The sequence below is a fragment of the Cavia porcellus genome, unplaced genomic scaffold (assembly GCF_034190915.1).
Source record: "Cavia porcellus strain 051 isolate PalLab524CR breed Dunkin Hartley unplaced genomic scaffold, mCavPor4.1 scaffold_6, whole genome shotgun sequence".
In the NCBI taxonomy this organism is placed as follows: domain Eukaryota; kingdom Metazoa; phylum Chordata; class Mammalia; order Rodentia; family Caviidae; genus Cavia; species Cavia porcellus.
In genome coordinates this window covers 37,186,473-37,474,830 of record NW_026947489.1, presented here as the reverse complement: position 1 = coordinate 37,474,830, position 288,358 = coordinate 37,186,473, and the positions used below count along the sequence as shown (strand labels likewise).

The window sequence follows — 288,358 nt, the reverse complement described above, 5'->3', positions numbered from 1 at the left end:
CAATGAAATTGAAAACACAATTAAAAATTTGCCAATGAAGAAAAGTCAAGATTCACTGTTGAATTCTACAAGAAACTCAAAGAAGAGGTAATGCCACTGATGCTGAAATGTTTTAAGGAAATTCAAAGGGAAGCAATACTTCCATATCGTTCCTGGAAGCAAGTATCATCTTGATTCCAAAACTAGAGAAAAACCCAACTGAAAAAGAAGATCATAGGCCACAAAACAGGGGGGAAATATAGCCTGTTATCCCTGAGACAAAGGACTTATTATCTAGTACATATAAAGAATTGAGGCAGGATGTGATGGCACATATCTCTGTTATGCCAGCTTTCAATGAATTTTTTTGTTTCCTGGTAATCTCTTTGAACCTGCTTCACATATTCTATGTTTTCTCTATTTTCTCCATCAAACAATTCTCCCCAGGGCTGGGGGTTTAGCTCAGCGGCATAAGCACCTGCCTTGCAAGCAGGCAGTCGTGAGTTTGATCCCCAGTACTGATAAAAAGGAAAAAGACAAAAAAAAAAAACAATTCTCCCCCCCCCCGTTTTTTTTTGTTCTTCTATTCTACCATCTGTTTTTTCTTGGGTGGTGCTTAGCATTTCTCTAACTATTCTACTTATTTCTTGCTTTATTTCATTAAATACTTCATTTTTGAACTCATCTATGAGGCTCCAGAGATATCGCTTTATGTCTATTGGTGGCATGTCTGATATTGCATGTTTTCTGTCCTCATTCTCCTTTGCATTTACACTTCCTGGATCAGTGTTCTCAGGATTGGAGACTGAGGACCCTTTCTTGTTGCTCCCTCTTCCCATACTTGTTGTTCCTTCCATACAAGCATATATAGGAGGCCGAGTTTCTTTCTTTGTCAGTTAGTTTGTTTGAATCACACTAGCTAGGTGTTTCTACACTGCAGTGAGCTAGGGAGACACAGACCTGACAGCCTATGCTGGGCCTTCCCCTCCAGGTCACTCAACGTGCTGAAGGCTTCACTGCATTAGGGTGCACTGCCAGGTGCAGGGACCTGGTTTGGGCTAGCCTACTGGGTCTTAGTCCATGGCATCACCCAGGCCAAGCACTCCCCACCAATCCCGCTTGAGAGGGGAATATGTGACTGAAGTCACTGCAGCATCCTGTTCTGGCTAGTCTGCCCAGTCCCAAAATGTCTTCTGTTGGAGCCTCCTACTCTATGAAAGGGGCCCCATTCCTCTCACTCACCGCAGGTCGATGCAGGACTCCGCGCCAACTCTGTTCTCAATTCCGTTTTCCGATTCCCACTCTCAGAGCTTTCATGTCTCTATCCCTGTTGTGCCAATTAAGATGCAGCAGCAGTGGCAGGAAATTCAAGCCATGGTTTCCAGAGATGTGTGTTCCAGCTTTGGCACTGAGACTTTATCTGTTCCAGTCGTAGCACCAGGATTGCATTTGTAGTTGGTTTCCTCTCAGTTTAGTTCATTCCTGTGCTGGCAGGGTATATCTCCCCCTGCTTAGGGCTCCCCACACCACACCATTCCTGGAATCTAAGCTGGCTATCTCAGAGAGCCTCTATAGCTGCTGTTATCTATCCACCATGTTCTCCTGGAAGTCTAGTTTTTTCAGACTTACAAATTTTATGGTCACCCAGTTTTACTCAAGATTCCACAGACTAAATTTATACTGATCCTGCTTATCTACCTCAGAGGAAGATCCTTTCTATTACAAAAGCATCAGTCTCATTGATTTTTTTTTATCACATGAGATGACATTGGAAGTCTCATTGATTTTTGTGAAACATTTGAGTGGTTTATAAACACTGCCTGATTTTATCAGTTCCCAAATTTTTATCCACAAAAATCAAATACTATTCACTTTTTTTTATAATTTCTAGGTTTAGAGGACAGCTGAGCCTTAGGTGTGAGGACACACACACTAAAAGGATCCCTGAGACCCAGGACATCAGCCCTGGGTGAGCAGGCTCATATTCCATTGGAAGGTAGAGTAATCAGCAAGAGCAGTGAAGTGGAAGTGTCTGAAGCAGCAGTAAGGAGAAAGCAGTTGGGTTCTGGAGAACTCCACCAACAGAAGACCACTGTCAGTGCCCACATCAAGAGGCCATGACCAGTAAGCACCAGAGATATTTTACTACTTCTGTTCCCCCTTGTTTGTCTGATTGGCTGTACCTTTCCTGTTGATTGCATGTTGTCTTATTTTGTTTTGTATTTTGTGATTTTTATTATTGGAGTTTTTTTCCTTTTTCTCTCTGGTCTCCTTTTTTTCTTTCCTTTCTTTTCATTTTTTGTTCTCCTTCTCTATCTTCTTTTTTTCACTGCTTAGGTTCCTTACCTTTCTTTTTTATATTTTTCTATAGTTCCTCTTTTTGTTTCATAAACTACTTCTTGAATTTAAATTGTCAAGTGAGTGAACATTGTCACTCTTTTTCTGATTACTCTTTGCATTCTATTTCACTCTTTCCCTTGCATATCCTCCAGTTTCCCAAAATTCAGATGATCATCCTTTGAACTCCAGACTTCATTCTGCTATATTCAACCTCATCCATCACTCTAATCTGTTCCTTACCATCTTAGTTCCTCTACCCCCTATAGAAAGGAAAAATTGCTTCAAGAGGAAAATTACTGTATGCAAGTACACAGTACATTTTTTACTGTGTTATATAACTACTTACTCTTGTGGTCTAAGATAACAGGTTAATGGTTACCATAGTTTATCAGTAGTTAAACTGTACTTGAAATCATTGTTATGACTAACTGTACTCATTTAACCAGGATGTCACACTTGCTATAATCAGTGTTTCTCCTCTGTATGATAAGCCTGTGATTGTATTGGTGTCATAATCCACCACAGGCCAGTACCAAAGGACTAGATGTTGAACCAAATGTAACTTTGCATCCATTAAAAGTTGGGAATGTAGGCTCTTGGGACAGCTGTCAAGAACCAATTACAGAATTCCGGGAGAACATGGCAGACAGATAGCAGCAGCTACAGAGGCTCTCTGAAAGACCCAGCTTAGAATCCAGGAATGGTGCAGAGTGAGGAATCCTAAGCAAGAGAGGAGATATGCCCTGCTGACCCAAGAACGAACTGGGCTGAGAGAAACCAACTGGGAATGCAATCCTGGTGCTATAACAGGAAAAGATAAAGCCTCAGCGTGGAAGCTGGAGCCCACGCCATTGGAAACCGTGATTTGGGTTTCCTGCCACCTCGGCTGCATCTGAATTGGCTCCGCAGGGAGACAGACGCACGAAAGCTGTGAGAATGGGAATTGGTGATCGGAGACAGCGGAATGGGCGAGGAGCCGTGCATCGACCTGCGGTGAGTGAGAGAAACTGGGACTCTTCCACAATCTAGGAGGCTCCAACAGAAGACATTCTGGGACCAGGCAGATGGGCTGGAACAGAATGCTGTAGTGACTTCCGTCACATATCCCCCTCTCAAGTGGGATTGGTGAGCAGTGCCTGCCCTACGTGATGCTGCTGGCTGAGACCCAGTAGGCTAGCACAGCCCAAGTCCCAGTGCCTGAAGGTGACCTGGAGGGGCGGGCCCGGCATAGGCTGCCCAGTTCTTAACTCCCTGGTGCACTGCAGTGGGTGGGCACACCTAGCCGGCGCAATTCAATCAGACTGTGGCCAACAGGGAAGGAAGCTGGGCCTCATATATATGCTTGCATATATAAGGAACAAAGAATATGGGAAGAGGGAGCAACAAGAAAGGCCCCTCAGCCCCCAATCCTGAGAAACAGGCAATAGCAGACACTGCACCAACAGACATAAAGCACTATCTCCAGAGCCTCATAGACGAGTTCAGGAATGAAGTTATTAGTGACCTGAAGCTAGACATAAGAAGAATAGTTAGAGAAATGCTAAGCACCACCCAAGAAAAAAACAGATGGTGGAATGGAAGAACAGAAAAAGAGGGGAGAATTGTTTGATGGAGAAAAGAGAGAAAGCATAGAATATGTGAAGCAGGTTCAAACAGATTACCAGGAAACTAAAAACTCTATCGAAAGCTGGCATAACAGCTTGAAAGAAACTAAGGATAGATTATCTGAACTGTAGGCCAGATCTGTAATATGGGAGTATCAAATGAAAAACTTCTTAAAAATAACAAAGAAACAAACAGCAATAATACGAAGACTAGAAGATGCTAAGAGGATCTATAACTTAAGAATTACGAACATAAAAGAAGTAGGGGCACAAACAAATGAACTACAAAAGCCACTCGCAGAAATAATTTCAGGAGAATTTTCCTAAATTAGCAAAAGGTAAAGATACTCAGATATATGAAGCATTCAGGACCCCAGCCACCTACAACCCAAACAGAGCTACACCCAGGAATATAATAATCAAAATTCCAGAAATCCAATATAAGAACAGAATATTAAAAGCTGTCAGAGACAAGAAACAGATCACTTACAAGGGAACACCCATCAGAATTACAGCAGACTTCTCAGCACAAACCACCAAATCACGAAGAGCATGGGGGGAAATAATTCAAGCTTTGAAAGATAATAACCTCCAGCCAAGATTGATATATCCTGCACAACTATCCCTGGAAATTGATGGAAAAACAAGGTGCTTCCAGGATAAAGAGGAACTAGGGGAATATGCAACCACCAGTTCAACTCTACAGAGAATACCGCAGGATATTCTAAAAAAGAAAAATACGAAGAATCCAGAAATAGTGGCAGAGAGGCCACAATGAATGGAGCAGAAAACAAAATGAAGGAGACAAACTGATAACTAATGACAGAAAAAGAGCTCAACAGAAATGAGACAGAGAACATTGGATGATAGGAACAGCTATTTTGGAGAAAATGACATCATAGGTGCTGCCGCACCTGGCCATCGGTGTGCAGAGGAGGAGCTGGGCAGATCTGGGGTGCCCTCATTGGCCTCTCTGCGTGCCTGGAGGACTCTGGATGTCTCTGCCCAGACTGTTGGAGTCCCCCCAGGCTTCCAGGTGCAGTGAAGGGGAGAGGTGGGTTTGAGGCTTCCACATCAGCCTCCCCATTCCTGTTGCACTTGGAGAACTGCTGAGCTCCTGACAGGTGGGCGGGCCCACACTATCAGCCGAGCCCAGCCTGTTGCGCTGCCACGCCTGGCCATCGGTGTGCAGAGGAGGAGCTGGGCAGATCTGGGGTGCCCTCATCAGCCTCTCTGCATGTCTGGAGGACTCAGGATATCTCCGCCCAGACTGTTGGAGTCCCCCCAGGCTTCCAGGAGCAGTGAAGGGGAGAGGTGGGTTTGAGGCTTCCACATCAGCCTCCCCATTCCTGTTGCACTTGGAGAACTGCTGAGCTCCCGACGAGTGGGCGGGCCCACACTATCAGCGGAGCCCAGCCTGTTTTCTGGCCACGCCTAGCCATCGGTGTAAAGAGGAGGAGCTGGGTGGATCTGGGGTGCCTGCATCAGCGTCTCCTTGTGTCTGGAGGACTGTGGATATCTATGCAAGCAGGGAGGGACCACAGGTTCCTGAGGCACCGAGGCCTGTGGTGAGTACCCTAACCCAGCTGCAATTGAAGAACTGTGGAGCTTCCAAGGGGCAGGTGGGTGCACAGTGTCCCTGAGGCCCAGCTTGTCTGCAACTGCGGAGTTCTGAGCAGGCAGAGGAGGGCCACTAGTTCTGTAGGCCCAATGGCTTGGGGTAGCGTGGTGCCAGAGTCTCAGTAGCTGCAAACATAGAAGGGGATTTTCAACAGATCCTGAGGAAGCTTTCAAATAACACTTGAAACACAGAAATAGGCGATCGGGAGAACATGGCGGACAGACAACAGCAACTTCTGAATGCTCTCTAAAGGCTCGGCTCAGAGGCCAGGAATGATGCGGACTAAGGAGATACGAACCAGTAGAGATATGCTCTGCTGACTCAGGAACAAACTGGGCTGAGAGAATCCAACTTGGAATACAGTCCTGGCGCTAAAATAGGAACAGAAAAATCTCGGTGTGGAGGCTCGACTCCGCGCCATTAGAAACCGCGGTTTGGATTTCCCGCCGCCGCCCGGCAGCCGGCTACCTCCACAGCGGCTCAGCAAGGAGAGACGCGACCGCCGAGCTCTGGGAACGGGAGTCTCCGAACGGAGTCCCCACGCCATCGGAAACCGCGGTTTAGATTTCCCGCCGCCAGGCGCCCGGCTACCTCCATAGCGGCTCGGCAAGGAGAGACACGCAGAGGCTTGGGAACGGGAATCTGCGAACAGAGTCGGAAACTCGACGGCCAGGGAGGAAGGGTGACTGGTGGCGAGGTGAGCGAGGAACTGACTCCCTACCGCAGTCTGACTCCAGCGGAGGTTTTTCTGGGCGCGGGCAGTCCTGTAAGAGCAGGGCGCGGTGGCAACTGCAGCCGCACATTTCCCTCTCGGACGGGATTGGTGAAAGGTGCCTGGCCGGAGGGACGCTGCTCGCGGACTCCCTAGGCTGGCCTAACCCAGATCCCAGAGCCTGACGGTGGCCCAGAGGAGCGACCGACTCCTGCGTAGGCTGCCTCCTCCGCAACTCCCTGGGGCGCAGCGGTGAGCGGGAACAACTAGCCAGCGCAATTTGATCAAGCTGTGGCTGGCAGGCAGGGAAGCAGGGCCTCCTGTGTAAGATTACATTTTATAAGGAACAGAAAATATGGGGAAGGGAAGCAACAAAAAAGGCTCCTCGACCCCCAATCCTGAGAATCAGGCAATTGTGGACACTGCACCATTATACATTAAGCGCCATTTAGAGAGCCTCATAGACCAATTCAGGAATGAAGTTATCAATGACCTGAAGCTAGAAGTATGCAGAATAGTTAGAGAAATGCTAAGCACCACCCAGGAAAAAGCGGATGGTGGAATGGAAGAACAGAAAAAGAGGGGAGAATTGCTTGATGGAGAAAACAGAGAAAGCATTGAGTATGTGAAGCAGGTGCAAAGGGACTATCAAGAAATTAAGAAGTCTACCCAAGACTGGCATAACAGCTTGAAAGAAACTAAGGACAGACTATCTGAATTGGAGGGCAGACTTGAAACATGGGAGAATGAAATGAAAAACTTCTTAAAAATAACAAAGAAACACACAGCAATAATACAAAGACAAGAAGATGATAAGAGGAGCCATAACTTAAGGATTAAGAACATAAAAGAAGAAGTAGGGACACAAACAAGTGAACTACAAAAGCTACTCACAGAAATAATCCAGGAGAATTTTCCTAATTTAGCAAAAGGTAAAGATACTCAAATGTATGAGGCATACAGGACCCCAGCTACCTACAACCCTAACAGAGAAACACCCAGGCATATAATAATAAAAATTCCAGAAATTCAATATAAGAACAGAATATTAAAAGCTGTAAGAGACAAGAAACAGATCACTTACAAGGGAACACCCATCAGAATTACAGCAGATTTCTCTTCACAAACCATCAAATCACGAAGAGCATGGGGAGAAATAATTCAAGCTTTGAAAGATAATAATCTCCAGCCAAGATTGAGATATCCTGCACAACTGTCCCTGGAAATTGATGGAAACACGAGGTGCTTCCAGGATAAAGAGGAACTGGGGGAATTTGCAACCACCAATTCAACCCTACAGAAAGTATTGCAGGATATTCTAAAAAAAGAAAAATACAAAGAACCCAGAAATAGGGGCGGGGAGGCCACAATGAATGGAGCAGAGAACAAAATGAAGAAGACAAACTGACAGCTACTGACAGAAAAAGAGCTCAACAGAAATGAGACAGAAGATTGGATGATAGGAACAGCTTTTTTTTTTTGGAGAAAATGACATCTTAATAGGTAATACTGATTTAGTACCATCTTGTTTTGAAGTCTCATCTAGCTTTTGTTCTTCTGTCTCCAATGGTCTAAACAGGTTGTATCTTATTGGATTTTGTTATGTACGATAGTATAAGAAAAAACCTTTTAAAGACAAGGAGATTATACAGAGACCATTGTTCATTTTCTGTTAGTCGATTCTAAATACTCTATAATGCTGTCATTCTCTTAAATGGATTTACATTGTTTTGATATACTTAATGCTACAGTATATGAAGTTGTACTCAAGGACTTCAGGGAGGGAGTCAATATGGTAACTATTTTTGGGTCAGGATTAGCTGGTGGTGAAACACTATTCTGCTTAAATGGTTATGTTTTGATCTGCCCTGTTTCGCTGTTATGCCCTCCTTTTTCTCAATCTCCACTCCATTATTTACTTTTTTATTTTTACCCATTTAATTACAGGGGAAAAATATAGCAGGATATAATATAGTAACCCACTTTGACTTTCTATTATCTCGATTTGAAGCCCTGTATTACTCTCACCATCTTGTTTTTGACTGAGTTTCCTATATTCTGTTTTGCTGGATAGTATCAGGTTCGAAAGTTTAGACATCAGCTGAGAAGATAATGAGATTCATTATAACGCCCATTCTCGTTGACTTTTATCTACTTTTGAAGCCCTACAATATCTCCAATGTTTTGGTTTTGTCGGTTTTATTCTTTACGGTTTTGTTCAATTGTATTACAACTAATGATATAGGCAATTCTATTAGAAATAGCGGGAGGCATTATGGTAACCATTGTTGATCACCTTGTATTATGTTCTTATATTATCTATTATGTCCACCCTTTTGACTTGACCGATTCTGTTCTGTTATGTCACATTTGGTTTTACTCTCTTCCAAAAAAGCAACAAGAACCGTGGGAGCAATGAAACCCAAAATGTGTAGTAGTCACTGTACAAAAGAGAGGAAAAGAAAGTGCTCTAAACTATATAACTGCATGTATACTTAAATGTATAAGATAGAAAATGATATCACAGAGTTCTATTGGATCACTGAACAGAACTGTTTGCAGTATCATTGTTGGAATGTCCACTCTACAAGCTTTAATTTTGTGACTTAAACAATTATTTCTAAGATGGCAATATGTAATCCATTAATTAGTGATTTCCTACTGCGCATTTTTTTATTCTGTAAATCTGTATAACTTGTACCCCTTCACTGTTTTTTTTTCCTTTCTTTTCTTTTCTCCTTAAATAAAAATTTAAAAAAAAAAAAAGAAAAAGAAACACAGAAATATAGGAAAATGACAAAACAAAAGAGCAAATTACAACCTCAAACCTCCAGCCCATCTCAAGAAACCCTAGGAGCGATGTATACAGAAGAAAATATATCACATCCACCTCATATATTGGACACAATAGCTACTGAAATTGACAAGCAACTCCAGGAAGCTTTAAAGAAATTCAAACTAGAAATAATCTCCCAGATAAAAGAAGAAATGATAAAAGAAATGAAAGAGATTCTAAATATATCTAAAGAAAACACAGAAAAAAAATTGGAGGAACTAAACAAAAAGATAGAATCCCTAGACGAGCAATATAAGAAACAAACAGAATACATAATGCAGATGCACAGAGATATACAGGAAATAAAAAACTCCACTGAAAGTTGTAAAAACCACCTTAATGAAAGTGAAGATAGAATTTCAGACCTTGAAGACATGATTGCAGCTAGTGAACAGGAAAGGAAAGATCTTTTGAGAATAACAAGGAATCAGGAAACAACAATTCAACAACTGCAAGACGATGCAAAGAAGAATGATAGGGATTAATGAAAGAGAGGGAGACAACATGAAGGATGTCAGGAGGATATTTAGAGAAGTAATAGCTGAAAATTTCCCAAGCATGAGATCAGAAACTGACATCAGGATCAGTGAAGCATATAGAACTCCAAATAGTCATAACCAAAATAAAACTACACCCAGGCATATAATAATCACCATCCCAGAAATCCAACACAAGAATAGATTACTAAAAGCTGTCAGAGAGAAAAGACAGATCACCTATAAAGGAAAACCTATCAGAATCACAGCAGACTTCTCAGCACAAACGATAAAGTCAAGAAGAGCATGGAGTGAAATATTCCACATCCTAAAGCAAAATGATTTCCAACCAAGACTGATATATCCTGCAAAACTATCATTCAAAATAGATGGTGAAATATGATACTTCCATGACAAAGAACAGCTGAAGAACTTCATGAACACCAAACCAACCCTGCAAAAAATACTGAAAGACAGTTTAGATACACAAAGGAAAAAAACCACTAAGCAAAGCAAATAATTAAACAGAACAGAAAGATAAAGATGCAACAGCAGAGAGATAACATTCCTACAATTAACCAGCATTTAACAGTAATAACCATTAATGTAAATGGTCTCAATGCACCAATCAAAAGAAACAGACTAGCAGAATGGATCAAGAAACAAAATCCAACCATATGCTGTTTACAGGAAACCCATCTAACCCAGAAGGATACTCACAGACTGAAAGTCAAAGGATGGAAAACAATTCTTCATGCAGCAGGAATCCAAAAAAACGCAGGAGTAGCCATTCTGTTTGCAGACAACGTGAACTTTAAACCAACAATGACCATAAAGGACAAAGAAGGTCACTACATACTCGTAAGGGGAAAACTCCAAGAGGAAGCGATAACTATCTTAAATATATACGCACCAAACTCCAGAGCACCCAGTTATATAAAACAATTATTAACAGAAGTAAAAACTCAAATTATCAGTAACACAACTGTAACAGGAGACCTTAATACACCACTCACACCAAGGGACAGATCAACCAGACAGAAAATGAGCAAAGAAATAACAGAACTGAACCACACCTGTGAACAAATGGGTTTGATAGACATATACAGAATGTTCCACCCAACAACATCAGAATACACATTCTTCTCAGCAGTACATGGATCATTTTCTAAAATAGACCATATATTAGGTCACAGAACATATTTAAACAAGTGCAAAAGAGCTGAAATCATCCCTTGCATGTTATCGGATCATAGCGCTCTGAAATTACAAATTAATGATAAAAGATACTGCAAAATCCCACAAACACATGGAAACTGAATAACACACTCTTGAGTAATCAGTGGGTCACAGAAGAAATTAAAGAAGAAATTAAACAATACCTAAAAGAAAATGAAAATGCAGATACAACTTACCGGAATCTGTGGGATGCAATGAAAGCCGTCCTCAGAGGAAAATTTTTGCACTGAGTTACCACATCAGGAAAACAGAATGAATACAAATAAATAACTTGATGCTACACCTCAAACAGCTAGAAAAACAAGAGCAAGTCAAGCCCAAAGGCAAAAGAAGAGAGGAAATTATAAAAATCAGAGCAGAAATCAATGCAATAGAGACTAAGAAAACAATCCAAAGAATCAATGAATAAAAGAGTTGGTTCTTTGAAAGAATAAATAAAATCGATAAGCCCCTAGCCAACCTTATTTTAAAAAGGGAAGAAAAAGCTCAAATTCATGCAATAAGAAATGAAAAAGGAGAAATCACTACAGACCCAATAGAAATACAGAAGATCATCAACACCTATTTCGAAAACCTCTACTCTCAAAAGTTTGATAACACAGAAGAAATAGACAGATTCTTAGAAGCATATGAAGTACCAAAGCTAGATCAAGAGGATGTAAAACGGTTGAATAACCCAATCTCTGTTAATGAAATTGAAAAATGTAATTAAGTCCTTACCCACCAAGAAGAGCCCAGGCCCAGATGGATTCACTGCAGAATTCTACAAGAAATACAAAGCAGACCTAATGCCGACACTCCTCAAACTATTCAATGAAATTGAAAGGGAAGCAATCCTTCCTAAGTCATTCCTGGAAGCAAATATTACTCTAGTACCAAAACCTGAGAAAGACCCAACTATAAAAGAGAACTATAGACCGATCTCCCTAATGAACACAGATGCAAAAATTCTCATTAAAATATTGGCAAATAGGATCCAGCAAATCATCAAGAAGATTATACACCATGACCAAGTGGGATTCATCCCAGGAATGCAAGGATGGTTCAACATACGTAAACCAATAAATGTAATCCACCATATCAATAAAGCCAAAAATAAGAATCACATGATCATTTCTATAGATGCAGAAAAAGCCTTCGATAAGGTCCAACACTTATTCATGATAAGAACTTTACAGAAAATTGGAATAAATGGTCTTTACCTCAATATAATAAAGGCCATTTATGACAAACCAACAGCCAGCATCATACTAAATGGCCAAAAATTGAAAGCCTTTACTTTAAAATCGGGCACAAGACAAGGATGTCCTCTATCACCACTCCTATTTAATATAGTACTGGAAGTACTAGCCAGAGCAATTAGGCAAGAAAGAGAAATAAATGGGGTAAAGATACGAAAAGAAGAATTTAAATTATCATTGTTTGCAGATGACATGATACTCTACATAGAAGACCCCCTAAACTCCATTGAAAGACTCTTAGATACAATAAATAAATTCAGTAATGTGGCTGGATACAAAATCAGTACTCAGAAATCAATAGCATTCCTATACACGAACGACAAAATCACAGAGAGGGAAATAAGAGAAAATGGACTATTCACATTAGCAAGCAAAAAAATGAAATATTTAGGAATTACTCTTACGAAAGAAGTGAAAGACTTATACAGTGAAAATTATAATACACTGAAAAAGGAAATTGAAGATGATCTCAGAAAATGGAAAGACATCCCTTGCTCATGGATAGGAAGAACGAACATTGTGAAGATGGCCATTCTCCCAAAACTCTTATACAGATTCAATGCAATCCCAATAGAAATACCATCAACATACCTTATAGATCTAGAGAAATCACGCCTAAATTTCATCTGGAGCCAGAAGAGACCTAGAATCACAAAGGCAATTCTAAGCAGCAAAGACAAAGCAGGAGGCATCACAATCCCTGACTTGAAGTTATACTACAAAGCAACAGTAGTAAAATCAACATGGTATTGGAATCAAAACAGAACCGAAGATCAATGGAATAGATTAGAAGATACAACCACAACTACAAACACACTCAACCACCTTATCTTTGATAAAGGAGCCAAGCAGGTGCACTGGAAGAATGACAGTCTCTTTAATAAATGGTGCTGGAAAAACTGGCTCTCCATTTGCCGAAAACTAAAGCTAGACCCATGTCTATCACCATGTACTAAATTAAAATCTAAATGGGTCAAAGATCTGAATATTAAAACAGAAACACTAAATCTATTGGAAGACAAATTAGGTAGAAACCTTAGAGACATAGGAGTCGGTAAAGAATTCATGAACAGGACTCAAACCGCACAGGAAATACTTCCCAGAATCAATAACTGGGACCATTTCTTATTAAAAAGTTTCTGCATGTCAAAAGAAATCTCCAGCATAGTGAAAAGAAAACCCACAAACTGGGAAAAGATTTTAGTGAACTCTCTCTCAGACAAGGGACTCTTGTCTAAAACATATAAAGAATTTTAAAAACTCAGACCCCCAAAATTCAAAGATCCAATCCAAAAATGGGCATCTGAGATGAATACACAATTGTCAGATGAAGAAATGCAAATGGCAAATAAATACATGAAAAAATGCTCATCATCATTGGTCATTAGAGAAATGCAAATTGAAACCACACTGAGATACCATCTCACTCCTGAAAGAATGGCCAGGATCAAGAAAACCAACAACAACAAATGCTGGAGAGGCTGTGGGGAAAAAGGAACTCTACTGCACTGTTGGTGGGAGTGTAGACTGGTACAGCCTTTGTGGAGGTCTGTCTGGAGATTTCTCAAAAAGTTGGGATTGGAAATCCCATTTATTCCAGCTATTCCACTTCTAGGCATATTCCCAGAAGAACTGAAAGCATCATACCACAGTGATATATGTGCTCCTATGTTTATAGCAGCACAATTTGTAATCGCCAGATCTTGGAAACAACCCAAGTGTCCATCAACTGAGGAATGGATAAAAAAGTTGTGGTATTTCTATACAATGGAGTATTATTCAGCTATAAAGAAGGATCACATTGAGATATTTATCAATAAATGGGCGCAGCTTGAGACCATACTTATAAGTGAAATAAATCAATCTTGCATGTGTGAATACCGAATAGTTTCCCTAATGTAAGTAATGATTCAAATATATCAAATATGTGGTAATCATGATTCCCCATTAGGTGGCCTTGAAGCCTCATAAAGTTTTCACTCATTAATTAGAAAGACTTTATTCTGGGCTTCTTGATACGGAAATATTTGAAGCTAGAGTATATGAAGTTTTATCCAAATATTTCAAGGAAAAAGACATACACTATGGTAACTACTATTAAGTCGGGTTATATGGTGGTGAAGTACTAGGTTGCTGAAACAGTCATGCCTTGACCTTTATTGTTATATTGTTATGTCCTGTTTTATCTCAATCTCCCCCTTATTCTTTTAAAAAAATTATTTAGTCATTTCTTATGTTTGTCTTACTTAAGGGAAAAATTTTTAAAAATTAGGATAGATATATAGTAACTCTTTTTGATTTCCTATTAACTTGTTTTGAAGTCCTGTAATACTCCCACGATCTTGTTTTGACTGATTAGACTCTGTTCCATTCTGTATGATAGTATCAAGTTTGAGGATATAGGCAACTACTTTGAAGGCAATAAGATTCACTAAGATGCCTATTCTGGTTTGACTATTGTCTTCTTTGGAAGTCCTGTAATGTTTACAATGCCTAAGTTTTATTGGTCTGGTTCTCTACTGTTTTGTCCAACTTTATAATATCTAATGAGATAGACAATTCTTTTTAAGGAAACAAGAGACAACGTTAATAACCATTGTTGATAACCTTGTGCTCTGTTCTACACCATGTGCTATGTCTATCCTTAGTTTTGACTGACAGCTTTGTTTTGCCATATTTGACTGTATTCTCTCCCCCCCAAAAAAGTAATAAGCACTAAGGAGTAATAAAATCCAAAATGTGTAAATTTTGTTGTAAAAAAGAGAGGGAAAAAAAAATAAAAAGAGCTCTAACAGATATAACAGCAAGTGTGTTTAGGGGTGTTAAATAGCTGACTATATCAATGTTTTTGGATCATTGAACACAGCTGTTTGCAGTCTCCCTGTTTGAATGTCCACCTTGTATTCTTTGATACTGTGATTTGAGCAACTATTTTCAAGATGATAATATGTAATCTATTAACAGGTGATTTCTTACTGTTATGGGTTTTTTTTTTGTAGTTCTGTATTACGTGTACCCTTACACCGCTTTGTTTTGTTTTGTGTTTTTCTCTTTTTCCTCTTAAATAAAATAAAATAAAATAAAATAAAATAAAATAAAAAGAAAATGACATCATAACAGGTAATGCTGATTTAGTATCATCTTGTTTTGAAGTCTCATCAAGCTTTCGCTCTTCTGTCTCCATTGGTCTTAGCATGTTGTATCTTATTGGAATTTATTATATGTGATAGTTTAAACAAAACATTTATAGACAAGGAGATTATACAGAAACCATTGTTCATTTTCTGTTAGATGACTCTAAATACCCTGTAATACTGTCATTCTCTTGAATGGTTTTACATTGTTTTGATATATTTGATGCTACAGTATACGAAGTTATACTCAAAGATTTCAAGGAAAGAGAGAATATGGTAACTACTTTTATGTCAGGATTATCTTGTGATGAAACACTATTTTGCTTAAATGGTTATGTTTTGATCTGCACTGTTTTGTTGTTGTGCCCTCTTTTATTTCAATCTCCATTTTATTACTTACTTGTTTATTTTTATCCTTTTAATTAAGGGAAAAATAAAAAAGTAGTAGGATATATTATAGTAACCCACTTTGACTTACTATTAACTTGATTTGAAGCCCTGTATTGCTCTCACCATCTTGTTTTGACTGATGTTCCTCTATTCTGTTTTGCTTGATAGTACCAGGTTTGAAAGTATAGGCAACAGCTGTGAAGATAGTGGGATTCATTATGATGCCCATTTGGTTGACCATTATCTACTTTTGAAGACCTGTAATGTCTCCAATGTTTTGGTTTTATTGGTTTCATTCTTTACTGTTTTGTTCAATTTTATTATAACTGATGATATAGGCAATTCTATCAGAGATAGCGGGAGGCATTATGGTAACCATTGTTGATCACCTTGTATTATGTTTTTACATTATCTATTATTTCCACTCTTTTGATTTGACTGACTCTGTTCTGTTATGTCACATTTGGTTTTACTCTCTTCCAAAAAAAGTAATAAGAACTGTGGGAGCAATAAAACCCAAAATGTGTAATAGTCATTGTACAAAAGAGAGGAAAAGAAAGTGCTCTAAATGATATAACTGCATGTATATTTAAGTGTATAAGATAGACAATGATATTACAGAGTTTTGTTGGATCATTGAACAGAACTGTTTGGTCTCACTGTTTGAATGTCCACTATATAAGCTTTAATTTTGTAACTTAAACAAATATTTCTAAGATGACAATATGTAATCCATTAACTAGTGATTTTCTACTGTTTATTTTTTTTCTGAAATTCTGTATAACTTGTACCCTTTTTCTGCTTTTTTTTTCTTTTTCTCCTTAAATAAAATTTTTTTAAAAATTAAAAAAAAAAGAACCAATTACACCAAGAGGACATCCCTGAAGAATAGACATTTCCTAGGGAAGCTCAAATACTGGTGAAAAAGCTATCATAATAAATCAACAAGTATAAACATAGAAAACAAAATAAAATTTAAAATAGAGAATGACAGGACAAACCTGAGGATTTAGCTCAGCAGCATAAATGCCTGCTTTGCAAATGCACAGTCATGAGTTTGATCCCTGGTACCAAAAAAAAAAAAAAAAAAAAAAAAGAAAGAAAGAAAGAAAATGACAAGACACAGAAGCAAAGTGCAACTCAAATCCCCAGCCCACTCAGGACAAACCCAGAACACAAGCAGATAGATGAAATCTAACACTGGAACATACTGAAATTCTAGCAACAGAAGTGCAAAAGGTTATAGAGAAAATAGTCTTTCAGCTACAAAAAGAAATGATACATAAACTCAAAGACATTACAAAGGACATGGATTAAAAAAAACAGATGAGCTAACAAAAATGATGGAAACAAAAAATACCCAACATAGGAAAAATATGGAATCCATGAAACAGGTCAAACAGAACTCAATGAAATTAAAATCTCCAATGAAAGTGTATGCAAAGGTGAGGACAGAACATAGGTCTTGAAGACAGAATTGCAGCTCCTAATCATGAAAAGAAAGACATCATTAAAATAGCAAGAGATAGGCTAGGGATTTAGCTCAGTGGCACAAGCATCTGCCTGACAAGCACAAGGTCATGAGTTTGTTCCAGGTACAAAAATAATATAATATAATATAGCAAGATACCATGAAAAGTCAGTCCAACAGCTATAAGGTGAAGCAAAGAAGAATCAAATAAGATTGATTGAGGTCAGTGAGAAAGCTGGAGACAGTGCAAATACAAAAAAAAAAACTCACCATAGAAATGATGACTGAGCCCAGCATCAGGCCACACTCCAGTGGCTTGGTAGGTTTTGAGAGCCTAACTGGGAAATGCCCAGCAATCTTCTTTCAATCTAGGGAACTGAGGCCATGCAAGGTGAGTTCCAGCACACCAGCACGGACACAGGGAAAGTTTAAGATCATCGCACCCAGCAGTTAAGTGCCCACCCACCTTCCAGCCACACTGGACTAGTTCAGCAGGTTTCGTGGGCCTAAATGGACCATCCCCAGTGACCTTCTTTAAATCCAGGGAGCTAAGGGCACATGAGGTGAGTTCCAGCATGTTGGCACTAGCCCAGGGAAAGCTTTGAACTATCACCCACAGTGGTAAGGAGCCTGTCCAGCTTCCTGAAACACTAGAGGTGGCATGGGAGGTCCTGCAGGCCTGACAGGAACACATTCAGCAGCCTCCTTTCAGTCCCAAGAACTCAGGATGGGCATAAGAGGTCAATTCCAACATGCACAGGGGAAGTTTTGAAACATCATTTGAAACATGGAAATACAAGAAAATGATAAGACAAAAGACCAAAATGCAATCTCAAAGCTCTAGCACATCCCAAGAAAGCCTAGGAGCCATGTACATAGAGAAAACATAAGTCATACATTTGAAATGCCTAAAATGATAGCAACTGAAAGAAAAAAGCAACTTCGGGAAGCTTTAAAGAAATTCAAATTAGAAATAATCTCCCAAGTAAAAGAAGAAATGATAAAAGTAATGAAAGACATGTTAAACACATCTAAAGAAGACACACTTAAAAATTAGATGAGTAATGCAAGAAGATAGAATCCCTGGATGAACAACATCAGAAACAAACAGAATACATGAAGCAGATTCAAAGACATATACAGGAAAGAAAAAATTCCACTGAAAGTTGTCAAAACTGACTCAACAAAAGTGAAGATAGAATTTCACACCTCAAAGACAAGATTTCAGCTAGTGAATAAGAAAAGGAAAGATCTTTTAAAAGTAACAAGGAATCAGGAAATAATAATTCAACAGTTGCAAGATGATGCAAAGGACAACAAAAAAGATCGATAGGAATAAATGAAAAAGAAGGGGACAACACAAATGATATCAAGAGGCTATTTACAAAAGTAATAGCTGAAAATTTCCCAAGCATGAGAATGGAAACTGCCATTAGGATTACTGAAGCATACAGAACTCCAAAAAAAGCCATAATCAAAATAAAACTACACCCAAACATATAATAATCACCATCCCAGAAATGCAACATAAGAACAGACTATTAAAAGCTGCTAGAGAGAAAAGACAGATCACCTATAAAGAAAAACCTATCAGAATCACAACAGATTTCTCAACACAAACAATGAAGTCAAGAAGAGCATGGAGTGAAGTATTCCAGATTCGAAAGGAAAACAATGTCCAACCCAGACTGATGTACCCTGCGAAACTGTCCCTCAAAATGGATGGAGAAATAACATATTTCCATGATGAAGAACAGCTGAAGAACTTCATGATCACCATGCCAACCCTGCAAAGAATACAGGAAGACATTCTAGACACACAGGAAAAAACCATTAAGCAAGGTAGGCAATTAGACAAACAGAAAGATAAAGATACAATAGCAGAAAAATAACAGGTCAAAAATAAAACAATATATAACAGTTACAACCGTGAATGTAAATGGTCTCAATTTACCAATTAAAAGAAACAGACTGGCAGAATGGATCAAGAAACAACATCCAACCATATGCTGTCTACTAGAAACCCATCTAACCCAAAAGGAAACTCAGAGACTAAAAGTCGAAGGATGGAAAACAATACTTAATGCAGCAGGAACCAAAAAAAGTGAGGGGGTATTCTGTTTGCAGATAATGTGAATTTCAAACCAAGGATGAGCCAAAGAGATAAAGAAAGTCACTACATACTAGTTAGGGGAAAACTTCAAGGGGAAGAGATAACAATGTTAAATAAATATGCACAAAATTCCAGAGCACCCATCTGTACAAAGCAATTATTAACAGAAATGAAAAATCAGATAAGCATTAATGCAATTGTAACAAGAGACCTTTACACATCATTGACACAAAGGAACTGATCAACAAGACAGAAAATTAACAAAGAAATGACAGAAGTGAATCACATCTGTGAACAAATGGACTTGATAGACGTATACCAAGTATCCCATCCAACATCATTAGAATATACATTCTTCTCAACAGAACATGGGACATTCTCTAAAATAGACCCTATAATAGCCCACAGAAAATATTTAAGTAAATGCAAAAGAATTGAAATTATCCCATGCATGTTATTAGATCATAGCAATGCAAAACTAGAAATTAATGATAAAAGAAACTGCAAAAAGCCCACAAACACATGGAAATTGAATAATATGCTCTTGAGCAATCAGTGGATCACAGAGCAAATTAAATAAGAAATTAAACAATACCTACAAGCAAATGAAAATACAAATATAACTTACCAGAATCTGTAGGATGCAATGAAAGTGGTCCTCTAAGGAAAATTTATTGCACTGAGTTCCCACATCAGGGAAACAGAATGAACACAAATAAACAACCTGATGCTACACCTCAAACATCTAGAAAAAGAAGAGCAAATCAAGCCTAAAACCAAAATAAGGGAAGAAATTATAAAAAATCAGAGCAGAAATTAATACAATACAGACTAAGTAAACAATCCAAAGAATCAAAGAGTTGTTTCTTTGAAAGAATAAACAAAATTGATATGCCCCTAGCCAAACTCATTTTTAAAACAGAAAGAAAAAAACCAAATTCATGCAATAAGGAATGAAAAAGGTGAAATTACTACAGACTCTGTGGAAATACACAAGATCATCAACACATATTGTTGGGAGCCGCGGCCGAGCCCGGTCGCCTTACTTGGCGGACGTGAGGCCTGTAGGAAAGAGCAAAGCCTGAGCTAGATTACCCCTCCCATCGAGTGAGCCAAGTTGGCGCCTGCTTCCTGCCCCCTGATTGCCCTGGCGACTTAAACAGCCCGCGCAATAGATTGGTCTACCTAGCAACCAATGACGATGACCAATCAGCTTGCATTGCTTGCTGTTGCCCTATTGGATGATGAGTCCATATATATATATATATATGTGACCCTCCCTGCGAGAGGAGAGAGAGGAAGTCCACCGGTGAGAAAGGACTGGTGGCAGAGCAGAGGCCTCGCACGGCCCACGCGGAGACAAATAAAGACAAGGTTGCACACCGTCAGAATTTGTCGTGTGTTCTTCCTGCCGGCCGGGAGCGACACCGACAACATGTTACAAAAACCTCAACTCTCATAGGTTCCATAACAAAGAAAAAATGGACAGATTTCTAGAAACATAAAATAACAAAGTTAGATCAAAAAATGTAAAACTGGGGCTGGGGATTTAGCTCAGCAGTATAAGCGCCTGCCTTGTAAGCAGGCAGTCGTGAGTTCGATCCCTGGTACTGATAAAAAAGAAAAAGACAAAAAAAAATAAAAAATAAAAATAAATCCCCAGCCCTGATTACTCCGTTTTCAGGTTAATATTCCTCCAGCACAGTTGTAATAAGTACACTTTTGTTAGTATGGGTCACTTCTGGTTCCAAATGAGTTTTAAGAATATTTTCCCCTGTTTTGTGAGATATGCCAGTGATATTTTATTGGGATTGCATTAAACTTATGTAACAATTTGAGCATTATGATCATTTTCACTATGTTAGTTTTTCCTATCCATGAACAAGGCCTATCTTTCCTTTTTCTTTTTTTTTTTTTTTTCATTTTCTGATACCCTGTTTGATCTTGTTTTTCAGAATTCTGTAGTTTTCAACATATAAGCCTTTTATTTAGTTAGACTTATTCCTATTATTTCATTTTTTGAATGGCATTGTGAAGGATGTGATATCCCTAATTTCTCTCTCACTGTGTAGTGTACAGGAATGCATTGATTTTTTAGTGCTGGCTTTGTATCCAGCTATACTATTGAATTTAGTTAGTAAATCTAGTATTCTTTTTGTGGTGTTTTTGGGTCTTCTATGTAGAGAATCATATCATTAGTGAGTAATGATAATTTAAATTTTTCTTTTCCTTCTTCACTTTATTTGTCTCCTTCTTAACTGCTTTAGCTAATATTTCTAGAACTATATTAACTAGGATGATAGTGGACATCCTTGCCTTGTTCCTGATTTTAAAGTGAAAACTTTCAGTTTTTGCCCATTTAGTATGATGTTGGTTGTTGGTTTGTCATAGATTACTTTCATCAGATTGAGATAAAGACCATCTGCTCTAGTTGCCCAAAGAGTTTTTAACATGAATATGTGTTGCATTTTGTCAAATGCTTTTTCTGCATCTATCTAAATGATCATGTGATCTATTTGATCATGTGATTTTGTCTTTGATTCTGTTAATATGGTATATTACATTTATTGATTTGCATATGTTGAACTATCTCAGAAATCCTGGGATGAATTGCACTTGGTCATGGTATATAATTTTCTTGATGATTTACTGCATTCTGTTTGCTAGCATTTTATTGAGGACTTTTGCATCTATGTTCATTAGAGACCGAGACAAGTCGAGAAAATCCGGTCAAGTCCAAATCCACCATTGGTCAAGGGTGGTCCAGGGAGGATCTCGAGAAGGCACCATGTAATCCATCGGTTTGACATTTTCTGTAAGGAAGCACAAGAAGTTGCCTCAGGGTATGGGTTTACTCCTGGGCCTTTTGGGGGTTATTATTATTTGGCTCATTAATTTGTCTAATGAGCCATTCAGGGAGCCATCTAGCCTCTTTGTCTTGGCGGGAGTATATGCACACTGAACCGCGTCCCTGTATGAGAATGGGGTCAGGGCCATGCCATGAGTTAGTCAGGGAGTCTCTCCATAGTACAGAAGCAAATTGCTTTTGTGTTTCAGTATGCCAAAAACGCATGGCTGCTGACTGTCCAGAAGCATCCAAATTTTAAAAATTAAGGATGAATAAGGCATGAGATAGAATATTTCTGGGGGATCCTTGGATAGGGTACCATGATCCCCCTTTGATTTTATCAATAGTGAGTTTGAGAGAATGATATGCACGTTCAACAATGCCTTGGCCTTGGTGGATCAATTGGTACTACCTGGGGCTTGGGATGACATTGCCAGAGCCCTTGGGAATACTGAGTGAGGGTTAGGTGGGCTAGCTTGTTACCACAATCGACCGAGAAGGGGCTCAGCTGTTGTTCAGAGGGCAGTCCTGGACAAAGTGTCTCAATTGGTCACATTTAAAGCATGTACCATTATTTTTTTGCACAAGAAAGACTTGTTTGACTGTGGCAGCCATACCTAGACCCTGGTGGTAGGCGGGGCCTATGTCAGAGCATAGGTGTATGTAGCCAGATAGATCTTCCTTTTTTTTAATGAGGCCAAATTGTGGCTTGGCAAGCTGATGTCACATTTTCATAGGCTAATTGTTTAATTAGGGCCGCATTAGTTTAAACGGTGCCAAAAAGGTGCTCGGCCGCCTGTACAAGGTGGTCGACAAAATCAGAGAATGGTTCTTCTGGCTTTTGTCTAATTTGGGTGAGGGAGGAGGTTATATCACCCCTGGAGGGGAGCTTTTTCCAAGCTCTGGTATTGGCCGAATTAACTTGTGCAAAAGGGCCAGGATCATATCTCATTTAGGCCTCTTTGGTGTTAAAATTCCCAGTTTCCATTAACATGGGAAGGGTCCAGGGGTTTTGTCTAGTGGCATTATCTCTAGCAATATTTTCACATTGTTCCATAAATTCAGACTTCCAGAGTAAATAATTGCCCCTGGAGAGAGTAGCTTTGGCTAAATCCCTCCATTCATTTGGAATGATCCAACCTTGGGTCATAGAATCTAAAACAGCAAGAGTGAAAGCAGCTGTAGGGCCACATCGGGCAACTGCTGTCTTTAATTCTTTTAAAGCTGCCACTGTGAATGGCGTATGGGTCTTAATGACTTGTGGAGCTAGTGGTGTGCGCCATCTTGCAGCTGTGCGGAGGGGAGGTACGTTTGTTTCCATCACTGGAAATGCCATTTTGGGGAGGGGCCCACCCTGATGTGGCGGAAGTGAGGCAAGCACCATTTTAGATAAAGAGTTGTGGCAGGCCTCAGGTGGTAGGGGCTCAGATGGTGGCGGGCTTTTTTAACATATCATTTGACTCATCGGAGGGGCAAAAATGTTTAGATTCGTCTCCTGAAGGGAGCGATGTTGGCAAAGCGGAAGCACGTAAAGTGGCTTCACCTTCGGTGATTGTTTTATCAATTTGAGGGTCTCGGCAGCGCTGTGTAAGTAGATTAAGTTCCAGTAGGCAAAGGCTGTAACTGGGACCTTTTCAGGGCCAGAGATCTGATAGTAATCCTTTAATGCATCTCCTACTCTTTCCCATCTTTTTGCATCAATAGACCCCTCTAAAGGAAACCTTATGAATAAATTGAAACCTTATGAATAAATTGAAAGTACAGCAATAAATCTTTTTTTTTAGCCTTTATCCCTCTTGTCTTTAAAGCTTTACTTAAACCTGACACAAAGCATCATTTAATGCCTGACCCATGCCAGAAAAAAAGGGAAAGGATCGCCATCCACTTACCGTGACTCAAGGGGTACGGCAGGCTCCCGCATAGCGTTGGTCACAAAACTCTTAGTTCCCTTCTTATGCACGTGTCTCAGGACGGCTCTCTCATTGAGCGCTTTGTGCCAGGAGCCCCATGATGGGTGCCGCTTGATCCAGCCCGCAGGTCAATCTGGATCCATGGGCAGTTTCCTGGAGAAGGAACGGGGATTAACACAGACAGGGCCAGAGACAGAGAGACAGAGGCAAGTCAAGAAAATCCGATCAAGCCTCATTTATCAATAAAGTGGTCACTGCTTTTATAGGGCAGGGGCAGGCTGGTGGGACAGGAAGAGGCTATGGGGTGATCTCTGATGGGTCATCGTCACATCTGTGTATGTGAAGTAAATAGGAGAGGATTATGGTTAATGTAGGCGCATTATGTGCCCATATGAGGGAGAGGTGGGGAGACAGCAGCAGGGCGGTTGCACTGCTCCCTAAACCTCCCTGTTAAGCAATAGTGAGCCTAACGGTACACTGCCTTAGAGTGAAACATCCCACTTCCCCTGCCTCCCTTTAGCAAATGGGAACCAGAGATCTGAGCATCTCTTGGAAGGTTGACCATATGCAATATAGCAAATAAGGGGGATTTCCTTCTACCATATTTTTGAAGGCAAATATATTTACTACTGTTTTGCTTTATTCTGATTAATGGTTCCTGCTCTATTCAATATTCTGTTTTGATAAGTTCTATAATGTTCTGTACTTCCTTTTATTTTGCTATACATGATTGAAAGAACAACTATTGTGATGATAATGAGATATACTGTGATACCTACCACTGTTATCCTAATAACCTGCTGTGAGGTTCTGTACCAATTTCAATACACTGTCTCAATTGGCTTTGTTCTGTCTTGTTCTGTTGTATTTTACTACCTTCAAAATAATGAAAAATAAGTAAATAAAAATAAAATAAAATGAAGTTACTATCCTACATGTACTACTGCATGTTTGTTTGCAGTAGTTGCCTTCTTTTTTTTTTTTCTTTCTTCTTTTTTTTTTTTTTTTTTTTTTTTGTTTTTTTTTTGTACCAGGGATTGAACTCACAACCTAATGCTTACCAGGCAGGTGCTTATGCTGCTAAGCTAAGTCCCCAACCCAAGTGTCCTCTTATCCGTTATTTTCTTTTCTGTGATTTCAGTTACCCAAAGTTAACCACAGATAAGAAGGAGAATGCAGCCAGGAGTGGTGGTATACACCTGTAATCCCAGCACTCAGGAGGCTGAGGCAAGAGGATTGCTATGAGTTTGAAGCCAACCTGGGCTACATGTTGAGACACTGTCTCAAAAAAAAGAGACAAGGAGGAAGAGAAAGAGGTTGCATGCAATACAAGAAACGTTGAGAGAATTCACACCATTTTCATTACAGACTATAGCTATAATTGCTCACTATGTAGCCCACTACAAGTCTTGGGGTTTAACCCTCACAGTTAATGGTAGTGTTGTTGTTGTTGTTGTTGTTGTTGTTCCTTAAATTCATCAAGAAAATCACTTTATTATTTTGTGGGCCACATGCAAACTCCTTTCCCTCAGAACCCAGAATTCCATTGAGTATAGAGAATAAAGACAAAGATCAGCACAGCAGACTGTAGGATGATCTTACACCTCTGAGACTGTCCAGATTTGATATCTGCTTACTACACTAGAAGAGACGTATCACTCAGCAAACATTAATGCAGTAATTCCTGTCTGTCCCTGTAAGCTTCACCTATCTGTGACTTGCAATCAAAAGCCCTTAAAGTGATTAAACTGATGAGGAAATTTGTGATGGGTGCTTTACAGATAGAAATATCTGACTCACTCAAAATCTTAGGCCCTGTGGAACACTAGAAGTAAGCAAGGAAGCCAGCATTTATCTGGGGCACTTGCTTCATGTGAGACACCTGGAAAACTTTCAGGACGATGGCAGGGTGGTGAAAAGCAGAGAAAAACCACTTCAACATTTGGTGTCCAGATGCTAGAGTAAACCAGGTATAGGATGCATGGCTGTAACTCCAGCACTTGGGAGGCTGAGGCAGAAGGATTACTGTGAGCTGGAGACCAGCACAGGCTACATAATGAGTTCAAGGCCAGCCTGAATTATATAGTGAGACCCTGTCTCAAAAGAAAATAAACAGACACTAGAATATAGCAACATGAGGTAGAGCAGAAGGAGGGAAATGGGTCTACTGGACCCAACAAGGATCTGAATCAAGAATTGAAGCCCATAGGGAGATCAAGGAGTGAGACCTCAATGCAAAAGAAAGAGATAGCAAGCAGCACTTTCTCCCTCAGCCCTGACCCACTGTGTGAGACATGCACTTTGAACCTGCAGTGTGCACAGTGACTGCTGGCAATCCACAGAGACTTTCGTAGAGAAAGGCACCAGTGGAACAAAGCAGTGGATGTATCAGACTACAGTGGCTGTTGGATTATTCAGGTTTAGACATCTCCTAGGAGAGGGCAGTTGGCTGGCAGCCATCTTGGAGAGGGGCCAGCTGAGCTCCGAACTCAGCAGCTCAGCTCCATTGTCAGGGTGAGGCTGCTGAGTTCAAGCCAGCAGGGAGCCAAGTTCAGGCTGGAAGGAGGCACATGGAGCATTCCAGACTGAACAAATTAGGTTCCAGCCTCACAGCCAGACACCAGCCTGAACATCAGTGGAACTAAAGGTGCAGGCTTGCTGGGATTATTTGCTACCGTGCTGTAAATCTACAGCTAGTTTGCTGGAATTCACCATCTGAGACATTTGGGATTAAACCTCACAACAGTGTTAACCAATAGGTAATACTTACAACAACTTTCTAGAGCTGCTATAGGTTTGCACGTGTGCTCACAGTAGGTTGACCCATCACCAGATTTAAATCTTTTCACTTTTTGCTGATGGGAAAAACAAAAGAAACACCTTCCTTGAGCTCATGCAATGGGTGAATGACACTGTTATGAGTCAAACTCTGATCTGTCTGTTTTACATAGGCAGCCACAATGGCTCCTCTTAAATAAAAGGTATGAGGAAAGTAGGAGGCAGAAATAGAATAATGGATGATGCTCCAAATGGTAAGATGTCCTTTTTAAGAAAGGTTTTAAGGGGCTGGGATTTAGCGTAGTGGCATAAGCGCCTGCCTTGCAAGCAGGCAGTTGTGAGTTCGATCCCCAGTACCGATAAAAAGGAAAAAGACAAAAAAAAAAAAAAGAAGAAGAAAGAAAAAAAGGTTTTACAGGAAGGACAAACCTTGACAATGTAAGAGGCCAAGGATCTTTCCCTGAAAGGCATAAAAGGAAAACTCAACTAGACTACTAAACATCCCAGCAGTAATTACTACTATTAAGAAATACTGTGATAGCTCAAATTGAGAAATCCAGGCAACTGGAGTACAGACCCAGATATGCTTGACTGTTTGTCTCAGGATTTTCCATATATCAAGCATCTTGTGCTTTAGTTCCATTCTAATAATCAATATTTCATTTCCATTACTTCACATTCTCACACTGTTGTGTTGAATACATTAAAAAATATGAAACTAGATATGTTATTTGTGCCCATTAAAATACAGTAAACCTACATTGATGAACATTTTAAATGTGTGTCTGTGAACTTTTTAAATTTTTATTTAAAGAGAAAAAAGCAAAACAGAAAGAAGGATAGAAATAATACATAATTTTAAAACAAATAAACAATAAATAAACACTAGTTGATAATTACTTATTGTCCTCTTAGAAATAGTGTTCAAGTTACAAAATAAAAGCATACAAAGTGGACATTCAAACAGTGAGACTAAAAACAGTTCTGTTCAATGATCCAACAAAAACCTAGGAATATGGCTATCAGTCCTACCCACTTAACCATACATGCAGTTATATTCTTTAGAACACTTTCTTTCCCTCTCATTTTTACAATAGCAGTTACACATTTTGAGTTTTATTATTCCTACAGTTCTTATTACTTTTACACTAGAGACACAATGTGATATTTATAAATACTATTCTTGCTTATTTCATTTATGAGGATAGTCTCAAGTTACCTGTGTTAACCTATGAAGACCTGAAGATCATGCTTTTTTACTTTATTTTAAAGATATTAAGACAAAAGGACATAACAAAGCAAATCAGATGAGAACAATGCAAGCAACACAGCATTTTACCACAAGACAACCCATACTTAAGAGTAACTACCATAATGTCTCTTTCTTTGAAATAGCTGAGCATAACTTCATATACGATAATATCAAACATAACAAAACAGTATAAAACCATTCAAGAGAATGAAAGCATTACAGAGCATTCAGAACCAAATAACAGAGAATGAACAATGACTACTATATTATTTCATATTCCAAAGAAAATTTGTTTATACTATCCCACATAATAAAATTCAATATGATAAAACAAATGGAAACAGAAGAGCAAAAGCATAGTAGGACTTCAGAGTAAGATGATATTAAATCAGAACTGGCTATTATAATATCTTGTTTTCTTCAAAATGACTGTTCATGCTATCACATATAATAAAATCACATAAACCAGGATAAAACCATTCCAACTAATGAATGCAAACATTATAAGGCTTCGAAGCAATGTAAAGGGAGTCATGATTACCATAAAATTTTATGTACACTTATGATTTGTTACACTAGAGGGACTATATGATATTTATACATGTGAATTTGATTTATTTCACTTATGAGTATGGTTTCAAGTTGCACCCATTTATTTATAAATATCTCAATGTGATCATTCTTTATAGCTGAGTAGTATTCCATTGTATAAAAATAACACAACTTTTTTATCCATTCCTCAGTTGATGGACATTTAGGTTGTTTCCAAAATCTGGCTATTACAAATTGTGCTGCTATAAACATGGGTGCACATATATCACTGTGCTATGAGGTTTTCAGTTCTTCTGGGAATATGCCTAAAAGTAGAATAGCTAGGTCAAATGGGACTTCCAATCCCAGCTTTTTGAGGAATCTCCAAACTGATCTTTGCAGTGGTTGCACCAGTTTACACTCCACCAACAGTGCAAGAGAGTTCCTTTTTCCCCACAACCTCTCAGGATTTGTTGTTGGTAGTTTTCTTGATTGTGGCCATTGGAGTGAGATGCAATCTCAGTGTGATTTTAATTTGCATTTCTCTAATGAGTAATGATGATAAACATTTTTTCATGTATTTATTTGCCATTTGTATTTCTTCATCTGAAAACTGTGTATTCATCTCAGATGCCCATTTTTTGACTGGGTCTTTGAATTTTGGGGGTCTGATGTTTTTTCATTATTTATATGTTTTAGACAGAAGTCCTTTGTCTGAGAGATAGTTCACTAAGATTTTTACCCAGTTTGTGGGTTTTCTTTTCACTATGCTGAACATTTCATTTGACATGCAGAAACTTTTTAATAAGATGTGATCCCAGTTATTGATTCAGGGAAGTATTTCCCATGCAGTTTGATTCATGTTCATGAATTCTCTACCTATCCCTATGTCTTCAAGATTTTTACCCAATTTGTCTTCCATCAGATTTAGTGTTTCTGTTTTAATATTCAGATCTTTGATTGACTTAGATTTTAGTTTAGTATATGGTGATAGGCATGGGTCTAATTTTAATCTTTGGCATGTGGAGAGCCAGTTTTTCCAGCACCATTTATTAAAGAGACTGTTGTTCTTCCAGTGAACATGTTTGCCCCTTTATCAAAGATAAGTTGGTTGAGTGTGTTTGTAGCTGAGGTTGTATCTTCTAATCTATTCCATTGATCTTCAGATGTATGTGTATTCCAGTACCATGTTGGTTTTATTACAGCAGTTTTGTAGTCAGGGATTGTGATGCCTCCTGCCTTGCCTTTGCTATTTAGAATTGCCTTTGCTATTGTAGGTCTCTTCTGGTTCCAGATGAATTTTAGGAGTGATTTCTCTAGATCTATGAGGTATATTGATGGTATTTTCATTGAGATTGCATTGAATCTGTATAACAGTTTTGGGAGAGTGGCCATTTTTACAATATTCATTCTTCTTATCCATGAGCAAAGGATATGTTTCCATTTTCTGAGATCCTCTTTAATTTCTTTTTCAGGGTATTATAATTTTCCCTGTAGAGATCTTTTGCTTCTTTTGTGAGATTAATTCCTACGTATTTCTTTTTTGGATGCTAGTGTGAAGGGTGGGGCTTCTATTATTTCTGTCTCAGTAATTTTGTTGTTAGTGTATAGAAATGCTATTGATTTTTCAGTATTGATTTTGTATCCAGTTACATTGCTGAATTTATTTATTATATCTAGGAGTCTTTCAATGAAATTTTGGGAGTATTCTTTGTAGAGTATCCTGTTGTCCACAAATAATGATAGTTTAACTTCCACTTTTCCTATCTTTACCCCTTTTATTTTTCTCTCTTGTCTAATTGCTCTGGCCAGTATTTCCAGTATATGTTGAATAGGAGCAGTAATAAGGAATACCCTTGTCTTGTGCCTGATTTTAAGGTAAAGGCCTTCAGTTTGGGGCCATTTAATATGATAATGGCTGTTGGTTTGTCACAGATGGCTTTTATGATATTGAGGTAAAGACCATCTATTCCAATTTTCTGTAAGGTTCTTATCATGAATGAATGTTAGACCTTATCAAAAGCTTTTTCTCCATTTACAGAAATGATCATGTGATTCTTACTTTTGGTTTTATTGATATGGTGGATTACATTTATTGATTTACATATGTTGAACCATTCCTGCATGCCTAGGATGAATCCCACTTGGTCATGGTGTATAATCTTCTTGACGATTTGCTGCATCCGGTTTGCCAATATTTATTGAGGATTTTTGCATCTGTGTTCATTAGGGAGATTAGCCTTTAGTTCTCTTTTTTAGTTGGGTATTTCTCAGGTTTTGGTACTAGAGTAATATTTGCTTCCAGAAATGACTTAGAAAGGATTGCTTCCCTTTCAATTTCATTGAAGAATTTGAGGAGTGTCGACATTAATTCTTCTTTGTATTTCTTGTAGAATTCTACAGTGAATCCGTCTGGGCCTGGGCTCTTTTTTGTAGGAAATGACTTAATTACATTTTCAATTTCATAAATAGAAATTGGGTTATTCAGCAATTTGACATCTTCTTGACCCAGCTTTGGTACTTCATGTTTCTAAGAATCTGTCCATTTCTTCTGTGTTATTGAACCAATGAGAGTAGAGGTTTTTGAAATAGGTGTTGATGATCTTGTGTGTTTCCAGAGTCTGTAGTGATTTCACCTTTTCATTACTTATTGCATGAAAATTTGAGCTTCCCTCCCCCCTTTTTTTTAATAAAGTTGGCTAGGGGCTTATCAACTTTTTGTTCTTTCAAAGAACCCACTCTTGGATTCATTGATTATTTGGATTATTTTCTTAGCCACTTTTCCATTAATTTCTGCCTGCTTTTTATAATTTCCTCCCTTCTTTTGGCTTTGTGTTTGACTTCCTCTTTTTTTTCTAGATGTTTGAGTTGTAGCATCAGGTTGTTTATTTGTATTCGTTCTGTTTTCCTGATGTGGGAACTCAGTGCAATAAATTTTCCTCTGAGGACGGCTTTGATTGCATCCCACAGATTTCGGTAAGTTGTATTTGTATTTTTGTTTGCTTGTAGATATTGTTTAATTTCTTCATCAGTTTTCCCTGTCACTCACTGATTGCTCAAGTGTATTATTCAATTTCCATGTGCTTGTGGGTTTTTCCAGTTTCATTTATCATTAATTTCTTGTTTCGTGGCACTATGATCTGATAACAGGCATGGGATAATTTCAATTTTTTGCATTTATTTAAATATGTTCTCTGAGTGTATGGTCTGTTTTAGAGAATTTCCCTTATGCTGCTGAGAAGAATGTACATTCTGATGTTGTTGGATGGAACACTCTGTATATGTCTATCAAGTCCATCTGTTCACAGGTGTGATTAAGTTCTGTTATTTCTTTGCTGATTTTCTGTGTGGTTGATCTGTCCCTTGGTGGCAATGGTGTGTTAAGGTCTCCTGTTATAATTGTGTTATTGCTTATTTGGTTTTTTATTTCTGTTAATACTTCTATGTATAACTGGGTACTCTAGAATTTGGTGCATATATACTTAAGATTGTTATCTCTTCCTCTTGAATTTTTCCCTTACCTGTATGTAGTGACTTTCTTTGTCACTTAGGATCATGCTTGGTTTGAAGTTCACAATATCTGCAAACAGAATAGCTACCCCCACTTTTTGTTTTTTGTTTTTTTTTTTTTTTTCTGTTGCATGAAGAATTGTTTTCCATGATTTGACTTTCAGACTGTGAGTTTCCTTTTGGGTGAGATGGGTTTCTTGTAGACAGGATAAAGTGAATATTGTTTCTTCATCCATTCTGCCAGTCAGTTTCATTTAATTGGGGAATTGAGACCATTTACATTAATGATTATAACTGCTCTATATTGCTTTACTGTGGATGTGTCATCTTTCTGCTGTTGCATATTTATCTTTCCATTCTGTTTAATTGTCTACCTTGCTTCATGGTTTATTCCTATGTGTATCTAAACTGTTTTTCAGTATTCTTTGCAGGTGATCATGAAGTTCTTCAGTTGCTCTTTGTCATGGAAGTATTTTATTTCTCCATCCATTTTGAAGGACAGTTTTGCAGGGTACATCTGTTTAAGTTGGAAATCATTTCCCTTAGGATCTGAAATACTTCACTCCATATTCTTATAGACTTCATTGTTTGTGTTTAGAAGTTTGCTGTGATTCTGATAGGTTTCCTTTTATAGGTGGTCTGTCTTTTCTCTCTAACAGCTTTTAATATTCTATTCTTATGTTGGATTTCTGGGATGGTGATTATTATATGTCTGGAGGTAGTTTTATTTTAGTTATGGCTGTTTGGGGTTCTATATGGCTTCACTAATTCTAATGTCATTTTCCATTCTCATGTTTGGGAAATTTTCAGCTATTACTTCTCTAAATAGCCTCTTGATGTCATTTGTGTTGTCCCCTTCTTTTTCATTTATCCCTATCAATCTTATGTTGTTTTTCATTGCATCATCTTGCAGTTGTTGAATTGTTATTTTCTGATTCCTTGTTATTTTTAAAAAATTTTTCCTTTCCTGTTCACTAGCTGCAATCTTGTCTTTGAGGTCTGAAATTCTATCTTCACTTTTGTTGTGGCAGTTTTGACAACTTTCACTGGAATTTTTTATTTCCTGTATCTCTCTTTGAATCTGCTTCATGTGTTCTGTTTCTTATATTGCTCAACCAGGGATTCTATCTTTTTGCTTTGTTCCTCTAATTTTTTAACTGTGTCCTCTTTAGATGTGTTCAGCATCTCTTTCATTACTTCTATCATTTCTATTTTACTGGGGAGATTATTTCTAGTTTGAATTCCTTTAAAGCTTCTCAGAGTTTCTTCTTTATTTCAGTTGCTATTATTTCAGATATTTCAGGTGTATGGCACATATTTTCTTCTATGCACATGGCTCCTAACCTTTCTTGGGATGAGCTGGAAGTTTGAGATTGCATTTTAGTCTTTTGTTTTGTCATTTTCCTGTATTTCCGTGTTTCAAATGTTTTTCTAAGGCTTCCTCTGGATGTATTAGAAATCATGTCCTATGCCCTGTGCTCCTGGGACTGAATGGAGGTTACTGAGTGTGGTCCAGTCAGGCCCTCAGACCCTCCTGTGCCACCTCAGTGTTCCTGGAAGCTGGCCAACCACCTAACCATTGTGGATGATGGTCTAAAGCTCTCCCCAGGTTAGAAGCAATGTCCTGGAACTCACTTCACGTACTCTCAACTCCCTTGGTAGAAGAAGATCACTGGGCATAATCCAGTTGTCCACAAAACCTCCCAAGGCTAGTCTAGTGTGGGTGGAAGTTTGGTGGGTCCTTGACCACTGAAAGCAATTATCTAAAAGCCTCTGGGGGCTCTGGATGGTGTGCAGGACTCACCCTGGCCGGCAGCTGAGTTTTCTGGATTGATCATGGCCCAGGCAGGCGCAAAACCTGCAAAGCCCAACATTGTGTGACTGGAAGCTGGGCGGGTCCTTGACAACTGCAAGCAATGATCTTAAAGTCTCCCAGGGCTCAGGATGGTGCACAGGACTCACCACACCCAGCAGCTGAGATTCCCAGATTGAAAGAAGCAAGATTGTCCTTTTTAATAGCTGAGTAATATTTCATTGTATAAAAATACATCTTTTTCATCCAGTCTGCAGTTGACAGGAATCTTGCTTGTTTCCAGTATTTAGCTATTACAAATTGTGCTGCTATGAACATGAGTACATATATATCACTCAGATATGACCTTTTCAGTTTTTCTGGGAAATACCTAGGAGGGGGGAATAGCTGGGTTGAATGGAACTTCCAATCCTAGTCTTCTGAGAATTCTCCATACTGATTTCCATAGTGGTTGCACCAGTCTACACTCCCACTAACAGTGGAACAGTATTTCTTTTTCCCCACATCCTCCCAATACTTGTTATCAGTTGATTTCTTAATGGCAGCTATTCTTTCCAGAGTGAGAGGAAATCTCAATGCTGTTTTAATTTGCATTTCTCAAATGACCAGTGATGGTCATATATTTATTTGTCATTTGTATATCTTCATCTGAGAAATACATGTTCATTTAAGATGCCCATTTTTGGAGAAGATCTTTGAATTTGGGGGCTTGCTGTTTTTCAATTCTTTATATCTTCTGGATATAAGTCCTTTGTCTGAGGGGTTCCTAGCTAAAATTCTTTCTGATTCTGTGGGTTTTCTTTTTTTCACTCTGTTGGTGATATCTTTTGAAGTGCAAAAACCTTTCAATAACATGAGATCCCAGTTCTTGAGTCTTTGAAGTGTTTCCCATGCAGTTTGCATTTTGTTCATGAATTCTCTTCCTAACCCTACCTCTCCAAGACTTCTACCTAGCTTGTCTTCCAGGAGATTTAGTGTTTCCATTTTAACATTTAGATCTTTGATCCATTTAGACTTTAGTTTTGTACGTGGTGATAGGAATGGATCAATTTTCAATCTCCAGCATATATAAAACAATTTCTCCAACACCATTTATTAAAGAGGTTATCCTTCTTCCAGTGAACACATTTAGCCCCTTTGTCAAATATCAAGGGGCTGAATGTCTTTGTAGTTGTGTTTGCATTTTTTAATCTGTTCCATTGATCCTCAGGTCTATGTCTTTGCCAGTACCATGCTGATTTTATCACTGTGGCTTTGTAGAATAGTTTCAAGTTAGGAATTGAGATGCCTCCTGCCTTGCCTTTGTTGCCCAGAATTGCCTTTACTATTCTAGGATTCTTCTGTTTCCAAATGAGTTTTAGGAATGTTTTCTCTAGATTTGTGAGGTATGTTAATGATATTTTGATTGAGAATGCGTTAAATCTGTACAACAGTTTTGGGAGTATGGAACAAAGCCAATTTAGACAGTGTAGTAAAAATGGTACAGAACTTTACAGCAGGTTATTGGGATAACAGTACTAGGTACCACAGTATATCTAGTCATCTTCACAATAGTTGTTCTTCCAATTGGGTACAGCAAAATAAGATGAAACACAGAACATTATAGAAATTATCAAAACAGAATATTGACTAGAGCAATACCATTAAACAGAATAAAGCAAAACAGTGGTAAAAATATTTTCCTTCAAGAAATGGTAGAAAGTCACTTCTGGGAGAACATGGCGGACAGATAACAGCAACTACCGGAGGCTCTCTGAAAAACTAGGCTCAGAAGCCAGGTATGGTGCGGACTAAAGAGACATAAGCAGGTGGAGTTATGCTCTGCTGACTCAGGAACGAACTCGGCTGAGAGAAACCACCTTGGAATGCAGTCCTGGTGCTAAAACAGGAACAGAAAAGTCTCGCTGCTGAGGCTGGACCCTGCGCCATTGGAAGCCGCGATTTGGGTTTCCCGCCGCGCAGTGGCTGGCTGCCTCTACATCAGCTCGGCAAGGAGAGAGATGCGCGGAAGCTCTGAGAACGTGAGTCTGCGAACGGAGTCGAAAACAGGACGGGCAGGGAGGCATGTTCTGACTTGTGGCGAGGTGAGTGAGAGAAACTGACACTCCACCACAGTTTGACTCCAGCGGACTTTCTGGGCCCGAGCAGTCCTGCGGGAGCAGGGCACGCTGGCGACTCCAGCCACACATCCCCCTCTCGGGCGGGATTGGTGAAAAGTGCCTGGCCTGCTTGACACTGCCGGCGGACCCCGTAGGCTGGCCCAACCCAGATCGCAGAGCCTGACTGAGGCCAGGAGGGGCGGGCCCCCACGTAGGCTGCCTGGTGCGCAGCGGTGAGTGGGAACACCTAACCGGCGCAATTCCATCAGGCTGTGGCTGACAGGGAGAGAAGCTGGGCCTCTCATATAAGCTTGCATATATAAGGAACAGAGAATATGGGAAGAGGCAGCAACAAGAAAGGCTCCTCGGCCCCCAATTCTGAGAAACAGGCAATAGCGGACACCGCACCAATACACATAAAGCACCATATAGAGAGCCTCATAGACCAATTCAGGAATGAAGTTATCAACGACCTGAAGCTAGAAGTATGCAAAATAGTTAGAGAAATGCTAAGCCCCACCCAAGAAAAAACAGATGGTGGAATGGAAGAACAGAAAAAGAGGGGAGAATTGTTTGATGGAGAAAACAGGGAAAGCATAGAATATGTGAAGCAGGTTCAAAGGGACTACCAAGAAAATAAGAAGTCTATCGAAGACTGGCATAACAGCTTGAAAGAAACTAAGGACAGACTATCTGAACTGGAGGGCAGAATTGTAATATGGGAGAATGAAATGAAAAACTTCTTAAAAATAACAAAGAAACAAACAGCAATAATACAAAGACAAGAAGATGATAAGAGGATCCATAACTTAAGGATTAAGAACATAAAAGAAGAAGTAGGGACACAAACAAATGAACTACAAAAGCTACTCACAGAAATAATCCAGGAGAATTTTCCTAATTTAGCAAAAGGTAAAGATACTCAAATGTATGAGGCATACAGGACCCCAGCTACCTACAACCCAAACAGAGAAACACCCAGGCATATAATAATAAAAATTCCAGAAATTCAATACAAGAACAGAATATTAAAAGCTGTCAGAGACAAGAAACAGACCACTTACAAGGGAGCACCCATCAGAATTACAGCAGATTTCTCTGCACAAACCATCAAATCACGAAGAGCGTGGGGGGAAATAATTCAAGCTTTGAAAGATAATAATCTCCAGCCAAGATTGAGATATCCTGCACAACTGTCCCTGGAAATTGATGGGAAAACAAGGTGCTTCCAGGATAAAGAGGAAATGGGGGAATTTGCAACCACCAATTCAACTCTACAGAGAGTATTGCAGGATATTCTAAAAAAAGAAAAATACAGAGAATCCAGAAATAGTGGAGGCCATGACTAATGGAGCAGAGAACAAAGTGAAGAAGACAAACTGACAGCTACTGACAGAATAAGAGCTCAACAGAAATGAGGCAGAGAAGATTGGATGATAGGAACAGCTATTTTGGAGAAAATGACATCTTAATAGGTAATACTGATTTAGTATCATCTTGTTTTGAAGTCTCATCTAGCTTTTGTCCTTCTGTCTCCAATGGTCTAAATAGGTTGTATCTTACTGGATTTTATTATGTACAATAATATAAGCAAAAACCTTTTAAAGACAAGGAGATTATACAGAAACCATTATTCATTTTCTGTTAGTCGATTCTAAATATTCTGTAATGCTGTCATTCTCTTAAATGGTTTTACATTGTTTTGATATACTTAATGCTACAGTATATGAAGTTGTACTCAAGGATTTCAAGGAAAGAGACAATATGGTAACTACTTTTAGGTCAGGATTATCTGGTGGTGAAACACTATTCTGCTTAAATGGTTATGTTTTGATCTGTGCTGTTTCGTTGTTATGCCCTCTTTTATCTCAATCTCCACTCCATTATTTACTTTTTTAATACTTTTTTAAAATTTTTTATCCTTTTAATTAAAGGAAAAAAATAGCAGGATATATTATAGTAAACCACTTTGACTTTCCATTACCTCGATTTAAAGCCCTGTATTACTCTCACCATCTGGTTTTTAACTGATGTCCCCCTATTCTGTTTTGCTGGATAGTATCAGGTTCGAAAATTTAGGCATCAGCTATGAAGATAATGAGATTCATTATAACGCCCATTCTCGTAGACTTTTATCTACTTTTGAAGACCTACAATGTCTCCAATGGTTTGGCTTTGTCGGTTTTGTTCTTTACTGTTTTGTTCAATTGTATTATAACTAATGGTATAGGCAATTCTATTAGAGATAGCGGGAGGCATTATGGTAACCATTGTTGATCACCTTGTATTATGTTTTCACATTATCTATTATGTCCACCCTTTTGACTTGACCGATTCTGTTCTGTTATGTCACATTTGGTTTTACTCTCTTCCAAAAAAGTAATAAGAACCGTGAGAGCAATGAAACCCAAAATGTATAATAGTCATTGTACAAAAGAGAGGAAAAGAAAGTGCTCTAAACTATATAACTGCATGTATATTTAAGTGTATAAGATAGAATATGATATCACAGAGTTTTATTGGATCATTGAACAGTACTGTTTGCAGTATCATTGATGGAATGTCCACTTTACAAGCTTTAATTTTGTGACTTGAACAATTATTTCTAAGATGACAGTATGTAATCCATTAACTAGTGATTTCCTACTGTTCATTTTTTTTTCTGCAAATCTGTATAACTTGTACCCTTTCTCTGCTTTTTTTTTCTTTTCTCCTTAAATAAAATTTTAAAAAAATTCAAAAAAAAAAAAAAGAAATGGTAGAAGGAAATCTCCCTTATTTTCTATATTGCATATGGTCAACCTCCCAAGAGATGCTCAGATCTCTGGCTCCCATTTGCTAACATAGTGGGTGGACATGGGATGTTTGATTCTCAGCCCATGTGCCGGTAGGCTCACTACCACTTATCAGGGAGTCAGGTGATTGTGTGGTTTCCCAGTGCCCTAAGACCCACCATGGCACAGATCTCAGGAGATGCTGGTGGTTCTTATCCTGGACTGGCTGCAGCATGCTGAGCCATAGCCACTTATCAGGGATGTGAGGTGATTGCTTGGTTTCCCCTTATTCATGTATTTATTTGCATTTGTATATCTTCTTCTGAGAACTGTGTGTTCATCTCAGATGCCCATTTTTGGAGAGAGTCTGAATTTGGGGGGCTTGATGTTTTTCAGTTCTTCATATATTCTGGATATAAGTTCATTGTCTGAGGAATTGTTGCCTAAAATTCTTTCCCATTCTGTTTTATTTTCACTTTGTTGGTGATTTCTTTGGAAGTGCAAAATCTTTTAGTAATATGAGATCCCAGTTGTTGATTCTTTGAAGTATTTCCCCTGCGGGTTGTGTTTTATTCATAAATTCTCTCCCTATCCCTATGTCTTCAAGATTTTTACCTACTTTGTCTTCAGGTAGACTTAGTGTTTCTGTTTCAATATTTAGATCCTTGATCCACTTTTAATTTAGTTTAGTGCATGGTGATAGGCATGGGTCTATTTTCAGTCTTTGGTATGTGGAATGCCAACTTTTTTCAACACCATTTATTAAAGAGACTATCTTTTTTTCCATTGAATATGTTTAGCTCCTTTGTGGCTGAGTGTCTTTGTAGTAGTGTTTGCATCTTCTAATCTGTTCCATTTATCCTCAGGTCTATTTCTTTGCCAGTATCATGCTGATTTTATTACTGTGGCTTTGTAGTATAATTTCAAGTCAGGAATTGAGATTCCTCCTGTCTTGCCTTTGTTGCCGAGAATCACCTTTGCTACTCTAGGTTTCTTCTGTTTCCAGTTTTCCTGGGTACACCAGTCTAGGTTGAAAGTTGACTTCTTTTGGGGCTTGAAATACTTCACTACAAACTTATCTTAACTGGAAGGTTTGTGCTGAGAAGTCTGCCATGATTCTAATAGGTTTTCCTTGAGGTGTGAGTTGTGTCTTTTCTCTAACAGCTTTTAGTATTCTGTTTTTAAGCTCTGTGTCTGGGATCTTAATTATTATATGTCTATATATGTAGATCTATGTTGGTTATGACTGTTTGGCATGCTATATGCCTCACTTATTTGTATGTCAGATTTTTCCCCATGTTTGGGAAATTTTCTTTTGTTACTTCTGTGAACACCTTCGTTATGTCCTTTGCATTGTCTCCTGAATCATCACTGATGCCTATTAATTTTACATTGTTTCTCTTGGTGTCATCTTGAAGCTGCTGGATTTGATTTCATGCTGCTTTGTTGTTTTTGTAAGTTCTATCTTTTCATGGTCACTAACTGCGATCCTGACCTCAAGGTCTGAAATTCTTTTTTTTTTTTTTAATTTTTATTTAAGGAGAAAAGAAAAGAAAGAAAAAAAACAGTGAAGGGGTACAAGTTATACAGATTTACAGAATAAAAAAATGCGCAGTAGGAAATCACTAGTTAATGGATTACATATTGCCATCTTAGAAATAATTGTTCAAGTCACAAAATTAAAGCTTGTAGAGTGGACATTCCACCAATGATACTGCAAACAGTTCTGTTCAATGATCCAATAAAACTCTGTGATATCATTTTCTATCTTATACTTTTAAATATACATGCAGTTATATAGTTTAGAGCACTTTCTTTTCCTCTCTTTTGTACAGTGACTATTACACATTTTGGGTTTCATTGCTCCCACGGTTCTTGTTGCTTTTTTGGAAGAGAGTAAAACCAAATGTGACATAACAGAACAGAATCGGTCAAGTCAAAAGGGTGGACATAATAGATAATATAAAAACATAATACAAGGTGATCAACAATGGTTACCCTAATGCCTCCCGCTATTTCTAATAGAATTGCCTATATCATTAGTTGTAATACAATTGAACAAAACCGTAAAGAATAAAACCGACAAAATCAAAACATTGGAGACATTGTAGGTCTTCAAAAGTAGATAAAAGTCAACGAGAATGGGCGTTATAATGAATCTCATTATCTTCTCAGCTGATGCCTAAACTTTCGAACCTGATACTATCCAGCAAAACAGAATATAGGAACCTCAGTCAAAAACAAGATGGTGAGGGTAATACAGGGCTTCAAATCGAGATAATAGAAAGTCAAAGTGGGTTGCTATATTATATCCTGCTATATTTTTCCCTGTAATTAAATGGGTAAAAATAAAAAAGTAAATAATGGAGTGGAGATTGAGAAAAAAAGAGGGCATAACAGCGAAACAGGGCAGATCAAAACATAACCATTTAAGCAGAATAGTGTTTCACCACCAGCTAATCCTGACCCAAAAATAGTTACCATATTGACTCCCTCCCTGAAGTCCTTGAGTACAACTTCATATACTGTAGCATTAAGTATATCAAAACAATGTAAATCCATTTAAGAGAATAACAGCATTATAGAGTATTTAGAATCGACTAACAGAAAATGAACAATGGTCTCTGTATAATCGCCTTGTCTTTAAAAGGTTTTTTCTTATACTATCGTACATAGTAAAATCCAATAAGATACAACCTGTTTAGACCATTGGAGACAGAAGAACAAAAGCTAGATGAGACTTCAAAACAAGATGGTACTAAATCAGCATTACCTATTAAGATGTCATTTTCTCCAAAAAAAGCTGTTCCTATCATCCAATCTTCTCTGTCTCATTTCTGTTGAGCTCTTTTTCTGTCAGTAGCTGTCAGTTTGTCTTCTTCGTTTTGGTCTCTGCTCTATTCGTTGTGGCCTCCCCGCCCCTATTTCTGGGTTCTTTGTATTTTTCTTTTTTTAGAATATCCTGCAATACTTTCTGTAGGGTTGGATTGGTGGTTGCAAATTCCCCCAGTTCCTCTTTATCTTGGAAGCACCTCGTTTTTCCATCAATTTCCAGGGACAGTTGTGCAGGATATCTCAATCTTGGCTGGAGATTATTATCTTTCAAAGCTTGAATTATTTCTCCCCATGCTCTTCGTGATTTGATGGTTTGTGAAGAGAAATCTGCTGTAATTTTGATGGGTCTTCCCTTGTAAGTGATCTGTTTCTTGTCTCTTACAGCTTTTAATATTCTGTTCTTGTATTGAATTTCTGGAATTTTTATTATTATATGCCTGGGTGTTTCTCTGTTAGGGTTGTAGGTAGCTGGGGTCCTGTATGCCTCATACATTTGAGTATCTTTACCTTTTGCTAAATTAGGAAAATTCTCCTGGATTATTTCTGTGAGTAGCTTTTGTAGTTCACTTGTTTGTGTCCCTACTTCTTCTTTTATGTTCTTAATCCTTAAGTTATGGCTCCTCTTATCATCTTCTTGTCTTTGTATTATTGCTGTGTGTTTCTTTGTTATTTTTAAGAAGTTTTTCATTTCATTCTCCCATGTTTCAAGTCTGCCCTCCAATTCAGATAGTCTGTCCTTAGTTTCTTTCAAGCTGTTATGCCAGTCTTGGGTATACTTCTTGAATTCTTGATAGTCCCTTTGCACCTGCTTCACATACTCAATGTTTTCTCTGTTTTCTCCATCAAGCAATTCTCCCCTCTTTTTCTGTTCTTCCATTCCACCATCTGTTTTTTCTTGGGTGGTGCTTAGCATTTCTCTAACTATTCTGCATACTTCTAGCTTCAGGTCATTGATAACTTCATTCCTGAATTGGTCTATGAGGCTCTCTAAATGGCGCTTAATGTATATTGGTACAGTGTCCACTATTGCCTGATTCTCAGGATTGGGGGTCGAGGAGCCTTTTTTGTTGCTTCCCTTCCCCATATTTTCTGTTCCTTATAAAATGTAATCTTACACAGGAGGCCCGGCTTCCCTGCCTGTCAGCTACAGCTTGATCGAATTGCGCTGGCTAGTTGTTCCACTTCACTGCTGCGCCCCAGGGAGTTGCGGAGGAGGCAGCCTACGTGGAAGTCGGTCGCTCCTCCGGGCCACCGTCAGGCTCTGGGATCTGGGCTAGGCCAGCCTAGGGAGTCCGCGAGCAGCGTCCCTCCGGCCAGGCACCTTTCACCAATCCCGTCCGAGAGGGAAATGCGCGGCTGCAGTTGCCACCGCGCCCTGCTCTTACAGGACTGCCCGCGCCCAGAAAATCCTCCGCTGGAGTCAGACTGCGGTAGGGAGTCAGTTCCTCGCTCACCTCGCCACCAGTCAGCCTTCCTTCCTGCCTGTTGCGTTTCCGAGACCGTTCCCAGACGCCCGTTCCCAGAGCTCGGGGGTCGCGTCTCTCCTTGCTGAGCCGCTGTGGAGGTAGCCGGCCGCCGCGCGGCGGGAAATCCAAGCCGCGGTTTCCAATGGCGCGGAGTCGAGCCTCCACACCGAGATTTTTCTGTTCCTATTTTAGCGCCAGGACTGTATTCCAAGTTGGATTCTCCCAGCCCAGTTCGTTCCTGAGTCAGCAGAGCATATCTCTACTGGTTCGTATCTCCTTAGTCGGCATCATTCCTGGCCTCTGAGCCGAGCCTTTAGAGAGCGTTCAGTAGTTGCTGTTGTCTGTCCGCCATGTTCTCCAGAGTCCTCCAAGGTCTGAAATTCTATCTTCAGCTTCATTTAGATGGTTTTTCCAGCTTTTAATAGAATTTTTTATTTCTTGGATATCTCTTTGAATTTGTTTCATGGGTTCTGCTTGGTTTCTACATTGTTCATGCAAAGTTTCAATCAATTTCCCATGCTCCTGTATTTTTTTATTACTTCCCTAGCTATGTTGAGCAAATTCTTTACTAAGGTTGTTATTTCTGTGTTTGTGTAAGACATTACTTCTAATTTGATTTCCTCTGTAGCCTCATGGATTTGTTTCTTTATTTTGTTTGCTATCTTTTCAGAGTTTCCTGTTGTATGACTTTTAAAGTCCTCCATTTTGCTGTCACCTGTTCTTGCACCTGTTGACTACATGTTTGAGATTGTATTTTGGTGTTTCAATTTGTCATTTTCACCCTCTGGCCAATATCTGATTATTTAATCCCAATACTCACAATATAATAGCTGGATTGAAGGGAACTTCCAATTCTAGTCTTCTGAGGAATCTCCATACTGATTTCAACATGGCTGCACCAGTCTACACTCCCACCAACAGTGGAGAAGTGTCCCTTTTTCCCCAAAGTCTCCCAACATTTATCATCAGTTGATTCCTTTATGGCAGCTATTCCTTCTGGAGTGAGGTGAAATCTCAAGGCTGTTTTAATTTGCATTTCTCATATGACCAGTGATGGTGAGCATTTCCTCATGTCCTTATTTGACATTTGTAAATCTTCTCCTGAGAAATGTGTTTATCTAGATGCCCTTTTTTGGAAAGGATCTTTGAATTTGGGGGGCTTGTGTTTTTCAATTCTTTATATATTCTATATGTAAGTCCTTTTTCTGAGGGATTGTTGGGTATAATTGTTTCTCATTCTGTGGGTTTTCTTTTCACTTTGTTGATGATTCTTTTGAAGTGCAAAACTTTTTAACAATATAAGATCCCAGTTGTTGATTCTTTGAAGTATTTCCCATGCAGTTTGTGTTTTATTTATGAATTCTCTCCCTATCCCTATATATTCAAGGTTTTTACCTACTTTGTCTTCCAATAGATTTACTGTTTTTGTTTTAATATTTATATCTTTGATACATTTTGACTTTAGCTTAGTGTATGATGACAGCCATGGTCTAGGTTCAGTCTGTGGAATATGGAAAGCCAGTTTTTACAATGGTATTTATAAAAGAAGTTATCCTTTTTCTAGTGAACATGTTAGCCCACTTGTCAAATATAAGGTGGGTGAGTGTCTTCTAGTTTTGTTTGCATCTACTAATGGGTCCCATTGGTCCTGAGGTCTACTTCTTTGCCAGTACTATGCTGATTTTATCACCATGGCTTTACAATATAATTTCAAGTCAGGAATTGAGATGCTTCCTGATTTGCATTTGATGCCCAGAATTGCCTTTGCTATTCTAGGTTTCTTCTGTTTCTATATGAACTTTAGACGTGTTTTCTCTAGATCTGTAAGGTATGTTAGTGCTATTTTGAATGGGATTGCATTAAGCCTGTATAACAGTTTGGGGAGTATGGTCCTTTTCACAATGTTTGCTCTTCCTAAACAAAAGCAAGGAATATTCTTCCATTTTCTAATGTATTCTATCTGCTTTTTTAGAGTAATATAATTTCAGCATATAGGTCTTTTGCATTCTTGGTTTTGTTGACTCCTGGATATTTCATTTTTTACATGCTATTGTGAAAGGTGATATTTCCATAATTTCTCTCTCAGTGAGTTTTTGTTTGTGTTCAGGAATGTTATTGATGTTTGAGTGTTGACTTTGTATCCAGGTGTACTGCTGAATTTGTTGATTACCTTTATTAGTCTTTCCATGGAATTTTTGGGGTCTTCTATATAAAGTATCATGTCATCTGCAAATAGTCATAGTTTAACTTCTTCCTTCCCTATCTTTATTCCTTTTATTTCTCTTTTTTGTCTGATTTTTCTGGCTAATGTTTCCAGAATTATATTGAATAGGAATGGTGATAGTGGACATCCTTGGCTTATTGCTGATATTAGAGTGAAAGTTTTCAGTTTTTGTCCATTTATTATAATGTTGTTTTTGTTTTGTCATAGATGGCCTTTGTGAGATTGGTAGTACCATCTATTCTGAGTTTCTGTAGCATTTTTATCATGAATACATGTTGGACTTTATCAAAAGCTTTTGTGAGCCTTTGTGAAATTGGTAGATACCATCTATTCTGAGTTTCTGTAGGATTTTTTTCATGAACACGTGTTGCACTTTATCAAAAGCTTTTTCTGCATCTACTGAATTGATCATTAGATTTTGGTTTTGGCTCTGTTGATGTGGTGTAATACATTTATTGATTTGCATATGTTAAACTATCTCTGCATTCCTGAGATAAATCCCACTGAGTCAAGGTGTATAATCTTCTTGATGATTTGCTGCATTCTATTTGCCAGTATTTTATGGAGAATTTTTGCATCAATGTTCATTAGGGGATTGCTGTATAGTTCTCCGTTTTGATTGGGTCTTTCTCTGGTTTTGGTATCAGAGTGATACTTGCCTCTAGGGATGAGTTAGGGAAGATTCCTTCTCTTTAAATTTTATTGCAAATTTTAAGGAGTATTGGCATCACAACCTCTCTAAATTTCTTATAGAATTCAGCCATGAATCCATCAAGACAAGGAATTTTTTTTTGTTGTGCATTTTTCATCACATTTTCAATTTCAATAGGTGATATTGGGTTATTTAAAATTGTTATATCTTCTTGCTTAGGCTTTAGTAGTTTATATGTTTCTAGAAATCTGTCCATTTCCTGTTTTCTACCCTGAGTAGAGATTTTCAAAGTATTCAAAGTATTTATGATCTTTTGGGTTTCCATGGGATCTGTAGTAATTTCTCTCTTTTCAGTCTTTATTGAGTGAATTTCAGGTTTTTTTCCTTTTTTGATAAGGTTGGCTAGAGGTTTATCAATTTAATTTGCTCAAAAATCCAGCTCTTTAATTCATTAATTTTTCGTATTTTGGGGATTGAATTGCATTAATTTCTGCTCTGATCTTTACTATTTCATCTCTTCTATGAGCTTTGAATTTGACTTGCTCTTCCTTTCCTAGAAGGTTGAGATACAGCATCAGGATGTTTATTCATGCTCATTCTGTTTCTTTCATATGACAGTTTATTGGTATATATTTCCCTCTTAGGACCACTTTCATTGTGTCCCATAGGATGTTGTATGTTGTATCCACATTTTCATTGAGTTATAGATATTGGTTTATTTCTTTAATTTCACCTTTAACCCAACTGGTTGTTTAGAGTGTTGTTATTTAGTTTCCATGTATTTATGCAGGTTTTGCAAGTTTTTGCTATTAATTTCCAGTTTCAGTGCACTATGGTCAGATATTATACATGGGATAATTTGAAACCCTTTTCACTTACTTAAAAATGTTTTGTGGGATAGTATATGGTATATGCACAACTGAGAAGAATGTTTATTCTGATGTGGTTGGGTGGAACACTCTGTAAACATCTACTAAGATCATTTCCTCACAGGTATCAGTGAGGTTTATTATTTCTTTGTGGACTTTTTGCTCATTTACTCTATCTTTTTGTAATGATGGGGTATTAAGGTCCCCTATTAGAATTGTGTCCTTGTATATTTGGTTTTTCTTATCTATTATTTGTCTTATATATCTGGGTGCTCCTGTATTTGGTGCATATATATTTGTATTTGGTAGTTCCTCTTGAAGTTTTCTACTAACAAGTATGTAGTGACCATCTTTATCTCTTTTCATCATTTTAGTTTTGAAGTTCACATCATCTTCAGGCAGAATAACTACCCTTGCTTTTTTCTGGGTTCCTATTGCATGAAATATTATTTTGCATCCTTTGACTTTTAATCTATGAGTTTCTTTCTGAGTCAGATGTGTTTCTTGTTTACAGCAAAATATGGGATCCTGTTTTTTTATCTATTCTGTCAACCTATTTCTTTTGATAGGTGAATTTAGACCATATACATTGATGGATATAACTGATATGTACTGGCTCAACTTTGTCATGTTATGTTCATATTATTTGTTTTCTACTTTCTCCCCTTGTTTAATTGTTTGCCCTTCCTGGTAATGTCTTTCCTGCTCTTGTTTTGGAGATTGTGATCATTTTTGTCACAATTTAGTATGTCTTTCAATACTCTTTCTAAGGTTAGTTTGGTGGACATGAATTTCTTCAGTTATTCTTTGTCATGGAAATATCTTGTTTCTCCATTCAATCTGAAAGACAATTTTTCTGGATACATCAGTCTGGGTTGAAAGTGGTTTTCTTTCAGGGAGTGAAATACCTCACTCCAAGCTTGTCTTTCTTTTTTTTTTTTGTAAAGGAAACATTTTTACTTTTATAGTTACTTTAAAGTGGTTATGCAGTACAGTATAACTGTAAATAATCTAGTATTACATTAACAATTACATTAACATGGTAAGGTAGACACATGAACTACTTCTGCAATTTGTTCACACCTACAAATATTCCTAATGCAAGGTCTGATAGTATCTGTGAAAATTCATAACTTGAATGTTTGTGTAAGTCAGGGACTTACTATATAGCTTGTAAGTTGTTCAGCCTTTACTGAATTGCAGTGCTAATAAATTACTTTTTTATTTAAAGAGAAAAAAAGAAAGGAAATAAAAAAACAAGGCAGTAAAAGGGTACAAGTAATACAGAATTTCAAGAAAAAAATACAGTAAGATATCACTAGTTAATAGGTTACATATTGTCATCTTAGAAACAGTTGTCCAAATTATAAAATTAAAGCATATAAAGTGTACATTCATACAATGAGATTGCAGACAGTGCCGTTCAATGATCCAACAAAAGCTCAGTAATATGGATTTCCGTCTTACACACTCAAACATACATGCAGTTATATCCCTTAGACCACCTTCCTTTCGTCTCTTTTTAATAACAATTACACTTTGGGGGTTTTTTTTTTCCTCCCACACTTCTTATTACTTTTTTGAAAAGAATAAAACCTAAAGTGACTAAAAAAAACAGAGTCGGTTAGAACAGAAGAATGGGCATAATACATGGTGCAAAAATAGAATATCAGGTGATCAAAAATGGGTACCATTGTGCCTCTTGCTATTTTTAAAAAGAGTTGCCTATATCATCAGGTATAATAGAATTGATCAAAACAGTACAGAACAAGACCAATAAAACCTGTACTGGAGACCTTACAGGATTGCAAAAGAAGATAACAGTCAAACCATAATGGCATCATAGTGAATCTTACTGCCTCCAAAGTGGTTGCCTATACCCTCAAACTTGATTTTATCAAACAAAATAGAATATAGTAAAATCTGACAGAACAAGATGGGGAGAGCAATACTGGGGTTCATATCAGGTTAATAGGAAAACAAAAAAGTTACTATATCCCATTATTTTTTAATTTAGTTTTCCCTTAATTGAAAAAGAACGTTAAGAAAAAATAGATTAACTTAAAAAATGGTGGAGATTGAGATAAAAGAGGACATTGTATTAGAACAACACAGGTCAGAACCAAACAATTTAAGCATCATTGTATTTTACCCCCAGATAATGTAACATGATGGCAGTCATCATAGTGCCTCCTTCCTTGAATTATTTGAGTATAACTTCATATACTATAGCATCAAGCACATCAAGACAGTCTGAAGCTATTCAAGAGAATGAAGAAGTTGCAATGGTTTTAACCTGGGTTGCTTGATTTTAGTATCAGTGATAGTACGAATAGCTATTGGGAAGAAAACAACACATCATAAAAGCTAGTGCTGATTTAATATCATCTTGTTTTGAAGTCCCATCAAGCTTTGTACGTCTGTTTCCACTAGTTTTAACATGTGGTATTTTACTATATTTTAATATATGCGATAGTTTAAACAAATTTGTTTATAGGCAAAGAGATAATATAGAAAACGTTGTTCATTTTCTGTTAACTGATTCTAAATATCCAAGCTTTTCTTAACATGAGTGTTTGTGAGGAAAAGTCTGCCATGATTCTTATGGGTTTTCCTTGATAGGTGAGATGTGTCTTTTCTCTAACAGCTTTTAGTATTCTGTTTTCATGTTGTATGCCTGGCATTCTAATTACTGTATGTCTGGGTGTAGATACATGTTGCTTGATTGGTATTCTATATGCCACTTTTATCAGCATATCAGATTTTTTCCCATGGTTGGGAAATTTTCTGCTAATAGTTTACCTGTTTCATTTGCTTTGACTCTTGCATCTTCACTGATGCCTACTAGGATTACAGTGTCTGTCTTGGCATCATCTTTAAACTGTTGTATTGTCACTGCATGCTGCTTTGTTGTTTTTAAAAGTTCTGCTTCATGATCACTAACTGTGATCCTGTCCTCAAGTTCTGAAATCCTATCCACAGCTTCATTTAAACAGTTTTGCCATTTTCAATAGAATTTTTTTGTTTTTTAGATATTTATTTGAAAGTGTTTCATAGATTCTGCTTGTTTTCTATATTGTTCAGGGTTTCAATAAGTTTCCCATGTTCCTATATTTTTTTATCTATATCTTCTCTGGCTGTGCTGTACAACTCGTTTACTAAGTTTGTAATTATTTCTAATTTGATTTCTCTTATAGCCTCATGGATTTATTTCTTTATTTCATTTGCTGTCTTTTCAGAAATTTCTGGGGTATGACTTTTAATGTTCTCTAAATCAATGTCATCCATACTTGCTGCTAATGGGCTTGATGTTTGAGATTGCATTTTGGTGTTTTGTTTTGTAATTTTCATCCTTTGGAGAAATATTTGATCTTTCAATCCCAATGGTCTCAACTATATGTAGTGTGGATCTTAGGGTCCTACTCTGTGGTGGATGTTTGTCTGATTGCTGAGTGCCACATTGATGAGGAGGTCCAGTCATCTAAATGCCTTCTGTAGGGCCTTTTTGGTGAGTCCTATATTCTTCGTTGGCTTACAAGCCTAGGAGTATTGATATAGGTCAACTCTTAGTTCCTGCTGTCACTTTGTCTTCAGGTTATTTCAGGTTACCAAATCACCCTGTTGATAGTGTTTGTGCTGGCTGAGGCCCTACTGTGTCTCTGCTGTGTGCCTGTGTGTCTCATAAGCCCTTTGAATGTTCTCCAAGTTGAGGGAGGCTTTATTAGCACACTCCTCACCTTGCCTGATGTTCTCTGTGTGGAGGAGGGAATCATCCACACTCTTGCCAAACTCATCAAGGTCTTACAGTTAGTTGGAGGGAGCTTTACTACTACCCCTGTTTACTCACTGCAGTGAGTAAATTCTATTTTAGGAGCTTACTCACCACACTGACAGAAGCCTCTTGAGGTCTTTTGTTTGGGTGAGGGGTTACTGAATCTCCCATCAAACTAACACTGTTAATCCACTGTTGCCATAGGTTCTGTGAGAAAGGGTGGGAGCCAGAGATCAAGGCAGTATTAGGTCCAGAGGTGGGTGTGTCCCTGAGAGTAGGCCAGTGTTATCATTCCAGGTGTCTGTGGAGTAGGCAGGAATTTCTTGGTGTGATAATGTAGGTGGTCCAGGGCTGATGGGTGGTCTGCTGTCCTCGATCTGGGTGTCCACTGGGCACATGGGAAACACACAGTATGGTAGCATCCATAGGTGATCTGAGGCCGAGGGGCAGGCCCTTGGCATAGGTATGGGCATCTGTGGGACATGCATGGGAAGCATGTGGCTAGGGGGCATAGGTGATCCAGGGCTGAGGGTCTTTTATTTTATTTCTATAACCAAAACAGTTTTATATCACAATCTCTGTGAACTGTATTTTCTTATAGTGTTACCCAGGACCTTGAGTATACCACGGAACACACTGTTAATATTCCATAATATTTTTGCTGCTGTTTTGGTGAATACTTCCAAAATATTGTGCATTTATATATTTTTTTAAATTATAGTTTTTTAAAAAACATATAACAAATTACTAATGCCACATAATACACTAGCCATTTGGCAGTTTTCCCAATTTTTACAAAGGTATCTCTGTATTGTGTCTAGGAGTTTAAATTATTTAATATTTATTTTATTTATTTGACATTGCTCTTAAATTATTTTTGTAGATTATTAGAGTGCATGAGATTCTGTATCATTTCCATTTTTTATATTTTTATTGGCATATGTTTGCAGTAGGAGGGAGAGGAGGGAAAGGGAATGACAAAAGCCAATTTTCACTTTTGAAGTCTATTGTGGTATCATGTAGGGTTACATAAATGGAGTATATGTGTGCACTTCAAAAAAAGAAAATGTTATGTTTGGGGGGTTGTTGTTGTTTATCTCTTTTGCTTTTTTTTCTTTTCTGACTTTTTTCTTTTTTTAAGAAAATGTTGTTTAGCTTATGTTTTAGAATCTTTAAGATTAATATATTTTAGTCTTTAATGTCTTTACATCTATGGTCTTTCCTCTCTCACTACTCTTACATGGCTTATTTCCACTTCTGGAATTCTGGGTTACAACTCCTGTGGATAAATGAGCTCATATTGGCCATGCTAAGTCTCTGTAGTGTCATTTGGTCAGTTTTGTCTCCTGTGTCCCAATTAGCTGTAATCACCTGAATAATAGCATTTTATAGATGTTCATCTAGAGAATAGTGCTAGCTCAAACCAGAAGATGATTAAATGTGATTGTCTAAAAATAATTATGCCATAGACCTTTAAGGAGGCATATTGCTGGTATATATAAAAATAGGTTAAAGATATTATAGTGTTGAAATCTCAAAAGGATGTTTCTAGTGAGATAATTGTTTTCTACAGAAAAGCAACAAAATGTTACCTTAATCATGCAACTATAACTAGACTGGCAGGAACTTTGGTTGGGCTGAGTATGGATCAGTACAATGAGAAGAAATACAACATGAAAGTAGAAGTTGAAATTACTTTCTTTTTTAACTGTTTTCTATACCACATTTTTTAAAAAGGGAAATAGAATGTTTAGTAACTAATGTTTAAATGTGAATAGAATGCACTTGTCTTATTTGTGGGCTTCATTTTTCATTATTTTGACATGAGAACATTACTTTCTGTTTCTCTATTCATTAGAGAGCAGTAGGAACAAAATCTTTTTAATCAAAATTTGAAAGACTCCACATGGATCAAGACAATGGCTGTCTGGGAATTCAACCTGGATGATTTAAAGTGCAGCACATATGGACTTGTGTTCTACCATTCATTTTTGTTTAAAAAGGTAGAATTAATCCTGGTTGAGTTTGATGTTGACTATGAAACCCAGGTACTTGAGAACATTTGACAAATTTGCCTTCTGTCTCAGTCAGATCAGCTTGATGTGCTGTTATTTGAATAGGGGACACTGAGAAAGAGAGTAAAGGACGCTTCACACCGCTGGGAAGTAAGAGAGAAAAACAGTGCCTTGTCCATATATTGGAGAAGAGGTGACCTAGAGTATCAGTATCTGTTGTGCCCATTACTGTGCTGATGCACTAGTTCTCTTTTGTTTTTAATTTCTATATTAATTAAATGAATTAATAATAGCAATTTGATGAGTTTCTACAAATATGAAACAACGTAGGATATGTAAAGAAGTAATTGTGTTCTGTTGCATACTGTAGTTACTGTTTTGCTTTTGTCTGTTATCATTAGCTTGAAAGATAGTTTATCAAGCACTTGACCAGATTTTTCCCTATTACAATAATGCTTTTTTATTTTTATTTTTTGTTACAATAACTCTTAAAGTTCAAATATGAGGCTATGTATTTACATAAATTAGATCAATGTCCTAATCTGCAGTACAGGTTCTGATTTATTCTCTGAAGACCACACTAACCAAGATGATTTATAGAGATGACTTGTTTCAGAAATTATATGATATAATTAATTATTTGAAATTTAAGTATAGTACATTTGTATTATTTATATTTTATTTGTGTGTGCAAACATAGAAGCCTTGCGGTCATGAATATTTTAAATCTTCAGTAAGTTTTCTGTGTCCAGTGGGCATGGCAAAGATTTGTTGATTATGGATGATTATCTTAAAAAAGTAAATAATTAAAGATGTAAAACAGATGCTAAATCTATAGCAGAAAAATTAGAGAAGGGAGAGGCTAATGTGAAGAGAAAGTCTTCTATGAATACAAAACATTGCAAAAAAGGAATGGGACAGGAAATACAGAGCAGTCTAATGAGAAGAATATCCTCATAGAGTGAACTTTATTACATTCTGCAATAGTTTTGCATTATGGAATACTCAACATGATATTTTTGAAAGGAGTAAGTAATATCACCTGCCTCAATACCTTTATTTTACACATAATGAAAGTTCAAGCAGTGAGTTGAGTGTTCAGGGAAAAGAAAAAGAACTAAGTGAAGTTCTCAAAGGACTTGAGTCTTACTTTTCTAAATGCAAGTGTAATGGATTCTCGACTTTTCCATGAACTGTGAAATGTTGACGTGATTTGGACAATTTTCTATCAGTATCAGTCATGTAAAAAAAGTTCAATTCTACATTGTTTTTATTGTATTCATGTTTAAATTTTCATTCTTAAATCTCTTTTCTGATCTTGTCTTTGCTAAGCAATCACAGATTAAACTTTGTAGCACCTTTCCTGGCTTAGACTGAGATGCTACAGTGGGATACTTGTAGGGTTTCCACATTATCTTCTCTCACCTCTGCTTTTCTTCTCTTTGCAGATAATTATATTTCATATCACATCTGTGGCCATTCTTCACATCAATCTCTCCTTTTTACATTTTCATGATTCAATTAGCATTTTATTATTTAGTTACTGTACCATTTATTTGCCACTTATAATAATCATCTTTAATTCATCAACATTTAAATGGCATGGTGGTGAACAACTGTAAACCCAGCACTTGAAGGACTGAAGCAGAAGGATCACTGAAAATCAAGGTCATCTTGGTCTATATAGTAAGTTCACAACCAGCTTGAATTACATAGTGAAAACCTTTGTTGAAAATTTTTTTAAAAATCAGCATTCATGAAATATCTACCATGCCCAGTGGATACTGTGAACTTATTGAAGTATTAAAAGTAAATGGCATTTCAAAAACAGGGATAGAATGAAGATTAACTTGAGAGAATAAATGAGAGTAATGGCCAAACACATAGGAGCAATCAAAGAGGATAAAAACCTGATGAGAAATCTCTGAGGTTTGGGGAGCTACACTGGCTTAGCAACAAATTGTGCAGAAAAATCAGCATTTCTGTTTTTCCTCATAACATTTCTTTGGAGTCATTATTTGGTTTCTCCTAAACTTTGTCTCCAAATCTGAAATATTTTAGCAAGCATGAGAAATTAGAAGACATGGCTTGTAATGATGAGTTATGATGTATTTTTTTGCAAATAAAGTTCAAAGGGTTATGGAAAGTTGTTTTGGATCTGTGAGGAAGTTTTTCCTTTACAGTTTGATGCATAGCAAGTGACTCCTTGCCAAACTTCATTTTCTTTACTGTCTTTTTCAGGCAATGTTAGACACACCTTCTCAGGCAATGGATGGTGCCAACTATTCTGTGGTGTCTGGGTTTGTTTTCCTAGGACTCTCCAATTTGTGGAAGATCCAGCTCCTTCTTTTTCTCTTTTCTTCTGTGTTCTACATGGCAAGTCTGATGGGAAACCTCCTCATTATAGTCTCTGTGACCTATGACTCTAGACTTCACTCCCCCATGTACGTCCTGCTGGCCAATCTCTCATTGCTTGACATCGGAGGTTGCTCTATTGCAGCTCCCAAAATGATTTATGATCTTTTCAGAAAACATAAAACCATTTCTTTTGGTGGCTGTATAGCACAGATCTTCTTTATTCATGCAATTGGTGGCACAGAAATGGTGCTGCTCATAGGTATGGCCTTTGACAGATATATGGCCATTTGTAAACCTTTGCACTACCTGCTGATCATGAGCCCTCAAACGTGCTTGTTAATTGTGGCTACAGCTTGGATCCTTGGCCTTATCCACTCAGTGGCCCAGTTGGCTTTTGTTATGGACTTACCTTTCTGTGGCCCAAATGTACTGGACAGCTTTTACTGTGATCTTCCTCAGCTCATTAAACTTGCCTGCACAGAGACCAATCGACTGGAGTTCATGGTCACAGCCAACAGTGGGCTCATTTCTGTTGGGTCCTTCTTCATGCTGATCATTTCTTACATCTTCATTGTGGTCACTGTTTGGAAACACACTTCAGCTGGTTTATCCAAGGCCCTGTCTACTTTGTCAGCTCATGTGACCGTGGTGGTTTTATTCTTTGGACCACTAATATTCTTCTATACTTGGCCCTTCCCTTTGTCACAATGGGACAAGTTTCTTGCTATCTTTGATGCTGTTCTCACTCCTTTTCTGAATCCAGTTATCTATACCTTCAGGAACAAGGAGATGAAGGAAGCAATGAGGAAGCTTTGCTATCAGCTTGTGAGATACCGAAAGATCTCCTAAATACGTTAACAATAACAGATATGTAGTTCTATCTGCAAAGTCAACGGAGAAACAAAGTGAATGAAATTTTAAATCACTACTGACTTTATGAACTGCATACATTTAGTTATTTACCATACTGTCAAGTGTCTCCAGTAGTGTAATCAATACAGATATAGGAAGCTACTTTTGGAGCCCTGTATACTGTAGATTCTGTGATGGATGCTTAATATAAAGTAACTAACTCTGAGCACTAAGTATATTTACCTTTGTAATTTTCAAAGAAGAAATTAAGAAATTCTTTCCACTCATTATCTTCATAATGACTGTGAAATGTTTCCAGCTAAAGTTGATTTGAGTAACACAGCACTTCCAATATCCATAATCCTACAAAAATTGCCAAATAGCAAACATATTTAGCAATTTAGTGTTGGAGAATTGTGCTCTATTCTTTTTCCCTCATATTTCCTTTGTTTTGAATTGGTTTGTTTCTCAAAGTGTCAGCCAAAGGCTGTCAGAAAAACTTCATTTGATCCCTACTGCCTTATATGTGTATTCAGCATTAGGTCACCTTCTGTGTTCTTTATTTTGAAAATCGTTGCTTATAATATAGCACTGTGCAGTTATAGAACTGAAATTTGAAATACCCTTTTTTAACCTATTTGTTTTATAGATGCTAATAGGAACAGAAATATTTTGATTATATATCTAATAAGGAGAACCAGATTTCTTCATTTTTAAATTAAAAATATGAAAAATAAAATCCCTGACTTCTTGTTCATTTGAATCTTTATGCCTTCTGGCAATATATCACTTGTGTGGCTTTCAATTGTCTTTCAAATTCTGTCCTGGATTATAGCAGAGATGATACAAGTTAGCTGACTATTCTTTTCACTGACATTCTTTTTATATGATTATTTGTTACTTGAAAGTTGTTTCTTTATTTGCAACCCAATAATAAATTTCTTGACCAGGTTTTAGTTATTTTATAACTCTATGATTTATCCTCATGTACACTTGATGTCATCCACGGCTAGTATTTATGTCACTTACCAAAACCCCAAATCAAATTGAACAGTATTGTTGTTTATATTTCTTTACTGTTGGACAAAGTACTCTAAGCAGCATTTGCTATCACTTTTTTGTGCTACTAACTCTAGAAACCATATTAAATGAGTTAAAAGATTTCTGGAATGAATATTGTGTGTGTGTGTGTGTGTGTGTGTGTGTGTGTGTGTGTGTGTGTTTGCAGTAGATCAACTAATGTTCAACTAGTAGAACCCAGCTGAACTGAATCAGCATGGTTCTGGGTGGGGATAGCCCACGTGATAATTATTGTCAACAGGAGAAGAAGGAGGACTGGAGACCAGAAGATGGGCTGTTGACTCTTCTGGAGAAATGTATTACACTGGTTTTCCTGATATGAACGCTGCTGTTATCATCAGAGGAGCTTGGGAACTTGCTACTGTTGAGAATGGCTGTGGTTCTTTTTGGAGGAGCTCTAGTCCTTACTTTGAACTTCACTTTGTATGTGTGTGTGTGTGTGTGTGTGTGTGTGTATCCATGTGTGTGTGCACAGTGTTACTGTATCATGGTTTCTTTGGCTGAAATGTTGTGGCATATTTGAAAATTTAGGCCTTATAGGTAATATAAGCCATAAAGACAATTTTTCTGATTAATAAAAAAGTGACCAATGCATATACTGATAACTTTCAAAATATTATACTAATGTTATGACCATGTAGGTTTTAATTTTTAATAGATACTTGTAGTGAGGCCATTATGTCAAAACATTGACAGTTTTCAGAGTTCTTTTAGGCAAGTGTTTTAATCTTTTATTTAATTTTTTAGTTTATTTTGCATTTCTTTATATTTTTAAAACTAACAATACTCATATATATACAAATATAGGCTGATATTAGCTTAGCCAATGAGAGATACTTGTTTTTGGTAAAATTAGTCATTGTATGAGTGTTTTCTGTGTGTGAAATTCTTTACTTTCTTGTTTGATAAGCTATGTTTACACTTACTGTTGATAATCCCATGAAGTAAGTCTTTGGAAGTTGGCCTGACAGAACAGTGTATTATTTTTTTTTTATTTTTTATTATTTGGTCTTTTTCGTTTTTTTTTTTTTTTTTTTTTTTATTTAAAAGGAAAAAGAGAAAAAACAAAAGAAAACAAAGCGGTGCAAGGGTACAAGTAATACGGAACTACAAACAAAAAAAAACAGTAAGAAATCACCAGTTAATAGATTACACATTATCGTCTTAGAGATAGTTGCTCAAATCACAGTATCAAAGCATACAAAGTAAACAAACAGAGAGACTGCAAACAGCTTTGTTCAATGATCCAACCAAAAACATTAATATGGTCAGCTACTTAACAACACTAAACACACCTGCAGTTGTATCCTTTAGAACACTTTTTTTCCCTCTCTTTTTTACAACAAAATTTACACATTTTGGGTATTATTACTCCTTAGTTCTTACTACATTTTTTTGGAAGAGAATAAAGTCAAATATGGTAAAACAAAGCTGTCAGTCAAAACCAAGGATAGACATAGTACATGATGTAAGAACAGAGTACAAGGTTGTCAACAGTGGTTACCATAATGTCTCTTGTTTCCTTAAGAATTGTCTATCTCATTAGGTATTATAAAGTTGAACAAAACAGTAGAGAACAAGACCAATAAAACTTAGGCATTGTAAACATTACAGGACTTCCAAAGGAGATAATAGTCAAACCAGAATGGGCATCTTAGTGAATCTTATTGCCTTCAAAGTAGTTGCCTATACCCCCAAACTTGATACTATCATACAGAATGGAACAGAGTCTAATCAGTCAAAACAAGGCCGTGGGAGTATTACAGGACTTCAAAACAAGTTAATAGGAAATTTTAAAAAGTTACTATTATATATCCTGCTAATTTTTAAAAATTTTTCCCCTTAATTAAAAAAATCATAAAAAATAAATAAATAATTTTTTTAGTGAATAAGGGAGAGATTGAGATAAAAGAGGACACAACAATATAACAATACAGGTCAAAGCATGACTGTTTCACCAACCTAGTGCTTTACCACCAAATAACCCGATTTAGTAGAAGTTACCATAGTGTCTATCTTTTTCCTTGAAATATTTGAGTATAACTTCATATACTACAGCTTCAAATATTTCCATATCAAGAAGCCCACAATAAAGCCTTTCCAATTAATAAGTGAAAACTTTATAAGGCTTCAAGGCCACATAATGGGGAATCATGATTACCACATACTTTTATATATTTGAATCATTACTTACATTAGGGAAACTATTCAGTATTAACACATGCAAGATTGATTTATTTCACTTATGAATATGGTCTCAAGCTGCACCCATTTATTAATAAATATTTCAATGTGATCCTTCTTTATAGCTGAGTAGTACTCCATTGTATAGAAATACAACAACTTTTTTATCCATTCCTCAGATAATGGACACTTGGGTTGTTTCCAAGATCTGGCGATTACAAATTGTGCTGCTATAAACATAGGTGCACATATATCACTGTGGTATGATGCTTTCAGTTCTTCTGGGAATATGCCTAGAAGTGGAATAGCTGGAACAAATGGGACTTCCAATCCCAGCTTTTTGAGAAACCTCCAGACTGACAACCACAAAGGTTGTACCAGTCTACACTCCCACCAACAGTGCAGGAGAGTTCCTTTTTCCCCACAGCCTCTCCAGCATTTGTTGTTGTTGGTTTTCTTGATCCTGGCCATTCTTTCAGGAGTGAGATGGTATCTCAGTGTGGTTTCAATTTGCATTTCTCTAATGACCAATGACGATGAACATTTTTTCATGTATTTATTTGCCATTTGTACTTCTTCAACTGAGAAGTGAGTATTCATATCAGAAGCCCATTTTTGGAATGGATCTTTGAATTTTGGGGGTCTGACTTTTTTTAATCCTTTATATGTTTTAGACAAGAGTCCCTTGTCTGAGAGAGAGTTCACTAAAATCTTTTCCCAGTTTGTGGGTTTTCTTTTCACTATGCTGGAGATTTCTTTTGACATGCAGAAACTTTTTAATAAGAAGTGGTCCCAGTTATTGATTCTGGGAAGTATTTCCCATGCGGTTTGAGTCCTGTTCATGAATTCTCTACCTACTCCTATGTCTTCAAGGTTTCTACCCAATTTGTCTTCCAATAGATTTAGTGTTTCTGTTTTAATATTCAGATCTTTGACCCATTTAGATTTTAATTTAGTACATGGTGATAGACATGGGTCTAGCTTTAGTTTTTGGCAAATGGAGAGCCAGTTTTTCCAGCACCATTTATTAAAGAGACTGTCATTCTTCCAGTGAACCTGCGTGGCTTCGTTATTTGAGTGTGTTTGTAGTTGTGGTTGTATCTTCTAATCTATTCCATTGATCTTCGGCTCTGCTTTGATTCCAATACCGTGCTGATTTTACTACTGTTGCTTTGTAGTATAACTTCAAGTCAAGGATTGTGATGCCTCCTGCCTTGCCTTTGCTGCTTAGAATTGCCTTTGCTATTCTAGGTCTCTTCTGGTTCCAGATGAATTTTAGGAGTGATTTCTCTAAATCTATAAGGTATGTTGATGGTATTTTTATTGGGATTGCATTGAATCTGTATAACAGTTTTGGGAGAATGGCCATTTTCACAACGTTTGTTCTTCCTATCCAGGATCAAGGGATGTCTTTCCATTTGCTGAGATCACCTTCAATTTCTTTTTTCAGTGTATTATAATTTTCCCTGTATAGGTCTTTCACTTCTTTCATAAGAGTAATTCCTAAATATGTCACTTTTTGCTTGCTAAAGCATATGGTTTCTCTTATTTCCCTCTCTGTGATTTTGTTGTTGGTGTATAAGAATGCTATTGATTTCTGAGTATTGATTTTGTATCCAGCTACATCACTGAATTTATTTATTATATCTAAGAGTCTTTCAATGGAGTTTAGGGGGTCTTCTACGTAGAGTATCATGTCATCTGCAAACAATGATAATTTAACTTCCTCTTTTCCAAACTTTACCCCTTTTGTTTCTCTCTCTTGTATAATTGCTCTGGCTAGTACTTCCAGTACTATATTAAATAGGAGTGGTGATAGAGGACATCCTTGTGTTGTGCCTGATTTTAAAGTAAAGGGTTTCAATTTTTGGCCATTTAGTATGATGCTGGCTGTTGGTTTGTCATAAATGGCCTTTATTATATTGAGGTAAAGACCATCTATTCCAATTTTCTGTAAAGTTCTTTTGTTTTTTGGGTTTTTTTTTTTTGTCTTTTTCCTTTTTATTGGTACCAGGGATTCAACTCACGACTGCCTGCTTGCAAGGCAGGCGCTTATGCCGCTGAGCTAAATCCCCAGCCCCTGTAAAGATCTTATCATGAATGAATGTTGAACCTTATCGAAAGCTTTTTCTGCATCTATAGAAATGATCATGTGATTCTTACTTTTAGCTTTACTGATATGGTGGATTACATTTATTGATTTACATATGTTGAACCATCCTTGCATTCCTGGGATGAATCCCACTTGGTCATGGTGTATAATCTTCTTGACGATTTGCTGCATCCTGTTTGCCAATATTTTGTTGAGGATTTTTGCATCTGTGTTCATTAGGGAGATCGGTCTGTATTTCTCTTTCTTAGTTGGGTCTTTCTCAGGTTTTGGTACTAGAATAATATTTGCTTCCAGGAATGACTTAGGAAGGATTGCTTCCCTTTCAATTTCATTGCTTAGTCTCTATTGCATTGATTTCTGCTCTGATTTTTATAATTTCCTCTCTTCTTTTGGCTTTGGGCTTGACTTGCTCTTCTTTTTCTAGCTGTTTGAGGTGTAGCATCAAGTTATTTATTTGTATTCGTTCTGTTTTCCTGATGTGGGAACTCAGTGCAGTAAATTTTCCTCTGAGGACGGCTTTCATTGCATTCCACAAATTCCCATAAGTTGTATCTGCATTTTCATTTTCTTTTAGGTATTGTTTAATTTCTTCTTTAATTTCTTCTGTGACCCACTGATTACTCAAGAGTGTGTTATTCAGTTTCCATGTGCTTGTGGGATTTTTGCAGTATCTTTTATCATTAATTTCTAATTTCAGAGCACTATGATCCGATAACATGCAAGGGATGATTTCAGCTCTTTTGCACTTAATTAAATATGTTCTGTGAGCTAATATATGGTCTATTTTAGAGAATGATCCATGTACTGCTGAGAAGAATGTGTATTCTGATGTTGTTGGGTGGAACATTCTGTATATGTCTATCAAATCCATTTGTTTGCAGGTGTGATTCAGTTCTGTCATTTCTTTGCTCATTTTCTGTCTGGTTGATCTGTTCCTTGGTGTCAATGGCATAAATACACAAGGAAAAAACCACTAAGCAAAGCAGATAATTAAACAGAACAGAAAGATAAACATGCAACAGCAAAGAGATAACATGTCAACAATAAACCAGCATTTAACAGTAATAACCATTAATGTAAATTGTCTCAATGCACCAATCAAAAGAAACAGACTAGCAGAATGGATCAAGAAACAAAATCCAACCATATGCTGTTTACAGGAAACCCATCTAACCCAGAAGGATACTCACAGACTGAAAGTCAAAGGATGGAAAACAATACTTCATGCTTCAGGAATCAAAAAAAAAAGCAGGAGTAGCCATTCTGTTTGCTGACAATGTGAACTTTAAACCAACAATGACCATAAAGGACAAAGAAGGTCACTACATACTCGTTAGGGGAAAACTCCAAAAGGAAGAGATAACTATCTTAAATATATATGCACCAAACTCCAGAGCACCCAGTTATATAAAACAACTATTATGGAAATGAAAACTCAAATTATCAGTAACACAATTGTAACAGGAGACCTTAATACGCCATTGACACCAAGGGTCTTTTTGGTTTTTATCAGTACCAGGGATCGAATTCATGACTGCCTGCTTGCAATGCAGGCGCTTAGGCTGCTGAGCTAAATCTCCAGCCCCTTACATGTATTATTCTTTGCTTTCATCTTTGGCAAGTGGAAACATGGTCATGCAATCACCCTGGATAAAATTCAGATCTGATTTGTCATTTTTGTTTTTGTCCTTCAATATTTCCTTTACAAGCTTGGTTGTAACTGTCATAACTCTTTTCTCACTTATCGGATATGTGAAATTCTCACAGCACATTTAAACCCATTCTTTGATTTGTGCAATTAATACCACCTCCACTTCACCTGCCATCTTTATCACCACCATTAATAACAACAAAAACATTGATTGAACACATGATATAACACATAACATATTAAGTTCTGTAGATAAATAAGGTAATTTTGTAAGGAAGAAGGTAGGTAATATTTTCATTCTTATTTTGCTTATTAGGTAAGAGAAACACATTAAATGAACATCCTAGGAACGCACAACTGGTAAATAATAGAGCTGAGACATAAATCCAAGAATCTTAATTTCTCAATTCTTGATGCATCTTTTCTTTCATTCCATAAATCATAAACATAATACATGCATCAACTCAATAAAATTTACTATTCAAGGTTTATTTTCTTGTGTTCTTTATTTTAAAAAGTAAAACAGGAAAAAAGATGAATATGATGCAGAATTTGAAAAAAGAGAAAAAATTGGGGAATTAACACCAGTTAATATATTACAAATTATTATTTCAGAATTAGTTTTTCAGATTATAAAATCTAGGCACAGGCCATGTTGGAACTTAGGGTGCTGGGAAACCAAGCAACCAGCTCACCTCTCTGGTAATCAGCCATGGCTGGGGCAAGCTGTGGCCACCACAGGGATAGAACCACCCAGCATCTCCCAAGATCCACGCTGTGTTGGAACTTAGGGCACAGAGAAACCAAGCAGTCTACTTGTCTCCCTGGTAAGCAGCCATGGCTTGGGAAAGCTGCAGCTGCCCCAGAGAGAGAACCACCCAGTGTCTCCCAAGATCCATACCAAGTTTCAACTTAGAGCACTGGGAAACCAAGCAAACAGCTCACCTCCCTGGTAAGCAGGCATGGTTTGGGCAAGCTGTGGACACCTTAGAGAGAGAATCACCCAGCATCTCCCAAGATCCATGCCATGCTGGAACTTAGGGTGCTGGGAAACCAAGCACCCACTTGCCTCTCTGGTAAACAGCTGTGAGCCTACCAGGGTGTGGGCTGAGAATCAAACATCCATCTCCTCCCCACCCCTACCATTAGCAAATGGGAGCCAGAGGTTTGAGCATCTCTTGGGAGACGCTATTTGCTATACACTGTATAGCAAATGCAGGGATTTCCTTCTACCATCTCTTTAAAGGCAAATATTTTCATCACTCTTTTGCTTTGTTCTGATTAATTGTATTGCTCTATTGAATATTCTGTTTTGATAAGTTCTATAATGTTCTGTATTTCATTTGATTTTGCTATACCTGCTTGAAAGAACAACTATGTGAAGATAATGAGATATGCTATGGCACCTATTACTGTTATCCCGGTAACCCTCTATGAAGTCTGTACCAATTTCACTGCACTCAAGTGGCTTTGTTCTGTCTTGTTCTGCTGTATTTTATACTTTCAAAATAATAAAGAACTAAAAAATCTAGGCACAAAAGTGATCAAATAATGATTTCCTATCATCTTGTTTTGAATTTATATCATGCTTTTATTCTTTTGTTTTGATCAGTTCTCTTGTGTTATGCTTTGCTTTTATTGTATGTGATAGTATGGATAACACTTCTGAAGAAAATGAGACATTATAGTAACTATTTTTCATTTCCTGTGGTCTGGTTTTGAAGTCCTGTAATGCTTTCATTCTTCTGATGGGTTTTATACTATTTTGTTGTTATGTTTGATTTATTGTGTGTGAGGGTTTGGTCAACTATTTTGAAGAAAACAAGAGACATTATGGTAGCCACTGTTGTCATGTTGTGAAGTCATTCTTGCATTTCTCTGTCTGATTTGCTTTGTTCTGTTTTGTTTGTTTCATTCTCTTTAAAATGAAAAATAAAATTCCCAAAAATATCCAATGACAGCACAAAGTGGTCTTTTTGAGGAATTAACAGAGATTAGTAGTATAGCTATCTATTTAGCATGCATATACATACATACATTTATATGTTTACCAATATATATATACATATATATATGTATATATATATATATATATAATCTTTTTCTTTCTTCCCTTCCCCCATTTCAGTATTCTTGTCCTTTTAAGCACTTGTTTCTCCTCTCATTATTATAGCACCCATTGTATATTTTGGATCTTATTATTCTGTCAGATTTTTGTTTTTCATTCTTTTATACTAGGGAGATGATACATTGTTTATAATTGTGAGTTTTATTTTACCCAAGAGTATGGTCTCAAGTTGCTTCTGTTTATCTATAAAAGACTCAATACTGTCCTTTTAAAAGTCTGAGTAATATTCCTCTGTATAAAAATACTGAATCTTTTTTATCCATTCTGCAGTTGCTACACATTTGACTTGTTTCTAAAATTTAGCTATTGCAAATTGTGCTGCTATCAACCTCGGTGCACATATATTTTTGTGGCATGACATTTCCAATTTTTCTGGGAAAATTGATGAAGGGAAACAGGTGGATTAAATGGGACTTCCAATCCTAGTGTTTTGAGGAATCTCCATACTTATTTCCATAGTGGTTGTAACAGTTTACACTCTCATCAGCAGTGGAAAAGTGTTGCTTTTTCCCCTCAGCCCCACCAACATTTGGTATTGGCTGATTTCTTGATGGCAGCCATTCTTTCTGGGATGCGATAGAATCTCAATTTTGTTTTAATTTGAATTTCTCAAGTGACCAAAGATATTGAGCATGCCTTCATGCATTGATTTGTGATTTGTACTTCTTTGTGTCAGAAGTGTGTGTGTTTGGCAGCTGTGCTCAGCTGTCTCCGGGGATTGGAGTCTGCCTGCCTGTGCCCTCAACTCTGGAGACTGGGTGGCCTGGGGTGACTGTCCCCACACCATCCTGAACCCCAGGAGGGAGTTTAAGATTGTAGCTCCCACCAGCAAGGGAATTTTACAGCTACCTGCTGCACTGAACCAGCTCAGCAGGGCTTGGGCCTGCCTGCACCAACTTTCTGGCAGCCATGCTCAGCCAGCTCCAGGGATTGGAGCCTGCTTGCTGCGACCTCAATTCTGGAGACTGGTTGGCCTGAGGAGAGTGTACTCACACCATCCCAAGCCCTGGGAGGGAGTTAAGATTGATGCTCCTGCCAACCAGGGAACTTTGCAGTTTCATGTCAACTGGACCAGTTCAGCAGGAATTGAGCTTGCCTCCTTACTCCCCAGTGACCCTCTCTCAATCCAAGGGACTGAGTGGACATAGTCCCAGGATCTGAGGGCATAGAAGAGGATTTTGAAAAGGCCAAGGGGAAGCCTTGGAATAACACTTGAAACACCAAAATATAGGAAAATGACAAAATAAAAGACCAAAATACAATCTCAAGCCTCCAGGCCATCCCAAAAAACATTAGGAGCAATGTACATAGAAGAAAACATATTCCATACACCTGAAACACCTGAAATAATAGCAACTAAAATAAAGAAGCAACTCTAGGAAGCTGTAAAGGAATTCAAACTAGAAATAATCTCCCAGGTAAAAAAAGAAATGATAAAAGAAATAAAAGAGATGCTGAAAATATCTAAAGAAGACACAGTTAATAAATTGGAGGAACTAAACAAAAACGTAAAATCCCTGGATGAACAATATAAGGAAAAACAGAATACATAACGCCAATGCAAAGAGACACACAGGAAATCAAAAATTTCATTGAAAATTGTAAAAACTGCCTCAATGAAAGTGAATTAGAATTTCAGACTCAAAAAAACAAGATTGCAGCACATGAACAGGAAAGCAAAGATATTTGAAAAATAACAAGGAATCAGGAAATAAAAATTGAACAGCTGCATAATAATGCAAAGAAAAACAACATAACATTGATAGGGATAAATGAAAAAGGAGTCAACATAAAGGATGTCAAGAGGATATTTAGAAAAGTAATTCCTGAAATTTTCCCAAACATAAGAATGGAAACTGACATCAATGATTAGTGAAGCATATAGAACTCCAAATAGCCATAACCAAAATAAAACTACATCTAGACATATAACAATCACCATCCCAGAAATCCAACATAAGAATACAATATAAAAAGTTGTCAGAGAGAAAAGACAGATCATCCATAAAGGAAAATCTATCAGAATCACAGCAGATTTCTCACCACAAACAATACAGTCAAGAAGAGCAGGGAGTGAAGTATTTCACATCTTAAAGGAAAATTATTTCCAACCTAGACTCATGTGCCCTGCAAAACTGTCATTCAAAGTTAATGGAGAAATAAGAAACACCCAAGACAAAGAACAGGTGAAGAACTTCATGATCACCAAGTTAACCCTGCAAAGAATATTAAAAGACAGTTTAGATACACTTAGGAAAAAAACATTAAAAAGCAGACAATTAAACAGAATGGAAAGATAAAGATGCAACAGCACAAAGATAACGTGTCAACAATAAGCCAATATATAAAAGTTATGTCCATTAATGTAAATAGTCTCAATGCACCAATTAAAAGAAACAGACTGGCAGAATGGATCAAGAAAGAGCATCCAACCATATGCTGTCTACAAGAAACCCATCTAACCTAAAAGGTTAATCACAGACTGAAAGTTAAAAGATGGAAAACAATACTTCACGCAATGGGAACCCTTCAACAAGTGAGGGTAGCTATTCTGCTTGCAGACAATGTGAACTTCAAACCAAGAATGATCAGAAGAGATAAAGAAGGTCATTACATACTGGTTAGTGGAAAACTTTAAGAGGAAGAGGTAACAATCTTAAATATATATGCACCTAATTCCAAGCACCCAGTTATATAAAGCAAGTAATAACAGAAATGAAAAACCAAATTAGCAGTAACACAATTACAACCAGAGACCCTAACACACCATTGACACCAGGGACAGATCAACCAGACAGAAAGTCAGCAAAGAAATAGCAGAACTGAATCACACCTGTGAAAAAATAGACTTGATAGACATATACAGAGTGTTCCATCCAATAACATCAGAATACACATTCTTCTCAACAGTACATGGGACATTCTCTAAAATAGACCATATACTAGCCCACAGAACATATTTACATAAATGCAAAACAGTTGAAATTGTCCCTTGCATGTTATTGGATCATAGCGCATGAAACTAGAAATTAATGATAAAATATACTGCAAAATTCACAAACACAAAAACACATGGAAATGGAATAATACACTCTTGCATAATAAGGGGGTCACATTATAAATTAAAAAAGAAATTAAACCATACCTACATGCAAGTGAAAATCCAAATACAACTTACCAGAATCTGTGCGATGCAATGAAAGCTGTCCTGAGAGGAAAATTTATTGCACTGAGTTGCCACATAAGGAAAACAGAAACAATACAAATAAAAAACCTGATGTTACACCTCAAACATCTAGAAAAAGAAGAGCAAGTCAAGCCCAAAGCCAAAAGAAGGGAAGAAATTATAAAAATCAGAGCAAATATTAATGCAATAGAGACTAAGAAAACAACCCAAAGAATCAATGAATCAAAGATGTTATTGGGTGGAACATTCTGTATATGTCTATCAAATCCATTTGTTCGCAGGTGTGATTCAGTTCTGTTATTTCTTTGCTCATTTTCTGTCTGGTTGATCTGTCCCTTGGTGTTAATGGCATATTAAGGTCTCCTGTTACAATTGTGTTACTGATAATTTGAGTTTTCATTTCTGTTAATAGCTGTTTTATATAACTGGGTGCTCTGGAGTTTGGTGCATATATTTTTAAGATAGTTATCTCTTCCTCTTGGAGTTTTCCCCTTACGAGTATGTAGTGGCCTTCTTTGTCCTTTATGGTCATTGTTGGTTTAAAGTTCACATTGTCTGCAAACAGAATGGCTACTCCTGCCTTTTTTTTTTGATTCCTGCTGCATGAAGTATTGTTTTCCATCCTTTGACTTTCAGTCTGTGAGTATCCTTCTGGGTTAGATGGGTTTCCTGTAAACAGCATATGGTTGGATTTTGTTTCTTGATCCATTCTGCAAGTCTGTTTCTTTTTTTTTTTTTAATTTTATTTAAGGAGATAAAAAAAGCAGAGAAAGGGTACAAGTTATACAGATTTACAGAAAAAATAAACAGTAGGAAATCACTAGTTAATGGATTACATATTGTCATCTTAGAAATAATTGTTCAAGTCACAAAATTAAAGATTGTAAAGTGGACATTCCAACAGTGAGACTGCAAACAGTTCTGTTCAATGACCCAATAAAACTCAGTGATATCATTTTCTATCTTATACACTTAAATATACATGCAGTTATATCGTTTAGAGCACTTTCTTTTCCTCTCTTTTGTACAATGACTATTACACATTTTGGGTTTTGTTGCTCCCACAGTTCTTATTACTTTTTTGGAAGGGAGTAGAACCAAATGTGACCTAACAGAACAGAGTCAATCAAATCAAAAGGGTGGACCTAATAGATAATGTAAAAGCATAATACAAGGTGATCAGTAATAGTTACCATAATGCCTCCCGCTATCTCTAATAGAATTGCCTATATCATCAGTTATAATAAAACTGAACAAAACAGTAAAGAACAAAACTGACAAAACCAAAACATTGGAGACATTATAGGTCTTCAAAAGTAGATAAAAGTCAATGAGAATGGGCGTCATAACGAATCTCACTATCTTCACACCTGTTGCCTAAACTTTCGAACCTGGTACTATCAAGCAAAAAAGAATAGGGGGACATCAGTCAAAAACAAGATGGTGAGAGTAATACAGGGCTCCAAATCAAGACAATGGAAAGTCAAAGTGGGTTACTATAATATATCCTGCTATTTTCTATTTATTTTTTCCTTAATTAAAAGGATAAAAATTAAAAAATAATGAAGTGGAGATGGAGATAAAAGAGGGCATAACAGCAAAACAGCACAGATCAAAACATAACCATTTAAGCAGAAGAGTGTTTCACCACAAGATAATCCTGACATAAAAGTAGTTACCATATTGTCTCTTTCCTTGAAATCTTTGAGTATAACTTCGTATACTGTAGCATCAAATATATCAAAACAATGTAAAACCATTTAAGAGGATGACAGCATTACAGGGTATTTAAAATCAACTAACAGAAAATGAACAATGGTTTCTGTGTAATCTCCTTGTCTTTAAAAGTTTTTGCTTATACTATCGTACATAACAAAATCCAATTACAACCTGTTTAGACCAATGGAGACAGAAGAAAAAAAGCTTGTGATACTAAATCAGTGTTACCTATTAAGACGTCATTTTCTCCAAAATAGCTGTTCCTATCATCCAATCTTCTCTGCCTCATTTCTGTTGAGCTCTTTTTCTGTCATTAGTTGTCAGTTTGTCTTCTTCATTTTGTTTTCTGCTCCATTCATTGTGGCCTTTCTGCCACTATTTCTGGATTCTTTGTATTTTTCTTTTTAGAATATCCTGCAGTATTCTCTGTAGAGTTGAATTGGTGGTTGCAAATTCCCCTAGTTCCTCTTTATCCTGGAAACACCTTGTTTTTCCATCAATTTCCAGGGATAGTTGTGCAGGATATGTCAATCTTGGCTGGAGATTATTATCTTTCAAAGCTTGAATTATTTCCCCCCATGCTCTTTGTGATTTGATGGTTTTTGCAGAGAAATCTGCTGTAATTCTGATGGGTGTTCCCTTGTAAGTGGTCTGTTTCTTGTCTCTGACGGCTTTTAATATTCTGTTCTTATATTGCATTTCTGGAATTTTGATTATTATATGCCTGGGTGTAGCTCTGTTTTGGGTTGTAGGTGGCTGGGGTCCTGTATGCCTCGTACATCTGAGTATCCTTACCATTTGCTAAATTTCTGTGTTTCAAGTGTTATTTGAAAGCTTCCTCAGGGTCTGTTGGAAATCCCCTTCTATGTTTGCAGCTCCTTAGACTCTGGCACCCCGTTACCCCAAGCCACTGGGCCTGCAGAACCAATGGCCCTCCTCTGCCTGTTCAGAACTCTGCAGTTCCAGATAAGCTCGGCCTCAGGGACACTGTCCGCCCACCTGCCTGTTGGAAGCTCCACAGCTCTCCAAGTGCAGCCGGGATGCGTAGGCGGATGTAGATGCCTCAAACACACCTCTCCACTTCACTGCACCCGGAAGCCTGGAGGGGCCCGAACAGTCTGGGCTTTGGGCAGAGTGCGCTGAGCACTCAACACAGGCTGCAGGGTCTCTGGAACCTGCGATGCTCCACTGCCTGCTGAGACATCCACAGTCCTCCAGACACATGGGGAGGCTAATGCAGATGCCCCAGATCTGCCCAGCACACCGATGGCAAGGTGCGGGAGTCCCAAACAGGCTGGGCTCCAGGGATAGTGCGGGCCCACCCACCCATTGGAAGCTCCACTGTTCTCCAAGTGCAGCCGGGATGGGGAGGCAGATGTAGAGGCCTCAAACCCACCTCTCCACTTCACTGCACCCGGAAGCCTGGAGGGTCCCGAACAGTCTGGGCTTTGCGCAGAGTGCACTGGGCACTCACCACAGGCCGCGGTGCCTCTGGAACCTGCGATCCTCCCCTGCTTGCTGAGATATCCACAGTCCTCCAGACACACGGGGAGGCTGATTCAGGCACCCCAGATCCGCCCAGCACACCGATGGTGAGGTGCGGGAGTCCCCTTGGGAAAAATTTCTGAACTATTTACGGGAACAGATTATATAATACACAATGTAATGAACAGATACTCTGAAGAAGAGACACTAAGAAACCCAATGCTAATTCTGTAGCATTATGATATAAAATCTAGCAATACTATTATTCACTGTTCAGAGTGATATTAGTCTAGTCTCTTAGGTTCAGTTTCAGCATATGTAAAGATAAAGACAGCTACTTTGAAGAGAATGAGATATATTATGGTAGTCATTATTGACTTCCCCAAAATCAGGTCTTGAACACCTAAAAAAAGCCTTCATCATCCTGTAATGACTTGATTAGTTCTATAATGTTCAGTATATATTCAATGTGTGTGAAGATGGGGACAACTATTTGGAAGAAAACTAGAGACAATAAGATAGACAGTGAAGATCTCCAGTGAACTTGCTTTAAAATCTGTGTTTCTTTAAATTGTTTCCTGTTTTGACATGTTTAATCTTACCCGCTTTAAGATAAAAAACAAGTGTGTAGGACTGATAACCATATTACTAAATTTTTGTTGGATCATTGAGCAGAACTGTTTGCAGTGTCATTATTTGAATGTCACTTTGTATGCTTTAATTTTGTAACTTGAACAACTATTTCTAAGATGACAATATGTAACTTAACTAGTGATTTCTTACTGTTTATTTTTCTGAAATTCTGTGTTATTTATACCCTTTTTTCTGTTTTTTTCTCTTTAAATAAAAAAATAAAAATAAAGGAATGTTTTATGGGATAATATACGGTCTATTTTGGAGAATGTCCCATGTGCAGCTGAAAAGAATGTGTATTCTGATATGGTTGAGTTGAACACTCTGTAAACATTTACTAAGTCCAATTGCTGAAAGGTATGATTCTGTTCTATTATTTCTTTGCTGACTTTTTGTCTAGTTGATCTATCTCTTTGTGATAATAGGGTGTTAAGATTCCCTGTAATCATTGTGTTCTTGTGTGTTTGGTTTTTCATGTCCATCAGTATTTGTCTTATATAGTTGGGTGCTCCTGTATTTGGTGCATGTATATTTATAATTGTTAGTTCTTCCTCTTGAATTTTTCCACTAATGAGTATGTAGTGACCTTCTTTATCTCTTTTAATCATTTAAGTTTGAAGTTCATATTTTCTGCAAATAGAATACCCCTGCTTTTTTCTGGGTTCTTGTTGCATGGAATACTATTTTCCATCCTTTGGCTTTTAATCTATGAGTTTCCTTTCGGATCAGATTTGTTTCTTGTATACAGCATATTGTGGGATCATGTTTCTTGATCCATTCTGTCAATATATTTCTTTTGATAGGTGAATTGAGGCCATTTACATTTATGGATATAACTGATATGTACTGGCTCAACTTTGCCATGTTATGTTCCTGTTGTTTGCTTTCTGCTTTCCCCCCTTATTTAATTGCTCATACTACTTGGTGGTTTCTTTCTGTTGTTGTTCTGGAGATTGTGGTCATTTTTAGCTCTATCTAGTATGTCTTTCAGTACTCTTTCTAGGATTAGTTTAGTGGGCATGAATTTCTTCAGTGGTTCTTTGTCATGGAAGTATCTTGTTTCTCTGTTATATTTGAATGAAAGCTTTTCTGGGTACATCAGTCTGGATTGAATGCTGTTTTCTCTCAGGGCTTGAAATAAGCATGTCTTGGCTTGAAGGTTTGTGCTGAAAAGTCTACTGTGATTCTAAAGGGTTTTCTTTGCTAGGTGAGTTGTGTCTTTTCTCTAACAGCTTTTGGTGTTCTGTTTTTATGCTGTATCTTGGATTCTAATTATTATATGTCTGGGTGTAGATTTATCTTGGTTGACTGTTTGGTGTTCTATATGCCTCATTTTTCTGTATATCAGGTTTTTCCCCGTATTTGGGAAATTTTCTTCTATTACTTCTCTGAATAGTTTATCTATGTTTTTTGTGTTGACCCCTGCATCTTCACTAATGCATATTAATCTTATATTGTTGCTCATGGCATAATCTTGAAGCTGCTAGATTGTCATTTCATGCTGCTTTGTTATTTTTAAGAGTTCTATCCTTTCAGGATCACTAATTGCGATCCTGTCCTCAAGGTCCAAAATCCTATCTTCAGCTTCATTTAAATGGTTTTGTTAGCTTTCAATAGAAATTTTTGTTTTTTGGATGTCTCTTTTAGTTTATTTCATGAATCCTACTTGTTTGCTATATTGTTCACTCAAGGTTTCAATCAAGATGCCATGCTCCTGTACTTTTTTATCTATTTCTTATTTAGTTGAGCTGAGCAACTCCTTTACTAAGGTTATTTCTGTCTTTACATAAGAGATTACTTCTAATTTGATTTCCTCTATAGCCTCATGGAGTTGTTTTTTTATTTCACTTGCTATCTTTTCAGAGATTTCTGGTGTGCTACTTTTGAAGTTCTCTATTTCAATGTCTGCTGTTCTTGCTCCTGGTGAACTAGATGTTTGAGATTGCATTTTGCTTTTTTGTTTTGCCATTTTCCCGTTTCAAGTTAATATTTAGTCCTTCAGGTCCACTAGTGTCAACTGTTGGTAGTGTGTATTTTGGGGTCCTAAGGTAAGCTTGATGTTTGTCCAATTTCTGGGTCCCACAATGAAGAGATGGGCCAGTCACCTGACTTCCCCTGCGGGGCCTTTTGGGTGAGTCCTATATTCTTCCTGGGCTGACAAGCCTAGTAGTATTGATGTAGGTCAGCTTTTAGTTCCTGCTGTTACTCTATCTTCAGGTTATTCCAGGTCACCAAATATCTTTGTCTATAGTGTTTGTGTCGGCTGAGGCCCTACTGTGTCACTATTATGTGCCTGTGTGTCTCATAAGCCCATTTGATTTTCTCCAAATTGAGGGGAGTCCTTATTGTCACACTTCTCACCCTGACTATTGTTCTCTGTGTGCAAGAAGGAGTCACCCACACTCTTGCCAGACTCACCAAGGTCTTACAGTTAGTTGGAGGAAGCTTTATTTCTGGTCCTGTTTACCCCTGTACACCTCTATTTTAAGGGCATACTCACCACACTGACTGGAGCCTGCTGAGTTTGGGTGAGGCAGTTACTGTTACTCCTCTGTTTGGGTGAGGCAGTTACTGAATCTCCCATCAAGCTATCACAGTTAATCAGCTGTAGTTCCAGGTTCTGGGAGAAAGGGTTGGAGCTGAAGATCAACAGCAGTATTAGGTGCAGGAGATAGGGAGTGTCCCTGAGGTGCCAGCAGGTGTCCTGGGTCCAGGCATCTCCCAGGTGCACAAGAAGTATGGTGCAGCAGTGTAGGCAATCCTGGGCCAAGGGACAGGCCAATGGTGTCAGTCCAGGTGTCTGCGGGACATGCAGGAAGCACTGCACAGCAGCATGCTCAGTCCTAGGCCAAGAGGTGGGCTGATGGTGTTGGTCCGGGCATCTGTGGGGCACATGGGAAGTATGGTGTAGCAGCATATGCAGTCCTGGGCCAAGAGATGGGCCGGTGGCATCAGTTCAGGCATCCATGGGGCGCTATCTTGTTTTGAGGTCCTATATTGTTTTCATGGTTTGGTCCTGAATAGGTTCAATTCTGTTTTGTCCCATTTGGTCCCATTTTACTTAGTGAAGCTGTAACTTCAACTGGTTTTTGAAGTTGTAGGACAAATGCCAGAAGAAGCACAGTGATTAGAGCCTGCTTAGGTCTTCTGTCTGGGTGGTAGGTCACTGAGTCTTCCTTCAACTCAGCATGGCTAATCCACTGCAGTTCAAGGTTCTGGGAGGAAGAGTAGGAGCTGAAGATAAGGTACTTGGTCTAGGAGATGGGGAGTGTCATCGAAGGTAGTGGCCATTAGTGCATCATTCCTCCAGGCCAGCAGGGGTCAAACAGGAAGCCCTGCAGCGCAGATGCAAGGTCCAAGGGCGGCGGGCATTGCGCAGGAAGTACACAGTGGCAGGAGCCAAGTTCCGAGGGCAGCGTGGGGTTCCTCAGGGCCAGTGGGGGTCGCACAAGAAGCTGTCTGTGAACTTTTAACATTGGTCATCTCAGTTCTCACCACATATAAACATTTTGTTTTGTTTTTATTTTGAAAAACAGAATTTCACTATGTAGTCCAGACTAGTCTTGAACTCACTGTGTAGCCCAGGCTGGCCTCAAACTCACAGCAATTTTGCTTCAGTCTCCCAAAGGCCGGGATTACAGGTCTGCGCCACCACACCTGTGTTTTTGTTTTTGTTTTTGTTTTTGTTTTTGTTTTTGTTTAGATAAGGTCTCACTATTTAGTTCAGGCCAGCTTTGAACTCACTGTGTAGCCCAAGCTGGCTGTAGCAATCCTCCTGTCTTGGACTTCCAAATTCTGGAATTACAGGAGTATACTGCCACACCTGGCATGCTTTGTATACAACTTTACCTCAAATTTCAATTTGATAATTCTATCTGGAAAAATGCTTTTATGGAAAAATAAAAGACCAAGAATGGTAGAAAAATATGTGAAGCCCAAATGGAAACCAGGCACGGTGGCACATGCCTGTGATCCCGGGATTTGGAAGGCTGATGCAGATGGATTGCCACAAATTTGAAGCTACCCTGGACTACATAGTGAATTCAAGCCCAGCTTGAATTCAGAGACTCTGACTCAGAAAAACAAAAAAAGTGACAGATTTTGTCATGTTTTACCAATTTTGCTTTAAAAAGAGGTTAAATCAAGCAGGATCTGTTTTTGTCTTTATGGAAATGTATCCAATTGCTTCCTAGGACAGATGTCTATATTTCTCATGGAATTAACAAAAGAAGTAATTCTTTTTTTTCTGGATACAGGGCCACTCTATGCAGTTCAGGCTGGCCTTGAATTCACTTTGTAGCCCAGTGGAGTTCCTTGTGACTCATAATGGGGTCAATGTCTCCTTCAGTTGACTCAAGAGGTGGAAAACTGCTAATTCCGAGGAGCTGGAATGTCTTGAACACAAGATGTTTCATCAACCATTTTGATTTGTATCTAGCTGTCCCCCTAAAGCCTTATATAATCATAGGGAAAGGCTATTAGAGTTTTGTAATGGTTTCATGGTCCAATGCTGGAATTATGGGTGTAAATGCTACATGCACCGTAGGGTGGGTAGCCTACATTCAGTACAAGGGGCACAAAGAGCTTTCTCTTGCACTCCTCCCTTTTTGCTCTTGCTGCTTTTGCTGTTTTCTGCCACCAAAAATGGTTGGCCCGGGCTGGCTTTAGCCCAGCGGTTCCTTCGAGTCTGGCTTCCCAACCACCCAGGCCGATTGGTCCAGTGGTTCGAGACCCGCGGGCGCTCTCCAGTCCTTTTAAAAAAAAAAAAAGAATGGTTGCCCCTCTGCCATGCTACCCTGCATTGGAGCAGGATGATTATAGACTGAAACCTCCACAAACTAGGAGCTAAATAAACTTTTCCTTCCTCGATTTGGGGCAGTGGGTATTTTGTCCAAACAATGAGAGAAAAGTATCCAAGACACGAGGCTACTCAGAGGTGGACCTCACAGGGAAAACAAAGAACCTCCCAGGGGAAAAATCAAAGTTAATTATTCAACCAAACTGTCGCTATGCCTTACTTTCCTGCCTTGATACCTAAAGCACACTTACGCAGTCAGCAGAACTCTATGCCTTTGTTATTCCTCAATAAATTTGGGAATTTGAGTCACTTTGGGACTTTATTCCATTCTGGTGAAGCTCTCTGATCACCAACATTATACCATCTGTCTCTCTTGGCTTCATTCATCTAACAGGGTTTGGTGGCCCAAACTTAGCAGATGACTTCAAATGCCCTATTACAGTCATTCCTCAAGGATATCTAGGATGTAGAAAGATTGTTCTGTGTCCTAATATGAAAAGACTCTCTGTGTACTATTTGGTAGAAGGCTGTGTTGAGGACACAGAAGGCTTCACTCTAAAATAAGAGCCAGTATCAATCTTGGCTTAAGTTGAATTGACCCTGAACTGAAGGCCAGCACAGTTGGTAGGAGTGGAGTTGGGTCACTTGTCTGTGGGTAGTGGGGACATGACAACTTTGATTAGGAGGAGGAAGAGTGGAGATGTGGAGCACTTCTCAACTTTCTGCTCATGAACCAGATCCAGCTGTCCACAAAGGGGTATTGAATACATTGCTTAAGTACCCGCCTGACTCCCTCTGGACAGCACCACAGGGTGCAGAAAGGATTCTAAAATCCTCTCTCAAGTGAGTGCTATCAACTAAAGGAGTTTAGCAAGTCCTCCCTGGAACTTATTCTTACTTGTCAATAACAAAGTAATCTTTCTCATTTCTTATCCTGGCATAGCTGTTGATACTCTGAGGAAACTGTATCACCCAGAAATAACTTTTTCAATAAAATGCATTGAGTAAATTCTAATGTTGTGATGAGGGTCCTGATGCAATACTTACTGCAATGTTATGTACAGTTCATGGCTTTGAAAAGGTGACACAGTCCAGCTATAATTCCCTGAGATACCATGACCTCAGGACTGTAGGCAATTCATAACATAACTGTAATACTCTCAAGGTCTGAGAACACTTACATCCAATCTGCCCCCTCCCAAAGGTACTTCTATCTTGATCACATCAATTAGCCAATGATTTTTACATCTAATTGTTCATAATGACAAATAAAAGGCTGCTTTTTTCATGCTTGACTTTATGAGGTCAAGAGGAGCACTTTTGGTGATGTTGCTATATAAATTAACTCGTGCATCAAAGGCCAGGCATGTCTCAGATGATAGCATTGGTACTGGAATTTCAGTTCCCTCACTGTTTTAATAGTGAACTTGGCTGTAAGAAAAGAAGTGGTGTTGGGGCCCAAGCACTACTAACTGCTCTTTTCACCATGAACCAGTGTCGGATCTCCACATGTCTCTTCATCTTGGTTTTGCACCAAAAAGGAGCAAGTGTACTTGGCAAACTGGTTGATTTCAATTTTCTTCTCCATTTTTGTTTTTGGTTTTTTGGGTGTTTTTTTTTTTTGTTTTTTTTTTTTTTGGTCTTTTTCATTTTTACCGGTACCAGGGATCGAACTCACGACTGCCTGCTTTCAAGGCAGGCACTTATGCCGCTGAGCTAAATCCCCAGCCCCTTCTTCTCCATTTTTGGAAGGGAGGCAGCATGGCAAGTCCTGCACTCACCAATGATTCCAGCCTCTGAGGGCTTTTAACCAGGTCAGTTCAAACTATATCTAAGCGTGGAGTCAACAGGAATTCTTAATCCAGTAATAACTTAAATCCTTGAAATGTTTTTGAAAGACTAGAAAGAAATTTAAAACAACTCTTCTTTTGTTGACCAATTCATATTGTCAATAAAACATATAAAAGCAACAGTTTTGGTGAGCCAACCACACCTCCTCTGTTTCATAATGACCTGCACGCCTAGATCCAGATTTCCTTATATCAGGAAAGTTTTGTTTTTACAGTCTTTCCTGGATTTATTACAGCTCCATCCTCAAACATCTTTGTAGTTTCTGTACCAGAGCTCTGAGGGCCTGTGCTGACATCAATCCAGGGCTCTGACCCTCTGGGCATGTCTTGAACTCTGGTTGATGATGCTATTGGACCACCACTGTCACCTGTGGGACGGAAGGAAGCAAGGAGCCCACCATGGCATAGTAAAATATCAGTCAGTTCTGGATGCCACACCAACACCTTGCTAAGCACACACATTCCTGATTATATCTTTTACTTTGTGAAATTCCTTTTTTTTTTTTAACATAATCTCCCTATGTGGCCCAGACAAATCTCAAACTTGTAATCCTCATGTCTCAGCTTCCCAAGGGTAAGATTCATGGAACATTTTATGGTCAATATTTTACAAACATCATCTCATTTTATCCAACAACTTATAAAAATAGTATATGTTGATAAAAATAGCACATATACTATTTTTATATGCTGACGTAGTATGTGCTATTTTTATCAGCATTTTACAGAATCTTAGAATGAGTAAATGACTGACATTACCAGGACTCATACCCAAAATATGCTCTCTATAATCTAGACTCCTAATCATGTTCTTCCAGAGATTTATATAATTTTAGAGATGCAAACCAAAAGAAATAGCTAATCATTGCCTGATCAAATGGGTCAAAATACACAATTGTCCAGTAACCTCAAGGGAGATGCATAGGAAGCTACACACAAGAAGAGGGCAAGCCTAGAGCCACTTTGCTGAGCCCACAGACCAGGGAAACCTCAGTGCATCCATTCTGTTTTCAACTAATTACTTCCTTTTCCATGTTGGAATTCAATCAATCAGTGCTGTGTTACTATTACATGGCACAAGCAAGGAGTGTGCACTGCCACTTACACTGTGCTAGGTAACCATGCCACTGTATTAGGGAAACTGGGTACAAGAAGGTGTCAGCAGTTGATGGCTTCTTATCAGAAGCTTAAGGGTGGGGCTGGGGATTTAGCTCAGCAGCATAAGCACCTGCCTTGCAAGCCTGTGGTCATGAGTTCAATCCCTGGTTCCGGTAAAAATACAAAAAAAAAAAAAAGAAGAAGAAGAAGAAGAAGAAGCTTAAGGGCACACATTGCAGGAGTTACCCAAAGCTGAAGAAATGCTGAGTGCTGGGCACCAATATAGCTTTCAGAAACCCTGTGACCAAAGTCCTCAACAGTTGTTTTTATCTCAATTACAGAAGACATTTTCCTGGTACTTTTACCTCACAACATCCCTTAATTATGCAATAATTCAACGGCCTCTGTGACACTGACGTGCTGATTATAAAACAATACAATGAGTCCACATTTAGTAATTATTTGACACCAAGAATCTGAGATATCTCCTTAACATGTTTATTTTAGTTTCTGATTCAAATAAATAGGCCCTTAGCCCAGGACCTTCACTATGAACTGAGTCATTCAGATTTACTGTGGAGGTTATGGAAGGCAGTTAAATATGTGCAGGAGGACTACACAAGAAACATTAAGAAAAATATGTCTTGGGAGGTGCTTCTAACACAATTTAAAGGAGGACTGGGCAGGCCCAATCTGAATCATTCCATAGAACACCATGAAAAGTGTGATGATTAAAAGCAGACTTTGTCTAATGATATAGAAATAATAGCAGAACTTCCAAATATGATACAAGGGAAATATCATAACTCCCAACTTGTTACATGTCTCATACACTGAATTTATGTTGAGTTGGTAATATGTATTGAGAGATAGAAAGCTCCTGCCTGAGAAACAGGAGGGGACAACTAGAAAGCGAGTTGGCCAGGACCCCAGTTTTTAGAGGTTTTATAGAGCACAACTACTTGGGTACAATGTGGATTACAGCCATGACCAACCAATTAGATTACAAGTAAAGCTGCTTAGGTAATATTGATCCAGTGGTGAAGCAGGTCACTAGCAAGGGGGTATTGTGATAACTCGGACCCCGGTATAAAATCCAAGGAAGCAAGAAATTAAAATTTGAGAAGCAAAGGCTTTATTAGGTAAAATCCAGGCCTGGTGATGAGTCTCTGGGAGCCAATTTGGAGACTGCGCACCTCACAGCTAAAAGTCAGGACTTTTTATCTTGTAAATCCACAAACAGCTGCTGGTCACACAATGTAAGGAGGGGGATGGGGGTGTGATGCACTACAAAGCAGAAACGGCAATTCCAAGTCTCCCTGCATACTAGCAAGTTTAGATAAGAAGAGATCTTGTTTTTCTTAGCAAAGAATAGAGAAGCCTAACAGCAATTAACAACCTTAGTTACCCTACTTGAGCACCACAACTATTCTATTTGTAGAGGGCAACAATGGTTAACATATCAATTAGGTAAGATTTTACAATTCTTTACAGAGGAGAGCATTAATTAACATATCAATCCTTTGCCCAGAGGGAAAGGAAAACACACATTTACAGTAAGGCCAAGTTACAGGTATTACTATGATACAAACGAAGCTATTTTTGTGAAGAATGTACAATCTAATACAATCTAATGCAATTAACACAATTTGTGACAGGGCTACCGGGTAGGGAAGACCCGGGTTGTCAGGAGCTATTACCTCAGGCCTTTGTTTTATGGCCTTTAGGAAGTTAAAACTTAACCTAGTTAGATTTGAAGGGAGAAGGGGAGGGGAAGCAGCAGGTGGGCTTATACCTTAGAACAGACCTTAGGATAGTTAGGGGAGCTTAGGTTATAACAGGTATGTAAAGAACAAAGAACTTCTCAGGTTGATGATGAATGGGGTGGGGTTGGAGGGTCTTGGTTGCCCACTAAGGTGACTGGTGTTTTCATAGACTTTATTAGGTCAGGTGTTATCACTTATTTCTTCCTTTGGAAGTATGTAGGCCTCGTCTTTTTATTGTTGTTTTGAGTCCAGCCTCCAACTTATGTGTCTATAGCCACAGTCATCATGTGCTTTCACCTTCTGTCTTGATTTTCTGAAAAGTCCAGCCCTACTTGACTGCTAGTATTTCTACCTAACTTAGCTGTCTATAATACAAAGACACTGAGGTTTTACCAGGTTTTGCATCTATCTCATTCCACCCAGAAGCAAATAATCCCCAGGTGCTAGGTCAAATGTCAGTTTGATTCTGATTTTTTTCTCAGCATTTGTGTGTGTGTGTGTGTGTGTGTGTGTGTGTGTGTGTGTGTGTGTGTGCATATGAGTGTGTTCATCCATCTACCCTGGGCTGGAGATTGAGTTCAGGGTGTCACACATACTAAGCATGTGCTCTGCCACTGAACTACACTTCCAGCCCAGTTTGCCTTTTAAAACTACTCATAAAAATCACAAAATTTACCTTAGAATATGTATTGTGTTGTGAAAAAAATTAAGAAGGAAAAAGAGAAAAAAAGAAAACTAAACCAGAAAAAAGAAAACAGGAAGACACAAGAAGAACAGGGAGTTTTTCAGTCAAGAAAAACTAGTATTGCAAGGACACTAAAACTAACTCAGAATATCAGAGAGGCTGTGTGTGAAGTGATCATTTCTACACTGCCAGTTGAGGTGAATCCCTTCTCTCTCTCTCCTACCCTGACACCCAGTCATGGTATGAGGCCTTCACATGAACCTGAGCATAGTGAACCCTGCTGAAAACATGTGAGGCTGGGAAAGTCACCAAACAAATTGTGATTCCCATGTGAATCATGTCATAAAGCACATGAATATCATAATTAGCGTACCCATCTTGAAGAGGGGCCAACTGACTTCAAAACTCAAAAGAGCTTTGAGCTCCATCTAGTAGCATCCAGTGACAAGATCAGGCTGCCCAGTTCATGTCATCAGGACTCAAGTTCAAATGGACAGGAGGCACCTGGACTGTGACAGGTCTGGAAGATCTGGTACTGTGAGCCAGGCATGGTGGCACACACCTGTAATCCCAGCACTTGGGAGGCAGAGACCGGAGGAACCTTGCAAGGATCAGCTTGGACTACAAATCTATCATAAGGCCAGCCTGAACTGCATAACAAGACCCTGTCTCAAAAAGACAAAAAAAAAAATCTGGTACCAGCCTCACATCCAGAGACCAGCTTGAAATTCAGTAGAACTGAAGTTCAGGCTTGCTAAGGTTATCCACTACTCTCCATGAAGCTACAGCAGGCTTGCTAGAATTAATAAACTCTGATCAGGACTCTGTTGGCCCATGCTGTCTAGCAGTGACATCAGAGACATGCCTTGAAGTGGACATACTGGTTTTTTCCTCCTCTTCCTCCTCCTCCTCTTCCTCCTCCTCCTCCTCCTCTTCTTCTTCTTCCTCTTCTTCTTCTTCTCTTTCTTCTTCTTCTTCCTCTTCTTTTTTCCTTCTGCCTTTTCTTGTTTTGTGTTTGTTTGTTTTGATTTTTTCTTGACTATTCTTGTTTTTACATGTGTGAACATGATTTCTAATTTTATTGTTGTTCTTGTGTTCATTTCTGTAATCTCAGAACTCAGGAGGCTAGGCCAGAAGGGACACCATGACACGGAGGCTTGCATGGGTTACAAACTGAATTCAAGGCCAACCTCAACTAGAGAGTGACATCTTCTCACAAAAAAAAAAAACAGTTATCAGACCATAGTGTAATACAATTGGACACCAATAGCAAAAGAAACCACAACTTCATAAACACATGGAAATTAAATAACACACTTTTGAGCAACCAATGGGTCACAGATGAAAGTACAGAAAGAAGTAGATATGTTCTACAATTAAACAATAATGTCAGTGTGACATACCAGAACTTACCAGACACAGTCAAAGCAGTCTTCTGAGGGAAATTTATAGTGATGAATTCCCACATCAGAAAAAGAGAGTGAACTCAAATAAACAACCTAAATTTGAAACTGAAGCTGCTAGAAGACCAAATCAAGCAAAAAGATCAGAAAGGGTAGAAATTATAAAGATCAGAACAGAAACTAATGAAATGGAGACTAAGATTAAAATTCAAAGAATCAATGAATTGAAGAGTTGGTTTTTAGAAAGATTAAATAAAATTTACAAGTCACTAGCCAACCTCATCAAAAAAAGGAAAGAAAATACTCAATTCATGCATTGAGAAATAAAAACAGTTCAAATCACAACATATCTTGCAGAAATCCAGAAGATCGTAAATACCTACTTCAAGAACCTGTATTGGTGACTTCCGGGAGAACATGGCGGACAGATAACAGCAACTACCGGAGGCTCTCTGAAAGACTCGGCTCAGAAGCCAGGAATGGTGGGGACTAAGGAGACATAAGTCGGTGGAGATATGCTCTGCTGACTCAGGAACGAACTGGGCTGAGAGAAGCCAACTTGGAATGCAGTCCTGGTGCTAAAACAGGAACAGAAAAGACTCGGTGTGGAGGCTGGAACCGCGCCATTGTAAGCTGCGATTTGGGTTTCCGGCCGCGCGGCGGCTGGCTGCCTCTACAGCGGCTCGGCAAGGAGAGAGACGCGCAGAAGCTCTGAGAACGGCAATCTGCAAACGGCAGGGAGGCGTGCACTGACTTGTGGTGAGGTGAGTGAGAGAAACTGACACTCTACCACAGTTTGACTCCAGCAGAGGACTTTCTGGGCCCGAGCAGTCCTGCGGGAGCAGGGCGCGGTGGCGACTCCAGTCACACATCCCCCTCTCGGGCGGGATTGGTGAAAAGTGCCTGGCCTGCGTGACGCTGCCGGCGGACCTGGTAGACTGTCCCAACCCAGATCCCAGAGCCTGACGGTGGCCGGGAGGGGAGACGCGTAGGCTGCCTGGTCCGTAACTCCCTGGTGCGCAGCGGTGAGCGGGAACAACTAACTGGCGCAATTCGATCAGGCTGTGGCTGACTGGGAGAGAAGCTGGGCCTCTTATATAAGCTTGCATATATAAGGAACAGAGAAGAAGAGGCAGCATGGGAAGAGGCAGCAACAAGAAAGGCTCCTTGGCCCCCAATTCTGAGAAACAGGCAATAGCAGACACCACACCAATACACATAAGGCACCATATAGAGAGCCTCATAGACCAATTCAGGAATGAAGTTATCAATGACCTGAAGCTAGAAGTATGCAGAATAGTTAGAGAAATGTTAAGTACCACCCAAGAAAAAACAGGTGGTGGAATGGAAGAACAGAAAAAAAGGGGAGAATTGTTTGATGGAGAAAACAGAGAAAGCATAGAATACGTGAAGCAGGTTCAAAGGGACTACCAAGATACTAAGAAGTCTATAGAAGACTGGCATAACAGCTTGAAAGAAACTAAGGACAGACTATCTGAACTGGAGGGCAGACTTGTAATATGGGAGAATGAAATGAAAAACTTCTTAAAAATAACAAAGAAACAAACAGCAATAATACAAAGACAAGAAGATGATAAGAGGAGCCATAACTTAAGGATTAAGAACATAAAAGAAGAAGTAGGGACACAAACAAGTGAACTACAAAAGCTACTCACAGAAATAATCCAGGAGAATTTTCCTAATTTAGCAAAAGGTAAAGATACTCAGATGTATGAGGCATACAGGACCCCAGCTACCTACAACCCAAACAGAGCAACACCCAGGCATATAATAATAAAAATTCCAGAAATTCAATACAAGAAAAGAATATTAAAAGCTGTAAGAGACAAGAAACAGACCACTTACAAGGGAACACCCATCAGAATTACAGCAGATTTCTCTGCACAAACCATCAAATCACGAAGAGCGTGGGGGGAAATAATTCAAGCATTGAAAGATAATAATCTCCAGCCAAGATTGAGATATCCTGCACAACTGTCCCTGGAAATTGATGGAAAAACAAGGTGCTTCCAGGATAAAGAGGAACTGGGGGAATTTGCAACCACCAATTCAACTCTACAGAGAGTATTGCAGGATATTCTAAAAAAAGAAAAATACAAAGAATCCAGAAATAATGGCAGAGAGGCCACAACAAATGGAGCAGAGAACAAAATGAAGAAGACAAACTGACCTCTATGGACAGAAAAAGAGCTTAACAGAAATGAGGCAGAGAAGATTGGATGATAGGAACAGCTATTTTGGAGAAAATGACATCTTAATAGGTAATACAGATTTAGTATCATCTTGTTTTGAAGTCTCATCTAGCTTTTGTCCTTCTGTCTCCAATGGTCTAAATAGGCTGTATCTTATTGGATTTTATTATGTACGATAGTATAAGCAAAAACCTTTTAAAGACAAGGAGATTATACAGAAACCATTGTTCATTTTGTTAGTCAATTCTAAATACTCTGTAACGCTGTCATTCTCTTGAATGGTCTTACATTGTTTTGATATACTTAATGCTACAGTATACGAAGTTGTACTCAAGGATTTCAAAGAAAGAAACAATATGGTAACTACTTTTAGGTTAGGATTATCTGGTGGTGAAACACTATTCTGCTTAAATGGTTATGTTTTGATCTGCACTGTTTCGTTGTTATGCCCTCTTTTATCTCAATCTCCACTCCATTATTTACTTTTTTATCTTTATCCTTTTAATTAAAGGAAAAAAAATAGCAGGATATATTATAGTAACCCACTTTGACTTTTCATTACCTTGATTTAAAGCCCTGTAATACTCTCACCATCTGGTTTTTAACTGATGTTCCCCTATTCTGTTTTGCTGGATAGTATCAGGTTCGAAAGTTTAGGCATCAGCTGTGAAGATAATGAGATTCATTATGACGCCCATTCTTGTTGACTTTTATCTACTTTTGAAGACCTACAATGTCTCCAATGTTTTGGTTTTGTCGGTTTTATTCTTTACTATTTTGTTCAATTGTATTATAACTAATGATATAGGCAATTCTATTAGAGATAGTGGGAGGCATTATGGTAACCATTGTTGATCACCTTGTATTATGTTTTTACATTATCTATTATGTCCACCCTTTTGACTTGACCGATTCTGTTCTGTTATGTCACATTTGGTTTTACTCTCTTCCAAAAAAGTAATAAGAACCGTGGGAGCAATGAAACCCAAAATGTGTAATAGTCATGGTACAAAAGAGAGGAAAAGAAAGTGCTCCAAACTATATAACTGCATGTATATTTAAGTGTATAAGATAGAAAATGATATCACAGAGTTTTATTGGATCAATGAACAGAACTGTTTGCAGTATAATTGATGGAATGTCCACTTTACAAGCTTTAATTTTGTGACTTGAACAATTATTTCTAAGATGACAATATGTAATCCATTAACTAGTGATTTCCTACTGTTCATTTTTTTTTCTGTAAATCTGTATAACTTGTACCCTTTCCCTGCTTTTTTTCTTTCCTCCTTAAATAAAATTAAAAAAAAAAAAAAAAGAACCTGTATTTTAGGGACTGGGGGTTTAGCTCAGCGGTGTAAGTGCATGCTTGGCAAACTCGAGGTTGTGAGTTCAATCACTGGCACCAAAAAATAAAAAAGAACCTGTTTTCTAATAACATGCAAAGCACAGAAAAAAATGGACAGATTCTTGGATACATATGAATCAAGAAGATGTACAAATTCTAAATAAACCAATATCAATCAATGAAATTGAAGATGTAATTAGAACCTACCAACAACAAAAAGTCCAGGCCTTGATTGATTCACTGTTGAATTCTACAAGAAATTGAGAGAAGATTTAATGCTACTACTTCTCAAACTCTTTAATGAAATTGAAAGAGAAGCAATACTCCCAAGTTCATTTCTGAAAGTAAACATTATCCTGATACTAAAACCATAGAAGGATTCAACCAAAAGACAAGTATAGGCCAATCTTTCTGATGAATATAGATGCAAAAATAATCGGTAAGAAACTGGCAAACAAAATACACCAAACCATCAAGTGTCCCAGACTGTGGGTAAGTCCACGGAGACCCTAGAGGAAGAGTGAGGATGAAAGGGGACAAGAGACGCAAGGAATGGAGACAAGACAGGATTCTGATTCGTCTATTCAAGGAAAAAGTTACCAATATATAGGGTATTGGGGAAAGGGCTGGGTTCTGACACATCAGCAGGTAACTTAGCAACAGCGGAAAGTTCTAACGAGGCTGGGGCTGTAGGGTAATTTGAGTCTCTTGTGCGCAGGCCCATAAGTCACTGTAAGGGCCAAACCACAGGGGGATGTGACAGGCTAGGTGAGGAAAGTTAGAAATTTAACTACTAAATAGAAACTTAGCACTAAGATGCCTCTTATTAGCAGAAGATGATGGCCAATTTCAGGGTTTCCCACAATCAAGAAGATTATACACCATGACCAAGTAATATTCATGCCAGGAATGCAGGGATAGTTCAACATAGGCAAATCAATAAATGTAATATGCCATATAAACAGAACCAAGGACAAAAATCATATGATCATCTCAATAGGTATAGAGAAAGCCTTTGATGAAGTGCAACATGCATGATTTTTAAAAAAAACCCTACAGAAAATCAGAACATATAGTGTTTACATCAGCCTAATAAAAGTCATCTATGACAACTCAACAACCAACATCATAGTAAATGGAAAAAAAACTGAAAGCTTTCACTCTAAAATCAGGAACAAGGCAAAGATGTCCACTATTATCACGCCTATTCCATATTGTTCTAGAAACACTAGCTAAAGCAATTCGACAAGAGAAAGAAGAGGAATAAGGATAGAAAATAAAATTTTAAATTATAATCATTTGTAGATGACATGGTACTCCACATAGTAAACCCAAAAAACTCTAACAAAAGACTTCTAGATTTAATAAGCAAATTCAGTAGCTTAGCTGGATACAATTTCAACACTCAAAAATCAATAGCATTACTATTCACAAACAAGAAACTGAAAATAATTAGGGAGCTAACACCTTTCACAACTGTATCAAGAAATACAGAATACCTAGGAATCAATCCAATGAAGGATTTAAAAGACCTCGACATTGAAAACTATGGTACTCTGAAAGAGGAAAATGAAAGAAATATCACAAGATGGAAAGATGTTCCTTGCTTTTTAGTAGGGAGAACATTTGGAAATTGACCACATTTCCAAAACCGTTGTACACATTTAATGCAATCCCAATCAAAATTTCAGCATCATATCTCACAGAATTAGAGAAAACAATCATGAAATTCATTTGTAATTAGCAGTGATATAGGATAGTAAAAGCAATTTAGGGCAACAAAAGCAAAGAAGGCAACATCACAACCCCCAAGTTGAATTATACTACAAAGCTACTATGATTTTTTTTGTGTGTACCAGGGATCGAACTCATGACCTTGCACTTTCCAGGCAGGTACTTGTGCCACTGAACTAAACCCCAGGTCCTAAAGCTACTATGATTTAAAAAAAAAAAAAACTAGCATTGTATTGGCCAAAAACAGATCTGAGGATCAATGGAACAGAATGGAAAATTTAGAAACAACTCCAAACACACTTAGCCATCTTATCTTTGACAAGAGGGTGAAACACATTCACTGGAAGAAAGAAAACCTCTTTAATAAATGGTGCTAGGCAATATAAAATCTAGCAATACTATTATGCTCTGTTCAGAGTGATATTAGCCTGTTTTGTTTGATTTCAACATACATAAAGGTATGGACAGCTATTTTGAAGAGAATCAGAGACATTATGGCAGCCATTGTTGACTTCCCTATTGTCTGGTCTTGAAGACTTAAAAGGCCTTCATCATCCTGTTCTGATCAGTTTAGTACTATTTTGTCCACATGAATTCACTGTATGTGAAGATATGGACAACTATTTGGAAGAAAACAAGAGACAATATGATAGACAGTGAAGATCTCTGGTGGTTTTGCTTTGAAATCTGTGTTTCTTAAATTGTTTTCTTATGATGTGTTTTGTTATGTTTAATTTTACCCTCTTTAAAATAAAAAAAAATAAGATAAATAAACTGGTGCTGGGAAAACTGACTTTCCACATGCCGAAGAGTAAAACTAGATCTATAACTTTCACAATGCACTAGACTAAAATCAAAATGACAAAAGATCTAAGTATTAAAACAGAAACACTAACTGAGCTGGAAGAAACAGTAGATAGAACTCTTGAAGACACTAGTGCAGGCAAAGCCTTTATGAACAAAACCACGATTGCATGGGACCTATCACAAAGAATCACCAACTGGTATCTACTGAATTAAAAGCTTTTGCACAAGAGAAACCACCAACAGAGTGAAAAGACAACACACAATGTGGGGAAAAAATGTTTGCCAGCTGTCCTCACACAAAGTTCTAATATATAGAACATAGAAAGAACCTATAAAATCAGACTCCCTCAAATACGAAGACCCAGTCCAAAAATGGGTGCCTGAAATGAATATAAATTTTTCATATGAAGTAGAAATGGCAAATAAGTAAAGGAAAACATGCTCAACATCACTAGTCATTCGAGAGACAGTGAGTTTCCACTTCACCTCAGGAAAAAAATGACTAAATTATCAAGAAATCAACCAATAACAAATGCTGGTGAGACTGAGAGATAAAAGCCTTCTCCACTGTTGGTAGGAGTGTAGGCTGGTGCAATCACTGGAAATAAGTGCATAGATTCCTCAAAAAACTAAGACCATGGGATGGAGATGTAGCTCAGTGGCACAAGCACCTGCCTGGCAAGTGCAAGGTCATGAGTTCAATCCCTGGTACCAAAAAAAAAAAAAAACCTAGGACCAGAAGTCTCATTAGACCCAACTATTCCCCTTCGTGGTACTTTCCAGAAAGATTTAAAAGCATCATATCACAGTAATATATGCTTGCCCATGTTTATAGCGGCACAGTTTGTAATAGCTAAATCTTGGAAATAGTCCCAATGTCCATCAAATGGTGAATGGATAAAGAAGTTGTGAGATCTTTTTTACACAATGGAGTACTATTCTGCCACAAACACAGATAAACTTGAGACATCACTAGCTAAATGGATGCACCTTAACATCATACTATGAAGTGAAATAAATGGAACACAAACATGTAAATATCACATTGTTTCTCCAGTGTGAGAAATTAAAAGTGTAAATAAAGAACAAAATGTATAATAACTGTTAAGAAATAGGGGAAAAATGTTCAAATGGGAACTATAGCAGGCAGAGGGGGAAAGGAAAAAAAATGAGAAAAGAAGGAAAAATGGAAACAGATCTTTTGTAAATAGGAGAGAAAGAAAGGTCAAAGAGAGGATAGGGGGTTGAGATACAAAGAATCAAGATATATCATGTACAAGTACAAATTCCCTATAATGAATGTGACCATTATGTATACTCAAAATGGACCAATACACTTAATTAATTATAGAGAAATGAGGAAAAAAGAAACAGATCTAAGTAATCAGGAAAGTGCCTTCTCTTGAAATGGATATACTGTTCACCATAGAAAAGCTAAAAAGTATTAAACATGTTATAATAGAAGGCATTAAAGTCATGTATTCAGCATGAAGCAGATGGATTTAAAGTGAGTGGAAGATTTCTTAAACTTGAGAGAGTCAAAGGAAGCATGTAAGTAGAAATGACCACAAAATAAAATTGCTGAAGTGAATGCAAAACACGAGAAATGCTCATGGACTGCAGAGAAAAAAGCAAAAGAAATCAAGATATGAAAAGAGGAGAAAAGCTGAGCATGGTGGCACACACCTGTAATTCCAGCTCTCAAGAAACTGAGGCAGGAGGTTTGTGTTGAGGCCATCCTAGGCTACATTGTGAGTTCAAGGCCAGTCTGAACTACATAGTGAGACCCTGTGACAAAAAAGGGGGCAGGGGGCTGGGGATTTAGCTCAGTGGGATAAAGTACCTGCCTGGCAAGTGCAAGGTTCTGAGTTTGATTCCTGGTACCACAAAAACAAAAAAACAAAAATAAACTTAAAAAAAAATGGGGGGGGGGGAGTACAAACGGTTAGTCCAGGAAATACAATTTACATATAATAGGAATACCTGAAACCAAGAACAAAGTAAACAAAGCTGAAATAATATTTGAGGAACTAATTGAAGAAAACTTCCCAGACTTGAAGAAAAAAGTAGGAATACAAATGAGAAGGGCTCCCAGCATACTTTAAAATTTTAATGAGAAGGCAACACTTACACATATCCTGGAAATTTTTAAATTTCAAAAATAAAGAAAAAACCTTGAAAGTATCCAGACAGAGAAAGCAAGTTACATATAAAGGAGCAAAAATCAGACTGACCTCAGACATGTTCCTTAAAATTCTCTTTTTTTTTTTTTTTTTTTTTTTGGTACTGGGATTGAACTCACAACCTTGTGCTTGCCAGGCAGGCACTTAGGCCACTGAACTAAACCTCCACCCACACTATCCCTGGAGCCCAGCCTGTTTCGCTGCCACGCCTAGCCATCGGTGTGCAGAGGAGGGGCTGGGCGGATCTGGGATGGCTGCATCGGCCTCTCCGTGTGTTTGGAGGACTGTAGATATCTCTGCAAGCAGGGAGGGATCCCAAGTTCCTGAGGGATCGCGGCCTGTGGTGAGTGCTCAGCACACTCTGCACAAATCTCAGACTGTTCCAGACCCTCCAGGCTTCCGGGTGCAGTGAAGTGGAGTAGTGGGTTTGAGGCCTCTACATCCACCTCCCCATCCCGGCTGCACTTGGAGAACTGCTGAGCTTCCGACGGGTGGGCAGGCCCACACTATCCCCGGAGCCCAGCCTGTTTCACTGCCGCGCCTAGCCATCGGTGTGCACAGGAGGGGCTGGGCGGTTCTGGGGTGCCTGCATCCGCCTCTCCATGTGTCTGGAGGACTGTAGATATCTCTGCAAGTACGGAGGGACTGCAGGTTCCTGAGGCACCGCGGCCTGTGGTGAGTACCCTAACCCGGCTGCAATTGGAGAACTGTGGAGCTTCCAAGGGACAGGTGGGCACACAGTGTCCCTGAGGCCCAGCTTGTCTGGAACTGTGGAGTTCTGAGCAGGCAGAGGAGGGCCATTGATTCTGCAGGCCCAGTGGCTTGGGGTAGCATGGTGCCAGAGTCTCAGTAGCTGCAAACATAGAAGGGGATTTTCAACAGATCCTGAGGAAGCTTTCAAATAACACTTGAAACACAGAAATATAGGAAAATGACAAAATGAAAGACCAAATTACAACCTCAAACCTCCAGCCCATCTCAAGAAACCCTAGGAGCAATGTATATAGAAGAAAATATATGCCATCCGCCTCAAATATCGGACACAATAGCTACTGAAATTGACAAGCAACTCCAGGAAGCTTTAAAGAAATTCAAACTCGAAATAATCTCCCAGATAAAAGAAGAAATGATAAAAGAAATAAAAGAGATTCTGAATATATCTAAAGAAAACACAGATAAAAAATTGGAGGAACTAAACAAAAAGATAGAAGCCCTAGACGAGCAATATAAGAAACAAACAGAATACATAATGCAGATGCACAGAGATATACAGGAAATAAAAAACTTCACTGAAAGTTGTAAAAACCGCCTTAATGAAAGTGAAGATAGAATTTCAGACCTTGAAGACAGGATTGCAGCTAGTGAACAGGAAAGGAAAGATCTTTTAAAAATAACAAGGAATCAGGAAACAACAATTCAACAACTGCAACACAATGCAAAGAAGAATAACATAAGAATGATAGGGATTAATGAAAAAGAAGGAGACAACATAACGGATGTCAAGAGGATATTTAGAGAAGTAATAGCTGAAAATATCCCAAGCATGAGATCGGAAAATGACATCAGGATCAGTGAAGCATATAGAACTCCAAATAGTCATAACCAAAATAAAACTACACCCAGACATATAATAATCACCATCCCAGAAATCCAACACAAGAATAGATTATTAAAAGCTGTCACAGAGAAAAGACAGATCACTTATAAAGGAAAACCTATCAGAATCACAGCAGACTTCTCAGCACAAACAATAAAGTCAAGAAGAGCATGGAGTGAAGTATTCCAGATCCTAAAGCAAAATGATTTCCAACCTAGACGGATGTATCCTGCAAAACTATCATTCAAAATAGATGGTGAAATATGATACTTCCATGACAAAGAACAGCTGAAGAACTTCATGAACACCAAACCAACCCTGCAAAAAATATTGAAAGACAGTTTAGATACACAAAGGAAAAAACCACTAAGCAAAGCAAATAATTGAACAGAACAGAAAGATAAAGATGCAACAGCAGAGAGATAACATTCCTACAATTAACCAGCATTTAACAGTAATAACCATTAATGTAAACGGTCTCAATGCACCAATCAAAAGAAACAGACTAGCAGAATGTATCAAGAAACAAAATCCAACTATATACTGTTTACAGGAAACCCATCTAACCCAGAAGGATACTCACAGACTGAAAGTCAAAGGATGGAAAACAATTCTTCAGGCAGCAGGAATCCAAAAAAAGGCAAGAGTAGCCATTCTGTTTTCAGACAATGTGAACTTTAAACCAACAATGACTATGAAGGACAAAGAAGGTCCCTACATACTCGTAAGGGGAAAACTCCAAGAGGAAGAGATAACTATCTTAAATATATATGCACCAAACTCCAGAGCACCCAGTTATATAAAACAATTATTAACAGAAATGAAAACTCAAGTTATCAGTAACACAATTGTAACAGGAGAACTTAGTACGCCATTGACACCAAGGGACAGATCAACCAGACAGAAAATGAGCAAAGAAATCACAGAACCGAATCACACCTGTGAACAAATGGGTTTGATAGACATATACAGAATGTTCCACCCAACAACATCAGAATACACATTCTTCTCAGCAGTACATGGATCATTATCTAAAATAGACCATATATTAGCTCACAGAACATATTTAAACAAATGCAAAGGAGTTGAAATCATCCCTTGCATGTTATCGGATCATAGCGCTCTGAAATTAGAAATTAATGATAAAAGATACTGCAAAAATCCCGCAAACACATGGAAACTGAATAACACACTCTTGAGTAATCAGTGGGTCACAGAAGAAATTAAAGAAGAAATTAAACAATACCTAAAAGAAAATGAAAATGCAGATACAACTTACGGGAATTTGTGGAATGCAATGAAAGCCGTCCTGAGAGGAAAATTTATTGCACTGAGTTCCCACATCAGGAAAACAGAATGAATACAAATAAATAACTTGGGGGCTGGGGATTTAGCTCAGCGGCATAAGCGCCTGCCTTGCAAGCAGGCAGTCATGAGTTCGATCCCTGGTACCGATAAAAAACGAAAAAGAAAAAAAAGAAAAAAAAACAAATAAATAACTTGATGCTACACCTCAAACAGCTAGAAAAAGAAGAGCAAGTCAAGCCCAAAGCCAAAAGAAGAGAGGAAATTATAAAAATCAGAGCATAAATCAATGCAATAGAGACTAAGAAAACAATCCAAAGAATCAACGAATCAAAGAGTTGGTTCTTTGAAAGAACAAATAAAATCGATAAACCCCTAGCCAACCTTATTTTAAAAAAAGGGAAGAAAAAGCTCAAATTCATGCAATAAGAAATGAAAAAGGAGAAATCACTACAGACCCAATAGAAATACAGAAGATCATCAACACCTATTTCGAAAACCTCTACTCTCAAAAGTTTGATAACACAGAAGAAATAGAGAGATTCTTAGAAACATATGAAGTACCAAAGCTAGATCAAGAGGATGTAAAACTGTTGAATAACCCAATCTCTGTTAATGAAATTGAAAATGTAATTAAGTCCTTACCTACAAAGAAGAGCCCAGGCCCAGATGGAATCACTGCAGAATTCTACAAGAAATACAAAGAAGACCTAATGCTGACACTCCTCAAACTATTCAATGAAATTGAAAGGGAAGCAATCCTTCCTAAGTCATTCCTGGAAGCAAATATTACTGTAGTACCAAAACCTGAGAAAGACCCAACTAAAAAAGAGAACTATAGACCGATCTCCCTAATGAACACAGATGCAAAAATCCTCAATAAAATATTGGCAAATAGGATGCAGCAAATCATCAAGAAGATTATACACCATGACCAAGTGGGATTCATCCCAGGAATGCAAGGATGGTTCAACATACGCAAATCAATAAATGTAATCCACCATATCAATAAAGCCAAAAATAAGAATCACATGATCATTTCTATAGATGCAGAAAAAGCCTTCGATAAGTCCAACATTTATTCATGATAAGAACTTTGCAGAAAATTGGAATAGATGGTCTTTGCCTCAATATAATAAAGGCCATTTATGACAAACCAACAGCCAGCATCATACTAAATGGCCAAAAGTTGAAAGCCTTTACTTTAAAATCAGGCACAAGACAAGGATGTCCTTTATCACCACTCCTATTTAATATAGTACTGGAAGTACTAGCCAGAGCAATTAGGCAAGAGAGAGAAATAAATAGGGGTAAAGATAGGAAAAGAAGAAGTTAAATTATCATTGTTTGTAGATGACATGATACTCTACATAGAAGACCCCCTAAACTCCATTGAAAGACTCTTAGATACAATAAATAAATTCAGTGATGTGGCTGGATACAAAATCAATACTCAGAAATCAATAGCATTCCTATACACGAACAACAAAATCACACAGAGGGAAATAAGAGAAAATGGACTATTCACATTAGCAAGCAAAAAATGAAATATTTAGGAATTACTCTTACAAAAGAAGTGAAAGACTTATACAGTGAAAATTATAATACACTGAAAAAGGAAATTGAGGATGATCTCAGAAAATGGAAAGACATCCCTTGCTCATGGATAGGAAGAACAAACATTGTGAAGTTGGCCATTCTCCCAAAACTGTTATACAGATTCAATGCAATCCCAATAGAAATACCATCAACATACCTTATAGATCTAGAGAAATCACTCCTAAATTTCATCTGGAAACAGAAGAGACCTAGAATCGCAAAGGCAATTCTAAGCAGCAAAGACAAAGCAGGAGGCATCACAATCCCTGACTTGAAGTTATACTACAAAGCAACAGTAGTAAAATCAACATGGTATTGGAATCAAAACAGAGCCGAAGATCAATGGAATAGATTAGAAGATACAACCACAACTACAAACACACTCAACCACCTTATCTTTGATAAAGGAGCCAAGCAGGTTCATTGGAAGAATGACAGTCTCTTTAATAAATGGTGCTGGAAAAACTGGCTCTCCATTTGCCGAAAACTAAAGCTAGACCCATGTCTATCACCATGTACTAAATTAAAATCTAAATGGGTCAAAGATCTGAATATTAAAACAGAAACACTAAATCTATTGGAAGACAAATTGGGTAGAAACCTTGACGACATAGGAGTAGGTAGAGAATTCATGAACAGGACTCAAAGCGCACGGGAAATACTTCCCAGAATCAATAACTGGGACCACTTCTTATTAAAAAGTTTCTGCATGTCAAAAGAAATCTCCAGCATAGTGAAAAGAAAACCCACAAACTGGGAAAAGATTTTAGTGAACTCTCTCTCAGACAAAGGACTCTTGTCTAAAACATATAAAGAATAAAAAAAAACTCAGACCTCCAAAATTCAAAGATCCAATCCAAAAATGGACATCTGAGATGAATACGCACTTCTCAGATGAAGAAATGCAAATGGCAAATAAATACATGAAAAAATGTTCATCATCATTGGTCATTAGAGAACTGCAAATTAAAACCACACTGAGATACCATCTCACTCCTGAAAGAATGGTCAGGATCAAGAAAACCAACAACAACAAATGCTGGAGAGGCTGTGGGGAAAAAGGAACTCTCCTGCACTGTTGGTGGGAGTGTAGACTGGTACAGCCTTTGTGGAGGTCTGTCTGGAGATTTCTCAAAAATTTGGGATTGGAAATCCCATTTATTCCAGCTATTCCACTTCCAGGCATATTCCCAGAAGAACTGAAAGCATTATACCACAGTGATATATGTGCACCTATGTTTATAGCAGCACAATTTGTAATCACCAGATCTTGGAAACAACCCAAGTGTCCATCATCTGAGGAATGGATAAAAAATTTGTATACAAGGGAGTACTACTCAGCTATAAAGAAGGATCACATTGAGATATTTATCAATAAATGGGCGCAGCTTGAGACCATACTCATAAGTGAAATAAATCAATCTCGCATGTGTTTATACCGAATAGTTTCCCTAATGTAAGTAATGATTCAAATATATAAAAATATGTGGTAATCATGATTCCCCATTATGTGGCCTTGAAGCCTCATAAAGTTTTCACTTATTAATTGGAAAGGCTTTATTCTGGGCTTCTTGATATGGAAATATTTGAAGCTATAGTATATGAAGTTTTATCCAAATATTTCAAGGAAAAAGACAGACACTATGGTAACTACTATTAAGTCGGGTTATTTGGTGGTGAAGCACTAGATTGCTGAAACAGTCATGCTTTGACCTGTATTGTTATATTGTTATGTCCTGTTTTATCTCAATCTCTCCCTTATTCTTTAAAAAAATTATTTAGTTATTTCTTATGTTTGTTTTAATTAAGGGGAAAAATTTTAAAAAAATTAGGATATATAATAGTAACTCTTTTTGATTTCCTATTAACTTGTTTTGAAGTCCTGTAATACTCCCACAATCTTGTTTTGACTGATTAGACTCTGTTCCATTCTGTATGATAGTATCAAATTTAAGGGTATAGGCAACTACTTTGAAGGCAATAAGATTCGCTAAGATGCCCATTCTGTTTTGACTATTGTCTCCTTTGGAAGTCCTGTAATGTTTACAATGCCTAAGTTTTATTGGTCTAGTTCTCTACTGTTTTGTCCAACTTTATAATATCTAATGAGATAGACAATTCTTTTTAAGGAAACAAGAGACATCGTTGATAACCATTGTTGATAACCTTGTGCTCTGTTTTACATCATGAGCTATGTCTATCCTTGGTTTTGACTGACAGCTTTGTTTTGCCATATTTGACTTTATTCTCTCCCCCCAAAAAAGTAATAAGAACTAAGGAGTAATAAAATCCAAAATGTGTAAATTTTGTTGTAAAAAAGAGAGGGGAAAAAAAAGAGCTCTAACGGATATAACAGCAAGTGTGTTTAGGGGTGTTAAATAGCTGACTATATTAATGTTTTTGGATCATTGAACACAGCTGTTTGCAGTCTCTCTGTTTGAATGTCCACTTTGTAATCTTTGATACTGTGGTTTGAGCAACTATTTCTAAGATGATAATATGTAATCTATTAACAGGTGATTTCTTACTGTTTTTTTTTTGTAGTTCTGTATTACGTGTACCTTTACACCGCTTTGTTTTGTTTTGTGTTTTTCTCTTTTTCCTTTTAAATAAAATTTAAAAAAAAATAAAAAATAAACCTCCAGCCCCATCTCTTGCAATTCTAATGCCTAAAAACAGTAGAATAGTATCTATCGAGTTTTAAGGAAAAACAATTTTGAACCAAGAGCCTGCCAAGTTATTATTTCTGAGTGAAAGCAACTGAAGACATTCTCAGGTACCAAGCACTAAGAAAAAAGTATATCAACCAAGAACCTTCCTGAGAAAATTTGCTGACCAACATATGACAGTCAACAGAGAACATAAAATAAAAATAATTAAAGTGTGGGGAGGCAACTGTATGAAGATTTTATGGTGGGCGTGAAAATGTACTAAGCAGTCTAAAATTATTCCATGTAGAGTAATACATCTAAATACCAAAATAGACTTATAATCTAGATCTAAAATTTTCAGTTTATGTAGTTCTAAACTGTCAAACAACATGATGCATTGAGCAAATAAATACTGCTTTATTTTTGCCCTGAAGTATTACAGATAAAGATTTACGTTGTTAAGTCAAATGTACATAATATAAAAGTGCTTGTCACTGAATAGAACAAGTACACATTCTGTACTTGTGTCAAACTGACAAAATTGAAAAATAATAGTTTTGTTTCCCTGATGTTTAATTATAGAAGATAAAAATTAGCAAGTCCGTGATGTTGACTTATAATATAAGAAGAAAATTTCCAAAGCACTAGTTAGAGAAGGGTGGAAAAAATGTTGTTGGATACACTGAATTGGGAAAACCAGTATATACTGCATCAGATGGTAGTTTATATAAATCAATCTGTCATTGAGTTGTGGATAAAAATAGATTTTGTGCATTCTGGAATTGACAAATAGTGAAATACCTAGAAAAAGTAGCAAAAGAAAAAGAGCAAGGAAGCATTAAAATTAGCATAAAAGATATTGACAGAGATAGAGGCAAACTATACTCATAAAGCAGTTAAATTTCCAATTAAAGATCCAAAATGAGTAAAAAAAATCAATCTCTGATTCAAGATAATCACATTTGCATATGTTGTAATCAGAACTTACAAGGGAACAGATTCAATACAAGACACATAATTTATAGGATTATTTTATAGTATTCACCCAAAGAGTTCAATGCAAAAGAATGTAGGGAGATCTGTGCACACACTAAAGACCCAGAGAATCCAGCTAAAGGCCTGAAGTCCACAACAATGTCTCCTGAAAGTTCCTTTCAATAATCTGAGCTGGGAAGGCCTCACGGTCAGTGGTAGAAGCTAGAAACTCTGCACCACGAGGTGAAGGGTCTGTGCCAGCAGGATGAAGGATCTGCACTGGAGCCAGAAAGTGACTCTCAGGATGAGAACCAGTGCTTCCCAGAAAAGAACCACAGCCATCCTCAGTGACAGCAAGAACCTGAGCTCCTCTGATGATGGGAACAGCTGGTTTATATCAGCAAAACCAGCATGACAAGCTTCTCCAGGAAAACCAAAGACACATGATCTTCCTGAGATCTTTCCCACCAGTTCTCTTTCTATGTCACTGGCAACAATCCTCAGGTGGGCCTTCCACACCCAGCACCATGCTGATTTAGTTTAGTTCTACAAGCTGGGTTCTACAAGCTGACCATTTAGTTAATCCACCACAGTATACAGCAAAGACAAAAATGAAAGGAAAGGGCCAAGGATTTAGCTCACTGGTGCAGCGCCTGCCTGGCAAGTGTGAGGTCCTGAGTTCAACTCCTGGTGCCTCCCCCAAAAAATGAAGAGGAACTGTCTAGGTCATAGAAAAAGAAAGTAACGGGGCTGAGGATTCAGCTCAGTGGCATAAGTACCTGCCTTGCAAGCAGGTGGTCGTGAGTTCGATCCCCGGTACCAATAAAAATAAAAAAGACAAAAAAAGAAAAAGAAAGTAACATGTTTATTAGGCAGAAATAAGGAAATCACAAAATTTTCACATTTAAGAGACTTTAGGTGGTAAATAGCATGACACGAGTAAGATTATTGTTCAGTATTTTGATGTGGGTAGTAGTTTTACTGCTATAAAGTAATACAGCTATACAGATACATAGATATATAGATTTTTTTTTTAGTCAGAGTCAAGCTGGCCTTGATATCACTGTAGTCCAAGCTGTCTTCAAATTCACAGCAATGGGATTACAGGTATGTGCCACCATTTCTGGCTACAGATACTGACTCTCATACCCCTGTCTCTCTGACTCTGACACTGGCTCACATAAGTACCCTGTACCTCTCAAGTGTCTATCACTTTATCTGTGCTGGCAAGTGTGAGTTCTGACTCCAATCAAATCAGTTGTTCTGAAAATCCACATACTTTCCCTAAACACACTTTGCTACCTCAAAAGAAAACCAGGGACAGACAGAGGCCAAGCCTAAACCTAGAAAATATTTTTCAAAGTACAACAATACTTTGTTTTAAAAAAAAATCAAGTGTTGGAGGCCAATCAGAAAATTTTGAAGATGATGACTGGAATAAAAAAAAAAGAAAGAAAGAAAGAAAATGTACAGGGAAAACTCTAGGAGCTCTTACTAGGAAAAGGGTACACAATGCTGCCTGATATAGGACTGTGTGTTCTAAATCATGTGTTAGACAAGCAGAGATATGGACAGCAGCCCTTGGGCATGGAAAGAGTAAGAACTATCAGAATGGAGAACCTTCCTACCTCTCACATTCTAGAATCCATATTTGATCATGGAAAGAATATTATCACTTAGAAAAGAAGCCAGATAATGCAGGTAGATCTCCCCAGAGGGTTGTTCCTTTTCAGAGATGAAGAACAGAAGGACAGAGTTAGCCCTAAATACATTATACATCTGGGTCCCTGAATTATTCCAGAATAAGCAATGATTCTCTAACTGTTGAGGGAGACACTCCTGATTCTAGCACTACTGTGTGCCATATGAGCCTCTATGTACTCATGTTTAAAGTCAGGATAACACTATCTCGTGGGTTGTTGTGAGGGTTAAATGAGTCAGTTTAAGTGAAGAGGTTACCCTGTAGGTGTCGATTAAATCAGCTGAACACAGAAGGGTACCATTTTCTCAAAAGTTGTCAGTGTGTGCCTAGAAACAAACCAGTTGTCCTTACTTATATAAGTTTATCCGATGCATGTAAACAGGTATTTCTTTTATTGTCTCTACTATTTATTTACTTTTAATTTTTTATTGGTACATTGAAATACATAGTAATTACATTCATTGTGGGGAACTGGTGCACATACACAACAAACACAACTTACTTCTCTTTACTTCCCTTTCCCCTCATCTCCCTCCCCTGCCTTCATCTCCAGATCCCTTTCCCATTTGCAAAAAATATGCCCCCCTGATTCCTATTACCATCCCTTTATTTTGCTTTTTAAATTATTTATACTTTGAATTTCTTGTATAAAAGAAACCATGATATACTTAAGCCTATGTGTCTTATTTATTTCACTTAAAATTATGGTGTCAAGAGCACATCTATTTTCCTACAACTAATTCAAACATATCCTTTATGGCAGAGAAATATTCCATTGTGCATAAATATATTTTTTATCCAATCACCTGTTGAGGAACAACAAGATTCTTCCCATATTCAGTTATTGTGAATTATGCTGCTATACACATGGATCTGCATGTATCTATATGTCCCTAAATAAGGAACTACTTATGAAGTAATTAAATAACTATAGAATGGCCAGGGATATAGCATAAGTGCCTGCCTGGCAAGCTCAGGGTCCTGAGTTCGATTCCCAGTACCCCAAAAAAAATAAAATGGAATACTACGCAGCCACTAACCAGAATGAGATGCATCTTTCAAAATATATTATTTGTGATGAAAAATAAGATGCCAAATATTGTGCATAGGACTCTCTCTAAATACACCTACTATCTGTGGGGTAAAATGAAAGAGATACACATATGTGTATGTATTTCCATAAGCTTATATATATGTAGAGACTATGAAAGACTGCAGAGAAACAACACATTTCTTTTAGGTAAGAAAACTGGAATCTAAAAGATAAAGATTAAAGAAAGACAATTCTGTGAATATAGATGAAAAAACAATTCAAACTCAGTTTATCTTACTCTACAGTCACAACACAGATCACTTCTACAATCTCTGAAAGCACAGATTTTTCCCCATCAGCAAGTAAGCAACTGCTTCTTCAACAAGCACCAGCTCCTGTCGTCCTATTCAGTTCTCTGGCACTTTCTACCTGGAAACAGTGCTGGACCCCGTGGAATGAGGGTTCAGTCCACACCTGCCCTTATTCACTTCCAATGCCATTTGCAAGCACCAAGTTCTTTTTACTGCATTTCTGTCTATAAATTGGTTTTCCCTAATTTTCTCAAGTTACTATGAAACTCTGGGAAGCACACGTACTGGATTCTTATAAAAGGTATTACAAAGGATACAGAGGCCAGGGATTTAGCTCAGTGACACAAGTGCCGGCCTGACAAGCGTGAGGGCATGTGTTTGATCCCCAGTACCAAAAAAAAAAAAAAATGGATACAGATGAAAAGAAGTGTAAGGTAAGATATGGGGAAGTTTCCAATCTTCTGAACCTTCTTTTGAGCCTTTATGAAGACTTCATTACATAGCAATGATTTAAAGGACAATAGTATAGGAGACATTATTACATAGGCACTTAATTTATAGGACAACAGCGTAGATATGGGATAAGGCAGAGGGGATATTGTAATGCTAACAGAGAAATCCAATGAGGCCTATCTGTTCAGATTCTTCTGTGCAACCCTCCTTCCTCCCAGGAATGTGTCACGACCTGTCCTGAGATGGAAGTTCCTGTCATCCACTATCAGGCAAGTTAAGCCAGATAATGTATTTTCGACCAGCTCTGAAACAAAAGGGCCAGGGAACATTAGAGATCCAATGGCCTGAGGGAAAAGAGTTCCAATTCCAATGGTTTGCTTTGGAGAGGAAGTTTTGAGCTAGGATGAAAACCAAAATGTGTGTGCACATGGTGAGGCGTGCAATATCACACATCCTTTTCATGGTACATGCTTCCTTAATGTTTTAAGTATACACTTGTAACCATATGCCGGAGATAGATATCTAACATATGTACCAAGTGTGTGCACATGTACAAATGTGTATGATAGGGAAACTCAAACTCTTCGAACTATCCCCTTCTCAGCCTGTTCCAGGGATCCGTGGCAATAAAAACTGCATACTAATAAAATGTAATCTGACAGTCAAAATCGTGCTGTACAAATTTGACCTTAGAGACACAGACCAGAACCTGGGTTCTCAGACCAGACACGTGAAGAGCCCTGCAGTAGTTGCTCTCTCTTCTGTCCTCCTCTGTCGCCACTTCTGTGGATGAGGCTCATGGCACCAAGCAGAGCCTGTTAGGTCTGTCTATCTTCTGGAGAAGAGTGCATCTGTTCTCTCACATAGGCAGAATACCTTGGGGGCCTGTTGGCTGAGCAAAGTTCATCTGTTTTAAAATACATATTTAAATCCTATGCTTATTTTTCTGCTGTTATTGTGGTTCCTCCAAAAGCTTTTTTTATTGGCACACAATATCTGTACAGGTTTATGAAGCACTCTCAGATGTTTTGATAAGACAAAGTCCACAGCCTGCTAGGCAGATAGAGCCAGGAGGAAAATCTCGGCCTCTCTAAACTCGCGAGCAGCGCCCCCTGCCGGCCTGAGTGGTGGCGGCGCCTCCGGAGGACACAAGCGGGAGCCCGAGCCGGAGCAGCGCAGTCCGAGGCGTCCACAAGGTGACCCCCTGGCTCCGCGAGCAGCGCGCTAAGGCTCCCGACGGGGACCCAGTGAAGTTTCCCGGGTGAAAAGTTGGGAAAGCGGCGAGCTCGGCCAGCGAGGTTGCCGCGGCCCTTGCGCTGCAGCAGCGCCCCCTCTGTCCTCGCGCACCCCTGTGACTCCCGCCTGGGAGAGCCCGCCGGGGGTCCAGGGAACACGGCGAGTGGGCGGGAGACCAGCTGGCTGCTGAGGTCCCCAGGAGGTGGCTGGAGGAGCCCCGACCTCCGCGGCCTCCACGCAGGCCTTGTCGCTGCAGGGAGACACCCTGGGCCTCAGCGACAGAGCCGGATGCCGCAGACACAATGCGACAGGGGAACCTGAGTTTGCTGAGCTGAGGAGCAGTTCTCCACTGCAGGCCCGGGCCCTCAAGGCATCGCCGGACGTCAGCGGCGCTGGTGAAGAAAGGTGCTGCGGTCGCGCAGACCCTGGAAACCTGCCCCGCCGCGTCACAGCGCTAGCGCCCCGCCTGGCCCTCCGGAAACCTGCGCCCTGGTGCTCAGCGCGGCTCTGCAGAAGCAAGGCTGGGAGAGAGCCGACTGACCAACAGCAGCAGAGGAGGCTCGTCCTCAGAGACGCGCTTTCCGTGAAAGCCGGGGAGGACTGGTCAGTCTTTTCCTCCAGGCAGGGCGTCTTCCACTTCTACTAGTCAAAAAAATTCCTAGGCAGATTCTCCCCGCGCTCCCTTCTGCTTTTTCCACACTCCCTCTGAACCATTCCAGAAACTCACTGCCTTGAACCCTCATCTACTTAGCTCAGCACCTCCCTTGTCTCCCCAGGGGCTCCTTTCTTCATTCTCATCCCTCTGTCCTGGCCCAGCACAGCACAGTCCTAATCTTACTTCTTGTGTCCACTTTTGTTAGAGCAACTATGGTGAGGAGCCATCACACAAGGAAAGGGTCACATTCCACAACCTTCTAGACAAAAATAAAAGATCTCGCCTTGTCCCGAAGGATCTTTTATCCTCAGCATTTGCCCTGACAGTTATAAAGTGTTTTAGGGATTGCAACATTGAGGACTGGGGACTTAGCTCAGTGCCATAAGCACCTGCCTTGCAAACACTCGGTCATGAGTTTGATTCCTGGTACCGTACGGATAAAAAAAAAAAGAAGGGGGGGGGGGAAACCTCACCCTTGTGAGGTAAAGAATATATTTCCCCAGTTCCACTTTTTTTTAAATTTTTTTTATTTAAAGAGAAAAAGAAAACAAAACAGTAAAAGGGTGCAAGTAATACAGAATTTCAAAAAAAAACAGTAAGAAATCACTAGTTAACAGATTACATATTGTCATCTTAGAAATAGTTGTTCAAGTTACAAAATTAAAGCATACAAAGTGGACATTCAAACAGTGAGACTGCAAACAGTGTGTTCAATGATCCAACAAAAACTTAGTAATATGGTTTTCTATCTTACACACTTAAATATACATGCAGTTATATCCTTTAGAGCACTTTCTTTTCCTCTCTTTTTTACAATAACAATTACACATTTTGGGTTTTATTACTCCCACAGTTCTTATTACTTCCCAATTCCACTTTCTAAAGCGATAACTGATTCTCAAAGTTTCAGTGACTTAAAAAAAAAGTTCAGTGACTTATCTAAAGTCAAATAGCTTCGAAGAAGCCTCGTATAAGGAGCCCTTCAAATTACCCACAAAAATAGAATCCTTTAGATTTTTAGAAACTTGGTTCTGACAAGTACCTCTTCCTCCGGCTTCCACTGTTAGATCAGCCGTCTCCTTCCAGTCCAGGCTTCATGCTGCAAACCAAGGCTTCAGCAACTTCATCTTCCCCTCCACTCACTCCTCTTTCCCACTCACCCCTGCTTTCCCACTCTTCTCGCTGGCACCGTGGAGGGGCCACCACAGCTTCCTTCGCCTGCGGTAGGAGTCCTCACATCTGCACTCTTGACCTCATACAGGTGGCTTCCTTTCCTTAAGCCTGGACCAAGGACCTCACAGAATTAGAGGCTGTCGCTGGAGGGGTGTTGAACCTGCCTCCTCCCAAAATGTCTCATGGCTCTCGCTCTCATTGCTATGACCAGCTGTACAGAGCAAAGGGGAGGGCAGGATGGGGCTGAGTAACTCACACACTGCTCCATTTCCTCCCAGGGAGGAAAACTGTCAGTCCTGCACCGAAACTGTGGGAAGACCGAGGCAGGAACCCAGCAATCCTTGCAGGAATCCAGCTCTTATATGGCCTGTCCAGTGGAAAGACACAAATGGAAGGCAGCCCCAACTCATGGACTTTCTAAATAGCTGACTCTGCTCCCCAAGTCATTTTTCTCACAAGTCATACAGCAAGAGATGCTCCTGCCACTTTTCATCTGGAAAAGCAGTAGCCAAGGAGAAGCAGAGTAACCTGAAAGTTAGTGTCCTTCAGTGAAATGCAGCCCACCCTGAGCACAAGCCAGCCCTGTCTTAGCGCTGGCTGCTCTAAGCACCTCGGGGGCATGTTAACCTGAAGCCCTGAAAGCAGGGGACTGGGTTTGTGAGTCTGTTTTCTGTTACTAATAACTACCATGAAGTGGGCACATTTTAAAGAAGAGTTTTACTCTGGCACACAGTTCTGGAGGCCTAAGTTTGAGGGGCCTCCTCTGATGAGGGCTTTCTGACTGGCAGAGGCCCAGGAGGCACAGTGCATGACACGACAAGAGACAGTTTCATTTCCAGAGAAGATGGGATATAAAAATAAACTATATGTTGGTCCTTAGTGTCACAAAACCTTCCTTAAAGCCCTCTCTTTTAACTGTCCTTTAGCTTTATAATTCTTAAGACACAAGTCCTTCCATTGACATCCTTTGGTTCTTCTGAAAGTTCCTCTCACCTTACCAGGCCATGGGGAGATGCCATGAAAAAGAATGGTGTCTCTCAGGTGCTGCCTATCTTGTGCCTCATGACTCCTGCTGCCAGCTGCTCCTCCCAAGAAGCCATCTCTGCTTTGCCTCAGGGGTTCAGGGAGCCCTGAGTTCTCTGTGATGCTAAAGGGACCCAGTGAGCACAGCTTACGCTGACTGGCCAGTCACTACCACAATGGTGAAGGTGACATGATTTGCCTATATCTATCCCAGGGAAGGGGAAATGACTATACATATATAGATCTATGTGTATATATATTATTTTTCTGGAGAATAGTTAAATAATTTCCTGAAATCTCTCTTTCTTTTCTGACAACACTGAACAGCAGACAGACACTTCCTATCCTTGTTCTATCTGTGCTTGGAGCGCTCTTCCCCACCCAGTCTTCTAGGGGAAAGTATTGTTTATCCTTCCAGACATAATGTCTGCCATTATGTCCCCCGGAGGAAAGCTTCCCCAACCCCAGACCTTCCGTTAGGCCTCTGCCTTCCCTGCTCAACCTGTATTACAGTTGTCTATCTTCTCTCCCCCACGCCCATCACCACTCTGACCTCTGACCCTCACTCACTCTGCTTCACAGCCACCTGGGAGGTGCTATTTCCTACAGATTTTTGAACTTGGCCATTTCTTTTCTCCTCCAATGTTCCTCTCCTTCACTTCCTTCAGTTATTTCCTCTACTGTCATCTTCTCAATGTCATCTTAATCTGTCATCTTAATCTATTCAAAATTGCAACCCCACCAAACACCCACATCCCTCTCCCTTTCTGTTCTGTTCTGTTCTGTTCTGTTCTGTCCTGTCCTGTCCTGTCCTGTCCTGTTCTGTTCTGTTCTGTTCTGTTTTAGAATGGGGTGCTGAGACAGGGCCTCACTAGGGAGTTCAGACTGGACTTTGACTCACTAGTTAGCCCAGGCTGGCCTTGAAACTTCTGCCTCAACTCCTGAGTGCTGGAATTACAGGCATGTACCACCATCCCTGGCTTCCCCTGCTTTCTTACATTAGGGATTTCATTTTGCTTATTTGGCATCCTTACTAAAGTTTCTGTGTAGTGTTGGTGTTGGTGTTGTTGAGACAAAGTCTTGCTATGTAGCTCAGACTGGCTTCATACTCAAGGTCTTACCCTCCCTAGTGCTAGGATTCCATCCTACTGAAGTGTTATGTAATAGTGATTTGTTACACAGCAATAATTAACTGCAACATCCAGCCTTCTAAGTATATGAGATTGTCACATTCAGTTCTTTGTCTTGTGTTTTGTCTTGTTTTATTTTGTTTTGTTTTGAGGCAAGGACACACTATGTAGCACAGGCTGGCTTGAACTCCATGTATAGCCCAGGCTGGCTTCAGACTCATGGTGCTCCTCCTGCCTTTGCCTGACAAGTGCTGGGATTACAGGTATGCATCTACTGATGGCCAGCTCATCTTATTAAAGTTTAAAATCCACAAGAGAAGATATTTTTGCCTGTCTTGTATATTCCTTGTATATTTGGCTGTACTAGTATATTCCTAATGTTTGGAGCACTGTCCTAACGAAATAAAATCACAGTTACCATTCAGTAGAAATAAAGCCACATGAATAAGCTAATTGTGTTTGAAACTGTCACTGCACCACTGTCGATAAACCAGCACAGCCTCTCACTCCCCGCACAAAGGAGAAGAGGATTAGAAGGTCCCTGGGCCATGGCTCATATCAAGCAGACTGTCCATAAATTCACCAGTGGTAAAGCACCCAGGAAAACACCTGGCTACAAAAGCTGCTTATAAGAGTGCGCCCTCTACTGGAGGAGTGAAGAAACCCCAATGCTACAAGCCTGAGACTACCACACTCCATGAAATTAGGTGTTATTAGAAGTCCACTGACCCCCTGGTGCCACAGAAAAAAAAAAAAAAAGAAGTCCACTGACCTTCCCTTTCAAGAGTCTGATTCCAGAAATTGCTCAGGACTTCAAAATAGAGCTGTGCTTCCGGAGCACAGCTGTGAGTGCTTCGCAGGAGGCAAGTGAGGACTATCTGGTTGGCCTGTTTGAAAATACCAACCTGTGTACCGTCCATGCTAAACGTGTCTCAGATATACCAAAAGACACCCCACTAGCACTCCGCATGAGCAGAGAATGTGCTTGAGTCCACATAGTGGGAGACATTTCATGTTCAAAAAAATTTTTTCTCTTCTTCCTGTCATTGGTAGTTCTAAAGGCTGAATATTTTTCCCCATGAGGTCAAAAAGTAACTAAGTACATGACTGCAAGTGGAAAGTAGGGGACAGAAGTCAGGTATTGGCAGTTTTTCCATTTTCATTAGTGTGTGAATTTTTAATATTCATGCAGGGATGTAACCCATTAATGCAACTCAACATGTTTCAGTGAACAAGTTTCAGCACTGCAACTTTATAACAATTATAAACACAAATCTATTAAATTTTTCTGGGCAGTGCCAGCATTTGGATTTTTAAAAAAAAAGTAAATTTCTTATTGATGGCAGCTAAATGGTGTTTGTGGCATTTTCATCATACAGTGGATGCATCCAGGTGCTTCACTTGCTGAGTTGTCTTACATGTTAGTAAATGTTTTAATATTGTCTGTCTTTCTGTACTGTTACTGTGTGTTTGCTATTAAAATACATTAAACTGTAAAAGGTTTTAATTTTCTAGGAAACACATTTTTAAAATTAAAAATAAGCAGGTAAAGTTGATTTAATTATATTGCAGTTAAATTAATAAATTAAAAATATTTTCACTTATAACATACATTTATTACTATATTTATAGGATAATTTACTATAATATAAAAAAAGTTATCTATTAGATATATTCTCTCTCTTCCCGCACTTCCAGACAGTTCCCAAAGATACAAACTGCAACACCAGTCTCAGCTGTCTCTGCCCAAAATGTTGTCTGTCAAATATTATTCTGTTCTGTTTACAAAATAATAAAATTGGATTCAATGGATCAAAGGGCATCAACATCTCTTTGACTCTTGGTATATCACAAACTGTCTTCTAGAAAGTTTGCACCATCCTATCTGATACACAATGAGTATGAAGTTTATTGCAATCGTTTTTGTTGTTGCTGTTCGTTTGAGACAAAGTCTCACTATGTAGTTTAAGCTGGCCTCGAGCTCATTATGGCTCATTATGGCTCATTATGGCCTCGAACTCATGACTATCCTCCTGCCTCAGCCTTCCAAGTGCTGGGATTACAGGTGTGTGCCACACTATGCCCTGCTCTTCCGTTTTTGTTTTTTTTTTGTTTTTTTTAAGACAGACTTTTGCTGTATAGTTCAGGCTGGCTCTGAACTCAATATGTGGGCCAGGCTGTCTTCCTACTGGCAGTGATCCTCCTGCCTCACCTCCAGATTTCTGGGATTGCAGGCATGCACCACCATGACCAGATCAACCTTGCTTTTTTTGAAACATGGTGTTCTTACTTACTTTTCTCTCATTGCTGGGACAAAATTCTTAACACCCAAAATTAAGGAAAAAAAAATATTTATTTAGTTCTCATATTGTGGAGGTTTCAGTCCATAATCAACTGGCTCCAAGGCAGGGTGGCATGGCACAGGAGCAACAGGAGACTGCAAGAGCAAAAAGGAGGGGGCTGGGGATTTAGCTCAGCGGCATAAGCGCCTGCCTTGCAAGCAGGCAGTCGTGAGTTCGATCCCTGGTACCGATAAAAATGAAAAAGCCCAAAAAAAAAAAAAAGAGCAAAAAGGAGAGAAAAAGCCTCTTGTCCCTTATATTCTAAGCAGAATACCATCCTCTTCTCCCTTTGGGGTGGAAGTGGGGAGGGGGAAATGTAGCAATCATAAAATCTCCAAACCCTCCTCTTGCACAGGCGTGGATGTTCACGAAGTGAGGACTCTGGCCCCTGCTGAATCCCTTAGTTTAAAAAAATTCTCAAGTTGAACCAATGTATCAGTGATAACACGTGATCTACATAGTCCAAACTAACCTTGAATTCAGTATGTAGCCAAGGTTGGCCTCAAATTTGTAGTCTTCTTGACTCAGCCTACCAGGTGCTGAGATTACAGGCATACCCAATGATACCTGTTTGCAACATTGCTATTTTATTAGAATACATTACACCCTAATATTTTTGACATACATTTCTTTACTAGTTGAAGTTGAATACTTTTCTAAATGCTCATTTCATTGCTGTAATCACCTATTTTGAATTCTGTTCACCTATTGTAATCAACTATTATGCACAAGCATTTAGATAAAAGAAATCACTAGGCCAGGAATTTAGCTCAGTGGTGTAAGTACCTGCCTGACAAGCGCAAGGTCATGAGTTTGATCTCTGGTACCAGAAAAAAAGAAAGAAAGAAATCACTGACTTGTCAAAGTCTTCCTCCCAAATAATTTTTTTTGAGGCAGAGTCTCACTAGGTAATGCAGGCTATCCTTAAACTCATTTATGTACCCCAGGCTAACCTTGAGCTCACGGCAATCCTTTTGCCTCAAATTCCCAATTGCTGGGATTACAGGCATGTAACACTACACCCAGTTTAGCTGCTGTTTTTTTTTTTTTTCACTGACTTTGTCATCTGAGATTAGCTGCTGTTTTAAAAAAGTAAAAATCACAATATAATTTTAATTGTTATATGATAAAATTAAAATAATCCATAACAGTTACTGTGGTAATGTTAATTGGTCATGTGCAATTCCATCATGATATTAGAACATAATATGTAGAACTAAGTTTATTTCCAATTCTAAATATTGCTTTAAGAATGTTATAGTTGAGTCAGGTATGGTGGCATACATCTGTAATCCCAGCACTCTGGGGGGCTGAAGTAGGAGGATGGCAAGCTAAAATCCTGCCTGAGAAATTTAGTGTAGACCTTACCTCAAAATAAAAAGAGCCAGGCATGGTGATGCACACTTCATAAAAGGATGAGGCAGGAGGATCACTGAAAATTTGAGGCCAGCCGGAATGCATTTTAAATTGGGCATTGTGGCTCACTCCTATAATCCAAGCACTCTGGGAGGCTAAAGTAGGAGGATCATTACAAATTCAAGACCAGCCTAGGCTACAAAGTGAGCCCAAGACTAGCCTAAACTGCATATAGACTCTGTCTCAAAAAGATAAAAAATTTAAAAAAAAAACAAGATGCAGTTCAGTGAAAAGGCCCTGACTTCAATTCCCAGTACCAGTAAAGAAACCATATTATGGTTGTTATGAGCAAAATTTCTACAAACTGAAATCATCCTTAAAAGAAATTGATTGAAGGGGCTGGAGATTTAGCTCAGCGGCATAAGTGCCTGCCTTGCAAGTGTGTAGTCATGAGTTCGATCCCAGATACCGAAAAAAAAAAAATTTAGTATGATTATTAAAAGGGGCTGGGGATTTAGCTCAGCAGCATAAGCACCTGCCTTGAAAGCAGGCAGTTGTAATTTGATCCCCAGTGCTGATTAAAAAAAAAGTAAAGAAATTGATTGAGTGCTTTGTACTCAATATAGAGTAGCGCAGAATATTAAAGAGAGAAGGCAAGTAGATAAGAAAACAGTTTAATAAGGTGTGCGGGCACAGAGGGAGTCACCACAAAGAAGGCTGAGGCAGCTGTCTGCAGACAAAGTGCAGATTCTGCCTGATATAGGCTCTGATGGGGTTAGGCTCTGAGGACTGATATGTGCTGATTTATTTCATGAGAGTGCAGGGGACTGGGTAAACTTTTACATGCCTGAGCTTTGTCACAGACTTTTAGGAGGGAGAAACCACAGGGGCTTCTAGGAAGAAGGAAGTACGCATTATCATGGCACAGCTTTGAACCATTGCCATGGTGATTGTGCTGTCTCTCAGACAGGCGACCTAATGGTAGGAACTGTAATGATTCAAGAAAGATTGCCTAATTTGCCTGGAGCTTGAACCCTGGGCCTGGAACTCATATATGATAGGTAAATGCTCCACTACTGAGCTACATCCCCAGCCCTTTGGGGGTTTTTTGTTTTTGTTTTTGGTACCAGGAATTGAACGCAGGACCTTGTGCTTGCCAGGCAGACACTTGTGTTGCTGAACTATATGCTCAACCCTTTTTGTTTTGAAACACGGTTTTACTAAGGTCCCAGGCCAGCTTCAATTACAGGTGTGTACTACCCAGCTCTAAATCAGTTTTTGAGATGCTGCATTATCAAAAGAAAGGAATGATATCAATTAGGCTATTATCAGAAAAAAGGAAGACACATCTCTAGCTGCAGCTTGACAAAAAAAAAGAGAGACACCATAAGGTTCTCCTGTTCTTTCTCATCCTCTAGACTTACTTGGTACCATACTATTCCCAGTTTCATGTCTATTTTGGAAAAAAAAATGAATTCAGGATAAAAATTTAAATGTGAGTATATTCTTTCAAATGCCAAAAAACACTGTAATGGTATCAGCATAAATTTATTGAGCATTTACTCTGACCAGACATTATTTTATTTGATCTTCATTCAAAAAACCCTGGGAAGCAGCAGTTATTATCTCATTGTTCTAGAATTCAAACTCATATTGCCACACTCCAGAAACCAAGCAGTTTATCACTGTTCTGCTATGCTTCCCTCTAACAAAAAATAATATAATCAATTGTATATTAAAATCAACATACAAGTAGCAAGGATATCTTGTTATGTTGACTTTTGAGCTAGGAAGCAAAGGACCACAAGAGATGAAAACTGCCAGACCTGTTTGCACACAGCTGTAATCCCAGCACTTGAGAGGCTGAGACCAGAGGATCACCCCTGAGTTCAAGACCAGCCTGGACTACATAAGGAGACCCTATCTCAAAAAGACAAAAAAAAAAAAAAGAAAGAAAAAAGAAAACCAGAGATGAAAATTGAGCAGCAGTGTGAATCAAAATGAAAGGAGAAAAATCTACACCAAAAAAAAAAAAAAGGTAACTTTGAAAAGGAGAACAGTATTATACAGCTATCATATACATATTTCAAGTCTTCTTTCGAACATTGAGATGATGAAGGAAAAACCCATTTTATTAGAAACAGATCTTAAAGATCTCAACAAAAACCAGACATTTAACTCAAATTGATATAGTTCATCACATCTTATTCCATATTTATTGAAAGGATTTTACCCTGGATGGGACGCTGCAACCGTGGGAGGCTGGGAGGTGGAACCAAGGGGCTTTATCTTGAGGTCATCTTTCCGGCCCCTAGGTAATTTACCTGTGGCACTCGAAATGAATTCTAATGGGCTACTTGTGCGTCAGTAATGCCCCTTAGGCACCATCCCAAACCAAAGCTATGTGTATGCCCCACACACAACGTGTCCGGCAGAGAAAAGCCAGACCCCCGTGGTCGTGGGGTTCTCTCCACATTCTTAGAATAAAGGCCACTTTTATATCATATTTCTATCTTTCTAGCCGCGCCAAAAAATTCTATCATTTATTATATTGAAACTCTTACAGTACATCAAAGAGTACAATGCTATATCTGTAAGTATCCTCCCACCAGATTTCTGTCCCAAAATATGGTGGCACACACCTTAATCCCAGCACTTGGGAGGCTGAAATAGGAGAATCGCTGCGAATTTTTAGGGCCAGTCTGAACTGCATAATGAAACCCTACCTCAGACAAAAAAAAAAAGTTCACAGCACAGTCAGTTATTTTTAACGTTACATCTAAATTTAACAGCATGAAGTTCTTAGTCCATTTGCCTCCACGTATTAATAATGCCAATACAGCATATGGTTTAAACACAAAGCTCAGAATTCCTGTTTGAATTTATCTGATGCCTAGCAAACTGTGTGATCTCGAGCCCACTTAACCACTGGAACCGTCAATTTCCTCAACTGCAAAAGGAAGTTAACAGATCCTCATACTTAGTAAGATTTGGGGGAATAAAGGAGGTACTGTATGTAGTTTACCTAAAAGTTCTTGGCAAGGTATCCAGTACAGAGGTGTTTTGGATACTCATCAGGTTCCTAAGAGGATCGGATTAACTTGAAGAAAAAAACTTTTTAAAATTGACTTGGGTCCGAGGATATAGTTCAGTGGCACAACACGTGCCCAGCAAGTGCGAGATCGTGAATTTGATGCCCAGTACCAAAAAAAGCCAATTAACAAGATGTAATATTTATTAAACTAATAACTATTTCACCGATTAATAATTAATGTCCAAATCTTTTTCTCATCTCGTCTTTTTATTACTGCATTCTCCTCTTTTCACAGAGGGAAACAGCCTGAGACTCAGAATTGTCCAAGGTGCAAGTCAAGAAACACAGTTCAGGGGCTGGGGATTTAGCTCAGCGGCATAAGTGCCTGCCTTGCAAGCGCCTGGTGATGAATTCAATCCCTGGTACCGGTAAAAAAAAAAAAAACCAGTTCATACTCCAGAGCTTTCACCACATTTCTGGCCATGGTCAGAAGCCCACTTTGCTTCCCTCTGATGTTGTAGGAACAGCGAAAAAATTCTCCAATTTAAAGTTTCATCCGCCAGGAGATTTACATATCGATTGTTTATTGGCCGCTTGCATGTACTCGCTCTCCTCATTGGCTGATTCTGTTTTGGACACCGGAAGTGGCTCGCCGAGACCACGGAGGCCGAGGTCACCTATGGTTCTGCTTCCGGCTTGTCTCGGGGGTGGGAGGGCGCCATGGCGACAGCAAGTGGACTGACGTTAAGCAGATGGCGCCGCAGTCTTCGAGTGGTTCCCCAACCCCGTGTAAGTGTATATTTCCTCTGCTCTCAGGGTGACAGGATTTCAAGCGGTACCTGTGCTCCGAGGCGGAGCACCCTCAGCAGCCCCTCCTCTAGGGAAGCGCCTGCGTCTGTTCTTTCTGCCTGACATACAGCTTTTCTTTCCCGCCCTCCAGGCCCTTGCAGCCCTCGTTCCCAGCGTGACCCATGTAGATAACAAGTCCGATTTTCTGGGGAAGAAGCCCCACCGGCAGCACCCTGGCATCCTGCAGCTCCCGTATGTGCGGCTGCCGCAGGCGCTGGCTCGGGCCGCGCAGTCGCTGCTGCTCGGTGAGTAACGGCAGGAGCGGAACCCGGGAGAGAAAGGCGCCGAGCCCGCGGTAAGGTACTCGTGTTTCCTCTTCTGCCCGCAGAGAGCACAGTGTCCAGTGTAGAGGAGAAAGTGCAAACGCTGACCAATTATCTCTGGAGCCGACATTTGCCTATAGAGCCAGAGGAGTTGCAGAGACGGGCTATGCATCTTGAGAAAAAATTCCTGGAAAATCCAGGTAGGAATTAAGAATATTTCCAAATTGAAATATCAGTGGGAAATGAAAAGTAAGGAGTAATTCCACATGTCTAAAATCGATGCTGCAGTTTCCCATTTAACTTTTTGGCAAGAGCAGTTGTTACAGTGCCTTCCTAGAAGGTAGACTGGTCCACAGGTTACTCTCGAGTTTTGGATGAAGCTCAGAAATCCAGCTCTTGGGGTTTTTTGCCCCCAGAAAATCCACAGGGTTATGACCTCCTGCGTTTTTATTCAGGTGAAATGAAAACAGGGAACCTCAGTGGCTCCCTGCCTAGCACCAAAACCCTCGCAGAGAGAGAAGCATATATTTATGGTAATGAATTTCTTCATGTTACAGACCTGCCTTTTTTCATCTTGTAGTCCCTTTATTCCCATGATATTTGGCTCAGAGTAAGAATTAAAGAGATGGTTTCTAAATAGTGCAGAACCGAGCAGAGTTATGAGAGATTTTCCAACCTTTTTTCCTCCTGGTGGGAACATAGGAGATTTCACCATCTTAAATTTTGGGGATTTGAAGAAACCCACAAAGTTTTCTCCTTATTGTAACCTTGTAAGATTTTCTCATATTTGTCTTTAATATAAAACAAAACTTGTGGGACAGGGTTTGTTAAGCTAAATAAACTGCTGTCCAACGAGAGCCCTATCTGATACACTCACTCTAGTGATAATGATGATTACAGTTGTTCCTCCCTGAACTTTTTCTCTGGGTTTGGCTTTTCTCTTGAACTTTGAGGCTTTGCTCAGGTGGAAACGAGGGAAGACTGGGTTGCGCAGGATATTTAATATTAGATCCGACTCCTGTTCCCTCCAAGTACCTCCATTTCTTGTTCTCACCCCAGGCTCACCGCAGACAGAGGAGAAACTCCACGGAGCTGTGTTACGTGCCCTACGCAGAACTACCTACCACTGGCAGGAACTGAGGTGAGAAGGACTTGAAAAGGCACAAAAAAAAACATTGGACTTGAAAGGCAGAATTGGGAATGTGTAATTGCATAGTCATGTTAGTGTTTGAGAAAGCTACTAGGACCCTTCTATACTGGGGGGTAGAAGGGTTAGAAGAGCTCTTTCCAAAGATTTCATCTCCTGAAAATCTATGAAGTAACTATGGGGCTGAGATTATTTCCCAGTATGTGTGACTCTGATTGCTATTGCAGCTACAGTGAGGAACTGAGCCTGGTGTACATGGCAGCAAGACTGGATGGTGGCTTTGCAGCAGTTTCCAGGGCGTTCCATGAGGTGAAAACCCTTAAACTTCCAACTTGAACTCCTTTGCCTCAGCTCCCTTTTTCCTGAAGCAGGGACTCTTGGGACTTTATATGTGCATATTTTAAAAGAGATTCTCTTTATTCTCTGATGAAAGAGTTCCGTTACTTAAGAAACACTTGCAGTCACTATTTCACTGCCAGGCATGGTGACGTGTCGATGTCGCTCCCGGCCGGCAGGAAGGACACACGACAAAGTCTGGCAGTGGACAACCTTTTCTTTTATTTTCCTTCTCCGTACAGCCTGCCCTGGGATCGCTCCCAGCCGAAGCCTCCTTTGGTCCGCTCCCCGCGGCTCCTTCTAGGCTTCTACTTCCGGGCTTCTTCTTCCCCCCCAGGGGTGGCACCAGTATATATACGGATACAGTGTCCAATCATGTTAAAGTAAGCAAGGCAAGCTGATTGGCTAACATCATCAGTTGCCAGGCAGACTATATTGTTGAGCGGGTTGCTTACGCGGTAAGCAGGAAACTAACGTGCTCGATGGGAGGGGTAATCTACCTCAGGCTTTACTCTTTACTACAGGCCTCACGTCCGCCAAGTGAGGCGACCGGGCTCGGGGCTGCGGCTCCCAACAGTGATGTATCCCTATAATCACAGCACTCAGGAATCTGAGGCAGGAGGATGGGAAGCAGAAGCAGAAGGATGGGAGGCTGAGGCAGGAGGATGGACTGGGAGTTAAGGCCAGCCTGAACTACCTAATGAGATCCTATCTCAAAAAAAAAATGTTTTTTAATTAAAAAAGAGGAGTATCTTCCATTTAAGTACTTCCTGCTGGAGCCGGGCATCATGGCACCGGCCTATAATCCCAGCCTATGGGGGGCTGAGGCAGGAGAATTTCTTCAAGTTCAAGGCTACCCTGGGCTACAAAGTGAGTTCATGGGCAGCCTGAATTGCATAGCAAAACCCTGTTTCAAAAAAAGATGCCTATAATCCCAGCACTCAGAAATTTGAGGCAGAAGGATTACCGTGGGTTTGAGGCCAGCCTAAGCTACATGAGCAAGTTCAAGGCCGGTTTGTTCTCTATAGTGAGACTGTCTCAAAATAAGGCAAAAAAAAAACCAAATACTCCTACTCATCCAGAGGAGCTGTCTCCCATCTCTCTCTTCTCCCTTCCCCCAACTTCAAGTACTCTTCTTTTATTAAAAAAAAAAAAATCACGATTTAGCCAGGCGTGGTGGCTCATGCCTGTAATCCCAGCACTCAGGAGGCTGAGGCAGGAGGCAATCCTTCAAGACCAGCCTAGGCTACAAAGTGAGCTCAAGGCCAGCCTGAACTGTATAGTGAGACCCTGTCTCAAAAAGACCAAAAAAAAAAAAAAAAAAATCACTATTTTATGAGCTTTCTATTCTAGAAAATAATCTCAAAATGCATTCACATCTCACCTTCTCTGTCATAGTTCCCTCAAAAGCCCTAAATAATTTTCTGTTTACTCTTCTGAGGGATGTTGTATATTTCCTCAGATCCATACTCGAACTCCACAGTTCCAGCCACAAACCTTGATGGACTTTGGCTCTGGTACTGGTTCTGTCACCTGGTGAGTAACTTTCTGCAGCCATCTCTGTCAGTCTATCTCTAAAAAGCCACTTACACCATGTCAGTGTCAAGACTAAGAAAACAAAATAGGAAAACTGGGGATACAGTGTTTCTTCCCTCAAAAGGTAGCATATGAATTGGGACCAGAACTTACAAAAATGTCAAGTACAAATAGAGGCCACATTTAGAAAGGCTAAAAAGGAAAAAAATTTAGTGTAGACAATAGGCTTTATATGTCAATCAAAAATTATTCTCAGCCACATTGCACCTGCCTGACAAGTGTGAGGTCATGAGTTCAATTCCCAGTACCAAAAAAAGAAAAAGATGTAAATAATTTCATTGCCTATAGTGGATTTTTGAGCCTGCCTTTTTTTCAGGAGTTGTTAATGAAGTAAGAAAATAACATTGTTAGTTTTCCCAAGTATGTTAGTATAACACCTATCTCCCTGGAGCTAAGGCTGTGAGTAGACAGGCTTCTTGTAGGGTTGACTTTTTGTCATAAGAATTAGGGGAACTGGACATGGTGGTTCACTTCTGTATTCCCAGCAATCAGTAGGTAGAAGCAGGAGGATCACCATGAGTTTGAGGCCACCCTGAACTATACGGCAAGATCTTGTCTCAAATAAATAAATGAATAAATGCAAACAATCACTGGTTTTTGTTTTGCTATCTCAGGGCTGCTCACGCTGCTTGGGGCCAGAGCCTCCGTGAATATGTGTGTGTGGACAGCTCAGCTGCCATGTTGAATTTGGCAGAGAAACTACTGAAAGGTAAGAACACACTCAAAAATCTACCTTTTGGAAAAAAGGTAGATTTTTTCCAAAGCCAAGAGAGTTAAAAGCAAAGGAGTACTAGAAAGGTTGTTTTGGAAGAAGAGAAGAGGCTGCGAGTGAAGATGAATCTGATCTCCTTGCAATATTCTGGTCAAGCAGAGGGTGCTGGAGACCTTTGCTGGGCTGTGAATGACTTGAGTTAGGTCACAGCAAAAGGGAGCTCATACTCACCCTACCTGTTTCATATTTACTTATACATTGCAGTTCAGTGTCACCCAGCGTGACCTTGGAGTGTTACTGGTCTGGGTGTGTGTGTGTGTGTGTGTGTGTGTGTGTGTGTACTGAACTCACAACCTCACACTTGCCAAGCAGACACTTATACCACTGAGCTAAATCCCTAGCCCTGGATATCTCTTTAGTTTGTACTTGTAAACACAAACATTTTGTTTGTTTTTTGTTTAGGGGGACACGGTCTTGCTTTGTAGTGCAGGCTGGCCTTGAACTCCTGGTGTAGCCCAGACAGACCTCACTATGTAGCCCAAACTCACAGCCGTCTTCCTGCCTCAGCCTCCTGAGTGCAAGGATTATAGACATGTGCCACCCCCCCTGGCTACTTCATGTGTACTCTTAGTTGCCACATCTCTTCTTCCGCAGGTGGTTCAGAATCGGGGAAGTCTTATGTTCCAGGTGTCTTTTTCAGACAGTTCCTACCTGTATCACCCAAGGCAAGTAGCAGTACCTAGGGTGTTCTAAATGTGGAATGTAGCAGAGGGAAAGCGATGGCTGCAGTTTTACAGCCTAGTATGGAGTGCTAGAAGATAAAAGATATGTAGGGCCCAAGCTTCTTGTCCTCTGGGGATGGCAAGCCGTCAGTTCCCTGGCGCTCCTTGTCTCTGCAGGTGCAGTTCGATGTGGTAGTCGCAGCCTTTGCCCTGAGTGAACTGCCCAGCGCGGCTGACCGCGCCTCGGTGCTCCACACTCTATGGCGTAAGACGAGCCATTTTCTGGTGAGCTGAAAACTTCCCCACAAGCTTCATGGGTTTCCGGCCTTTCTTTCCCTTCCCTTCACTCTCAAACGTGCTTGTCTTTATAAGTGTGGTTCCTCCTCTAGGGGCTCCACCCCTATCTTACATGGAAGTCCATGTCCCACTCTGACTCCATCTGCAGATGCTGTTTCTGGGCTGCTGGTATCTTAGCTTTCTTGCAGTCCACAGCATCCACTTGTTTTGCCCTCTTGTGAGCAGGTACTGGTAGAGAATGGAACAAAAGCTGGGCACCGGCTTCTCATGGATGCCAGGGACTTGGTCCTCAAGGTAAGGTCCCTTGTCTTCTTTTAGCCCCTGCCCATCTTCACCAATTACTGTTCCTCCCTTGAAAACTGAAGAGACCATCATGGATCAACAAGGGGACTTTTAGGACACTAGACGTGTAAAGTCCTTGCTGTAGAAGGCTGTAGTTGACAGACAAGAGCCTATGCTTCAAGTCGGCACTGCCCATTCTTGTGTGTACATGCAGAGTCATGTCCCTCAGTCTGTGACTGCTTTCACACTGCTCACTGCAGAGCTGAGTAGTTGGGACAGAGATAGCTTTCACCTTCTCCCCTGCCCTATTAAAAATTTGCTTCAAGGCACCGTGGTACATGCCTCTGAACCCAGCTATTTGGGAGGCTGAGTCAGGAAGGATCACAAGTTCAAGATAGGCCTAGGCAATTTAGCAAGATCCCATCTCCAAACAAAAAGGCCAGGATGTAGCTCAGTGGTAGAGCGCTTGTGTAGCACATGCAGGGTCCTGGGTTTAATCCCCACTGTGAAGAAAAAAACAAGTTTGCCAGCCCCTGATGTTGGGCATTGTTGAGCCAAGAACCTTGTCTCTGTGAAGAATAAGAGCTAGTATGTAATCATAAATTTAATTGTCCTAAGCCGGGCGTGGTGGTCATGCCTGTAATCCCAGCACTTGGGAGGTTGAGGCAGGAGGATCGTTGTGAGTTCGAGACCAGCCTGGGCCACAAAGTGAGCTTAAGGCCAGCCTGAACTGCATAGCGAAACCCTGTCTCAAAAAGAAAAAAAAAATTTTTTTAATTGTCCTGAGTGAATTTTTTTTTAAAAATGGAAATTACTGACAAGGAAGAGTTTCTTACTGTGCCAAATTCCTGCCTCTCTACTGCTACAAAGAGAAAGTTCTCTGTTTAGATTATTAACAGTACAACCAGCTAAACTCAAAGGAGACAGTTCATCACTATTAGAATTAAACGTTAAATGAGTCCCCAATCTCCCAAATATTGATTGAGTGTTGAAAATAGACCCTGCTTGGCGCTGGGGATTTAGCTCAGTGGCATAAGCACCTGCCTTGCAAGTGTGTGGTCGTGAGTTCGATCCCCCGTACCGATAAAAAAGAAAAAGACAAAAAAAAAAGAAAGAAAAAAAGAAAATAGACCCTGCAGACCCAGCTTCACTTCTCTGACTTTAGGGAGAAAAGAAGTCACCTTTGGACCCTCGTCCTGGGTTCGTCTTTGCCCCGGTAAGTGTCACTTTACCCTGACCCAGCACACAGATCAGAGTGTGAATGTGGCCAGGCGAAGTGAGTAGCTAAAGCTAGGCCACTGTCCACCGCTCTGTGTCCCTCTCTACCTTCCCAGGGACGTCTGGTGCTCCCCCTGCCTCTGCCCCTGGATCCCTTCTCCACGGCCCTCTGGATTCTGTCCTCTGAAACTTTACAGTCAGAGGCTGTTTTGTCTTTGTGTTCACAGTGTCCCCATGAACTCCCTTGTCCTCAGTTGACGGCCTCTCAGCCCCTTGCCTGTAGCTTCTCGCAGGGTTACCATCCCATCCCCTTCAGCTGGGTATGTATTCTGGTAATACTGTAACGGAGAAAATAATCTAGAAAAGCAAGAAGAAAAAGGGTCAGACTTGGGGAGAGTGGAAAGCTTACAGAACAGTCTGGAGATGTTAGGGCCTGTTCATGCATGATTTATAGAATATGAAAAGAAGGGGCTGGGGATTTAGCTCAGTGGCATAAGCGCCTGCCTTGCAAGCAGGCAGTCGTGAGTTCAATCCCTGATACCGATAAAAAGGAAAAAGACAAAAAAAAAAAAAAGAATATGAAAAGAAGAGCCAGGCAAGGGGGAACACACCTATATTCCTAGCACTTGGAGGCTAAAGCAGGAGGATTGGAAGTTTGAGTCCAGAGTTGGCAACTTAGCCCATAGCAAAAAATAATAAGTGAGGGATATAGCCTAGTGGTAGAGCACCCAGGCTTCAATCTCCCCCGTACTGCAAAAAAAGAAGAAGAAAGGGGCAGTGAGAATGTGGGAACTAAAAAGCTTGTCCCATAATCTTTTTCCTTAAACAGTTCCTGTATTCTTGCCTTAGAATAAGAAACCAAAAGAGGAAAAGTTCTCTATGGTGATTCTTGCCCGAGGCTTTCCAGAAGACACTAATCGCTGGCCACGAATCACTCAGCCCGTCCTCAGACGGCCCCGCCATGTCCACTGTCACCTGTGCTGTCCAGACGGGCAGATGCAGCACGCCGTCATCACATCCCGCCGGCATGGCAGGTAGAGGAGGCATGACCAGCATTAATGGAACATGACAGGAACCTGCAGCCTGCATGTACGTCACATTTCTGTTTCACAGGGATCTGTACCGATGTGCCCGTGCCAGTTCCTGGGGAGACCTTTTACCTGTGACCACTCCACCCAAGTCTCCACCCCCCGAGCAGGATCCACCCAACAGCTGACAGGAATGTGTGTCTGTCTGTAACCAGTGTTTTCTCTCAGACCTGCTGAGACCAGAACTACCTGGTATCCAGGAAGGTCAGCTTAGCCTCATACCAGTGATCCTGGTACTCCTGAAATTGTGCCCCATTGAGGCTGTGACCCCCTGTATATCTATATTTGTTTGAAATTTTAATAAAATAAATTTTTAAAGAATAGTTTTGTTTTCTTGCTTATTCTGTAATGAAGAATCCTGAGATTTTCAGTACAAGGCTTCAGATTTCAGGCTAATCCTCTCCTATGCTGCTTCTGACAGAGATTTCGGGAAGAAATCTGGAATAGTGGGGAAAGCTCTGAGATCTGGCTCTACAAGTTGCTCTGCAGCCCTCCCAAGAGGGGACTAGCAGCTACTTATCCTGTTCTTGTTTATCTCTCCTTCCCTTTTTTTAGAAAGGGTCTTGCTATGTTCAGGCTAATCTTGAACCCATTATGTAGACCAGATCTAACTCACAGTGATCCTCCTATTTTAGGATCCTCCATAAATTTGAGTGAATAGGATAAAAGATTTATGCAAAACTAGCACTTGGGACCTATTCAACTCAAATCAAAACCCCACCATTTACAGATAGGCCAAGGGTCTTTTAGAAAGGAACAGAGAGAAAGGGGACATGGGGTGGTGTACCCTCTCTCACTTCCAGTCACCTTAAGCTTAGCCTCTTGCAGATAACAAACCAGGCCTCTGGCCTCTTGGGGCTGGCACCTGCATATTCTGTCACTTTTGAGCTGAAAAAAGTTATTATGGAAAAAAAAACTTAAAATAACTGTTGCAAAGTTTTATTTTGTAGTGCTGCTTACATCAAATTTAAAATGCCTATAGCTGGGCAAGGTGGCGCACACCTGTAATCCCAGCACTTATGAGGCTGAACCAAGAGGATCATTGCAAATTTGAGACAAGCCTGAGTTACAAAGTGAGCTCAAGGCCAGCACGAACTGCACAGTAAGACCCTGTCTCAAGTAAAATAAAATGCCCACCACCATAAATATTCACGCAGGATCCTTCTGTTTATTTGGTTCATTTCAGTTTTCTCTTTGACCTTACTGTTTCATGGCCAAAGCAATGTTCTTTATCTTTAAACTTATAAAAGTAGCATCACTTCTTGGCCTTTTGGCTAAAATCTAGTGTAAACTCAAAATACCTCTCCCACAGTTCATATCAGGAAATGTTACTAAACCCAAAATCAGGATTAATGTCCCCCATGCATGGTAGCAGCCAATCAATCACTGAATACTGCTGCTTGAAAGAAAAGTTTAAGGGGCTGGGGATTTAGCTCAGTGGCATAAGCGCCTTCCTTGCAAGTGTGCAGTCGTGAGTTTGATCCCTGGTACCGAAAAAGACAAAAAAAAAAAAAGTTTAATTACGGAAGTGCACTAAGAAGGCTGAGAATTCACTGTCTCAAGTCTGTAATTCCAGCAAGTGTGGTTAAGTCAGAAGGGAAAAGGGATAGATGAGAAGTCCAGGGGGGAAACGGAATATTTTTACAAGTTTATAAAAACTAGAGGTTTCAAAAAAAAAAGGTTTCAGACTTTTGGCACCAGTGTACATCTGGCAGACCATTGAGCAATCTACAGTTCTGCAAACCAAGCTTGGAAATCTCCCTGTGTGACAAAAATAAGCTTAGCAATTGATAATTATAGGAAAAGCAACATGGACCCAAGTCACCTTGAACAGAAGAAATGTGTTCTCTCTGCTTGGTTTTGTTTTGTTTTTCAACTTTCAATTAGATTGTACTGGTACATTTTTTATTTCTTTTTTTTTTTTTTTTTTTTTTTTTTTTTTGTCTTTTTCCTTTTTATCGGTACCAGGGATCCAACTCACAACTGCCTGCTTGCAAGGCAGGCGCTTATGCCGCTTTGCTAAATCTCCAGCCCCCCATTTTTTATTTAACTTTTAGGAGATAGAATGATTCAAACCTCTTGGAGAAAAAAAAAATCTTAATTTTATTATGGGGACTCAGTTCCAGAAACAGTACCAGTCAAAAGAGATTGTATCAAAGCTGCAACACTAGGAATCAACTTCACAGTAGACTTTCCATTCCTGGAGCCCAGGACGGGAATCTCCCCTCACAGACCAGTTTCCACACAGTGGCAGCAGTACCCTCTCAGCTTTCCTACCTCTTTACCCCAGGTGGCCCCAAATCCCCTGTGAAAGGGTTCAGTTCAGGTATCAGCACAGCCACCTGTAAGACTTGGGATGGAGCGGAGGATACAGTCGGTTTAGATCAAGTGTTCTGAGTGATCCCCAGTACGAAATAGCTGGGAAGGAGCTACCATAGACTGTCCCATGTGGAGCTAGACCAACACAAAATGTTCTGCCTTGGCATGAACTGAATTATCCCAAGCGCTCGGATTAGTCAAGGCATCAAACAGGAGACAGCGCTGAGTTGTACCTGGCAGGAAGTCTGGAGTTTCTGGTTTCGAAACTCAAGAGGTCGGACCTAGGGGAGGGGCCTCCACCCAGGGTAGGGAGGGTAACTGGGGCAGGGCTCCTGACCACTAAGCAACGCTGTTGCTCAGCCAGAGACAACTCATAGCGGAGGATACCAACAGGCTCCCCAAAACTCAGGGAAGTGGAGACATTTCAGCTTTGATCATCTAAGACTCCGCTTCAGTTCCATTTGTCCTTCAGAGGCCTCTGCCTATCCTGCATCCCAGAGATGGAGTCATTAACAGGAGTAAAGCTGGGCTGCCTGTTTGCCATGCTCGCTCTCACCCTTGTCTGCGGCCTTGGTCCCATCTGCTCCAAATGGTTCAAGGTGGATGTAGCTACAGGTCGAGTCTCACCCCATCTTCATCTGTTAAACTGAGTCTCACCTCAACCCTATCCTGATTCTTGCTCTAATTCTCTGACTGTCCTTAAGCTCAGGACATTGGGTTCTGACTCTCGTTCCTGTTACTTCTGATTTCCTCAGTGCCAACTGGATTGTAACTTCTCCTATTTTATTAGGTCACCACCGGAGAGTCCTCAGCCTCCTGGGCTGTACTTCTGCTGGTGTTTTCCTGGGAGCAGGTTTCATGCATATGACTGCTGAAGCCCTGGAGGGAATTGAATCACAGATCCAGAAGGTCACGGGGCAGGTGAGTGGCAGGTGCTAGGCTGCAGGGTTGTGAGGCCTGAATGATAAACACAACCAAGGGAAGTAAGGGGGTAGTGATGGAGCCCAGGACACAGATGGGACAGTAGGGAAAATAACAGTTCTTGTGCTGTGTTGGAGTAGTGAAAGCAGGTCAGACTGGGCTTCAAGAAAAGCAGCATTGCTAGCGCAGGGTTTAGCTCAGTGGCACAAGTGCTTGCCTGGCAAGCGTAAGGTCATGTGTTCGATCTTAGTACCAAAAAAAAAAAAAAAGAAAGAAAGAAAGAAAACAGAAAAGCAGTATTGCTGAAAGGGCAGGACAGGAAGTTGAGCTATTCATCTACTAATATCGATATCTTTCTCCCTAGAATACAACAAGAAGCAAGAGAAATTCTTCTAATGATGCTGACTCAGTCTTTGTAAGTATTTCCCACCAGCCTCCATCTGGAGGACAGGAGGAATTAGATTCTTTCATATCCAGACCCTTTTGAAAGGCATATGTGAGAAACACCAGGAATTCTTCTGTGCTCTGTTCAGTGTAGAGGAAAGGATGCACCAACCTGGTCTTTGGTGATGTGGACTCCTAGAAAAACTCCTGCTTTACCATTACCTTCTCTCCCTGACAATCTTCCCATACTTGTAACCCTATTGGTACTGTGCCCCCTCACCCCTCTGGCACTCTCACCATTGCATGCCTTCTGGTTCCTTACCTCACCCCCTTTTTGTTACATTTCTCCCCTGCTCTTCACTCTCCCCATCCCATAGCCCCTCCTCCGCTCTGTCTCCCCTCCCTCCCTCTCACAGCCCTCTCTCTCTCCCCAGGTGGAGTATCCCTATGGAGAACTCATCATCTCCCTGGGCTTTTTCCTTGTCTTCCTTTTGGAGTCGCTGGCACTGCAGTGCTGTCAAGGGGCTGCTGGACAATCAACAGTGCAGAAGGAGGAGGAAAGGGGCGGGGACCCTGTCTTTGATTTCCATAGCCATGAGTCTCTGCGTTCACCCAAGCAGAGTCCCTTTCGAGCCTTCATCCTCTTGCTGTCCCTCTCCTTTCACTCGGTGTTTGAAGGGCTAGCCGTGGGGCTCCAGCCAACAGTAGCAGCTACTATACAGCTCTGTCTTGCCGTCCTGGCTCATAAGGGGCTCGTAGTGTTTGGTGTCACACTGCGGCTGATAAACACAGGCACTGGGTCTCGATGGGCAATCGCCTCTATACTGTCATTAGCTTTCATGTCCCCTTTGGGCCTCACCCTAGGGATGACCATAGCTGCAGGGGACCCTGAAGGTTGGAAGGGCTTAGCCCAGGCCATATTGGAGGGTCTTGCAGCTGGCACATTCCTGTATGTGACTTTTCTAGAAATCTTGCCCCGGGAGCTAAGTAGCTGTGAAGCCCCTCTGGCTAAATGGGGCTGTGTAGCTGCTGGTTTCGCCTTTATGGCCTTTATTGCCATGTGGGTCTAAATGAGTCCTCTTTTCTGACAGATCTATCTACTTGGGAGGAACTGTGGGAAGCCGCCTATGATGGCGCCCATTTCCTGCTTCCAGGTTCTTCCCGGCCTGAACAAGCCCGCCAAATTGTCATGTCTGCCCAGTTACCCGTGACGCTAGCCTATCAGCTTGTTAGACGCGCTTCTCTGTGATTGGATACTGCTTCCCCTTATAAGAGGCTGTTCCTGCCCCCAAGGGGCGGAAGAGGAACCAACGTTGAGGGTGGTGGACCTTGTTAGGTCCGGTTCGCTGTACGCAATAAACTTTGAGAGCTGATCCTGCTCGAGTTTGGTCTCCTGTCTCCCGCGGCTCCGGTCATCTGGTGGCCCGTACGGGGAAAAAGGTAAAAGACTCAGCGACGTGCCTCTTCGGCCGGGAGGTGCGATTGCTGTCGTCTGCGGTACAACGGAGGACCTGGCCCAATAACAACGAAGGCCCCGAGCGCCTCTTCTCTTCACCCTGATCAGCTACGTGAGATACAGCGGTTCCCGGGACAGGTGAGTACTGGATCGCCTGGGTTGGGTGGACGCACCTAACAGATTTTGAGCGCCACACGGGTGGACGCCGGTCTTTTTTTTTCTTTGCATTTGTTTCGCTTTCGTTTCGCCATTGTGGGCAACGCTGCTCGCAAACCCCTCGCTGACTCCCTAAGAGTCCTGCTGCGGACCCGAGGCATCTACATAAACCGGGTCACCCTTTCGAGATTTCTGGATCGTGTTAATGAAATTGCCCCCTGGTTTTGGCCCACGGGCTCTCTAACCCTCCCGTCATGGGAGAAGTTAGGAGGGGATCTTAGATGCGCCCGAGAAGAGGGACGCTTGGATCCCATGGTTTTACCCCTGTGGGAACTGATTAGGGCTTGTCTGACGGACGAACAAACCCCCGGGCTTTGCTCAGCCCGACAGGCTTTTGATAAAGCTCGATCGGAATGCTCAGAGGAGCCCGGAGCCACTGCCGATTGTGGGTCTCCGGAGGACCCTCAGGGCTCTAATTCCGATTCTGATTCGGAAGGTTCAGAAGAGGATGTTGTCTTCGCTAAACAGGACCCTCCTGCACAGCTTAAAGAGGAATTCAGGGCTCGGGAAGATAAAAAGGGGAACCAAACACCACCCTGCTCAAGCTACTCTGCCTTACGGGAGGAGCTTAAGCCCTTCCGCCCTTTGGCAAGTTCGCGACCCACGATCACCCCCTTCAGGGCGCCAGGCCCCACTGCACCGCCGTGGTCGGAAGAGGAGTTGCTCCCTGGGCTGCCACCTCCACCCGTGGCAGCCAGAGGGCGCCCACAACCTATGGCACCGCCCTGGTTAGAGGGAGAGCTACTTCCCGGATTACCTCCTGCGCCCCCTTCTGGGGGAGGAGGAGGACGTTCCTTCCGTATGTGGTAAATGCTCTCCAAGTTCTGGAGACGGCGGGTCCCATTAAACCCTCTTCAACGGTAGCCTCCATATTCCTAGGTATTCAACATCAGTTATGGAATAGAACCTCAAAAGTGTTCATCTCACATATCAGAGCCCATACTAATTTACCTGGGCCCTTGGCGGAGGGCAATGCCTTGGCAGACTCGGCCACGCGCCCGATATGGGTCTTCACCTTTCCCAACCCTCTGGAAGCAGCCCAAAAATTCCATTCTCAGTTCCATGTTAATGCCTGCACCCTCATGGCGCGCTTCAACATCACGAGAGCACAAGCACGAGAGATTGTACGGTATTGCCCAGCTTGTGTGATCTCTTCACCCCAACAATCTATTGGCATTAACCCAAGAGGACTTTGCCCAAATCATATTTGGCAAATGGATGTTACACACATCCCAGAATTCGGAAAACTTAAATATGTTCATGTTTCGGTAGATACCGCCTCCCAGGTTATGTTTGCCTCGGCAGAACCCGGAGAAAGGGCCACCCACGCTATTAATCATTGCCTGGCAGCCTGGGCTGCTTGGGGAAAGCCCAATATACTAAAAACAGACAATGGTCCTGCCTATACCAGCAAAATTTTTATGACATTTTGTCAACAAATGGAGGTCACTCTTAAACATGGCATTCCTTACAACCCCCAAGGACAAGGCATCATTGAGCGATCCCATCGGACACTCAAGCGTGTCTTACAAAAACAAAAGGAGGGAATAGGCCATGGCCTAACGCCCAAAGGAAGAATATCATTGGCACTCTTTACCATAAATTTTTTAAACCTTAATCACAATAATCATTCCCCTGCCATGGAGCACAATAACCCGTCCCCAGCCGACAAAGGGCTGGTGAGATGGAAAGATGTCCTTACAGGACAATGGATGGGCCCGGATCCAGTGGTTAGCTGGACCCGAGGTGCGGTTTGTGTCTTCCCACAGGAACCAGGTCGCAAGCCGCTGTGGGTCCCGGAAAGATTGACGTGAGCAGTAAACTCCCCACCAGTTCCTGATAAAGCACAGGAGGATAAGCCCACGGACACAAGTCAACTCGACCCTTCTGGGACCGACGCTCAGCGCCCGAGACCATCTACAAACTAAAATGTCTGGTTTGGAGCTTTTTCTATTCTGTGGGTTCCTATTAATCACCCCTGTTCGCACAAAGTCCCTCATAGTCGGTCAGGAACTTGACAATATGGACGGTATCCAACTAGGTCCAGTCAGGTTCGATTTATCAACTTTAGGCAGTGTTATAGCCAGTTTGTGGGAACGCGTCACCTCCTGGTTCTCCTGGCCCAACCTGACTACTTGGATCCTGATTGCCGTGGCCATCCTAGTGGGGCTTGTGGTTATTAAATGCTTGTTAGATCGCCTCATACAAACTCAGCAGCAGGTTAAGATCACAGCTATGGCAGCCATGCAAATGGCAGCAGGTGGCCCATCGGGCCAGCAGGCCGCCGCATATCTCCTTCACATTGCAGAACATCAGCTATAAGAGCTGAGTGGGCAAGCCAATGACGGGTAAGACGGGAAAAGCCCTCCCGGTCAACCTAAGACAGGCTCCACTCAGATATACATGGCCTATAAGGCCAGGGGTCCCTCCCGGAGTCAAATTATTGGCATTGAGATGCGAGACCAAGGGTACTTCAGTGCCATCCGCCCCAAAGGTTGGGGGGAAGGCAGGAATGAATGTCTATATGCATCCAGGTTCGGTTCACAAAAGCCTGGCCCTGCGAAAAAATGAACCACTCACCTTGAGCATAGTCCTGGCGCAAGGATATGCACAAAACAGGGTGATGCACAGCAGGGTATAGACCTCTACATTCTCTCATGCCTCGGCCTACAAGGTAGGCCCACTCCTAGGTGTCTAACAGCAACAAGGTCATAGACACCTTGGAGGGACCCACAGACCATCCTATTTTAATAAATAAAAAAGGGGGAGATGTGGGAAGCCGCCTATGATGGCGCCCATTTCCTGCTTCCAGGTTCTTCCCGGCCTGAACAAGCCCGCCAAATTGTCATGTCTGCCCAGTTACCCGTGACGCTAGCCTATCAGCTTGTTAGACGCGCTTCTCTGTGATTGGATACTGCTTCCCCTTATAAGAGGCTGTTCCTGCCCCCAAGGGGCGGAAGAGGAACCAACGTTGAGGGTGGCGGACCTTGTTAGGTCCGGTTCGCTGTACGCAATAAACTTTGAGAGCTGATCCTGCTCGAGTTTGGTCTCCTGTCTCCCACGGCTCCGGTCAAGGAACTCTCCCTACCCACCAGGGACACCTCCCGAGTGGCTCTGGCCCACAGACACTTTTGTACTAAGACAATGACATTCATTAGGCATCATGTCCATAGACTGGACTCCAGCTTTTACCTACGTGAAATTCCATTTCTCGTTCAGACTGAGGATGCGGTTTTTGATTTGTACCAGGGATAGAACTCATGACCTCACACCTGCCAGGCAAGTGCTTGAGCTTGAGCCAACTGAGCTAAATCCCCGGTCAAGGATGTGGTTTAGGTGTCTGTTAATTGGAGAACTGACACAATGACCATCACTCTAGATTTGCCTTTTCCAATTTATGCCACTCTGTGTAATAAAAGGCCCATCTGACCCCTCCCTTCCCTCCAGCCAAATTGTTTTTCATTTTTCCCTGCTGTCTAGAAGCTGCCTGGTTTAGGAGGCGGTAAAACAGGCAATGGGAAGGGTGAGAGCTGGACACATTATCATCTTCTGGAATCAGGGCCCTTATCCATTTTGTCCATGCAGGCCCTGCCCCCAGATAAGAAAGCACTTCTGAAATGCCAGAACCTCCTCCCACCTTCCCCCACAGAAGGTGAGAAAGTGAATCAGTGCTCCCAGCATTTAAAGGGAAAGAGGTTTTACATCTCACAGCTGAATTATTATTTCCTAGTTCCTTGTTATTTTTAAGAGATCTTTCCTTCCATGATCACTAACTGCAATCCTGTCTTCAAGGTCTGAAAATCTATTTTCAGTTTCATTCAAGCAGTTCTGTCAGCTTTTAGTGGAATTTTTCATTTCCTGGACATCTCTTTGAATGTTTCATGTATTCTAACTTTTTGTGTATATTGTCCATTCAAGGTTTGCATCATTTTCCTACATTCTATTTTTTATCTATGTCTTCTTAGATATACTCAGAAATTCTTTCATTATGGTTATCATTTCTTTTTTTTTACCTAAAAGATTATTTCTGATCTAACTTCCTTTACAGTCTCACGGAGTTGTTTCTTTACTTCAATTGCTATCATTTTAGAAATTTCAGGTGTGTCACTTCCAATTGCTTCTATTCAGAAGCCTCCTGGACTTGTTCTGAGTGGCTGAAGGTTTTAGATGGCGTGATACTCCTTCATCTTGTCATTTTCCTGGGTTCCTCGGGATGAGCCGGTTGCCAAGCACCAGGTGTTTCCTGCACTGGCTGCCATCCACCCCATCCCTCAGTTTAGGGGATTGGGCCAAGCACCTGGCTTCCTCCTAACCAAGTCTCCCCAGTGGCAGAGGGCGGTGGATGTGCCTTCTCCTGCCCCAGAAATAGGGGTTTTAAAACAGAACGAGGATCCTATTTTTCCTCCCCCAGTCCCTTCACGCCATTCCCAGGACCTCCTCTCAGCTTCCTGGGGCTGTTTCCATCTAACCCAGTGGTCTCCAGAACACTATTGCTATTCTTTTTTAATGTCTGAATTTTTAAAAATTTATTATAATAAAAGACATTACCATTAGCCCCCCTCACTTCAAACATACTTCATTGTTCTTTCCACTTTCTAAAGTGTTTCTAAAAGTCCTCATCCATGAGCATCTTTAGTTGTGCTGTCATGGTGTCTCAGTGTACTGAATCTTCTCCAAGCTTTTCATGATATTTTGACTTAGGGGAAGAGCCAGAAGTCCCAAGGTACCAGGACCAGTGAGTATGGTGAATGACTATTTGCTATTCTTGAACCTCTATCTTCTTCTGGCTGCCTCGGCTAAGAGATTAAAAAAGAGTGTGTGGGAGGGAGGCCCCAGGTAAATGGACAGGGTGACTAAGACAGACCACTTGTGGAAACAAGTCAGACACACCTGTTTAAACACTGCGGTGCTTCTCGGGAGTGAGAAACCAAAAGTGTAAATAAGGACCAAGATGTGTAATAGATATTGGGAAATGGGAAAAAAATGTTCAAATGAAAACAAAGAAAAAGAAAGTGCTCAGATGAGAAGGGGAACAAAGGAGAGGGAGGGAGAAAGGACAAGAAAAAAAAGAAAATAAAAGGGAAAAATGGAAATAAAGCTTTTGTAGATGAGGTGACAAGGAATTAAAGGGAAGGTAGGGGAACAAAAAAAAAAAGAATCAAGTTATATCATGTACAGGTGTAAATGCTCTATGATGAATGTGACCTTTATACATACTTAAATGTACCAATAAAAATCATTTTCTTTAAAAAAAATTTTAAAATAAAATGTACCAATAAAAGTGGGGGAACACTAGGGTGATGATTTGGCTCTTGGAGGCTTCCTTTGTGCCTGCCCTCCCAACTGCCTTCCAGTCTAAGAAATCCCTACAATGCTTTGCTTCCCTCAAAAACTGCTAAGAAAGGAGGCTGGGGATTTAGCTCAGTGGCATAAGTGCCTGCCTTGCAAGTGTGTGGTCCTGAGTTTGATCCGCAGTACTGATAAAAAGAAAAAAAAAATGCTAGGAAGAATTAAAAATACTGCCAAGGACAGGCACAAAAGCAGGTTACCAGGTATTAAGGCACAAGATGACTGTTACCTGGCCCACACCCCCTTGAGATGGAAGACTGCATCAGACTGAGTAGGGAAAGATAAGCCCTGACTCACTCATCGTTAGGATCCTGCTTTTGTGGTGTTTGTTTTGTAGTACTAGGCAGGCACTTATGCCACTGAGCTAAATCCCAAAGTAGCTTCACAGGGAGTCCATTCTTCCCTTAGCCTTTGTTTCTTTTCCTCTTGCTCCTTTCCTTACACATTAAAATATACAAGCTTCCTTATAGGCCCAGTTTATACACCCAGGGATCGGCTTCTAGCCAAAACAGATCTGTAGGGGATGCTGGATGGATGGATGCATGGATGGATAAGTAAATGTGCCATACACAGGAAAAGATTTCTCTGCAGTGCCATCTTGTGGTTTTTTCTGTGTACTAAATGCAAGAACATGCCATACACTCTGTTAACTTTTTTTTTTTTTTTTTTTTTTTTTTTATCAGTACTGGGGATTGAACTCATGACTGCCTGCTTACAAGGCAGGCGCTTATGCCACTGAGCTAAATCCCCAGCCCCATGCCATACACTCTAAACTGTGCCAGGTGTGTAGCAATACAACATAGTCCTATACTGATCACTGCCACATGCCGGACACTACTATTGCTTTCGTGTTCAGAATCGCATTTTCACAACTCTGATAGGTAGAAATAATGTCTAGAATTCAGGAAACTAGCATTCGAGAAAGTTAATTTTATCACATGGCTCTCAGGGCTTCAAACTCACATTTCTATGATATTAAGTACTTAATATACAGGTTCTCTTTATACCTATAATCTTAGTACTTGGGAGGCTGAGGCAGGATGGTCTGTGTGAGTTCAAGGCCAGCCTTGGCTACATAGTGAGCTCGAGGCCAACCTATACTGCATAGTGAAACGCTGTCTCAAAAAATAAGATTTTCTTCTTTCTTAGCTTTAACCCCCACCCCCATCTTCCATTCTCCAGGACCCCAGAAGAAGATAGCCAGTAGTACTTGAGATAACTGAGGGACATTTGATAGAGTGTTTAGTAAAGTGTGTACAAGGCTTTGACAAGGAAAGAAATGACGCAGTACCCTGAGGACTGAATAAAAACAGCACTGCTATCTCTACTAAAGAGAAAGGAGAGGTTCATAGTGATAGAACTGTAGAGGGAAGGAAGAGGAGGAGGATTGGCGGCGGCTGAAAAGATAAGAAGTATAAAATATAAGTAACCTTTATTTTGGGAATGCAGGGAGAGACACCCCCGACCCCCTGGAGCGTGGCATCTCCACCTCGGGGCCGGCGATCTCTCCGTGGAACACGTGGAGTGAGGCACATAAGTAGCCTCGGCCTGGGGTGGAACCTAAGGGGCATTAGGGATGCATAGGTAGCCCACTGGTCTTAGTTTGGCACCAGAGGTAATTTCTAAGGGTAGGGGGAGATGGGAGCTTCTTGGCTTTGCGGGCTACAGTATCCGGCCTGGGCCAGCAACCCTTTCACATAGAAACTAGAGAATACAGAGGGCAATGCAGAAAGTAACCTTAGTAGAGGGATGTAACCAACCACTGCTGTTACAGGCAGCTGAGTTAGAAATATTCTAGGCAGTCAAGACAGGGCTGGACCTTAAGGCAGCCAATGCATAAGACCAGATATCTTGCAACCTAGCAAGACCTCAAGCCAAAACAAATGCAACTACACCCTAAGTATAAACATCAGAGATTGATATTCTAAATAGGTAGGGATCACCTTGAAGAAGACAAGAGTGACCATCCCAACCCCCTATAGGAAGAGTCCCTGCTCTTTAAGCATGCCAACTTGCTACAGGACTCACTTCCCCATTTGTCCCTGATTTGGTCAGTTTTACCTGAGCAGTTAACCTTTTTGGTTGACCATAGTTCTTTCCCACCTCATGCCCACCTGCCTTGCCAGATCCCATGTTTTCCCCATCTTGGACCAATCCCACCTGGTGGTTTTGCTCTATAAAAAAACCTAGAAAAGACAGAGTCTTCGGCAACTCACCCAGAACCCCTTCTGTCTCTCTCTTGGACAGAAGCTTTCTTTCTCTTAATAAATGTATTCTGCTCTTAACCTCCAATGTTCCTAAAATTCATTCTTTGATTTTAGAGAACACGAACTCATATGGGACATGTAGTGGGTTCGGGGTTTCTTTCCCCTATATCACTGAGACCCAGCAACAAAATCCACGGGAATAACTTCACTCTCCTGTTCTTTAGTCTACTGCCAGTGTCTTACTGGCAAACCCAAGAAGCCAGAGGACAGAATAACCTGTTGCTGCATTGTAGACGGGCCAGCCTCATGGGGCATGATTGTCACTGCCACTTTCAATTTCAATGATCTTGCTAGGGCTTTCCCAGAGGTGGAATGAAAGAAATGTGGGGGCTGGGGATTTAGCTCAGCAGGCATAAGCACCTGCCTTGCAAGCAGGCAGTCGTGAGTTCGACCCCCGGTCCTGATAAAAAGGAAAAAGACAAAAAAAAAAAAAAAAGAACAATTCCCCCCCCCACTCAGGGTCCCCATGAGTTAGACAGCCTGGACTATACAGTGAGACTATCTCAAAAACAAATAAACAAAAAATCTGATTCACAATCCTGATATGCTGGTATGTACCTCTAATCCCAGCACTGAAGCCCAGCAAGACATCCCAGAAAAACACTGAAAAGGGAGACAGGATATAACTCAGTGTGAAGCCCTGGCATTCAATCCTCAGAATGAAAAAATAAAATAATAAATAAATAACAAGGAACAAAACAAAACAAGGAACCAATACTAATACCCCATCTAGGGAAAGTCCCTCTTAAATTGTTATGGTCAGTTTAACTACATCCTTTGTTATGCCTTAAGACTTGTTATTCCTGACTGTGCTTTGTATAGTTCATGGACTGGTCAGCATGAATGCTGAAACAATAAACTCTGAACATGAGAATAGTTTTATTTTTACTCAGGAAGAATTTTTCTCCACAGCAGAGCAATCCTCACTTGGAAGTGAAAGGATTTTGCCTTAGGTAGGACATTACCGCACTGGGAGGGGGACCAAGGGACATTTACCTTGAGGTCACTTTCCCCGCCCCTATGCAACTTACCTGTGGCGTGAAGAGTCCCAATCAGCCACTTGCGCATCAGCAATGCCACCTTTAAGCACCACCTGTCAGAAATTATATGTATGCTCCCCCACACCGTGTTTCCAGCAGAGAAAGCCAGACCCCCCAGCAGTCATAAAGGCCATTTTTACTTTATATTCTCTCTTTTATTGTGCCGAAAATCCTATGAGGAATCCTGAGTCAGACCATCCTAGACCCACACTACAGTGGCACTGTGATCCCCAGTACTGCAGATAGCGAAATTATTTAGAAACATTATAGAGTCACGGCTGGGCCCTCCAGAGTGGTGCAGAAGATGAAAACATACTACAACTGTAGCTGGAGGCACTTTTTCAGGTTTCAAAATAAAGAGAGAAAAAAAAATGACTATCCCTACGTACTTCTCCTAGGAATAAATAGGAGTGATTGATGTTCTAAATATGCATCAGGGTTTTAGTGCTTGACAGAGAAAGAAAAAAAAAAAGAAGAAAGAAAAATCCTAGTGGCCCATCAAGGGAGCGAGCAAGAATGTCATGCCTTGTGTGGCTCGTAAGGTTCTTGGGGTGAAGGATCCTGAAGATGAGAAGATAAAGAGAAAAAAGCTGGGGTTGGAAGGAGACTTCTCTTTCCTGTGGAAGAAAAGGGATTGTAGGGCTGGAGGTTTAGCTCAATGGCATAAGTGCCTGCTTGGCAAATGCAAGATCATGAGTTTCATCCCCAGCAATAAAAAAAAAGAAAGAAAGAAAAAGGATTGTCCCTTCACTGTCAGGACATTTATTTATACATTTTAACAACTTAACATCACAAGACACCCCATTGTCCTAGCTACCCACTGTTTGGATTATCTTGGGGCTGGATGTTCTCTGAGCTGAAGAAGCTTCTTCCAGTGGCCTGCCCTGGGTGCCCTTTGTTCTTGGGATGGTCATGCCCCAGCCTTGCACATGTGGTTATTTACCAGCTTCCAAGGCTCCCAACACAATCACTCACCCCTGTATGTGCCAGCAAAATTTGTTGCCAAGCTGCAGTGTCCTCTGTTTGCAGGAAATCAAAGAAGGGAGGAGGCATCTGTCCTAGGTCCACCTTGGATGAATTATTTGCCCTGTTCTTGTTCCATTCTGTGGATCTACTTCTTGGATTGGTGAATCAAGACCATTAACATTTTGGGGTTTTTTGTTGTTGTTGTTTGCTTTGGTAGGGTTTGGTTTGGTTTGGTACCAGGGATCAAACTCATGACCTAGTGCTTGCCAGGCAGGCATAAATCCCTCTGAACTAAATCCCCAGCCCTAAGACCATTAACACTGATGGCTGTAACTGACATGAATTGACTTATCCTTGTCATGCTATTTTCCTGTTGTTGGCTCCCTTTTATCTCCCTTCTGTTTAACTGTTTGCCTTGCCTGGTAGGTTCCTTCTGTTGGGGTTCATGGAATTGATGTCTACATCATCTCTTTCGAGAATATCCTTCAGAACATTTTGGAGTGCTGGATTGGTGTTCACAAAATTGCTCAGGTATTCTTTGTCATGGAAGTTATTGTAAACTCAAATATCAAGTACAGTTATCCAAGTATTGTAATCCTCTTTCTAGTTTTTCTCACAATCCAAAAATTATATTTGCAATCCCATTGAGATGTTTTTGGAATCCTCGCAAGTTAACTCCAATCTACCACCACCAATTCAGCCCACAGCAAGAGTAAAAATACCAAGACGTTTTCCAAGTTAAAGGCAGCCAAGGGGTCCTAAATCCAGTCCCCATGAGGACATGTGGAAAAGGCCTTGATCCTCGGCCTCTCCCAGCATTTATTATCTTGTGAAGAAGAGGGGTAGCTTAGGGATGAGTGACAGTCAGGATGGGGGAGGGGGTGATTATGTAAGTAACTTGAGCTGGCTGGCCAAGTGCAAGATTGGCATCTCTGTAAATTGCAGAGATAAAGACATGCAGAAGGATCAATTACATAATCCAATTAGGGTAGCAGTGGAATTGTTTTGGGGGATCATAGAGAACAGAAAATACTCTAGCCAGCTTTTTACATATCAGTATAAGGACACCAGTCTCCGAATAATCAAAGTCACAGTAATTGTTTTGTATTCAAAGGGAGTCACTGGAGTTGTCTCCCACAAAAGTATCTTGTTTCTCCATTAATTTTGAAAGATAGTTTTGCAGGATACATCAATCTGTGTTGGAGGTTTTTTTCTTTTAAGGCTTGACATACTTCTGTTAGGTCTGAGAGAAGGGGGAGGAGGAGAGAGAGGGAAGTCCGTGGGAGGAATGGAGCGGAAGGCCGTGAAAGTAGTGGGCAGCGGTGACTTTATTCCGGGAATGCGGGGAGGGGGCCCCCCGCCGCCGGCCCCGGGGCGCAGCATCTCTGCACCCGGGGCCGGTGGTCTCTCCGGGAACACGGGGAGTGGAGACTGGCGTGCTGGCCGGCGCTGGCCACTGGAATCCGGCAAGCTCTCTCTCTCTGGCAAACTCTCTCTCTGGCAAACTCTCTCTCTGGCGAACTCTCTCTCTGGCGAACTCTCTCTCTGGCAAACTCTCTCTGACACATGGCGTGGGGGAGTCTAAATAGCCTAAGCTTAGGGCAGCGCCCTAAGGCCATTAGAGATGCACAGGTATCTCATTGGCGCACAGGTTCTTAAGGATGGGGATATAGGGTTACAATCAAGTCCATAGGGGGCGGGGGGGGGGGAGTTTAGCTGCAGCCTTTTCTGGTTACAGTGTTCAGTCTGAGCCAGCAACTCTTTCACTTCACTTCAAACTACTTTTTTTTTTTTTTTTAAGTCTTTTTCCTTTTTTATCGGTACCGGGGATCGAACTCACAACTGCCTGCTTGCAAGGCAGGTGCTTATGCCTACTGAGCTAAATCCCCAGCTCAACTTCAAACTTCTTGACTTGAGGGTTCTTATAATCCACAAACGAGCCCCCAAGCTTGAGTTTAAAGAATAAGGCAAAAATGTATTTTAAAAGGCAGCACTGATTTATGTTACCATGGGCCCTGCGACACAGTGCAGCTGGAGACTGCAAAAGCTTAGTGTCCTTCCTCTAAACTTGCCGCCCCTCCCTAGTACCTATCACAGCTCCCAAAGTAAAGGTTATGGGCGTGGATCAGGAGATAGGCTAATGCGGAAGATCCTGTTTTCCTCAGCAGAGAATAGAGGAGTCTAGCAGCAATTAACAACCTTTGTTTCTCTTAGGAGAGGACAGCAAAGTCTCCCAGGAATTTACAAATCTTTACAGAGGAGAGTATTGATTAACATATCAATTAGGTCACCCAGAGGGAAAAGGGGGAAGGGAAACATATATATAGTATGGCCACATTACAGATATTTTGGTATAATACCAATATAATGAAGCTATTTTTTTCTAAAGTACAACAGGGTTCATGTTGATATGTCTGCTATGATTCTGATGAGCTTTCCTTTATAGGTTATTTATTCATTTTTTTCTTACAGTTTTAATAACTTGTTCTTGGATTGAAGTTTTGGAATCTTATTATATGCCCTGGTATGGATTTTTTTGATGATGGTTACTTGGAGTTTGATATGCCTCATTTATCTGTATTTCAAATTCTTTTCCATGCTTGGGAAGTTTTCTCTATTTCTGTGAACACAGTTTTTATGTCGTTTGCACTCTCCTGCTTTTTCATTGACTCCAATTAATCTTGTACTATTCTTCTTTGCATCATCTAGCAGCTGCTGAATTGATGTTTTGTGCTCCTTTGCTATTTTATGTTGCTGTTATTGTCATTGGTAATTTTTTTTTGTCTTTTTCCTTTTTATCGGTACTGGGGATCGAACTCACGACTGCCTGCTTGCAAGGCAGGAGCTTATGCCGCTGAGCTAAATCCCCAGCCCCTGTTATTGTCATTTGTTTGTTTGTTTGTTTTGGTGTCATACATCAAACTCACGACCTTGCATTTGCCAAACAGGCACTTACGCTGCTGAGCTAAACCCCTGGCCCCATTTGTTTGTTTTTGAGACAGGGTCTCACTATGCAGTTGTCTAGACTTGAACTCACTTTGTAGCCCAGGCTAGCCTCAAACTCACAGTGATCTTCCTGCCTCAGCCTCCAGAATGTTGGGATAACAGACATACACTACCACACCCACCCCTCTTGCTAATTTTAAGAAATCTTTCTTTTCATGCTCAGTAACCACAATCCTGTCTGGGGTACCTGGTATTCTGTTCTCACATCAGCTCATTCTGCTGTGTTTTTCACTGTGTTTTCAGTGGAATTTTTAAGCTCCTGGATATCTGCATGACTCTGCTTCATGGATTCCATTTCTTTCCTATGTTGAGCATTCATGATTTCCATCATTTTCCAAAGCTGTTGTATTTTTTACCAGTAGCTGTTCTAGAGTCACCATTGTCTTTCATTATAGTCACCAGCTCTGTCATCTAAGAAATTATTTTTGACTTTTTTTCTAGCACCTCATTCATTTGCCTACCAGTTCACAGTCCACATGGTTGACTTTTGAATTGTTCTACATAATTGCTTTGGTGAGCTGGAAATCTGGGGTTGCATCTTGCTTAAGTGTCTTCTCATTTACTATTTTTAAAATTAATTTCTGGGTTGATGCTTGTAAATTGCTTACAGTGGGAGCTTTACTGCTAGTATTTGAAACCCTTAGGAAGCAACTACTTCTCAGAGGTATCTTCTAGGTGTAGCTGGCTTTTGGGTTTTGCTTCTTTTGCAAGACCCTACCTCTTCAATTTATTGGTGATGAAAAGTTGCTATCCACTTGGCCCAACCCCTCTTCAGCACTGGGCTATAGTATTTTCTATGACCCTTTGGCAAACTCAGAATTGGCATAGCAAGAAAAACAGCTACAATTATTTCACCTTGGTGAAATTAACACAATGGCAATAAAAATTGCATCAAGCACAGCCTAGAAAAGGTTTATGGTTACATAAGAAAATCTAGGGCCTGGGATATAGCTTAGTAGCACAAGCACCTGCCTGCCAAGCTAAAGGTCCTGAGTTTGATTCCTGGTGACACAAAAAAATTCTAAAACAAACCAGAAAATTGTACACAGTAAATATTATCTCAATATTGTGATTTTACCATGAGGGGAGAAAATTTAAAGATGTTAGTGATAGATCTGTGGAAGGGGGGAAGAGGAGAAGGACTGGCGGCGGCTGAAAAGATAAGAAGTATAAAATATAAGTAACTTTTATTTTAGGAATGCGGGGAGAGACACCCCCCGACCCCCTGGGGGGTGGCATCTCCACCACGGGGCCAGCGATCTCTCCCGCGGACACGTGGCGTGGGGGAATATAAGTAGCTTAAGCTTAGGGCAGTGCCCTAAGGCCATTAGAGATGCACACGTATTTCATTGGCACATGTTTGGTGGCAGGGGCAGGTTTCTAAGGGTGGGGGTATAGGGTTACAGGTAAATCTCTAGGGGTGGGGGAGGCAGGAGCTCCCTAATTCCAGCTGAGGCTTTTCTGGCTATAATGTCCGGTCTGGGCCAGCAACCCTTTCATATCCCGTCTTATGATTATTAGGAAAAGGGGCGAAGATTTCGCTCTTTAACTACTTCCTGCTGGCTGAGGGCGCTGTACTGGGGTCTAGGGGAGTCGACGGGATGACAGTTGATGTCTAGGTAGAAGCTGGTGCCAGGAGTTTTAGCCAGGACAAGTTCACTGGTGAATGCACGTATATTAGACTGAAAAGACAAGGAGACAAGATGTTATGAGGAGACATGGCACTGTCATATTTACGGACCCAAGTGAGGTAGAGGGAAAGGTGCCTTTGATTTAGACATGTTATTCTATTAGGATGACGTTGAGGTAGGAACATTTTTATGGCAAGGCAGAATTCTGAAAAATTAAATGTGGGATTAGGAGGAGTGAAGTTATGAGAGGTGCTTATTCCCTCATATGAAAGCATAAAAGTTAAAAGGTAGGTAGGTAAGGCTTGTCTCTGGTATATATGACGTTGAAGTCTGTAGGCAATCCTGTTAAAGAGTCCTGCTATAACAATGATCATTAATAGAATGTAAGAAATTAAGAACCAAAGTAGATAACAAAACATGAAAACCTGTAAGTCGTAAGGCAGAGATGAGTACCAAAAGGATGGTTAAATCTTGGGCCTGAGTGATGTGAAACCAGGATGGTAGTTTAAAAGGGAATAAAAGCATTTTAAGATTTAGGACTGGGACCTGTATAAAATAGGCCCTGTTTGTAACTGGCATAGGTTGACCTTTAATACTCCGTGAGACATTGAGGATTTATTAGCCTGAAAACTCAGTAAAAACTCTGTATATGTGGCCTCTTATGTCCACAAATATAGAGAATGTCTTACCTTGAGAGTTTTAATGTGACTTGGACTCTGAGACAGACACCCACAGAGGTGGTTGGCTCCTGTGACCTGTGAGGGCTACAAGTTAGGATGGCCCAGCCACTCTCTGGTGGCCAGGATAGCCCAACAGCCCTGGAGTAAGGTCTCAAAGAATGCCAGGATGGGGCACCTTGTCTGATGTCTTCTGCTGCATCTGAGCGCAGCCCATGGCGGGGGGGGGGGGAGCAGGCAGCTTTACCTTGTGTAGATTTGTCTGTCTCAGAACTGTAAGTGTTATTTAAAATATGAAAACCCATATCAAGGTCTCTGTGGAGCTTGAAGGTCAAGTTTTGTCTTGTTGTTTGAGATCTGGACTATAGTAAAAGTTATCTGTAGAATTAAGTAAGTATGTAAGACGTTAATATAAAAAAATAACCTCTCTTGAGTGGAACTGAATTGTAAAAAAAATGTTTGAGTGGAGCCGCAAGACGTTGGGAACCCACAGTGTTTAAGGCAGTCTGAAACTCTGAGATAGATTGCGCCTGTAGGGAGAGAACAGAGTTATGCTTGGGGCGAGATGAGCACCACCACACAGTGCGCAGGGGCAGGCTGACATGGAACATGCAGAGTGGGCGGGGCAAACGTAGGGACATAGCACGCAGGGGCGGACAGAGATTTCCACCTAGACGCTGCTATGACGCGCTAAGATGGCGCAGGGAAATAACGTATTTCAGCTGTGACCGCCCATGGCGGGGTGGGGCTTGGAGGCCTGCAGTGGTGGCCAGAGGTGGCGCCTGGCGCCATGGAAGGATCGTGGCAATGGCCCGCGCCCGGCACCATGGAGGAACAGCAGCGGCAGCAGCAGCTTGTGCCTGGCGCCGCGGAGGGGCAGGCTGACATGGAACACGCAGAGTGGGTGGGGTGAACGCTGGGACATAATGTGCAGGGGCGGGCAGGGATCCCAGCTAGGGAGAAAATAGAGAAATTAAAGAACAGGAAAAGGGTAGAAGCAAGGCTGGAGAACAAAGCAAGATCATGCAAATTTTGGGAAACTGGTGAAGGAGACCAGAGGGAAAGAGAGAAGGAAAAAATAAAAAGAACAGAACAGAAGAGACAGGCATAGTAGCACATGCCTGTAATCCCAGCACTTAGAAGGCTGAGGCAGGAGGATCACTGTAAGTTCAAGATCAGCCTCAGCTACAAAGTGGGTTCAAGTCCAGCCTAAAACTGCATAGTGAGACCCTGTCTCAAAAAAATTAAAAAAAGAAAGAAAGAAATACGTTCACACTCATATACTAACAAGAACAATGAAGAAAACAAATCAAAACAAAAACAAAAAGAGAAAAAGAAAAAAGTGTCCACTTCAAGGTTTGTCTCTACTATCACGGGTAGATTATATGGGCAGAGTGTCCGGATCCATGTTGATTACCCCAGCAGGCCAGCCACAGCTTTACAGCAGGGTAGTAGATAATCCCAGCAAGACTACACTTTTGGTTCCACCGAAGTTCAGTGGCAATGCGGCTGGAACTCAATTCATTCAGCCTGGAAAGATCCCTGTGCCTCCTGCCCAAATTGAACTTGGCTCCATGCCAGCTCAAATTCAGCTCCTGCATCTCCTGCCAATTTGAACTCCACAGTCTCACCCTGACCCTGGCAGCCACCGGACTGACTGAGCCATCTCACAGCTGTTCTGAGTTCCAAGTTCAGTTGGCCCCTTTGTAAGATGGCTATTGGCCAATGGCCCTCAATTGGGGGAGATCTAACCCTGAATAACTCACCAGCCTCTGCATTCTGCAATGTCCATTGTTCCATTCCACTGATGTGCTCCTCCATGGAGGCCTCTGAGGTTGCAGCAGTCACAGTGCACCTGCAGGTTTAAGCTGCCCCTCTCACTCAGTGAGCAAGGGCTCTGGGGAAAGCTCTGCTGGCCATCTCTTTCTTCTGCATCATGGTCTCTCTTTATCACCCTGTGAGCTTTAACTCTTGCTTTAGATCATTCCTTGCTTTAGACCTATCTCCCCTTCATCTCCTGCTCACATTTCTACATTCTAGCATCTGGACACCAAATTTCACAGAAAATCTCTCTCTGCTGTTCACCACTCCACCATCTTACCATAAGTCCCAAGTGTGTATTACTTTAACTCTGCCTAATAAAAAATGTCTATGTCTCTCACTTGTGTGTGCTGAAATTGTTTTACTGCAACATAAGTCTAGAACCTACTCAGAAGGGCTGGGGATTTAGCTCAGTGGCATAAGCACCTACCTGGCAAGTGCAAAGTCATGACTTCAATCCCCAGTACCAAAAAAAAAAAAAAAAAAAAAAAGAACCTACTGAGACTCTACTTAGAGGACACCAAAAACTCCACAAAAAGACTACTAGATTTATTTTTTTTAGATTTTTTTTGTCTTTTTCCTTTTCATCGGTACCAGGGATCAAACTCACGACTGCCTGCCTGCAAGGCAGGCACTTATGCCGCTGAGCTAAATCCCCAGCCCAAGACTACTAGATTTAATAAGCAAATTCAATAATGTATGTGGTTACAAAATCAACACTCAAAAATCAGTATCCTTCCCAAACACAAATTACAAACTCACTAAAAGACAAATCAGGGAAACAATACTTTTACGATAGCATCCAAAAAAATGAATATAAAAAAAAGAAAAGAAAAGAAATATCTAGAAATTAACCTAACAAAGGATGTAAAAGATCTATAATTTGAAAACTATAATACTCTGAAAAAGGAGATTGAAAAGGATATTAGAAAATGGAGAGATAAACCAGGATTTAGCTCAGTGGTATAAGTGCCTGCCTAGCAAGTATGAGGTCATGAGTTCAATTCCTGGTACTAAAAAAATTAATAAATAAAGTAATAAAATAAAATGGAGAGATATTCTGTGCTGTTGGGTAGGAAGAACCAAGATAATGAAAATAGCCGTATTTCCAAAACTGTTATACAGATTCAGTGCAATCCTAATTAAAATTCCAATAGCATATCTGACAGAATTAGAGAAAACAATTCTAAAATTCATCTGGAACCAGAAGAGATCTAGAATAGCAAAGGCAATCCTGGGCAACAAAGGCAAGACAGGGGACATCACAATCCCTGACTTGAAATTATACTATAAAGGTACTGTGATAAAAACAGTGTGAAATTGGCAAAAACAGACCCAAAGATCAACAGAACAGATTAGAAGATGCAGAAACAACTCTAGACACACTAAGTCATCTTATCTTTGACAAAATGCCAAACACATTCACTGGAAGAAAGATAGCCTCTTTAATAAATGGTTCTGGAAAAAGTGCCTCTACACATGCTAAAGAATAAAACTGGATCCTTATCTTCCACAGTGTAACAAGCTAAAATCAGAAAGGATCAAAGATCTTTTTTTTTTATCAGTACCAGGGATCGAACTCACGACTGCCTGCTTGCCAGGAAGGTACTTATGCCGCTGAGCTAAATTCCCAGCCCCAGGATCAAAGATTTTAATATTAAAACAGAAACATTAAATCTGCTGGAAAATAGAGTAAATAAAACTCTTGAAGACATTGGTGTAGGCAGAGACTTTATGAATAAAACCCCAATTGTATAGAAACTATCACAAAGAATCAACAACTAGGATCTCACCCTATTGAAAAGCTTTTGCAGCATAGGCTGCTGCCACACTGGGGACAGCCAGACCTCAGCCCCTTCCAGGGCACAGGCTGGCAAACAAGAAGTACCAGTCCTCTCCAACCCCCCATCCCCCGCCCCATAAGCAACCAGCTTATCTGGAGAAACACAGGCTGTGATGATAGCATCAAGGTGAAATGCAGCTGGATGCCTGTGGTGCTTTGTTGTTTCACTACTATTGCAGGTCTAGGGCCAGTGGTCTGATCTTGAGTTCAGATGATAGCCGTACACGGTGTGGCATCTAGGGGGATCTCCTTCTGAGGGTTGCAGCTATGGTTGATTCCTCATGGTCTTGTTTTGAGGTCCTATATTATTTCCATTGTTTTGTTGGGTTGGGTTTTATTCTTTGTTTTATTTATGTTAAATCTGACAGCAGGAGCAGCTATATCAAAGATAGAAAGATATATACTATGGTAGCAATTTTGGGTTTACTATTGGCTTGATTTGAAGTCCTTTATTGCATTCATTGTTTTGTTTTTATTGTTTCTGTCTGATTTTCACATGTCCAAAGTTATCTGCAACTATTTTATTTATTTATTTATTTTTGTCTTTTTTGAGACAGGGTCTCCATGTGCAGTTCAGGCTGACCTTTAACTCACTTTGTAGCCCAGGCTGGTCTTGAACTCGTAATGATCCTCCCACCTCAGCCTCCCGAGTGCTGGGATTACAGGCATGAGCCACACCCGGAATATCTGCAACTACTTTGAAGACATCAAAAGGCATTATGGTAACTATTGTTGATTTTGTAAGGTTTTGAAGTCCTGTTTCTATTACACTGGTTTATTTTGATTGGTTTCATTCTACTTTATTGTCTTTAAAGTAAAATAAAATAAAGACTTTTTTTTTAAGAAAAACTTTTGCATAGCAAGAGAAATCACCAACAGAGTGAAGAGACAACACACAATGTGGGAGAAAAATGCTTGCCAGCTGTACTTCAGACAAAGGATTACCATCAAAAACATGTAAAAAACTCAAAAAAAAATCAGTCCTCCCAGATTTAAAGATCCAATCCAAAAATGGGCATCTGAGATGAATACACACTTCTCTGATGAAGAAATATGAACAGCAAATAAATATGTGAAAACATGTTCAACCTCACTGGTCATTTGAGAGATGAGAATTAAAACAACCCTGAGATTCCACCTCACCCTGGAAAAAATGACTATTTTTTTTTTGTCTTTTTCGTTTTTATGGGTACCAGAGATCAAACTCACGACTGTCTGCTTGTAAGGCAGGCGCTTATGCCACTGAGCTAAATCCCCAGCCCCCAAAAATGACTATTATCAAGAACTCAAACAGTGGGACTGAGGATTTAGCTCAGCGGCATAAGCGCCTGCTTGCAAGTGTGTGGTCGTGAGTTCGATCCCTGGTACTGATAAAAATGAAAAGAGACAAAAAAAAAAAAAAAAAGAGAGAGAGAGACAGAAAAAAAGAGAACTCAAACAGAGAACTCAAACTCAAATGCTGGAAAGGATGTGGGGGAAACTCTTCTCCACTGTTTATGGAAACGCAGACTTGTACAGTCACTGTGAAGAGTCCTCAAAAAACTAGGAATAGAGGTCCCATTCAACCCAGCTATTCCCTTTTGGGTGTCTTCCCAAAAGAATTAAAAAGATCATACCACAGTGATAGATCTCCATCTATGTTTTTAGCAAGAGAATTTGTAATATCCAGATCTTGGAAACAACCTAAATGCCCACTGACTGAGGAACAGATGAAAACGATGTGGTATTTTTATATAACAAGAGTACTAGTTGGCCATAAAGTAGGATAAACTGGAGACTTTTATAGGTAAATGGATGCAACTTGAGCCCATACTCATTGAGCCCATTATTTAGTGAAATAAATAAGACACATGTATAAACATCTTATTGTCTCATTAGTATGAGAAGCTGAAACAATATATATATATATATATATATATATGTATGTATATAAAACAATAGTTAAGATAATTACACTACTGATTTCTCTGAGTTCACTGAAGAGAAAGATTTGTGGCGGTGTTGTTCAGACAACTGAAGACAGATGTCTTGTGCTCTGGGTGGATGATTTGGGGATAATAATGCACAATGCATGTACCATTGCTGCCCCAATTGATGCGTTTTGAAATTTTTAGTTTCTTTCTCCTCCTCTTCTTTTTTCTCCTTGAAATAAAATTAATTTGGTAAAAAAAATTTTAAATAAAATTAGAGAAGAAGGAAGAGAAGAAGGAGGAGGAGAAAGAACTGACTCAAAACGCCAAGACAACATCCCCATCTCATCTTTGGGGAAACTCCTTGGACTCCACCCAGTAACAACAGCTGGAAGATGCATGCTACCATGAAGGTTATATTCCCAAGAAAATAAATTCTTCCTAAAACTTTTAGAAGCAGGTTATTGCTCAGTGAAGCCACCAGAAGAGAATATGGCTTGGTCAACATGATGATTCTTACTCTGAACAGAGGACCCAGCTGACCAAATTATGATATAGTCAAGATCTACCATAGGGATGGAGAAGAGACAGAATCCTTGACCTTTATAGCTATTCCTTAAAAGCATGATTTGTGTTTTCTTCTGGAACAGTTAGGGATTTAAAAGCCTGTTGGAGTCCCTGAAGCTGAGTACATGTGCAGGGCTGTGGCATGGCCCAGGCATGGCTGAACTGAGAATAAAGAGACAGACACCTCAGGGCGCAAGATAGGCCACAGCTGAGGCCACCTGGAGACTTTCTGGATCGTTTTCCTTAATTAGTATCATCTGTTGCTCAGAGGGGTCCTTGAATCCCTCCCAAGATCCTGCTCAGGTTTCCTGAATTTTCCACCCAACTCCTCCCTTGTTTTGAATAAATACGGGCCACCCAGGGACAGTCTGTCGGTCAGCTATCAAAGTGATGAACTCCGCAAAGAATTTTAGTCCTCCTGGAGCCCTACAGACCATACTGCTTGTCTCACTCCTTTGGACCTTCACCGTGCACTCATTTGGGGGATTGGGGATGTAGGCACAGACCCTAACAAAAGTCATTTTACTATGAACCATGACTCCTGATTTGTGTCTACAGATGCCCAAGCTGTAACTAAATGCAGAACAAAGCTTGACCTTCACTTTGCATCCTCTGTACTGTAAATCAATGGTCAAATCTCTTCTCACCTCTGCCTAGGGGATGTTGATCATTTAAGCAGTGTCTATTAGGAAGTGGCCAGACATGGTTGATCCCCCCAGATTTACATGATCTCATTAAAACTGTGACACCAACATTTACAGGTATATTCAGCTATAACCAGAAGTCTCCAGTCCTGCCCTAAACTCAGGGTCACCTGTATTCCAGGAAAGGTGGAGTCCCACATGACTGAGACCTCCATAGACCATCCTTCAGCTGCTTCTCATGTTAAAAAACAAAGGACCCTGCTGCTGAGTCACTTCGTGCTTCCAACCTCATGTTAAAATGTGCTCAAGCCCTTCTTCAGAAGTAAAACAACCTTGCCTTGTGAAGATTTCTTGGTGTCTGGGTGCTTTATTATCTGCACAAACACATTTAAGTCTGGGGGAGTATTCCCAACACCGCTACAGCAAGGTCCCACGCTGGCTGCCGATGCAATTAAATATGTCTGGAATTCTGACCTACAGGAACTGTAATAGTGAAAGTATTGTGTTAAGTCACTAATTTTATGAAAATGTGTTACATAGCAATGGAAAGCTAATATAGTGAAGCATGTCTCCACATCACAATCTCTGATTACTCTGACCTAACGGTAGTTTGACCTAACTGCTTTAAACTGTTCCCAACTAAGCAGCAGTCTTCGGCCTTCACTGTTGAGCTCCATTTAGTGCACTGTCAGCAAGGATTGTGTTGAGTCAGTTTAGCAAAATCCCCCACTCTTGACATCTGAGCCAACTCATTTTCCCTCCCCGAGTATCACATCACCCTCGCCTACCCTCAGGAAAAATCCTGTTAGGTCAAGTTGGCTGGAATTCTCCTCACCCTGATGTTTCCTCCTGGTAATTTTCCACCTAAAGACCCTGATCCAGCTTCTTGACTATAAGTCTCTCCTTGTCCTTGTAGAGTGTTGAATCCAACTGTCTCCCCTAGGAAAAACAAAAAGAAAACCACCAAAATACACTTAAGAAAAACAAAAAAAAACCCTCACTGAATAAAATTCTCTTTGCTGTTTTGCTTTTTTTTTTCCCTTCCTGTAGTGCTGGGGATTAAACCCAGGGCCTCATGCATACTAGCCAAAAGCTACATTCCTGGGCCCCTACCCTTTAAAAAAATTTTTTTTTTTGCTGAGACATGGTCTCATTTGCTCTGTAGTTTAGACTGAGTCTTAACTCACTGTGTATACTACACTGGTCTCAAGCCATGGTGATCCTCCTGCCTCAGCCTCCTGAGTGCTGAGATTACAGGTAGGTATCTTTTTTTAATTAAAAAAAAAAAATTTAAACCTCCCATGTACAGCCCGGCATGGTGGTGAATACCTGTATTCCCAGCACTTGGAAGGCTGAGGCAGAAGGAGGATCTTCAAAGGCAGGCTGGACTACAAGGTGAATTCAAAGCCAGCCTGAAACAGTTTCAAAAATACAAAAAAAAGGGGCTGGGGATTTAGCTCAGCAGCATAAGCACCTGCCTTGCAAGCAGGCGGTTGTGAGTTCGATCCCTGGTACCGATAGAAAAAACTTTAAAAAAAAAGAAAAAAAAATTATAAATACAAAGGTTATTTCACATAAACTGAATGGTGTGTGTATGTATACTTCAATATTTCTTTTATCAGCCAGGGGTGATGGCACATGCCTATAATGCTATTACTCAGGAGGCTAACGCAGAGGACTGCTTCCAGTTTGAGGCCATATTAGGTTACATAGTGAGTTCAAGATCAGTCGGAATTACGTAGAGAGACCCTGTCTCAAAAAAACAAAACAATTTTCTTTTTTCATACCCCTCACACAACGTGATACTGACATTGAATCCAGGAATTGCTGAACTATATCCAGGGCATCCCAGCCCTGTCTGTCTTTCCCTCTCTTTCTTACTTTCTTTTTCTCTCTCTTTTAAGATAGGGTCTCACCACGTTGCCCAGGCTGACCTCAAATTTGCCATCTCCTGCCCCATTCAGAACCCCAGTAGCTGAGATTACAGACATGGGCCACCATGTCCAGCCTTTCATCTCCATAGCTGCCTCCTTCAGGAGATTGTTGATGTTTTAGTAATGACCTGAAGGAACAAAGAATGAATCCCCAGTAGTTATTTTATATGGTGTTTCAGTTTCACACAAAGTACACAAAACATACTAGGGCCAGGGCTACAGCTCAGTGGCACAAACACCTGCCTAGCAAGTGCAAGTTTCTGAGTTTGATTCCCAGTACCAAAAAAAAGCATAGAAAAAACAATATATCTTGGCCAATAAGCTGATCTCCTTTTTCTTCATATTGTCCTAAAATCAATTTCCACGTAAAAAAGAGAAAGGATAGGAACCTAGCACCCAAGCAGCTGAAGCAGGATTGCCATGAGCTCAAGGCCACCCTGGGCTACATAGTGAGACCCTGCATCAAAAAACCAAAAACAACAGAACACAAAAACTTACAAAAGTAAATAAATAAGAAAGGGTCTATGCAACATTTTATGTAATTTCAACTCCTCAGGCTCAAAAAAATAATGAATGGCCTTACAAGACCTTAGAATGACATGATAAATCCCCTATGGTGTGGAGTTATCATGCTGTGCCATGGCTTCTCTAACAAATGTCAAGGATAACCGTGTTCCTTAACACTAGCATAAGGGGCAATGGCATCTGTACTACCATACAACCAGACTAAGATATGGTTTGTTCAGAGGTTTAAATTGGTAATCAAAAGCCCAGATTCTCTGTGCAGCCATTTTGGTCTCTCACTGATCTACTGAGGGTTAGTTTGTCCTCAGAGCAGTTGCAAGATGGCTCAAGAAATCCTAAGAGTCACATTTATAAACATTCAGAGGATGAAAAGGAAATGTTACTTGAGAGGCTTTTTTTTTTTTTTTTTTTTTTTGTCTTTTTGAAACAGAATCTGACTATGCAGTTCAGGCTGGCCTTAGCTCACTTTGTAGCCCAGGCTGGTCTTGATCTTGCAAGGATCCTCCTGCCTCAGACTCCCAAGTGCTAGAATTACAAGTATGCACCACCACATGCAGCTGAGAGGCATTCTCTTAAGAGTGAGGGGACTTTCCAGATGTGGTGGCCCATAATCACCCACTCAGGACGCTGAGGCTGGAGGATCATCCTGTTTTCAAGGCCAGTCTAGAATACACAGAGAAGCCCTATCTCAAAACAAAAGGGGCTGGGGGACATGTGTGAGGAAACTTTAGCCAGAATGCCCAGGCTCATTCATTCCCAGCTGATCGCAGGTCAGGAGAACAGAACACTGCAGATAAAGTCCAGCTATCAACTACCAATTCCAAAGACTTACTCTACAAAAAAGACAATATAAATAAAACCTCCAACTCAACAGCATAGCTCTGACAGAATAAATTAGAAAGCAGCAGAGCCAAGAGGCAAAAGCCAGGAAGTCCCTTGGCAATCAGCAATAGTAGTAGGCTCTTTTGCAGAATGTCTTAGCAGAAAATTAGGAAAGATTTATTTAAACTGTTACACTTAAAAACAGCCCCGCTGTCTGCTTATTAATTCAAAGCCATCTTAACCTGTGATCTGTCCTCTATGTGCTGTTAATTACAGGACTATTTGGGTTACTGCCTTAAATATTGATGCCTACTTCTCAATTTGATAGAAATAATGTTTCTTTTTTCTGCTTCTCAAACAATACCACAAATACAAGTTTCTCTGCAGTCAGATGTCCAACGAAAAAACCACCTGCCAAAGAGGAACAAAGAGGAAGGGTCACGTGGAATTGAGGGGAATCCACAGCAGGCAGGCAGACTGCCTGAGGGCTGCCGTGGGTCACACAAAACTGGAAGTAAGGGCTAAAACCTGCTGGCTTGTGGTTGCAAGTTAGTTGTATATGGTTATCTTTTCTCAGGGTGCTGGGGACTCCTTCTAGGGATCCTTTCTAGGTTGTTTCTTTTTGTGTTTTTTTGTGACAGGGTCTCACTGTGTATTCAGGCTGTCCTTAAATTCATCATGGAGCCCCGGCTGACCTCAAACACTCAGCAATCCTCCTGCTTCAGCCTCCCCAGTGCTGGGTAAATCTGAACTACAGAGCAAAACCCTGTCTAAAAAAAAAAAAAAAAAAAAGAGGTTTTACATTTATTAAAGGTAGGAAAAGAAACAGTCTCTGCAAAGTGAGTGCAGGGTTACTGAAAGCATGGAAAGAAGTACACTCCACAGCGTGAAAGCCACCATCTATAAAAGTGATGTTGATGGCAGCTGTCTTTTGTATTCCCCAAGCCCCCAGGATGACATCAGATCAAGGCCACCCTATCAAAACCTTGCTTCAATTCTCAGGAGAGTTTAAGGTAGCACTTTCTGATTGGAACCATTTTTCTGAACATATCCCAGCAACCCCCATGCTCAATCAGTTTGCTACACGCTAATCTCCTGCCCCAATAATACTTAACTTGACCATAATATGTACATGATTATAATTATAGGTTTAGGTCTTAAATTTACTAACTCCTCCTCAAATGGTTAATTTGTTACAATATTAAAAGCATAAAATTAAATTGTTTGCCATAGTGGCACATGCCTGTAATCCCAGCACTTCAAGGAGGCTGAAAGGCAGGAGGACTACAGCAATTTTGAGACCAGCCCAAACTACACAGTGAGCTCAGTCTGAACTATTAAAGAGAGACTATGTCTCAAAAATCAAAAACAAAAACAATTAATCATGTTTAACTATTCATTTGTGAACTGTCTTAAGAAAATAAAATTACAAAAAATTGTGGAATTATTTTGGAAAACACCAGAAATATACAAACCTGTTTTCGCTTATGTAGTTAAAAGAGAGCTAAGAAATTTTCCCTAAAAACTTTTAAAAAACTGAATGAGGCATAATGGTGCACGATTACAGTCTCAGTATTTGGAAGGCTAGGGGAGGAGAATCACTGAGACCAAGACCAGCCTGGCCTACATGACGGGTGTCTGCAGAACAGACATCCCTCTGCACAGTTGTCCAGCACAGGAAGGCAGTCCAGTATCCAGGTGCTGACAGGCTCAGTATCTGGTAAATTCCCTCTGCCAGGTTTACAGAGAGCCATTTTTTTTTTTTTAATGTGTTTTTGAGACAGGGTCTCACTATGCCATTCAGGCTGACCTCGAGCTCACTTTGTAGCCCAGGCTGGTCTTGAACTCACAGTGATCCTCCTGCCTCAGCCTTCTGAGTTCTGCGGTTATATCACCCCCAGCTATCAGAGAGCTATCTTGATGTGTCCGCACATGGCCTTTTTCTCCATGGGAACCCACGGAAAGAGAGAACATTCTCTTCTTCCTCCTATGAGGGCACTGTTTTAATCATGAAGATCCCACCCTCCTGACCTTGTCAGATAGATCTAAGGCCCCATTCAAAATAAGGAGCACTTTGTGAGTTGCGTAGAACAGCCACCAACATCCAGCCCATATGAATTCAAAACAATACTGTAAATCCTAGGTGTCTGAGGTAGGACAGAAGAAACAATGGTACAAAAGTGGCAAAGAAAATCGTAACTAAAAACTGCTTTTTCATTTGTTTTTTATATAAGTGCTGCCGAAGTAAACACTTTGTTTGGTTTTGAGAAAGGGTCTTGCTATGTAGTTCCATCTGGCCTTGAACTCATAGCAATTCTCCTGCCTCAGGCTCCTGAATGCTGCGATTACAGGGAGGCATCACCAGGCTGGGCTAAACACTGTACTTTTAAAAAGACCACAACTTCTGAGACCCAGTCTAGATTACACAAGAAGACTATCCCTATTAGTATTTCTTTAATTAATTTAGGGTCCTTTCCTTCCAAATCTGTCTTATCCCAAATTCCTTGACAATTCTATAAATCCATAAATTTGCTTAGAGAAGAAAGTAAACAGCAAGAATCTAATTCTGAAATAAGGAACACCCTTTAAAATTAAAAAATAAATAAGGCATAAGTCGAGAGAATTCAAAGAATGCTTAAACCGGCTACCTAAAAAAAAAAAAAAAAAAAAAATAGCCAAGCATGGTGATGCAAATTCATAATCCCAGCATTTGGGAGACTTAGGCAGGAGGATCACCTTGAGTTCAAGGCCAGTTTGGGCTACATGTGACTTCAAGGCCAGCATGAACTACCTAGCAAGAGCCTGTCTAAAAAAAACCAAAAGGGGTGGCTTACACCTGTAAAATGGGCCAGAACGGGGATGGACGTGACATAGAGATTCAACTCTCCCTGGGGTTTCCATCCCTTTAAGAGAAGCTTAAGTGTTCTGATGGGGGAGGGGGTTAGGTTCCTTATCTATGTTCTGGGAACTTCCTCAGGTCCTGCTGGGTGACTCTTTCAGGTGTGTTCCTGACTTGGGTTGCCTCTTCACACACCAAATGGCCACAGTAATAGTTTGCCCACTAAGAACCAGAAGCAAGGGAAGTGAGGCTGTTTCCAGGTGCCTTGCACAATGTAAAGTAAATAAGCAGCAGAGACCATCAGAAGGCAACATGGCACGGAATTTACTGTGGCTGGGTTCAGGCAGACAGCATGATAAGACCTTCTGCTCCAAAGAGAAAGGTGTCCCTTTTATAAGGACTGGATGTTAGGCAGAAAGCTCCCGATGAACATCTCTAGTAAAAGTCACTGCTTGTCCTACCTTATGTCCTTTCCTGCTGTGCCAGTGACAGCCTCAGTGCTGAGCTGAGTTCCCTGCAGACACTAGTGCTGCTGCTAGTGAGCAGACTAGAGGCTGGGACAGTCAGGGTAGGTTGGGGACTGACACACAAAAGCAAGCTTTTTAGCTCATCCTCGATGGCCAACACTGGCAAATACTTAATCACTAAAATTCAGACCCTTACCGGGCGTGGTGGCGATGCCTGTAACTCCAGCACTCGGGAGGTTGAGGCAGGAAGATCTTTGTGAGTTCAAGATCAGCCTGGGCTACGAAGTGAGCTCAAAGCCAGCCTGCACTGCCTAATGAGACCTGGTCTCAAAAAGAAAATAAGTAAATAAATAAATGTAATTCAGGCCCTTACAAAGGGTCTCCTTTTCCTGTTCCTCAAACTCAAAAGCTTTACCTTACTCCTTAAAATTCCTTCCTCCCCAAAGCTAGAGAAATACCTTCAGTTCTGGGAAGTTTTTATTTTTCCATCACTCTCTTCATTTCCCATTTGGCTTCTGCCATTCAGTAGGTAGAAGTTAGACTAGGTGAATTGAAGGCAGCTCACGAGCAAAGACTCACTCCATTTTTGTCCTGTGTGTTAGACTGTATTACTGGCCACGGATTTCAAATCCTGATACCTGATCCCAACATAGACTGACAACTGGACGCTGAACATTTTTGTTTTCTAGGATAATTTGGGGCTCCGCGTGACTGATTCCAGAAACAGGAAGGGGCGGTGTGAGGCGCAGCGCAGCCACCAGGGGGTGCGGCGCCTCGGACGCGCGCGCGAGGATGCCCTGCAGGGGAGGAAAGGTGGTCCTCGGGCGGGCCGGCGGCGTGGAAGCTCGGGCAGCCCCGCCTCGCGGGGAGATGCGCGCCCCGCGCCCCCACCCCTCTCTACTCGGCTGCGGAGGGCCCCGCCCCGACCTGCGCTGCGGCTGACCTCGCGCCCGCGTGCGTGGAGGACGCTCGCAGTTGCCGCGCGCCCACCTCGCGTCCCCACGTCGGCACCGGCCCGCGGCGGCAGCTAGGTCCTCCGAGAGCGGCGACCGCACGACCGAGGCCCGGGGCACCCGCGGGCCGGCGCCGCACCCCAGCCCCCGGCCGCCGCGGCACAATGGCCCCGAAGGCTGCGGAGACCTGGCCTGCGCGGGGGCGCCGGAGCGCCACAAGCCCCGCCTCCAGGCCGGCGCCCTGACAACGCGAGCGGCCCGGCCGCGCCGCCCGCTCCCCGCCCTCCGGCGGCCGGCACCCGGCGGGGAGGGCCAGAGCGTTGCAGCCGCCGCCGCTCCAGCAGCCGCTGCTCCGCACCGCCGGTCCGGGGCGGGGGCCAGGGCCCTGCTGCCGCCGCCGCCGCCTCCCGCCATGCGCCAGGGCGGCCCGGGGGACTCGGCCCCCCGCGAGCCCGCCCTCGGAACCCCGGCGCTCCCCAACCCCTTCGTGCACGAGTTACATCTCTCCCGCCTCCAGCGGGTGAAGGTGAGGTGTGGGCAGGGACGCCGAGAGGGCGTGGGGGTAGGGCAGGTGGGGCCGTGGGGAGCCCTGAAAGAGATGGGCACGGGGACCCGGGAAGACGCCACGGAGAGGCTGGCGGAGCTGGGGGTGCGCACGTGGGGGCGGCCGAGAAGCCCTAGAGAGACGCGAGCCTGCGGGGGCGAGGAATGGAGGAGGCGAAGCTGAGGATGTGCGGGGGACCCAGGGCAGGACAGATGGAGGACGGTGGAGAATGCGGATTGCATCCTGTGGAGGCTGCGGGGCTAGGATGGAGGTGTAAGCTGCGCGAAGCCAGGGTGGCAGGCTGGGGCGCGCTAGTGACCTCCCGACTCTGACTTTGAGAACGCGTCTGCGTCCCTTTGCCTTTCCAGCACCCCCTCGCACCCCCGCCCCTGCATTGCAGCACCTCCGGGTAGGGGAGGAGGGCTGGAGAGGAGTAGGCTACAGGAAGTGAAGGGCGACACACCGGCAGCCTGGGGGAAAGAAGGTGGATGGTGGCTTAGGGAGGAAGAGTGCAAGATTCCTGCTGTTACCGGCTCCCCTGAGGCAGGCTCCTGGGGCTAGATCTGTTTACCTGCTCAATCTCTAGAGCGGCCTGAGTATAGAGTCACCCTGACTCCTGGCAACCTCTATGGTGCAGAGGAGTACCGCTGAGCTTCTCCTCCCCACTGCTGACCCAAGGCCTGAAAAGTGGACATCTTTAATGTTTACAGCCCTCTGTCTCCCAGCCCAGGGTGGGGAGAGCTACGCACCTGGCATCTGCCTGGTTTAAGAGCTATTTATGGAATGGGATGTGGGGGAGGAGGACCCTGTCTCAGCCTACTTTACGTCAAGCACAGTGCTGGGCATGTTAACATGCGTTTTCTAATTAAATTCTATTAACAACCTTTCCAAATGCTAGATGCATGTTATGACATTCAGCTTTATAGGCAGTGTGGGAGCCAATCAAAGACGGGACAATGAGGCGCTTGGTGCTATTAATCTTTATTCTCTTGCCCTCGATGCTGTTTTCAGTCCCACTTGAATCCCAGTCCCTTCTGTTCCCATACTGCCTGTCACCTGCTGAGAGTAATGGCTGTGCTCCACGGTTCATTCTTGAGAAAGAAAGGTTGCTGTGGAATGAGCATCTCCCAGACTTAAGTGATATTTTCTCCCACCTTCTGCAGTTCTGCTTCCTGGGGATACTGCTGGCCCCCATCCGAGTGCTTCTGGCCTTTGTCATCCTCTTTCTCCTCTGGCCCTTTGCCTGGCTACAAGTCGCAGGTCTTACTGAGGAGCAACTTCAGGAACCAATTACAGGATGGAGGAAGTAAGTGGCAAGTCAGCCTTGGAGACCCCGCTTCTCCTCCTGCTGACTATTGTGCTACACAGAGAGGAAGAGAGGTTTCAGAAACTATCCTGCTGAGCCCGGCTAGATGAACTGTGTTAGCCTGACCCAGATCTGGTACCCGGAGGTTATGTCATAACTTCAGCCCTGTGTCCAATGCATTTGAGGCAGAAAGAGGGATGTGCTGTCCCTCCCTGGTGCCTGAGCAGGGGTGGGTGAGGGTCAGCTGCTGCCTCCACTGATCACTGATCTTGCCCTGGCAGGACTGTGTGCCACAATGGGGTGCTGAGCCTGAGCCGCCTGCTCTTTTTCCTGCTGGGCTTCCTCCGGATCCGTGTTCGTGGCCAGCGGGCCTCTCGCCTTCAGGCTCCTGTCCTCGTTGCTGCCCCCCACTCTACTTTCTTCGACCCCATTGTTCTGCTGCCCTGTGACCTTCCCAAGGTTGTCTCCCGAGCCGAGAACCTTTCTGTGCCCGTCATTGGAGGTGAGAGAGTTGAACAAGGTTGGTGATAGAGGGGTCATGACAGCTTAGAAAAAGGGAATTGAAATACTGATACCTGAAAGAACTGGCTTCAGGTGGTATGGAAGAACTTACAAGGGTGTTGACTCTTGGCAGATGAAAGGTAAGTTAACACCCAAGTCAACTGATCTCAGACTCAGAATGCTGGGGCATGGAGAAGGGGGACCTCATCAGCTCTCCGAAAGGACAGGTGCAATGAAGAGACTGTCGTCAGGGCAGGGGAATCACCGAAAAATGCTGTGTCTCATGTTGTTGGGAAGTGGCAGATCTTAACTCACGCACCTGGGTAGGAACCAATAACTCCCTATATCCTTTCCAACCCCAGCCCTTCTTCGATTCAACCAAGCCATCTTGGTGTCCCGGCATGACCCAGCTTCCCGTCGAAGAGTGGTGGAGGAGGTCCGGAGGAGGGCCACCTCGGGAGGCAAGTGGCCCCAGGTAAGGAAGAGTCAAAAAGCCCCTCAACTCACCTCACCTGTTCACTTCTGTGACACTTCCCTTCCTCCCCCACCTCACCCCTGTCTCATTCTGGTTTCTCATTCATTTTCCCCCAGGTACTATTCTTTCCCGAAGGCACCTGTTCTAACAAGAAGGCTCTGCTTAAATTCAAACCAGGTGAACAGAATGATAGAGGGTGGTGAAGTGGGAAAAGATGGGCCCCAGTTTTAGGGAGAAATAACTCAAGGAGATTTGGGGACGAATAACCCATGAAGTAGAAGGGTTGGGGGTATGGTGGAAGAAGAGGCAGGGAACCTAGTTCATGCTAACAAAATAAGTCAGAAAATCAGAAATGGGTAGAGCAAGGTCAGCTCATCTGAGAAAGTCCCACACCCCTTACCTTAGCAAGCTGCCTATATGTGCTAACCTGTGCCCCCCCGGGGTGGGGGTGGAAATGGGTTCTAGGAGCCTTCATTGCAGGGGTGCCTGTGCAGCCTGTCCTCATCCGCTACCCCAATAGTCTGGTAAGTCCAAGAAAGGGTTGAAGGGGAAGCATGAGTCCATCCTAAGCAGAAGTAAAATGAGGTGGGGGAGGGGCTCTGAGCCATGCATCTGGGGGTGGAACAGGAGGTGGGGTCAGGGCCTCTGCTCAAAGAGGATTGGCCAGTTCCTGCAAAGAAAAATAATGTTTTTCTCTGTCCCCTATTTCTGCCTCACCCACAGGATACCACCAGCTGGGCATGGAGGGGCCCTGGAGTGTGAGTTGGGTTATTCTTGGGGTGGGTTGGGTAGTGGGATCCATCAGAGAATTCCATGCCATCACGTTCTACAGTTGAAGAGAATGCCCTTCTTTATTCTGGGACCCAGAACTTCAGTGAAGGAGATGCCTGTTTCCTTCTGTGTAATCTGGCCATGCTTCCACCTGTCTCACCTGAATGATTCCTGCTGCCATAACAGCTCTTTCTTGCTTATTTTCTTGTGTTTCTAAGTAATTTTCTGCCTCCTCTGTCCCCTCTGGAGAGCCATCCCAGCAGGCATGCACTTGGCTTCTCCCTTTACTTCCCAAATCTCCCCTGCAGTTCTTCCTGTGGTCTGATCTTCAGCCCCTACGTCCCTCAGTCTCTCAGCTGCACCTTCCCACAGCTGGCTGGCTAGGAGTGTATTTGTGTGTCTCTGGGCAGCCTTCCCTTCGCTCCTCAGGGTAAGAGGAAAGCTCATGAACATCAAGGTCTCTTTCTCTTAGGCTCAAAGTGCTGTGGCTCACAGCTTCTCAGCCCTGCAGCATTGTGGATGTGGAGGTATCACTGCGAGGGTCGGGTGGGAGGTGGACATCACAGCCCTCCAAAGCCTTTAGGAAGGAGTGGCAGGAGCCACTTCTCACCCAAAGGTCCCACTAAGCATTGCGTGTACCTGTGTTTCAGTTCCTCCCCGTGTATCAGCCTAGCCCTGAGGAGAGCAGAGACCCCACCCTGTATGCCAACAATGTCCAGCGGGTCATGGCACAGTGAGTGTTCCACAGTGCTTCCTGGAATAGACTCACAAGGCACAGGAACCACAGGGAGTGGGTGGAGGGGTGAGGCTTTGAGGCAGCTAAGAAGGCTGACAGGGCCAGGGATGGTGGCACAGGCCTGTAATCCCAACACTCCGGAGGCTGAGTGTTGGGAGGATTGCCTCCCAACACTCAGGAGGATTGCCACGAGTTTGAGGTCCCTGTGGGCTACATAGTGAGTGTAACACCAGACTGAACTACATGGCAAGGTTGTCTCAAAAAAAAAAAGAGCTATAGTGTGTCATGACCCCTCAGACTTTCTTCTGCTTCCTTCCCCTACCGCTCTGTCCACAGGGCCCTGGGCATTCCAGCCACTGAGTGTGAGTTTGTGGGCAGCTTGCCTGTCATTGTGGTTGGCCGGCTGAAGGTAGCTTTGGAGCCACAGCTCTGGGAGCTAGGAAAGGTGCTTCAGAAGGCAGGGTAAGTAGCACTGAAGATGAGAGTTCAAGCAGTAACACTAACAGAAAAACAAGGGGAGAAACGAGAGTATTGAAAAGCAAAAAAAAAAAAACAAAAACGGGGCGCTTAGAAAAGAGTAAAGGAAAGGGAAAAAGAAGCAGAAGAGTAGGTAATGCAGATGAAAACAGTGAAAAGCTTTCTCAAAAGCTGGGTGTGGTGGCGCCTAACTGTGATCCCAGCACTCAGAGGCCAAGACAGGAAGATCACTGCAAGTTCAAGGCTAGACTCAGCTACATAGTGAGTTCAAGGCTGGCCTGAATTGCATAGTGGGACCCTGTCTCTCAAAGAGGGGGAAAAAAAGGCCTTGAGACTATGAGTCAGTACATCTTAGACAGTAACTGAGGGACTGGGGGTGTAGTTCAGTGGTGTGGCACTGGTTTAGCATGCACAGGGCCCTGGATTTAATCCCCAGAACTACCAAAAAAAGGAAAAAAAAAATTCTAAGCCAGCAGCAGTACTTCTATTGGAATAATGTCTGGTGCTGAGACCAAAGTCCTGCTGCATGATATGTCTAGAAAGAAACAGTTCCCTGCCATCCCTAATTTCATTTTAGCTTGTCACCTGGCTGTGTGGATGCTGAGGCAGAGCCAGGCCGGAGTCGAATGATCAGCCAGGAGGAGTTTGCCAGGCAGCTACAGCTCTTGGATCCTCAGACGGTGGCTGGTGCCTTCAGCTACTTCCAGCAGGTAAAGGGAGAACACAGCTGGCAGAGCCCAGAGCTTGATCTCCAAGTGGACATGCTTCAGTCTGGAGGACAGTGTCCTGGTGACCATGTCCATCTCACTGGATGTCCTTGTGGGAATCTGACCTGATTATTTCAACCACTGTTGACAGATGACTGTCTCCTGATTATTTCAACCACTGTTGACAGACGACTGCCCACTAGAAAGTTCAGTTTTGTTGCATATCCAGTGCGTCGAAGAATGCAGTTTTAAGGGAGAAATCATCAGCGAGGTTCTTCCATTTCTGGAACCCTTTTAGAGATCAGCAAAGATGGAGAATCATGACTATATGGGCACTCGAGGAGGATCTTTGAGAAGAGTCTTAAAAATTAGGTGGGGGGATAACATAGAGATGACACTGCTGGACTGGTAAGATAGCGAATTTAGACCCAGAAGTATTTGCAAAGCTTGGGCAGCTTTTTAAAATACCTGGTGAATTAATGAGGGATATCTGTAATCTCAGCAGACTGTTTTCTGGGCTAGAACCGTGTTTTCCTGTCACACGTATATATTGTTTGTCTTGTTTTGTTTGAAACAGGGTCTTGCTGCATAGGCCAGGCCAACCTAAAGTCACTATGTAAGTCCAGGCTGGCCTCGAGTTTACAGCAGTTCTCCCACTTCGGTTTAGAAGATTCTTAATATTGGCTGGGGATTTAGCCGAGCGGCATAAGTTCCTGCCAGGCCGAGGTCCTGAGTTCAGTCCCCTTCCTAATGTTAGAATAGCAAATGGTGGTCCGAAAGAAATGTTTTTTTAGTTTTGGTTTTGGTTTTAGTTTTGTTCATAGTACTGGGATCAAGCCCAGGGCCTCACATATGCTAGGCAAGTGCTCTGCCACTAGCTACATCCCCAGCCCACTAGGAGATCTTTTTGATCAAAGGCATAGGCTGTGGCTCTCAACATTCTCTGAAGAATGGATTCCATGAATTGGCAGCTAACTGTCCTGGAAAGGAGCTTCCTAACTCAGCCTACATGGTCGACTGGCACAGGCATCCTGCTGGTAAAAAATTAGACCAGCAACCCCCTTTAATTCTGTCGGACTAGTTCTTGCACATGGAGTCAGAGAAGAGAACCAGTTTGTCTAGCTTGGGGGCCAGAAATGTCCTCCAGTGTTCTGGTGACTTCGGCATGTCTGAAGATTCCCTGACATTCCTAGATCTCTTTATAGGAGAGCTTTGTCGCTGGTGACTTGACACAGCTTGGTCTGGCAAGCCCATGCCTGCTAGGGATCTTGCAGAGTTCAGAGCTGAGATCTGAAGACATCCTCATGCTTCCTGAGGAGAGGAGGAAGCCAAACTGCAGAGAGCAAGAGAGAGGATGTAGGTTCCAGCATTGCCCTGGTTTCTCTTTGACCCTCCAGGATGCCAGCGGTTTGGTGGACTTCCGAGATGTGGCACTCGCGCTAGCAGCTTTGGATGGAGGCAGGAGCCTGGAGGATCTGACTCGCCTGGCCTTTGAGGTACCTGGGAAGTGTGAATGAGGGGATTTCCTGGTAGCTGCTTACCACTTCAGGAAGGCTGTACAGTGCATTGTTCTCAGTAATTTCTTGATAGCCAGTGCTTGTCCTGTCTGGTGTCTTGCTTCCTGAAACTGCAGAACTCAGTGTGTATGTCATCCTGTAGCTGAGAACAAGAGGGCAGCTGTACGATTATAGTTGTGCAGAAGGTGTGCTGCCTTTCTGAAGGGAGGAGCCCTGAGGCAGAGCTGTGGGGCAGGGCGAGGCAGTGACCTGAGGAGAGATTAATTCGCGTCCCTCTCTTCCAAAGCTCTTTGCTGAAGAGCAGACAGAGGGACCTGGCCGGCTGTTGTACGAAGATGGCTTCAGCACCATCCTGCACCTGCTGCTGGGCTCGCCCCGCCCTGCTGCCACAACTCTGCATGCTGAGCTGTGCCAGGCAGGAGCCAGCCATGGCCTCTCCCTCTGTGAGTCACCCCTGCTGGGCCCTGCACAGGCACTGAGCGGGTGTAGTGCCAGGAGTGTGAAAAAGAAAGCACTGCTGGGGATTTAGCTCAGCGGTATAAGCACCTGCCTTGCAAGCAGGCGGTTGTGAGTTTGATCCCTGGTACCGATAAAAAGATTAAAAAAAAAAAAAAGCAAGCAAGCATTGGGCAGAGACAGCAAGGGTCAGGGGTGAGGGTGGGGGCATGAGAACTTTTGGGAAGCACGGCTGGGAGGAGCTGGCTGGAAAGGGAAAAGACAGACCAAATCTGAGAGGGTAAATGGAAAAGAGCAGGGGCTTCCTTTTCTCACTGTTGGCCCTTTTTACTTTCTGCATCTCCCTCTTACTTGCCCAGGTCAGTTCCAGAACTTCTCCCTCCACGACCCGCTCTATGGGAAGCTCTTCAGCACCTACCTGCACCCCCCACACACCGCTCGAGGCACCTGCCCCGTGCCAGGTGCCTCCCCACGCAGCCCCCCTGCTCTGGCCAACGGGACTGTGCAGGCACCCAAGCAGAAGGGCGACTGAGCACCTCAGCCTCCTGCTCCTTCCACCTCAGCTCGAATCCAGCCCCACAACTCAGGGCAGCGCCGGGAGCCCACCCTAGGCCTCAACCCCATTTTTGCTCTTGTTTGTTTTTGTTGTCATTATTTGTTTTTTTAAGTTGATTTGTTTGTTTGGGTTTTTTTTTGTAAGAAACTATTTTATATATAAATATAAATCTATATCTGTATTAAAAAAAAAATGAAGCGCAGTTACATTACTGGTTTCATTAGTTGGGAAGGGAAAGGATGAACATTTCCAGAGTGCCCACTGGAAGATTCATAAGATGCCAGAGGTCAGCCACCTTGGCCATAATATAGGGGCTCTTTTCCAGATGGACAAGGCTCTGTCCTATACTGAAAGTACACAGATTTCACATCACCCTTCTGTTATTGTCTCCAAAATGTGCACATTTTAATGAGCTTCCTCATGAACCTCTTTTTCAGCCCATTCCCTCTTGTTCTGGCCTCATTAGAGATGTTAAAATAGCTTATTACCATTTCGCATTTAATACTCCTACCGAGACTTGATTTCACTGCTGATTGTGGGCGCTGAGAGCTCTGTCAGTAAGGAAGTGACCTTTACCCCAGCGGATCAGACTAACCACCCAGGAAGGTTTTCTCCCCACAGGATGAGCTAAGCCCTTTCTGTCCAACCTCAGGGAAGAAAACAAGGCCCAGTAATGTACTGTGTCTAGACAAATACAGAAGTTAATTAGATCTTAGGAATTAGATCTCTCTTGTACAGATGTGACAGGGAAAAAGGGAGGCAGATGGTAATATAGATGTCCAGATGAGCCCTCCCAACGCCAAGTCCGCACCTATGAAGAGCAAATGAGAATGCTGATCATTGGAAATTTGTTTGGGGACCAATCGCAGCCTGAAAGTCAGTCTGTTACCAAGAAAATGCATGGAGCTAAGATGAGGCTGGAGACAGGTTAGAGTATCTGAACCAGTACAATTGAACTACCCCTACCTACTGTTATAGCACTTTGCCCTATGTAGCAGCATAGACACAAACAGAAGCACATATCTAGGGCGTTTTTCAACAACCAAATAAACATTTATTTTTTTTTTTTCATACAACTCTTTGCAAAGCTCCTTCCCCTCATTTCCCACTAAGGGGCCCTGCAACCTAGCCAGCCAGACCTCCCATCCCACACCCAAAACCATAGCATTGGCCTGAGGCTGATTCTACACCAGTGAGCAGTCATGGTCTATGCTAGGACACCCACTTCTGGGGACTGGCAGGTGGGATGGGATACTCGCTCTTCCTACTGGCTACGACGACGTTTCTTCCTCCTGCTTGCCACAGAAGTGTCACGTCGCCTTTTGTAAGACTGTGAGGATGACACCACTCCCTGGACCACTGGTTTTTCCCCAGAGACTCCAAGATGACCTGCCTGAGATGTCTTTTCAGCAGAGGCTGAACCTCTAGCTAGAACTTGCTTCCCAGACTTGGTGGCAGCGTGTGGAGGTTGGCAAAGGCCTCTTGCATCAGCAGAGGTGTTGGGTGCTCTCTGGATGCCCCCACCTCCCAAGGCACAGTGAGGACCAAGAGGAAGTCCTCTGGGAGATAAGCTAAGTTTTGAGGCCAAGAGGTAAGTAAAGTTGGAGAGTTGTTCATCCTCCCCTTCCTCTTCAGCTTTGTGCCTTCTTTTGGCCCCATCTGCAGAGCTGTGTGTTTTACTCTTACGAGAGGATTCTCTTAGAATTAAAGCATCCTTGGTTCCCCATCTAGAGGAAGTACTTCCAAAGCCCTGGTGAGATGTTGCTTTGGGGGCCCCAAGTGTGTAAGACACTTGATTACCTTGTATAGGAACAAGGTGGTTAGGCTTAGACAAACTATTGTCTTCCCTGCCCTCTTGGGGATCATAAGCAAGCATTGGTGGGCAGGTATCGTCAATGACCCCGAGTTGGAGGCCATAGTCATCTCTAACATCCAGTATGTTGACTTGTTCTGTGGTTTCTAATGGAAAAGAAAAAGGATTGCCTCTGTTTCCTGTGTCTTGGCTGGCCTCAAGGAATGAGTCATCCTGAGTCCCCAGAATAAGAAGACTGCCTTGGCACGTGGGCAGCAAGTTCTCTTCAGAAGACCCCAAAGTTGATACAGAGGCGCCAGTGCTACCTTCCAGCAGTAAGGAGCAACCTCCAACCCACACATTATTGGGATCTTGTATGACTTCAAGGCTCTGTTCTCTATTTCCCTTACACCCAAAGGCTGGGCTATTGGCCCTCAGAGGTCCTTCCAAACTGCAATAGTTTCTTTTTGCTAGGGCAGCTGGGACATCTGTGCTTCCGCAGGCAACCACACTGTTCCCAAGGTCCCCAGGCACTGTGGTCTCTCCAGAACCCAGAGAAAGGGTGTTTGTGGAGCCCAATGCCTGGTGCTCAGTTAGGAACTTTCCATCTTGGAAGCTCTCTATGACATCTTCGATTTCTAAGGGCAATGGCAAACCTACAGCATCCATCTCACTGCTCAGCCAGAGTCCTGGGCTGAGTGAGGCCCTGTCCCTGTCCCCAGCTGTTCCAGGGGAAGGGTTCTGATCATAACTATGCACCATGGAAAGACTTCTCTCCACTCCCCACATGGCCTCTGCAGAGCCTTTCTGGGCTACCACTAAAGGCTCCATTCTCTGAGGAAGCACTCCAAATTCCTCTGCCTCATGCCCTACCTGCCACCCCAGGTCAGGCTTTCCCAAACCCTGACCTTGCAGAGAAGCTGGCTCTGCAAGTTCAGCATCCAACCTGGGAGCAGCTGTCTTGAGCTGTGGGCTTTCTTGCCAGCAAAGGGGCAAAGCCTCTGGAGCACCGTCAGCCACCAAGTAGTGCGCAGGGGACCTGGCACATTCCAGGAGGCTATCCTGATACTGAGATAGCTCACTTACAACCTCCCCTGACCCCATCATCTCCATACACAGGGATCCCTGAATTTCCTGTGGAGCCACCATCTCTTCCTGCAGGTCCCAGCTGCTGGAGGATGAGAGAACATTCCCATCCCTGCATACGCCCCATGGACCATCTAGGGCGTGCCCTTGCCTGCTATGAGTCTCTCTTGCCTGCTTTCCTAAAGAAGCAGCCTTTTCAAGGCCAATAGTTGCCCCAGCTCCCTGAGGCCCAGATGAGGGCTGAGGCCACCCACACCCACCATCTTCATCATCAGAAACAGAAGGACTTGAGTCCAACTGAGCTTCGCTGCAACCTGGAGGCCCCTCCGCATCCTCCTCTTCCAAGGCCACAAGTCGCTTCTGGATCAGCTAGAAGAGAATGGACAAACACCCATGTACACGCGGCTGTAAGAAGAGACTGCAAAATGGGAGCTAAGGATGGGGGGGGGGCAGTGCAGGAAAGTGAGTGGCTGAAGTGATGGCATCAAACACTACTTTCTTCCCACCTTCTGGTGCCTCACTTCCTGTTCTGTAGTCCCTTACCTACTTTCCTACACCTGAAACTCAGTCCTGAAGCTGTTTCTCTTTAGTATCACATCATCCAAGACAGTGTATGGTTAGACAGAGTCATGTAAGCTGCTGCTTCTGATAGTCCTGCTTCCCAAGTTTACCTGGGCAAAAGTGAGTCCTTCTTCTTGTTCTAACTCCTCAATTAAGGCCAAAGGATTCCTCTCTCGTTCTGGAGACAGCAGATCAGCCAGAAATTGAGGGTGGATGACAGCCTCCACCTGGAGAACAGAGGCTATGTGATTTAAGTCCCCAGGAGGACTCTGAGGAGGTCTAGGCACGAAGCCATGACTCCCTTCACCCCAACTCCTACCCCAGGGTTCATTAGAAACCATGACTGCCACCAGCTACCTGTATGCATGCATGCACACCCATTTCTCAGTTAACAGAACACAGCTACTTCCTACTACCTGGGGCAGAACATACGGTTGGTGTCCCAGTGTGTCCACCCCCAGAATCCGCCAGAAGGCAGCCATGCAGGCCCAGCCCACCTTGGCAACAAAGGCTTCCTCAGAACACAGCTCCTCCATGTAGCTCAGGAGACTCAGGTCTGGATACAGCTCTTCATGTTCCTGCTTCTTCTCTTCGTCTTCTCCATCTGACTCCCCGGAAGCCACATGACCCCCCACCAGCCCTTCCATGATGTTAATGTACTCCTCCACAGCTTCTGGTGGGATCTCCTTGGGGGCCTGCGGAACTTGAGGCTTCTGGGCTTTGCGCTGCCTGTGGCGGGGAGCCCGTGTCTTGGGGCCTGCCTTCTTCAGAATGTACACTAGGGGAAGAGGTAAAAAGGGGAAGGGAAGTGGCACAGGGGCATTGGCCTTTACCTCCCAATCTTGGTAAGGGAAGCAACCTGGATACAGTGAAATGGGTCCAGGCTGAATCAAGACATCCTACAAAATATCAGCCACAGAAGATTTCATACTGGGCAGGGGGGGTTAATGAGCGAAATTCAAAGGAACTCCCTGATCCAATTTCCACCTCTTAGGCACATGAGATATTATGAGCCTCATTTACATCTACATGAAAGGATAGTGTACTTTGGGGCTGGGGGTTTAGCTCAGTGGCACAAGTGCCTGCCTGGCAAGTGCAAGGTTGTGAGTTCTATCCTAGTACAAAAAAAAAAAGTTTACTTTGCCAAGAGCAACAGCCAGTTCAAGACAAAGAGAACCTAAGATCCCACCTTCCATTGGGCATTCCTTGGAACATAAATGCCACCTCTGCAAGTGGCAGAAGCAAAGGCATGCTTTCCCTAACCGCAGCCTGGTATTCCTGTGACTCCCTTTCAGCGACGCCCATTTCTCCTGTTAGAAATGGGCAGCCTTACCTGGCTGCTGGCAAACCTCTGGGGCCAGGAGTCCTGAGGGATCAGGTTTTAAAGGGGCTGCAGGAGACAGGCCCTGGGAGTTATTCATCAGCTGTGTTTTCTGTATCTGCAGCTCCTCCACCTCAAACTCCATGAACCTGCAGACAGGAAGTAAGTCAACACAGCCTGTCGGAAACTCAGATGCCCGGCAGTGGCCAAGCATGGACAAGAAGGGAAGGGCTCATCTTAGTCAGTCTCCAGGAGGAAGCTGCTCACAGCACAGTTCTAGGGAAAATTCACACATTCACTACATCCCTTCTCCTACAGTGGTCACTCAGGAAGCCTGTTAGGGAAATAATCAAACGTGTCCAGGACAGAGCCATAGCCTTTACTTCTTTTCCAAACCTAGCTCACACAGCCTCATTGATTGAAGGCAGCAGTACTGAGTACAGGCTTGAAGGAATTACAGCCTGACAAGATGCCACAGTGGTCCCTCTTCAAGACCTCATCACACAAGTCTACACCATGAAGAATGGCAGGATTGGGGCTGAAGGTTTAGCTCAGCAGCATAAGCGCCTGCCTTGGAAGCAGGCAGTCATGAGTTCAATCCCTGGTACCGATAAAAAGGAAAAAGACAAAAAAAAAAGAATGGCAGGATTCCTGAAGCAGAGCCCACCAGCAGGCTCTGCTAGCCTGAGGCTGGGACTAGGGCCCTGGAAGGATAAATGTTAAGGGGCAGGTGCCCAGAAGACTTTAGGGGAAAAAAGGCTAAGCTTGGAGGAAAGGGTTCATTTCTTCAGAATTTGTTTGTTTTGGGAAGGTTTTGTTTGAGATGAAATCCTGTATTAATGAGGCTGGTATCAAGCTCCTGGGCTCAAGCAATGTTCCTACCTCATTCTCCAGAGTAACTGGAATTACAGGACTGTGCCACCATGCCTGGTCAGAGTTAATTTTTTTTTTTTTTTTTTTTTTTTTTTTTTAGCTAAGTAGATCCCAGAGAAATGGCGTATGAGAGCCAGGAGAACACTCGGCTTCTGCTGACCAATCTCTCAGAAACAGTCCCTCCCAGGGATGAGGAGGAAAACAGAATACTGAGATTTTAATAGCTACTTACTACCTGCTCACTGAGGAAAATACCTGCCTTGTAGGGCTTCTTCACTGCCAGGTGCCTTTGGCAGAGAACTGTTACAGGAATTAGGCTCTGGGCTCATCCTAAGAGCTTCAATAGGAAGATCCCATACAGATTCCACCTCTGGAGGTGGGAAAGCTTACAAGAGGGGCTCTAGCCAGGGATTTAGCTCAGTGATATAAGCACCTGCCTGGCAAGTGTGAGGTTGTGTGTTTGATCCCAGATAACAACAAAAAAGTAGGGGGTCTATGGGATTTAAAACACCAGTGTCAAGGTAGTAGAAGAAAGCAAGGATCCAAGGGAGTCTATATTCCTGACCCCCCTTTGATAAACACCCACACACCTTTTCATGCCTCTACCTCCCTCAGCTGCATAGCCCCTCCTGGGACCAGTGAGGGAATCAGTGACACTCACTTCTCTGCCATCTCACAGAACACCATGCGGTCATAGTTGCTGGTGCGGTCCCACTCCTGCACAGCCCTTTGCAGTCCATCCACCAGGGGCATAGCGGGCTTCAGTCGAGCCAAGGAACGGAGCACTGGGCTAAAACCACAACGGATCAGTCATATTCCTAATGTGTGACCCCCACACACCTGACACCCACCTCAACCCTCATCCCCCACCCTCTCTTCAAATCACCATCGCCCAACAGCCCTGTCTGTGCCACTTTGGATAAGACTTCCAGGCTCCAACCTCCCATGCAGGCACTTAACCACACTCAGCCTTCTTCCCACTGAGATTTGGAAAGTATACAGGCTCAAATGACTCTTTTCCCAACTTTCTGAAATCAACTATGGCATCACTGCTAAATCACACAGTGCTAGCCTCAACTCTCAGCCAAACACTGGACAGAAAACACTTCTGTTCATAAATAAATATAGTCTCTCACTGTGTAGACCAGGCTGGACTCAAACTCAGCAGTCCGGACTCAACCTTCTAAATGCTAGGATGACAAGCATGTGCACCATGCAGGGCTTTTTTTATCCCCCCCCCCCTTGAGACAAGGTCTCCCTATGTAGTTCAGCCTGGCCTTGAACTCACTATGTACTTGAAGCTGGCTTCAAATTTACAGCAATCTTCCTGCCTTGGCCTCCCAAATGCTGTGATTACAATGTGTGTGCCTCATCTTACATCTTAAAAGTTGTTCATAACCCAAATGAATCTCCAGTTAAAGGTATGTGGTGTTTTTTTTTTTATTTGTTTGTCTTTTTGTTTTTATCGGTACCAGGGATCAAACTCACGACTGCCTACTTGCAAGGCAGGCGCTTATGCCACTGAGCTAAATCCCCAGCCCCTGTATGTGGTGTTTTTATTCACTGCCTTTTTCAGTTATGTCTTCAGGCTGTCACCACACACCTTCAAATACAGTGTTAGACCCTCACATCTTAAGGCTCCTGAGCCCTTTCCGATCTAAAATCTATCAAGAGCCCAGCCTAAAGAGCTTCATTTCTGCCTCTCAGCTTCCTTTTGATTCCTCAAACACTACTGTGTATTCAAATCACCTGTGGAAGCTTGCTGTGACCATGGCTTGCAGCACCCCAGGACCTCAGGACCCGGTATTCACCCAGCTTCCCAGGTAGAAGGACTCAACTGCCTTTGGAGGGAGACCCTGCCCAGAGCACTGGGCACAGAGGATAGGAGCTGGCCAGGCCCAGAAGTGAATGGATCCCAAGCAAGCCCTGAGAGCCCACTCTGGCTCAAGATTTAGAAATGCAGCCTGTCATCCTCAAAGAGGAAATTCAGTGCTGCCTGGAGAAAGCAGGAAATCAGAAAGATGTTGCATTTCTAGGATTTCAAGGAGCCTCTGGAGTCCTTTGCTCAAGGCCAGGGCACAGTGGGAGACTCCTCTAGGGGTTCTGCACTGGATAAACAACATGCAAAGTCCCTCAAAGTTGGGCTGAGGATGTGGCTCAGTAGTAGAGTTTTTTCCCAGCATGCATGAGGCCGAGTTTGATCCCTAGCATAAAAAAAAAAAAAAAAGTCTAAGTCTGTTGGAGTATGCAACATACAGTGATTTGTGTAAAATGTTTAGGGTATAGTCCAGTTGAGAGAGCTGGTCTGGTTGGGAAGGAGAGAAAATTTCCCAGATGAGTAATGACAGCTTTATAAACAAAATAGCCTTCAACCCCAAGCTCCTTGGTTAAATATCCATTCCTAATCATGGACATTTTGGCCTTTTGTGATCTCTTTTCCTCCTTTGGATTGTGTTTTTATAACAATAATAAAATAGTTCCTATTTAATGACACATTCTCTATGCCAGGCACCTTGCCAAGCACTTCTAATCTTTCCAGCAACCCTTAGATGATTATTCCCCTTTTAGAAGAGAAAACTGATGTCAAAGGTGCTAAATGCTCCACCCAGCATCACAAACCTAAGCCAGTGACAGAGCTGCTTTCCCTATTCCGCCCTGACTTCCAAGTTTGGTGCAGAGGGGCAGCACACAGGAAGCCCACCCGCTGGCCCAGCACCAGCTGCCCAACCACAGGAAAGAGACAAGGCCCAGCACCCCACATGTTTACTGAGTCCACAGGGCAGTGACACAGTCCAGGAGGACCCTGACACTTGGGAGTTCAGAGATCTAGGTTCCAATCACTGTGCCTTGCTATAAGGCAGGAAGCCCCTCTGAACTTCACATCTGTGAGCAAGGACTACCCTAAAGACACCTGCCTGAACTCAGTGCCTTAAGATCCCCTGAAGGATGACAAGTGAAAGCTTGTTATAAACTGGAAAGAGGATAAAGGGCCATTATGCTTTTCATTCTCACAGCATCTCTTCACCCTCTGATCTGCCCTCGAGTACACCTAAGCTCCTGTGTCCATCCCAAAGTCCCCTCCCATCAGCAGGATAATCTCCCTGGGAACCCCACTTACATGAGAAAGCAGCAAAGAGCTTCTGCATCAGGATTTTGGGAGAGGTATCTCTGGACCAAGGCTCTGTAGTACTGCCAGCGACGAAAGTTCTCATAAACACCCTTGGGAGCATAGGCAAGTTCACCCACGGAGGGCTGTCCGGTGGCGCCTTGTGGCCCTAGCCAAGCCTTTTCTGGGAACACAATGGAGGCCAGTTGGGCAGTTGGTGGTGGAGCCTGAGGGAAAAGGTCTGAGGGACCCTCCTGGCTCACGGAAACCGTGGAAGCCGGCGGAATGGTATTCACATTAGAGGTGCTCACATACTGAGGTGCAGGACCCTCCAAGCCCGCACATGTAGCACCCGAGGTGAGCCAACTGAAGGCTGGCTGTGTGACAGTGAAGTTCTGGGTCTGAAAGGGCTCCGTCGGGCCGGCTTCTGTCTTGACTTTGACAATGACCTTGCAGGCCCCCAGCCCACTGGGGCCAGGGTCCCCATCCCCCGTCGCCAGCAGTGGGCTGGGGAAAGCAGAGAGCACCAGTGGGTCTCCTGGGGAGAATGCGGGAGGCACAGCGGGCTGTGCAGGTAGCTCCCGCGCTGGCTGGTCTGGCGCCTCTGGAGACAGCAGGCTGAAGGGGAGGGTGGTGAAAGGAGCTGGGGCAGCACCAGCTATCAGGCCCCCATCCAGTCCCAGCAGTGGGGATGCCACTGAGACAAAAGGAGAGAATGGCGTAGTTAGGTGGGCTGAGTTCCCCTATGTCCCCTAAAGAAGCAGAGAACTGATTCTCAACAGATCAAAGAGCACCTATGGGTGGGGAACTTGTGTGGTTTACAAATGTCTCCAAAATGGGTAGATGCATGTTTGTTTGGTTGGTTTTTGGCTTTCTTTTTTTTTTTGAGACAGGGTCCCACTATGGAGTTTGTGCTAGCCTTGAACTCACTATGTAGTCCAGACTGGCCTTGAACTTGTGGTGATCCTTCTGCCTCAGCCTCCTGAGTGCTCTGAAGTGGGTTTTTTGAGATGGATCTCACTGTGTAGGACTGAGTGTCCTTGGATTCATGATCCTCCTGCCTCAGCCTCCTGACTGCTGGGATTATCACACTATCACAAACAGGTGTGCACCCAAGAGATTTTGATATCCTTGTTCTCAGTTACAAATTACTGTACTAGAGAAGTCAGTCAATTTTCAACAAAGCACACAGAGACCTGTATCTAAAGACCCCAGGAGGATTGAGGTTCACAAGGTCAGTGTCAAGACAGAGACCGACAGATGCAGACCCAAGCAGTCACCATCTCTAAGAGCTTCTCCAAGAACATTCCCGGCAGACCTCCATCTCCAGCCCCATAGACTGTTTACTAGGACACAGAACAGGCTGACACCCACTCTTCAAGGAAAATAACCCAGAGCAGCCTCCAAGCATTAAGGGAGTCAGTCCAGGAAAAGACATAGCTGCTTTCAAAGAACCCACAGGGCCCTGGAGGAGGAGACAATTTCACAAGATTAGTGCTCCATCCTCTCTTCCTTTCCCTATTAGTCCATATAGTGTTTCTTTCCTAATATAAAAAACATATACAGCAGGCTGTTATGGCCCCCTCAAATTCTCATGTGTGAAAGGGGACTGGACCCTAGAAATATTATGCACACTGTGGATTCATCCATTCCTGAGTTAAGAAGACCATGCTGCTGGGAGGTGGGGCTTGGCTGCAGGTGGGTCTTGGAATATCCTACAAGGATATGTGGGGAGGGAGAATTTACAATTTTATTTTTATTAGTACACATTTATGGTACATAATGATTTCATTCATTGTGGGGGAGTTAGGACATGTTCTTAACACATCTTAATTGGAAGGGTGCTTTGGTTTTGTTTTTGGGTTTTTTTTTTTTTTTTTTTTTCCTTTTTTGAGACAGGGTCTCACTATGCAGTTAAGGCTTGCCTTGGGCTCACTTGGTAGCACAAGGTGGTCTTGAACTCATAATGATCTACCTGCCTCAAGCCTCCCAAGTGCTGGGATTACAGGACTGCGCCACCACACCCGACTTGTTTGTTTTTGAAGCAGGGTCTCCCTGTAAGTCCAGGCTGGCCTCAAACTCACAGCAATACTCTTGCCTTAGCTTCCTGAGTGCTGGAATTACAAACATGCTCCACTATGCCTAGCTGAAAGGGTGTATTTCTGTGCTTGGTTCCTTCTTTCTCCCCTGCTTCCTGGCTGTCACGGAATGAGCAGCTTCCCTCCACCAGCCCCTTCTGTCTTGCGTTTCTGTCCCTGAGCTGGACAGCTTTAGACTGAACTCCCTGGGAAGTTGAGCCATATAAACCTGTCCTCCTTTAAATTGTGCATGTTGGGCTGGGGGTTTAGCTCAGCAGCGTTAAGTGCCTGCATGGCAAACATGAGGTCATGAGTTCAAGCTCTGGTACCAAAAATAAATAAATAAATAAATAGTGCATGTTGGCCGTCATATCTGATCAATAGGAAAGTGACTCAGACAGATGCCATGTGTAAATAGGAACAATGACTCTGGGACTCGTGGAACTCAAGCCCTAAAACACATCCCACAGTATACTTATGTGTCTACCATTCCCACACACTCCAAACAAGAGTTTCAAAGCACCTGCTCCCAGCTACTGGGTCCCTTCTGCCACATGCAGAAACGTGGTTCCCAGAGAAGGATTTGTGCCTGTATGTTTGGCTCCCAGAAATAATGGACAACAGCCTGGAGTAACTAAAGAGGATTAGGTAAGCACCAAAAAATGGAGAGGAAAGGGTCACAGAAGGAGGTTTCCAGAGGGACAAGTAACTGCTGGGCATGTTAAAGCTTGGTGGTACAGGGGCTAGGGATTTAGCTCAGCGGCATAAGCGCCTGCCTTGCAAGTGTGAGTTCCATCCCTGGTACCGATAAAGAAAGAAAAGGACAAAAAAAAAAGAAAAAAGAAACTTAATTTTGTAATTCCAGCACTCGGGAGGCTGAGGCAGGAGGATTGTTGCAATCGAGACCAGCCTGGGCTACAAAGTGAGTTCAAGGCCAGCCTGAACTGCAGAGACCCCCTGTCTCAAAAAGACAAAAAAAAAAAAAAAAAAGAAGCTTGGTGGTGTAAACTCTCTGGGGCCCTTCTGCTTGGAGCTGCAAACAGCGGATATCTGAGGCACAGTGGGAACAAGTCACAGAGCTGGTATTGGGGGAAAGACTGTGAAATGTGGAGTGCAGTCCTTGCTGAGGAGGTGCTTTGTGGACTCTACTCGGGGGGACTGGGGGAAGCACACAAACAATGAATCCAGGCTGGGCATACTGGTGCACACCTGTAATCCCAGAACATGTGGGAAGCCCAGATAAGATTACTGTGAGCTCAAGACCAGCCTGAACTACACAGTGAGACCTTGTCTCAAAAACCAAACAAAAAAGGCTGGAGATTTAGCTCAGTAGCACCAGAGCCTGCCTGTCAAGTGTGAGCTTGTGAATTTAATCCCTGGTACAAAAAAAAAAATCAGGATGCATGTCTTCTAGGATTTTAATAATAACAGTACCTTATCTCCCTACTTTCATGTCACTCTTCTGTCCCTCTTACAAATACTGAGTGAACGAAGAGCACTCAGCCCCTGCTTCCTGACCATTAAGAAGACAGGGAGTATTAGGAAACTCAGATTCACACTTAGCTCAGCCACAGAGCAGAGGGCCAGGACAGGCCACCAAAGACAGCATAAAATGAAATGGGTCTCACACCTCGGATCCACGAAATCAAGAAAAACAGCATATCTCAGGGAAACCCCAATTCTCATCCTGGCTGGAGTGGCCCATCTTCCCTAGCCCAGCATATTAAGAAAAACTGCTCACTAACTGAAAGAAAAGGGTTGGGAAGAGCTGTGAGCACTCTGGGAGGCTGAGGCAGGAAGATCTAAGGACAGTTGGCCTTATTTCCAGGGGGACATGTCCCTACACAGATAACCCCACTAAACTTTCCTGCCGAGATTGCACCTGCCTTAATTCCCACTTCACTCCTTCTTCCCTCATGAGACTTTTTTTGTTTTTTTGAGACAAGGTCCCTCTAGGTAGCCCAGACTGGCCTCAAATTCCAGGTGATCCTCTTGCCTCCGAGTTCTGGACTTACAGGTGTGCAACACCACACCCTGCCTCTTCCCCCTCTTCCCCTCATGAGATTAAGAGAGGCTCCAGCTCGGTCCTCATAGGTTAAAAAAAAAGTCTAGAGCCAACTCCAGTTGCCCACAGAAGACTCGGGGATGTGGGAGTATGAACACTCCCACTAAGCGTTTTCTGCACACAGATACACATGGACTTTTCCAGGGACTCAGGTTGCTACCTGCCATCCTTTTCCTATTCTCAGCGTGTTTTCTCCGATGTGCCCTGAGGCATTCCAAGGAGAAGGGCTCCACCCCTTCCCTTGGTCATAAACCTCCCCTGCCTCACCAAGTGTGGTATCTATGCCGAGGACCCTCTTCTCATATCCCTCTACACCAGTCCCAACAGCTTGTCCCAGGGCGAGGAGGCAAATGTGAATCCCCACAGACCTGAAAAGGTGCCCTGGCCTCCCCCGCCACGCCTGCAGACCCACCTCGGTCAGAAGCCATCTTCTACCTCTGGAAGCCTCCAGAATGAGCCAGCCAGGTCCAAGATCCAGAAAGTGACCTGGCTGTAGCAGTTGCACAGGTATCCAAGGAAAGGAAGGCAAAGACTGGTTCACGACAGAACTGGAACCTCAGATTCTAACATTCTGCTGTGGGGGAGGGGAGAGAGATGCTGGGTGAGGGTAGGGAACTACCACACCAGGCTCTAGCAAGTAGACCAAAACCAGGGGTTGCCAAGTGTGGTGACACACATCCTGGGAGGCTGAGGCAGGAAGATCCAAAGTTCCAGTCTCTCCTGAGCAAGTTAGTGACTTAGACCCTGGCTCAAAATAAAAAGTTAAACCAGGCAGGGTAGCACATGCCTTTAATCCTAGCAGTTGGGACATTGAGGCAGAACCATTTATGCAAGTCCAGCCTGGGCTACCTAGTGAGACCCTGTCTCAAAAAGCTGAATAAATAAATAAATAAGGGTTGTAGATATAGCTCAATATGAAGGCCCTGATTTTGGTCCTTCGTATACTAACCACTACCACCACAAAAAAACAAAGTAACAAAACAAAACAAAACAAAACAGGAATTCCCTCCAAATTAAAGTTTGCTAACACAGCTGATGTGCACCTCTTTACAGAAATTTGTAAATCCTTTCTCAGATTCCAAACATTACACTATTGTTTTACTTTTTGTCTCCCTATTCTTCAGTTCTTCACCAATATTCCTAACCTTGTTCTTCAATTCTGCCCAGCCCTGTAACTGACTTCCTAATAACATACTGATGGCACACATTTGGCTTACTTCAACTATGGCTATATTTTCCCACCACAATCAGAACACACAGTTTGTAGAGCTGAGTTGAGAGAACCAAATGTTCAAAATTAGAATTGTCTTAGATGATCCAGGGTGTTCATCTGTGTGCACATTGCTTCCTTGGAAAACTACCCTGCAGTCCTCAGACAGGTTACTGCCATAAACCCTGTAGTCCACTGAAGCCACGGCCTTGCACTTTGCTGATAAAGTCCACTACAAATAACTAAATCAAGCCAAAACAATAACAACAAAACTCTTCCATTTAACCTAAAATTTATAGGCCAGAAAGTCCTTCTCTTTGTTAACTTACTTTGTTGGTTTTTAAAATTTTTTAAATAGTGTATAGCAGCATGGTTCAAAAATCAACTTATGAAAAATAGAGCATACAGCAATAAATATTCTTCTTGCCCCTCTTCCCTGCAACCAAGTTCTCTATCCCAGAGAAAACCAATTTAATGTTCCTTTTTCCCCCCAATTTCATGTTTCTTATAAATCTTTGCAGAGATATTTTATGCAACTACAAATACAAATGATTTTTTTTAAAAAAACTTTCAGGTTTTTCTGTTTTCAAAATTAATACATGTTCCAGTGTTTTGCCACTATAAAATAGTGCCGCAATGGCCACCATCTTTGTAATATCTTCGTCCCCATTTTCATTTCTTTAAATTATAAGGAGAATGTCTACGTTATTTTAAAATTTCTAAATTCTCTACAAGGGGCACCTTATTATGCTAGTAGTTGTTACTCACCACTGTAAGAGCGCGGGCACTGCTGTTAAAAGGCCTGAGTTTAAAGCTTAGTTCGATCACTGGAACACACTTGCTCCGTTTCGTAAAAACGTTCTGTTCGCTTTGCAGAATATCCAATACCCATCAGGCACTCTTTACCGCCAATACTTTGAAATGGGGCGGGGGACCGGATGTATAAGTGGGGAGGAAGAAAATCTTTCCTAGGGTATAAGGATTTTTGAATCCCGGAGAACAAGAACGTTACCACTTCTAAAATGGGTGTACATCTTGAGATCAAGGCGAGCTGTAAATATCAATGTTCAATCCTCGTCCATCCCTAACCTCCCAAACCCCTCAAGACCTATCATTGCCTGGCACACAAAGGGCACACTCCATGGGTCTTTAGAACACCTGCAAGATTACAACTTGCCCCAACGTGTGCAAAATTGCAAGTTGCCCCGTCAAACCCTGCACTAGTACACCCCCTTCTGGCCAGCTGACTCTAAAACCAGAGAGAACTACATTTCCCGGCATGCCTCAAAACAAACTTCCTCTTTCACTAGAAGGAAGTAGAGAAATACCGGGGCAGAAGTGGGGGCTGTTATTGGAGTACTGTTCGGGTAGCGTGGTCATGTTTCTCCAGTATTACTTGAACGAAGAGGGAGATCGGGTGTACACGCTGAAGGTAAGGAGAGCAAACAGTAGTAAGCCAGCGTGGCGAGGAATACATATGGGAGGCGTGCTGGAGCCCAGCCGGCAAGTTGCCTCGCCGAATGGGGGAGCCGGATAGTCCGGAAGGGAGGCGGGGTAGAGCCCTCGTGGTCTGACCATCACGTCTCCAGTCTTCACGTTTGTCCTTTTTTTGTGTTGCCTTCCCTCTATTCAGTCGCTTTTGTACTGACATCATTTTCTTCCTCGAGCAGAAATTTGACCCGATGGGGCAGCAGACTTGCTCAGCTCATCCTGCTCGGTTCTCTCCAGACGACAAATACTCCCGACACCGAATCACCATCAAGAAGCGCTTCAAGGTGCTCATGACCCAGCAGCCGCGCCCCGTCCTCTGAGGTTCCTTCTGTCTCCTGTCTCGCTTGCCTGCTGCTGCCCTTCGGAGACACCGTAACCAGACGTCAATCAGTGAGCCCGGAAGACCTTCTTACCAACCAGGGTTTTTTGGGATCTAGTGTCTTTATTGCCTTTCATAACGCTTTTGTGAGGCATCCTATGATGGTGGCATCCCCATTAAAGGAAACAAGTTTGACTTCATATTTTGAATTATTGTCAGGTTATTAAAGATAAAATAACTCAAAAGAGCTCTCATTTTGTGTGTTGTAGGAGGGAAGAATTGATAATTTTGGTTTCTTAAACCGTGTAAAATGAAAGAAGAGTTGTAACAAGAAAAACTTCTACTGTAGAAGGAATAAAGCTGTGCTGGGAGGGATAGGAGGGCATTTGGAAGGCGGAGACACAAATGTCAGCATTCGCTGAAAATACACTGAAGGGATGTCTTGACCCTTTTGAGTCAAATAAAAGAGTTGCTTGAAAAATAATAGACATGTTGTAGGATGTTGGAAGTAAAAAGCATAGTAAAAAGCATACTAAACTTTTTGGCCCCCTTTCCTCCCATTTTCTTTCATTCATGCTTTTTTTAAGACAAAATCTTGCTCTGTAATTCAGGCTGGCCTTGAACCCCAGGTGATCCTAGGATTTACGGGGGTGTGCCACCATGCCCAGATTTCCTTGAGTCTTTATGTAATTCAGGCTGATCTTGAACTTACTATGTAACACAGGCTGGCCTCAAATATATCCGTGCAGCCTCAGCTAAGTTTACAATTGTGTGCCATCTCTTATTTTTTATGTTTTCTTCCAACTCCGAAATTGAGTGGTGGTGGATCCTTATAATGTAGCGATAGGTTTGTCCAGTTGTGAATATTCATGCCTTTAAAGCCTGTGTACTGCCTCTCTGGAAATACTGCCAGACTTAGTTCTTTTTCCAGTTGTCTTCTTACAAACACCTAACTTTCTGTTACCTTTAGCAGGTAGGTACTACGTGGAACACTCTATGGATGAGGTTTAAGAGATTCAACCAGGAATTTTTGTTGTGTTTCCAGTTACTGTTGAGATATATTGTTTTTCGTTTTGTTTTTATTTGGTTTTTTGGGGTTTTTTTTTTTTTTTGTTTTGAGACAGGGTCTTGCTATGTAGCCCAGGCTGGTCTGGAAATCACAGCAATCCTGTCTCAACCCCCCTAGTGCTGGAATTGCAGGGATGTGCCACCATACCTGGCCCACGAATGATTCTTAATCACTTTAAATTAGAGTGATGGTGAGGTAAAACATTGTGTAGAGGCAGTCAGAAAACATTAGTTTGCTTATGCTTCTTGTCAACTTAATTTCATTATTTCTTAGTCCTATTGACTTTTGAGTTGAGTTTGAGTGGGTTTTTTTATTTTTTATTTATTTTTTGTCTTTTTGAGACAAGGTCTCTATGCAGTTCAGGCTGGCTTTGAACTCACTTTGTAGCCCAGGCTGGTCTCGAACTTGCAACGATCCTCCTGTCTCGGCCTCCCGAGTGCTGGGATTATAGGCGTGAGCCACCACACCTGCCTAAGTTTGAGTGTTTTTAGTGCTACTGATTTTAAAACTGTTTTGTGGAGAGTTCTTATTCTGCAATCTTTACCTATATCAAAATTTCAGGCTCCAGAAGCAGATGTAAGGCAGATCAGCACAAACATGATTTACGTGCTCTTGCTCTGGTAAGGAGTAGATAGGTTTCTAAGATTGTGATGAATAAGTATGCAAGCAGGAAAGTTGCGGGTGGTTGTTCACTGCTGAGAAAACAAAACTTGGGCTTGGTTCATCATGAGTAGAAGACTAAAGATTTTCAAAGAAATTACAAGAAAGGTAAAATGAGGTATTTGTTTATTGTCAAGCAGTATTAATTTATTGGGAAGGGCCTAGGGATTTAACCCAGAACCTTCTACATTGGGCTACATCCACAGCTATTTTTTATTTTGAGGCAGGAGCTTGTTAAATTGCTCATACTGAGCTGGAACTTGTGACTCCTGTCTCAACCCTCCAGGGTGCTGAGATTATAGGGGTGGGCCACTACATATAGCTCCCAAGCCTATGTTTTTTTATTTTGAGACAGTCTTTCTAAGTTGCCCAGGCTTGCCTCTAGGATTTGAAATCCTCTTGCTTCAGCCTCTGAAAGTTTCTTAACAACTAAAGTCATTAGTTCTACCGGATGTTTTTCTTTTTTCCAATTGAATTGGAATTGGATAAAATTCTGTATCTTACAAAAAAATAAGGATTAAAGTTGTTCTCTGCCACCATGTAGACCTAAATAAAAAGACTTTAAAAACAAAGAACTTTAAACCATGAAATACTCTTGGATGTTATAGAAAAGACAAGCCAGCATAAATATTTGTGAGATCATCTGAGATGTGCATTTATGAGTGCTTGATTAGTGCTCAGACAGGAAGAGAAAGAACAGTCACAAGAGGTAAATAGTTTGGATTTAGGTGATATACAGGAGCAAATAGTTTGATGAACAAAAATTGTAAAACTCAGCATTTCTTTATAAAGGATAATGTTTGAGCAGCCACTGCCTGAGGAAAAAAAATCCTGAATCAAACTTGAATAGGTTTATTGGTTTGGTTTTGTTTTGGTACTGGAGAATCAAACTCACAACCTTGTGCTTACCAGGCAGGAATTTATACCGTTGAGCTAAATCCCTGGCCCCAGTAGGTTTATTGTTGTTTGTTTGTTTGTTTTTTACCTCTGGTGCTGGGGATGGAATCCATAAGCTCAGGCATCTAAGCAAATGTACCACTGAGCTAGCCTCCGCCACAGATGTACCTCTTAAATGGTACTTTGTCTTTTTATCAGGCTAGCTTTTTTTTTTTTCCCTTTTTGTACTGGGAATCAAATTCAGGACCTTGTGCTTGCCAGGCAGGCACTGTGCCACTGAGCTATATGCCTGGCCTTTTTTTTTTTTAATAGACAATTTGACAAAAGATTTTCAAGCTCAGGTCTCAAAACAGTTAAGGGTACTGTTGAAACATCCCACTTGCGGAGAGGAAGGACCCATGCAATGCTAGGAACTAGCTTCTGGAATTTAGGAGTTCTGATCAAAGTTATAGGAAACTTTCAAACAAAACATTGCTGAGCCAATATACATACTAATACTTCTGTGCAATAAGCACAGCCCTCGATGCTGAGGCACACGTGTAATCACAGCACTCGAGTCTGAGGCAGGAGGAATACAAATTCTAGGCCAGCTTGGACTACTTATCAAGGCCCTGTCACAAAAAGGGGGTACTGGGGATGAAAATAGTTAAAACATGCATGCAAGTGCCAGTATACCATTATGAGTCTCATTTTGTATTATGCACCAGCAAAAAATACTATACTGCCAGTAAATTCAACAAAATGTCATGAAAAGAAAATCATTGGTTTTCTTCCTAACTCCAAAGTTAAAAGACATTTTCTTTAATTGAAATTTAAACCTGGATACAGGGTGGGTCTAGTAAGTTCTAAAAAGACTGGAACATATCGTGGTGTGGTGGCGCACCTCTATAATTGGGAGGCGGAGGCAGGATGGTTTCAGTGTGAGTTCGAGACCAGCCTTGGCCAGGCTGAACGATATCGCAAAAACTTTGTTTCCAAAAACCAAAATAATAAAAATAAAATAAAATGGCAGGAACGGGAAGGGGTGACTTGTGTATAGTGTGTAAATTTTGGGACACTTTTCCAAAGGCCTAATATGTAAAAATTATGAGAGTCATCTAGGTAAAGGCATTGGGAAATTTCGGTCTAAGAAAGTTGTACTGATGTTTTCAGAGACGCTTTTAATTAGATATCTCCTAGGTTTAATTAGATATCTCCTAGGACCACCGGTAAAGGCGATGCCTGCCGCAGACTCCATGGACTGGCTTTCTCCACCGTAAGATTCCAGCTTGGACTACAGCTCCCGTCGTGCGCCGCTCCCGCGGCAGGCGTGCGCAGGCGCACTGCGTGCTGCAGAGGCGGGCGGGGCTCAGGCTCCTGCGGGACGGGCCGCCCTCCAGCCTCCGAGGCTTCTCAGGACTGTTAGCCTCGAATGAGGAACGAGCGGGGAGCGAAGGGCAGGGCTGCGGCGGCGCGGGCACAGCCCGCCGGGCCCGGGGCGGGGGGTGGCGAGGTCACGTAACAGCCGCTGCTGCGTCTGGCGGGGGAGGGGGCGCCGGCCCTGCGCGGCGCGGCCCGAGACGTTTACCGGCTAGTAAACAACGGCTGCGCGCGCAGCCCCTCCGCCGGCGCCGGAGCGGCACCTGCGATCTCCGCGTGCTCCGCCTGTCGCCCCTTCTGTCCAGTGGGGGCCAGCCTGCCTGGCCGTCTCCTGGGACCGAAGGAAGGGCGGCAGGGGCTGACTTGCCCCGAGCTGGCAGAAAGGGCCTCTCGGCCGAGGGGCGGTGCAACCTGTCACGCGCGGGAGCAGCGCAGCGAGCCCGGCGACGACCTGCCGCGACCCGTCGCTGCTTTCCGAGATGTCCTGAGCCCACAGCCCCGGCAGATCCAGGGACTCCCTGCCGGAAGAGCGGGCGCGCCACCCTGGCACCTTTGGAGGCAGGAATTCGTCTGCCCTGCGTCCTCAGCCCTCCATTCTCCATCCGTAGTGTCGTTATTCCTCCCGTTATGCGTGCGCACCTCTTGCACCAGACCCGAGTGGACTCTCAACCTCAAAAACATCAGGTGGCTCTGCGCACACCTCCTCTCAGCCAGACCTGTGGGGTATTCACCTGATACACAACAGGTGGCCGGGTGCGCATCTTTCCGCGATCTGCTCCCTACTGGGTTCACCTGCTCTGGGTGGGCCTGCACGCACTTAGCTCAGCTGGAGTCGTGTGACACTCATCAGATAAAGGAACCTGGGGTCTGGGGAAGGAGCTGCCTGGCAGGAACCTAGGGTTTGGGCAAATCTTCACCCGCTGCTGTGAGACCATGGCACTGCGCCCCTAACTCTGGACCAGGGGACATAGCTAGGTAGCTCTTTATTGCGAACGAACGAAGTTCCGCAAGATTGGCATCGTTTTTTTTTTTTTGGTTTCTCACAACTATTTTTTAAGCTATTCATGGTGCATTTTCTAGGACAGTTGTCTTGAGTTCTTGAGTAGAAGGATCCTTATTTAGGGCTTTTTGTGGGACCTGAATTAAAGTAATTGAGTTTAAAGTGTAGTACAATCAAAAGTAGCTAGTCTAGGAGGAAGATTTTTGCAACATTTTTCCTTTTTCTTTGTCAAAAAGGAAAGGAAACATGCATCCTCCTGAAACCACCACAAAGATGGCTTCGGTTCGGTTCATGGTGACACCAACAAAGATCGATGACATTCCCGGTTTGTCAGACACTAGCCCAGACCTCAGCTCGAGATCTAGTTCCCGTGTACGATTTAGCTCCAGGGAAAGTGTGCCAGAAACAAGCCGTAGCGAGCCTATGAGTGAGATGTCTGGGGCCACCACATCTCTAGCAACTGTTGCCCTGGATCCTGCCAGTGACCGGACTTCCAACCCCCAGGATGTCACCGAGGGTAAGTGGAAACCTAGCCAGCGGGTACTTTCATTACTGCTTTATTTATCCAGCATGAGCATCCAGTAGGAAGGCACTTCTCATTCTACTAGGGTTATTAGCAACCAAGGCCCCCACTTGGGGGATGCTTAGGACTTTTCCGGAATAAAATGGTTATTTTCTCTCTCTCTCTCTCTCTCTCTCTCTCTCTTTTTGTTTTTGGTTTCACTATGTAATTTGGGCTGCCCTTTAACTGACTAGTCCAGACTCATCTCAAATTTGGAGCTATAGTTCTGCCTCAGCCTCCCAAGTGCTAGGATTACAGGTGTGAGCCATCACACTCAGCTGCAGTATTTTGAGTATAGGAAGGTGTATGGCAAAGTTTTAACGTCTTTATTTTTGCTTCTATAAAATAAGGAAATGGATATTTTGACTAAATGTAAATAACGTGTGATCATTTTTTGATATAGAGAATCCTAAATTGGAAAATTTTGTGGGTTGGACATGTGCTTCTTAGCCATAAAGCAGGACATAAGGCCGCTCACAAGGAATAGTATGATTGGTCATATTCTAGTGACTTTGTCCCCAAAGACTTTGCTTTTTGTTTTGTTTCTGAGACAGTCTCATGATATAGTGAAGAGTGGCTTTAAACTCGCTTATGTACCCCAGGCTGGCCTCAAACTCATGGTGATCTTCTGTCTTGACCTCCCAAGTGGTGGGATTACAAGGTGTGCACAGTCACACTTGGCCCAAACACTGATACGCATCACGAAATTACATTTTGCAATTTATATTTTTACAGAGACAGTGGTTTAACTCGCTGAGGTCACTCAGGGCAATGTCGGGTAATGTAATGTGCTATTCTGTCAAATTGAGGACTTCTGAAGAGGCTTTTAGGGCTTGATTCCACATAACTATCACTTTGAGCTTCAGATGAAATGTCTTGAGTGCTATATTGAGTCTTTGTAGTCAGGGCCACGTTCATATTGACCACTGCAGACTTAGGTTCCTAAACCAGTTTTGTCAGCTGGTTTAGAAGATTTCATTGGGTTTATTGGGAGGAGCTGATAGAAAAAAGAGATGAGATAAAAGAGAAGTCATATTTTTCAGACTCCAATGTAAAGAAGTTTGAGAACTGTTACATGATTATAATTTTGTCATATAACCTTGCTAGTAATAAAACTTTCCCTTAAGACTATCAGAAGTTCTTAAAAAATGTTAGTCTACCCAAGTTTGAAAACTGTAGCCTCAGCTACTGATTGTGAAAGTGAGGGTGACTTACTAATTTCCGGTGTCAGGAAGTACTGTTCCTCCTAAACTACAGGGTTCAGGAAATGAGAATGATTTTAGTTCCTTAATTTTGTTTGTGTGTGGGTTTTTTTGTTTTTTTGTTTTTTGAGATAGGATCTCACTGTGCAGTTCAGGCTGGCCTTCAGCTCACTTTGTAGCCCAGGCTGGTCTCAAAATTGCAGCAATCCTCTTGCCCCAGCCTCCTGGGTGCTGGGAACACAAAAGTGCGCCACCACATCTGGCTGTGTTTTTTTTTTTTTTTTTTTAACATTTTGGGACAAGGTAGATTTGGTAAAATTACAGTTTTAAAATTCACTCATCCTTTACTAATCGTTTCTTCTTTTATCAAGATGTTACAACTTGAGTCCTACAATTGTTTTGATTGATTGGCTTCTTTGAGGCAGGGGCTCACGTAGTTAAGGTTGCCCTTGAACACTATGTAGCCCAAGCTGGCCTCAAACTTGAAGCAGCCCTCCTGCCTCACCCTCCTGAGTGCTGGATAATAGATATATTCCACCTGCCTGGCTTTTCAATTTCTTGACAAACTTTACATTGTATCAGCATTACAGGTTGGAATAGAAAATAACTTATAATTTCTTCTTTCTCCAAATAAATTCTAAATGATAGTTTTTATTCATCATGCTGTCTTTGTCATAAAAATTCCAGATAATGTATATACCAGTATTGATTTTTTATGTTGTAATTGTCATTACATAATTTATAGTTGAATTTATTAGACTTGTAATTTACAGACTATGGAACTATATTTTTATTAAAGTACATTTTTTTTTTTTTGGTAATTCATTAGACACAGGGCATAGCCTAATGGCTTGAGTGCCTGCCTGACAAGTGCAAGATACTGAATTCGATTTCTGATAACAACAGCAAAAAAATTCATTAGCCACGTAGACATGCAAAACAGGATCCTTGTTAGGCTGCTATCACCTTACCTCTGAGCATTCTTTACACTCTAGAGCATAGTGTTACAATATAGGGAGAACACAGCTGGCATACCAAGCTGAACTGCTGTGTATGTGGGTTACAGCAGTTAAAGCCTGGCTCTTTATATAGGCATTCCTTAAATTTCAGTACTCTGATCTGATAGTCAGATGAAAGGAAAATTAGCCCTGCTGTTCAATAGCATTTTCCCTATTCTTGAGGACCTAGTTTCCTAGTGTCCCAATGACCTATTTTTTAGCAAATTCTTTATGCATTAAAATTTTTAGAGGGGCTGGGGATTTAGCTCAGTGACATAAGCACCTGCCTTGCAAGCAGGCAGTTGTGAGTTCAATCCCCGGGACCAATAAAAAAGAAAAGACAAAAAAAAAACATTTTTTTTAGGATGACCATCATCCTGTGGTATATTTTCCCCACTACTAGAGGCTACTAGTTTACCTTTGGCTTTGTATGTGGACACCTTTGTTTGATAGAGATGAGATCTGTTAGGAGAATCGGGAACCTCTAATGGTCTGTCCAGGTCCCTGGGCTGGATGCAGTGTAGGAAAGCAACTTCCTTTTCTACCCAGACTCTATCCTTAAAATCATAGAGCATCTTAAACCTTGTGTGTGTGCTACTGTACTATTCACAGTCTTGTGAATCTTTTGGCCCTTTTTTTGTCTTTTTGTGGTTGTGACACTGAGATGATTCTCCTTTTCCCCACCATTTCCATGCCTCCTACATTTCCTCCTGTAGAGGAACTTGCCAGCCAAAGTTTATTTTGTTTTCTTACATCTTTTACTCATATTATATCTCACAGAGATGATGCATGAAATTTCAAATGTTTGTTTTAATTTTTCTGCTCTTTGCCTCCTGAGTTGATAAAGTATTTACAATTTTTCTTTTTTCCTGTAAGAAACCTGATGTGGTGGTGCACACTTGTATTCTCAGCTTCAGGAGGTGGAGGCAGGAGGATCCTCATGAGTTTGAGCTTGGCCAAGCCATAATGAGTTCAAGGTCTTCGCTGTATAGTGAGATTCTATCTGAAAAAAACAAAAAAAAAGAAAGTTTCTGTTTGAGGTTTGTTTGTATTTTGGAGACAGAATCTCACTATGTAGTTCAGGCTAGCCAGGATTTAACTGTGTAACCCAGGCTGGGCTTAAACTCACCAGGAGCCTCCCGCTTTAACCTCCCAAATGCTAGGATTACAGGCATGCACCACTGTGCCAGGTTTGTATTAGCGTTTATAGGACTATCCAGTTGGTAAAATCAAGAATCTTAGCAGTAGATGGCCAAGATAGCTCAGCAGGGAGTGCGTTAGACTGAAAAATTTTAGCACTACATTAGCATACACATGAAGAATACCTAGTAGATCCCTCTGCAAGATGAGTTGTAAAAAGAGGGAAGAGTGGATTTTTTCTGTTAACCAAACAACTCAGAAAGGCATGTGCAATTTTTATATCATAGTATTTGACTTTAATAATAAGCTGTTTTGTTTAGAGGCAAGAAGTTAGAACTGATCATCAATCTAATTCTGTTAATAACTGTTTTTGTTTTTGTTTTGTTGTTGTTGATACCAGGGATTGAACTCATGATCTTGCGCTTGCCAGGCAGATGCTTATGCCGCTGAGCCAAATCTCTAGCTCTTTTGTTTTGTATTTTTGGAGTTTTTTTGAGACAGAATCTCACTATGCAGTTCAGGCTGGTCTTGAACTCACTGTGTAGCCTAGGCTAGCCTCAAACTCCTAGCGATCCTCCTGCCTCAGCTTCCTGAGTGCTAGAGTTATAGGTATGTGCCACCACACCCAGTTTAGAGAGCTTTTTTATTTTTATTATTATTTTGTTTTTGTGCCAGGGATCGAAATCGTGACCTTACACTTCCCAGGCAGGGGCTTATGCCTGCTGAGCTATATTCCTGGCCCTTAGAGGGCTTTTTTTTTTTGGTCTTTTTATCGGTACCGGGGATCGAACTCACAACTGCCTACTTGCAAGGCAGGTGCTTATGCCACTGAGCTAAATCCCCAACCCCTAGAGGGCTTTTTTAAAGAAAAAGTTCTAAGTGAAAACTTGCCCTCCTAAGCTCAGCTTTAAAAGATGAACAGACATTTGTCCAGTGGTCAGTGGACAGCAGCCTTTCTCTAAGTAAGAGCATTGGCCTAGTAGGTCTTCTGGAATATTTGTCAACCCTTGGAACCATTACATTGCAGTAGAAGTTTAGCCTGGTTTGTTGATCAGTTCTGTATTGTGTTACCTGTAGGTCTCATCCAATTGCATATTCTGGGGTTAAAGCAGAATAATATTTGACTAAGAAACTTGCCTGATACTTTTTTTGTGAGAACATGGTTGCCAGGCAGGCACTATGTTATTCAGCTATATCCCTGGCTTCCAAAAAATTTTTTTCAAGTAAATTTTTTTTAGCTCCACAACAAAATAAATAAATTATATTGCACAATCATCTGTAACTACTCTTTGGTAAACCTTTTTTTTTTTTGGTACCAGGAATAAAATTCAGGACCTAATGCTTGCCAGGCAGGCATTGTGTCACTGAGTTAGAGCTCTAGCCCCAAGTATATGCTTTTCTTTTTCTAATCAGATTTTATTGGTACATTTTATTTTATTTTTTTGTTTGTTTGTTTTTTGTTTTAATCGGTACCAGGGATCGAACTCATGACTGCCTGCTTGTAAGGCAGGTGCTTATTCCGCTGAGCTAAATCCCCAGCCCCCTTGGTACATTTTAGATATACATAACCATTCATTATATAGAATTTGTACCTGTACATGATATAACTGGGTTTTTCCCTTCATTCTCCTCCCCTCCTTCAGTCCCTCCTTTCCCCATTTACAGAAGCTCTGTTTCCGTGTTTCCCTCTTCTCTTTTTTTCCTTTCCCTCTTTCCTCTCTCTTGTTCCACTCCCAATTTGAACATTTTTGTTTTCCTATTGCACAATGCCTATTACACATTTTGGTTCTTATTTACACTTTTAGTTTCTCACACCAGAGAAACAGTGCTTTATTCACACATGTATGTCTGATTTATTTCACTTAATAGGATGTTGTCAGGTGCATCTATTTACTGAGAAGTGTCTCAAACTTATCCTTTATGGAAGAATAGTACTCCATTGTATTAAAAAATCACATCTTCTTTATCCACTCACCAGATAATAGACAGCTGGGTTGTTTCCAACAGTTGGCTGTGACAAACTGTGCCACTATAAACATAGATGTGCATATATTGCCGTGGTATGCTTTTAATTCTTTTGGGAAAATACGCAGGAGGGGAATGGCGGGGTCAAACTGAAGCTGTAGTCCTACTTTTTGAGGAGTCTCCACACTGATTTCCACAGTGGCTGCACTCCCACCAACAGTGAAGAAGGTTTCCCTCTTCCTCATAGCCCTGCCAGCTTTTTTGTGTGTGTGTGTGTGCTGGAGATCGAACTCATGACCTCGTGCTTACCAGGCAACTGCTTGAGCCTCTGAGCTAAATCCCAGCTCATGCTGGCATTTCTTATTGGTTGATTTCTTTAGAGATTTTTCCTGGGATGAGATGGAAACTTAGTGTTTTGGTTTTTTTTTTTCCTTAGTGTTGTTTTAATTTGCATCTCTCAAATGTTCAGTGATGTTGAACATTTTTTCATATATTTATTTGCTGTTTGTATTTCAGAAACAAAATACACTTAAAATTGAAATGGATCAAAAATCTAAATATTAAAGCTGGGTACGGTGGTGCACTTCTGTATTCCCAGTGCCCATTTCAATTTTAGTTTGGTGCATAGTGAAAGATATGGATCCAGTTTTAATGTTTATATGTGTAAGCCTAGTTTTTCCAGCTCATTTGTTAAAGAGGCTTTTTTTTTTTTTTTTTTTTTGGTCTTTTTTGAGGCAGGGACTCACTATGCAGTTCAGTCTAGCCTTGAACTCACTTTGTAGCATACTGGCCTTGAATGTGAAGTGATCCTCCTGCCTCAGCCTCCCAAGCGTTGGGATTACAGGTGTGCACCACCAGCCTGATTTAAGTGTATTTTCTGTTTGTATTTTTAGACTGTCTAGTAATGAGCTAAATATTGTGCAAGGAAATAACATGAATAGTTTTATAAAAATACATTGATTAAAAAAATACATCGACAGGGCTGGGGATTTAGCTCAGCAGCACAAACGCCTGCCTTGCAAGCACATGGTTGTGAGTTTGATCCCCAGTACTGACAAAAACAAACAAACAAACAAACATTGATTCCAAAATGGGTATGATGGTGCAAACCTGTAATCTCAGCACTTGGGAGGCTGAGGCAGGAAGATTGTCTCAAGTTTGTGGCTAGCCTGCGCTACATACTGAGTCCAAGGTCAGCCTGAACTGTTAAAGAGACTCTGTGCCAAAAACATAGTATTTTTTTTTCCCTTTTGGTATCTTCCTAGCTGACCTGGTAATATTTTAAGATTTTTTTTTCAAATCCATTTTATTCAAGGATAAAAAGAAAAATAAGACTACAACAAAATTTCAAAACACATCAATTGGGGCAACAATGGTACCTACTTTGCACATTGTTATCTCCAAATCTTTCACCCAGAGCACAAGATATTTACATTTAATTGTCTGAATAATACCAGCACAAATCTTTCTTTTCAGCAAACTCAGAGAAGTCAGATGCATTTTTTTAAAAAGGCTTTTCAGCACCACTTGTCAAAAATGAGTGTTTTTCTCTCTTCTCTCTTCTCCATAGTCCATAGCCAGTTACTAAACTTTATAGTACGCTGCTCCCTATTTACTTAAAAACTGTCCTTCTTACACTAATCCCGTCTAGGAACCTGACAGAGCTCTTAGACTGCTTTCAGGAGAAGGATTGACTAATTCATGAATGAATTGATTATGGCATTAAATTGGGTACAATTTTAAAAAGATGCCTGTAATCCCAGCTTCTCAGAAACCTGAGGAGGAGCACAAGTGGGGGACCATCCTTGGTGACTTAGCAAGACCCTATCTCAAAATAAAAAAATTTTTTTAAAGATCTAGGTTGTGGTTCAGTGCTAGAACACCTGTATTGTTCAATCCCAGTACCATAAAAAAAAATAAAATAATGTGTTATACCAGTTTACACCATAAGAAAGTCAGCCAAATCTAGAAAATGGAAAAGTTTATTAAATAACTACATTCCTCAAGACATGGCATGGCTTGGGAGAAGAGTGCTGAGAAGGGAGGGAAAATTGTTCCAGATAGAAGCCTATCAGCTACATGCAGCGTGCAGACCTGGTCTGGATCCTGGTGTAAATAGAACAACTGTAAAAAAACACTTCTGAGATAATTGGGGAAATTTGGACATGTATATGCTGTTAAGTATTAAGGAATTTGTAATTTTCTTAGCTGTGTTTATGACATTGTAATACCAATACAAAGTTTATCTCTAGAGACAATTTAAAGTAAAATTTAAATCCTGCGCCAGTACCTCGTGACACCCTCAGCCCCCCTCAAAATGCTGGGGAGAGAGAGAAAAGGCTGGTGAATGTGTATAATCTGTGGAAGATACAGTGAAAGGTACATGAGTATTTATTTTACTTTTTTCAACTGGGCATGATGGCATACAGCTGTAATCCTAGCACTGGGGAGGCTGAGGCAGGAGAATCACTGTGAATTCATAGCCACCCTGAACTACTTAGCAAGATCCTGTATCCAAAAAGAACCATTTTATTTTTTAATCTTAGTTTTTGTTAATGTTTAAAGGTGTCTATAATAAAAACTTTTAAAAAGTTGAAAAGCAGTGTTAAAAACTGCTCTAAAAGAATGGATTTTCTTTCACAGAGTCTGTCTCAAAGTGCTCTCTATGCCGGGTGTGGTGGCACACACCTTCGGCTTTTGTCTTTAATGGTTCTTTCATGCCCTACTGAGTCTTCTCACCATTCGCCCACATTCTTTCCCCTTGGTGGCATGTCTCTTGATTTTAGATTTCCATAAATTTTGTTGTTTGTCATTTTGAGCCAGGGTCTCACTATGTAGTTTAGGTTGGCCTTGAACTCATTTTATAGTCCAGACTGGTCTCAAACTTGCAAGGATCCTCCTGCCTCAGCCTCCCAAGTGCTGGGATTATAGGCATACATAAATTTGGTAACACTGGAATGGAAAGACACAAAAGAAGGAAAATGCTTCTGGAAATTTTAGGAAAAGTCATGATTTTCCATGTAAGAGTGGTAAAAGGGGTTTGTTGTTAATGCTGATGTGTAAGGCAACTTGTCTTGACCTATAAAGACAGTGTTCTACTGACAGCTTCAGAATCCTGGTTTTTCCCTTTGCCAGTTATGTCTAAGAAGTACTTCTGGACTATAGAAGCTGTGTACAGAGTGTAAAAAGATGCTCTTTAAGCCTGACTACTGTAAATTCCCGGTTTCAGCTAGAGAAGGACAGGCTGGATTCACCTCTCCCTACCCTGCTCCTCTGGCTGAAGGCCCTTGTTCACAGTCTGTACAGCTGCAACCGTGGGCTGCTTGACTCTGAATAATGCAAATTATGTTCATTTAAGATTTTTTTTTGTCTTTTTTTTTTTTTTTATCGGTACCAAGGATCAAACTCACGACTGCCTGCTTGCAAGGCGGGCACTTATGCCACTGAGCTAAATCCCCAGCCCCTAAGATTTTGATGATATGTGTTTGTTAGGTACAAAAGTTTGGAGAACTGTGTTGGAGGAATTATGAAACCATTTTATTTTGTGACTGTAAAACAATGTCTTATTTTAATGAGGTTTTATACATTTTACAGGTAAATTGAAAAATGTTGATATTCACTATTAAAACTGATGAATGCCTTGGTATGTTTTATAATTCTCAGCAATTACGTTTGAAGGCATGGCAGGACATACAATATAAGACATACACAGTGCACTTTCATTAATTAATTAGTCCCAGAAGTTTAATGACTAATTTATAGGACACATCATTACATATTACTATGTAGTTCTAAAGTGTATGTTTGTCATATTTTTTCTTATTTTATGAAAAAAGATTTTCATAACTAATATGTGAATAACAATAGTTACACTGTGTATCATTATCTCCAAAGTAGTTACTCAGGATATAAAACATAAAAAGATTCTTTATAAGAAACAGATAGCTGGGCATGGTGGTGCACACCTGTAATCTCAGCACTTGAGAGGCTGAGGCAAGAGGGTTGCTGTGAGTTCAAGACCAGTTTAGACTATATAGGGAGACTCTATTTCAAAAAAATGAGCGGGACAAAAAGCCCCAGATACATAACAGTCAAATTGTTTTGATTTTATGTTTTTTTGAGACAGCATCTCACTATGTAGCCCAGGCTATTCTTGAACTCTCAGTGATCCTCCTACCTTAGCCTCTGAATGCTGAGGTTATAGGTGTGCATCTCTGTACCCAGCTATAGTAGTCATATATTAACATTTCTCATTTTCAGCTGTATTTTGTCTTTTCTTTTGGTCAATACTGAACTCAGGGCCTTTGCACTGAATTGCATATCCAGCCCTTTTTAATTTTGAGACAGAGTATTATTAGGGCATTAATTTTTGATCCTTTTGCCTCAGCTTCCCAGACATGTGACACCAAAACCAGTTTACTTTCTTTTTTTTTTTTTTTCCAATTTACAGTTAGCAGACTCTCACAACTAAACAATGTAAGTTAATCTGAGAGGCTTTGCAAAATGTAAAATTTTGAAGTTATCTTAAATATGTAAGAGTTTAAGCTTTTATCCTTACATTTACAGTTTTTGTAGTTGTTACAACTTGGGCCCCGGTATAAAATCCAAGGAGGCAAGAGACCGAAAATTTAGGTGGCAAAGGCTTTATTTCCAGGCCTGGTGACAAGTCTCTGGGAGCCAATTTGGAGACTGTGTCCCGGAGACTGAAGGGAGGACTTTAAAAAGAGGCTGGAGGAAAAGGGTGGGGGGAGAAACAAAGAAACCTGCAGAGCCATCAAACTTGTTGACCCGAGTCTGGAAACTGTATTGCTGTCCACTTAGCTCTGACAATCTCGGGAGTTCCTGGTGTTTTTCAAATTACTCCCATCCTACAGACTGACATTATCTCGGAGTGGCACATCTACAGCAATATTTGGAGAAGAAAGTGGACAGTTAATTATCCCAGGACAGCTCGTTTTCGCTAGTGGGTGCGAAGGGGTCAAGAGTAACAAGAAGCTGAAACTTAAGTTTTACAAAGATCTGATATCTAACTCATTTGATGCATACAGAACAAAAGGAAAGCACCAATTGGGGTTTGGGCCATAGTATTTCCCGGTAATTTCTTTGAAGCTAAACAGTTCTTAAAATTTGGAGCAGGCTCATTTTATGACAGATCATCACCGGGTCGGGAAGAGGTCCCCAGAAACCCAAATTCTTTATGGCCTAGATAGATAGGTGAGGGGAGAGGGAGGCAATAAGGCGCCATACAGAACAGAAAACAGCGGTTATGTGTCAAGGTCAGGGTTAGGGTTAAACTCATAGGCAAATCTTTCTGCACACAAGCAGGTTACTTTAAACAAGTGTAAATTAATGGGCCATTCTAGTTTTCTTTAGCTCTTTAGCGGAGAATAGAGGCGCCTAACAGTGATTAACAACCCTTGTTAGCTTGTTTTAGCACAACTTGTGTAGTTTGTAGAGGGCAACAATGGTTAACATATCAATTAGGTGAGATTCTTGCAATCCTTTACATATGCTCAACATATCAATTAGGTCACTTAACGTATCAGTTAGGGAAAAAGGATAAAAAAACACATTTAGTAAGCCGCGTTGCAGGTTTGCTATAATACACATATAACGAAGCTATATGTGTAGTAACAGTAGTAAAAGCACAACAGTAGTAAAAGCACAAAAATAAAAACCAAAAACTATATCATTATTAGGAAATGACAGGTATGTTTAGGTTTTAATCTTATTTTGTTTTTTTTTACTTTCTATTAAAAATTTCCTGTTACTTTAGCCTAGAGCTAACTAGGTTACAGGCTCCAGTTTCTTTGCTAAGTAAATCAGAAGAGGCTTTTGGTTCGTGTTTTTATTACTACGTTGTTAACCCTTACATTTCTAATGGCCTGGAGAAATCCATGCAAAAAATTCAGCTAACCACACTCATCTGTTTAGTCATGATGGTTGGTAGACACCTTTAATTTTTGGCATAGTGACTCTTGAGTTTCCCGTTTTGCCAGTTGAGTCTACTTTAACTTGCTATTCCTTTTTAATTATTCTTATCCTGGTTTAAAAAACACTAGCAGGTAAAAACTCCTGTGTACATAAGGATATTTTCATTTTGAGGGGAACCATGAGAAATGAAATCTAGTTGAAATTTACCTTTGTTTTGATATTTGCATTACCATGTTTGAACTTTTTAAAAATTTTTACAACCAGAAAAACTGAATTTAAAAACTTGATTAATTACATTTTTAAATACATACAAAAGATTATTTTCAGGGCTGGGGATTTAGCTAAGTGGCACAAGTGCCTGCCTGGCAAGCGTGAGGTCATGGGTGGCTCCTAGTATTACCATGCCATGTCATTAAGCTCCAAGAGCCCAATACAAATAGGATGATGAATGGCAAAGAGCCATCAGCAAACCAAGGTATGGGCCATAATTGGATGACTAGTTACAATGAGAATTGAAAGTATAATTGATTCAGGTAATGTGGAAAGAAAAATTCCATAGTGAAAACATTATAAACCATCACTAAGGAAAAAAAGGAGAAATTGCTATGAACAAAAGAGCAAGAAAATATTAGTTAGTGTGGGGAGTTAGGGCTTCCTTTTCTACAGCCAATCATGAGTTCTATTCTCGATACCATTAAAAAAAAAAAAAAGATTACTTTCAGTTAATTTTTTTTCTACATAGTGGTTGATCCTACTGAAATATGTATTAAGCTACTGTAATTATATGATAGAGCAGAGGATGCATGAAAGAAACAGTTTTTATACTTTGTGCATGTTTGCTGTTATTTTGCCTTGCACAGTTAGGGGAGGATGTTACAGAAAAAACTAAAAATGGATGTAGCAAAATGTGTTCCCTGAATTACTTAGGTTCTGTGTTCCTCAAAGGAAATGTGGCCTAAAGATGTGTGTTGCATTGTTGTTTACACAGGGATTTGCAAATACCTGGGGAAGCACTGGAAAGCTGAATTGTGTGGACAGCTGTTGATTGAGTTGTTTAGTCCTTTTGTCCTAAAGTTAATGAAGAATGAGATTTCAACCTGTTCCAATAAATCTTTTTTTTTAAATGGAGTTTTTGTTTCAGGGAAGGAATAAAACAGTGTCTGATGTAAAAACTGAATTAATAAGAAAATTTTGTTTGGGATTATATTTTCACTTTCTCTTTTAGAAATACGTTTGTAGTTTTGATGATAAATTGCTTCTTATCAGGCCTACTTTCTAGGTGCTGTATTTTGGTTTGTTTTGTGTTTTGTTTTGCTTTTTGGTTTTTGGTTTTTTGAGACAGGGTTGCTCTGTATAGTGCAAGCTGGCTTCAAACTCATGGCAGTTCTCCTGCCTCTGCCTGCTGAGTGCTTGGATTCTAGGTGTGTGCCACCATGCCTGGCCAGGCTAGCCCGTTTTTATTCCTGTCTGTGCTACTTCATTGGTTGATGAGTCTTTTTTTTTTTTGGTCGGGGAAGGATGAGTAGTAGGGAGGACTGGGGATCCAACTCAAGACTTCATATTTGCTAGGCAGATGCTTATGTCCCTGAGCTAAATCCCCAGCTGGTTGATGATTCTTGAGTCATGTTGTATGTAGCCTATAATGACATTTGACTGAAAAGACATGATCCCAGTTGTTGATTCCAGAAAGTATTTTCCATGCACTTTTTTTTTTTTTTTTGTCTTTTTCCTTTTTATCGGTACCAGGGATCGAACCCATGACTGCCTGCTTCCAACGCAGGCGCTTATGCCACCAAGCTAAATCCCCACCCCCAATGACAGTAGTCTTTTACAGGAAGTTGCTGTGTGTATTAAACAGGTAAGAGAAGCTGAGCAGCACCCAGCAGCATTTAGTAATACCTCCTTGAGTACTCGGTCTGCAGCCAAAGTGACTGGAGCACCTATGAGGTTATCTCGTCGTTGCCTGTGCTGCTACTCCTTTCTTCTAGTGAACATTCATAAATTTAGGGACTTGAAAAAGTAGCCAGCTGCATGTGGTGGCCACACCTGTAATCCTAGCACTTGGGAGTCTGAGGCGAGGCAGGAGGATTGTTGTGAGTTCAAGGCCAGCTGGGACTATGTAGTAAGACTGTCTCAAAAAATAAAAATAAAAGGGAAAAAGAAGACCACCTCAAAAACAAAACAAAAATAAAAAAAAAAAATAAAAAATAAAAAGGAAAAAGAAGCAGCCAGCCAAAATGGTGATGTGTTGTACCCTCAAAGTTTTTTTTTTTTTTTTTAAATCGGCACCAGGGATTGAACTCAACTGCGTGCTTGCAAGACAGGCCCTTATGCCGCTGAGCTAAATCCCTAGCCCTCAATCCCCCTTAAGGTTTTATACCAGTGTAGTACTGTTGTTTTGGTTTGTAGTTTATTGTTTTGTTGTCTTGGCTTTTTTTTTTTTTTTTTTTTTTTCTGAGATAGCATCTCACTGTGTAGCTGAAGCTAGCCTTGAGCTCACTTTGTAGCCTGCACTCATCTCAAACTCACAGTGATCCTTCTGCCTCAATATCGCAGAGTGATCAGGTCCATAACCTCCCAAAGGAATGAAAAGCAAAGGCTTAAATAAAAGAAAAAAGAGTTATGATTTTAGGGCTCCAGAAGGATCAAAACCCTCTAGCAGGATTTAAGAATTCTCTGGGGGCTGAGACAAAGAACTGTGGGTGGCTATATTTATTTGATTTTCAAATAAGGCAAGAGCTTAGAGCACGAAACTGAGCAGGACCTTGGGAGTGGTTCAAGGACTTCTCCAAGTAACAAACTGTTAATTTCGGAGAATTGTCTTACGTTAATTTAGGAGGAGTATGTTAGGAAAAAGGCTCAGGTTGACTTTTTTTTTTTTGTCTTTTTCCTCTTTACCAGTACCAGGGATCGAACTCATGATTGCCTGCTTGCAAGCAGGCGCTTTATGCCACTGAGCTAAATCCCCAGCCCCCAGGTTGACTTTCATTGCAGGAGTAAGATGCCAGCAGCTGCAGGCTTTATTTAGTTGGGGTTAGAGCCAGGCGTCCTCAGCTGTGACCTCATGCTGTCGGTTGAGACATCATGGCATCACAGGTCACTGCAAGTTTCAGCAAGGACCAGTGACTCATAGTTTGACTTACTATGAGTCCAGTGCCCCTCAGGATTATAGGTGTGCGCCACCATAGCCAGCACAATCGATTGAACCCTATAGTTAAAAAATTGGGATTTACAGCTGGGCATTGTGATGTACTCCTGTAATCCCAGCACTTGGCAGACTGAGGGAGGATCGTTGCAAGTTCGAGACCAGCCTGAACTACAGAGTGAGCTCAACCTGACCACATATCGAGACCTTGTCTCAAAAAAGACAGAAAAAGAAAAAAATCGGGACTTACATTTGGTATACCTTTATTTGTTTTTCCAGTAATTTTTTTAATAAAATGATCAGCCTACAATGAAGTGAAAATTTAAGGAAAAATTTTAAGTTTCAGTTTTCAAGAATTCCCAGGAAGGGGGGTATGACTTGCTTTTAGAAATTGAGTTTTTCATACTATAAGTTAACTGTGTTTTCATTTGATGGATGATCCTCATGTTGAAAATCATATTCTACTGGGGGCTGGGGATTTAGCTCAGTGGCATAAGCGCCTGTCTTGCAAGCAGGCAGTCGTGAGTTCGATCCCTGGTACCAATAAAAATGAAAAAAACAAAAAAGAAAATCATATTCTAGTGACTTTGTCTTGTTTCAGTAATTTTATTAAATCTAACTTGCATCTTATTTTTTAATAAATTGGTTGAATAAAGCAAAACACTGTTTAGCCTGAGTTATAAACTAACATTAGAAAAGAAATAATAGGACTATAATCCCAGCACTTGCGAGACTGAGGCAGGACGATCCTTGCAAGTTCGAGACCAGCCTGAGCTACAAAAGTGAGCTCAAGGCCAGCCTAAACTGCACAGTGAGACCCTGTCTCAAAAAGACCAAAAAAAAAAAAAAAAAAAAAAAGAAAGAAAGAAAGAAAGAAAGAATTGGAAAGTAGACTTGGTGGCACATACCTGTAAACCTAGCACTGGGGGCTGAGGTAGAAAGAGGGGAAGTTTGAGATCATCCTACACAACCTAGCAATTTAGGGAAACCCTATCACAAGAGATTTTTTAAAAGGGTGGAAATATTTAATGCAGACTCTGACTTCAATCCCCAGTACTGGGCGGGGGGTGGGGGCGGGAAAGGGTAGCATGGAAGTTATAATTTCTAAAATAGACCTATTCTGAAAAACAGACATGCAAACACCTATGACCCCAGCACTCTGTGAGGCTGAGACAGGAGTATCACAAGTCTGAGCCCAGCTTGGACAATTTAGAGACTTAGCAAGGCCCTGTCTCAAGAATAAAAATAGGGTTAGGAATGTGGCTCAGTATGAAGGCTCTGGATTTAATTTCTACTAGCCCCCACCACGCCCTGGCCGGGCCTGGTAGCTCACACCTGTAATCCCAGCTTTCAGGAGGCTGAAGCAGGAGGATCCTTGTGAGGTTCAAGACCAGCCTGCTACATAGTGAACTCAAGGCCAAGCCGAACTGCACTGCGTAGGGAGATCCTGTCTCAAGAAACAAACAAAAAACAGTGTTTTACTGAAACTACTTTAAATCCAAAGTATGAGAAAAAAGCATTTATGTAGTTCTCTAGCTTCTGTATGAAATGAAATTTGACCATGAAATGAGACCAAAAGATCTTTAGATTTCAGTGAGCTTTATTTTCATTATTTTTCCAATGTTCTGTTTTGAAAATTGTCAAGTACACAGAAAATTTCAAAGAATTATGTAGTGGGGGGCTGGGGATTTAGCTCAGTGGCATAAGCGCCTGCCTTGCGAGCAGGCAGTCGTGAGTTCAATCCCCAGTACCAATAAAAACGAAAAAGACAAAAAAAAAAAAAAAGAATTGTGTAGTGAACACTCATTAATCCTCATGTTTAGGGTATTTCCCCCCAAATAAGACCAGGTCTTATATTAATTTTTGCTCCAAAAGATGCAATAGGGCCTATTTTCAGGAGATGCTTTATTTTTTCGTGTACAACAATTTACATTTTTCATTTATTCATGTACAAAATTATATGTATGCACAAAAATCTATATTCAGATAGCTATGTCATATTCTAGGACATCATTATAACTCTCCAAACTCCAAATTCCAGCCTGAATTTCTTGTGATTACCTTTCATGTAGAGCCATTGTTCCCAATGTCTCATGTCCAGCAGTACAGCTATCATTAAATGAGCACTTCCTGACCATGTAGCCTGCTCCTGATGTATTTTCAACAAAGCTGTCAATATGTTTTTTGTTTATTTTTGAGACAGTGTTTCGCTGCATAGTTCAGGCAGGTCTTGAACTTACTAAGTAGGCTAGGCTGGCCTCACAAAGTTTCCATTAAATCAGGTGCTAATTGAAGACTAAGAGACAGATGTGGCAACAAGAATGATGATCCACACAAAAGCAAAAATGGCAGGCACCAAAATTCAGAAGGTGTTTATTTCAGATGAGTGTGTTAAATACTGTCTGTTACAACACAATGTATTGGTTCATGAAGATTCATATTAAACACAATCATGTCTATTATTTTTTAAATTTTTATTTTTTCCATTCATGAAGTGCTCATGTTATTCATGTGTTGTGCCTGCTGTGATTTGGCAGTAAGTCTCTAGTTCATCTGTTTACATGCATGTTTACCTCTCTCCAAAGATGCTGCCCACTTAGATATTTGCAAATAATTCTAATTTATCTTTTTTTTTTTTTGTCTTTTTGAGACACAGTCTCACTGTGCAGTTCAGTTGGCTTTGAGCTCACCTTGTAGCCCAGGCTGGTCTTGAACTTGCATCAATCCCCTTGCCTCATCAGTGTCTCAAATGCTGAGACATGCACTATTTTAAGAATTAACGTTAATATTATTGTTCATATTTCATTATATTTATAATTTAACACATCTACCTTGTGCTACAATAGACATACTAAATGTGTCCATCTGGCTGATGATCTTAATCTTAACTGGGTGTATGTTTCGGATAGAGCTTACTTATGTTTTTTTGTTGTTGGTGATTTTTTTTGTTTTGTTTTGTTTGGTTTGGTTTGGTTTGGTTCCAGGGATTGAACTCATGACCTGGCACTTGCCAGGCAGGTGCTTAATGCTGCTGAACTAAATCCTTGACCCTAGAGCTTACTTACATTTAGGCATATCCTACAAAATCATGCTAGGACTTACTTCCTAAGTAGGTCTTATTTTGAGGTAAATGCAGTATTTGCTACAATGAGCATTGTGTTTTGTCATATATTTATCTTCACTTAATCTGCTTTTGAAGCCTTTCAAAGTAAGTTGTAGTATCAGTATGTTCATGCTAACGGATGCATGTATGTGCAGGAAGAACCTTAAACCTTACCAAAATCTAGCCTCTTACTATTATTTCAGGAAGTTCCTGCCTGGTGCCAGTTAATCTCTACCTCCAGTCTGCAAGAGGCTGCCATTGTCTTGTTTTTGTCTTTGATTTTGTTTTTTTGTACCATAGGTTAGTTTTGCTTGTGCCTCTTTTTTTTTTTTTTTTTTTTTTTTTTTAAATCGGAGAGCCAACTCGCAACCTCACAGTTGCCAGGCAAGAACTGTGCTGAGCTATATTCCCAGTCCTGCTTGTGCCTCTTAACAGCAGATTCAAATAGTATGTACTTTTTTTGGTTCAGATTTCTTAGCATGTTTTTTGTTTATTTGTTTTTGTTTTTTGAGATAGGGTCTTGCTTTATAGTGCACGCTGGCCTGGCCTTGAACTCATGGCAATCCTCCTGCCTCAGCCTCCCAAGAGCTAGGATTATAGGTATGCACCACCACATCTGGCTCTTGCTTAATGTGTTTTTGAGATTCATCAATGTTGTTGTGGGTACCAAAAGTTCCTTCCTTTTAACTGGGGATAGTAATCTTTTGTTTTACTTTCATTCTTTGTTTATCCTTTCTCTTGTGGATATATACCAGGAGTGTTTGGGGACATTATGAAAACATTGATATGTACATATTTGTATAATCCACTTTGTGGGTATATTTTCATTTTTAGCAGTAACTTTGTCTCTAGTTTTCTATTCCCTTGCATTTTTATCTACAGTTCACTCAGAGAACTATTATAAAAAAAATTGCTGACCAGGGGCTAAGGATATGGCTCAGCTGCACAGTGCCTGCCTGGCGAGTATGAGATTGTGAGTTCAATTCCTAGTACCAAAAACAAAAATACAGCACAACAAAACAAAAATTTCTGACCACTGTGGTAGAGTTGGTAAATAAATTACTCCTATTGCAGATCAGCAAAAATTTGTCACATTCTTAGATGTTTAATTTGGGAGTATTTTTAGAAGAGGAAGGGATGATATTTATATGTAGACAGTTTGCATGCTATATACAGATGTATAAATGCAGTCAATGTATCTTTTTTTGCTATGGGGGATTGAATTTGACAACTTTGAGCTTGCCTGCGTGGTGCTTACACCACTGAGCTAAATCTCCAGCCCTACAGTCACTGTTTCTGTCCATTAGCTACAGAGAGTTAGTCACAGTTCAACTTCTCTTTTTCCTGTATAGTAATTCTCAACTCTAGCTGCAAGTAAGAAACTCTGAAGGGGATTTTGAAAGTCTTTGTCACTTAGGGTCTATTTCAAAGCTGTTAATCAGAATATCTGAAATGGGACTCAGCAGTAGTTTTAAAAGCTCTCCAAATGATTCCAATATAGAGCTAAACCTGCAAACCAGTCCTATTAGGAGCACCTGAAATAAAATTTAGGTAAGGGTACATAGTGATGGCAAAACTTTTAGAGACTGAGTGCCCAAACTGCAAACCCAAACCCACTTATTTATCACAAAGTGCCAACACTGCAATTAAACTTGAATACTGAGGTTATAGTTTAGAAAAAACGACTCATACATTAACATCTTTTGTCTTAAAAGCAACATGCATGCCATAGGTTGGCCATTACTGGTATGTACTTTATTTTAAATAGTCTGTGTTGCCTAGCAGAAGGGCTTTGGTGGTAAAGTTGAGCTTCACTGTTTGCAGACTCCATGAGTTCGTGTAATTCCTTAGTTAAGTATTTCTGCCATGATTAAGTGATGATGTAAGTTTCTAGTGCAACTCAGAGTACAAAGTAGGAGTTCCCTCTCTTTCAGAAGGTGGTATATCTTTGAATGAATAAGGATTATAAACCATCATTCCTTCTCTGTAAAATAAATTTAGCACAGCCTTGTCAGATGGAAGGACTTACTAATTAAAAAAAACCTTTACATTACATCAGTGTGGAAGCTAACACAGCTCAGTTTACGAATCTTCCTGGCTGAGTACAGAAGTATGGCCTCATACTCTGCAGTTAAAGTCATCAACTGAGAACTTGATACAGTTATCTGATAAACTATACCAAGAGTTAAGTATGTATTTTAAGTGTGTACTACAGGAATTCTATACCTCTTAATCAGAGGAATTTCCGTGTGTTTTTGGTTTTTTTTTTTCTTTTCTTTTCTTTAAAACATGGTGTTTTTGGGTGGGTTGGATTGTTTTGCTCTCAGCTTTTGTTTTTTGGGGATTTTGTTGTTGTTGTGGTTGTTGTTGTTCCAGTACTGGGGATTCAACCCAGGGCATTGTATGTGATGGACAAGTACTCTCCCACTGGCTTACGTCTTCAGAGCTTATTTTTGAGACAAGGTCTAAATTGCCCAGACAACCTCAAAACTTGCAGTCCTCCTGCACCACCATGCCAAGCTAAAAATTGGAGCTTCCTGTCTAACACAGTAAATTATGAAATTTTCCCTCAAAAAATAGTTTTCTCTTTTAAATAAACTTGTACTTTTTGGAAAGTTAATTTCCCTTTATGGCTATCACTGTGTGTACACAGCTTCTAGAACTACACTTTGTCTAAAATATATAGTAGTTATTAAATAAGTGTTAAATAAGTTTCCACTGAAGGATAAAAAATTTGATTTGTATGACTTCCTCATATACTTTGAAATGACACAACAGAAACCTAACAAATAATGTTTTCTAAACTGACATAGTGCTATTATGGGAAAAATAACCCCCAACTTGTTTAGATGTCAGTGATATGGAGGAATCAAATCATGAATGAAGGGGCAGGTTGGGAGAGTTTTAGCTACTGCGTGTCCAGGAGGGGTCCAAGTCCGTGGACACGGTGGCTCCTCAGTCCAAGAGCTAGCTGTAGAGAAGCAGAACCCCGGAAACGCCCACCCATCACAAGTGGCTCTGTAGATTTAAGGTGACCCACTAGAACTCAGGTTGTCCAACCCAGTTCTTCAACATACAAGACTTTAAGGAAACTGGCATTTTAGAGAAAAATCAGTTGTTTTTGCATTTTAAGTTCCCCAGCACTCTGGAGTTTAGCAGGGAGTTAGCGCAAGTGTCTTTAGCAGGGAGAGGGCTCCCTCCCGCATTTCGTGAGGAAGTTCGCTCCTAGACCAAATCCTCGTTCTCTGTCTCTTCTTACTTTAATTCTTATCCAAATGTGTAGTCTCCTACCTCTATCTCAGACCCTTTGCTGGGCTACTGCTTTACTCATAAACAAACGAAAACTTTTCTGCAGTCTTTGATTACAAGAGAAGTGTGTAAGATGAACTGTTCCCTGGTCTTTGTGGTGTGACACCGGAGGGCAGAGGTTAGGATCACGATGTGCAGTAAAGCCAGTGAGGCAAGCGAGTGGGGGAGTGACGGTAGGTGGTCCGTTCATGCAGCCCAGGGCCTGGCTTCCTGCAGCCCGGGGAGAGCAGCCTCTGCAGTCCAGGGCTCTTTAGGTTGCTAAGTGAGCCGGGGCGCTGTAACTAATCCTTGCGAGTGAATGATAAACACCGTGGGAGGCGTGTCGGGAGGCCCCACTCCAGCGCTGCAGGTCACGTGAGCCCCGGGACTTCCCGGTTCCCAGCCCGTGCCTCCCAGGAGCGGGGATCAGAATCTGAAAGGAACCGGGAAAGGGAGGCTGGGAAGATCCCGTGGAAGGAACTTTGAGACAGAAAGGGCGAAGCATCGCCGTAAAATGCCGCATTTCACTGTGACCAAGGTAGAGGACCCAGAGGAGGGGGCAGCAGCTTCGATCTCCCAAGAGCCCGGCGCTGCAGAACCAAAACCCGGGCTTCTGGCTGCAGATGAACCAGGTGAGTGCGTGCTCAGTCTGGAAGTTTTGGGAACCTGTAGAGTTTTTGTGAGACAGATGGTGACCAAGATATCAAATTGCGAAGGCTGCCTCATGCGTGGGGAAAAAAAAAAGTATAGTCACAGTGTTTTTCAGTCATTTGTTTCATGTGCCTGTGTATCTGATAACTTACTTTTTTCACACACTGGTTTGTTTTTCCCAACAATGAGCCCTGTGTTCATTACCAACAGGTGAAACTGAATCATGGCAGTGTATGAAATAGTTTTCAAGCAAAAAGAAAGGTACAGGAAAAGTGGGTTTACAGAGAATTTAGAATTCACTCACATAGGTGGTATCTAGAAAAGTGAAATTTAACTTTAGCAGTTTATTATCTAAAGAGGGAGCATGGTTCAATAGCTTTGTACTGTGGACTTTGTACTTGTGACTTAGGTTAAAATTTTGCCTCAGTTTACCAGCTCAACAGTAATTCAACAGTGAATGGTTGTAAAAATTCTTTAATAAAAGAACAAAGACAAGGTAAAAAAATAAAGGACAAGCGTATAATAGATGATCATTGTGACTAGCGTAGCATCAGGTTTAACAAAATTGATGAATATGCTTATCCCTATTACTTTCTCTAACTGGTAACAGTTATACTTTCTAGGGGAATTGTGGTTTTGAATTTTTAAACATGCAATTAAAATCTTAGTTAATATTATGGTTTTAAATATACAGAGTTTGAAGCCTCTCATTTTTTAAATCTATAAATTGTCAGCAGCTTCTCTGTTATGTGAATAAAGCCCACAAGAAACTCTCAGAATTCCTTTTAGTTCCATGATTCTAACTTTTTCTATAGCAGTGATGGTGAACCTTTCCGAACTTTCAGTGATAATGAACAGCCAGCTGTGGCACACGTGCTGTAGATTTGCCACCATTATAATCTATAGCAAGAAACACTGCTGTTCCTTGCCGTAAATAGCTGTTGATTGTGTTTCTTACCAAGTTTTAGAGGTTTTTTTTTTTTTTTTTAAGAAGCTTTAACTTATTTGGGATAATTAAGTTTAATAAAAGCTTATGAAAGAAATCCTCCTTTTTTTCCCCCTTCAAGTAAAAGAATTTATTAGACGAAGTTAAAAAAGGTTTTATGTCCACTGGGTCATTTTCATTTTTGCTGAACAGCCAGGGTGATAAGAAGATGAAAGCAAGTTTAACCTACTTTGAACTTGTGCCTAATTCAGCTCCGAAGAGTTTCTCTCTCAGGCATGTGTGTATTTGAAGCTGTTCTTTGGTAATTGCTTAGATTTTAATTCCTTTTTAAGCTTTTGTCTATGTTGTCTTCATTAATTTCACAAAACTTAAACTCCATCGGTACTCATTTCGCTTCTCACTGTTTTTCTATTACCTTCTCCATCCTTGCTGTATTTTAGTTTATTTTTATTGGACCTAGGTTGTTTGGAAAAATTTTCTTCTGGTTAGAAGAGAGCATTAAAATGACAATCTATAAAAAATTTGATAGTACTAAACTTTTAATGATGTTAGAGTATTAGGCTTAATTTATTTTCTTCCATAGTAATTGCTTTGAACATGTAAGAAGAGACATACATAATCTAAATTATGTTTAATTTTTTTGTGGGTCTTTTTTTTGAGACAAGTTCAGTCTGGCCTTCAGCTCACAGTGCAGCCCAGGCTGGCCTTGAACTCCAGCAACCCTTCTCCCCCAGCCTCCTGAGGTTTACGGGCCTGTACCACTATGCCCAGCTAATGTGAATTCAATAAAGCGTTTTATTTGGCAATTTCAAAACAGCTCAGAAAGAGTCACATCTGCTTGAGAAAAGACTGGATATGTCATGTATAAATTATCCTTATTTTAGGGTTAATTTAGAGAGAAGATAAAATGTTCTTTTTACTTTTTTAACCAAGGAATAAAATGTTATTGAGGATAGTTTTTGTTTGTTTTGTTTTGTTTTTGCTTGCTTTGTTTTTGTTTTTGGCTTTTTTTGTGTGTCATTTGCTTGAACTATTTTAGCCCTTTGTTCTCAAGTTTAAAACTAAAATCCTACCTTATTGTGGTTTTATTGCAGGCACTTTTAATTAACACTGGCCAGTTATGTAACCAGTAGTTATTTTTTTGCTGTTGTTTTTGTTTTCCTTTCCCCCCTCTATTTGTATGGAGAGAGAATGTGTACTGTCATGTAAATTGTACATAGTTCAAAAACTGGTCATCCTTTAATACAGGATTTAAAATGATATTTAAACTAGACAATTTGAGATAAAGTAGAAAGTAAATAGAAATAATTTAATTTTTAAAATTAAGTTCACGGGCCAGAGCTCAGTGGCAAGCACAGGGTCCTGAGTTCAGTTCCTGGTACCAACAAATAAATAAAGCACTCATTCATTCATTTTTGCATGCTAGCTCCTCAGATGTCAGTATAGTAGTAGAACCTTATATAAAAGGAAAAAACAAACTCAGATTTCCATTACATTTTTGTTGTTTCTTCCCTGTTGTTTCCTCAGCATCCTGTCCACAGAAATAGCACTTATCACACACTGTATTACTATCATCTGGTTGGTTATTTCTCTCCTCAAGAAAGCTGATTGTAAGTTCTTTGAGGACAGGCCTTGTCAGTATCCCCAGACCCTAAGCGATTTGGTAAGCAATTGAGTGACTAGACTTGCTGGCTGCCTTTTCTTACTCATCAAACATCATGGCAAGGGGGTGGTACCTATTTCCTAAGGCTACAAAAATGTAAATGCCCCCCCCACCCCAAGGCAGCACAGTAGCTTTGGAGTCAGGGACTTGACTTTGAATACTATTTCAATTAATTATTACTAATTAGTAGTAGTAATAATTTGTAATAATTAGTACTTAAATGACTTTTACCTAGCTATTTTTTCCTCATTGATAAATCCAAGGAAATAACAATACCTACTGTACAGGGTGTTTATGAAGCTTGCATGATTGTGTGTGTGTGTGTGTGTGTGTGTGTGTGTGCGTGCGCGTAGGAAGAATAGAGCACATGTGTGACATCAGTTCAAAATAAGAACTACCTTTTATTTATTATATTTTGAATAGTGGTTAAAAAAGAAGTAAGTTTGGATAACATATGATGGGGCAAATAATAAATTCTCTGGTGGGGATCCTGGGCAGGTTCTTGGAGGAGAGGACACTGGATCCTTGAAGGGAGGTTTAAAGAAAATTGCAAGCAATAGTAACAATGTGAAGGTAGGAGGATGGTGAAGCAGGGTGGCAAACAAGAATTTAGGGTGGCGCATGGCTGTAATCCCGGTATTCAGGAAGATCGCTGTGAGTTTAAGGCCAGCCTGGACTACAAAGTGAGTTTGAAGCCAACCTTAACTGCATAGGAGACCCTATTTCAAGGAAAAAGAAAAATAGAAAAGAAAAAAGATGGAGAGTAGTTAGCACATTGGGTGTGTGCTAAAGAGATGAGGAAAGAAGGTAGATCGGTGCTGTTTATGAGATATTATCGATTTCATCCTGTCTGTACTCTGTGGGTGGATATTGCTTTTTTAAAAACTGGAGATTGCCTGAGACCAGGAATTTGAAGCCAGTCTGGCATCATAGTAAAACCTCATCTCAAAAAACAGCCAAAAATAAAGAGCTAAGTACATCTTAGCCCTTAAAAAAAAAAAAGCCATAAAAATACTATTCACTCAGGGCTTTTATCAACCCAGCTGACAGAAACATAGATGTCAGTGTTTTAAAATCTGAATAAATGGGGCTGGGGATTTAGCTCAGGCGCACAAGCTTCTGCGTGGCAAGCTCAAGGTCTTAAGTTTGATCCCCAGTACCCCCACCAAAAGGTAAACCATTTATCTTATAGTTTGTGTGCCTGAGTAATGTTTTTCTGCCTCCCTCCCTACCGCCCAATATTCTAGCATTCTCAGAAAGACTAATACCGCCTGATAGTATCTTCCCAGTTCTTTTTGCCATGATTTTTACTTGAGTACAAGAATACAAAGTTGAGTGTTCCTTTCATCTCTGTATATTTCAAAACTTTGTGTAGATTGTGACCCTCTTATCCTATTACACACTGACATTGTTGAACACTTTCTTTCTTCCAACTGGGTTTTCCGAGTTTTATTAAAATTTCTCTCCGAATTTTTCTTGCTTAGCATACCAGCTCGGTGTGTATTATCTGCTACTTTTTCTTCACAAAAGATATACCAGATAAGGCCTGTTTAAATTTTATAAGGATAAAAATTATATAAAAATATGCATATACACATGGCTTACTTGTAGTTTTTTATATTCTTTTTTTTTTTTTTTTGTCTTTTTGAGATGGAGTCTTGCAATGCAGTTCAGGCTGGCCTTGAGCTCACATTGTAGCCTAGGCTGGTCTTGAACTCACAACGTTCCTCCCACCTCAGCCTCCCCAGTGCTGGGATTACAGGCATGAGCCACCATGCTCAGCTTATATTCTTTTAAAATTTACTTTTTAGATACCTACCATAGATTAAGGAATTATTAGTCTTGAAAGAATATGACATTAAAAAAAAAAGAATATGGCATTTTTTGGTTTTACCTAGTCAAAGAAGCAGTTTTATGCAGAAACTGCTGTCAACATTACAGCAACAATACTGGCTACAGTGATTCAACATGGTAAGTAACAGAGTCAGCATTAAACCAGGAACTTAACAAATGTTGGCTTCTGTTCGCTGCTTAACAACCAGAACAGGTGTCCACTATCAGCATTTTAGAATTAGGCATGTGAGTTGCTAAGACTTTATAAATGGATGCTGGTGATAGTAACTAACTTGCCTCAGGCTATATAGTCTAATAGTAAGTGGTAGATTTGGGATTCAGACTGAGGTCTATATTTTTACAATACCACACTGTTCCTCAGCTTTAAGCGTACAGATAATTTTATGTTTTCTGCTACTATCCTGCTCTGTTTTCTCAGTAGTTACTAGTCATCAGGTCCTATTTATCCTCATGGGTTTCTCAAAGTTAACTTCTTCCTCTATTTTATATATTGGATGGCTTGTTTATTTTTTAAATTTAAAGTATTTATTTTTGGTTTTCTGAGATAAGGTCTGGATATGTAGTTAGGCTGGCCTTGAACTCACTGTGTAGCCTCAATGGCCTCGAACTCAAGGCAGTCCTCCTGCCTCCACCTCCTGAGTGCCTGAGAATTACAGGCATGTACAACCATACCCAGTTTGCTTTTTTAAATGATATATAATATTTCCAAAGGTAAAATATTCGCTCAAATGATGCTGATAATTCAGAAATCTGAACAGGAAGAAAGCTTGACTTGACACATTCATGATGGGGTAGCTGTGATTCTTGATGTCTTGCTGCCAGGTGGCTCAGAACCCATCAGCCAGGCAGTCATGCACCAGTGGTTCAAGCCAGAGGGGACATGTTAATCAGGCAGTCTTTTAGGAGCCCTCCAGTCCTCACTCGCACTTCTAGGAAGATTACGTGCTTGCCAGTGTGATAGAAAAGGGAGTCTTCAAGACTAAGGTTAGTTACTAAAAAAAAAAAACTGCCATGTGGACTAAGTAAGATCACTGAATTTTAATATAATTTACAAATACATATGTAGGGCCAGGGATTTAGCTCAGTGGTGTAAGTGCCTGCTTGGCAAGCACAAGGTTGTGAGTTCGATCCCTGGTATAAAAAAAGAATACATATGTATATAACACTGAAGGTATCCATGATGTGTTTATTTTAATAGAAAAACTATCATTTAATGGATTTTTTTGGTACTGAGAATCAAAACTGATGACCTCCCACTTGCTAGGCAGGCGCTTATGCTGCTGAACAAAATCCCCAGCCCCCTTTTAATGAATCTTATCACTTAGAATGATAACTATGTTACAAACAGAAGTCTGTCTGAGCATGGTGTCCACACACCTGTAATCCCAGGTGTGGGATTGTTTATTTTTGAAAAAGACAAAAAAAAAAAAAAAACAAAAACTTGCATCCAGGCAACTGAGATAGAAGGATCATAAGTTTGAAGTCAGCCCAGATGGGCCAGGAATTTTAGCTTAGTGGCACAAGCACCTGCCTGGTCATGAGTTTGATTCCCAGTACCAAAAAAAAAAAAAAAAAAACACAAAAATCCAACAACAACAAAGAAAAGAAACCAGCCTGAACAACTTAGCAAGACTACATTGATACAGGGATCAAACTCAAGACTGTACTTCCTAACTAAGCAGGTGCTTGAGCCGCTAAGTTAGATCCCTGGCCCTCAAAAAATGTTTAAAAAAATATTCTTTTCAAAGTTTTGAAGAGCGTCATTAGGTTTGACTCCTTGTACTTCAAAGAAAAGTTCATTAACTTAAATGATTTTAATCCATTTTAAAGTTCTGTGTGATAAAGTAGATCTTGTTATTTCCTTTCCCATGATCATCTACCTTAGCACCCTTTTGAAACTTCTAATGCTGGTATTAGAAATGGTGAATCTATACTAAAAGTCCTTTTCCAAAGTTGTCTCTGTCTTTATTCCACCTCATTGCCTTTGTTCTAACTTACTCTATTTTTTTTTGTACCAGGGATCAAACTTAGTCTTGCGCTTGCCAGGCAGTTGCTTACACCACTGAGCTAAATCCCCAGCTCATACCTTACTCTTTAGCTGACCTTTCTTTTCTGCTTCCATACCCTGGCTACTGTAAAAAACTGTACATATCCACATTTAGCATCATCACCTCAAGATCAGGTTCATATTTGTTTCTTCTAAGTGACTTGCCTAATCTTATTTACTTTGATTATCCCACTTATCAGTATCTGTCAGCTCTCAAATATAGTTTGCAGTATGCTTTAAACTTGCATTCTCAGGGCTGGGGATTTAGCTCAGCGACATAAGCACCTGCCTTGCAAGCAGGCAGTCGTGAGTTCGATCCCTGGTACCGATAAAAAAGAAAAAGACAAAAAAAAAAAACCCAAAAAACTTGCATTCTCATTGTAATTATTTTTATTTCTTTAACTATTGTAAATTTCAAAAAGGTGAAGGATAGTTTGGGTTTTTTTTTTTTTTTGAAAAGTACTTTTTATTTTGGAAAATTTCAAACTCAGAAAGTTTCAGTGAACTTTGTGTGCCAGTATCTTGCATATTGACATATTTCTTAATTTTTAGATGTTCTTTATATTTAGGAATAGCAGCTTTTCTTAACATATTGGAAATATATCTCCTGGTCAATGTTTCTTTAAGGTTTATTGAGGTGTAATTGATATAAAATTAATTGCATTTTGTGGGGAGATTTGAGACAGGGTCTTGCTATGGGGTTGAGGCTGGCCTTGAACTTGCAATGATCCTGTGTCAGCCTCCCAAGTGCTGGGATTATAGCTATATGCCACCTTGCCCAGCTAACTATGTATATTTAAAGTATAGTTTGAAGAGTTTTGACATACATATGTGCCAATAAAATAATTATCATAATCAAGACAATGAACATTTTGTTCACACGCAAAGGTTTCTTTTATTTATTTATTGGTAGAAATCAAAGTCAGGGCCTTATGCTTGCTAGGCAGGTGCTGCACCACTGAGGTAAATCGTTCTTTGTGCTTTTCATAACCAACTCTTCTAATTTCCTGGTCCCCATTCTTTTTCTTTTCTTTTTTTTTTTGTACCAGGGATCAAACTTACAACCTTGAGCTTACCAGGCAGGCTCTTACACCACTGAGCTAAATCCCCAGTCCCTTCCAATCTGTTTTGTTTTACTGTACATTAGTTTGTAATTTTTAGAGTTTTCTATTGAGTAATACAGTGTGTACTCTTTGGTTTGACTTTTTATACAGTGTGATTATTTTGAGAGTCATCTAGTCTAGTCATTATCCTGTAATTCCAACTTCCATTAAGACCTTCCTTATTTTTAATTTTTTTCCCAAACCTTATCACTTAGGACAGAAGTTAAAAATCAAGATAGTTTGCAGATTTTTGGAATTCACAGAGGATGTGTAAAATTTGACTTAGCCAGTTGTGGTGGTACATGTTTGTAATCTCAGCTATTGGGGATGTTCATTTGAGCCCAGGAGTTTCAGACCAGCCTGGGCAACATAGCAGGACTCTATCTCAAAGAGCAAAAGTAGCCAGGCATGGTAGTGCACATCTGTAATCCAGGTGGCTAAGTCAGGAGGACCAGCCTGAAACTTGTGAGTTCAAGGCCAGCCTGAACTACATAGTGAGGCACTGTCTCAAAAATCTCACAAAGCAAAACAAAACAACCAGTTAATTTGCCAAGATTTGAATGTTTGGGGGTTAGTTTATAGAACAGACCTTTTGGAGTTGGTTCTAGAAAGTTGGCTACTTGAATACTTCACTATCCCTCTGCATTCCTAATTCCTACTTTTATCTGTTTGTTGAGCAAAAGGACCCCTGGATGTGATAAGCAGCTGGGTACAGGTGAGGTCATGGGCTCTGCAAGGGCTCCATCTGGGAGAGCTGGCACAGGATTTTGTCCCTTAAGGACTGAATGAGAGCCTAGACAGCCTCAGGATGGTCTGAGAATGGCAGATCTAGGAAAGAGCTTGATTTACCAGGGACCCAGATTTTCCTGGAGGAAAAAAGAGAAAGAACCAGGGCATTGAGATCTCCCTGTTCATGAGGCTGGAAGATATACGGAGATGAGAGAGCAAGAGAGCTTCCTCCTGAATTTCTCCCAGGAATGATGGCGACTCGCCTGCTGCCAGTCTCTGCCCACAGAGGTAGAGTCTGCTTTGCATTTCCGTTTTCTTCTCTTATTTTTGAGATGGAGTCTTGCCATGTTGTCTGGTCTAGCCTGAAACTTGTGGTGCTCTCGTCTCAGCTCCTAAATACATGGGATTACAGGTGCCCATCTGTTTTCTTGCCATTGCCACTACTTGTAGTCTTTCAGCAAGCAACTTAAGCCCTTATGAGATGACAAAGAAAAACTGGTCTGGGAAGCAAGGCAGTCACAAAGAGAAAAATCATTTAGAATAGATAATTTACTGGACCAGAAATGTAGCACACAGTAACTTGAACATGAGAATCATAAATAATAGGAAATTTTAAAGTGAAGTACGAAGAAAACTTTAACAGAGCAAACAAAAACTATGTGTCCCAGCTAAATACATATTACCACTGGACTCAATCCAAGCACGCACACAAAACCAACCACAAAAACTGGGCTAGGTGCATAGCTTAGTGCTAGAGTGTTTGTCTAGCAAATGTACGGCCCTGGGTTTGATGCTCTGCAGTGAAGACAATGACAGCGATCTCCACTAGAATATAAGAACTGGAGGAGCGAGACCTTTTTGTCTTGTCTATACTGCTAATCCTTTATCAACCCCCGGTGCCCAGAATACGGTTGGACATGGTAGGCAGCTGATACATGATTACTGAGTTTAAAAAACTGTTGAGTGGGATCAACTATTGGCTGAAAGATTAAGTAAAAGAAATACTTGAAAGCACAGAGGCAGAAACACTTAAAAAGATAAGAAACTTAAGAGCCAGAGGTTTAACTCCATGGAGATAAATTCAGGACACTTAAAAGGGTTAATACTGGTTACAGAAAATGGAAAAGGAGCAAAAAGAGGAAAAGCAGTAGTTAAACCAAAAAATTCCTGAGCTGAAGACTTGAGTGTGCAGAATGAAGTCGCAGGAAAGAACAATGACTTTAAAAAGCCCCCACACATCTAAGGATATGCTGCTAAAAGTTTTGAGCCCCAGGGATTCATTTTAAAGCCTTCTACATAGAACAGGGTATACCTGTTAAGTATCAGAATTCTAATTCACAACCCTGAAAACTAAGAGACAATGGAAGAACATTTACTGCATTACTGTGAGAAAAACACCACAGTCTTAAATCCCTATTTCAGATGGGTATTATTCCACTACTGGGGGGGAGGGATGTTGCACTTAAAGTTTTTGAGAGACTATCACTCAACTCCTGTGAGACTATTCAAGAACAGATGTTAACCAAGTAACAAAGGAGCCTGAAAAGAGAGCACAGAAGTGATAGAAATTAAGGAAAACAACTAACTCTGGAGTATGTTATATCAATGCAATGTAAAGATTTTAACCAAAAAGTATGTACTTCATAATAGTTCATAATAGTTGCAATGTAAAAATGCTAAGGAAGTCAAAAGCAAAACTACAAAAATGTGGGAGGGAAAACAATAAAAAGTTTCCCAAATAGAGATGAGATGAGAAGAAAAGTGCCATTAAGCACCTGAACATGTAAATTCTCACATCCCTAATGATGTAAACGTCAGTGGTCTTCAGAGAAAAGCAGATAAAAACTAGGAGAAAGCACTACACATTCACAAAGGTAGCCATAATTTAAAAGGGCAGACAATAAGTATTGACCAAAATGTAGGGAAATGGAAACCCTCATTCACTGCTTGTGATTGGGAACTTAGGTGGTTAGGAAAACAATTTGGGAGGTCCTCAAAATTTAAAAATAATAGTTAACATATGTTCTAGCAATTAATTATATGCCCACGTAAAAACTTGCACAAGAATGTTTTTGGCAGTGTTGGTAATAGCCAAAGAAATGGAAACAACTCAATGTCTACCAGTTAATGAGTGGATAGATGTAGTATGTCCATATAGCACAATTTGGCAATAAAATTAAAATGCCAGTGCCCGCTGTAAGTTGGATGAACTTTGAAAATATGTGAAGTGAAAGAAATTAGTCACAAAAGACCACAATGTTGTAGGACTCCACTTATGTGAAATGTCCATAACAGACAAACTTATGAGAGACAGACAAAAGGATAGTGATTGCTTAGACTGGACAGGTAGATGAAAGAGATGGAGATAGACCAGGAATGAATAGGAAGTGTAAAATTAAATTGTGATAGTTGCTCAACGATGTGACTGTATTAGGAACACTTTATTTATTTGTTTTTGTCTTTTTCACTTTTATCGGTACCGGGGATCGAACTCACGACCGCCTGCTTGCAAGGCAGGTGCTTATGTCGCTGAGCTAAATCCCCAGCCCCTTAGGAACACTTTAAATGTGTCTTAGTCTGGTTTAACAATAACAGAGTAGTATGGACTGGGTGATTTATAAATAGAAGAGATTCATTGGCTCATGTTTCTAGAGGCTGTGTTCAAGAAGCCAACATCAAGGGAGAGCCTTCTAGCTGCTGTGGAAGAGAGCAGGAGGAAAGAGAAGGGGCCCGAACTTGTCCAGTTACAGCAGACCTGCCACAATAACGGCATTAATCATTCCTGAGAACTGTGCTCACTTCATGGCTTACTGATCTCTCATTAGGTCCCACCTCTCAAGACTTGCACTGGGGATTAAGTTTACAACACATCACATTTATGGGATGCAGTCAAATCATAGTGAATATGTAGTGTGTATCTCAAAACTGTTTGTGTTGGGGAGTTAGTAGTAATAACATGCAACAACTTGTCTGAATCTCCAAGGCATGAGGCTGACTCAACAAAGTCCCTGTCGAAAAAATTCCTGAGCTGTAGACTGTAAGGAGCTGTTTGTGGAAGACTGTCACATTTACACAGTAAATTTAAAAATTTCAACACTGCTTCGAAAATAGAATCATCCACACAGATAAAGAAGGACGTGAAGTGTCACAGTCCTTTTGAGTAGTGTTTGTGTCAATCCCAGGATTCATTTTTCTTTGTTACTTCTTGGTGAGGTTTTTCCGTTCTTTCCAACTGTGAAAATGCTGTCCTCTTCTTATACTTCATGCCTGTGTAGTTAACACAGTTATACAGTTTGGATATCAGTTTGTGGATTTGGCTCCAGAAATGTCTTTATCTCTAAATTACAGCCCAGACCGTGAACTTTTGTGTATTTGTGTAGGGAAGGGTACTAGGCATTGAACACAGGGGTACTTTTATCACTGAGCTGTATCCCTCAGCCATTTTCATGTATTTAGTTGTGACAAGCAGGACTTGAACTGATGGTGATCCTCCTGCCTTAGCTTCCTTCAGGACAATACTGTAGGTGTGGGCCACTGCACCCAGCTACCTCAGGCTTTGTTAAATCTGCCATGAGCTGTATGCTTATCTCCTAGGTGTTACAGGTGGTATATTAAAACTATTACTGTCTTTATCACAGACGAGCTCTTCAACATCTTTGGTATTTACCTCCATATATTTAGGAGGAATTTCAGCAAAACTTACACAAATTCAGAACACACAGTTTAGTCTATCACATTACCCTTACACGAATCTGAAACCCAAACAAAAGAAAGTGTCCTTTTAAAAGCATTTCCCTGCTTTGGTCATAACCCAGACGCTGCTTTTCCTCAGGGACCTCCATTCACGTTGTGTTCATACTTAGTACACATATGTGTCAGAAGGCAAGGACGCAGCTGAGGAGCACCAGAGGTAGTGGCAGCCCTGCACGTGTTTTCTACTGTCTCTCCTTCTTCCTGCTTGGAGCCCAGGGTTTCCCCTAGTGCGCAGCAGGAGTGCCCTGGGGCAAGATTTGGCCTGCATACTGGCTGCTGGTGTCTGGAGCCTCTTTAAAGCAAGTCAGGAACCGGGCGTGGCGGCTCAGGCCTGTAATCCCAGCACTTGGGAGGCTGAGGTGGGAGAATCATTGGGACTTTGAGACCAGCCTGGGCTACAAAGTGAGCTCAAGGCCAGCCTGAACTGCATAGTGAGACCCTGAGATGCTTGGACTACCAGCTTCGGGTCTGCAAAGTCAATCAAACAATATAAGCATTAAGTTGTTTTTGTACCTCAATTGCTATCAACTCAGCCTGTCCTCAGAATTAGCAGGTTGCTTGCTTGGGGGCTGGTAGGATTTGAGGGTAGTATTCTTGACTCCCAGTCTGTGAGCCAGTTGGCTCATGGGAAGGGCGAATTAGTTTTTTGTTACTCCTCCCAGGCTCGGCATGGTTTCCACCTACTCACAGATGAGTGAATTGGTTTGTTTCTTCCTCCTGGGCTCACATGACTTGTGGCGGCTCATGGGAAGGGTGAATTGACTGTCTTCTCTTTTTTTCTTTTCTCCCATTCCTTCACTCCCCTCCCTCCTTTCTTCCTTTTTTATTTTTGAGACAAGAGTCTTGCTGTGTAGATCACACTGGCTTTGAACTTACTTTGTAGGCCAGGCTGGCCTTGAACTCACAGCAGTCCTCCTGCCTCAGCCTCCTGAGTGCTGAGATTACAGATATGTGCTATCATAGCCAGCACCCAAATTCTTAATAACATTTACAGAGTCCACCAAAATATATATACATCAGGAAAAGAAAAAGTTGTATAAATACTTCAATGTTACATTTATTGAGATATCATGAGATTAATACAAGTTATCTTGTACAATTGCAAGAGGTGATCAGAGCCATTAGCTTCCAGGCATTTATTAGTATGGTGAACTGCTGAAATGTATATACATTTTTTTTTTGGCAGACTGTATGTTGATGTCTTTCAGTTATTGTTTCTGTTCTTGCTCCTGTGTTTTCTAGGTCTTTACTGACTTTTATCCTTGGTATGTTTCAATACTTAACTCTTTTTTTCCCTTCTTCTTCCCTCCTCCCCCTCCCTGCTGTTTTGTTTTGTTTTTTGTCTTTTTGAGACAGGATCTTGTTCTGTAGTTCAGGCTGACCTTGAATTCACAGCAATCCTCCCGCTTCAGCCTCCCCAGTGCTGGGGTTACAGGTGTGCGCCACCACCCCGGCAGCTCTTCTCTGTCCTTTTTATTGTCGTTCCTGAGGAATTCTGACATCTCTGCCCTCTTCCCCATCCTCTTTGCCATTGTCTCTCACCTGCCTTTTGAAACCATCCATTACAGTAACTATCATGGAAATTTTTCTCAGATATAAACTCATACTTTTATTTCTCTGCCATTTAAAACCTCTTAATGTCTCCCCATTGCCCAGAGACAAAAGATTGTGCTATTGGGCTGGGGATTTAGCTTAGTGGCATAAGCACTTGCCTGGCAAGTTCAAGGTCATGAGTTTGATCTCTAGTACCAAAAAGAAAAAAGAAATAAAAGCTTGTGCTGTTTAGCAAGTCATATGTATACCTTGATGATCTAGAGCATCATAGCTTAAGAGTTTCCTTATTTATTGCTGTTTTGTACATATTCCAGATGCCACAGCCTTTGTGTTTCAATGCATTTGTTTTATCTTAATGAAGTATTTTTTCCTGCAGTTATCCACAAGTATTTCTCTTCACACCTGAGTTCAAAATCACCTCTTCCTTTAATCAACTGTTACTGCTCTAGGTCCATAATATGACCTATGTATAGATCTCTTTGTATATACCACTAAGATAGTACTTTAGTCACGCAGTGTAGTCACTGTCTAGCTCCAGGGTGCTGTAAGCCTCTTCGGGGCAGCTGCTGTTCAAGAAAAGATTAAACCTGTTAGAAAGTCAAACCTTAAGAAAGAAACACTCCAGTTGAGCCCTTCAAAGGATACAGAAGTCAGATAAGTAGAGAGGTAGAAGGTAATTTTCAGTGAAAGATGTCTAAACTGAAGGTTCACAAGTATTCCAGAGAGGGCAGGGCAAAGAGTCCATGACTATGAACCCGCGGGTGATGAGGTTAGAAAAGAGTGAAGTGATGCTAGGTTATAAAGGGGCTTGAACATGAAGAAAACGTTTCTGGAGCTCGTCCATCTTGAACTACACAGCAAGACCACACGTAATCTAAACAAATGGTCCACCAAATAAGCCATGATCTATTCAGAGATGTCTACCACCACTGGCATCCCTTCCTGAGAAGTAGGAAAAGAGACAGAACCTCAAAGGCAGCTCTTCCCTGTGCCTTTGAGGGGCCCTGCATCTGACCGGGATAGAAATAAGTCAAAATGATCTTGTCTGTACATCTAGTTTGGAACTCTTAGCACTGCAACTTGGAAACCTTTTAAAAGAATTTAAAGTAGAAAAGCAAATTAATAACACAGAATTTTAGGATTATTGATATGGAGGAAAATGAAGGATTGTTCCAAGATGAGAAAATTGTTGACAAGGAGAATATTCTAATGTCCTAAATTGGAAAAAATAAAAATCTAGCCCGGTATGGTGGCACACACCTGTAATCCCAGCACTTGGGAGGCTGAGGCAGGAGGACCATTGCAAATTGGAGACCAGCCTGGGATACAAAGTGAGTTTAAGGCCAGCCTGAGCTGCGCAGTATAATCCTGTCTCAAAGAGAAAAAAATGTGGGAAAGGATATTTGTGTAGAAGCATTGTGAAGCTACAGCTCACTGGATTTGGTGACTAAGTATGGTAGATGGGGAAGTGGGAAGCATCAAAAGTGGGAGGAGGTATGCTGATTGGTCCTGCTGATCTTACCCATTTTCTTGGTCTGTGACTACACTTTTCTCTTTTTTGTCATCAGACAGGCTTTCTGAATCCTATATTTATCTCCAGGATGTATCTATTAGTGGTATCCTAATTGTCAGTCCATCTGGCTGGGATATCTCTTCTCCTCCGTCTTCCCTAACCCAGTCTCTCACTTTTTGGTGAGCATACTGTATTTATTATTCTAGATGAATGTTCTTTGTCTTCCAGATTTCTTTATTGTTTCATCCTGGCTCTTGATTGAATTGCACAAGCACATGAGCTGCTTCTTACCTCTCTCTGCTGCATGCTCTTAGCAAAGGTGAATGGGTCCTCACACCTGAGTAGGCAGTGCTCTGAACTGGGCGTGATGTGGCCATCATGGTCCCAGTGTAGCTGCACACACCAGCTACTACTTTGATGATTTGTAATTTCACAAATGCCTCACTGTCATATCCTTTGCCTTAGTTATTTCTTCCTCGAAGTCACCTATTTTACTAATACATTCCTGTGACAAAATTTCATGAACAACCAGCAGAATTTAATAGAAAAATCAGAATCCAGGTCCAAGCCAGTCTTTGAAATTTATAGTAAGTATGCCTTGGCCCGCCTGCTGTGGTAGTGCATGCCTGTAATCACAGCTCTCAGCAGGTGAAGGCAAGAGGATCACCATGACTTTGAGGCCAAACCAAACTACCTGGAGAGATCCTATATTTAAAAAAAAAAAATTAAATATGTTTTGCCCAAACTATCCCCCTCTCTGAGAAGCTGAGACAGGAGGATTGCAAGATTGAGCCCAGCCTGGGCATTTAGCAATTAAGCAAGATCTGTCTTGTAGTAAGTACAGGTAGGGATATAGCTAAGGCCCTGGGTACAATACTCAGTACTACAAAAAAGAAAAAAAGTCTCATGTGGCTTTGGTTTCTTTATGTTTCTTACCTATGTCACAGAGTTATCTTGAGAATCAAATGAAACAGGTAAAACTGGTGTAAAAGCTGTTGAATGTTACCAAATGCAAGATACCATTATTACCACTGTTCTTTGAATTTAACTCTTCAAACTGTTTCATCATTGTATCTCCTAGGGTGATCAGTGATCTTTGAGAGTACTATTGTAATTGTTTAGGGGCACCATGAACTCTAATAAATTTTGTGTTCCGACTGTTCCACTGACTGTACATTGTCCTATGTCTGTCTGTCTGTCTCTCTCCCTGTATGTGTGCCTCTGTCGAGTCACTCCACTCTCATAGACAATATTGAAATTAAGCTAATCAATAACTGCAATGCCCTGAGAATATTCACATAAAAGAGAGATCTGCATGTCTTTCATTTTAAATCAAAAGCTAAAAGTGACCTAAGTTTAGTGAAGGAGGCACATCACAAGCCAAGGTAACCCAAAAGATAGGCCTCTGGCACCAGTTAGTTACTTTGTGAATGAAAAGGAAGATTCTTGAAGGAAATTCAAAGCTGTACTCTAGCGAACACCTAAGTGATGAAATGAAACAGCCTTGGTGTTGGAGAGAAAGAGTGATGTTGAGGGAAACTCAACCCACCTACACCATACTCCCTTATGCCAAAACTTAACGTGGACCAAGGCACTACCTCTTCAGTCCTAGGAAGGCTGAGTGAGGTGAGGACACTGGGCAGTTTGACTCTGGCAGAGGTTGTCTCATGAGGCTTAAAGAAAAGAAGCCATTTCTATAATATAAAGTACAAAGGGAAGGAGTGAGTTCTGCAGGAGACGCCTATACAGATTATCCCAAAGATAACTGATGAAGTGGCTGCATTGAACCACAGATTTTCAGTGTGTACAGAGCTGCCTGACAGCGAAAGACGTCACTTAGACTTCAGGAGCTGGAAAGAAGTTAGTGCCCAATGTCAGAGGATGAACTGGTTCTTACATCAGGGCCTAATGCAACTAGTGACTTAAGTTGAACCCTGTATTGATTTACTGTTGTAAAGATCTCAGGACACTTCTGGGCATGTCATCTTTGCCTGGACCACACTGAGTAGTGAAGAGGAATTGTCTTGAGCCACATACGAAACATACAAGCTGTGCAAAGTGATGCATACCTATAAGCCCACACTTATGAGGCTGAGGCAGGAGGATTGCTGATGTTGAAGACTGGCTTGGGCTAAAAAGTGAGTTCAGGGCCAGTCTGAACTAGAGAATGAGATACTGTCTGAAAAAGACAAAGGTAATAACTATATAGTGTTCAGCTATATAAGTAATAAAACTTTGAATTTTGGGGGCTGGGGATTTAGCTCAGCGGCATAAGCGCCTGCTTTGCAAGCAGGCAGTCGTGAGTTCGATCCCTGGTACTGATAAAAAACGAAAAAGACAAAAAAAAAATCATGAAAAAAAAACTTCGAATGTTTTTAATTGATACTGGGGATCAAACTCACGACTGGACACTTCTAAGGCAGGCACTTATGCCGCTGAGCTAAATCCCCAGCCCCAAAACTTCCAATTTTTAAAATATCTGTAGCTATAACATTTTGAAAAAATGAGGCAGTCTTATAGAACACAACTTAGACACACCTGGAAATGTATTCTCCCCGTGCTCTATAAATGGAATAACAAATCCTAGATGATAGCACATTTATTTACAACAAAGTTTAATGCCTGTTTTAAGCCCATTATTATTAGTGCTGGGGACTGAACTCACAACCTTGCGTTTGCCAGGCAGGAGTTTATGCTGCTGAGCTAAATCCCCAGCCTTAAGCCCATTATTGAGACTTGCCCTGAAAACAAAAAAAGAATCCTTTCAAAATATCACTGCTCACTGACAATGCTGCTGGTCACATAGGAGCTTTAATGGAAAAGGACAATAAGATTAAAGTTGTCTTCATGACTACTTTATACAACATGCATTCTTCAGTGTATGAATAAAGGTGTAATTTCAACTTTGAATTTTTATTAAATAGATTTTCTAAGGGTATAGCTGCTATAGATAAATGATTCCTCTGACGCATATAAGAAGAGTAAGTTGAAACCCATCTAGAAAGGATTCAGCATTCTAGACTCATAGCATTCATGACTCATAGGAAGTAGTCAAAATATTAACATTAACAGGAGTTTGGAAGTAGTTGAGTGCTGCCCTTACATTTGAATTTTAGGGCTTCAGTGAGGAAATGACTGCAGATGCAGTGGACATAGCAAGAAGATGAGAAGTAGAGCATGAAGATGGGAACTAATTGCTGCGATCTCATGATAAACCATTTGTTTCATGACAAAACATTAATAGATGAGGAATTGCTTCTTGTGGATGAGCAGAGTGTTTTCTTGAGATGTTATGTTTTCCTGGTGAACATGCCCTGAAAATTGGCAACATGACGACAAAGGGTTTAGAATATTATGTGAACTTAAATCAGTAGCAGGTTCTTGTTTGTTTTTGGTACTACTCACCACCTTGCACTTGCCACTGAGCTAAATCCTTGGCCCCTAAAAAATCTCTTTGCTTTTTTTTCTTTTTTTTCTTTTTTTTGGTACCAGGAATTGAACTCACGACCTCGTGTTTGCCAGGCAGGTACTTACACCACTGAGCTAAATCCCCAGCCCCCAAGTAGCAGGTTTTGAGGGAAAAGTTGCCTCAAATTTGAAAAGAAGTTCTATTGAAGATAAAATGCTGTCAAACAGCATCACATACTATAAAGAAATATTTTGGGAAAGAAAGAATAAATTGCGGCAAACTTCACTGTTGTCTTATTTTAAGAAATTGCCATAGCCACCCCAACCTTAAGCAACCACTGCCCTAAATAAGCAGCAGCCTTTAACACTGAGGTAAGCCCTAAATAAGCAGCAGCCTTTAACACTGAGGTAAAATTGTATACTAGCGAAAAGATTGTAACTCCCTGAAGGCTCAGATGATCAGGCATTTTTTATTAATAAAATATTTTTAATCAAGGTTACATAGGCACATTGAATTTTTTTGGACATAAGGCTACTCCACACCTAATATATTACAGTGCAGTGTAAATGTAACTTTCATATGCAGTGGGAAACCTACTGTGGCCCTGACTTTATTGCAGTGCTCTGGAGCCAGATCTGCACTGTCTCCCAGGTAGATGTAACTGCAAAATCTCAGGCTCCTCCTGTGAAATTGATTCATTAGGATTAGTTTGACTCAAGAATTTGTAGTTTAGTGAATACCTCATGATTGTCTTGACTGAGCAATTTCAGAAAATACTGGTTTAATGGAAATAGTGCTAAGTAAATAAATGAGTGAGAATATAGGAATGATGATCCAGAGAGTTATCTTTTAATCTTAAAACACTAATATTTTCAACATTTCCTGAAGTATATGTAGGATACTAATTACACAAGGTATTTGATGCAAAATGAGTTAATTCTCCTGATTTGTATTTTTCCCCCTCTTATTTGTATTTAGGAATGTTGAATGAATATTCTTTGGAGATTAGTTAAGCAGCCGTTAGCATATTGAAGGGTATGAGGAGGTACAATGTACATTGTATGATGTACAATGTATGAGAATGTGAGTTGTGCATTGTCATACCCTTATGAAATCTACTAAAGTATTAGAACAGATTTGACAGATTTACTTGCCACCGTACCCCAAAACATTTTCTCACTAATTCCATAGTAATTCACTGAGGAATATACCCTTACACAGTAAGAAATATGTACATACATGGAGTTCAGTTGATGGTCTTATACTACTGCAACAGTGTACTCTACTCACATATGTCTTTAAATGTTTGAACTAAACTGTGAAAATGCAGTTAAATGATCTTTCTCGCCCCTCTTCTGAGTCACAAGACAATTTATTCTTTGCCATTTACTGGGACAAATATATTAAGTGCCTATTGCTATAAATCATTAACTGTTATAAGGAAATATTTTCACTTCATTTTCTTTTTACGTCTACCTGATTTAAAAAGTATATATTCTGTTTCTATTTATTTGAGCTCCCATACTGATCTATAGAGTAACTCAGGCTTTTTGGTTGTAATCTGGTTGTATTATGACTTAGCTGTAGCTTAATTTTTAAAAGGCACCATATGATACAAATAAATTATTGGCATACGGTCCCTATTATAGGAAATGATTTGCTTTCAGTAAATGTCATTTTGAGTAATATTTAGGTCACCTTCCACTCTGTTGAGACAGGGGTCTTGCTATGAAATCCAGGCTGGCCTTGAACTCACTATGTATCCCAGGCTGGTCTTGAGCTTGTGACAGTCCTCCTGCCTGTCTGTTTCCTGCGTGGTGGGGTTACAGGCATGTGCCACCACACCCAGCACAACTTCCACGCAAGCAGACGTGGATGTCCCCTTACCAGTCACATGGTAGCAGGAATGGCTAACCTGGAGAGCTCAGGTGTTGGGCTCTGGAAATGCCTCCACACGTAGAGTGTGTTATCATGTCGAGCACACAGTTTGGACTGCACACCCAGAAACGCCTTCCACTTCAGCCTACTTAGCCGCTGTGATTTTTACTGGTAGGGCTAGTTTCATTCTAGTGGGTTCGTGAACTTGTTTACTCTCACATGTGCCCTGGTTTTACCTTTTACATACGCTCTGTCACTGAGCCACCTCTGCCTTTACATATATTAATAAAACAAGTTTTGGAGGTTCATCTTCTAGTTACCAAGTTAGTATCAGGTAAATATTACCCAGAAACTTTAATTATGATAAATTTAAACCAGAAAGTCAAAGTTGAACTTGAAGAACTATACAAGCAAATAGATGAGAGTGTTCAGAAGGAAAAGTACTGGCTTGATCCAAGAATGCACATGCATCTATTTACAGTCAAAAGTCGGGCATATTATATAGCATACAGAAGTAGTTAAGTTAATTCTTTTAATGAAAAAGACTTGTGTTTTCCTCCTTAAAACCATTCCTAGTCCTCCTGAGTTGTGGGAGTAGTTTTCCTACTTGTATTGATATAACATGTTCCGTGGAATTTCAAAAGAATATTGAGAAGATGTAACCATGTCCAAGACCCAGCTAGCACTGGAAGGGAAATTTCTCCGACATTTCTCTATTGGCAGTATTGCAAATTTATTTTTGGCCACTCATTAACCCAGACATTCATTTTCTCCCCTCCCCTCCTCTTTCTTTCTTTCTTTCTTTTTTTTTTTTTTTAAAGGGGGAAAAGTTTATTTAGCTCACAGTTTATAGAGGTTTCAGTCCATAATTGGCTGGCTCCAAGGCAGGGTGGCAGCAGTTCATGGCTGCAGAAGACAGCAGCAGCAAGGGTCAGGGGAGAGAGAGCAGACATTGTTTCAAGAAAGGAAGTTTTCAAGTTTGTCTATCCTAGCACACCTTAGTAATTGGGGACTTTTTGTTGTTTCTGCTTTTTGAGACAGGGTCTTGCTGTGTAATGCAAGCTGCTTTAAACTCACTGCAATGCTCCTGTCTTAGCCTCTTTGAGTGCTGGGATTACAGATGTGGGCCGCCATGCCTGGAAGGATCACTGATGTAATACAGGGGAAAAAACAGATGATGCAATAATCCCTCCCCAACTTCTCCTTGAGAGTCAGTAGGGTTAATCAAGGTCATTACCGCAGTTCTTCCATTTCAAAAACTACAGTTTTTTCTTTCCCTGCCGGCTACACACCTACATCTCTGCAATGATAGAGCTCAGTTTTTCTCCTGCTCTTGAGATAAAGGGTGAGATAGAGATAAGGTGACCCAGTGTATCAACCGATACATACATACATAATACATAATACATACATAATAGAATTGTTAACTCTACTTTGTCTCATGTGTAAGAAGAACTCTTTGGAGTAATAAAATGCTTTTTATTTGGGATGAGAAGATGATTTGAAATACAAGCTAGGAACTCACTTGCTAGTATATTGGAGAAAAATGTCTTAAAATAGAAGATTTTTGGCATTTTTCTTTTTCAAAACCAAATTTATAAAACTCTCTGGAAATACATCTTAAAATGTTGATGGATCACTTGAAGATTTCATTGTGGAAATCAGATTTCTACCTTGATGAGAATCTGTAGGGTATATTCTACGTGGATTGGTTGGTTGTTTATTTATTTATTTATTTTGCCAAAACATTTAGACCCAAAGGGTTGTATATTTATTATTTGTTGTGCTGAAATTGAGCCTAGGACCTCTTGAGTGTTTAGTAAGTCTCTAACACTGAGCTTCATTCCCACCTTGGCATGCATGGCTTAAAATGTTAGATTTAATTATATGTAAAACATATACGTGGGCCATGGAAAATATTATTTGAATCTTGCCTAAAATAACAATATTGTAAAATTTTAAAATCTGATGTTTATTCTGGACAAATGTACAGGTACTTTTATGTGGTTTGTTCCCTTTATCATAATTGGAAAACAATTTAAGTTTAATTAGAAGCTGGTGAAAATAATATTACAGTCTTTTCCAATTGTTCACAAAGTCTCTGATCTCTATTTATTTTGTTCCCTCAGACACATTCAGGGACGCCAGATGTAATCCTCAGTGTTTCAAGAGATTTAATCTTTAAGGAAAGTGGAGCTTGGGGTCTTTTCTATATTTAGCCCTTAAATGCTTTTAAAGCCTCGAAAGTAAGTAAGTGATTGATTATGAAATGGTGGATTAGATTAGGAACTTGGTTTATTGCTACTAATTTTATTTTATTTTAGATTGCTGAAAAAATAAATAATTATAAAAAGTTTAGTCATTTTATTTTAAAGCCAGATTGACATATCTGCTAGTAATAATGAGCTGCCATTCTAATATATTCCTTTGTCTTTAAAGAGGAAATTAAACTCATGCCATGAGCCCTGAGTCATCTTATGGAAATGCATAGTCCAATGTGTAGTGATCTTTTTAATTAATTCTTTATTTGGGGGGCGAGTAATTGAATTCAAGCTGGAGTTGAACTTGGGGAGCACTGAGCTATGTTCCCATCCATTTGGTTTGTGCGTGTGAGCATGTGGGGTACTGGGATTTACCTCAGAGCCTTTTCACTGAGCTGCATCCCTAGTCTTTTTCAAAATCTTTATGTTGAGACAGGTTTGCAGTAAGTCACTCATTTTGGGTCCTCCTGCTTCAGCTTCCATGAGTGTTGTGATTGCAGGCATGTGCCTCACACTGGCTTCCTTTTTATTTTTGAGACAGTTCTCTTAATTGCCCAGACTGGCCTCGCACTTGTAACCCTCTGATCTTCAGCATAACTAGTAGCTAAAATTACAGAAGTATACATTTGTGTCTGGCTTTACCACATTTTTCAATGTTGTAAAATACATGTAATACACAATTTACTATTTTAACCTTTTTTTTTTTTTTTTTTGGTACTGGGAATTGAACTCAGGACCTTGTGCTTGCCCAGTAAGCGCTGTGCCACTGAGCTATATCCCAGCACCTATTTTTACCTTTTTAAGTGCAACATTAGGTGACATTAGTACATCCTCAATGTCATACAGCTGTTACTCTCCTCTGCTTCCTAAATTTCTCTTCACCCCCACAGCAGCTTTATACTCTTAGGCAGGAGTACCCACGCCACTCTGTACCCAGCTCCTGTTAAACCACTAAACCACCTCCCATCTGTCTAAATTTGCCTTTTCTCAATATTTTATATGGAATCATACAGTAGTTTTTGCTTAGTGTCTGGCATGTTTTCAAGTTTCATCCATGTTGTACTATGTATCAGAATTGCATTTTTTAAGTAACTGAATAATAATCCAGTCTATGAAAATAAGATGGGGTTCAAAAAAAGAAAATAGGGGCTAGGGATTTAGCTCAGCGGCATAAGCACCTGCCTTGCAAGCAGGCAGTCATGAGTTCGATCCCTGGTACCGATAAAAAGGAAAAAGACAAAAAAAAAAAAAAAAGTTACATTCAAATAAATAGTACTAAAAAAAAAAAAAAAGAAAGAAAATAATAACTCAGGCCTTTATATGTCAAGATTTTATAGTAATATTCTTCAAAATAACCAAGAGGTAGGAATAACCCAACTGTCCTCCAGAAGATACACAAATAAATTGTTGAGTGATATGGTAATTTTTAAAGAATGTGATCTTTTTAAATAATACTTCTCTTTCATTTCTGTTGCTTAAGCTTTTCAGTTTTTTGCTTATTTCCTTGCTCACTTTTGTTGCTGAATTTTTAAAAAATACTTGTTTTGAGCATTCATTTTTTTCTTTTTTTTTCCAATTGTTTGTTTTTCAGACCCGAGTCAGAACTCCATCACAGGGGAGCACAGCCAGCTCTTAGGTACGGTATTGCTGTGGGAATGGACTGTCTAAAAAGCCACCCTTACCTGCTTGTATTAGCATATGCTACTACTTCCTTGGCTGTTTTTGCCCCCTCTTCCTACTTTTTACTCATCAACTATTTTCCTGCCGTTTTTTGTTTCCAATTTGCTAATCGTTAGCTAAGTACTGCCATAATTGACAATTAACATTCAATTTAGTTACTGCATTAAAATCTAATTTTGCATGTTGTATGGTTGAAAAATAATTATAGAATTTTTTCCAAGATAATTTTGTAAAGAAAACATTACAAGATTCTGTAGTATTTTGGACTTTGTCCCTATTTTTCTGTGTTTAATACTTTTCTTGGCCTTTTGTTCACTTTGATTTTAATTTGGGGGGGGTACCAGGGATCAAGCTCACGACCTTGTGCTTGCCAGGCAGGTGTTTATGCCATCTAACCTAACCGGCCTAAAACCTTGTCCCTGATTTTAATTTCTAAAAGTACTTCATAAATGGCACGGCCATAGGTAATCCATAGAAATCAGTGCCTCTATTTCTTACATGTAAAATGAGTTATGGAAGTGAATTGATTTCCCCTAGATACTGCTTATTTAAATTGCAATAAACTTACCATTTGACAGGAATTTTACAAGTTCTCACAGCAAATTTATAAAATGTAAAAGTAAAGCATACTTTGATTAAGAATCTACACAATAAAGAGCTATGTATGTGAAAGAAAGTGAAAGTCTTTAAAAGTATCTTTTTTTAGTACCTCATCTGCATGCCCCAAAATACTTGCTATTTATTGGGAATTCTAGAAAATTTTACTGTTTTTTTCTTTTTATGTCAATGGGATTATAATATACAGACTCTTCTATTCTATTATATAGACTTTTTTTTCCCCACCAGTGCTGGGGATCAAAACTACAGACTGTCTTTTTTTACTTAACATTTTATCTCAGGACAGTTTATCCATACCTAAAGATCACCTCATTCCTTTGTGGTTGAATAGTATTCCATTGTGCTCCTTCACTGTAATTTTATTCAGCCTTTGTATTATGAGCATTTACATTATTTTATACATGTTTTTGCGGCACTGAGAATTTAATCCAAGACCTTTATACTATGCCTATCCTTTTTTTTTTTTTTTGTAAAGACAATTTCTTGCTAAGTCAGTAAGTTGCCCAGGCCAGGCTCAAACTTGAGATCCTCTTGCCTCAGCCTCCCAGAATGCTGAGATTACAGGTATGCACCACTGCACCTGCCTTGTGTGCATTTTGAGTATGCATTGCTGAACTTCTAGCTGTTGAATATATGCAGAGAGGTTGCAGAGAAAGGTATCAGAAGTCCAAAGCAGGGGAAGGTACTTCATATGGCTTGTTTGCTTATAGAAGCTTCAGAGTATTGCCTGAGAACATCATTTTTGTTCTTTGTTGAAACCTTAGAAGAGTCCTTGAGTTAATGAGAGGAGCTAATTAGATCTTAACTCTAATTCTTTTGAGTGTGTGTCTGTTAGAGCTGTACCTAACATCCTAGGCATCCTAGGCAGAATATTTGTTAGGTAAATGATGTAACATAAACTTGGAGGTCTGGTCACCAGGATGCAAGGCTTGTGGTATTGGGGCTATCATTCTCTTGTCTGTCTGTTTTGTCCTTGGTGCTAGGAATCAAACCTAGGACCTGGCATATGCTAGATGAGTGCTCTACTATTGTTATAAAATCCCAACACTGCTGGGAGTAGTGGTGCACACCTGTAACTCCAGTACCCAGGAGGCTGAGACAGGAGAATCACCTTGAGTTCAAGACTGGTCTGGGCTACATAGTGAGTTCAAGGCCAGCCTGAACTCCCTGTCTGCAAAAGAAATCAATTTCAGCCTATTACACTGTTATATTGAATAGCTCATTTATATTACTCAAATTTAGTCTTTTTTTTTTTTTTTTGACTTTTCCTTTTTTTTTATTGGTACCAGGGATCGAACTCACAACTGCCTGCTTGCAAGGCAGGCGCTTATGCTGCTGAGCTAAATCCCCAGCCCCTCAAATTTAGTCTTTATAAAAATTTCATGTTTAAATCAGGAATGGCTAAAATTTCATGAAAATCATAAGATTTTTGCCAAACTATGAAAAATATTTTCATCCCCTAAATTACTGCTTCTGTCTATGAAAAATACATGATTGGCAGAGCAATTTGAGAGCAGTTCATTATGACCAGGAACATAGGTAGTGGTAGTCGGGGAAGGCATTAGCCAGTTATTTTATGTGGGTAGTTAGGAGATGATACAACTCAGTGTTATTAAATTGAACTAAAATAGTGAAATAATTATTTTTTTCCTGTATTTGTAAACATCTTACTGTTTCTCAGAAAGGCCACTGGTAGCTTGAATTAAAATCTTCCCAGCTCCTGGGGCTGGAAGTGTGTAGCTCAGTGGTAGAGCACCTGTATAGCACACTAGGCCTTGTGTTCAATCGCTTCATTGGGCAAAAAGGTCTCCCCTGCTCTGTTTGAAAATCTCCTGTAGGGTAAGTTGGCCTGATAGATAAGAAGCTGGTTCAATTACCTTACCTGCTGAATTCAATTTATAATAGCATATTTCAGACTTTTCTTGCCACATTGGATGTATAATAGTATCTTTCAGACCTGCTAAATGCATTTCCTGTCAACAAGGTGCAGTTATTTTAATGTATTTGCTGTTCTCACTCACTCATCAGGTCTCTTGGAAAATTCAGGATTAGACCTAAGAGATGTAGGGCAAAGAGAAACTGTTGTTATGATAATGAATCCAGTTCTGTACTCAGTGATAGGGTTTTCAGTACGATAAAAGAGAATATAAAATAAAACAGCCTTTATTCTAAGGACTCGGAGAGAACTCCATGATCCCCAGGGCCTGGCTTTCTCTGCTGGAAACATGGGGCATGGGATATACATATAATTTCCAATTGGGGTGGCGCTTAGGGCGGCATTGCTGACGCGCTAGCAGCCAATTGGAATTTTCTTCGTGTGCTAGCAGGAGCTGGGGAAGAAGCAGGAAGTGGTAGGCATTCCCGCTTTGGCCTTCTAGCTAGTTAGACCACTGCCATAATTTCTACTGAGGCAAAACCTTTCACTTAGAATATACGAACTTTTTCCTGTTTGTTATGGGTGTGATTTTCAATTTAAAAATTTAAAAAGTAAAAAAAGTGAGCAAACAGACAAGGAGTCCTGACATTTCTACAAGAAGTTTTACCAAACATTCAAGGAAAAAGAATCCCAAACTTCTACAAACTCAAGGCATACCAATTAAACACTATCTCTGAATCAGTTTGAGGTACTCATAGCCTTACCAAAACTTAACAATGCCAGTATGAATATAGTCCAGTTTTACTCTGAGCCTAAAAGAATAATTTGAGATTTGTCTTGTACCTCACGTATAGCTTAAAATAATTGACAAAAGCCAGCAACATTACAAAAATAATAGCAATACATCAATAAAGTTTTTATAAACAGATATTTGGTATACTATTTTTTCTGTTTTATAGGAAAAAATGGCAGAAGTGTAGCTCAGAGTGTGTGCTTACTTTTTGTAATGCCCAGGGTTTAATCCCTAGCATCCATTCCCATGTACCCTAAATGCACCATAAAAACAAAAATATGAATTGTGGAATAGAACCAGTTGTTCTGTCAATTTGCATTTGAATTATGCAGCAAAACACCAAAAGCTTCCCAGTAATATCAGTATTGTTTGGTTAGTAAAATGAGAAAACAGAGACACAGTAGTGATTTTTAAAACTCAAAGTGTTACCAAAGCCAGTCTTAGCAGGTGTCCCTCACAGGGCTCTTCTTAGGATTCTGCATAATCCAAAAAGAGTTCAACAACTAGGATTTGGTTCTTAGTTCACGGAGAATAAATACTGTTTGTTATTTGGAAACCCTAGAAGTTGTATTCCATGTGGTATTTCCTGGAGTCAGAGTAGTGATCCAGACTACCAAAGGCTGTATGCTGAAGCAGCCTGGTTCCAAACCACAACACCAAGCCAAGAATTGATTCGCACCTTTGAATAGAACTACCGTCTAATCTCATACATTTCAGTATAGCAACACCTAAAGAGATTTGTTCCTTATATGGAAAGCCTTGACCTTTAACCTATTCAAGTCATGATTGACCTGGAACTGTATGGGCCTCCCTTTTGTTTTTGTTTTTGTTTTTGTCTTTTTGAGTTAGAGGCTTCCTATGCAGTTCAGGCTGACCTTGAGCTCACTTTGTAGCCCAGGCTGATCTCAAATGTGCAACAGCCCTTCTGCCTCGGTGAGTGCTAGGATTGTAGGCATGTGTCACCATGCCCAGCTGACACTTCCATTCTATCTCACTACCACAAGTAGACCTTGGAGAGGACAGTCTTGGTGGCATCATTAGTATTATAAGATGCAGACAGTCTCCAGGATGTTCTTTCATCCTGCCGAACGCTTGAACAATGGAACAAGTGGAAGCTGGACTAGAAATAGCCAGAGCCAGAGTATCTAACATGGAAGGTGATTTCACCAGAAACAAGACTGGAGAGGTGCAGACATAGAGGTTGCAGGGTTCCTAAGAGCAGCGGCTTGGGCAGCAGGCAATAAAATGGGGCAGGTTTGTGCTCATGCCACAGCTTATAGTACCACTGTTGTAAGATTATTGAGCAATGGGGAAGTACTGTACTATGTTGAAGCTGGGAGTCTTATTTTAAAACCCTTCAAAGAGAAAGTCCTGAACGTGGGATAAAAATTCTGTTAAATGTTTAAATCAAGGGAGTACTGTGAAATGTGTAAATCAATGAGGAATGCAGTTATGAAGGAGAGCAAACTATTCGGCAATGAGAGACTGTTCAGAGGGAAGAAAAATAAATAGAACATCTAGAAAATAAAAATATTGACATAAAGAAGAGGTTAAGTAATAAATTAGAAAGAGAAAAAATACGAACCAAAAGAATAATCCACTTAGCTATATCTCAGTTAGACTGTAAAGTATCTAAAGTATCTTGAAAGCAGCCATAGAGAAGTGGGCAGATCATTAAAGGCACTCTCAACAGCAAAACAACCTGGAAAATACAAGAGGCCACAAACACTTTGTTAACGTAGAACTGTGCTTAGCAAAATACTCAGGCACAAGCAAAATACAAACCTCTTGTAGGTAAATAAAAACAGAACTTTTTTTTACGATGAGCCTTGCTCTAAAATAGTGATTTTCAAAGGAGTACTTTATTTAGAAATATTTGGGGACTGGTGACCTTTTTTTTCTTTCTTCTCTATCTTTCATCCTAGCAGTTGAATCCAGGACCAGTGTACCACAGAGCTACAACCCTAGTGCTTTTTATTTTATTTATTTTTATTGAAGGCAGTGTCTCACTAAGTTGATCACAGCTGGCTTTGAACTAGAGTTCTTTGCCTGAGTCTCCCAAATAGTGGGGATGCTTGCAGTCTTTCTGCCTCAACTTCCCAATTATAGATCAGTGCCATCACATGTAGCTGGAGACCTTTTTGATTGTCAATACTAGAGTTGTCACAGTCATCTAATGAGTGTAGGCCAAAATGTTTCTCAATACTAAGTAGTTACATAGTTCAGATTTCATAGTACCAACTTCAAAAGACCTTCTAAAGGAATTTGAAAAACTATCTTAGAAAAAAGAAAAGAATCCAAAAAAAAAAATCCCAGTTATCTAAAATACAACAGAGTATTGAACAAATGAAATGGTGAATGTGTACCTTAACCCAGACTGTGATTGCCTCCATGTGACAGTCAAGTTGAATTGTCAGTTTGATTGACTTGAAAGCAGCCTACTGGCACGGATTAGTGAAGCACACCTCTGGATTTGTTTGTGTGGGTCAGGGAGGTGCAATCCTGGGTACTGGATTGGGCTTCAGCCCCTTTCTTTCTGGTGCTGCTCCCCTGCTCTGCCTCTTAGCCCCCGTGAATTAAGCAGCTTTGTTCATCGTACCTTTCTGCCATTGCTGCTGTGGAAACTGCCCATCATAGACTGGATCTTCTCAACCTCAGTCAAATTAAACCTGTCCTCCTCTAATTTGTGGGTGTTGGGTAGATATTGCATTCCAGCAATAAAAAGATGACTAATACATTTTATAAAATAACTTTAGCACCTTATTTGTGGTATTACTAACCACTACTGGAAATACTGGACAGCTGTATTAGGTAAATCAGGAGCAGAGTTGGAACAGAAGTATACACATAACCTTTGGCTGCGTAGGAGAATATTAAGCTTTTATTTAGTGTATTTAGCAATTTGCTTTAAGTAAAATTTGTAAAATTAAGGGTAATTATTGAAGGATAGTGTGGAAATTAGAGGGAAAAAAGTTGAATAAGGGAAAAAACAAACAAAAAATTTAACAGAAAGATGGAGACAGCAGCAGAGACAAAGGCAGAGTAAAAATGAATGAGAAAGAGAATGATAAAACCCCATCCAGATATTCAGATTAAAAAAAAAACTTATCAGTTAATCTTAATTCTTAGTTTGACTGCATTAAGACACAAAGAGGTGTTTACATCATGGGGATTGATCTACTGATGCTCAGAGCTGAATGTGCTGTTAGGAGGAGTGGGCACCCACTGGAGACAGGTCACTGGGGACATGCATTGGAGTCTCTGTCTGTCTGTCTGTCTGTCTCTCTCTCTCTCTCTCTCTCTCTCTTTCTCTCTCTCTCTCTCTCTCTGTTTTGAGACTGAGTCTCACTGTATGATTCAGGCTGACCTTGAATTCACAGCAATCCTTCTGCCTCAGCCTCCCGAGTGTTAGGATTACAGTCCTGAGCTATCATGCCCAGCTAAGAGTGTGTATCTCTTGCTAGTGCTTTTCCTGTGTGTTCTGCTTTTGTGCCACCAAGAAGTGAGCACTTTGTTCCACCTTTCCCCTCCAGCATGAGATTTCTGCTTTGGAGCCATTTGACTGTGGACTGAATCCCCAGAAACTATGACCTGGGTTAAACCTCTCCTCCTCCTAAGTTGTGTGTGTTGAGTATTTTGTCCCAGTGATGGGAAAGCTGAGCAGTACAGAGAGTTGATACCAGAGAAGTGGGGTCATTATCGTGACTGTACCTGACAGTGTGGTTCAGGTTTTGGCACGGCTACTGCTGGCTGCATTTTGCAAGATGCATAATGAGTCTTGAGGACAAAAAGCAGAACAGAAAACCTTGCTGGATTTCAGTTTTGCTTTGATCCCTTTTCTTTTTTTTTTTTTTCCTATCCCCATTTTCTCCCTTTGCACCAGTAATGTTTACCCTGTGCTGTTGTATCTTGGGATTAAGTGACTTTTTTTTTTTTTTAATTTTACAGAGGTTTGCACTGAAAGACTTTTCTTTGAGTCTCAGGGGCCTTGATTTAATCTTTTGAGAAAGATTGGAATTGTCATGACTTTGGAGAAGCAATTAGTGCATTTTTGTTTGTACAGAGGATACTTAACATGATGTTGGGCGCAATTACAGACTTACTGTCTTTCTTTATAGATTATTGCTTAAGGAGCTATAATGAGTTGTCAGGTAGGAAAGTGGTGAAATTATGCCAGTTAGTTTTAACTGTCACTGTGCTTGGTGGCACATGCTGTAATCCAGGCACTAGAAAGATGGAGGCAGGAGGATTGCTGCAAGGCCAAGCTGGGCTACAAAGTGACTTCAAGGCCAGCTTCAACTGCATAGCGAAACCTTGGCTCAAAAATACAAAAGCAAAAGCAATAAAGTTATCAAGAAACTTAAAGAATTTTGTCAACTCAACTGGATTGAGAGTCTGTAGAGAGGTGGTTGGATCCTGGGATGCTGGAGCTGACTGCTGAGGGGGGTGGGCCCCAGCTGGAGCAGGTGGATTACTGAAGGCATGGTGCTCTTCTGGGCTGTGCTTCTCTGAAAGCTTGGTTGCTTCAAAGGACAGTTTATTGTGATGCTTATGTGGGTTTCATAGGCTTGGTCAGTGTTCTTTGTTTTTGTTTCTCCCCACCCTCCATGGCAGCTGAGGTTCTTTACATAGTTTCCATTAGTGTTCACTCCAAGCATTGCTCAGAATATTCACTAGGAGTTCAGGAGGGGCTTAGCATAATACTAAGGGGTCCTCTATCACTGAGCTACATCCCACTCCTATCCATCTGTCTGTCAGTATTTTGAGAATGTCTTGCTGAGTTGCCAAGGCTGGTATCAATCTTCTGATGCTTCTGCTTCAGCCTCCTGAGTGCTGGATAACAGGCATGTGCCACCACACCCAATGGGGTATTTCTTGAATCTGCATTTCAATCTCATCATGTTACTTTTTAGTATTTATATTGTATCAATGTTGGCCCCTGAAAACTACCTCAGATTGGTTTTGTGTCCTTTGACATGGCCCAGTCATTCTGATAACTTGCTGGCTTTTTCCAAATTCATTTTATATATTTAAGGATAATAGGGTTTTTATTTTATTTTTTTGGTACTGGGGATCGAACTCACAACCTTGCACTTGCCAGGCAGGAACTTATGCCACTGAGCCATATCCCCAGCTGGATGTAGGATTTTTAATGTTTTAAAATTTTATATTGTTATGTATTTCTCCAATATTGAAAATCTTAGTAGCTTTCATTTTTGTTTTGGTGGTATTGGGAATTGAACCTAAGGTATGCTACCTCAACAATATCCACAGCTATTCCTATTTTAGGGTAGGGTCTTAGTTACCTCCCCATGCTGGCCTCAAACTTGTGATCCTCCTGCCTCAGCTGGGAATGCAAGGGTGAATGACCACATCAACTGAAAATCTTAAATTTTAGTAAGATTTATGTAATTTTTAACTTTTCTTTAATGCCAGACTGTATAATTATATTATTGTTACATAATACAAAACCAAAGTTATGAAAGTACAAACATTGCTGTGCTAGAGACTCGGGTTTTTCCTTATACGTCATTCACTATATTCTTAGCAGGTGCCTCTTTTTAAACGACTTTTATTACCATGTCTGTAGTACATTATGATTGCATGTGTCCTAGGTGTTTGATACGGAATAATATATCTTACTCTTTTTACTTTCCCTCGCCTCCCCTCCACCATCAAGTGCCTCTTTTAATAACAACAAAAAGAGTGCATTCAAAGCTAATACTCAGTTAAGTGACCCGATATCATTGATAAAAGGTAGAGAAAGTTTTCTCCTGTTAGCAGCAGCAGTGTGTAAAGCAGCCCATGTCTATATCCTGAATTGGTATTTCATAAGTCCTCTGTGAGTTTTTCTACCCTGGATTTGGGTAACTGTAAGTAAGAAAAGGGCCTTGAAGGGCTAGAAGAATAGTGCCTCCAAAGGTCTTGGAATTAAGAAAAAGAATCACCTGTGTTTATTTCTTAGCAATCTGTGCTTCTGCTAAAAAGGGAGCCACATTCTGCAAGCAGTGTTGATTGAGTTTTAGGTTGAATTTAGATTAATAAAGGGGCGATGTATAGTTATTAGGTGCTGTTTATTCAATACCAATGAGAAACTAACTTGGTTTACTGTTTTCCAGATGATGGACGTAAGAAAGCTCGAAATGCTTATCTCAGTAATTCCAATTATGAAGAAGGAGATGAATATTTTGACAAAAATTTGGCACTCTTCGAGGTAATATTTCAGAGAAAACTGTGAAGATTTAGGAACATAAATTTCAAGATAGCTATTGCCTATTTGATTTTAAAATGTTCAAGCTGGATAATTAATGTTAAAATAAAATACACTTTTGTAACTTGTTACAGTTAATTTTGTCCACATGATGTAATTACAGTGAATGTCTATTAAATGTTATGAAGTAAGAGAGAAGAGTGTTGATTTCTCAGGCACATGGAAAACCTTGCAGCCTGATTTAGATAATTTCAATATAAAACAGCTCTATGTTTAGGAATACTTAACATTTAACTTAGAATGATCTAAACAAAGGCGAGCATGGCGGTGATGCTTGTAACCTCAGCACTTGCGATGCTTGTAACCACAGGAAGCTGAGGTAAGAGGATTGCCATGAGTTTGAGGCCAGCCTGGGTGCAAAGTGAGTTCAAGGCCATCCTGAATCATGTAATGAAGCGCTGCCTTGTAAATGGACCCCTCCCCCCATAAAAAAAGAATGATCTAAGCACCACTCTAAGAAGCAGGCTGTCAGGTTAAGAAGATTTGTGTTTTAGCTGGGCATGGTGGCTCACGCCTGTAATCCTAGCAACTCAGGAGGCTGAGGCAGGAGGATCTTTTGCGAGTTTGAGACCAGCCTCGGCTACAAAGTGAGCTCAAGGCCAGCCTGAACTGCATAGCGACACCCTGTCTCAAAAAGACAAAAAAAAAAAAGATTCGTGTTTTTTTTTTTTTTTTTGGTACCGGGCATCAAACTTGCAACCTCACATTTGCCAGGCAAGTGCTTATGCCACTGAACTAAATTCCTAGCCCCTTGTGTCTTTTTTTATTGGTATATGTTTGCGATGCATGATATTTACATTCTTTGGAGGGATTAGCACACATATATATAACATATCTTAATTATTTACTATCCTTCAACCCTTCCCCCTTCCAAAAATATCTTCTTTGTAACAGATAATAATTATGTTTGGAGGTAAATTGTAGTATTTGCATTTATCTAGATCTTGTGGGATGATTAAATTAAGCTACTTTGCATATCTATCACCCCTTATATAAGGTGATACAAACATTGGAATTTTAGTTTCTTAGCAGTTTTGAAATACACAGTATTGGGCTGGGGATATAGCTTAGTGGCTTAAGCGCCTGCCTGGCAAGTGCAATGTCATGAGTTCAATCCCCAGTACCAAAAAAAAAGAAATATACAATATATTAAATGTAGTCACCAGGTTGTATAATAGATGTGAAAAATTTAACCCTCTTAGCTAACTGAAACTTGTACCCTTTGGCTAACATCTCCCTATTCTTCCTTACCTCTTTCCCCCAGCATCTGGTATTTACCATTATACTCTACTTTTGAATTAACATGGGGTTTTGTTTTGTTTTGTTTTGTTTTGTTTTGTTTTGTTTTGTTTTGTTTTGTTTTGTGACAAGGTCTTACTTTATAGTTCAGACTGCCCTTGGACTCTCTACATAGCCCAAATTGGCCTTGAACTCAAGACAGTCCTCTTCCCTCAGCTTTCCAAGTGCTGGGATTACATGTGTGCCCCACCACATCCAGCTGAGTTAAATTTGTTAGATTCATCATATAGGTAAAATTATATGGTATTTATCTCTCTGGATTTATTTCACATGGCATATTGAAGAGGACCTATATGTGTTACCTGACTAAGCATCGGTTGGGGCTATGGCCAGACTGTTGACATAGAATGATTTATTCAACACTATAGTGCAAATTCTGTGTCTTGCAATGTGCTTTGTTTAAAAAAAATTCTTTTTCTCTCAGTCTTCAAGGTCTAAGGTGAATATTTGTTTCAGTCACAAATGTCTTCCGTCAACCTATCATGTTTGGTGCTGTAATTACTACACAGCTGAGAGTTAGCTCAGTGATGAAGTGCTTGCCTAGCATGTATAAAGTCCTAGGTTTGATTCCAAACACCTCAAAAACAAACCCTAATGATTGTCATAAATACTAGTAGCCAAAAGAGGGATGTGATATAATTGATCACATTACCAGTGTGAACATTAGGTCATTGATTTTTGTTTTCACTGTAGATATATACTTAGCTACCACAAAGAATAATGAAAATATTCATTAAGAACGTTACAAGGAGGGGTTTGCGAATACAGCTCAGTGGTAGAAAACTTGCCTAGGAAGTATGAGGCCTTGGTTGGATCCTTAGCACAAGAAAGAAAGAAAAAGATAAGGAAGGATGGATTACTATAAGTAGAAAACAGAGTGAAGTTTCCCCCCAAAATGTGAAATAGATCTACCATGTGATCCAGAAGTTCTACCACTTAGTGTATAACCAAAGAAAATGTCAAAATGGTGTCTGAGTTTCCATGTTTATTGCAGCATTGTTCACAGTAGCTAAGATATACAACCTTAGTGTCCAGTAGTGGATAAATAGATAAACATGGTATAGGGCTGGGGATTTAGTATAAGTGCCTGCCTGGCAAGCACATGATCACTCCCCGGTACCAAAAAAAAAGCATGGTCTATGTACACTATGGAATAGTATTCAGCCTTAAAAAGAGAGTGGATGAATTTGGAGAAAATACGTTAAGTGAAATAAGGAAACTTCCACTAATCTCATATGTACAATGAAAGTTGTATTCCTAAAAGCAGAAATACAATGTTAACTATCAGATGCTGCAGATAGGACTTCAGGGGAGATGTTAGTCATGGGGTACAAAGTTTCCATTGGACAAGAAAAATAAGTTTTATAGCTTGTGTCTAGATGCCCCCCCCCCCTCCGCAAAGTTCACGCAGCCAGAGGTGGGGCTTTCGGAGCTGGCTGAATCTAGAGTGTGTGATCAATTCATGGTGCAATGCTAGAATTAAGGGTGTGTGATTACTAAGTCAGTCTGCTGATTAGTTTGGCACTGCTCTCATCCAGTAGCCCAAATACAATATAAAGAACAGAAAGAGACTTGTTTTGTTCCTTGTTGTGTTACCTTCCACTTGCCATGAACTGTTTCTCTGTGATGTCTGTCTGCCATGCCACCCTGCCTTGGAGCCAGCTGATTATAGACTGAAAATTCTACAAACTGTGAGCTAAATAAACCTTTCCTCGTTTAGGTATTTAGTCTCAGCAGCAAGAGAAAAATAAGACAGTATTTTCAGATCTGTTATACAATATGATGGCTGTAGTTAATACTTGAAAATTGCTAAAACAGCAGGTTTTCAGTGGTCTCACCACAAAAGTATTTGTGATAATGGATATATTAACTAGCATGATTTAGTCATTATATGATTATGCATATGTCAAAACATCATGTGCATTGCAAATATATGCAATTTATATATATATATATATATATATATATATTTTTTTTTTTTTTTTTTTTTTTTTTTTTTTTTTTGTCTTTTTCCTTTTTATCGGTACCAGGGATCGAACTCACGACTGCCTGCTTGCAAGGCAGGCGCTTATGCTGCTGAGCTAAATCCCCAGCCCCACAATTTATATATTTGTTTACTTGGTAGAACTAGTGATTGAACTGAGAGCCTTTACACTGAGCTACATCCCCAACCCTTTTTTTAAAATTATTTTTTATTTTGAGACATGGTTAAGTCAACAAGTTGTCCAGGCTGACCTCAAACTCTTGATCATTTGCCTCAGCCTCCCAGAGTACTGCGATAATGTGTATACCACCACATGTAGTTAAACTATGCAAATTTTAATTTCTCCATTAAAAATTTTACAAAGATTCGTGGCACCCCGATAGAAGTGTGACTTCTTTTGTGTGTGTATGTGCACACAGTGCTGGGGAATTGAACCTAGGACAAGCGCTCTACCCCTGAGCTACATTCTCAGCCCTGTGTGATGTTGTTTTTGTTTTTGTTTTTTTGTGCACAATGCTGTGGAATTGATCCCAGGACCTCATTTGTGCTAGGCAAACACTCTACCCCTTTTCCTACATTCCTAACCCTTTTAGTACTTAGTTTTTGTGTGTGTGTGTTGTTTGGGGTTTGTTTTATTTTTGTTTTAGTTTTTATTTTGAGACAGGGTCTCACTGTGGAGGTCAGGCTGGCTTTGAATGTACTGTGTAGTCTAGGTTGGCCTTCAGTTTGTGGAAATCCTCCTGCTGCAGTCTTGAGAGACCTGGGGTTACAGGTGTGTGCCACCATGCCCAGCCTGCGTGATCCTTTAAATGTGATGGAAAATAGTCTTGATAAATTTTCTCATTTACTTTGCAGTTTTCTGGCAGATGTATTTTATTGTTGTTTTCATGCATTATTTATTCAGTATAATGGGTTTTATTTTGACATATTGTGCATACATATAACATACTTTGACCATTTCTACCCCCATAATCCACCTTCCCTTTTTCTCTCCTCCTCCATTCCTTTCTACTTGTCTTGATTTTCATGTCAAGAAAGTTTATTTTAAGGCTTATTTTTATTGTGCTTTTTAATTCATTTCTTCCATATTTCTGGTTTCTAGGAAGAAATGGACACCAGACCAAAGGTGTCTTCTCTCCTCAATCGCATGGCCAATTACACTAACCTGACACAGGGGGCAAAGGAACATGAAGAGGCAGAAAACATCACTGAAGGGAAGAAGAAGCCGACCAAGGTGAGGCCTCAGAATAACAAGGGTCATTCAGTGTCCAGGGACTATGAAAGGCCTGGCACTGTGTACACTGGTGTCACAGCACAAGCAGTACCCTGACTGTCATGTGGGGAGACCGTCCTTAGTTCTAACTAAAAATGTACAACATTAGTCTTTTTAATTTTTGTTTTTTTATATACTGGGAATCAAACCCCTCACTTGCCAGGTGGGTGCTGTACCACTGAGCTGTATCCCTGGCTCACAATATTGTCCTTTTTTTTTTTTTTTTTTTGGTACTGGACATTGGACTCATGACCAATTACTCTGCTGTGCAAAACCCCCGACCTAACATTAAGTCTTGCTAGTCCTTTAACAAATATTTAAGCAAGAGTAAAGAGACCAAGGCCGGCAGGGGAGCCAGGTGGAAGGTTTTGCTACTCCAGACAGGTTGGACAGAGAAAGCCTGCCTAGCAAGGTCGTACTTGAGCAGAGACCTCGGTGGTGTGAGAGAGAAGTCCTGTGGGAGAACAGTATGCCAGCGAGAGGGAATAGCAGGTCAGGAGCTTCCGACAGCCACCTGCACATGCCGTGTGTCTGCTGTAAAGTAAATATTATTTTTTCTTAGAATGAAGATGAGACAGCATGTACATCAGCCTTCTAGTTGTTCAGCTCTTTATTATTTTAATTTTTAAATTAATTAATTAATTAATTTGTTGTTGTTACTGTTTGGTACTGGGGATCGAACTCTGACCTCACACTTGCCAAGCAGTCACTTACTCTGCTGAGCTGAATCCCCTGGCCTATTTTTTTTTTTTTTTTTTTTTTTGAGATATAGAGCCTTGCTGTGCAGTTCAGGCTGATCTTTAACTTATTTTGTAGTCCAGGCTGGCCTTGAACTCATAGCAGTCCTCTTGCCTCAGCCTCCTGAGTGCTGGGATTATAGGCATGTGCCACCACGCCCAGCTATTAATATTTATTTATTTATTTATTTATTTATTGGTATCAATAAATTAAATTATTTATTTATTGAGATAGTGTCTTACTGTGTAGTCCAGGCTAACCTTGAGCTCACTATGTAGCCCAGGATGGCCTTGAACTCATCCTCCCACCTCAGCCTCCCAGGTGCTCAAATTACAGGCATGTGCCACCACATCTGGCCATTATTCTATTTTTAAATGAAAAAGAAACTTTTGTCAACTTTGAAGGATAGAAAATTGTAAAAGTTTGTGGGCACATGCGTATTTATATAAAAAAATGTATAGAAAGTTACGCAAAGGAAAACTGTATACGTCCCTGGTAGACTTTTATAAGACAGATTTATATGCAATTTTGAAGATACTGCTTAAATTTTGACATAATTGGCAATTAGGGTGCAGGTTTTTATAGAAAAGATGAAAAAATCTAAAATGAAAAAGACAGTAAATTGCAAAAAAAGTATTTCATATGAATGAATGTATAATTTTTTCCTCTGCCTGCATCTTTCTTTCTAGACCCCCCAGATGGGTACCTTCATGGGTGTGTACCTTCCATGTCTACAAAATATTTTTGGTGTGATCCTCTTTCTACGCCTTACCTGGGTGGTGGGCACGGCTGGAGTCCTTCAGGCCTTTGCAATTGTCCTTATCTGCTGCTGCTGTGTAAGTTTTGCATTGACTCTTAGAGATCATCTGAAGCATCTGTGTTCCCAGGAGTATATGCATTTGATACCTTTGAGAATAAAAAAAAAAGAATATTTACAATGTCAATGGAAGAGATTATCTAAAGGATTTTCACTTATTTTGTAATTCACTGCGATCTTAAGATTATGTGATGTGTTAGAAATTACAAAGCAAGAGTTCAACTGGAAGTAGAAGATAAAGAATCTACATACTCAGAGCTTGATAGTACCAATATCGTTACAGAAAATGTGTTAGAAAATGTGGTATGTTATTCCAGTATGTATTGGTAAATAGAAACTGACAGTTACTTGAGGAATGAGGCATATTTGAGGTTGATTTAATTTGGTTTTGAAGTCCTCCTCTCTTAGAAATTCAATTTTTCTTTCCAAGTCTTCTCTTCCCTAAATTAGGATGTGTCCTGCCACGTCAATCATTTTTATTATGTCTCCTCTTACTCCTGTCACTATTTTACTCTTCCTGTGCATTATGCTTAGCTGAGTATTATGCAAACCAGCTTAAGCAGGTACAGTCCATACTGTAAGTTAACTGCATTCCTGTTCCATTTTGTTTCCATTCAGTTTCTCAGTCTTGATGCAAGGTCATATTTTTCTTTGTCATGTCTCACATCTAATCAGCTGCCAAGGCAGGGATTTAGCTCAGTGGCCACACAAGCACCTGCCCGGCAAGTGCAACATCAGGAGTTCAATCCCCAGTAACAAAAAAAAGTACAGAACTAATCAGCTACAAAGACCAATCCGTCTGTCTGAAATCTCATGTTCAACTGTTCCTCACTACCACAATTGCAGTTTTTATCCTCCCACTGAACTACTGTAGTGCCCTCCAACCGCCCCTCTGCCTCCAGGTGCTCCCTGTTTGCAGTACATGCTGCCCTGGGCTACTTGGTAAATCCCAGTTCTTCATACCAAAGTTTCTCTGGGTCGCTTTCTAGCTGAATGTTCTTGGTACTGTAGCTAGTCTGTAGTGAGGTTCTAATCTATCTCCAAGTTCTCTCCCTAGTTATTCTTTCTGAGTGTCTTAGGCTTTATTTCCTTTTAGGAGATGCAAAGTGAGATCAGATGTTCTTGGGTAAGTTTAGACTCTAGCAACTAATCTACTGGTTATATCAGGGCCATTTTAACAGTACAGACACTCCTCATTTAACCACCTGCCTGTTTAACAGCTGTTTGGATTTATAGCTAAATGTAGTGTTCAGACTGAACTTGCTACTCAGGCTTATGACCTGCCTTTTTTTGTGCAGTTCTGTATCTCCTCTGTTTGTAGAATTTCCATATCTTTTTTATATAGTACTATAAGTTTTGCTGCTTGTACTGTACAATACTGTAGTTTTATGTTATCACTACCGTACTGCATTTTAGTTATGTAAATAAAAGCAAAGTAAGCAGGTTGGAGTTTCCTTTGACAATCTCACTGTTTGGAATATTGTTATGTATACACTATATACAATTCCTCACTTAGCCAATTCATTTAACAGCCTAGTTGCAGGCTGGAACTTGAAATGAGGAATATATGTATGCTACAGATAATAGTAGTGTCACTAATGCACACACTCCATAAAAGCAGATACAGTTAAATGCTTAAAAAGTGCTCTGAAATCTATAGTAGGGAAGGCAGTACAGAAATGTCAGCATGACCTGACAGCAGTGGTGCTCTTTCTCTTTTTTTCACAGACAATGTTGACTGCTATCTCCATGAGTGCCATTGCCACTAATGGAGTGGTACCAGGTGAGTCGTCCACACTTGGATTTCAGGGATTGTCAGTGATTACTGTATGTTTATGCAGACTTCTAAGGAACAGAATTCATATTTGCTCTGTTGGTGGTGGTTTTGCTTTGCTTTGCTTCGCTTCACTTCGCTTTGTGACACGGTCTTGCTGTATAGTTCAGGCTAGCCACACCTGGCAGTGATCCTCCCACATGAGCCTTCCAAATTCTGAGATTATAGGTGTACATCTTCATGCCTGGCTTGCTGTGTTTTGTACAACAGAGCAACAGTTCACAGTCCTTGGAGACTAATACTGTTTGCCTTTAGAGTACTTTTCTTTTTTCTTTTTTTTTTCTTTTTTTTTTTTTTTTTTTTTGTCTTTTTCCTTTTTATCGGTACCAGGGATTAAACTCACAACTGCTTGCTTCCTAGGCAGGTGCTTAGGCTGCTGAGCTAAATCCCCAGCCCCTAGAGTACTTTTCTGAAAGTCTATTTTTTTTTCTAGACTACAGAGCTTTATTTTTAGTCACACTTCATTCTTTTTTGGTTGGGATATATTTTATTCGGCTGTGTCATGGCCATACTAAATATTTTCATTTCTGGTAAAATGTACTGCTTATTGTAGGGCATTAGATATCCTACAATAAAAGTTTCATGTTTTTCTTCCCACTAATAATTTACTTGTTAACACATTTAGGATTTTCAAAAGCCTGACATGTTTATTCTTTGTGCATATGCTTATTATTCTTACTTATGACTAACTTAGATTCCTGTTACTAACATGTTTTTATCCTGCTCACCCTCCTCTTTGTCTTCTAGCTGGAGGCTCATACTTTATGATTTCCCGGGCTCTGGGTCCAGAGTTTGGTGGAGCTGTTGGTCTCTGCTTTTATCTTGGTACCACATTTGCAGCAGCCATGTACATCCTTGGTGCCATTGAAATTTTTCTGGTAAGTAACAACTGAATTACATTCTGCAATGTAGAAGAGATATGGATTTAGGTTTACTTTGTTCTTTGATATCAAAGCTTTGGAGAGGTCAGCTGTAGGAATCAATGCGGTAATTGCTAACCTGTTACTGGACTCTTAAGTATGAGATAAAAATATTAAGGCATTCTTTGCCTGCCCCTTTCACTTTACCTGACTGTTACCACACTACTACTTCAGCTAAATCACAGTCTTGGGAAGACCTGAGTCTATGGGGTAGAGGGTGGGGTGTAAACCAAACCTTAGTGGGTTTTTTTGGTACTGGGAATCAAACTTAGCCCTTGCATTTGTCAGGCAGGTGCTTATGCTGCTGAGCAAAAACCTTATCCTTTTTGATGTCTTTATCTCAGTGAAATAAAATGTATTTCCATTTCTCTGTTCACTGGCTATACCCTTTATTCTTTAAAGTGATGACAGGAGAAGAAGGGCTGAGATGATTGTTATCATATACAGCTGTTTGAATAAAAACACCTACTCCCTACTCCTTTTTTCCCATTTGGAGCTGCAGTTATTCAGAATAGCAAACAGGAAAAAAATATATGATAACTTGTTTCTATAGGTATTCCAGATCCAAATAGGAATTAGGCTTATTTTTCTGTCATTTTCTGTTTTAGCTTTCATTTTCATTTCCTTCATGAAAGCAGGCACAAACTTTTTATTTGGGTTGGTTTTTTTTTTTTTTTTTTTTTGGTACCGGGGATCGAACTCATGACTTTGCACTTGCCAGGCAGGCACTTGTGCCACTGAGCTAAATCCCCGGCCCTATTTGATGATTTTGAAATGACTTTTTTTTTTTTTTTTTTTTTTTTTTTTTTTGCCTACTAGGTGTACATCGTCCCCCGGGCTGCCATCTTTCACAGTGACGATGCCCTCAAGGAGTCAGCAGCCATGCTGAATAACATGCGTGTCTATGGCACAGCCTTCTTGGTCCTCATGGTATTGGTGGTGTTCATTGGCGTGCGCTACGTGAACAAGTTTGCCTCGCTTTTCCTGGCCTGTGTCATTGTGTCCATCTTGGCAATCTATGCTGGAGCCATCAAGTCTTCTTTTGCACCCCCACACTTCCCGTACGTGACTATGTCTTGGCCTAGTTATTAGGTGGTCACTGATAGTATCTGGGGGTACGATCATTTCAATCACATTTGATGAGCCTGGGATTTGCCTACTGGCCCAGTCAGGGGGTAGGGAACTTCCCAGAAAGCTGTGTCCTGCCGACCCTCTTCCTTATGTTCCAGGCACGGAGCTAGCAGATGTAACCACCTTTCAGGTACAGATTCTGCTTTATCCCCTGATAACGATTGTGCATGTGTGAATTCTTTGTGAAGTACTTCACAAAACAGTGATATCGTATCAGAAATCTTTATAAGGTATTTAAATGTTCAATCCATTTTATTAGTGAAAAGTCTATAGTCACATGAATCCTATACAATAAATGTTTTATTCTAATTTAGAATCTTTGAGTGCTAAGAATTTCTAGTTATGAAGGGAAATGAATATCATATTTATATATTACATTCCATCAGGTAGTATTCCATCAGGTAGTACCTTACAGTGTATCTTTTGAAATAATGGGTTTAAGTTAATTACAGGCTCACCTGATTTCCCTTCATCTAGTGGCATAAAGACCAGCTGGCACTGAGTACTGTTTGTAATCTTATTACAGAAATTGTCTTTTTCATCTGGATCATCTGGAGCTCAAATCTATCAGTCTTATGTTGATTTAATGAGATTACAAAAAAATAGATTTTTTTTTTCTCATGACAAAAGAAACAGCCTTGCTGGGTGTGGTGGCACATACCTGTAATTCTAGTACTTGGGAGGCTGAGGTAAGAGGATCATCGTGAATTTGATACCAGCCTGGCTGGGCTGCCTGTGCTGCATAGTGAGTTCAAGGCCAGCCTGCACTACATAGTGAGATCCTGGAGAGAGAGAGTCGGGGGGAGAGGGAGAGAAGGAGGGTGGGGGAGAGACAGACTAACTCTCAGTGACTTTTAATGACTTACCCTGCTGTTAACTAATGGCAGAGCAGGAACATTAACTCTGATTTCCCAATTGATGTCCAGTATTTCTGTTATGCTATATAGTATCAATAATAGATTCTGTCATAAATGTTTAATTTGCTTCTCTGTAAAATAGCTGAAGATCTGTTCAGGGTCATGAAAGCTCTAAAGGCAACATTTTGGCTGTATCTTAGTTTGGAAAATTCCATGTATTGGAGTCTCCTTTGGGGCTTCGCCTTTTTGTTTTTGGTTGGAGAAGAAGCCTTAATGCACAGTATTTTCTTTTAAAGTATTCAACAAAACATGACAAAAGCTTAGAAAAACACATGAAGCAAAACTGTTGAAAGTCATTGACTCTGAGTAATAGATACATGATTCATTATATGTGTGTGTAATCATGTGAAAGGTTTTAAAAACAGCTTTGTTCAACCTAAGAACAAAGAGGTATTTTAGCTATGAGTATATTCTTTTGTTTGTATTTAAGTCTTTGGATAGAACAGAAAAAAACAGTAAAATAAAAGGATATTTGTATTATTCTTTAATATCTTCATATCCATTGGGTCTAAGCTTAAATTCAAAAACAATTCTGTCTTAGCAGGATGTGTTTAATTCTAGCCAAGTTTTTGTCCTCACAACAGTAGTCAAAAAGCTTACCAGAATATTTCCAAGGGGGTGTTAGGAGTGTAAGGCTTTTCTAAGCCAAAAAAGGGAACTATTTTTGTAAATAAGAATCAGAGGACTCCAGGATTGTTCTAAAAGTTGATTGGTAGCCTAACAGTTTTTGGAAGATGAGTCAGCATAGTGTCCTCTGATAATTCTTGTATTTGAATTCTATCACTGCCATATACCACTAGGATGATCTTGGATAGAATATTATATTTTCCTAAAGTTTAACTCCTCCATCCACAAAATAAATACCCATTCATTGTGAGATTGTTATAAGGATTAAAGTGGCAAAATATGTAAGTCACCACTCACAGTGCCTATAAATAAGTATTAGTTCCTTTTGTACCTCTGACAGTAGAAGCTCTTAGAGATGAGAATGTTTTGGTCCTCTTCTAACCTGTTCCCTTTTTTAAAAATGTGCTTTCTTTTTTTTGCTTAATCTTTCTCCCTCTTTGTTTCCACTTAGGGTCTGCATGCTGGGTAACCGCACTCTTTCATCAAGACACATTGATGTTTGCTCTAAGATCAAGGAAGTTAACAACATGACCGTACCATCAAAGTTATGGGGCTTCTTCTGTAACTCCAGTCAGTTTTTCAATGCCACCTGTGATGAGTACTTTGTTCACAATAATGTCACTTCAATCCAGGGTATTCCCGGCTTGGCCAGTGGTATCATCACTGGTAAGTTGAAGAGCTTAGAGGACATATTTTTACTTCTCTATAAGGAAATAGCCTTCCCTATCTTAGATTGTCCTCTGTCATGAAAATGTATAGCCATGGTACTGCTTCCTTTCTCAAGCTTAGTACATAGCAGAATTATTCAGTGTCTCCTGTTGAGCATTATCTGTTAAAATTTACTCCTTTGAGAACAGAGCAGAACTAGAATAAGATAAAATAGTTCCTGTAGTCTGTCTCCCTCTGCCCTGTCCCCATCTTTCTATTTTGAGACAGGGTCTTCCTTTCTTGCCCAGGCTGGCCTCTTACTTTCTGGGTTCACACGGACTTCCCACTTCGTCCTTCTGAGTAGCTGGTGCTATAATAGGCATGCACTACCATATCCAAATTTGCATGTTCTTTAAAATACTGCCAAGGAGGACTGGGGATGCAGCTCTGTGGCCTAACAGCCTGCCTGGCAAGTGCAAGTGCAAGGTCGTGAATTCAATCCCCAGAACAACAACAACAAAAATTGCCAGTGTTATCTGTGAAATGACAAAGCAGAATTGTTTTACTGTCATCCCATTCACACTTATTTTCCTAGTTCAACTACATTTCTGAAGTTCTTTCCTAAGTGACATTAGCCTTAAACATTTGGTCCACAAATTTCTTTGCGTGTTAAGCAAGTTCACATTAAGGTGTTAAAAATTGACCAGTAAAAAGTAATGGGATTTGAGAGATGTTTTGTCTGACTTTTACTATTTGTATTAGAAAAGTTAACTGTTTTTGTACCAAAACATTTTGTCAGACCATCTCTGAGGAGAGACATTTTCTTTTTATTTATGTGTGTTTTATTGCACAATGTGTGTGTATACATGTCCATGTTGAAGAAGCAAAAAACCCTTGAAAAACTTATTATAAGGGTATGGGAGTGAGACAAAGTGATAGAGTACTTGCCTAGTAGAAGAAGAGTCTGTGTATGATATCAAGCAACACAAAAACATAAGAACTGTGCAAAAAAGCAGTCGTATTTTAAATGTTGTACTTTATTAATACTTGTTTTTCAAGACAGGGTCTTGCTATGTAGTATAGACCACCTTGAACTCACTACATAGCCCTTCCTGACCTTGAACTCACACAGTCCTCCTGCCTCAGCCTCCCCTGTGCTGGAATCACAGGTGTGTGCCCTGCATCTGGCCAGCTAGTGACATTTTTACTATACTACTTTTGACTAGAGTGTTTCCCTCTGCAGAGAACCTTTGGAGTAATTATCTGCCTAAAGGAGAGATTATTGAAAAGCCCTCAGCCAAATCATCGGACGTCCTGGGAAACTTAAATCATGAATATGTGCTTGTTGACATTACCACCTCTTTCACTCTTCTGGTGGGGATATTCTTTCCCTCTGTCACAGGTAAGTGACAGTGCTGATGTCCACTTTAGAAGATCCCCAGCCCAGGGACTTACTTTTTTGAGGAGACAGAATTACACTGTCAGGATTCCTAGATTTACCTTTAACCTTCAGTATTGGTACAAACCTCAAAGTGTCCAGGAACTCAAGAAGTTAACTTTGTTTTCCCCACTCTCTGCAGGTATCATGGCTGGATCAAATAGGTCCGGAGATCTGAAAGATGCTCAGAAGTCTATTCCCATCGGAACGATCCTTGCCATCCTGACCACATCTTTTGTCTGTATCCTTTTCGTGGGTCCAGTCTGAGTCCAAGTTACAGGAACATCCAGTAGAACTAGGGTGACAGTGTTTCAGTAAAGGTTTTTCTCTACCATCTTACTTCTTGCCAGATACTCTGCCCATTTCATGTACAAAATTCAAGTAAGATTTTTATAGGATTAGGGAATTCAGTAATTTACTGATAGGAGAATTATTCTGATTCTTTACTTTCTGTCTTACTTGCTTGGTTACACAAACTTCTCTGCTTCAGAGCCTGCCACATTTCCCTTCAAACTCATGACTGATCTGTCTGATACTGGAGAATGAACAGCAGTTTCCTTGACCTCAGTATGGTAGATTTAAGCAATGTTGTCCTTTTTGGGGCGTGTATTGAAGGGGTTGTTCTCAGAGACAAGTGAGTAAATTCTTTGTGTCATTTTCATGACATATGATCATCCAAAGACAGTTGTGATCTCAAAAACCTGATCTAAGGTATCAATGATTGACTCACAATTAGAAAATATACTGGGATGGGGTGTAGCTCAGTGATGGAGCACTTGATAGCATGTACAAGGCCCTCGGTTTGATACCCAGCAGGATGGGAAAGAAGGGAGGAAGGATAAATACGTATGTGTATAGTTCCCCTTAAGGGTAGTGAATAATAAGGACCAGTATGTTGCTATAAATATGTGAGCCATAGTGAATGTAGCACTTTCAGAAAGAAACCAGTTTGTCTGAATAATAAGTACTTCCCTGTACATCAAGAACTGTTGGAGAGCTAGACCAAAGGTGAGAGAAAGATACCAATAAGCACAGAGCTTTGAAGTGTTTCGGCATCTTCTCTGTGAGCATAAGTATCTGCATCAAAGGTGAAACATTTTTTATTTCCCTCATGAAAGCTGCCAAGTGTGTGTTTTCTTTTTTTCCTGTATGTTTTCAAAGATATTTATAGTCAAATCTAATCTTCTTTCTTTTTTCTTTTTTTGATACTGGGAATCGAACTCATGACCTTGTGCTTGCCAGGCAGGTGCTGTGCCATTGAGCTATATCCCTGGCCTCTCAAATCTTTTCTTGAAACCTGTTACTGCTTACTTTTTATCCATCTTGGTTAATAACCACCATTCATGTCTTTCTAAAAGGTGTCATCAATAGACTTAATTAATTCCTCCATTTCATTAGTGTCTAAGCCTTGTAAATTTCACCTTTCTTTTTTCTGGAACCAGGAATGGAACTCAATGACTTCTTGCTTGCCAGGCAGGCGCTGTGCTGCTAAGCTGTATCCGCAGCCCAAATTCCACATTTCAACCTAAATGCATTTCATTATTTCCTGTGTTCTGCATCCCCATAACTTTGTCCTGGCTCTCAAGATTTTCTGCATACACTGCTGCAGTAATGTTCCTTTTGGTTTTACTACCTTTTAATCCTTCCACACTGCTACCAGAATGACTTTCCTAAAGTGTAAAGCTTGGTTACACAAACTTCTCTGCTTCAGAGTCTGCCACATTTCCCTTCAAACTCCTGACTGATCTGTCCCTGTCTATGTCACTCTACTGTTACAGCCCACTATTCCCTTAGAAATTCCTGATGTTCCAGCCATAGCCTAGAGTTTAATGTGCCTTGTTTCAGATTACTGTCCATCGCACATTTGTCTGTGCTGTTTCCTTTGCTTAGAATGGGTTACCTCCACCTAGCCAGGTCACATTCGTCCCCCAGAGGAGGCTAAGTGTCTTTTCCTCTAAAGTCTTCCTGTGCTCACCTAGAAGGAGGTAATCACTTCTCTCCTGTGCACCCACTATTATCAACACACTGTGTGCTGTCTTGACCATGTTATATATAGTTGCTCCTTATCATTTCATTTTTCCCTGCTAGACTGAGCACTATGAGAACCAGAAACCTAATAATACATGCTATATAAATGCTATTGAGGAAAAAAAAAGAAAAGCCAAAAAAATACTACTGAAAAAATAAAATTACACAATACACATGTGTGTGTATAAGTATCACTATCTGTCTATATGGTATATTACTGTACTATTGTAATGAAACAGACAGAGATTTGTTAAATTATATCTTTTTTTTCTTTTTTTTTTTTTTTTTTTTTTTGGTATGGGGAGTGAACTCACAACCTTGTGCTTGCCAGGCAGACACTTGTGCTGCTGAGCTAAATCTCTGACCCTAAATTATATGTTAATATAAAAATATAATGTAAATTTGAATGCCTCTTGAGAACACTGTTTTTGTCATTATCTCTTAAGGTTGAATACACATGTATATATGACCTAGCAATTCTATTTCCAGGTATATCCAATAGAAATATTTGTACACATGCATTAAGAATCTTGCACAAGGATTTGCACGGTAGTAGTACTTTTAAATGGCCAAGATCTGGAAATAATCTATCCATTAGTAGAATGAACACATTATGTATTCATGCAATGAAAATACACAGCAGTAAAAATAACCATAGTGATAAAAGAAAAAGAATTTTACAGTGCTAAGTAAAAGAAAGCAAACACAAGATGTTTATATTGTGTTTCATTTATAGAAAGTTTTAAAATAGGGAAAGCAATATAGTGGATAGTGGAGAGGAAGAAAGGGTAATAGTGGGTAGTGGACTGCCTGGGAGTTGCCAGAAGAGAATTTTATAATATAATGGTAATGTTCTGCTAGTTGATGTGCATGGTAGTTATACGGGTATTTGCTTTGTGGAAATCTGTTGATATGTACCTTAGTTTTTTGCACATTACTTTTTAAAACATACTTTAAAAAGTATTAGGCAGGCATGGTGGCACATAGCTGTAATCCCAGCACTCAGGAGGCTGAGGCAGGAGGATCCTTGCAAGTACAAGATTAGCCTGGGCTATAAAGTGAGCTCAAGGCCAGCCTAAACTGCATAGAGAGACCCTGCCTCTAAAACAAACAAACAAATTACAGAGCTAATTTAACTCACCTGTTAAATTAGCAGTGACTTAATATTCATATGTGCCGTAAGAGTTGAGTTCTCACATACTTCCCGTGAGAGCTGAATTTAGTATAAACCTTTTTGTTTGGTAGTGATTTGAAAATGTTTTACCATATTGATCCTTTTTTAAAACAGTTATTCCTTCTTTGAAATCTGCCATAAGGGAAAAAAAATCTGATGTCATTGTATATAAAGATGTTCATTACAGGTTGGGCATGATGGTGCAGTTCTGTTGGAGGCCTGGGCAGGAAGATAGAAAGTCCACAGTTTTAGCACCTTCATGATTTAGCAAGACACTATGTCAAGTTTTTCAAAAGGGCTGGCTGAGAACGTAACTTATGGCAGAGGTCCTGACTTCAATCCTTAGTAACACATACTTACATTAGTTACAGTGAAGAATGGGTGATGTAAATTATGGTACTGTGTTACTCAAAGCACTAAATTTTTATTCATGGTTTTTCATAACAGAAAAATGCATATGCTTAAAAAGAATACAGAATTGGGGCTGGGGATTTAGCTCAGCGGCATAAGCACCTGCCTTGTAAGCACGTGGTTGTGAGTTCAATCCCTGGTACCGACAAAAAAAAAAAAAAAAAAAGAATACAAAATTATAAGTGCATTCAATTCATATAGGTTTTTAAAAAACATAGTAAATAGCCAGGTGTGGTGGTGCACTCCTGTAATCCTAGTGCTCAGGAGTCTGAGGCAGGAGGAACTTAGCAAGTTCAAGACCAGCCTGGGCTACAAAGTGAGTCTAAGGGCCAGCATGAACTACATTGCGAGACCCTGTCTCAAAACAGTAAAAAAAAAAAAAACGTAGTAAACAGTAAGATATGGCAAGTGTACCTAATACTAAGATTTGGGGTTTCCCTTTTTCTGTTTTCTATTTTCTGTGCTTTTCTAATTTTTCCCTAAAAGCACATTATTTTTGGTAATCTAAAGAGGGAAAACTATAAGTAAAGCTTAGTTTATTTTCTGGTTCTAGGGTTTTCTTTTCTTAATGGGGGTCACTAATGTGCTGTTTTTTGGTGGTAGTGGGGACAGAACCCATAGCCTTTGCATTGAATTATAGTTTTAACCTTCCCTTACTCTTTAGAGATGAGGTCTCACTAAATCATACAGTTGCCCAGGCTAGGCTAGCCTCCCAGGGTGCTGAAATAACAGGCTTGTGCAACAGTATCTAGCTAATGCCTTTTTATTTCCCTGGTGGTGCTGTAGCCTGGATCCAGGGCCTTCCTTGTGCTTGGCGAGTGCTCTACCACTGAGCTGTGTGCCCAGACTGCTACGGTTGCCTTTTAATCAGAGCAGGCTACCTTTACCTTTCTTAGTATTCATGTCTGTCTCAATGTTAATTCTCTGAAACTTATAAACAGAAAAAAAGTGAGTGAAATGTCTTCTGGTATTTCAGCATAAAAGTGTTTATAGATTCCATTTCCTTGTTTGCTTGTTTCTTTCTTAGGTTTGGGGATGCCGTGAAAGGTAACTTGGTCGTGGGCACCTTGTCCTGGCCATCCCCGTGGGTGATTGTCATTGGCTCCTTCTTTTCAACATGTGGGGCTGGACTTCAGAGCCTCACAGGCGCACCAAGGCTGTTACAGGCTATTGCCAAGGATAACATCATACCATTCCTGAGGGTGAGTGAGATCCTCTTCACACCCAGGCTTCAGGGGCAAAGTGTTGTCATAAATCGTAAATACAGAGATGGTTTTTAATAGAAAACCTAATTCATATACAAATTGTGGTAAGGGTGTCTAAAAGATAATATTTTTGTAGCATTGTTATTTTTCAGATGTGTGAAACTGCAGGTTGAAATAATTAAGAGCACATTTACTCAGTCTGAGCCTGGTATTTTCCCTCCTGTGTGCAGGTTTTCGGTCACAGCAAAGCCAATGGGGAGCCTACCTGGGCTCTACTTCTGACTGCTGCCATCGCAGAGCTGGGAATCCTTATTGCCTCTCTGGATCTCGTGGCCCCGATTCTCTCCATGTAAGAGCCAGTTATTATCAACTACGCTAACTTAAGGGATACGTAACACATGGTTTTCATCAGTCGCATAACAGTAGTGTAATGACAGAGTGAATCAAATGCAGATTTATCTTCACTTAAATGGTAATGAACATTCCAGAGGACTTTCATGTAAGGCTGACTTATCCAAAGGACTTGCATATGCTAGACCAGCACTCTACTGCTGAGCTGCACCTCAGCCTCACCTTCTTTTTTGATTCAACATTCATTGGTGGGTAGCTTGTATTCACTCACCTGAGACTTACTGGTGACACCTTACCTGCCTGACACTATGTGATGTACTGAGAATGCAAAGATGGATAAGGCACAGCCTTAGAACTGGCAATAAGGAATCCTCAGGGGTCTGCACATGGTATGTTGAGGGCCGTGACAGAGGTGAATCCTGGGTGCTGTAGAAGTACTTATAGCGAGGCATCTAAGTAACCTGGGACTCTAGAAGGATTTACTGTAGAAGGTGACATTTGCATCTCGAAGGATGACTAATTGTTTGCTAAGCAAAGAAGGGATAAAGAATACTCTAGGGAGTGTGTGTAAAGCAGTTGAGAAATGAAACAGCGCAGCACATCCCTAGAATTGAAGGCAGCTTGGCCTGGCTGGGTGGAGAGTGCACGCTGGGTGAGTTGGCAGAGGAGGCCAGAGGAGCAGGGCCTGATCACAGAAGGCCTTGCCTTTTACTTGGACAGCACGGGTAATCCTTTGAATACAAAATTCATGTTTATGTTTTAGAATGGCCAAGTTGGTATAAAAGAGATATTAAGAAGGTTAAACTGAGCCGGGAATGCTTTTTGGGAAAAAAAAAAAATGAGGGCCTAAATGAGGGTGATAGTAATAGAGATGAAAAGGAAGAAAAGAAGTTTAGAGATTCCCGCCTGCCAAGTACGGGGGTTTGAACCTGGGGCTCTCATTCTGAGCTACGTAAGCCAGCCGCTTCCTCCTTTTTGTTTTTGGTTTGGTTTGATTTTTGGTTTTTTGAGGCACCATGCCTGGCTAGCTGCTTTGTTTTGAGACAGGGACTTACTAAGTTGTACAGGCTGGGCTTGAACTTGGTCTCCTCTGACCTGCCAACTCACCCAGCGTGCACTCTGCACCACAGCCACGCCAAGCACCTTCAAGTGCTTCCAAACATGCTCAGATTACAGGCCTGTGCTACCACACTTTCTTGGTGGTGGTGGTGGTTGCAGTGGTGCTGCTGGGAATTGAATCTAGCACTCACGCATGCTAAGCGAGTGCTCTTGCTGCACCCTCAAACCAGCTTTTTAAATAGGATTCTCATAGGACCTGGTCAGTGAATTTGGAACAAAAATGAGTAAAAAAGAAGAAGCCTGGGTAATCAATTAGTCTTGTAAAACTCATCCACTGTTGGCCTCTCCTCTGAAAAGAATTTGTGAAGCTGATACTTTTTCTTAAATGTTTTATGGAACATTTTACAGAATTCATCAGGGAGACCACTGAGCCTTAAAGTTTCTTTGCAGAGGAGTTCTAATTACAATACAGACTCTCTACTAGAAAAATAATCTGGGTAGTCCTATAAACAGCAGGGTAGGGTGCCATCACCTGAGAGGGTTCGTGAAAGAGGGCTAGGCATCTGGAAGGTGGGCTTCCTTACAGCAGAGGTCTTCAGTATTTAACATAACCCTCAAGGAATCGTTTTACAGTAATCATGTTCTACAGGGTGCTGTGTTTGGTTTTTGATGGTGTGAGAATGTAACTCGGGGCCTCATAGGTGCTAGGCGACTACTCTACCACCAAACTACATCCCGACCCCTGACTCTTTTTCTCTTTTTGTTCTCCAGGTTTTTTCTCATGTGTTACCTGTTTGTGAACTTGGCATGTGCTTTGCAGACATTACTTCGAACACCCAACTGGAGACCCCGATTCCGCTACTACCACTGGTGAGTCCTCCCCTCCTCTCCTCTCCCCTTCCTCCTCTGATTTCGTACCCCTTCTGTCTCTCTTATACTCTTCTCCCACTCAGGGATTTTGACACAATTATTTTTCTAGACCAACTGTTTCGTACTGTTTCAGCTTTGAGTTCTCATCTGAATCTTCATCTGTCATTCCACTTCTAACCTATAATACCCACTAAGAATAAAGATCAAAACTGTGGTATAGGGCTGGGGATTTAGTTCAGCAGCATAAGTGCCTGACTTGTAAGTGTGTGTGAGTTCGATCCCTGGTACCAATAAAAAAAACAATAAATAAATAAATAAAACTCTGTGGTATATTTCCAACCTCCTTCATTTTTTCTTTTTCTTTTTGATGGTAGTGGGACTTGAACCCAGTAATGATCTGTCCCTATACATCTCCGGTTCTTTTTATAATTTTTTATTCTGAGACAAGAGCAGGCCTCAAACTTGCAGTCTTCCTGCCTCGGCCTCTCTCAGTGCTGGTACAACACCATGTCCAGTTTAGCCTGCTTCATTCCTCAGATTGGAACAATGTTTCCTTTGCCTGTTTTCCTGTTTACCTCTTAGCTAAGCAGTAAACTTCATCCCTTTTTTTTTTCTACTGTGACGTTCTCATCAGTTTTCACTGCTATACTCTTATCCCTCAGAGAATTTCATTTAGTAGGTAAAAATGAGAGGTGCGGCTTGGCAGCAGGGGACCCAAGTTAGTATCTCGAGTAACTACTGTCTTTGTAACCTTCAGCAAAGCACACAGCCATGTAAAACTTCATTTTTTTTTCATTTCTAAAAGCAGACTCATAAGTCTGAAGTGCTTAGTAGAGAGCCTGGTGTACAGTAAAAATCTTGGTGAAATGTTAACTGCTGCTGCTGCTGGACAGTTAAGCTGCCCTAGTCCTGCGGAGTCATCCGGATTTTCTGACTACTGTCCCAGCTCCTTCCCGTCTCTTTTCTCTCATGCACTTAGAGCTGCTTAGTTAGTCCTGTATGCATGACCCGCTGGTATCTTCCTCCTGGATGAATTCCCATGATCCTTCGCTGCCCTCGCTTAGCAGTGGTGGGCAGTGATCCCATCTTCACCCCTAGAAATGTATACCTTCGCCTGATGGGAACATCTCTAATCATCTTTCTACCTTTAACTTTATTTAAAAATTCACTGTGAATATTTTTTGTGTTGCTGTTTTGCTTCTGTCACATTTTATTTTTATTAGATTTAATCTTCAGATTAACAGTTCTGCCACTCATGCTTTAAAATTCATCACATAGCTTGGAAGTTCATTCTGTACACAGAAAAATGTCAGTAAATGCAGTTGCCTACCAATTTTTCATTTGATTTAAAAAAAAAAAAAAAACACTTCCTGACACCTACCAAGTTTTTCTTATATAGTACTTTTCTTTTTGGTTGTACTGGGTATTAAACTCAGGATCTTGTGAACTGAACTACATCCCAGCCCTGTGTAGTACTTTGTAAGAAAACTAATGGCAAATTTTTGTCAGTGAGTTCTGTACTTATGCTAATTAAATATTCATAAAATTTGAGGGACTGTTTATATGAAAGAAGCTAAGAGTTTACAGAGTTACTAACATTTCTGACTTACGTTCAATCCTTGCTTTTCCAGGTGATTCTTTTTTTCTTGGTACTGGGGATCGAACTCAGGACCTAACACTTGCTAGGCAGGTGCTTATGCTGCTGAGCTAAATCCCCAGCCCTCTAGGTGGCTCCTAATTAATTATCCTCATAACTACAGGTGACTTTTATGTGGAATCCTTGTTCATTTACACGGGTAGAAAGCATTTCCTATTGCAAAGGGTGCTTTGGGGCCCAATACATATCTGCTGACTGTTGCCAGTCCATGCCAAGACAACTAAGAAGCTGAGAACGAGCATTCACAGATAGTCAGCATTGCCACCGAGGCTGAGGAGATAGCTCAGTGGCTGGGTATTTCCTGTCTAGCATGGGCACGGCCCTGTGTTCACTGCTGAGAACCTTAGGACAGCTAAGAACAAATACAGAGCTGGACATGGTAGCTCATACCTACAATCCCAGCACGTTTAGCACTTTTTTTTTTTTCCCCACATGGACTTTTTTTATATTTTTGTTTTTTTAATTTTCTAGGGCCCTGTCTTTCATGGGAATGAGTATCTGTCTGGCTCTGATGTTCATTTCTTCCTGGTATTATGCCATTGTAGCAATGGTAATAGCTGGCATGATCTACAAGTACATTGAGTACCAGGGGTGAGTGTGGATTTCACCTTGATCACTGCTAAGATTCTCAAGACTAGTTTTTTTATATTCAGTTTAATGAAAATTACATTTAAGACCCAGATAACTTCATTTGTCCATAACTACATTTTGCATCTCTAATTCTCTTAACCATTTTACAAATTTTTCATCACAAGGGGGAACCTGTTAAGAAAGTATCTGTGAATTATGAAAAGTACCTGAAAGGACATATCTAAAAATGATCAGTACTAAACAAAGTATAACAATACAAATATTTTTGCCAATCTCTTCAATCAAGGTATTGTTTCTGACATAAAAATGAAATTAGTCAGTGAGTTCAAGGCCAGCCTGGGCTACATAAGTGAGTTCAAGGCCAGCCTGCACTCCATAGTGAGACCCTATGTCAACTCTCTTTCCCTGCCAAAAAACTAAGACCTTGTAACTTGTACAAATGCAGGATAAGTAACATTCTGATTCAGAAGATTACATTGAATTTTACTTTGTCCCATTATTTTAAAAATAATTTAAATTGGGGTCTTTAATAATTTCCTAATACAAATTGCTATTTTACACTGTTGCTTTCACAGAGATGTACAAGACTGAGTGACCCTTGAAACTTTTATTCTGACGTGTTTATATAGCATAGTCTGTTGGTACATGATGGGGTTCACCTGGCTCTCAGTGGGTTCATGTTAGTAGCAGACATTCTTAGTATACGCTTAAACTTCTACCTTGTATATACTTTTAGTTTCTAAAGTGAACTTTTTTTTAAAATTATGCTTACTGTATTTTAAATCTATCTCTGCTCTTTTCTCCTTTTTCTCCCAGAGCTGAGAAAGAATGGGGTGATGGCATCCGTGGGCTGTCACTCAGTGCAGCCAGGTTTGCTTTGCTTCGGCTGGAGGAAGGACCTCCACACACTAAAAACTGGAGGTAATGAAATTACTCCGTTCCGATCGCTGGTACCGATAAAAACAAAAAAGACCAAAATAAAAAAAAGCTTAGTGATGTTCGGCACAGCATTAATGGAAACCTGTGCTTTGTTGAGTACTGGATAAGGAAGTCGTGCACTCAGGGCCTGTTTTGAACTATCCGAAATCCATACTCTGTTTTCTTCTGAGATTTGCAATTTATATTTCTGACATTTGTTGTTTTTCTGTGAAGACTGATCAATTTGAGCATTCAAAATAACTCAGTACCCTCATGAGGTTGTTCCTGTGGTGTCTTTCTTCTGTCATTATGTTTTACACAGTTCTCCTGAAGCAAAGGATGGAATTACCATTCTTTTTCAGCTGCCCAAAGTGTTTTCTGTCCTCCACCCCAACCTTTTCCTAGGCCTCAGCTGCTCGTATTGCTGAAACTAGATGAAGACTTACATGTCAAGCATCCTCGCCTCCTTACATTTGCGTCCCAGCTGAAAGCCGGAAAGGGTCTCACAATTGTGGGCTCTGTCATCGTGGGGAACTTCTTAGAGAACTACGGTGAAGCTCTAGCTGCTGAGCAGGTAAGAGTCCAGATTTAACTGACTTTATGGAACATGAAGTAGGAAGGCTTCAGTCTTTTAATCCCTTTCCTGTGTGATCTGGGAGGTTTCCCACTCAGTGCTGACTTCTGAATAGTTATATTCTCCCCAATAATAAGATGAGCCAGAGGACAGTTACTCATTCTCTACATTTAAAGTGTCACTGAACTATAAGATTATCAAGGTTACACATTATTTCCAAACAGATACTAAATACTGATCTGACCACTGATAGGAGTCATCTGTAAGTTAGTGTACCCTGAGAACTATGGGGAAGATGCCAAGGAACAAGTGTTTTTCCTCTTTACTAATTTACATGATATCATGAGCAAGATTCCTTTGCTATTTCTGACTAGCTGAACATTAAAGTTCTACTTAAACGAAGTCATTTTACTCTGATAATTATCATGACTGATAGAACTAATCCTTATATTTGGAGAAATTTTTAATTGCATTTCAAAATTTTTATTGCATTTCACTTTGAAATGCTTTGAAACTGTAGAACTAGAATGCTGAGGAAAAATGAGTCTGGAATTATGGTATAAATTAATAAAAAGAGTGCAAGATGGCAAAGCAAGGTTCTTATCCTGACTATACCACTGCCCTAATCTGTGCCGGGGGAGAATCAGGTACATTTTCCACATCATTATTCTGTTCCCCTTTTTACCAAGAGGGCTGAGTAAATGAGATATAATCTGACTAAGTAATAGGAATCAAATACAAGCACATTTAAATTTTTTAAAAGGATTCAAGAATGGAAGAAGCACAAAGGAAACCTCTCAAATGCTAATATGGACCAGATTCACCCTACTGAGTTTTCTGGAAAATAAGTCAGCACATGGCCAAGGTGCAGGAGGGAAAGAGGTGGTGTTTACACCACTAAACACCACTTGTCAGTGAAGAAACTAGGCTAGCTATTCTCTCTGTGGAGACTCCTGTTCTTAGTTTTTAGGTATGTCACAAAGGGAGAAAAATGGAGTAGAAACACAAAGAAACTGCATGTAGACAACTATCTACAGATGTAAAAATATACAGTAAGCACTTAGTGAAAAAGACAAGTTGGGTATGGTAGCACATGCCTGTAGTACCAGCACTTGGGAGGCTGAGACAGGAAGATCACAAATTTGAGGCCAGCTCTGGCTAGTGAGACCTTGTCTTAAGAAAGAACAATGAGAAAGACAAATGAGGATGACATTTCATTGGAACTGTTTTAATCTTTTGAATTTTAGAAAATTGAGTCTTACTGAGAGTTTAAGAGAGATAGGGAAGTGGAACATGGTGGTACGCAGCACGCGGGAGGCTGAGGCAAGAGAATCATGAGTTCAATACCAGCCTGGGCTACAAAGTAAGCCCAAGGACTCAAGGCCAGCCTGAACTGCATAGTGAGACCCTGTCTCAAAAAGGGGGGAGAGAGAGAGAGAGAGAGAGAGAGAGAGAGAGAGAGAGAGAGAGAGTTGGGGATTACAATATGGAAGAGAAATGAGGAGTTACAAGGTCCAGGGCAAAGCAATTCATTGTTGAGGTTCTCTGTTTCTTTCAGACCATTAAGCACCTAATGGAAGCAGAGAAGGTAAAAGGGTTCAGCCAGCTGGTGGTTGCTGCCAAGCTTCGAGAGGGCATTTCCCACCTCATCCAGTCCTGTGGCCTCGGGGGCATGAAGCACAACACAGTGGTGATGGGATGGCCTAATGGTTGGCGCCAGAGTGAAGATGCCCGCGCCTGGAAAACTTTCATTGGTATAAACATTTCCCTGACGAACCTGAGAGCCCAGTAGGACCCAGAGTTAAATCCCTGTCATCTAATCACCTCCACCCTCCCACAGTGAGGTGTGCCTCATTGAAAATGACCTTATAAACTACCAGTTGTAATAACCTGGTTTTACTCAGCCTCTCCAGCTTTTTACATGGCTGTTCACAAACTGTTTTTGTCAAGTTTAGGAATTATCTCCTAGGTTTCCATGTTTTCACTGAGGGTTTTTCATATTATAATCATCACAGAAATAGGATTGTTCTTTAGCATCCAAATCTCTGCAATTTACATACCCTCAGAGGTGTAGTCAGAGTGTGTATAGTAATAGCTGTAATTCTCAGCCCACTGCTTGTTAGCTGTCAGATTGTTCTCGACGATTTTTGTGACTGAGGTATAGCTGCTGTGTAGAGAAGACACCTTCCTCAAAGAAACTCGAGTGTTTTCCTTGCTTTCCTGACTTGATGGAAAGTAAACCAGCCTAAAGATTCTTATCCGCCAATCCTGAATCTCTTTTTTTTTTTTTCCTCCCTAGGCACAGTTCGAGTGACAACTGCTGCTCATCTTGCTCTGTTGGTGGCTAAAAATGTCTCCTTCTTTCCCAGCAATGTGGAGCAATTTTCTGAGGGCAACATTGATGTGTGGTGGATTGTCCATGATGGGGGAATGCTCATGCTATTACCATTCCTACTGAAACAGCACAAGGTATTTTAGACAGCTTTTTATTTTTATTTCTTGAAGGTTATATTTAAATTTATTGCGTAAGATGAACACTGAAATAGTAATGTGCCCCAAAACAAAGTCTAGGCCAGAGACAATGCCAGGTTTAGCTCCCAGGCCACTTTTGGTCTTCCTTGGAGTAACATGCTAAAGTCTACATCCAGCGGGCTCAGCAGAACTGAGAGGGCTAATTTCATGACTGCTGTGGCACCAAGCCTCTAGCAACACATTCTTATGGAAGTATGTGAAATGTGCTTATAAATCATGCATCTCTTAAAGCACAAGACCAAAGCACACACCTCTGAATTAAATCCAGCTCTGAGTTGGAATGATCTGAGGGACTTAATCCTCTGGAGAGTACTTGAAGCACTCAAGTTTGAATGCACAGCTTTACCATGTTCCACTATGAGCTTTAATTAAAAAACAAAAAACAAAAAAACATGGACCAAGAAGCAGTTTTCTGGATGAGGCTTTACTGAGAGTATACAATGAATGGAACAACAGCATAAAACATAAGTAAGGCAACACGAGAGGCTTGTAGTGAAGACTTAACTGTAATTGAAGAGGAGGTAGTTGTGTCAGATTTGTTAAGGGGAAGGAAACTTTCTAACTGCAAGAACGTAATGAACACTAAACCCCATGCTATTAGAAAGAATGGTGGGGCAAATAAAGGAGGTAAGGAGACTTGTGTCAAAGTACTGTATCAGCGTTTAAAACTGAGTTAATTGAATGATAGCAGAACTGTAATTTATAACAGTCTGGTATTTACCCAAAAGTAAATTCAGAACCAACATTGATACAGCATATTTGGGATTTATCAAAAGGACAGGATAGTCACATATGGCCCAGAGGGCTGGGGATTTAGCTCAGCAGCATAAGTGCCTGCTTTACAAGTACGTGGTCATGAGTTCGATCCCTGGTACTGATTAAAAAAAAAAAAAAAAAAAAAAATATATATATATATATATATATATATATATGGCCCAGATTAGGTTATCAGTAACCTTCTTTCTTACTGCTCAGACCCACCCAAGAAATTACCATTTCCTGAAAATATGATTCCTCAAAGACCCTGGTGAATTTAAAAGAGGCCACAGGTATTGGAACATTGAAGGAGAATTCCTGCCTCTTGATCCTCTGGGCATCTTTCAACCTCCTTTTGGGCATCTCAGGCCCAAGCAAAGCTATGTGGCCACGCACACAATAGGTCTAGGATGAGAGCTAGGCTATGTAAGATACAGATATGTAAGATACAGCATGGTTCATACTCTGATTTACAACCCAGTAAGAACTATTTGACATGAACACTTAAGTCAGGATTGAATAAGTATTTATTAAAGATATAAGCAATATTTTAAAATGTATTAGTAAAATGAGACTGAAGAAGCAGAGAAGACTGTTGTATTATCATTGGTTGATTACAGATTGTTCACTTGCATGGTAATGCTCACATTGTACCGTAAAGTAAGACATACATTGCTCTCAAGGAGAAAACATACTAGTAATGTTTCACGTGTTGAGCTTTCTTATTAAAGCCAAACCAAGCCACTTTACAATTTAAGAAAAAAGTTGAGTGGGTATGGTGGTACAGACCTGTAATCCCAGCACTTGGGAGGTAGAGGCAGGAGGACCACTGGTGAGTTAGAGGCCAGCCTGGGCTACATGGTGAGCTCAAGGCCCGCCAGCACTACACAGCAAGACTCTAGATTGTGTCTCAGAGACAGAGAGGAAGAGATAGGATAAGATAGATAGTGAAGAAACACTGTTGGTGCTTGTTATACGACACACTTTTTCATATCTCTTTTAAATTTTTATCTTTTTTTTACTTCATATCTCAGACTACTCTAAGAAGTACTATTTCCTTCTCAAGAAGGAAAACAGATTCTTGAAGTTACTAAAATGACAAAGCCGTGACATATAAGAGGTACAGGCAGCATTAGAATGTAGATCCTACTGAAAGCCCATAAAACTTTTTTTTTAAAAGTTGCGTTATATATAATACCACTTTATTAGAGAATATTTGGGAAACTTGTAGGCAGGGAGGGACAAGTTCATGATCCCGCCTCTCAATGATGGCCAGATCCACATTTTAGGGTACCCTTTTCAGTCTTCCTGTTGTCTATTATTAAAAGCATAACATGTGGCATAATGAAATCATCATATGCAAAATTTATAATGCTTTGCTGACCAGAATTCTATCTTTAAAAGCTATCCATAAGAGCCTTCCATTTGACTGAATTCAGTTTGTTTTTGTTTTTGTTTTTTGTCTTTTTCGGTACTAGGGATCGAACTCACGATTGCCTGCTTGCAAAGGCAGGCGCTTATGCCGCTGAGCTAAATCCCCAGCCCTGACTGAATTCAGTTTGAGGATTCACACTAAAGCCCATTGTTATTAGGACCTCCTAAAATTCTTTTTTTGTTTGGTTTTTTTGGGTACCAGGGGTCGAACTCACAACCTAGCTCTTGCCAGGCAGGCACTTATGCCCCTGAGCTAAATCCCCAGCCCTGGATCTCCTGAAATTCTTGAGGATCCATTGTTCCACTGCTCTCACTACCAAAACAGATGAAATATTGTTTCCAGCCATTCATATATCCCACAATTCTTTAAACTCCTTGAACTGCATTGTGCCAGACACATCTTTATCCAGAGTTGAAACCGTAAAGGGACAAGTCTCAGATTAAAAGCTTTTCATTCTCCAGCAATGCCTGATTATCTTCAAACAGTTCTGTAATTCCTTAGTGTCTTTGTACCCAGCCTCTCCAGCTACCAAACAAAGTATCTACATAGCAGGTCCTGAGGTTGTCCAAGAAAGACAGGGTCTCTGGGGTCCCTCCACAGCCATCTGGGCAGCACCTGCCACAGTGTCCAGATGCACTCTGGGGCAGTCTCTGGACAACTCTTTATAAAGTCCTCCTCCTTCTGTTCTGTCGGTCACTAGACACATAATTCTTCTTTGACTATATACTGTTGGGTTTTAGAGTCTGTTAACTTTTTTTTTTTGGTATCAGGAATTGAACTCAGGACCTTGTGCCTGCTAGACAGATGCTGTGCTGCTGAGCTGTATCCCTGGCCCTAGGTTTTAGAACCTGAGAAGTTGAGATTATTCGGGTTCTCCCATAATCTAGTTTCAAATTTATAAGAAAAAGATTTCTTTGTATTTGATACCAATCCAACTCCAAGTTAGACTGACAACTTAATTAAAAGTACCAAATTAATAAAGTACCATATAAGCCCTTGGGAAACACAGTAACATTAGAAAAATATATAAAACAGCAAAAGCTGTCAAAGGAAGACTGAGGGAATGGGTGTATGTAGATCATACATGTTTATGCTCATTCTTCAGTAAGACTACTTAAAATATAGTATGCATGGTACCACTAATGTACTGTCTGACTAGCAAACAGCTATCTCTGCAGTGGGTAACAGCTGAGTATCTTCTAATTCAGTTTATATACTGTTTTCATGGAGGTAACATAATGGCCAGGTTGAGGGCCCAGTCCCAAAAGACCACTTTCCCTCTTCTGATGTTCCTGCCTCCTGATGTTGCTGACCTGCTGTGATCCAAGGTTTCCATGGCCCCTTCCTTAGGTTGCATTAATTTGCCAGAGTAGATTATAGAACTGAGAAACACTTGCTTATGTTTCCTGATTTGTTATAAAGGATATAGATACAGACATTCATAGAACAGAGCATTGGGGACAGGCACAGTTTGCATGCTCTTTCTGTTGCTCCAGGAAACGTCATATTTAGCTTCCAGAACCCTGGCCGTTAGGGTTTTTATGGAAGCTGTATTCTGAAGGCATGATTAAATATGTTGCCATTGGTGATGTACTTACTCTTCAGTCCCTCTGCCCTCCCCAGAGGTTAGAGGCAGGGCTTAGTCTTTCCGGTGACCAGCCCCCATCCCAAAGCAATGTATGCACATCGTTAGCTGTGGGCGGCTTACCGGCCAAGAAAACATCACTTGAAGGTTCCAAGGATTTCAGGCGTTGAATTCCAGGGAATAGGAATGATGACCAATTATATATTTCTTATCCCACAAGCCGTCTCTTTTTTTGCCAACTTTTTTCTTGTTATAAAATTTGGAACTTCTTAAAACTGTATTTAATGTATTGCTTCATAAACCTTTTGCCTTGATAATGAACTAGGTAGGAAGCTAGGAAAAAATACTCACTAACCACAGGAAGGTTGTTCTAGGCCAAATGCCTTGTGTTTTAGAAAGTAACTTTCTTTTTTGTATCGTTGGGTCTAATTTTCCATATACATGTGGCACTTGTTAGGTGTGGCGAAAATGCAGCATTCGAATCTTCACAGTAGCTCAACTAGAAGACAACAGTATTCAAATGAAGAAGGACCTGGCCACCTTCCTGTATCACTTGCGCATTGAGGCAGAGGTAGAAGTGGTGGAAATGGTGAGAAAGTAGAGTTTGAGACAGATGAGATTGTCATGCTCCCAAATGCCCTGTCTTATAGAATCTTTTCTACTTTGGAAATTGGTTCTGTGAATGTGGATTAATTCCAGAGTTCCAACAAAATCCTAATTTGTTGATCTTGATAAATAGAATATGTAAGTGTTTTTGGTAATGCTTTTTGGTTTTGCTTTATTACACAGCTTTTATATTTAAGCCCAATGCTTACTATTTTAATTCACGCTTGAAATTATACATGATGCATTATGTGTGAAAAAAACTGAACTTTATGTTTCAAGGAAACACATATAATGGTTAGTTTATAAAACAGACTTAAAGCCTTGGCATTTGATCTATAACTCAAAAATAATGTCTTTCAGCTTAAAGACTGAACAAAATAGCCGTAAAAGTTAGGTTTGTGTTATACTTTCCTGATTTTAGTGAGTAGAAAGAAAAATGTGCTTTCTGTGCTTTCTCACCCACGTTGTGTGATGGCAGCATGACAGTGACATATCGGCTTACACTTACGAGCGCACTCTGATGATGGAGCAGAGGTCCCAGATGCTCCGGCACATGCGGCTCTCCAAAACGGAGCGGGACAGAGAGGTGAGACTTTGCTGGACAGATGAACCTAATCCTGCCTCTGTGAAGTCTGTCAGCAAAAAGAATAATGCTGTATTGTTTCTCACAGGATGATAAATTTTTTCCCTTTCACTTTATCAGTTATCCCAATCTAACTTCATTATTGTTTTGAAATAGTTGATGCATGAGAAAGGTAGAAAAACTGTGTTGGATCTTCCTCAGGCCCAGCTGGTAAAAGACCGGAATTCAATGTTACGATTGACCAGCATAGGTTCTGATGAGGATGAAGAGACAGAAACTTACCAAGAGAAGGTACACATGACTTGGACAAAGGACAAGTACATGGCATCCCGGGGGCAAAAAGCCAAATCGATGGAAGGATTCCAGGACCTCCTTAGCATGCGTCCGTAAGTTTTCCCACATTCAGGATTATCACATAACGTAGCATCCTACTTAGTGGCTTACATGGGACTTTACCTGAGCACACAAATGGAGTCTGTCCATTCACCCTGACCCTGCCCGTTCCCAGTGAAACACTACACAAGCTAATTACTTCTCCATATACTTCACGTTCATACTGTTTGCTAATATTGTAAGGAAATTACATTATGTATCATATAGTCAAAGGAAAAAAGCTCTGATTATCAAGTTTTTTAAGATGCACTGTGACTAGTTTTATTTTTTCCTTTACTGCCTCTTTCTTTTCCCCATCCAGGGACCAGTCTAATGTAAGACGGATGCATACAGCCGTGAAGCTTAATGAGGTTATAGTAAACAAGTCTCATGAAGCAAAGCTGGTTTTATTGAATATGCCAGGACCACCCCGAAACCCTGAGGGTGATGAAAACTGTATCTTTTCTGACAGTGGAGCTGCTATTAGGGGAAATCTTTTCCTGTTTCTTATATGAGACAACTAGATAAATTTAAGTCATCATTTGTGCCCTAGTCCTAGTTCCCTTTGAGGAAGAATTTAAAGTCTTAGGCAGTTTTACAAATCTATAAGGCTGATTAATCTCCCTTTGGGATGTTGGAGGTCTGTTATTTTCTTTAAGAAGCCTTTAAAAGGTGTCATTTTTGCACCAACTTCTAATTTTCAGTCACAGTCCTACCAGCTGAATCCTACATCCTTAAAGCTCTACACATTCTATAAAGCTGCTTATGGATGGAGCTGGGGAAGAAGAAATTAAAAAAAAAGTACTTGGGGATTGTTGACACTCAGTCTAGGATGATTTTACTATAGTGACACTGACTGGCCCTAAGTGCGCTAAGAGAACATTTTAGAAAATGAAAACAAAGGATGAGCAGAGAGGCTGACTTACGTATTACTTCGATGTTCTGTTGGCATCTTAACTGCTAAATTACGACTTTTTTATTTTTGTCCGAACAATATATTAGAGTTTTATCACGTCTTAGCAACATTTAAAAAATAACAAATGAATTTTCAGTGTATATGCAGACTAGATCCTAGATTACTTCATTGGGTTACAATGAATCTAAAATTCAGACTTTGCTGAGTGTGTAGTTATTGAGAAGCATGCTGATTTTGCAATTTTGTAATCAGGTAAACTTAGATGATGAGGATGATGCCTCCAGGTTGTAAAGTATATTCTTGTTTCCTTGACAAATTCTGAAGATATGGAGTTCCTAGAAGTGCTCACGGAGGGACTTGAACGAGTTCTCCTTGTCCGTGGTGGTGGCAGTGAAGTGATCACCATTTATTCATAATCTACTTCTAAATGACACTGCTTGGTCTCACCTTTCCCAAATGGCTTTTATCCTCCATTCAAGTGACAGCACTTTCTTACCACTCCCACTCTAGAGGCCTATGTCTTACACCCATCATACTAAACTCAATGAGCTGGCCTCAAATCCTTGTGCAAGAGTACAAATAGATCGTTTCTGCCTCCCATATGATCTGACAGAAGAAGCATATATTCCCTCAACATCAAAAGAGTGATCAAATCTTGAAAGCCATTTCTTTACCACTGGAAGACAAGTTAGAATCTACAAGCTAAGTCAACAGATGGAAACTCTTCAGCATCACTGAAGGCAGTAAACGGGAAAAGGGATGCTAGAAATTCACCTAAAGACAAAACACAAGCACATATCCAGCATTAAAGATCAGTCTGATAATTAAAGCCCAGAAATCGTGGTTCCGTGATACCACAGAGGAAACAGCTAGGTAGACAGCCTCTCCTCACCGGAGAATTCATGGCCAAGTAACATGGAGACCTCTATCCTTGTGACAGTAATGTGTAGCAAGCTGAGATGGAAACCATCTGTAGCTGATTTTCTTTAGTGTCTCTACTGCCCTCTAAGACTTAATTTTAAATAGGGTAACAATGTTTAAAACCTGAAATGTGGCTGCAGGTTCTACTTCTTCAAGATTCCTCCAAAACACCAGGTTTAATATCTATATTGTGTCAGTGTATATTTCAGCTGTTTGTTTCTATCAACTCAAATCCTTTCTGTGGTTGTAACAACACAGGCAGTTTCATCATGGCAATCGTTTGTTAGAAAGTAAAAATTATTTCTTTTAGGTTCTTTTTATATGGCTGGACTAAGGAATTTTCAAGGAGTAGCTGTAAGATTTACTGAAATACAGTCTATTGTACCTTTATGACAAGGGCAAAACATACAAGCTGTTACAGAAGAATAATACAGGTCAGAATGCACATTAACCAAGTCTCCTTTCCTTTTTATGCTGAGTTACGAGGCACAGGTCAAAAAATACAAAACAAACAGGATGACTGGCTAAAGTCATCTTCTGGAGGCTCTGGACTATCTTTTAAAGGGGAAATTCAGCTTTAAACTAAAAGTTACAGAGCCATACTCTTGCCATGGTGCCAAAGTTAGTGAGCTGCTACTCTCCTTTCTCCTAAAAGTAGCATACAAACTGGCATGGGCCCAACTCAAGAAACTTTTCTTCCACCAAGAAACCTACGGCCTCCTCTCCAAAGCCATAGTTAAGGCTTGAGGCATTCACCTAAATGTCCGAAGTTAAGAACATTTCTCCTTTTCTTTTTGATTTTATGACTTAATGTCTGTAGAAACTTGGCTCTAAACTGAGATCACCCAAGCCAATGAGCTTTCGCTGTTTCATGTTTGTTTTTAGAAAGCTCTAAATGTGCCAAGGAAGTACTTCATCAACTTTTTATTTACTGATACACAAAACATTTGACTTACCACGGTGGAGAAATTTCCTGTGAGGCTGAGCAATAATTTCAAGTATGTGAAATTTATATTTTTTTCTAAGATAGGATTTAAGAAACCATCTTCTTGTCTGTATTAATGGCTGCTATTAAGTTTTACTTTATTAATGATAAGTAAGTGCCACTCTGACTACCTAACAGGATATGCAACAAGCTGACTCTTTAAGTATCACATGTAATATTTGAACCACAACACAGAAGAAAACCTTTCAGTGTAGCTTAAGGAAATGAGTCATTTTGATTTCCCACTTTGGTCTTCTTTCACCTCCAGGCCCACTCATGGTAGCAACACAGGATCTTAAGAGACTTTTTTCCTGCTCATTCCTGCAGAAGGCAGAAAGTTTGTTTACAACTCCCACTGTAACACTCCATTGTATAGTTGAGTATGAGAGAAGATCCATACTTTCAAAGTCAGCCTGCCCAGGAATTTCTCAGCCCTTGGCCAAAGTGCTACATATTTCCATATAGGATAAATATGAGCAGAAAACAAGGTTAACTTTAGAAGTACTATTTGTGGTTGGAGGTCTGTAGGAAACCTTTTAAAGGGACAAATGAATTGATGGCTATTATCAGAACCACAGTTCTAGTCCAGAAAATATAAAATCACTGTTACATGGGAAAATGGTTATTAGGCCAGATTTATACTCATGTTTGTCTAAAGCATTTCATGTCTTTTGCTGCTTGTTGTTTGTCTGCAAAGTGTCTTGTCTGTTAATCACTGCAAAATAAAGCAATACTGAAAACTTGAGAGAGAATGCACCTTAGGGGAAGGGGCTTTTTTTTTTTCAAGAGGAAAGATAAAGCTCTTTTCCTCTCTTTTTCAAAGATCTAGCTTTTAAGTCTTACCTATGACTTTACCAAGGCAGATAACACACATTCTCCTGTTGCTAGCCTTCTGCCTTCTGGTCTGTCTTAAAAGCTGGAGTCTGAACTGCAGCATCTGCTCAACCAATGCCAGGTTCCTATTGGCAGGGAAAAGATCATCGCTCTTTTATCTCCTAATGCCTCTGATCCTTGTAGTCCCAAGGATTCCACCAGTCCTCATTCCCCCTACATGTTAAAAATTCCTTATTGTGGGTATTAAATAACAGTTATACTGTAAGCGTATTTATGTGCTCTTTTTTCTGGTTTTTCTTTTCATCATGTATAATTTGAATCAGCATTACTTTCGCACATCTTCAAGTGTCTCCAACAGAATTTTTATATCCAGGTTTGTGTTAATAAAAAAATATTAAGGAAAATAGATTTAAGGGAAATTTGTGAAACTTTTTTAAGCATTGTTCTCAACCATTTAATTTATTGGAAGGAGATGCTGCTACAGTTCTTGATTTAGCGGCAACCGTTCTTTTGTTTACATACAGTTCTGGTTTTATTTGTTCTGCTCTGTACTGGAAACATAAATAAAGTTTTCTACATTATTTTCAGTCAGGGGTTGTGGTATAATTTCTTCAGTTTGTAATGCACGTTGTCCTTCTAGAATCTGTGTGTTTTACCATGAAGAAAGGAGAGTTTTTGGTTTTCAGTGTGAATGCTTATTTTAAAAGTATACTTAGGAGCCACTGGGCTTAAGGAGCAAGTAAATGAAGCCCAAATACTTAGGGGCCCCTCGGATGCTGTGTCCTCCGGTTCACAGAAGCAGTCCTCCACCACTGAACTCCATCCTCTGAAAGAAGCAACAGTGAACAGGTACGTGAGTGGCAAGGAAGTGTTAAAGTAACATCTTGAATCTGTTAGTACTTTAGATTACAGTTCTACTTTGCTTTATCCAGAACAAACATCAAACTTTTAATAGCTTTTGTTGTTAATACTTAATACATTGCTGTAACACAGACTAATCTACCATTCAAATGAATCAGCTATTCACTGCATATCACACTGCCAAAATTTAGCTTTTCTTCTGCCTTACCTCGGGGGGCTCAATGAAGGCTAACCAGTCTGATGCATGTGTAGGCAGGAGTCCCATGGACTGGCACTTGTAAACAGCCAGTGCCAAGCCCATCAGGTTTCCGATGAGATAGACCAAGCCCTGAAGAAACTTCTGGCTTGAACTTTCTAGCATCTTGAAAGCTGTTGGAGTAACAGAAACTGTCAAGACCCAAACAACTTTTTCTCCCCAGTCTGAATCAAGGTAACTATATCAATACAGGTCCAAAGTAAAGCAAATAAGACCACCAAAGGAACAGAAAACCATCATGAGCACTGTTTTCCCTTTGATCCCCACCAGTAATACTACCACTCCTCCCATCTACCCTCTAACCAGTAACTATGCCTCAGAATTTGTCTTAGTTCTTAAAACTTAGGAAAAAGTTATTTCAAGAATACTCACTGGCTGAAATGGCCATCAGTGCCTGAATGGGTCGCCAGGCCATCATACACACCATCATAGTAGGGAAGATGGAGATAGTGTTGCCTGCCATGTACATGATGAAGAGGTTCATGGGAATCTGTTTGAGAGGACCCAAGGCGATATCCCAGCAGCGCTAAAACAAATGCACAGCTTTAAAGTCATCACTATCTTCAGCTCCTTGTCTGTATCACTAATGCTAAAGTCCAATGAAGAGAATTCCCAACACCATGCTTCCACCTAACTCAATCTCGCCACCTCTTCCAGTCACTGTTTAACCATAAGAAGCTTTGTCCTTTACTAAAGATGACAGACTTTCCCTAGAGATTTTCCATGCCATTTTTTTCTTATGATTTTGACTAACGAAAAAGATTTTCCTAGTTTTGTTCTCATACTTCTGCAGCTAACACTGTCCCTTCTACAACTGAAGAAAAAGATAAGTACGCATAGTGAAATGAAGACATAGAAAATCTGAATAATAAAACATTATACCTGATAACTGCAGGCGATACATCCTTTTCAAACACATCAAATAGAAAAAGTGAGCACTTGCTGAGCCATACAGAAAATACCAAGTTTCAAAGAACTCAAAATTATGCAAATCATATTACTTGACTACAATACAATTAAACTAGAAATCAGTAAAAGGTAAGTAAAAAAAATCCCATGTTAACAAATGTTTGAAAATTAACAAATGTGCTCTAACACTTGAATCAAAGGAATTACAAATGGAAAATGACAGCATCACAAAAATACACATTAAAACTGGTAACTGGAAAAATGCCACATTAAAACGTGGGATTGGGGGCTGGGGATTTAGCTCAGTGGCATAAGTGCCTGCCTTAGGCATGAGCCACCACGTCTGTAATCCCAGCACTCGGGAGGCTGAGGCAGGAGGATCATTGTGAGTTCGAGACCAGCCTGGGCTACAAAGTGAGCTCAAGGCCAGCCTGAACTGCATAGTGAGACCCTGTCTCAAAAAAAAGAAAAAAAGCTTTGTGGGATACAGCTGGTACTATAGGAAAATTTATAATCGTACATATTAAGACTACAAATTTATCCTTTTCAAGAAGCTGTTAACAGGATTGAAAAGACAGTAAAAGATTAGAAATTAATAAAGTCAAAGGTGTCATTTCAAAAAATATACTAGCAAGCCTGGTGAAAAAAGACAAATCAAGGAGGCTGGCGTGGTGATACACGTTTGTAACCCCAGCACAGGTGGGAGGCAGAAGCAGGATTGCTGCAAGTTCAACACCATCCTGGACTACAGTGTGATCCTACCCACCCCACCCCCCAGGAAAAAAAAAGGACATCTTTCCAGATCGTGCAGATACTAAAGTAAACATATAAACAACTTTATAGATTTAACATTTTAGAAAATAAATTGCTAGGGGAAAAATAGGAATTATCAAAATGTAAGAAATTACAAACAAAAGCAGTCCTATAACATTAAAGGAATTGAATATACAAAATCCAAATGGCTTCCCTTGGCAAATTCTCAACATTTAAGGTCAAAATAAAGCTAATCTTACAAAAACTCTCCTGGAAAATAGAAACTACAACTCATTATATAGGCCCTCATAAATACCAAAACCTAAGTTTTTTTTTGTTTTTGTGTCTTTTTCCTTTTTATCGGTACCGGGGATCGAAATCGCAACTGCCTGCTTGCAAAGGCAGGTGCTTATGCCGCTGAGCTAAATCCCCATACCCCTTTTTTTCTTATCGGTACCAGAGATTGAACTCACAACTGCGTGCTCGCAAGGCAGGTGCTTAAGCCATTGAGCTAAATCCCCAGCCCAAACCTAAGGGTTTTACGAGAAGTTTATAGTTCAGTCTCACCCATTAAATCTAAAAATTCCAACAAAATACATAATGCAAAGTATAGCTATGTAAAAAACATCAACCACCGCTGTTCAATTTACATGAAAATAAATGGACAGATCTATAAACAGTTCTCAAAAAACTCTTACAACGGTCTTGCCTGCAATCTCAGCACTGTAGGAGCTGAAGCAGAAAGATAGAAAGCTTAAGCCCAGCCTGGGCAATTTAGCAAGACCTTGTTTCAAAATGAAGGAGATGTAGCTCAGTACAAAAGCCCTGGGCTCAATTGCCAATACCAAAAAGGGAGCGGTATGGAAAGGATTGATAGTGGCTCTATCCATTTCATGTTGTGAAAATCACATGCACTCCATGAAACAAATAGCACTATGCAATATTAAGGCTGGCAGAGAATTGAAAAAGTGCCAAGCACCATTGGAGGAACTAAGGATACATCAAAAAAATCCTGATCCTACAGAGTTCACAAGAGAGAGATAGTAGATGAACAATAAATAGTAATATACATTCTATATTCCTATCATGTATGAATGACACAGAATTATATAAAATAGGTAAACACAGAATGCCATAATGTAGGCTTCCCTAAGCCATTTGAGATCCAAAGGAGGTGCACAAGCAAGTCGTGCAGGTATTAAAATAGAGGAAGAGCATTTTGGGAACAAGAACAAATACAAACCGGAGAGAAGATGGGAGCTAAAAGGTTACAGGCACACAGAGCCTCCCTCTCTGTTGGCACACAAGCCAAGTCCCAACAGTATTGCCCTAGCAGTGGAGCAGCGGAAATTTAGGTTTAATTGCAGTGTTGAGCTGCACATGGTGGCACATGCCTCTAATACCAGCACTCAGGAAGCTGAGGCAGGAGCTTTCCTGGAGCTTGAGGCAGCCTAGACTACACAGTGAATTTAAGACCAGCCTGAACTACACAGTGAGACCATCTCAAAAAAAGAAAAATTGCAGAGTTAGCACTTTGCTTTAAATGAGGTTTTGGGTTGCAGTTACGCACGCAGTTTCTAAACAGTTTGAAATCACTAACAGTTCCCAGCTGACAGCAGTTTGCCTCCTGGAAGACATATATTAAGACTGGAAGTATTTTTTGGTTGTCACAACTAGGACATCTGGCATCATAACTGGTATCAAATGGGTAAAGCCCAGGAATACTAAACATACTGCAAGGTACAGTTCCCTTTAACAAATAAACACCCCCAAACGTCAACAGTGTTGAGGTTAAAACATCATGCTTTAGTGAATGCAGATTACTGTACACAACTATAACTCAAAAGAATAAACATTAACAATAAAGCTTTAATGCAAAAATCTCAGTGGAGGATGGTAGCTTGTACCAGGATAATAGGTGAGCAGCTGGAAGTAGTAATAGGATTTGGGCTCTACTTTCAAGGTAAAACCAGTAGAATAACCTGACAGATTAAACATGTGGTGTGAAGGAACTTAAACAGAAAAGATTTTAACTGGAAGGGGTTGCCACCAAGAGATCATCTTCAACCTACTTCCTTATACTTTATGTTACAAATGCCTTTTATTTTTCCAATTTTTAAGTACTTCTTGAGCTGATACATAAACTACTGTCACACTAATCTAAAGCTGTTTAAGCTCCCAGGAAATCAATTTAAACGCTATTTACAGTACCTCTCCCTGGGAGAGGAGGGTGGATCAGGACTGGCCCAAATTCTACGGTAACATCTATACCTCTGTACCTTCTCCACCAGGATCCGGTCTGTCTCTTGAACGCTGGTATCAGGCACTTGTTTGTCCAAGTAACCGACTGGGTACAGTGAGTCTCCCTGGCCACTGCCCCGGTCACTTCGGCCCCTGAATAAAGAACCAAAACAAGATGCAACTTTTCAAACTTTTATATCCCATATTTTCCGTTTTATTAGTCATAGAAATAAAGATCTAAAGATGGACCTACCCAGATTAGATCAAGCTATATCGTTCAGCCAATCCCTTCCCTATTTGGGAGGACTGAAACAAGCATCCTTAGAGAAAAGCAACCTCCATGACACAAGAACGGCTACCTCCCCTGGTGACCACCCAACTTTTTCAGAGACTTGCGCCTGAAGCTCAGGTCCCGTTATTCAGGGGCTGGTCTGGGGTAAAGGCTTTGATGTCGAGCTTCGCCCTGGAACCTTACCTGCTGCCTCCTCCAGGCCCGCTCAGTTCAATGGCCCACTTGAACCGTCGCCCTCGGTTGGCTACCAAACTCCCCTGGGCTGTCATGGTAACAGCTGCTTCTTAAAGCCGTGGAGAGCCTCACGCAGGAAGATACGCTAGTCCCTGGCTTCACCCGGCCACCCACCGGTTTTACACACCGGGTCGCTGCGAGTTGTGTGTCACACGCCGCAAGAGCACTTCCGGCGCAGCATTGCAGACGTCACTATCGTGCCGGAAATTTCCTGTCGGGAGGATTAGGGAGTGAGCGAAGGATTTAGAAAAGCGGTGAGAGAGCTGAAGGCAGGATTTACATTTTCTTTTTCTTTTTTCTTCTTTTTCCGTCTCCGCCGCCGCCGCCGCCTCCTCCTCCTCCTCGTTCTCCACACCCCCCCCCCGTCGTCAAAAGGAGATAAGAGTTCCCCTGGCTCCCCACATTTTAACCTAATTCTGTGTTCTTTGTGTTTTATCTTTGTCACCCCCTCAGTCAGGTACAAGCTAGTAGCTTGATCCCCTATACCTAGTTATTTGATATGGGTGGAATTTGGTGAAGATGTTGAAGATTTCCGCTTCTGCCTCATTCTCTTATTTTACAAGTATTATATGTTCATAGACTTTTTGAATAGGTCAGAAATGGAAAAGTTTTGCCCTATCCAATCCATCCTAAAATGTCTGTCTGTCTGATCATAGGAAGACCCAACATATGGATTATTTTCATGCTTCTTCTTTTCTGCCTTTATCACATTGGCTCTGATGAACCTTGAAGATTCCTTCCAAGCTTCCTTAAGGCCCTGGTGCACAGTCCTCTCTTTCCACTACATTTTGCATTTTAATAGCACTTAACTAATTTGCACTGTTTGTTGACCTAAGTACTTATTTCTACCCTCCATACCATATCCTAAGTGCACCCTCACCCACCCTGTACTGGAGATTGAACCCAGAGCCTTCCTTGAGGTGCAATTTATGATCCTCCTTCAGCCTCCCAGCTTACTGGGATTACAGGCATGTAGCAGCATGCTCAGATCCATACCCTAAATCCTCTAAAGGCAGAAACCATATGTTAACTATCTATGATTTCACAACCTCTTGCCTCAAACATAGAAAGTACAGTAGTCCTTCCTTATCTACCAGTGGATGCCTAAAATGCAGATAATAGTGAAATCTGTACATAGGATTTTTCCTATGCATATATAACTAGGATAAAGTTTAACTTCTAAATTAAGCACATTATGAGACTAACAACTAGTAATAAAATAGGACAATTGTAATACTATATAATAATAAAAAATGTGAGTATAGTCTCAAAATACCTTCTTGAACTTTCTTTCTTTTTGTTTTTTTTTTTTCTTTCTTTTCAGTACTGGGGATTGAACCCAGAACCACCACAGTGAGCTACATCCCCAACTCTCTATGTTTTGAAACCAGGTCTTCCTTCCTTCCCCAGCCTCCCAGAGTCCTGGGATTACAGGACTATCACACCTAGCTCCCTTTATTTCCCCTGTATTTTTGTGATGATATAAAATGACACAGTGCCAGGTTGACAAAATTATGGGAAGTAAATGAGTATGTACTTGTCATACATATCTGTAGTTTGAAGCATGATAACAAAACTAATACAAGTTGTTTTACCCTTTACAATTTCACAGATAGATTTGCTCTCACTGAAGATCATAGCAAGCTTGGCATGCAATGTTTTTTATCTTCTTGAGAGCTTTGGCTTTGAAGTTTTCACTTGAAGCACTTTAGAGCTTCTCTTTGGCATATCAATTTATCAGCATCGTTTTTGCTGCACTATAGGAACTTCAGTAAGTAGAATAAGACTTCTTTGAATACAAACACTGCAGTACCCAGACAATTGACCTGATAACCTCAAGAGCTTTTAAGTGGGTATGCTGGCAGAAGGGATGTACAGGATAAGATATAGCAGAAAAGCATGAGATTTTATCATGCTACTTGGAAGAGCACACAATGTAAAACATAGCAATTGTTTATTTTTAGAATTTGTATGTAATATTTTCAAACAACAGCTAAAACTAGGATAAGTAGAGAAATATTGGCAATGGAACTAAAGAAAGCAAAACAGGAGGAAATGCTACTATATGAACAAATGATTACTAAGTGTGATTAAATAAATTGAAAATGAATATGAAGCCAAAGTATGAGTATACTGTAATTATGTAAAGTACATTATAATTAAGAAATATAAAAATATTAATTTTGGGGGGTGATGGTTTTCATACAAATTGGTCTAATATTCAAAATAATTGAAATAAGTACTTTTTAAAATGTTAAGTTTACAAAATAATTCAAACAGCCAATAATTTTTGAGGGCCTCTGTGTGCCTCTGCCTGGATTAAACATGAATTAGAAAATGATAGGAATATTGAAACTACAAAATAAATACCAAATTTCCCTTTCATTGTGCCTTTGTGCGAATATGATTTTAAACAAAGGAAGAGTGAGAAAACAAGCCACGATTCCACAGCTCCGTTGAGTTGTTTTACTTAGTTTGTGCTAACTGTACGGTTTTTGTGTTTATTTCTGTACCTCTTCTTTCTAGGAGTTGAAGCTTTTTCATACCTTTCTTCTCTGAGTAATTGCATTTGAATTGAAATTTGAACAAAAAAAATTTTGTTCAAACAGCTCGATTAGCAAGAATGAATCCCTTGGGAGAGTAAAAAAGCTTTCCCAGAAATGTCTTAAATGTTTGGTCTATGTCATGTGACAGTCAGTGTCTGCATAAGGATTCTCTTTGGCTGTCTTTCCTAGTCCAACCAGTTTCCCCAGGACACTCTAACAGCTTCTAAGCATCTTGGCCACTTTAATAAAATGGGTTCACCTGGCACATCCTAATTATTTTTAACTATCATAGCCATCTGAAAAATCCCACCTTAAACTACTTTATTTCCAACAAAATTTATTCTGTGTAAGTACTGGAGGGTCTTGAGGAAAAAAATTATTTTCTCCATTTTATGTTTGCATTTTCAAACTACCTTAGTGAAGAAAAAAATTTTTTCTTTGGTAAGATTCTACCTCACCAGTGGCTATTGGGTTACCATATTAGTCTATGTGGATTATAATTTTTTATTTTTCCTAATTTCTGGTTCATGGCTCTGTAATGCCACAAAATGCCTCTGTCAGCAATGATGTGAACTAGCATATGGCACTGGGAGAGGACAGTGGTTTAGTAATACCCTTCTTGTTTAGCAATTACCTTTTCTTGGCTTACGATGGGCAGTTGTGCAATTCACATTTTAACAAGCTTCCTTTATAGTATCTCTCCCTCCAGCCCTTGCTTAGGAAGCTGGGAGAGTTGCCATTCCCACAGATTCCATTAAAGGATGAAAAAGACAGCTCCAGCATGAGTCATAATGATACAGTACTGATGGCCTAACAGGTCTATCCGAGTCATTACTATGGATTCACCCATTCATTCTGGTGATTAATTTCAGTTATCTTGAAAGTAAGCTAATCTGTCCATAAAGCATGTATCTGAATGATCAATCCAGGTACTTTGGACATTTTTTTCCTATGTTCAAATTTTTAAAAGTTTAAATCAGTTTAGAT

The 288,358-nt window shown here is 40.7% G+C and overlaps 8 protein-coding genes and 1 long non-coding RNA gene across 16 annotated transcripts; 6 read left to right on the top strand and 3 right to left on the bottom strand.

The window, feature by feature from the left end:
* The first annotated feature begins 54,748 nt into the window (after positions 1-54,748).
* Positions 54,749-55,711, top strand: LOC100727704 (olfactory receptor 4F15-like). The gene has a single exon (XM_003475650.4). It carries the CDS (start codon positions 54,749-54,751, stop codon positions 55,709-55,711), a length of 963 nt encoding a protein of 320 aa, XP_003475698.4.
* A 60,274-nt stretch (positions 55,712-115,985) lies between these two features.
* On the top strand, positions 115,986-124,187 carry LOC100723477 (methyltransferase-like protein 17, mitochondrial). Its single transcript, XM_003475409.5, has 14 exons — positions 115,986-116,143; positions 116,295-116,448; positions 116,532-116,666; positions 117,526-117,607; positions 117,841-117,922; positions 119,412-119,485; positions 120,160-120,254; positions 120,912-120,982; positions 121,157-121,264; positions 121,502-121,570; positions 122,724-122,774; positions 123,004-123,096; positions 123,626-123,810; positions 123,890-124,187. The coding sequence occupies exons 1-14, from the start codon at positions 116,075-116,077 to the stop codon at positions 123,990-123,992; spliced, it is 1,371 nt and encodes a 456-aa protein (XP_003475457.1). The 5' UTR covers positions 115,986-116,074; the 3' UTR covers positions 123,993-124,187.
* A 1,660-nt stretch (positions 124,188-125,847) lies between these two features.
* LOC100723754 (zinc transporter ZIP2-like) lies at positions 125,848-128,567 on the top strand. Its single transcript, XM_003475410.4, has 4 exons — positions 125,848-126,798; positions 126,974-127,104; positions 127,469-127,519; positions 127,923-128,567. Exons 1-4 carry the CDS (start codon positions 126,684-126,686, stop codon positions 128,556-128,558), a joined length of 933 nt encoding a protein of 310 aa, XP_003475458.1. The 5' UTR covers positions 125,848-126,683; the 3' UTR covers positions 128,559-128,567.
* Positions 128,568-142,958: 14,391 nt separating this feature from the next.
* LOC134476417 (uncharacterized) lies at positions 142,959-158,537 on the bottom strand. Its single transcript, XR_010048032.1, has 3 exons — positions 158,412-158,537; positions 157,665-157,789; positions 142,959-151,820 (listed from the first exon to the last, which is right to left on the bottom strand). It is a non-coding gene; the product is annotated as an uncharacterized LOC134476417 (long non-coding RNA).
* Positions 158,243-166,669, top strand: Lpcat4 (lysophosphatidylcholine acyltransferase 4). Its single transcript, XM_003475651.5, has 14 exons — positions 158,243-158,947; positions 160,129-160,271; positions 160,553-160,773; positions 161,135-161,247; positions 161,364-161,424; positions 161,713-161,771; positions 161,971-162,005; positions 162,491-162,545; positions 162,669-162,751; positions 163,091-163,216; positions 163,809-163,941; positions 165,336-165,434; positions 165,742-165,898; positions 166,271-166,669. The coding sequence occupies exons 1-14, from the start codon at positions 158,834-158,836 to the stop codon at positions 166,441-166,443; spliced, it is 1,572 nt and encodes a 523-aa protein (XP_003475699.1). The 5' UTR covers positions 158,243-158,833; the 3' UTR covers positions 166,444-166,669.
* Positions 166,670-167,520: 851 nt separating this feature from the next.
* Positions 167,521-179,911, bottom strand: Nutm1 (NUT midline carcinoma family member 1). Its single transcript, XM_003475411.2, has 7 exons — positions 179,762-179,911; positions 175,219-175,903; positions 172,762-172,890; positions 171,240-171,376; positions 170,404-170,684; positions 170,017-170,133; positions 167,521-169,714 (listed from the first exon to the last, which is right to left on the bottom strand). The coding sequence occupies exons 1-7, from the start codon at positions 179,775-179,777 to the stop codon at positions 167,732-167,734; spliced, it is 3,348 nt and encodes a 1,115-aa protein (XP_003475459.1). The 5' UTR covers positions 179,778-179,911; the 3' UTR covers positions 167,521-167,731.
* A 1,946-nt stretch (positions 179,912-181,857) lies between these two features.
* Nop10 (NOP10 ribonucleoprotein) lies at positions 181,858-182,614 on the top strand. The gene is made up of 2 exons (XM_003475652.5): positions 181,858-181,991; positions 182,230-182,614. The coding sequence occupies exons 1-2, from the start codon at positions 181,938-181,940 to the stop codon at positions 182,368-182,370; spliced, it is 195 nt and encodes a 64-aa protein (XP_003475700.1). The 5' UTR covers positions 181,858-181,937; the 3' UTR covers positions 182,371-182,614.
* Positions 182,615-186,941: 4,327 nt separating this feature from the next.
* Positions 186,942-279,866, top strand: Slc12a6 (solute carrier family 12 member 6). Of its 6 annotated transcripts, none has more exons than XM_003475653.5 (26): positions 186,942-187,107; positions 187,591-187,871; positions 233,644-233,688; positions 243,139-243,233; positions 247,676-247,807; positions 249,274-249,420; positions 251,130-251,184; positions 251,983-252,113; positions 252,975-253,216; positions 255,282-255,496; positions 256,722-256,880; positions 257,059-257,157; positions 257,493-257,550; positions 261,557-261,731; positions 261,965-262,083; positions 263,916-264,014; positions 266,143-266,262; positions 267,079-267,183; positions 267,586-267,754; positions 269,313-269,508; positions 270,054-270,223; positions 274,520-274,651; positions 275,147-275,254; positions 275,453-275,637; positions 275,946-276,079; positions 276,864-279,866. In XM_003475653.5, exons 2-26 carry the CDS (start codon positions 187,601-187,603, stop codon positions 276,953-276,955), a joined length of 3,453 nt encoding a protein of 1,150 aa, XP_003475701.1. In that variant the 5' UTR covers positions 186,942-187,107; positions 187,591-187,600; the 3' UTR covers positions 276,956-279,866. The 6 variants fall into 6 exon arrangements, with proteins under 6 accessions (XP_003475701.1, XP_063106402.1, XP_013014176.1 ...); XM_063250332.1 differs by having other exon boundaries at positions 186,942-187,329; XM_063250333.1 differs by lacking the exon at positions 186,942-187,107 and adding an exon at positions 209,230-209,323 and having other exon boundaries at positions 187,676-187,871.
* Positions 279,709-284,994, bottom strand: Emc4 (ER membrane protein complex subunit 4). 3 transcript variants are annotated; one of them, XM_063250335.1, is made up of 5 exons: positions 284,775-284,994; positions 284,330-284,452; positions 280,769-280,852; positions 280,349-280,509; positions 279,709-280,105 (listed from the first exon to the last, which is right to left on the bottom strand). In XM_063250335.1, the coding sequence occupies exons 1-4, from the start codon at positions 284,858-284,860 to the stop codon at positions 280,359-280,361; spliced, it is 444 nt and encodes a 147-aa protein (XP_063106405.1). In that variant the 5' UTR covers positions 284,861-284,994; the 3' UTR covers positions 279,709-280,105; positions 280,349-280,358. The 3 variants fall into 3 exon arrangements, with proteins under 3 accessions (XP_063106405.1, XP_003475704.1, XP_063106406.1); XM_003475656.5 differs by having other exon boundaries at positions 280,769-280,922; positions 284,338-284,452; positions 284,775-284,992; XM_063250336.1 differs by lacking the exon at positions 284,775-284,994 and having other exon boundaries at positions 280,769-280,922.
* Between the last annotated feature and the right edge of the window lie 3,364 nt (positions 284,995-288,358).

Bases quoted from the DNA above. Each gene is read 5' to 3' on its own strand.
- LOC100723754 (XM_003475410.4), top strand. From the start codon at position 126,684: ATGGAGTCATTAACAGGAGTAAAGCTGGGCTGCCTGTTTGCCATGCTC. The intron at 126,799-126,973 runs GTCGAGTCTCAC...CTATTTTATTAG, and splicing joins CAAGGTGGATGTAGCTACAG to GTCACCACCGGAGAGTCCTC. The intron at 127,520-127,922 runs GTAAGTATTTCC...CTCTCTCCCCAG, and splicing joins ATGATGCTGACTCAGTCTTT to GTGGAGTATCCCTATGGAGA.
- Slc12a6 (XM_003475653.5), top strand. From the start codon at position 187,601: ATGCATCCTCCTGAAACCACCACAAAGATGGCTTCGGTTCGGTTCATG. The intron at 187,872-233,643 runs GTAAGTGGAAAC...TTTGTTTTTCAG, and splicing joins CCCCCAGGATGTCACCGAGG to ACCCGAGTCAGAACTCCATC. The intron at 256,881-257,058 runs GTAAGTGACAGT...CACTCTCTGCAG, and splicing joins ATTCTTTCCCTCTGTCACAG to GTATCATGGCTGGATCAAAT.
- Nop10 (XM_003475652.5), top strand. From the start codon at position 181,938: ATGTTTCTCCAGTATTACTTGAACGAAGAGGGAGATCGGGTGTACACG. The intron at 181,992-182,229 runs GTAAGGAGAGCA...TTCCTCGAGCAG, and splicing joins ATCGGGTGTACACGCTGAAG to AAATTTGACCCGATGGGGCA.
- Nutm1 (XM_003475411.2), bottom strand. The intron at 172,891-175,218 runs GTAAGTGGGGTT...TTGTGGTTTTAG, and splicing joins GCTCTTTGCTGCTTTCTCAT to CCCAGTGCTCCGTTCCTTGG. The intron at 169,715-170,016 runs GTAAACTTGGGA...ATTCTCTTCTAG, and splicing joins AAGGACTCACTTTTGCCCAG to CTGATCCAGAAGCGACTTGT.
- LOC100727704 (XM_003475650.4), top strand. From the start codon at position 54,749: ATGTTAGACACACCTTCTCAGGCAATGGATGGTGCCAACTATTCTGTG.
- Lpcat4 (XM_003475651.5), top strand. From the start codon at position 158,834: ATGCGCCAGGGCGGCCCGGGGGACTCGGCCCCCCGCGAGCCCGCCCTC. The intron at 162,546-162,668 runs GTATCACTGCGA...CCTGTGTTTCAG, and splicing joins GCAGCATTGTGGATGTGGAG to TTCCTCCCCGTGTATCAGCC. The intron at 165,435-165,741 runs GTACCTGGGAAG...TCTCTTCCAAAG, and splicing joins TGACTCGCCTGGCCTTTGAG to CTCTTTGCTGAAGAGCAGAC.
- Emc4 (XM_003475656.5), bottom strand. From the start codon at position 284,860: ATGACAGCCCAGGGGAGTTTGGTAGCCAACCGAGGGCGACGGTTCAAG. The intron at 284,453-284,774 runs GTAAGGTTCCAG...TTCTTTATTCAG, and splicing joins GGGCCTGGAGGAGGCAGCAG to GGGCCGAAGTGACCGGGGCA. The intron at 280,106-280,348 runs GTAAGGCAGAAG...TGCTTCTTTCAG, and splicing joins CCTTCATTGAGCCCCCCGAG to AGGATGGAGTTCAGTGGTGG.
- LOC100723477 (XM_003475409.5), top strand. From the start codon at position 116,075: ATGGCGACAGCAAGTGGACTGACGTTAAGCAGATGGCGCCGCAGTCTT. The intron at 116,667-117,525 runs GTAGGAATTAAG...TTCTCACCCCAG, and splicing joins AAAATTCCTGGAAAATCCAG to GCTCACCGCAGACAGAGGAG. The intron at 120,255-120,911 runs GTAAGAACACAC...CTTCTTCCGCAG, and splicing joins GGCAGAGAAACTACTGAAAG to GTGGTTCAGAATCGGGGAAG.